Source organism: Asterias rubens, chromosome 3 (genome assembly GCF_902459465.1).
Source record: "Asterias rubens chromosome 3, eAstRub1.3, whole genome shotgun sequence".
Lineage (NCBI taxonomy): Eukaryota > Metazoa > Echinodermata > Asteroidea > Forcipulatida > Asteriidae > Asterias > Asterias rubens.
Window position 1 is genome coordinate 20,507,849 of NC_047064.1, and position 211,955 is coordinate 20,719,803.

Genomic DNA, 211,955 nt, shown 5'->3' on the forward strand with positions numbered 1-211,955 from the left:
AATTTATTCCTAGGCATTCACCCTCACCGACGCTAATTAACTTGTGTAGGAGTATATTAATATCGCTTGTTATGCACAATAAAGCTCATCAAATGCCATATTTTATGAGTCAAAATAAACCACTTGAAAAATATGTTTTCTAGGAATTTACATCTTGTTTTTTTTGTAAAGGGATGGTGATTGTTTTGTATCAACTTCGCTTTGAGATAAAGCGATACAACAATAATAATTTTTAGTTGACCATAAAATACAGAATTTGTCATATCTAGGAACACATGTCCTTTTTTAATTATTATAATTTTACGTGAATCTTACCCTCTTTAAAGCTAAAATAATGTGCAGCAAAACTTCTGTTGGTATGTTTGGAGAACTTGGAACTCAATCATGTTTAATGTTGCATTTATAAGCTGGCAAACTCTGGTACAATCTACCTCTTATGTGAGGTAAGATAAAGGTCTAACATAATATTATGTGTGCAGCTGTTATCTAATCGGGATATAAGTAACACTGTTAATATATCAGAAAAGAAAATTTAATAATCTTTCCTTGAGTTAAACATCTGTTGTCGTTGCTGTTTTGTCTTTAAAATGGAATCTCCTCTCAAAAATGTATTTCCCGAGAATGCGACTTGCATAAAAAATATTAATACGAGAAAGGAAACGTTAATAATTTTTTCTTGAATTAAACATTTTTAGCAAACATCTTCTCTCACAAGCATCTTTCCCGTGTTAACAGATATCATAAACTAATTTGAAACAATGGTGGACACAACAAAATAATGCACTACTTTGGTAATTGTTTTTGTACAACCAAACTAAAACGGTGCATGCCTATACATCCCAATTGTTTCCATCCTATCGCTAAAGGCTAATTATAATTATGAAGCTGTTTTTGAAATTACACTTTGACATTTCTTTTAGGGAAATCATCAGCTAGTTAACCTTCTATTTTTTAATACGACGGGCTGATCTTAATTACAAAGCAAAATCAGAATAAGAATAATAATTCAGTCAATAATAAAACAATAGACAGAGCAAACCTTTGAAGTAGACTTATCTTGAAGACAGGGGATTTATCTTTTGAATTTAAGAAACAATATAAGACACAAAATAATATAGACTTGTGTAACTTATTTTTTGGAAATTCAGCTTAAAGGGGCTATTCAAGAAATACGAATTTGTTTAGTCTTAAAATTTACTACGAATTGGGTATTATTGTCTGATAGTCCGACGCACTCTTATTTAGCATTACAACATTCAATGGGATTTATGACTCAATATATTTTGTAATTTTAATTATTTCACTGAATAAATTATGATCCCCTGTGCAACCCTTGTGAATTTTGATGACCAATTTGCTGAATATCTTTGAAAAGACGAAATCTGTTTAGTCTCGAAACGTATTGACTATGAATTGGGTAGCAATGTCCGAGAGGCCAGAGCCATGTCCTTCATTTATCATTAAAGCAACTTTCGATGGTATTTATGACTCGTTATTTTTTTTGGGCTATTAATTACTTCACTGATTAAATATGAATTCCATTATCCCCCCTGTGCAATCCCTGTGAATTTTGACGGACAACTTGCTGCTGACCGGTCATCCATACCACAACCTGATGCATTAGATTGTTGACACAATGATCCTTATATTTTTTAGTAGCCAACTCTGGTTTGTTTAATTGCAACAAATATTGTCTTTTCGGGGGGATTGTCAGATCAAACAGATTAATAGTTCTCATATTATCGCGTCCCTTTGAACCCAATTAGTTGTGCACACACAAAGCCGTGATGCACATTGTATCTGCACGCAACCATCATTCATCATCACAGATACTTTCATCGGCTATGTTCCATAACATTAAATGTATTTATGATAAACTCCAATTATTTATTTCATTCAACAAAGGTTTGCTGTATAAATTATTAATATTTATCCGTAAAAAAATATGAAATGTATACACATGTATAGTTGCTAAAGTTTAGTTATATTGGTGGTCAATGAAGTTGATTAATATTACAGAACAACTCAGAGTTAAATTAGTTCTTTTTAACATTATTCGGCGCATAGAATTTTTTTCCCCGCAAATCATCCCACCCCTTCCATAAGTAAGAGAACTATTCCTGATTACGTAAATAAATTAAATTATTGTTTAGTATTATTTAATTAGCGTATAATTAGTGCATTGCCCAATTGGTCCGTGGTATGAGTAACATAACTTTTATAGCATCCAAAGGCATCAAACTCTACAACCCAATCCCTTCGTAAGAACCTTTAAAACTCCAGACGAAACATTTTCAAGTCCCTTTACCTTATTTTGCGAACTATTTACATGTAATCCGACTAGTTTTATTCTAAATAACACTTTAGTTTTGGGCAGAAAAGGGTCAACATGTTTATTTAAACCACCACAAAAATAAACCAATCATTTGAAATACAAATGAAATAATCATATTATTAGTATACATTTATTTTGTTTAAGTAATCGGCTGTCTTTTACCCTTATTATGTATACAGACACGACATTTCGTGCAACGTGCACTAAGCTTGGCCATGATCTCAATGAAGACATGGTTCAGACAATAAGACAAAAACAATATTATGCTTTTACAGACAGAATCCATTTCAAGTTAATTAAAATTTGTGTAGAGGCATTGTTAGTGCTGAACTTTCTAAAAATATTATAGCATTCCCTGGAAATCTGTATAATTATTCAAAATATTCATGATTGTCGAATTGATATGTATTTATAAGGCTTCTCTGTTGACGCTGTGCATTTTGTTGTCGAGGAATATCTTATATTATTTCAACGCAAACAAGGCTGTCGGGCCATCTTATTTTTTTTCTGGTATAGCCAAATAATGATGACACGATCATAAACTGGAAACGTGTGTATTGATGAAAAGGAGCTGATTCTTTAAAAATCGTAAACCGGTACTCTCTATTTTTTTTATAGACTTGACCATGTTTTCTGGTCCAAAGGGCTTTGACTCATTTCTAAGTCAGGTTGACCTCAAAAGGGTAAAACAAATGAAACTCAGATTCTGCGTAGGTCTGACCCTTTTAGGTGTCATTTTGATCCGGATTCCGAGTCGCCCTGACCCGGAATCCGGCTCAGCCTTTTCCGAATGTTTATAGAGTATAATCCTAAATTTATGAGGCTTTGTACTTTCCTTAAAAGAACGAGTCAAAATTGACCCGGACTCATGGTAAAACGAATCTGAATCATATCTAAGTCAGGTTGACCTCAAACATGAAGAAAAAAAAAATGAAAAAAAAAAAATAAAACAATGAGATTTTAACTCAGATTGCGTGTAGTTCTGACCCTTTTCTGTTTCATTTTGATCCATATTCCTGTTCACCCTGCCCCTGAATGTGGGTCAGTATAACCCGAATGTTATTATATCGTAAACTAACAATTTGAGACTTTTCAAAGAATGATATACAACACAACTTAAAAAGTTAAAACCTGTGTCCAAGTAAGTACTACTTACAGTCAGAAGGCAAGTTTATGGGTTCGTTTAATTAATTAGAAGACGTTTTCTGTAGCGCTGATTATAGCTTTGAGTTCACCGATCTCCACGTTTCATTGTATTCATAACTTTTAATTGTATTTGAAACTGCAGAAAGACATAGATGGGCATTCATTTGATAGAATCTAGTATTAATAATGTATCATTTCATACATTGTAATTATTTGACTCTGTAGTGACAATAAAGCATACAAGAAAAAGAAGATGAAAATACATAAGGTTTTTTATTTTGTTTATGAGTAAATTGTTGTACATTGTGTTTTTGAAGACCCTGTCACAGGAGCATTTTTCATGCAACGATGAGGTAAAATGCACAAGGAACTTCGGCAACATAAAATACTATCTTCTGGCTGTAACTTACTATATCCGAAAGAAAAAACTTAAATAAACAAATATTTGAGAATGAATGTTGGTTGGAAATTGTCTCGTGTGACATGGCACTTAAATGCTAAAAAAATGTAAATAAGTACACAATTTCAACGTGTTTATAACTTAAACCTAATTTACCGAAACACGCAAAACCAAATACGAAAACATTAAAATGATGACATCAAAACCAAGGAAAACATTTGAGCGTCGACAGTTCATGGAGGTACAACAATAAATAATTGAAGAGAAGGAATTCCCATCAATTAATCAAGTTTTAATTAAAAGCACTGTTGGCGATGTTTTACTCCTCTAAAAATTCAAATGTTAAACTTTTCACATTTGGTTGAATAAATCATTACCATGGATGCCCACGTGATTTAGAAAATTAGCATTAGTTGCACATTCAAATTGGGCGCCTAAACTCTGCCAAGGGTATGGGTCAAACTATGAAGCATGTACAACGGATTTAAAGACAATGGACACTATTGGTAAATGTCAAAGACCAGTCCTCTTACTTGGTGTATATCAACATGTATAAAATAACTAACCTGTGAACATTTGAGCTCGATTGGTTGTCGGAGTTGCGATATAAATATGAAAGAGAAAAAAAAAAACCAGCCTTGTCACACGAAGTTGTGTGCTTCAGATGCTTGATTTCGAGACCTCAGATTCTAAACTTGAGGTCTCGAAATCAAATTCGTAGAAAAATACTTCTCTCTCAAAAACTACGTCACTTCAGAGGGAGCCGTAACTAGACTACCGACTAATTTAACATCTATTATTACAAATGCTACAACCTTTGGAAAAACTATACATGTGTGATAACAACATTGAAAGTTTTCCTTATACTTTGGAATATTTTCACCTGTACGATTGTCATCACCAAAATTGATCAGTCTTTCAGAAATAAATTTGCAGAAGATTCACAAACAAAAAAATGAAAATGGACTGCTTCATGCACTGCAAAAACTAGGGTGGTAAATTGATTGTTCCTAATAATTATCTATGTGACAACATCGACACGGTGTTATTCAACACCGTGTCGGTGTTGTCACATACAGATACCAAGAGAATCAATTAACACCTCATTTTTCTTTTTTTTGCAATGTCGTGACAAATTAATATCTAGGTTACAAAGGAATCCAAAATGTCAAGTTCTTAAATCAGTAAAACTATGGATGGCTATTTACTTAGAGTTGGAGGGGGGGGGGGTCCTTCTACAAGTCACAAATTGAGAGAGTTTTCGGATGGTTTCATCCATTATCGTGTTTTGGTCATGGCCATTTTGCGTCATGCACGACGTGTCCTCGTCATTAAAATCAAATTATTTGAAACACACACACATTTATAGGGAAGATGTAGCGTCCTTCCTCGCAAGTAAACCCCCGTCTCCTCCCCTCTACCTCTTCATAAACTGAAACCAAAACATTCCGGGTTTGAGATGTCTTCCTTCTCCCCGAAAACGAAAACAAAGCATGAAGCCAGACGAGTGGATGGAATAAGGATGATACAAGATGTCTCTTGAAATTCTGAAACAGTTTAACATTTATACGACCTTGCTGTTGAAGTGTGCCAAAGTCTAGTGTGCCAAAGGCCTAGTTTACAAAATAATATTAACAATATAATAAGGGATTGTTTCTGTGAGATCGCATCCATTCCAGTTATCTGTTTTTATGAAAATTCTCATAAAAAGGATCATAGACTATAATATGGCAATTTGTTTTTAATTTATTGTTTATCAGAAGACTTGGACACTTACTGAACCATCAACTACAAATTAATTATAGCCCTTCAGAGGGCTATCCAATACATTTCAAAGCTTTGTTATGACCTGCTCTATATTGTTCATTGTCTTTATGTTCCCCCTCTCCATTAAAAATATGTTTCATTTTTTAAACAAAAATGAATATTTGTTCAAAGTCAGTGGACACTATTGGTAATTACTCAACATATTTATCAGCATAAAACCTCACTTGGTAACGAGTAATGGGGAGAGGTTGATGGTATAAAACATTGTGAGAAACGGCTCCCTCTGAAGTGACGTAGTTTTCGAGAAAGAAGTAATTTTCCACGAATTTGATTTCGAGACCTCACACACAACTTCGTGTGACTAAGGGTGTTTTTTAATTTCATTCATATCTCGCAACTACGACGACCAATAATATTGAGCTCAAATTTTGTTATTTTATGCACATGTTTAGATACACAGAGTGAGAAGACTGGTTTTTGACAATTACCAATAGTGTCCACTGTCTTTAAACATTATTACACAACTCATTCCAAATGAATACAAAGGTGGAAAAGGCTGCCTGCTGAATACGATTTAACTAATTTAAAACATTCCTCAAGATGATCCCACTTTTTAAAATGTACGAACCACAATTTCCTTCAGGTTGAAAATGTTAGACCGCTAAATACGAATTACCAAATTGAAAATCATTCCCAACTTATCCCCCTTTCAAGTTTGCGTATCATCTTTTCCCATGAAATGATTCTGTCAAGCGATTGCTTTCCCATGCTTCCATGAAGATAAACTTTGACCAAATTACTAAATCATGTTTGACGATTTTGGAATTGGGTCACGGCCCAATGGAGCCTGCCCTCTTCTCACAAAAAAAAACCCTCTAATAATGTCAACTTTCTGCCTCATAAAACCCGTCTAGGTTCCCTCATTGCATCCAACCATGCAGGATCATAAATTGACTGCTTAATTTTGTTATTTCATAATAATTGTAGACGAGTGACCACCATTTTCAATTTACACGCTGGCGTGCCTCTGCCCAAATTTGTGCCCGTTGGCAATGTTTTGGGTACGGAAGATCTGGGTCACACCAGATTAGAGTTGCTTTCATTGGATTTTGTTGTGATTGCTGACTTCGAGAAGAAACGCTGCTGCTTGTTGCTGATAAAATATACTTGTTCCCTGTCCTTTTCTGGTAAAAGAGACTGGTTTCATGTGCTTATCCGCAAGGCTGCAATGGTAAGGGCAGGTTTTCGCTTCATGGATACACGTCGTGTATATTTCGCTTTTAATTGCGAATCTCCAGAGTTATAAAAGCATTGTGCACGGTCAAATGTGATTATGGACGTTGACTCAAAGGCAAGATCTCTGGCGTAATTCACGAGCTAGTTATAAATCATAAATATGCTCACACAAACTACACGATAATTGTGCTATAATTTTGTTTACAAGTAATTGTTTGTATTTACAGAAGACAAAACACAAAGCCTACCAGAATTACATCAAAGACACAACTGTCACAGAAGAAGAAGAACGGCAACAAAAACATTCAACTGGAACGTTATGGACCTCCAATGATACAACCCTGTATCTTCCACCCCATTATGTCAGTCATAATTAGCGAAGTCTCCCTTTTATCTGCGGTTATGAAATATTCAACTGAACACGTTTATATCTCTGGGTTATTTGGGTCTAATTTAGATGAGTTATTTATAATTAATAGTCTCGTCCTTCACTGCTGATGACGCCATATGACCTTCTAAACTATGAAGTTTTCATTCCAACCTGAGCCCTAGTGATTTGTGGAGAATGTTCTTAGAACATTATTCAGTAACAACTTCCCAATTTTTCCAAAGTTGTCTCGCATGAACGATTATTTGGTTCAGACCATCTGAGCTAAATGGCGCCGTCTGCTCTATTTTTTTTAAGAGAGCGATTATATTAAAAAAAAATATTTCGCATTTTGAAAAAAATTATTTTTAATTAGAAAAAAAAGTTTTCTACAAAACTTATACAAAACGACAACATCAATTTACACGTTTATTTTATGAAAAGCATTCTTTTGCGACAGACGAGCTTATAGGTATATGTATAACAGGAGCGCTGCGCATCAATAGTTTTTTTCTTTTCTTTTTCTTTTACAAGCAACCTGTGGACTCTGAACCCAGATCCGTTTTAAGGTCAACCGTTGACCTAGATTGAGTCAAGCCGACCGACGATGGGTTTCTTATATTACGAAACCATTTGCGGTTCTATTCCCGCTTTAGATCCGATTCTGGTCAATTCTGAACCGGAATAGTTCCAAGATATCATTAGATACAGAACGGAGTGGCATGCCATCTGAACTCGGATTTCATACAGCTCCGGATCTTCTCAAGAAACATGTGGCCAAGATCCGTTTTAGAGTCAATCGTTGACCGAAAAAAATGGTATCGCTCCCCTACACTCCGGAACAACAAGGGAGCAACAAAACAACGACCACTCAACAACCTCTCGGAGACCCCGAATCTCTCCTGGGTGTTCTATATTCACTTCGGTCCATCATGAAACAGGTTCGTTCATTAATGTTTACTATTTTAACTACAAAAGCAGGTGATTAATATTTAAGAATACTTTGGGAAGTAGCTAATTAAGTCAGTTGATTATTTATGATGTACTTAACTTCATGCATCTCTATGGAGATAAAGGTTATGAAGAGTGTATTAGCAAAAAATGAAGTCAGACATTACAGTAAGAAGGAGGAGTAAATAATGCTGCAGTTACAATGATGCTTTGGTTCATTTGTATACCTTTATCACGGTGTGGTCATCTTGACTTTACTCCATTCTAACTCATTGTAACCAAACTGAGGCTGGACGAAATAATAGTCTGGTGCCATGTTTACGCAACGAATGTTAGTATCCATTACTGTTATGGAAACAGGGAACATGACCAAGATGGTGGCAGCCTGTCAACCATCTTTAGAAACTGTTTTTCGGTTCTGTGGTTCAATGCGACTAGACGTTTCCATTTCCAAAGGCCTAAGCCTTTGTTTTATAAACAGTTTAATGCAAGGGAGCAGTATGGTAAATGTGCGTAACTATAACAGAGGATGTATATTTGGTTTGCGGTAACACCATGTGTGTATCTACTTGCCAGGTAGAGTTGTTCTTAGGGAACTGTCTTGCTTTATTCTACTGCCGTGGAGTAGATAATCGGAGGTTCGGGAGACTTCTCAGTTCTGAAAAGAACTGTCCTGCTTTTTAACTATTACCAGGGCGGATGGTATAGAAATTAGACTGGACTACTACTTTAGCTTATAGGATCGTAATTAACTGTACTGCCGCGGAGTCAGTTCTGAAATTGGTCTCAACGTTTCGACTAGCTTGCCCTAGTCATCGTCAGGAGACTGAAGAGGTAAGAGAAAGAGTGGGCTTATTTATAGGGGGTTCAGTGGATCCCGAACCTCCGATTAAGCAAGACAGTTCCCTAAGAACAACTCTACCTGGCAAGTAGATACACACATGGTGTTACCGCAAACCAAATATACATATAACAGAGAATCTGATATTATCGAGATGATTTTGGTCTCAGGTTCAGTCAACCTCTATGACGGCAAAACCACATGGTTCCACGTCTACGGTGGCATTCAGTTTCAAAACACACACTGAAGTTAACACTGCGACAGTTTGTTTAAATTTTGGTCACAATTTGTTTTTATTTTTATATTCTTATACTCTGATAAACCTGCGGATGTCGGTGTATTATTATACACTCAGGTTTTGTCAGTAAACATCGGATTTATTATTTGTTTTCTTGAAGTACCAAACCACTTGACTTAAATAACATCTTGCTAAATGATTACAAAATGTCTTAGGAAGGAACAAGAGAACAAATAATAAGAGATTAAAAAAAGGTACATCAACAGAGGGCTCAAATGAGAGCATTTCAGGGAGGAAGATTACACATCTTATTATTTCTCAAGGAAAAATCGCTGTTCTCAAAATGGTCTATCAAGGAGAATAGCACTGTCGCGTGAACATGAGTGCGCCACACTGGTAAAAGATGGCGTTAACGTTGGGTAAAATGACATTTTAGAGTCACAGTACCAAGTGAATTTGGGTGAGTTGTGAAATATCTATACTTCGCGAATGTACATATAATAAGAAAATATTTGGTTCTTACAACGAATATTACCACGGATGATGCATGTCACAATGTGTTGTTTTAGAATAATTTGCAACATGTAATATTATACCCATTCTGGTGTTTTCCTAACAATGTCTTGCGATCTCTAAGACAATTATGTGAACATTACAAATAAAATGCATTTTGCTCTTTAAGATTGCCTGGAACTGGTTGCCTGTAAATTGTCTTGTATGACATGGTTTAAGTGAAAACATCAGCTGTGTCTGGCTGTGGCTACAATGTAGGCCACAGTCTCAGCCAAAGACAGCCGTTTCTCTTCTAGTTTAATAAATTAAGATCCGTTACAATTAACGGTCAAGAACAAACGAGCTGTAAGTTTTGGCAGGAAATTATTAAAGATGTGTGCCATGATTAAGGCGCACTTGATAAGAGTCTCAATATTTGGCCAGACTTAGAGCAAGGTTCAACAGTCACTACGGTGTAACCATGGAGTGGAACCATCCATGACGTCATAGTCTACATCCGTCCATATCAGTCTGTTTAGCATCTACAAACAACAACTCAAAACTGACATTAATACGTACTTTTATAACAACAACATTTTTTTGGAACATCTCTTTAGGGGATCCGCAAATCTCACTTCTTCTTGGATTGTCAACAAAATCCCTGCTTTAAGTATGAATTTTTAACCTACAAAACCACCACCATCTAAAAATAGACAATGTAAAGCAGCGCCTTAATAATAAACTCGGCCCGTATCCTTAGTGATTATTCACCTTGAGCAGCGTCACTAATTAGCAGCAAGCGACGAGTTAAATTCAGACCTGACTTGAAGGTGTTAATGGTCGATTTAACACCCACACAATCAACAACAATGCCTTACGACGTGTTGTGATAAAGCCAACGCATGCGATATAGATCCTTAATAAACCTATCCTTGGGGTTGACCGTATAGCTCCATAATATGACAATCTATTTGTTCTCTTTCTTATACTAGACCCACCGACGTGGATGAATTTCTATTTTTTTTTTTGCATTATTAAATCACATGTAAGTCTTTCCAACATTCTGGATCAGCTTAAGGCTGTGACGCTGATCAAAATGTTATGTATGGAGGTTAAATTGTCTTGCCATAATCCAATACATCGGTAGGTTAAGAATTGCAAACTGGTTACATTTGACTGGTATCGCGAGTTATAAAACCGATCTTGTTCTTTTTGTGATGAAGACATACTTAACTGAGCCCTCTCACTTGAATACGTCATAACGTGAAGGGATATCAATTGTGTCGCGTGAGCCGGCTCTAAACCTTGCATGTAAATGTAACCATTATTAGTCAAGGTAGCCAAAATATTGTATCTAAATTTAGCCCAAACCTTGTCTCTAAACGTAGCCCAAACTTGTATCTTGTATCCTTCCGCCATGCACCGTTTCAAATCATATTTAAAACACGTTTTGTTAAAGACTGACCGTCCAACTTTACCGACAAATCCAACAATAAACCCAAGCTCTATTCTTTTACCCAGTTGCCATGGTGTTATTGATTTTTATAATTATTAAATACTTCCCCTTTGTTTTAATTTGACCCGCTCTATTATGTTGTGCACGCGTTTAAAAGTTTATTATAGTACAACGGACATGTGTTAAATTGCTTTTAGATTATATTGTGTAATTTCCACCGAAGCATGACAAGTCAGAGTTTGAAGTTGGACTATATAATAATTTTAAACATGGAGGCATTTATCCACACTATTGGTAATTACTTTAAGTATAATTAGCAAACAAACTTACTTGGTAACAAGCAAAGGAGAGCTGTTGATAGTATAAAACATTGTGAGAAACGGCTCCCTCTGAAGTAACGTAGCTTTTTAGGAAGAGGTAATTTCTCACTCAAATAATTTGATCTGAAAAAACTTCTGCATGGGTTGAAGCCTTTTTCATTCATCTGAAAGAAGACACACAAACTGTGCAACAAGGGTTTGGTTTCTTACATTTCTTTCTTGTAACCACCAATGGGAGACTTTGGGACGCTAGGTGGCAGCAGACTTACCAGGTAAATTTTCATTGTTTATGTAGTTCTAAACGTGCGCACGCATGACCGAGAACAACGGATTTTACCTAGTAAGTCTGCTGCCACCAAGCGTTCCAAAAGTCTCCCAATTCATAGACTGGCAAAATGTTGGCATACACCGAGTGAGATGAATGGGTCCAATTTCATGGCTCTGCTTACCGTAAGCATAGAATCGGCGCTTACGGAAGCAGGGAATTCCGTGCTTACGGCAAGCGTATTTCACGGGTAAGCGGCGAATTTTGGCTTCTGCGCGTGCGTACTCCGCGTTACTAGGGATTCTACGCTTACAACAAGGCAGAAATTCGGCGCTTGCACGTAAGCGGGGAATCGTGATCGTAAGCGCAGAATTCGGCAGTAAACAGAGCCATGAAATTGGGCCCTGATCTTTGACAATTACCATAATGTGTTTAGTGCTTAAACTTAGCCTATTCCAAACCTTTTGCATGGTACATACTTTTTTTCAAAATGAAATGTAAGCAGAACGTGTTATGGCATTAATTTGAGTAGTTTTGTTAACTGATGCAAGCCCACTTTTTAGTGAACAAATAAAATACGTATCGTAAACAACAGGTGGTTAACTAGTTAGTGTTACGATAATAGAACTTGACGATGCTCATTTTGTTGGACTGACCGTGTGGGTAGCCATAATGATGGACGGGGTAAGGCGCTCTATGGCCCCGTGAGCTTGGCCACAAAACACGGTGCTGTCAAGTGCATGTTTTTCAATGAAATTACAACGCAATTATACACGATAGTGGTCTGAATTTGACCTTGACGATAAAAAGGAAACAATTCTTGACCTTTCCGGAACAATCAGGCCAGCTGGGATGACAATCTACGCAAACTTGACATTTTGAAGACCAAATTTCTCCTCTCACTTTCAACTTTGGTTTGTAAAAATAAATTGTACTTGTGGGAAGTTATTGGTTATTGGAAGTCAGGTAAACTTCCTGTTTTCAACTTCGAAATGTTTGAAAACAATTAACGGATCAGTGTTGTTTTCTGAGGAGAATTATAATAGCTACCCAAGATAGTTTTGAGCAGCAGTTGTTTTCTGAGGAGAATTATAATAGCTACCCAAGATAGTTTTGAGCAGCAGTTGTTTTTGTACGCACCCTAAACATTTTGGGTAGGCGTTGCTACATCCGGAAATAATTTGCTTGGGGTTTTGTTAATCTCGTATACCTGCTAGAAATCTCGGGAGGTTTGACTTGTTTATTACTCTAAATGGTCGAATGAATCGACTGACGGCAAGTTTGATTAAATTAATTAATCTATATAACGTAACCTCCATGCAGCACCACCAAACTTCAATACAGAATTGGTGTTGTCGGCACTCACATGACAAAAATCACTCCCGATTTAAACACATTGAATCTAATTAAGCATGAAGCATTAGAGGTAATTACATTATCTTCTGTCTATAACAGTTGTTAGTTAAATGACTTAACATTCTGTTGGGTGAATGGAATGCAAATCATGAATAATGTTCAGGAGTGTCATGTTGCTGCAATTGTTTCAAAACCACGACCGCACGGCTTGTTGGCTCCGACGTATGTAACGTGAGGGGGGCAAGGTGCCGGCTTTACGGGCCCCGGGGTCGTTTTCAAAATAAAATTAGGACTAGTCCTAACTCAGGACTAGTTCTATGGAGATTTTAAAAACGTTAGGACGAGTAACCCCGTCCAAACTCGAGAGAAGACTATTAATGTAAGCTTAACTCCTTGTGAAATCCACCCCTGTGTGGTTCAGGGGGAAGGGCCCATGGGATCCCGGGGGAGCCCCTGTGTGACCATGGGGAAGCCCGGTGTGGATCCAGGGGGCGAAGCCCCGGAACTTGATGAACTTTTGCCATTTGAGAGGGGGTGGAATATTGAAGCTTCCTTGTATGACTTAAAACAGAGCATTGGTCTCACTAAGCTTCATAATCCACTTAAATATTTTAATTTTACTGGAAATATTTATGTACCATCAACGGGCTTTAGATTTGAGTTTACGCCCACAAATCAACTGTGCCGTAACCTAAAAACATCTTTGGTGACAAAAGGGAAATTAAATGCATATCCGGTGTTTTCAAAGTCATAGGCCTACTATTTGACAATCCAATACAACCCAACCACTTTTCACAATGCAAGACAATTATGGACCTTTTAAAAACCTAAGCAGACAGATATTCCATTCCTCAAAGTGCATCAGGGTCATGATATTACAGAATTAATAACATTTTCAGCCAATTAGTTTGAAACTATTTATAAAGAAACCGCAATCCTCTCAATATCCGTCAAGCAACCTCTAGCCGTGCTCATTCAAATCTCTCTTTGCAGACTCATTTCTTTGTAATGTAAGGTTAATGGGCTTAAAAACCGCCAGTATAAGCTCTAATAAAATGTTATTATTGTTATTAACATGATTTATTGCAACAACCACTTAACAATTATGAGTCTCAATTTATACGATTAATGTTCCAAAATTCCAATAGCGAACTATTTACGAATAAATGGACAATGACTAATTCTTATACTTTTGATTATTTTAAACAACTGACTTTGTTTCTTTAGGCAATGAGCTGAAATCTTTCCGGAAGTGCAGGATTACTTCACAGGATTTTGTACATTTACATTGACTCGTTTGGTTTTCAAACCACTGCTATTATACATGTCATGAACTCATCTATTCTATAAAAAAAAAACTTAAAAAAAACATAAAAAAAACTACTCAACATAATTATTAACATAAAATCTTACTTGGTAACGAGTAATGGGGAACTGATGATAGTATAAACCAATGTAAGAAACGGCTCCCTCCGGATTAACATCTTTTCGCGAAAGAAGTAATTTTCGACGAATTTGATTTCGAGACCTCAGAATTAAAATTTTAGGTCTCGAAATCAACCATCTAAAAACACTGACACAACTTCGTGTGAGCAGGGTGTTTTGTCTTTCATTATTATCTCGCAACTTCGACGACCAATTGAGCTCAAATTTCTACAGGTTTGTTATTTTATGCATGTGTTGAGATACACCAAGTGAGAAGACTTGTTTTTAACAGTTACCAATAGTGTCCACTGTCTTTAAATGCATCTTCCTTTCGGTTGTTTTCCCTCTTCCCCTGCACAACAGTTCCCCATGGACTGTGTACCTTCCTTGTGGTACACCCAAGTCTTTAGAATCCCCCTTTTGCTACAAAAAAAATGAGATCATTAAAATTCGACCACGTGGCTCCCGGTGCTGCATACTTCACATGATTTGAGAGGTTTTTAAGGCCCAAATGAAAACAGGTCCGTGTAAGACTTTCTGTTAATATTGGTTAAAATGTTATAACAAAATGTACGGTAGTTTTTTCGAGTTCACTTCCCTTCCCATTTATTTCCAAAAGATACATTATTGACTGCTTCCCCATCGTTAAGGCCAAAGCATGTTTGTTTTAAGGCATTTCGTTTAATTACCATACAAATAAATAATAAATATGCACGATATATTAAAGATTGGCGCAACTATTATTTCATTCTACCATTTGTGGTTTCGTCATCAACAGTAATAAACAAACATAAACAAGAGAGTTTTATGACAGGGTACGAATCAAAAGTTAAAAATCGTTTCTCTCAACATCTTGTCCCTACGTCATGTTTTGATGACAACAAGCTCATGTCGTTAGATCCACTGACTATACAACAATGCAAACCCTTAAACGCATTACCGGCATCTTATCGCTGGTCTAACAAGCTTTCATGATGAGGATTAAAGAAAAAGGGAGGGACGGATGAAAAAGGTTTATCTGCAGTCCAAATAAGCCCTATTCCCCAGAAATCATTAATAAATGTATCAAGTATAGAGTCCCTTAACGCCAATTTTCTTGTTTTTCCCCGCTGCTGGAAAATAACAAACTCAAAAGTCTCATATATATGATTAGAAACAGATCGACTTAAAAGCCGAGTGGTTAGGACTAACTAATCGCCTGATTAAAATGCCATGATATGAGAGCAACCCTAGTCGCTGGAGCGTTATTTTAAAATGGGTTGGGGGGGGAGTGACGGGCGGTTTTTAATCTGGTTTGCAAAAGGGGGGTTTTGGGAAGCAGGGAGTGAGGTGAGTCTCCTTAGATTACAGACTAGTTAGATTTGAGATTCAGTAAATTTCATTTTCAATTACTCAAACTGAATCATGAATTAGGCTGTGCTTGAATGTGACGCGTTTCTAAGTTTCTGCTCCGATCCTCAGTGTTTTGTTTTTGGACTCTGTGCTTTTCAGGAGATTTCTTGGGGTGATGGACTTCCGCATTAAAGGTGTTCATGTATAGACCTTATCGCAAATACTCGGGGACGAGCACAATAGACGTGGAATGAGGTGCATGCTGGTATAGCTAGCTATCAAGTACTAGCTAGACCAGCATGCACCTCATTCGACAGTTTGCGCTTGCGCAATGGTATTTGCGAAACTAGTCATAGATAGTGCTCATGATTTGTGTGATCAACCACGAGATGAAATAACAAAGCTGTGAAAATTCGGACTTTAAAGGAACACGTTGCCTTGGATCGGACGAGTTGGTTTTAAAACGCGTTTGTAAATTACCGTTTGTTATAAAATGCATATGGGTAGAAAGATGTTGTAAAAGTAGAATACAATGATCTACACAAATTACATAGAAATTGCGTGGTTTTCCTTTTACCTCGCCGACTAACACGGTCGGCCATTTATGGGAGTCAAGTTTTTGACTCCCATAATGGCCGAATGCGTTATTTCGCAAAGAATTTATAGACCAACTCGTCCGATCCAAGGCAACGTGTTCCTTTAATCCCTTGTGTGTGTCAGGAAAAAGCTAATGAAAAACCAAACACCCTATTTTCAGCGGTTGAACTGGTCCTTAATTTGGGTTGTATCGACCAAAATCAGCAGTTTTTTTAGGTCTTAATATATTTTGTTCTCGAATATGAGTTAATTTCAGAAGAACTTAAGGCCTTGTCACATGAGGCAACTTTTACAGGCAATTTGGAGGCAACCAACTGCAGTGCACGGGACCACTTAAAGCCAGTGGACACTATTGGTAATTGTCAAAGACCAGTCTTCTTACTTGCTGTACCTCAACATATGCTTAACATAAAAAACCTGTGAAAATTTGAGCTTGATTGGTCGTCGGAGTTGCGAGATAACTATGAAAGAAAAAATCACCCTTATCACACGAAGTTGTGTGCTTTCGGATGCTTGATTTCGAGACCTCAAATTCTAAACTTGAGGTCTCGAAATCAAATTCGTGGAAAATTACTTCTTTCTCGAAAACTACGTTACTTCAGAGGGAGCCGTTTCTAACAATGTTTTGTACCACCAACCTCTCCCCATTACTCGTTACAAAGTAAGGTTTTATGCTAATAATTATTTTGAGTAATTACTAATAGTGTCCACTGCCTTTAAGCAGCACACGAACATTGTCTTGTGATTCCCAAGAAAGAATAGGTGACAATTGAAATGTGGATGTATCTTGTTCTTGGAGATTGCCAGGAACCGGTTGCCGGTAAATTGCCTTGTTTGAGATGGCCCTAACTGCACCGACAAAAATGGTTCAAGTATAGGAATTTTATAATCAGCAAACTTGCAGACTAAAATTAGACGACGTTTGGTATTATTATTGTAAGCGTATCTGTACATCATTAAGCCCAGAAACGGCAAATATCCCTCTTCCCACCCCACCTCTTTTGAAGCCATGGACCCTTTCGGTACAGAAAAAAATAACTTACAAGGTTTACAGAAGGTAGTGGTGAAAGACTTCTCTTGAAATGTTATTCCATGAAATGCTTTACTTTTTGAGAAAACAGTAAAACAATATCAATTCTCGATATCGAGAATTACGGATTTATTTTAAACACATGGCATGACACGGCGAAACGTGCGGAAACAAGGGTGGGTTTTCCTGTTATTTTTTCCCAACTCCGACGTCCGATTGAGCTTAAATTTTCACAGGTTTGTTATTTTATATAGAAGTTGTGTTAACGAAGTGTGGGTATTGGAAAATACTGTTTACCGAAAGGGTCCAATGGCTTTAACAAAAATGTTTAAAGTATAATTTACATCTATCCGTAGAAACATAGATAAAATGAAATGTACAACTTAAAAAAATCACAGTGCACCAAATGAAGTAAAAATTATTTCTTAACCCATTTCCCCTGGGATGGTGGTATATTTTTTGACCAAAAAATTAACAGTAAACAACCCCCCCCCCCCCGAAAAAAAAAAAAAAAAAAAAAAAACCTTAAGATTTTTATCAAAACATTTACCGATTGGATATATATTTCCCCAACGGTATCGCAAACATTTAATACACAGTGGTTAAAAAGAGAGACATAATACCAAATTACAGTTTATACTCTTCGTCGAATTGTTCTTATTCGGAGTTCTAGCTATGTTTGGCTTCATCGCAATTAAAGTCCGTCTTCTCTCTATTGGAATATAATTAAACGTACAAGTATTTCAGAAATAGCCACACGAAAGTTATGTTTTCATTCCGGAGAACAATAACCCAATAAGTTTATTGTCTGGTGAGAAAAGCCCGAAGGGGGGGGCCGATATTTCGAGAATGATATTTGATTCCCACGAGCTGTGTGGGTTCCACACACTCACCACAGAGGGTAAAACAAAATATTGGCAAAACAATCTTTACGAAACCCTCATCCCTCCGTTACGAATGGTCAAAACGAAAGTATGCCTACGCTTTTTTCTGTCGAAAGAAAACCACTTTATTCTGCACAAAATTATCACCTTTATAATTCATTATTTGTTTTTCTCCCTCTTCAATCTTTTCTCTATTGATGAAATCGTCTTTTGTGTTTCCATTTCCTGGTGGTCAAACTAGCCCGTCCCCCCCCCCCCCCCAATGTCTCCTGTGCCCAATATCATGGAGCTGCTAAGCACAAACATTTGCTTAGCGTGAAATCTCTTCCTTGAAAAGAAAAAAAAAACAAAACAGGATTAACAACCAAATTTCCATTTTGTTCCATATTGCTTATCCGTTTGCTTATCCTAAAAATAATCATGTTTTTATCAAGGAAGAAATTTCATGCTACGCACATTTTTTAGCAGCTCTACGAAATTGGGCCTGGTTATCTCTTGCTCTTATCCGTGAGCCTTCTGTGTCACTCTATTAAATATTTCCACTTGACTGCTTCCATTACACTTTGTTCTGGCTGTTCATACTACAAGTAGCTTTTAGATAAAAAAAAAAAATGCAGAGGATACTTTTTTTGTTTTTAATAATTCATCCCTGAATGTTGATGAAAGTCACTAAAAGAAAACCCCCATTGAATTCGACCTTTTTGTCAACGCAAATAATTTTCCATGTAATGTGGTGGGTCAAATTTACTGTGCTTAAGAGGAAACTATAAATGAATAGTAAACTTGCGGGTACAACCATGTTTGTTATACCTCGGTAACAAACCGTGAAGATTGGTTGGTCGACAACCAATCACGTTACATGTAACATAAACGCATGTTACATGGCTCGGACCTGGGTCGGGTAACATGAAAAGTGATGTACACCGGTGTACATCACCTTGATCTTTCCCAGTGTTGGTCGATTTCCAGCGCTGCGTACGCCACCACCCGCGGGTTCGAGGGAACAGTCAGGAATTGTTTCTTGTTCGTCTGCTTATTAAACAATGAATACTCCGTCGTATTAATATTTGAAGATAACAACAGAACTTCGAGAAGAGGAATAACAACTTTACCAAGGTATTAAAAAAAAAAATTGTTGCACGCTGTGATTGGTCCATGGGTTTTGTACACCATGGACCCCGTCACATCACATCGTGCAACAATTGTATAATGAATCTCTTTTGAGTGAGTAGTGGCTCTGAAAAGAGCAGGATTTGTTTTTGACGTTGGCAATTCTACACTACAGACAAAATTTGCCGACAGCAATGTCTGAGGGGTCACACACCTTTTTTATCCCGTTGTTTGCGCATGATCCTTGCGGGCATCACTTTAAAAGACAGGCACAGTCTATTAAGATTATGGCGTTGATCTTAATGAGCCGTTTTACAGTTCCTATATGTATGCACAATTCATTTACTACGGGATGGTGTCACACCCACAAATTCACCGTTAATCAAACTCAAGTACCGATTTTTTTTTTTTATGAAGATCCACCCATGACCCGGGCCCCTGAAACGCATTTTTACCAGGGTGTTTGTGCCCGTTGGGATGCAAAGCCGAGCGGAACCGTTACCAAAGGCTCACGATTAATCAACAATTTATTTCCAGCGAGGCCCTTGGGCTGGATGGATGCCAGTATCAAACATGCATGAGACTCCAACCGTCTCTCGACTCGAAACCCCGGCGACCAGTACCGGAGTCACGTCCCACCCTCCCCAGGCTCGTCACGGTCCGGGAGCAGCGAGCCGACCCGGCCATTTCCCCCACACATCACACATATCTTTTCCCCGTGCCTGTCTCCTCATTTAACGGCAAATTAACAAAACTGAACATCCATAATGAGTTCTTAATGACTGTTTCCTCCGCTAGAATTATGTTAATTTACGAGGTAATTACTGTTAAAGCAACCGATCATCATTATTTTATAGATGTATGGAAACATAAAAGCTATATATAAGTTTACAATGAGACCAATTACCGCTGATGTTTTTATCTATGTATTTCAACTGAAATGCAGTTGTTATTGCACTGATGAAACAAACAAGTCATATGTCGTATTGTGTGCCTCATTTGAGGTGAGTTTACTTTTTGAAAACCCCATGAATGGTACCAAGGTCGTCGAAACTGATTATAACATTTTGTAATATAGGGTTTTCTGGGAATGTCCACCATGGGTAAATGCATTTTTTTACATTTTAACTGATGTTTTACATAAATACTTCAGTTGAAAGGCAGCAGTTATTAATCATGGTCGTTATGTTGAAACGAAACGAACAAACAAACAAACAAACAACAAACAAACAAACAAAATAAACAAACAAGTCATTAATCGTATAGTTTGCCCATTTGGATCAAGTCAGTTTTTTGAAAACCCTACAAATAGCACCAAGGTTGTCGAGAAGGATAACTTATTGTATTTCTTTAGTTTGTGGGAAGGGATGTCAAATACTTTTTTATTTATCAGCAAATCCATTAATTTCATCTTCAAAGATCACAATTGTGGGAAGAATGTAAAAGAAGTAGTTTAGTGGCAGTGGACGCTATTGGTATCTTTTTTTTATTTTTTTTTATTTTTTTTTATATATAATCCCAGGGATTCTCATTTATTTTCCACTGTCTCTTGTCTCAATATTCGTACAAACAGTTCTAACATGACAAATACGATATACAATACCATTAACAATAAAAGCAAGTTAACCTTGGCCTAAGATCAAAAATGAGTCCCATTTCTGATAAAACTTGAAGTTTACTCCATTAGTAAAAACATAATTTTTTCCATTGAATAGTACTTTTTCACCTCTCGTTTTAAAACTAAAAGTGATGGGCGTTTCGATCATTTTCATTGTATACACATTAAATCTACATATCAACAGGATCAAGTTAACCACATTGCTATTTTTGGTATTACCAAAAAGAAAGACTTCGTTATCCATTGCAAGGGAGAAATTAATCTGTTCTTTTATCCATGAAAACACTGAGGACCAAAAAGAAAAAGTATGGGTGCAGGAACAGAAAAGATAGAAAATGGTCTCTTCTTCTTTTTTGCAGAATGTACAGAGATTAGTGTCAGTCTTATTGATTTTAAACAAAAATGAATTAGTGCCCAGGATCCGATGGATTAATCTAAATTGAAACCATCTTAGTTTAGTATCCACAGTACATGAGTAGGGAATGTTAAAAATCATCAAAGACCACTTCGAAGAATCGAGGTTGGTATTAAGTTTGACGTTCCACTTGTCAATAAATTTCCTTTTGACCTGTTTAGATAGGACAAAAACATGATAGATTCTTTGTGACCCCTTTTTGTCCTTTAAAAGGACTTCAAGGTTAAAAGGTAAAACAGGAAAATTAAGATGCGAGTGTTCTATCAAGATGTCCTTAAAGGACGACTTAATAGCTCTTAACACCCCACTATACTCCAGGAAGTTAGTGTGGACACTAAATGTGTTCTTGAAATCTTCAAGAGGGAGAAAATCACCATTCTCGTTAATAAGATCACAAATAAACTTAACTCCTTTGCTTTCCCAATGTTTATAATAAATACACTTCCCACCAACTTTAATTTTATCATTAAACCAAAGCGTGCTCTTTAATACCTCCACTGTAGTTGTGGGTAAGTGGACCCGAGTAAAATTAGACCACGATTTGAACACATCGAGCCAAAAATTATTATAAATTCTTTGCGTACCCACAAATTTTGCTGAGCCACCTTCCAATAATAACCAACGAGTAATGCCAAAAATTTGATTACATAAAGTGGACCAGTCTGACGACTGGTTAGCCTTGTAAAGTCTACGTAACCAGGTGATTTTTAAAGCGTCTATTGGTATTTACTCAAAATAATTATCAGCATAGAACCTCACTTGGTAACGAGTAATTGGGAGAGGTTGATATTTTAAAACATTGTGATAAACGGCTCCCTCTGAAGTGCAAAGTTTTCGAGAATGAAGTAATTTTCCACGAATTTGACTTCGATACCTCAGATTTAGAATTTGAGGTCTCGAAATCAAGCATCTGAAAGCACACAACGTCGTGTGACAAGGTGTTTTTTTCTTTCATTATTATCTCGCAACTTCGACGACCGATTGAGCTCAATTTTTTGTTAGTTTATGCATATGTTGAGATACAGCAGAAGACTGGTCTCTGGCAACTCCCGATAATGTCCCGAGTCTTTAACACGAGTTTACTCATCTGCGAACAAGTATGTATCCAGGGTTTTGCAAATGCAATGCGTTTCTCAAAATCAATTTCATAAAGTGCCATTAACCACATATCTATTATTCTGTAATTATATTCCCATATTACTTCCAAAGGCTGTTCTTCTTTCTGAAAAAATAAAAATCAGTTTATGCCATAATTTTGACCAAGCACTGCCCGTAATTAATTTAACCAAAAATCAGTTTCCGGAAACTATGAAGAAAAATGAGTCTACACCCCCTTGGCCACATTATTTTCTGACAGCCGGGAAATAAATATGCTTCAAGTAATTTCATTAGTGTTTTTGTGGGTATAGAAATTATTCGGATGTTTTAACCATCGAAGCTAAATAGGAATATACTGTGAGTTCAGGCGCTAGTTGCAGCGATCATTTTATTTCACATGAAGGGACTGCGTACGAGTCTCATTACTTCTGCTTAGTCTTGTTAGTGTTTGATATACACCATGTGAACTTTGTTTACAATATAAATGTGACCTTGTCCATTCTTTGGCTAGTCTGGCAGGCAAGATACTGCACTGGTGATATGGGGAAGTTGACATTTTGTGTCCTAATTGCCACATAACTCCAAGAGTTAAGGAACAAGTGTTGAGATGTGCCCCCTTTCAATTGGACAGTGCAATCTACATAAAATGATATAAGATTTGATGTTTTCTTCAATTAAGCTGTACAAATCGTACCTGCAAAAAGTCCAGGCTTGGTGGCTCTTTTGTAAAAACATGTGATGTCACAGGTCACATCGACTATTAGTAGAATGCGAATTGAGAATCGGGGAGAATCGGGGAACGTAGAAAAGATCGAAAGATAGTGCAACTTCGGTTGCGAGTAGACGAATAGTACAACTTAATTAATTGGTTAGTATACAAATATTGACTGCTTCGAGTGCTATGGTTAAAACTATGACTCCCGAGGTGATCCCCGGAGCGTTCTATTTTCCCGAGGCGAAGCCGAGGGAAAATAGAACGCTCCGGGGATCACCGAGGGAGTCATAGTTTTTAACCGTTGCACGAGTAAAAGCAGTCAATATTTGTTTTATAACACCCCAAACATTTCTAAATACTGTACTATTATTATTAAGTTACAGACCTGAATGCTACAATCCACGGACGACGCGAATACAGATTGCAAACACTTTTACTTACTGTGTTCACCGAAGCGTAGTGCAGTCCGAAATGGTTACAGACTATTAATTTATCATCCTCGTACACGCAACGGACGTCTGGGTACTGCACGCCGTGTGGCAGTCTGTCGGACTAGCGCACGGCGCCGTGTGCTAGTCTTCGGACTAGCGCATGGCAAACCGACGCACTATCACACGGCCGTCGTCTAGCAAAACTAAGACATGTCATGTGACGCGCTCTAAACCAATGAGCAGGCAGAATACTTGCAAGGGGTGTTATAAGGTAGAATATGCTTCGGTTGTGAGTTACAACAATAATTTAAAAACATATACTGTTGATTTGTGAGTAAAGGCAACCGTCCGATGATAGGTGTTTAGGCAACAAAGAGAACACTACTACGTTAATTAGAAAGGTACGGTGTCCGTTGTGGTTACATACAACCAACGTCAGTTGTGATTACACGAATAGTACAACGTCAGTTGTGATAACACGAATAGTACAACGTCGGTTGTGATTACACGAGTAGTACAACGTCGGTTGTGATAACACGAATAGTACAACGTCGGTTGTGATTACACGAGTAGTACAACGTCGGTTGTGATTACACGAGTAGTACAACGTCTGTTGCGAGCACAAAGAGTAGTACAACGTCAGTTGCTAGCAGAACAAAATATAGTAAAACTGTTGATTGCGCGTAGAAAGTATAGTACAACGTCGGTTGTGAACATAAAGGAAAAGTATCAGTTGTAAGTACAAATATACAACGTTGCTTGAAATGAACATTCAAATCACATGGGCACAAAGTCACAAAAATACTGTCTGTCAATGAATAACCATCCAATAACCATCTTCAAAAATGACTTTATCGCCTTTAATAATCGTTGATAACACCAGTAATGATTCCACAATGACTCACTCGAAGGCTTTGCAGTTGCCCCCAAGCATTCTCAACGCTACCCCCTCAATAACGGCAAGGCCAAAGATATAATCGTCAAGACATCTTCAAGACATCGTGGGAGACTATCGACTGACCTCTTTCATCGAGCGACGTAAATCCTCTGGATTTATCTGAGTAATTATAAAGTACGACCCTCCATCCCCCATCTGCCGGATTCTTAATTGCATATTCGTTACTGTATATATCTATAGAGGAAGAAACCTTCTCCGAGCATTTCCATTTTGTGAGGCGAGTAGACTTCACCACCCTAGCGGGAAGACTTTGACACTTTTCAGGCAAGGGGTTTGAAGCGGCCCGCTCTTGCCTTCACACCTTCCGTGGATCCCTCTTGCATAACAGCTAGTCACTGAAACAGTTACATTTATTGCTGAGTGGGCAATGGTCTATTTGTTTCAACCGGTAGGGACAGGTGTTATATAAATGGCATCCATGAAAAGTGAAATGGGTGTGTTTGAACTCACTCTGCGGTAAAAAGTTTGACCTGCTTATAAAGACTGTGTTACTCTCTCCAAGAGTTTTTTTTTTTTTTTTTTTTTTTTTTAATAGATGTGTACAGGTACAAATGTTATCAATTGGCCTCTGGTGGCGAATACATACTGCAGTGAATAGTTAAAAAGTTCAGTTTATTCCAAAATAAACTCAGCTGTCTATATACAAAACATTAATTAGTAACATAGGTCGCAACGCTAATTGCACCAACGACCCCAAAACAATGTTCACCTCCCATTACAATCATAACATGTCAACAAAAAGTACACTTCGTTGTTGTTTCCCGAGTCTTAATTTGATTGTCGACTTTCATGTTTGGCGTCAGTCTTCTCCCCGATCGAGGGACCACAGTGTTAGCCCTAAACCAAATCTTTGTGTGAATAATGAACTGACTTCAAATGTTGTTCTTGAGCCGTTTAATACTTTTTTTTTCAATGACGAGGCTCATCATCATCATCATATTCAAGGCTGCTATATCATAAATGAGTAAAAGTATGTTATTACAATATCACATATATATATAAATTTGCAATTTTAAGTACGATTTGCAAAAATTGTTCACAGTGCAGGAAAACTATCCAGAATCTCTATAACGAACTGTGATTCTCTGAAGGAGCCGGTGGGTACACATTTTGAGCATGTGTTTTTTTAAATGGTATCATCAGACACATATACTGCAGGTTTATGCTACCTGTCACAGATGACTGCCAGAGTAGAAGAACTGGCAGTTAGATATTAGGAGATGTTAAATTTGCATCGGGGATAAAGAATATACAATTTGGTTTTGACCCATACACCGATGTTTGTTAGCACTGTATACTCAGTACACAGCACTGTATACGGTTTACAGTAAGACATATTTGCAATCGAAACAAAATGAACACTGCATTTATCTTTTCTGCTCCATTTTCTTCGAAACACTAAACGATGTTGACATTTTTAGTACACGGTCGTGTTAATCACAAGACTATGCTAGACCTACAGCCATTTACCATTCACATCGTAATTAAGGAATTAATCAGAATACAACAAAGGAAAAAGGCGCACGTAATGCCTTTTCGTTTCCGAAGATAAATTGAAGAAATAATGAACAACGATTTGACTTGAAGTTGACACTTAAACACAAAAAGGACACCGTGTCGCTCAGGTACTTCTATGACATGCTTGATTGAGGGTTAATAAACTGATAATTGTAGAAACGAGTTACTGGGTTCCGCGGCGAGGGAAAAACTCCCGGCTAGACGGGGGATACCTGCTCCTTCGTCTCGAAACTTTAAACTCTCTTAGAAAACATCTACCGTGATTGATGATTCAGGAGTGAAGGACATTTATAAAAGACTTCCCCCTTTAAAGATTCTGTTTTCGTTTGGTCGGACATTCTACTTTCATGCGTTATTCAAAAATTAGGGGCGACCTTGTGCATGTAATTTACCTTTGAGAGCCGTTGTAGTGAGTTCAAAAGTGGGCGTGGTTTACTTCAGACTGACGTCATATTTTGAAAGTTTGTTTTATGTTGGAGTAAAAAGCTGCCCCATTTAATTAAAATAAATCGATTTTGTGCAGCACCTTTGCGCGATATTGTTTCATAGCTCCTATTACATTTGATTGACTAAATGTCTAGATGTTACAGGTTTCCAAACGCTAATGAATTATTCATTGTTCGAAATGTTACGTGCAGCAACTGAATGTTCTGATTTGACTACTGATTATAATGACGATTTGTTATTAAATAGTCCGATTTAATATTCATGAAGGGCCATTTCAGTACAGTTTATTAGGCACAACTTTTAGTTCAGAGGGAGCCGTTTCATACAATGTTTTGTACTATCAACAGCTGTATTGCTTGTTACCATGTAAGTTGTTTTGCTAACCTTTAGTAATTACCCATTGTAATCAGTGTCTTCATTAAAGGCAGTGGACACTATTGGTTATTTCTCAAAATAATTATTGCCATAGAACCTTTCTTGGTGACGAGAAATGTGGAGAAGTTGATAGTATAAAACATTGTTAGAAACGGCTCCCTCTGAAGTGCCATAGTTTTCGAGAAAGAAGTAATTTTCCACGAATTTGATTTCGAGACCTCGGATTTAGAACTTGAGGTCTCGAAATCAACCGTCTAAACGCACACAACTTCGTGTGATAAGGGCTATTTTTCTTTCATTATTATCTCGGAACTTAGAAGACCGATTGAGCTCAAATTTTCACAGGTTTGTTATTTTATGCATATGTTGAGATACACCAACTGTGAAGGCTAGTCTTTGACAATAACCAATAGTGTCCACTGTCTTTAAGGTAAGGGGCTTGTAACGCTTCCCCAACATTCCACGTGACATTAAAGTCCCCAGCCCCTTCAACTAGATACCTCATATCTCAATGAAAGCACGGTCGTCTCAATCTTCAAAGTCGAATCGTCCTTGAGATTTTCCGAGTATGCGTCTTTAAATTTCTCGATCGAGAATTTCATTCACAAAATGAACACTAAAGTTAAATGTTTTTCTCTGAAAATGCAAGTTATCGATTTGTCCCATTTTTGCTCCAATTGGACCGTAAAATGTCGACGTAACAAATTTAATAATTATAATTTGTTTGATTATTTAATTGTATTCCTAGCACACGGGGCAAAAGTGTATTTGCCGGTGAAACTGAAGCAAATGTCGTACGCCTTCCTGGATTTCGATTTTTTTTTTTTTTTTTTTTTTTTTTTTGCAATTTTACGCCTGTATAATTTACCTCAATTAAAATTAAGTAGTTTCCAAAACTAATTCAAACATTGAAGGATTGGTACCTTTTTAAAATAGTGTTCACAAATATTTGTTTCGTATCATACTTTCATTTATCGAATTTAAGGTGGCTGTTTGTAGAAATATATTGGCCGTTGCAATGAATTCAACCGCGCGGAGGTTTGAAAAGTCCAGCCAAGTGGAAAGATGGTAGATGGTTTCCAATTTGTAGTACCAATAGTGTCCACTGCCTTTAAACCATGCAGTCCCTGGTGATTTGATGACCTTGTTTTCCTGCACGTCTATTGTTCGGTTAATAATGGGTGTATCGTCACACTGGATTTGTTCCACATTTCAGGTTCAGTTATAAATATTTCAAAGGTATTGTAAATAATTGGTAGTAATGCTAGAATAGATGCTCCACATTTCATATAGTCAGTTTTAAATATTTTAAAGGTTCAGACCTTTGTCGTGCTACCTCCATCTTGGTAAAGTTCCTTGTATCGAATAACAATAATGAATGATTAATAACCATTATGCAAATAGGAACCAGACTATTTTGCTATATCAGACTCATGATAGAGGTATATATACAGGATTGGTAGCCAAAATAGATGCTCCACATTTCATATAGTCAGTTGTAAATGTTTTAAAGGTATTATACATGATTGGTACATCTGACAGAATAGACGCAGATAGTGTTCGCAATGCATGTGATCAGCCGTACTTCATAAAATAACAAACCTGTGACAACTTTGGCTTAATCCGTTGTGCTGAGTCAGACGAAAATAGTGAAAACCAAAAACATTTTTCAGCCTGTAAACAATTTTCCCTTATTTTTGTTGTAACCGAAATCAGCTGTTTCGTATATTTAGGTTACTTTTCAGACACATTTTTCTTGAATATTATAACGTCATTTTAAAGACACTGGACACTATTGGTAAATCGTCAAAGACCAGTCTTCTCACTTGGTGTATCTTAACATAATATGCATAAAATAACAAACCTTTTAGCTCGATTGGTCGTCGAAGTTGCGAGATAACTGTGAAAGAAAAAAACACCCTTATCACACGAAGGTGTGTGCTTTCAGATGCTTGATTTCGAGACATCAAAATCTAATTCTGAGGTCTCGAAATCAAATTCGTGGAAAATTACTTCTTTCTCGAAAACTACGTCACTTCAGAGGGAGCCGTTTCTCACAATGTTTTATACTGTCAACCTCTCCCCATTACTCGTTACCAAATAAGGTTTTATGCTTATTATTATTTTGTGTAATTACCAATAGTGTCCACTGCCTTTTAAGGGGGGTAATTGCAGCTACGGCTACTATTGTTGCTAAGGCTGTTGCTATGGACGTCCTATACTTCAACGCACGTTGCCTTGGATCGGACGAGTTGGTATATAAAAAGCGTGTGTAACCGTTTGTTATAAAATGCATATGATTGGATAGATGTTTTAAAAGTAGAATACAATAATCCACACAAATTTGCCTACAAAATGCACGGTTTTCATTTTACTTTGCGAACTAACACGGTCGGCCATTTATGGGAGTCAAAAATCTGACTCCCATAAATGGCCGACCGTGTTAGTCGACGGGGTAAAAGGAAACCGTGCAATTTCAAGGCATGTTTGTGTGGATCATTGTATTCTACTTTTAAAACCCCTTTTCTACCCATATGCATTTTATAACAAACGGTTACAAACGCTTTTCGCAAGACCAACTCGACTGATCCAAGGCAACGTGTTCCTTTAAGTTCAGCATGGAAAATAGTCATTCCTGTTTCTCAATAACACCCATTCATGTTCGTAATGGTTCACTGATTGGGGTAATAGTCTATGTACACGAGGCTTTAAAGGCAGTGTACTATTGGTAAATACTCAAAATAATTATTAGCATAAATAATTAATTTGATTTCGAGACCTTAGATTTAGAATTTGAGGTCTCGAAATGAGGCATCTGAAAGCACACATTTTCGTGTGACAGGGGTGTTTTTTTCTTTCATAGTTTTCTCGCAACTTTGACGACCGATTGAGCTCAAATTTTCACAGGTTTGTTATTGTATGCATATGTTAAGATACACCAAGTGAGAAGACTGGTCTTCGACAATTACCAATATTGTCCACTGTCCTTAAGTTCAGCATTGAAAAAAAAGTCATTCCTGTCTCGCAATGGCACCCATTCTTGTTCGTAATGGTGTATTGCTTGGAGTAATATTTATGTACACGAGGCTTGAACAACAGCGCAGGTTATGAATCCAGCACATGTCATGCTGGCATATTTCCACTAGTAGACTTCCTACACAACGTTATCAGATATCAGCGTCGATACCCACCAAGGAAACATTAGTTTGCATCCAATGCACGTGGTTGTCTAATAAACATGGCGTCGTCACTGTCGATTATAATCGAATAGCTAAGAATCGATTTCCTTGCTGTCATGGTGTGTTTGACTTGGCACTGCGACTTGTCTCCGAGTATAGCCAATGAAACTATAGTATGAGGACTTGTTGAGCAGCGTCAAACAGAGTCTGTCGTTTCCGCTGGGGGCCTCACTTCTTATTCCCGTCCCATTTTGTCAAATTTACCATCAAAGGGTTGGATTGTATACGAACCGAGGGAACGCTTTGCGGCTTTTTGCGTACTCGCCCCCCGTCCGAGTGATCGGGACATGAGGGTCTTCACTTAGCCGACTGCCCGCGGCTTTGTACGGCACAGATCTCTTTAGAGGTATCCGCTCGACAATTCCCTTGTTCAGTTTTGGGCCTCATTTTTTACCATACAATAAAACAAAACTTGTCGTGTTTCATCTATGCGGGTGTTCAATCGACGTTTGAAATTCAATTTGAGAAGCAAATTTCCCCGGAAAATAAACATTGAGATGGATTTACACTCGCAAGCCAATTTAATTCAAACGTACAATAGGAACATGTGGATACATTAACAACAAATCAACCCAAACAACATATTTATTATTAGTGATTGTCATCACTTCATGCATAAGCCTGTGCAACAAAATAATATGCAAATTTGTAATAAGATTACAAATTCATGAAAGATTTACCAACACTAAAATGAAAGTAAAAACAAGTTTAGAAAAAGTCTGTTTCTAAGTACGGTTACCTATGCATAGCATTATCTTTTTTTTTGACAGTCTTTAGTCCTAAATTAATTAGATAGAATTCAAATTCGCTAGATAGAATTCTAGCTTCTCCCTTGACTTTCCAGTCTTCTCCTTATTAAAAGGCAGTGGACACTATTGGTAGTTGTCAAAGACTAGCCTCCACAGTTGGTGTATCTCAACATATGCATAAAACAACAAACATGTGAAAATTTAGCTCAATCCGTCATCGAACTCGCGAGATAATAATGAAAGAAAAAAACACCCTTCTCACAAAGTTGTGTGCGTTTAGATGGTTGATTTCGAGACCTCAAGTTCTAAATCTGAGGTCTCGAAATCAAATTCGTGGAAAATTACTACTGTCTCGAAAACTATGGCACTTCAGAGGGAGCCGTTTCTCACAATGTTTTATACCATCAATCTCTCCCCATTAGTCGTCACGAAGAAAGGTTTTATGCTAATAATTATTTTGAGTAATTACAAATAGTGTCCACTGCCTTTAAACCTCATCGTTAATATTGCAAACCAAAGTCTCGCAGATAATCAAGATTAATCATAAGCTCAGCTAACTTTGGTTGTAACTTAGAACTTTCCAATTATCTCTTTTGTGTGTAAATTAAATTCCACTGTTTGTAGTAATTTACGTTCAAAATACTTGATGAATCTCTTTCTGAACATTATTTAAACAAGATTTAAAAAAAAAAAAAAAAAATTATACAAAAACAAGTTGTCAACGAAATAATTTCCCACTGTGGAAGTTCGGCCAGCGTTGTCTGATGTTTACTAATCTAATTTTAGAATGTAAAAAACACACGAATGATTCCGGAAAAATATAAATAAATAAATGAATAAAATACAATTAAAACATTTGAAATAAAATTAGCTCAAAGAATTTTCGTCGATCTTCGGGGAATATTTGTTAATATCAAATTTATATTAAATAATTGTCTTGATATATAGCGCTCCTATATCTTCGATTGAATTAAACTAATTTGACATATTATTCTGCTAGAGAGCTATGGTTGGTAGTGTTTTAGTTCGATGGCCTGTATTTCGCCGTAAAGAAAGTTGTTTGAAGAAGTATTTTCTCCGAAGGAATTTTGACAGATAAAAACACTGTTTCAAAAAGAAGCATTTTGGAATAAGTATCCCATACGCTACATTTCTAGTGGGATTTGGCACACAGGTAGATGTCAACATCTAATTCTTGGGTCTCGAAATCAAATTCGTGGAAAACTACTCCTTTCTCGAAAACTACGTTACTTCGAGGGAGCCGTTTCTCACAATGTTTTATATTATCAACCTCTCCATTGCTCGTAACAAAGTAAGTTTTTTATGCTGACAATTATTTTGAGTAGTTTCTAATAGTGTCCAGTGCCTTTAATCGAAATAAGTTAAGGTATGTGGTTGGCGTTTACTCTGTCCGTGTCCTATACTCTAAAACCAGAACTGGGCCCAATTTCATAGAACTGCTTAATTAGCACAAAAATTTGCCTTGATAAAAAAAAAGAGGATTACCAACCAAATCTCCACGTGATTTTCAGGATAAGCAAACAGTAGCTGATTACCATTTACAAGCAACAAATGGAAATTTGGTTGGTAATCCTGTTTTTATTAAGGAAGAAATTTTATGCTAAGCAATTTTTTTGCTAAGCAATTTTTTGTGCTTAGCGGCTCTATGAAATTAGGCCCTGTACTTGAGTCCGAGCCCCGTTGGTACTGACCATTTTAGGATCAGTATGACTCGAAAGCTGTCAAAATTACCATGTATAGGGTTTGAAACTTTGCACGGTGGAAGTATAACAAAAAATGAGGTTTATGGTAACACCATGTGAAAATCTCTTTTTGTGTATTAAGTGGTTCTAAAAACAGCACTCGACGTTTCGATCAGATGCTCTGATCGTCTTCCGGAGAAAATAATTGTTCTCCAATGAGTCGTTAACCACTGTTACTTTTCAGAACCAATACTACTCAAAAAGAGACATTCACATGGTGTTTATACACCGCAAACCCCTTTAAGTAAAGTTATCATAAGTCAACTTGGATGAGACCAGTTTAAGGGTCAATCGGACCCAGGTTAGGTCAGCCCATGGAACCCACAATCTGGGTTATCTGACCTGGACTGGATTTCACAAAGAGTTAGGACTCGTCTTATCTCCAGTTAGGACGAGTAACTCTTGCTAACTTAGGATTAATCTTAAGGTATGCATGCTACAGTGCAGTGTTGGGACTTGTCCTACGTCCTAAGATGAGGCTTAAGTTAGGAAGAGTTTTGTGAAATCGACGGCTGGGCGCTTTAAAGTTAGTACCAATTAAACCACAAGGAGATTGTGAAAGTTAACTCGACAGACACAACACCGAATTGTCTAAATCGTACATTGATCTGGCCGTAGGAGATTGGATTGTGGTCACGGGGTCGAGGGATCAAAGGTGAAGGGTCAAACAAGCTGCAGTGTAGTTCTAACTTTATCTGGTTGTAATTCGCCCTTTCTTTTGTTAACTCTTAAATGATTACCCAACACTATTTTAATGCAGGCTACATAGTGAACCTTAAAGGTTCGTACAATGTATTGTGAGAAGATGTAACTAGATATTTCGAACTGCTTAACAACCAAAAAGATTTGTGGTATATATGCAAAAACTAGTTAATGGTCTGACATTTCGACCCCAGAAGACTCTTCCTTGGTCAACACGTCATGCCATTAGTAATGTAATGTCTAACCTTATTTATGATGTTATATTTTGTTTATGATGATGCATACGCAATTCTTAATTAATTTACGAATATTATTGTGGCTACTGATGCAGTCATGTCACGCTCCTTTCTTAAGTATTAAGGAACAACCTTACATCGTCCCTAGTTGCTCTGCCTCTTGGGAGAATGCCTGCGTATCAAATCATAGAACATTGCCCCGAGGTTTCGTCCTCATGCACCGCCTGCCTTCTTCGATAAACCACGGTACGACAACCACACTCCGCGCTCTCCCTCATTATTTAATTAGAGAGAAATCCTGTGTTTACTTTTCCGTTTTACGATTTGCTTTCAGTGCCGGCTCCGATTGGAGGGATGTACGACATGTTTTTAAAGGGAGGTTGGTGGCTTTGAATGTGAAAGACGTGTACCTTGTAACCAAAAGCATCTTCCTTTTTGCAAAGTTGTCATGTTTTTTTATGTTGCTGTGGTGTAGTTCCCTGTTTGTACAGCAGTCATGTACATGTTTTTGCAGTTATGACACAACTAGGGCCCAGACTACTGTATTGTCACAATTCTAGCGTTGGTTTGGTTACATTGATATGAAAACAAACTCAGCATGCAGGGGTGCACTTTTATTTAAAGGGGAGGTACACATTTGGTAATTGTCAAAGACCAGGTACACGTTTGGTAATTGTCAAAGACCAGTCTTCTCACTGGGTGTATCCCATCATGTGCATAAATTAACAAGCCTGTGAAAATTTGATCTTAGTTGGTCACCGAAGTTGCGAGGAAATGATGAGAGAAAAAAAACACCTTTCTTTGACGAAATTGTGTGCCATCAGATAGGACTTAAAGACTCCTGGCTAGAAGTCTTTTATTATTTTAGTGAGAAATTACCTCTTTTCAAAATGTATGCTACTTCAGAGGGATTCGTTACCAACAATATTCATGCTATCAACAGCTCTCCAATGCTCTTTAGCAAGTACGTTTTTTTATTATTTAATACTTGTTTTGAGTAATTACCAAACGTGTACCTTCCCTTTAAAGCTTGATGCTAACGATCTGGTTGTATTGCAAATAAATCAAATATTCGAAAATTCACTAAATAAGTTCACTTGAAAAAAGGTCCACTATAAAATGGCAAAAAAAAACAAAAAAAAAAAACAGTATGATATGTATATTGTAAAAAAGGGTTTGGAGTCAACAAAGTTGTTCTTAAAAACAATATACATAAGGCGTATTTATTGTAGAATTAGAGAGAAATGAAAACAACATTAAGGAAAGCATACCATCCATTCCAAGTTGTGTGCCTTATATGGCTGCGGTATAATTGACAGTACAACATAACAATGGAATTTCACACGTCGCTTTTAGTATATAGGTTTATAGTGAGAAGTTTTTCTCATAACACACACAGGGGGAAATGTTAATAACATTTTAAGCTTGGGGCCATCACTATTCGGAGGCCAGATGAACTGGGTTGAATCTATGATACACACAGGGAATATTTGTTGCACCTACGTACCAGCCGGGACACTATCCATAATTACAGACTGTCTCGTGATAATTGCGATAATGTGCGATCAAAAGATAAATTTCCCTCTAAACAAACAAATAAATGCTGCGAGCATATCTGAGGGTGGCGAAATGTTAAAGAGAGAGAGAGAGTGTAGTTTGAATATAAAGCGACTAATGGATCACGGGGTCATCTGCAACTGACCAATGGGAGTCCTTAATTGATTTAAATATTCCCAAACCCTCAAGTCATTAAATTGATATGAAATTAAATGTTAAATAGAGAGAGTGTAGTTTGAATATAAAGCGACCTGTGGGGGTCACGGGGTCATCTGCAACTGACCAATGGGAGTCCTTAGATGATTTGAATGATCCCAAACCCTCAAGTCATTAAATTGATATGAAATTAAATGTTACATAGAGAGAGTGTAGTTTGAATATAAAGCGACTAATGGATCACGGGGTCATCTGCAACTGACCAATGGGAGTCCTTAATTGATTTAAATATTCCCAAACCCTCAAGTCATTAAATTGATTTGAAATTAAATGTTAAATAGAGAGAGTGTTGTTTGAATATAAAGCGACCTGGGGTCATGGGGTCATCTGCAACTGACCAATGGGAGTCCTTAGATGATTTGAATGATCCCAAACCCTCAAGTCATTAAATTGATATGAAATTAAATGTTACATAGAGAGAGTGTAGTTTGAATATAAAGCGACCTGTGGGGGTCACGGGGTCATCTGCAACTGACCAATGGGAGTCCTCAATGATTTGAATGTGCCCCAAATCCTCAAGTCGTTAGATGTATACCTCTCTAAAAACTAACTGAAAGAACGTTCAATGTAGAAGGAGACGAGATGTTGCTCAAGCAATATTTATATTTTACCCTCAGGTTAATTCATTCTGTAAAATTAATCAAAACGTTATATCGTGTTTTACGACGCCACCGCAAGGGTATGGACAATGCAGTTGAAATTGCAAACCTTTGTTTGTAAAAAAAAATGCGAACGAAAAATTAAATAAATAACTATACATCTATAAACAAACAATACTATAACTGGTACCAAATGCGAGGGAAAAAAATAAATAAATAGGGATTATTCGTCATTTATTTCTTAGTACTCTTCTCAAAATACAAAAATTATTACATACAGATGTTAGACACAGAAGATGGAGTGGAAAGAGTTGATTTGTGTAAACCAAAGTAAAGAGAGTATGAGGCTGTCAGATTAAGCCAGGGCTTGTAGAAGACATTAACTTTTTTTTTCAAGCTCCAATTGGTTTACTTGCCTTTTTAATTTGTGATGGTTTTTGTAGTTTTCAAATGCTTTTAGTGTGCTGTGCAAGCTGTATCTTTTTTTTTTACGATTGCCTGAAAAAAAAAAAAAACATTATAAATAATTATTGTTGTCTTATCTTTCTTTTGATTGTTCTTGTAACTGGCAGGTTTAAAATTTGGGTTACTGGGTAGTTTTATGTATTCCTCAAACTTGTTCCCCTTCATTTGCATTTATCCTTTAATATGTTTTTCTCAAGTAATAAACCACAAGGAAAACTTACTTCATCTTTTGTTTTGTGAGTTTCAAGTTGTAGTTGTAATTAATCGTGATGTATACTTTGAGAGAAGTGAACAAAATAACGATAATCGTATTACTAATGATATTAGAAAACAATTTAACAACCACATTTAAGTTTCTTAAAAAAAAAAAAGATATCCTCATTCTGTCAAAATGTGTGAATTAGTAAACACCCCAAGGCTTCCCTGATGAAGGAAACAGAAGGCAAAAGAAACATCTGCCCTGCTGATATTTGATCAGAGTTTCCTCTTCCAAGCTGGAAACAAAATCCCCTTTACACCCGAAAACATTGAAGTTATGATCTTTAAACCTGTGTTTTTTAACAAGACAACACCAACACTTGTGAATGTGTTGACCCACGGGCTACTTCCTCCAAATCAAAAACAAACTGCCACCAACACCACCTGCAAATATTTGGGTATTTTTTTGTCTTTCTTTCTTTGTTTTCGATTAAAAGAAGAAAGCAACACCATCAATAAGGGAATAAATAAAAATGTTTATCTTAAAGGCACTGAACACGTTTGGTAAATTGTCAAAGACTGGTACTTTCACTTGCTGACATGTATCCCACCATTATGCATACAATAACAAGCCTTGGACAATTTGGACTCAATTGGTCATTGAAGTTGCAAGAAAGTGATGAAAGAAAAAAAAACACCTTGGTGTACAAAAAAAGTATGCTTCAGGTAAAGCCAGACGTATTTTATTATTTTAGTGAGAAATTACCTCTTTCTCAAAAAAAAAAAAACACCCTACGTAACCTCAGAGGGGGTCGTTTCTCACAATGTTTTATACTACCAACCTCTCCCCATTACCCGTTATCAAGTTAGTTTTTATGCTGATAATTATTTTGAGTAATTACCAATAGTGTCCACTGCCTTTAACTACCAAACGTGTACAATTCCTTTAATTTATCAGTCTCGGAAACTACATCACTCTAAAATATACTTGACGGACAAACTTACTTATTTGCTTCATCTTCTCTACACATACTTCGTGTTTTGCTTGAAAATTATGTTTTATACACTAACTGATGTTGAGCTATCGTCTGGCTAGTTCACAGACCAAACAAATTATGGCATTTTGTTACATGTGAAAATAAAAATTGTGAATAGCGAAGTGCCTTGTCGTTTACTACTGGGGTTAATAAAGACACAATTCCTGTGTGTTTCTCACAAGAGAGTTTAGGTAAAATGAGGGGACTCAATAAAATGAATGACATGGGTTTCTTTCATCGCTATTGAACTCAAACAGAAATAATCACTAGTGATTAGATAATTAAATTATGCAAAGTATTCACAGCACAATGCAAGCGCTAACTTTCGTTTCATCACAATAACTCATAGCTTGAGAGAAAAAAAAGGGGAAAAAACGAAAAAACGAAAAAGGAAACACATTTTATGGCCGTGGTACGTTTGGAATCAAGTCTGCGGATCACAAACAGTCAGCAATCTTGGACAGTTTTCGCAATGCGAGAGTGAATGTGTGTTTGGAAATAAACATCAATAGATCTGACTATATGTATACTTCTGATTGAATAAGTGAAAACTAATTGTGAATGTCTCCATGGGGAAAACAACAGAAACCTAAACTAAGTTACCATTTCAATGATAACTTCATAACTCAAACCAAACCCCTATAAATAACTGTAACCTCAACCCCAAACCTAACCCCTTAACTCCAAACGCCATAAACCACAACCCAAACTCTTAACATTAAGACTAACCCAAACCTAACCCTAACCCTAAACCTATACCCTACACCTACAAAACAATTAACCGTTCCCTAACTCTAACCTCTAATCCTAACCAAAAACAAACCCCCAAACCCTCTCAAAACCATAAACCTTATCCATAACCCTAATCCTGAACACAAGCCAGATTCTCACCATTACCATAAACATAATCCCTAATCCCATTCCTCATTCATTCAAATTTTAGTTAACCCTAACCATAAACCTAACTCCTAATCCTAACCCTAATCCTAACCCTAATCCTAACCCTAATCCTAACCCTAAACCTAGACCAAAAATAATGCACGGATGTGTTTTCCTTTTGAAATAAAATAACTATATTGATTATTCGCAAGAAAAAGAAGTGGACAAAACAATTGAAGTACAATTATTTCCATACTATTAGCAATAATATAACAGTAGTGTTTGCTGTTATTTTGTACAACTACATTGCTATTTGTCTGCTTAAGGCCATTGGACCCTTTCGGTTCAGAAAAAAAATAAAAGTTCGCCGATTTACAAATCACTTACAGGGTTTACAGAAGGCAATGGTGAAAGAATTCTCTTGAAATATTATTCCATGAAATGCTTTACTTTTTGAGAAAACAGCAAAACAATATAAATTCTCGTTAACGAGAATTACGGATTTATTTTAATTATTTTATTTTAATTTTATGTCATGACACGGCGAAACGCGCGGAAACAAGGGTGGGTTTTTCCGTTGTTTTCTCCCGACTCCGATGACCGATTGAGCCTAAATTTTCACAGGCTTGTTATTTGATATAGAAGTTGTGGTACACAAAGTGTGGGCCTTGGACAACACTGTTTACCGAAAGGGTCCAATGGCTTTAATTGACCGTACTGTATTTCTGAATTGGTTATATTTAGATTCCAAACAACCGACAGTTCATTTGTATAGTTCAAGTATTTTATATGAAATTCAAAGCCTTTTTTTTTTTCAAGAATATATGTTTTTTTAAATTGTAATCTAAGCCCAAACTGATGTTTAATTAACCGATGTTTAATATGAAATAGACAGACACATCCTATAATAAGCCGTTCTAATTCTGACCAACTAAAGGTCCTTAGAAACATGATACATGCCTTTTATCAAAACAACAAAATACTGTTTTGATGGACGCTTTGATTGTCACAAAATACACACATGTAAAATATGAACTCCACTCGGTCTGTAAAATGTCACTGTGACAATGTTCTCGTGTCTTAATATTGTATTTAGCTACTGACAATTATTGCAATTGTACCTTGACGGCCATAGTGTAAGTGGAGATCACCGCTTTGTGCTAAAGACTAAACCTGACGTCATGCCAATCTCATTTGCATATAACGCGTGGTTCAAGCGCTGTGGATGGTTGGTTGGTGCGCGCGTTGTTTCATCATACCCGCCCCGCCAGTGCTAAAAAGAGCGTTCCCTGCGGACAACCCGAACTTCTCTAAAGAGTTATCATCAAGCGACAGTACGTATAAAACCCCACACTCTTACTTCAAGTGTAGTCAGACATCGCAACGTATCACTTTAACAGTCAGGTTATACATCAGTCACTTCATCTGCTCCCGGGCTTCGTGCAATATCTACTGAGCTGACTCTCTTTGTTTTTTTGGCGGGAACAAAAAAACCGAGGATACTTTTTTAGGGATCGGGAAGAGGGGATCTCTTTGTTAACACCAACAGAATGGCAAATACGGGACTGCTTGCGACTCTATCAACGATAGTACTTGTACTCGCAGGTAAGATTTCTAAGATATCAACTTTTTTAAATGTTTCCAAGTGGCTGCTTTATCGCGGAAGTAATCAATGTCATTTTGAAAGTGATTCAGTGATAATATTTTTGAGATCAGGGAATTAGCTGTTGAAACTACCGACAACACCCAGAAGGAACTGTGGTATAAATACCAGAAAACGATGATTTGAATTTGAAACGTTAAAGAGCACCAAACACTATTGGTAATTACTAAAGATTGTCAGCATAACAACTAACTTAAAGAACAATGGAGAGTTGTTGCTTGTATAAAACATTGTGAGAAACGTCTCCCTCTGAAGTAGCGTTGTTTTATAGAGGTAATTTCCCTCTCAATTAAATTACTTCAAGCCTGAAGCCTCTTAAGGCATCTGAAGGCATCTGAACTGTCTACAATGGTATTATTTTCTTTCATTATTCTCTTGCAACTTCAAAGACCAACTGTGTCAAAATATTTACAGATTTGTTATTTTATGCACATGTTAGGATACAAACAGTGTAAATTACCAAAGGTGACTATGTGTCATTAATGATTTGTTAAAGGCAGTGGACACTATTGGTAATTACTCAAAATATTTATTAGCATCGAACCTTACATGGTAACAAGTAATGGGGAGAGGTTGATAGTATAAAACCATTGTGAGAAACGGCTCCCTCTGAAGTAACGTAGTTTTCGAGAAAGAAGTAATTTTCCACGAATTTGATTTCGACACCTCAAGTTTAGAATGTGAGGTCTCGAAATCAAGCATCTGAAAGCACACAACTTCGTGTGGCAATGGTGTTTTTTCTTTCATTATTATATCAGACATTCGATGACCAATTGAGCTCAAATTTTCACAGGTTTGTTATTTTATGCATCTGTTGAGATACACCAAGTGAGAAGACTGTTCTTTGACAATAACCAATAGTGTCAACTGCCTTTAAACTGGTTGCTTGTTCTCAGAAGTAATCTATATCATTTTGAAATTACATTAGCTTTTAAAAACTACCAACACCACTCATAAGTGGTATTAATAAAAGAACAAAATAGTTAAGGGCAGTGGACGCTATTGGTTATTACTCAAAATAATTATTGGCATAAAACCTAACTTGGTAACGAGTAATGGGGAGAGGTTGATAGTATAAAACATTGTGATAAACGGCTCCCTCTGAAGTAACGTAGTTTTCTATAAAGAAGTAATTTTCCACGAATTTGATTTCGAGACCTCAAGTTTAGAATGTGAGGTCTCGAAATCAAGCATCTGAAAGCACACAACTTCGTGTGGCAATGGTGTTTTTTCTTTCATTATTATCTCAGACATTCGATGACCAATTGAGCTCAAATTTTTACAGGTATGTTATGTTATGCATATGTTGAGATACACCAAGTGAGAAGACTGGTCTTTGAAAATTACTAATAGAATTCAGAAACTTTAATGGTCTGGCGTTGCGGCCCTAAAGCAGAGTCTTTCATGAAGGCTTAAATGACAACACACCACCATTACTTTGCTATGAGATTATTTTGTTACATGTCGAACTAACTATAGCTGTCCTTAGATGTACCTCATTTATTGCATGAATGATACCCTCAACTCTGGCTTGTATACGAAGGGCACATTAGTCTGTGATGCAGTAGTCATTATGGATATAAACTGGTCTTCATTGAACCAATACATAACATTAATTCTCATGGCACCTTTGGTTATTGAAATTAAATCTGTTTATTAATTAACGCAAAAACACCATGTTGAGATAATGCAAATGTTGAAGATAAACGCGTTAGATTTACAAATGGAAAATACCGCGTATACAGTTCATGCCTAATGAGACAGAGTGTTAAAACTTTAACCCTCTAGTCACTGCACCACCCGAGTTTCTGAAAACCAATTTTTCAAGATTCTTGCAGTAAACAACTGCATGGAATCGTAGTTCAATTTTTAACAGATAGCTTAATATGTATGCACAATTTTTTACCCTTTCGGTAATGTTTGTATAAAAGTACAAGCTCCCATTGGGAACAATAATCGGCTCTCGAATATTGTTTTGTAAGGATAAAATGGACACAATAGCTTTTCAAGGCTTTTATCTGGCTCAATGCTCATACTAATTAAATGCGAAGGCGTTAGTTTTCGACAATATCATCATTAATGATGAATAAATACAGTTTCCGTTGTGTTTACTAATTGGTATGAGCTAAATTATTTCATCGAAGCTAAATGACGATGAACATAAGTTTGAGCATTGAGTCAGATAAACGCCTTGAAAAGCTATTGTGTCCATTTTATCCTTACAAAAGAATATTCGAGAGCCGATTATTGTTCCCTTATTGTTAAGGGGAGCTTGTACTTTTATACAAACATTACCGAAAGGGTAAACAAATTGTACATAAATATTAAGCTATCTTTTAAAACTTGAACTACGATTCCAGTTGTTTACTGCAAGAATCTTGAAAAATTGGTTTTCAGAAACTCGGGCGGTGCAGTGACAAGAGGGTTAAAGCAAGTGACAACAAACTGAAAGGAAGAATTGTTAGTATATAGACGCTGTGACCTGTGACCTGTGACATCACATGTTTACACACAAGCCACAGACCCTGGACTTCCTGCAGGCATGACCTGTACACAGCTCAATGGAATAAAACATAAAATCTTATATTTTATGGAGATTGCACTGTCTAATTCTTACTAACTTTTGATATGATGAAAGGGGGCACATCTCAAAACGTGTCCAGCTTTTACTTTCATAGGATAACTCTTGTTTTTATGTGGACATTATGACACAAAATGTCAACTTTCCCCATAGGATCAGTGTAGTATTTTGCCTGCCTGACAAACTTGTGAAAATTTGTGCTCAATCGGTCGTCGAAGTTGCGAGATAGTAATGAAAGAAAAAAAAAACTTGTCACACGAACTTGTGTGCTTTCAGATGCTTGCTTTCCAGACCTCAAATTCTAAATATGAGGTCTCGAAATCAAATTCGTGGAAAATTACTTCTTTCTCAAAAACTACGTCACTTCAGAGGGAGCTGTTTCTCACAATGTTTTATACTATCAACCTCTCCCAATAACTCGTTACCAAGTAAGGTTTTATGATAATAATTATTTTGAGTTATTACCAATAGTGTCCACTGCCTTTAATGCGAGTCTTGGATAGAAGGGGGGGGGGGCAATAAGGTACATGGCCATCTACCTGAGGCGACCAAGATGGAGTCTTTATACCGGCATAAAAATATACCCGTAAAAAAGAATTGATATTCACATTTTCCTTTAAAAGAGACAACACAATTTTCTTGAGTTTGTCTTTAATTCTAAAACTTTGAGGGTTTTATTGTCAATATATTTTGAAGCTTCCTACGTTTACCGCATTGTTACCCGATACATTAGCAAAAATTACTGTAAAAATATATTAAGCCTCTCAATAGAAAACGTTTAAATCTGATATTAAAATTGCCCCTTTGACCTGTTAGCTCGACAAATTTCAAAATAGTAGCACAGCATCCACGATAATTGACAAATCGATTCAACCTTTGATCCAAAAAAATGATAAAAATACACCGGAGGATAATTCCCTTTGAACCTCGTTCAGTCCAAAAATTAGTTTGTGACAAAATGTCCACTTAAAGACACCACCTGCAGTAGTAACGATGTTTTAAATCGTATTATTTGTTACATATTTTATGTTTAATCGTAAGATGTCTCGGGTAACGATAGCTGAAGTACGTTATTCTAAAGATAAGAACTGTTAAAGGCAGTGGACACTATTGGTAATTACTCAATATAATTATCATCATAAAACCTTTCTTGATTACAAGTATTGGGGAGAGGTTGATGGTATAAAACATTGTGTGAAACGGCTCCCTCTGAAGTGACGTAGTTTTCGAGAAAGAAGTAATATTCCACGAATTTGATTTGGATACCTCAAGTTTAGAACTTGAGGTCTTGAAATCAACCATCTGAAAGCACACAGCTTCGTGTGACAGGGGTGTTTTTTTCTTTCATTATTATCTGATAACTTCGACGACCGATTGAGCTCAAATTTTCACAGGTTTGTTATTTTATGCATATGTCGAGATACACCAACTGTGAAGACTAATCTTTGACAATTACCAATAGTGTCCACTGCCTTTAATGCCTTTAATAATCAATGAAGAAAAATGTACTTACGTAAAATGTCATATTGTTTTGTAAACTTCCGCCCGATTAGTCGTTCAAATCAAAAACTCTTTCTCATCGAAAAATTCCCTCATATCGCTTTCAATTATAAATCAACAGATCGGTGTTGTGTGTGCATGACACTCCGGTTTAGGGTTGACGAATAAAAAAAACCTGGTCTGTTTGTCAAGCCTTTCAGCCTTGTTCTCAAACAAATATAATATGCTCGTGATTTTAATAGTTTCAGATTCATACATAAATGATATGATTACGAGAGAGCAGCTGTTAAAACGATTTGTTCCGAGTTTGGTTTGTTAAGGATCTATTATATAGGGTTCAATATACCCCACGCCCAGTGTGTTATTGGATTAAAGATATTACACTAGGTGAAATGCACCTGTTTGCACTATTATAAAAGTCACACTATTTAAAAACTATTGGGAAACTATCAGAGTACTGTAATGCAACTATAACTGACTATGTCAAAGACCAGGAAGTTGGAACATGGTTGAGAGCCGTTGGGCTCCGTCCCATATTCTTGACCAGAATGAATGAGCACAAACACCTTTCATGATTTGTGAATCAATTACTCGATCGCAAATTGTGATTAATTGTGTAATTTCCGGAATTGTCCGGCTGGGACAAGTCTTAGTTGCCTCAATGTGGAGATGAGGATACATTGTTGATTGTTGTTGTTTACTAATGAGTAGTACATCGTCAATGTTGATTACCCTTTTACTTACAGTGTGATCATTGCACACGAATGAAATTAATGCAAGCAGTTCGAGCTACCTTATAAATGACGATAGTGCGAAGGGACGTAGATGACAACAACAACAACAACAACAACAACAACAACAACAACAACAACAACAACAACAACAACAACAACACCAACAACAACAACAACAACAACAACAACAACAACAACAGAAGCAATCAAAACAACAACAATACTAAACAAACAAACAATAACAAAAACATCAGCAACAACAGCAACAACAGCAACAACAGCGACAACAGCGACAATTAACATCAGTAGCATTAACACACATTTTAATCCTATTTTGTTTAAAATGATGGCGATAGAAAAACGGACGATTATTTTGTTTCCTGCGTATCGTCACAAACCGCGCCCCCAAAGGATTCTTTTTGACATTTATTTTGCCCGAATACAATTAAAGTTCAAGTCGCTTTATACAATAATATCAACCAAATGGAACTTGTCTATTTTACGCTTTAAAGGAATAGCACTTCATATTTTTGTTACGAGGAAACAAAAAAACAAAATTAGCTTTTCCGCTCAAGTCATAAATAAAAATGTAAATGAGTCGTGACTCAGTATAAACATAACATAACTGAAGCCTCTATTCAAAACTAATTGGTATTAACATAATTATAAATACATTGAACGGGGAAGTCTTTCCTAAGAAGTATAAAATTAGCCACTGTGCAGCTCAGGAAGGTAGGAAACGACTCTACAGTATATTCCTTTTCTTCTATTTGGATAAAACGGAAATTCGCGAGTGTCGGTAGAGACCTTGGTTCGAAATCGATCGCCAGGATAACCTGCCTTACACACGGCGGTCTCCCCTCTGACCAATGGAACCTATGGCGCGGTCAGGTATACGTATTAAATACACTGTACACTAGTGGTAACTACTGAAACTAATATTTAGAGTTAAAAACGTACTTGGTAACGAGCAATGGAGAACTGTTGATAGTATAAAGCATTGTGAGAAACGGCTTCCTCTGAATATAACGTTGTTTTTGCGAAAGAGGTATTTCTCATTCAAATAATATAAGGGAGGTTTAGCTGCACGTTACGCCAGCAAAAACGTAAAAACGTGAACTTGAGAACATGTTGGTGCAAAAATCTCACGCGAAGTTACAATTGTTCACGTCAGATACGTACGTCCGTGCAGTCACCATACGTGAGCATGTAATACGTCCAAAACCTAAAACCGACACATTTTTCTGACGTTCATGTTCACGTTTTTGCTCGTGTTACGTGCAGCTATTACCTCCCCCTTAAAAGACTTCGGGCCTGAAGACTTTTATTATGCATTTGAAAGTACACATATAGATGCAACAATGGCGTTTTTTTTCTTTCATCATTTCCTAGCAACTTCGGTAACCAATTGATTATTTTATGCATATGTCGGGATACACCTCGTGATAATACTGGTCTTTGACAATTTTACCAAAGGTGTCCAGTGCCTTTAAAATACCGTAAGGATTTCACAGTTAGTTGTGTTATAGCTCTTCCTTTGTTATTCAATTATGATAAGAACCGTGTGTGTCGAGTTGTCGATTATGAAGTAACCTTTTGTTTAATTTTGCTAATCATCATCACTACGTCAGTCTGACGGCATATCCCCAGTGAGAGTTTGTCTCTTTACGCTACAATTATTGTATGCGCCGTGTGATGACCACGGATGTTGACGTCATTACAGACCAGACCGAAGATGGTGTCAAGTGGGCGTTTGACTCGGAGTGTGGTGAAGGGTCGCGGGTGAAAGCTGATGGTGGGTTGGGGTGGGGTGAGGTGGGGTGGGTTGGGTGGGCTGGGGTGGGATAGGGGTTGAATATGATGCATACTGAGACTAGCTGTAACGAGGAGGCCTTATATAGTATACCCAAAACCCTGTGCTATTTGATCTAATGGTGCTCCCTCGAAAACACCAATTTCATCGGTCCCTAACGTTTTACAAGTGAGGTACAAAAGAGTTTTCGATATTTTGCTAGATAATTGAAGCATGATTGTTGAACTGCTAAACATCACAAGCGCAATCGAAGACGATGCGTCCATTGAGTTTAAGGGGGTTGATAGAACATCTAAATAATATTTCCCAATCATCACGCTCAACACAAAAGCATGACTTTAAACAATGAGATACTGCTTTGTGTTGTTTTCATAATACCGACTTATTATGGTTCAGAACTAACCTTTTGAAGATTCTAAAACTTGTGTTTTTATCGAAACGAGAAGGTCCGATATGTTTACCTCGGGTTTTTAAATAATGAAAAGAAAATATATATTGTGTGTACGTCTACATTTCATAATCTGAAATGGTAAACGGATGTTTGTATGAGAGACTGTCTGTTGCCAACTTGGCGTTGATATCCCCACGTGGGAGCTTTGTTTCGAGTTCCCTTACTGAGGAAAGATTGTTTAAACAAACAAGTAAACAAAAAACAGCCGAATAACAAGCAAACAGAAGGTTTCCTTCGCATTAACATTTGCTTTACACCCGTCAAAATTAGTCAATATATCCAAGGCACATACAACGTGTCAGATGTTCGGAATGAATTTATCATAGAGATAATCTAGTTCGGCCGTAATGTTTTCTGTTCGCCCTTAGTCCTATAAAACAAAGGAGAATAGTTTGAAAGAATAGAGAAAGATCAGAATGTTAAACCAAAGGGCTGTTTTCAATGAAGCCCCCCCCCCCCATCCAGATATAGAAATGTTATATTTATTAAACCACTGAGATAAGATCGTGGTTTTGAAACAACACAGACAGTTTAGCCGGCGTTTTTCACCCCACTAATATTTATTGCAAAAATGTACCCCAGCGTTTATCTCAACCTAGCTGCATGAATTTCACTGAAATAAAAAATAGTGTCTCTTCAGTTGTCAAACACAGTCGTGGCATTTAAACACGGCGTTTCATTGATATGCGCACCCGCTATTGAAGTACAACAGAACGAGTTGTAACTATCAAACAGGAATTGAGAATGAGCCGCTTTGCAGTGCGATAAAATAGTGACCAAATTGTAGCTTGAATAAACACCGACAAGCTAAAAAGTGAATGAACCTCAGCCGTGTAACTACATCTCGTTTTATTAGTTTTTAATTGTTTGCATAAATGTATGAAGAAAAACCAAACCGGTGTATAGTCGCTCGGGCTAAAGTAACTTTAGTGCTTTTTTTTTTTTTTTTTTTTTTTTTTTTTGGATGCGGAGACAGCAACGCTTAAAAACAATTTAATGGAACGCGATTTTGTCAGACTCGAAAATGTACTTAAATTCAGATCTTGGTTATGTCTCAGGAGGAAAATAATGAAGATGACACCTTACCCCAAATCCAAGAGGCTAATCCAATTGGCCGGATTAAGGGGGGATTACGTTAATCCATTTTAAAGGCAGTTGGATTCAGTTCCGATAATTGAGGACGACACGTTGGCAAGATTAACCACCGTACGTCTACTTCAAATCCAATTGTTTTATCATTATTTTGTTTTTTTTCCTGTCGAGTTCAAATCCTATTCACCCTGTTATGTTGTTTTGAAAGAAAGCAATTTGAAGAAGAAGAGATGAGAAAACTAGACAACTAGTGTTTGTATGTTTATTTCCATATTTACAATATTCCTTGGTCTGTCTGTTGTTTTGGTAAGAAAGCAATGAGAAGAAGAAGAACAAGGAAGGAAGAAACTAGACATAGTGTTTGTATCATCCATATTCACATAAACATCCAGTTCAAATCCTAATCACCCTAGGCTACTGAATTGTAAAGAAAACAAGAAGAAAAAGAGAAAGAGAGGAAACTAGACATGTAGTGTTTGTATATTTGCAAACACAAAAAGAGGGGGTGGAATGAATGGAAACTCAAAACAAGCTCTGCCAAGATTTCCCACGCATAGAGGCGGGCTCTAAACGGATCAGTCACCTACGTGTATATTGACTTCTTAAAGTCTCAAAACAAATATTAACTTAAAAACTGACTTGGTAACTTGCATTGGAGAGCTGATGATAGTATAAAACATTGTGGGAAACGACTCCCTCTGAAGTAACGTAGTTTTTGAGAAAGAGGTGATTTCTCACTAAAATAAAAAAAGACTTCTAGCTAGAAGTCTTTTATTCCTATCTGAAAGCACACACATTCGTCCAACAAGGGTGTTCTTTCTTTCATCATTTTCTCCCAACTCCGATGCTCAATTGAGTTCAAATTTTCACATATTTGTTATTGTATGCATATGTTGAGATACATTAAGTGAGAGCACTGGTCTTTGACAATTACCGAACATTGTACCTTTCATTTAAACTCCTTATACACGAGTTAAACTCAAGTACACACAAACACCTCCAGTCCCATTCACAACAAAAACAAGATGATGAAAAGTAGGCCAAATACAAATAAAAAGATGATGAGTGTCCCGCCCGTTTTTTTTTTTAAAGGCGGCCTCTGTTTGTATTTTTTTTTTTTTTTTTTTTTTTTTTAAAGAAGAAGATATATGTTAACAATCTGAAAAAAATAAAACAGCCCAGCCGTTTTTATAAAAAAATGTGTTAAGCGGCCATTTAAAAAAGGGGGCCCATTACAAAAAATATCTCCCAAAAGGGAGTACGCGAAACATGCTCCTTCTTTGTTTTTAGCCTAAAACAAAATTTTACAAATAAGGTTTTTGTACTTTAGTAACTGAGTGTACAAATACATAAATTGGAGACGAGGTAAGAGTTCTACCGCTCGCATCAAATATTGTCTTAGCAGCACACCTTGACAGATGCCGTATTGCCTTCAAAAGTTCTCCCGAGGGCGAGATTGCAATTTCTTAAAAACAGATGTTGATAACTGGGTCAAATTAAATCCGATTTGCTTGGTCTAAAGTAAATAGTTTGTGATATTGAGTGGACTTATGGATTTTGAGAAAACAATTGACGGCTAGATTTGGGCGGGAAAATGTCGGGGTGAAATGTCACTCATGGACTCAGTTGGCTGCGATTTTTTTTTTTACATCCTGTTTAAGAAAGTATTTGTGATTGATTAGGACTATGGATCAGGCAGATTGTTTGGCGACAAAGCAAACACGAGCATTGACAATTCATCACGATCCGATTAAACCAGCAATGGACACTATTGGCCATTACTCAAAATAATTGTTAGCATATACAAACTAACTTGGTAACGCGCAATGGAGGGGTGTTGATAGTATAAAACATTGTGAGGAATGGCTCCCTCTGAGGAGACGTAGTTTTTGAGATTTTTTTTTTTAAATTGATTTCGAGTCCTCACGCGTGAGGACTCCAAATCAAGCATGAAAGCACGCACATTCGTGTGACAAGGACGTTTTTTCTTCCATTATTATATCGCGATTTCGACGACCAGTTGAGTTCAAATTTTTACAGGTTTGTTTCTGTACATAATGTTCTGTACACCAAGTAGAAGACCTGTCTTTGACAAGTATCAATAGTGCCCAGTGTCTTTAAAGATGTAGGTTAGATTTGTTGGCTGATTTGTCCTATTAAGTTTAGATTCAAATTCTTAGTAGTTTTGTTTTATAGATTCGACAAAGTTATAATCTTAAGTTTAAAGGTACTGTACTTGACAATTAATGGTATTAAAATGGTTAAACAATTAACAACTGAAGTGAATTTGTTGTCGGGATATTGACATTCACTCACTACTTTAAGTATAAATCCTTTCAGAACCAAACATGATTTGATATATGATTTCTTTTTTTTTAATCAGGTCATGCAAATTTTTAAATTATAAGTAAAAAGTAAACATCATGAACAGTTCCTGAAAATAAGCCGGGACAACATGACGATAACTTCTGCTCAACCGAACATTTCTCTCAAAGAGTATAAAGTAAAATGACATTTTTACACCATTTTGCGATATCTGTTATTTATTTCCACACTTTCACAAGAAAATTATCTTTAAGAAAACTGGTTTATTACAAAGCCGAATTTGAAACATTTGAGCCCTAATTCAAAGCTGGATTCATTTGCACGAACACATTTGAAACACATTTGCCAGAAGAGTAAATTACTTCCCGTCATCTAATTTCAAATTAACACCCTAGAATCCAACCATCCTGAGGACATGTTATTTCATTTCGGTCATTATTGGTCATACCTTAGTGTAATCAAAAACTTATTATCTTGTATCGCATTGGATTTAATCTCATCAATATTGGGCTCGTGGGACAATATCTCAGCATTGCATCATTTCGGACACAGAATATTGTTGTAAGCAATTAACAACAAGGGGAAACAAAATCCTGGACCGGATTGTGACTTGAACATGTAACCTCCGGATTCATGTTCCGGTTCTGGTGCGCTTTGAGCGATATTTGTCAATGTCTTTATTTTTGGTGGAAGGGACGGCCAGTCAGAAGCCGCTCTTAAATACAGTGGGCACAATTGGTAATTGTCATAGACCAGTCGTCTTACTTGGTGTATCTCAACATATGCATAAAACAACAAACCTGTGAAAATTTGAGCTCAATCGGTCATCAGAGCTGGGAGATAATAATGAAAGAAAAAACACCCTTGTCACACGGAGTTGTGCGCTTTCAGATGCTTGATTTCGAGACCTCAAATTCAAAATCTGAGGTATCGAAATCAAATTCGTGGAAAATTACTTCCTTCTCGAAAACTACGTCACTTCAGAGGGAGCAGTTTCTCACAATATTTTATACTAAATTTATTAACCTCTTCCTATTACTTGTTACCAAGTAAGGTTTTGTGCTAATTTTCTGAGTAAACCAATAGTGTCCACTGCCTTTAATTTACTTTGCGAACAAAGAGAAATGGACCGAATTGGGACTTGAACATGCGACCCTCGGATTCACATTCCGGTGCTCTGAGAGTCATATTTGTCAATGTCTTAATATTTTTGGTGGAAGGGAGGGCCAGTCAGAAGCAACTCTAAATTGGTAATCGAATCAATTCGAGCTATAGTTGAACAGAAAAAAATATTAACTTCGAAAATTAAAAAACCGTGCATTCATAATTCGAGACATAATAATATATATACTGGTGTATATGCCCTGCAGATATATTGTTATATACAAAGACTTTCACAGTGTTGTTATAAAAACACATTCAATCTGTCTAGCTGTCAACTCTGCTGAGAAATGTTTCAAAATCCTCTTCAATTTCGCTAAAATGAATGTCCTGCGGCGGATTAATTATGTTATTCCATACTCTATTTATCTAAATACACTAAAGGTATGCAGGATTGATGGTGGAATTTGGGTTTGATTTTCCCGTGATTCGGTTTCTTCACCCACTGTAGTTAATCTTTCGCAGCATAATGTTGCATCCAAGGCGAACCTTAATTTCTAAAAAAAAAAAAAAAAAATCCTTGGGATTATATTTGGGAATGATGTCGTACCAAATGACAACTGGGGTCCGAGAATTACAAAAATCCGTAGTACTTTAGATAAATGGTCTAAACGTAATCTCACCTATCATGGCAAGTCTGTTATTGTAAATATTTTGATTGGGCCGTGTATTAATTACCATGGCAGCGTGTTAACCTGTCCCGAGGAAACCGTGAAAAAGATGAATAGTATGATCTGGAATTTCTTTTGGGATGGTAAAATCGAAAAAATTAAGAGGGCTACCATCATTTGTCAAAAAGACTCGGGTGGGATGGGTCTTGTTGACATTAACTGCAAATTAATGAGCCTCAAATTAAACTGGCTAGCTCGCTACCCCTCATCTCAAGGGAAATGGAAATATTTCTTTGACTATTGGATTAATAAAGCTAGCGCCAATGATCACTTGGGGTGGTATATATTTGCCAATCAGAAAAAAGCTCTGAAAACCACGTCCTTTTATATTGATGTGATCAATGCCTTTGATAAAGCAGGAGGTATTATGGATTGTAAACATTCTAGTGTTTTAGAACCAAGAGAAATGCCTTTGTGGAATAATGTTAGCGTCACCAAGGACAACGTCACTTTTGGTAGTACCTTGCTTAAATCTTTTGGTATTAACAGGATAAAACATATTGTGAAACAGGGTAAACTGATCTTGTTTAAAGAAATTGCTGAAATGTGTGCATTACGTAATATTAATGCCGGTAGAATGCTAGGTCGCCTCAAGCATCATGTGGATTATAACCTAGTTGAAGAAAAAAGAGAAGGTCCAGCTACTCCTTTATGTAATTGGTTAGTCATCAAAGATTATAACGGAGAGGAGTCTGCTCCGATGTATTTAACTAAAGCCAAGACCAACTACGGCAACCTAATTAGGAAAAAACTGTAGTTCCTAGAGTTCAACCAATTTGGCAAAATATATTCAGTATTAGTCAAGATCTTGATTGGTCTGCGATATGGATCAGCGATTTTAAGAACTACTTAAATAAATAAAGAAATAAAGAAATAAATAAAGAAATAAATGATTTAAGATTGTAGATGAAGCTATTCTACTGTTGTGAGGTAGTTATACCTGTTCCGGTACAAGGTATTATTGTGAAAGTAACAAAATGTACACTTACATTGTTTTGTGCAAATGAAGTCACATGACTCCCCCCCAAAAAAAAAAAAATAAATAAATAAATAAATAAAAATCAATACACAAATAAATTTTAAAATGCAATAAACAGTGATAGCCTGACATGTCAAACCTAGCAGAGTCTTTTTCGAAGGCTAATAATGACGTTACAACACAGCAGAGGCAGTCAAGTGAAAGGAGATGAAAAGTGGCAAAAAAAAAAAAAAAAAAAAAAGGCAAGAAATGAACAATAAAGAGGGACACAATAGAGGTGGAGGGAAGGGGGCTGGTTTACATCAACAAAAAAAGACGAAATCAATGACAGGAAGATATTGACACAATGGGGTTAACATTTAAAAAACTAAAATTCAAAACAATACTGAATGGCTTGACGTCAGGTCACTGACTACCTTTTTCTTTTCTTTTGCAGATATTTATGAAAATAAAATGATTTTTTTTTTTTAACTGTAGAGTTTTAAGTACAGATTTTCAGTGGAAATAATTGGCGTTTGAAATTATGCAAATGATGTGAGATAATAAATCTTCATCATTCGATGTCGGCGTATATTTGAGAGCATAACTACCCAATTTATGTAATTTCTTTTACAAAAGAAAACTACTATTTCAAAGGGTCTGGATACTTTTTGAATGACACAAAACACAAATGTCCACATTTTTACATTAAACTTACATGGTGGTAGAAAGCTTCCATTAAATAATTGTCTTGCTATGGTGCTGTAGTGTTTGAGAATTTAGTGAAATAAATAGCATCTGTCTCACGAGACGAAAATACGCGACTCTCCTGAAAACATTGCTCTGTAATTTACACTTTTTTTTCTTAAAGACTTGACGACTAATGATAGCTGAAACTTCTACAGGCAAATGACATTGCATACAATTCACAGCTAGTAGGGATTCAGAACATGGCCACAAAATTAATCTAAACAACACACTTTAACGGCAGTGGACACTATTGGTAACTGTCAAAGACTAGCCTTCACAGTTGGTGTATCTCAACATATGCATACAATAAATAACCTGTGAAAACTTTAGCTCAATCGGTCATCAAAGTTGCGAGATAATAATGAAAGAAGAAAACACCCTTGTCACACGAAGTTGTGTGCATTTAGATAGTTGACTTCGAGACCTCAAGTTCTAAATCTAAAGTCTCGAAATCAAATTCGTGGAAAATTACTTCTTTCTCGAAAACTATGGCACTTCATAGGGAGCCGTTTCTCACAATATTTTATACCACCAACCTCTCCCCATTACTCGTCACCAGGAAAGGTTTTAAGCTAATCATTATTTTGAGTAATTACCAATAGTGTCCACTGCCTTTAATACTCTTACTGGAACAAGAAGATTGCAATGGGTGTTCGCATCCAAAAGCCAATAACTTGCGAGGTACATATTGTTTTATCATTTCCGCTTTGTGCAACAAATGATATTCCCAGCTTCCCATTTGCCACTATGTTTAGCCTTCACCTTGAGTTCAAGCGACAACAGACCCATGACATGAATGATCTCAATCAAAATATGAAAACAATTCTGCAAACAAATAATGCTGTTGAGCATTGCATATCACAGTTACAGCAGATCGTTCAGCACTTGAAACAAAGTGAGAGATCATTGGATTGAGTGAGGCTTGATTAAAAAAGCTGGCGATGGTTTTTATTGGGCTCGGTACTGAGACGTTTTAGGAACAGAGTTGGTTATTGATCATACTCCTGACATTTCAATTTCCATGTTTATTATTTTATGTCTTGGTTTGTCTAGTTTCTGTCTTTTAGTTCCTGTGTTACACGCAACGGAAACTATTTGTATATATTCATCAAATAATGTTTAGCATAAAAGTTTACTTGGTAGTGGGCATTGGAAGCTGCTGATGGTATAAAACACTGTGAGAAACGGTTTCGTCTGAAGTAACGTATTATTAATATTTTTTTTAGAAAACAGGCAATTTCTTACTCAAATATTTGAATCTGATAAAAGACTTCAGAGGGCTAAAGCCCTTAAATTTGGGCAACAAATTGTGTATTGTCTTTCATTGTTCTATCGCAAACTTCGGGGTTTGCTTAATGGCTTATATTAACCATTAAAGGCAGTGGACACTATTGGTAATTACTCAAAATAGTTATTAGCATAAAACCTTACTTGGTAACAAGTAATAGGAAGAGGTTAATGGGGAGAGGTTGATGGTATAAACTATTGTGAGAAACGGCTCCCTCTGAAGTGGCGTAGTTTTCGAGAAAGAAGTATTTTTTCCACGAATTTGATTTCGAGACCTCAAGTGTAGAATGTGAGGTCTCGAAATCAAGCTTCTGAAAGCACACAATTTCGGGTGACAAGGGTGTATTTTTCTTTCATCATTATCTCACAACTTCGACGACCGAGTGAGCTCAAATTTTCACAGGTTTGTTATTTTATCTAATATGTTAGGATACACGAAGTGAGAAGACTTGTCTTTGACAATTACCAATAGTGTCCACTGCCTTTGAGGTGTTTTAAAGTTTTGTCCCATAATTCAAAGAAACTCAAAACCTGTCTTTTAATGTTTCTGTTTATTCAAGCGACTCAAGTGCCTTGTCGGCAGGTACGTTATGCACTCTCTCTCTCTCTCTCTCTCTAGTCGACCGGGGTCGGAATCATGATAAGTTTTGCCCATCCCTGTCGATCTCTCATTAAGTTGGGAAGATCAGCTGGAATCACCCCGATGTCCCTGGCAACTACATCTGTATAACTGAGCCTTTGTCTTCCCCTGTTTCTCCTTCCATGCAGTATTATAAGACTATATTATCATTGTTCAATACTAATAACTAAATTAACTTTCAAGGTGAAAGTGTGAGATATTAATTTGTCTCTTTTGGTCTTTTGTGTTTTGCTGTCATTTCTGTGTGGCGGCCTTGGTTGCATTATATAGGGGCCTATCCATTTGTACTTTTTTAACGCGTTTTTGTCGTTGTTCCCCCCCCCCCCAGGTTTACATATACAATTTTATTTTCGTAGGGTTATTTTAGCAATTTGTTTGGTTTATCATACATCCTTTGTATTAATTTCCACTGGATGTACTTCATTAAAAATCTTTTTTAAGTTTTGCTTTAAAGTATGCAGAGCACGTGTGAGCATTTTTATTGATTGATTTAGTGTTTATAAAGTGTTATTACTACTATGAGTGTTTTTATTAGCCTATCTAAGAATGTATCAGCTTTGAGACCGAACACATTTTCAGACATAAACACCAAAATAAAGGCGCACAGAAATGTGAACAAGCCTCTTAGCCAGTCATAGGCTTTGTCTGGTTCGCTTTAACAATATTTTCTTATCATTGACTGACATTAAAAGAAGCGAGTCAAGTGACACTTACTTCATGGCAAAAGCCTCAAATCATCAGGGAATTTCATCCCCATTGCAACATGCCCTTCTAAATAAGAAATGCTCGTGCCGTGTCCCTTTATACCCCCTTCCCCCCCCCCCCCCCATGCAAGGTGAACCCCTTTCTGTACGCAAAACCCATATATCGTGATAACCGAAGCGACATGGACACGAAGACTCAAATCCCATGATACCTCGGAGTGCCGTTGTAGGGTGTCAAACCATATCTCATCGCTTCCTTGACTGTGATTGACGGAAACACCTGGAGACATGTCGCACGTGTTCCCGTCAGTCCAAGGCAGTACAGGGGCAAAGATAGCTCGTGCGCTCGTTACAAAGATAACCCCATTCACTTGATGAAGAAAAAAAAACGGTCTCCATATTCGTAGGTTTAGCTACTTGAAGTTTGAAGTATTGTGCGGTTAGAGTGATGTGACATATAATCAAAATAGAAGCAAAGTCAGGGGAGAAATGTTTAAACATCCGCAACAAACGGCTGGAAGATAATCTGATTTTGATCATGGTGGGTAGTTTGTCCTTTGGTTATGTCAGCTTTAAGCTTTTTGTTTAAAGGCCTGGACACTGTTATATTACTCAAAATAATTGTTAGCATGAAAACTTACTTGGTAACGAGCAACGGAGAGCGGTTGGTAGTATACAACATTGTGAACACGGCGCCCTCTGAAGTAGCGTAGTTTTTGAGACCTCAGAGTTAAATTTTGAGGTCTCGAAATCAAGCATCTGAAAGCACACAACTTCATGTGAAAAGGGTGTTTTTTTTCTTTCATTGTTATCTCGCAACTACAATAACCAATTGTGCTCAAATTTTCACAGGCTTGTTATTGTATGCATATGTTGAGATACACCAAGTGAGAACACTGGTCTTTGACAATTACCAATAGTGCCCAGTGTCTTTAAAAGAGAAAACGAAATGCCTTTCAAAATGTAGACCTATGAACGCTGGTGTGAACAAAAAAGCTTACTCTTACCACTGAGAACCTCGATTGACAATCTATCGTTCGCGCCCATTAGAGCGAGATGACATCCAAACCTCCTACGTTATTTATTTGGAAGATAGAAAATTGATAGAAATTAAGACCATTAAGGTGCATAATGCATTCCTTGTTTGCATAAATGCACAAAATATGGTATTGTGTAAGACACAATTGCTTATCTTAAAGGATTTGGGGTACTTTGTGTGCGACAGACAACATAATTTTTCTTCACAGATTTACATCAAACTTTCACAGTTTAAATATAATGATAGCAAAAAGGTTCTCTTAACATATTACTTGCCGAGGTGATATAGTTTTGGAGAAATAAGTTAAAGGCAGTGGACACTATTGGTAATTACTCAAAATTATTATTAGCATAAAACCTTTCTTGGTGACGAGTAATGGGGAGAGGTTGATGGTATAAAACATTGTGAGAAACGGCTCCCTCTGAAGTGCCATAGTTTTCGAGAAAGAAGTAATTTTCCACGAATTTGATTTCGAGACCTCAGATTTAGAACTTGAGGTTTCGAAATCAACCATCTCAACGCACACAACTTCGTGTGACATGGATGGTTTTTTTTCTTTCATTATTATCTCGCAACTTTGATGACCGATTGAGCTCAAATTTTCACAGGTTAGTTATTTTATGCATATGTTGAGATACACCAACTGTGAAGGCTAGTCTTTGACAATTACCAATAGTGTCCACTGCCTTTAAACATTGTCACGAAAATAGTATTCGTTGAAAGGAGTCGAACATTATTTTAGCGTGTACAACGGATTTACGCGACACTCCTGAAAACATTGCTTTGCGATTTTCATCTTTTTCTCAGAAATTTGACGACTATTGAAACTGACATTTTTACCAGATAAATACTATTTATATTTACATATTAACTCGCATTTACAGTGAGTAGGGATTAATGTCATGACCAAAACAAATTGACAACAAAGCTCATCAAAACCCTTTGAGATATAAATACACAGAGAGACAAAAAATACCAACACATGGAGTATAAATTATTAAGACGTAATTTGGTTATTAAGATACAAATTGTTTTTACGAGATATGAACTTATTTGAAACAAGACTTCTCGTCCAAACATGCGAAGACAGTCTTCACGGATGCTAATTGTTTTAATTGTGAAGGAAAAGGGAGTGTTACACAGGCGTCTTGCCGAGGGCTGTGCATGGCTAATTACCCTCTCCTTATCACGTCGCGACCAAAAATAGATTGACGCTTTGAAATTATTTATTTGTTGCGGCACTCGCTACCATGGGAACGGGGTAAAACTGCATAATAGAGGATTTTTTTCTCTCTGTAAATTAAATAAGCAATAATGAACTAGCGTGCCGGGGCGATATTGGCTGTAAGTACGACAACGTCACGTTAAACGAAGGGCGCGTAACCGTTGTCATGGTAACCGAGTGGCTGAAAAGACCACATCAAAAGAACAAAAGGAGTGTACTGGTTTTGCATCTCAATGCAGGTTAAAGTAAGTTGGTCAATGTTGCAATTTGTGCATATTGATGGAATAACATGTTTTGTTGTATTGTTATTATGTTGATCTGTAACTATGTAATTTTACTGATTGTTGTATTCATCACCTTGACGCTACGAGGCCTAATGTTCCGTAACGTAGCCAACCACAATAGCATTATTAAAAAACTAAGTACCAATTGCCTCCGATAACAGTGAAGTGAAATTGAATATGTAAAACCAAAAATATAACACTTACTTTTATAGAATAAAATATAACTAGCAGCGTACTCATTAAAGACACTGGACACTATTGGTGATTGTCAAAGACCAGTCTTCTCATTTGATGTATTCAACAATATGCATAACATAACAAGCCTGTGAAAGTTTGAGTTCGATTGGTCGTCGGAGTTGCGAGATAACTATCAAAGAAAAGAACAAACTTGTCACACGAAGTTGTGTGCTTTCAGATGCTTGATTTCAAAAAATTCTAAACTTGAGGTCTCGAAATCAAATTCTTGGAAAATTACTTATTTCTCGAAAACTACGTCACTTCAGAGGGAGCCGTTTCTCACAATGTTTTATACTATCAACCTCTCACCATTACTCGTTACCAAGTGAGTTTTTATGCTGATAATTATTTTGAGTAGTTACCAATAGTGTCCACTGCCTTTAAGAGAACTACAACAATTTGTTTAAACAGCAAAGTGTATTGGCACTGAATAGACAACTCGAATGATACTAAACCATGAACAGTAGACGTTAGTTACAGAAAACAAATTCACGAACGGGAAAAGGAAAAGAACAACAATCACTTTAAAAAAATTAAAAATAAGCCAAGTTTTTATTTTCGGAAAACGGTTTGAAAATAGTTTTGTAACACGAGAGCCCCTCCTTGCCAAGTCTTTCAATTTCATTAGAGTTAATTGATATTTTCCGATGTTTATCTTCCCTAACTAGACACGAGTTTAAATTTAGGTTGCGGAAGTTTTTTTCTAACACATGTATAAAAAAAAAAAAAGGTTGTGTCCTTTGACAAATTTGCTATTTAATTCAACGACGCGGTATCTTTAGTCTGCCACTGCAGGCTTTACAAGTTGTCGCACCAAATTACCGGATGCTTAACAGTCCGACAGGTGTCTTGCCCCCAGTCCACCGGACATGTACCTGATGCCGACTTCAAGTTCACAAGTTATTAATGGACCAAACGGTCTTTATTTATTACCCAAAACCGCGGATGTCGGTCATTATCAACTTGACACTTGTACGAGAGAGACCGCATGAACGATCGAGGGTTATTATAACATGATTTCCGTTTTGCCTGTTTGGCGTGCAATGATAACGATTGGGCGTGACTGCCAGTGATCATTGTTTCATTTCATCACTGTCACGGTCCATTTGAACAACCATTGATTCACTGCTGATGAGAATGGTTCCTTTTTGAGAATAGTATCAGCATTTCTAAATAACCATCTTGGGTAAACTGTATCTTGAACTCTTTGGCCCTTTTCGAATTCATTGCTTCGGCTTTAGATTCGGCTTCAGACTTCGTCCTCTCGTCGGAAGCCCTAAGCCCATACCCAATGCACATGAAATTGTCAAAACAACCGCGGGGCCAAGCTAGCCTGAGCCGAATCCAAAGTCGATGCCGTGGTTTCGAAAAGGGCCCTAATATACAAACTTCCCGGTCAACAATTTTGCTCGACACATTTCTGCTTAGCAGAACTAAGCAGCTAGTCAGAAATGGTACATGTGACTTTGTATTTTGACTCGTATCCTCTGGTTAGCATATTTTGTTGTGCTTAGCTTATTTGTTGTGTTTTAGCAGCTCTTTGAAATTTGGGCTCAGGCTTTAACAGTGATCTCTCCGGCCGTACCCATAACCGAAGTCAGCAGTTCGGACATAGTCTGTTCCAACTAGTAAAAACGGTTTTAGTTGCTGTAAATGTTGCTTCTGGCTCGTTGGCAATAAATAATGTTCCTAGCTTCTTTCCCCTTTGCCACTATGTTCAGCCTTCACATTGAGTATAACTGACTATACACCCATGTCATAAATGATATCAATAAAATTATGAAACAAAAATATAAAAACCAATAACATGTTATCAAAGTTACGGATCGTTCACTCGAAACGAAATGATAGATCATTGGATTGAGTGAAATTTGATCGAAAAGCTAGTATGGTTTTATGGGGGCTCGGTACTGAGATGTTTCTGCAACGGAGTGGGTTATTGATCACACTCCTGACATTTCATTTTGAATGTTTTTTATTCTATGTTTATTGTATACCTCAGCCATCATATGTCAGAATCCTAAGAAGTCATTACTGTTAATTTACAAAATCAAACATACTTATTACAGGCGAGTAGTATGGATGACAAACTGGACCGCCCACTCATGTAGATAACATGATTTGATATCGAACCTCGCTACCTTAAATTCTTGGTAAAAGTCAATCACGAATTCCGTGCCGAGTTCCTTTCAAACAGATCTAAGATGTTTTCAAGGCCCATGTCACACGAGGCAATTTACAGGCAACCATTTCCAGGCACTCTCCAATGATATAATACATTGACATTTCAATGTTCACATATTATTTTTCTTCGAAGTCGTTAGACATTGTTTGGGAAATTGCTCCAGAAGGAAGAAACTCTGAGTAAATAGTAAACTTGCGGGTACAGCAGTGTGTAAATCTCTTTTGTGTGAGTGTTGGTTGTGAGAAGAGGTGGTTTGATCTCGACGTTTCGAACAGTGTATTATGCTCGTCTTCAGGAGACGCTCATGTGCCTATAGCAACTAAGTGGTCATGTAGCATGCACTGCAGTTGGTTGCCTCTAAGTTGCCGGCAAAAGTTGCCTAGTTTGACAACTATAGTCCATAATACATGATGCGTTTTTTTTGTTTTTTTTTATATGCAAGTTCTCCCAAAACAAGGCTAAAGGCCACTCTAAGTTAAGGGCTACAAGGAAGAAAACATAGAAATGTAGTTACTCAGTGGAGCTGAAGGCAGGAATTGATATTCCTCTTAAAGATGGCAGATCATAGGATGAAGGGAAATATGCACCAGGCAAGGAGTTCCAAAGAGATGCAGTGCGAGGGAAAAAGCTACTGGAGTAGCTCTTTGTTCTACATCTCGGCACAGCCACAGTATATAAGGATGAGAACAAGCAGAAAGCCTGGTCTCAAGCTCAAACACCCCGACAGGAGGGACAAAGTTGGATAGACTGGTGGAAAGTTGCGTGTCTACGATGTGGACTTCTATTCTCAACAATCATGTAATCATAAAACCTAACCATGGATTATTTTATGATTACAAGTCTGCATAATCCAGAAAGTCGGTTTATTCCAACCTTCTATAAATCCGAACAGATCAATAAGTCCCGTAGGGAGTAAGATGTATGAATGCAAGAGTGCAAATAAACGGCAAGTTGCCTTTTTAGCGAGGTTAGTGACCGTTACTTGTATGTAAACTACCCCCTGGCCAACAAATATTTACCAGTAAAACAAAATATTGTGTGCACAGGTGTGGACCAACAAGATTATTTACAAAATCGTCCAGAATCTACGGGGAGTTAGCGCAAAAAAAAGAACATGAGAAATAATTTGAAATTAATTAAACTTTTTAGTGGTGCCGGCTTATTTTGCTAAGTCACTGGACGTTTTTCTTGTTACATAATTGGAATATCCAAATACAGCCCCGTTCACTTATGAATACCGTCTAACTATACTGATCGAAACGTTGAATCTATACACCAGGTAATTACTAGCTAGATCATTCTTGTTAACCCCAGCAAGTTTATCAACATGGTATAGAAGGGTAAAGCAACGGTGCCAAGGTAAAGGGGAAATCAAAACATACGAATCTCCAGCAACGTTTAAAATAGTAAGCCCTATATTTCCCTCTTGAAGGCAGTGGACACCATTGGTAATTGTCAAAGACCAGTCTTTTCACTTGGTGTACGTCAACACCAATAACAAACCTGTGGAAATTTGAGCTCATTTGGTCGTCGAAGTTGCGAGATACTAAAATGGAAGAAAAAAAAAACACTTGTCACACGAAGTTTCTCGAAAACTACGTTGCTACGTTACTATCAACAGCTCTCCATTCCTCGTTACTAAGTTAGATTTTATGCTCATTATTGTTTTGAGTAATTACCAACAGTGTCCACTGCCTTTAAAGCCACCTCGATATAACAGAAAAAGAAAAAAAGAACAAATCCGATAAAAGCAGAAGAAAACAAAATACAAATTAAATTTAAAGAAGACCGAATAAAAAATACTTCAAAAACCCCAGTAATAATAAGACAATGCTAAGATTATGTTTTATTAAATTGTTTATTGCCGGGAATTATGATTTATTTTATAGGGAGTTTCAAGTTATTACCGACAATTGTTTTTGTCGTTAGCCGTGCATATTTTTTTGCTTATCTTTATATGCTCAAATTATGCGGACTATAGCTTTGAAAGTCAAGTAACATCTTGAAATAGTCTGTGTAAATATTTTGACGGCATTTAGGGATGTCTACAAAGGAGCCACCCTTGGGTTTAAAAAAGCAGGAGTTAAAAACAAACATGATATACTAATATCAATCCTTTTTCTTCGTCATAAAATATTCTCGTATTTTTTCTTTGGCATCGAGTAAACACACGTGAAGATTTCATCTTGGAAATCTTAAATATTCTTTGGAAATTATATTGTTTAGTTACCATCACATTGATTAGCTTTGGTTGGATAAATAAGAACATGTCTCGAGGATAAGTTTAATATAAAAACAAACTTGTAAGAACTCATAAACAATTCATAAATATTCATCTTATCTATATTTCATGTCATGTTCCTAAACTGACGTCAATGATGCAGGAAAGTCAAAGTTTCTCAGTACCCTCAAGTTGTGTTTTTGATCCCTCCAGGGAAGTTATGTATACAGTCAAACTTCTAAATGATATTACCATGACTTGCTTATTCTATCTACCTTTGGGAAAAGGGTAAAAGGATTTGGCCCAACGATATATCTACTTTTACAATAATGTCAACCTACGTTCCCTGCGGAACAGGGGGGGGGGGATACAGGTTGCGATTTCTTACCAAAATACAAATAATGGAGTGAAGCTACTGGGGGCACGCATTCAAAAACATTGACCTACGGCTAAACGAAGTTGCCGAATGATTGGGTTTTTGCGTCGAGCCCACATGGGGGTTTATACTATGTGTCTTGTGTAAGCAGAAGACGAGTGCATGCGGGTTTAGTCCTATGCCTAAAGATAGAGGGGGGGGGGTCGGGAAGGTTTATCCCTTATATTGCAGATGGACGCATTCGATAATTGTTTCCAAGAGTTTTAAGATGAAGTCATATTTGCCAAGGAAACAAATCTCGTTTAATGAAAGCTACAAGTTGAAAACAGAATTAACCCAGATAGAATATTTGAACCTGGATGAGATTATTATAGTGCAAAGATAAAACTCTTTTATGGGAAATTTCTTAATAAGCCGGTGATAAATTGCAGACTGGTATGCCCGACGTTGCCTGTTTGTTATAAATCACAGGTGTTTTATTACTTTCAAATAAAGGTGAAGCAATTTTGAAAACACACAAAGAGTAAAATGCCTCATTTAAGAACAAGCAGATGAACAACTTTCAATGAATGCGGACGTTGAAAATTGACGTTAGCGTTGACGTTATTAAAATCTGATGAAACATCCCCCTCAGAAAGTTGGCGATTTCGAAATCGTTCGTCTGCTCACGGACATTTAAATTGGAACACGACATCCATATTTATATTTCAAAACCCCGGCAATAGTGATAATAATCAATGATTGGTTTCTGAGCAATTATTTCATATTACCCGGGGATCGAACGTATCCGTAGACAGCAATAACATTTATTAATAAACACCCAAGACAGTTTCTCCATTTTGATTCGTTGAGAAGACATCGCGTGGTGTGTTTAAACGGATGATATAACCACAGCCAGAAATGTTCAAACACAGTTATAGCATAGTATGTGTGGCCACTGAATCAGCATAAGGAGTATACAACTTGGGTTTCTGGCGTTATAACCTCGTTCATCACTTTGTATTTTAACCAAGCAAGCTGAATTTATCCCGAAAATTTGAGGGTTCTGAAGCTTGGTGAGAAGTTTAGGGTAGAAACTTCGTCTTGGAAATATTATCAAGAACCAGGCCTCGGCGGGTTTAAAACCACTAGTTAAAAACCTCTTCATCACACATTGACTCCCTTAAACATGTAATGCCAGTTTCCAAATAAGAAGTATTTATTATATCCCTTTTCAATTCCGATTGGGCCTAATTTCGTCCCAACCAATCTCCCCATTTATAGATATCACATCAGCGTTATAAATCTTCACGGAGTTCTTCTCTCTATTATTGACTTTGCCTAATACAGCTTCTCTCATTCCATTAGGTTAACACATACTCCCCAAGGGCTAGCGATAAGATTTGTTTCCCATGTTCACCGTGGCGAGTATATTGAATGAATACGAAGGGACTCTGCACATCTTAAAGGTACAGGGTCATAGCAATGTCACACTTTAAGGCCTATAAGAAATATTTGTGTTGCACATAGAAAATGTGACAAGAGCGGGAATTAAACACATACGACAGAATAAATCGTCGCTTTGATAAGATTTGTTTCCCATGTTCATCGTGGCGGAGGCTCTTGTGTCCTCGAATGAGTAAGCCACAGCATATGACTCTGTCCAACTTAAAGGTGTACGAGCTACGGGAACATCACACTCAATACTAGGCATTTTGGAAACATTTGGGTTGAACATAGAAAGTTTGACGGGCGGGACTTGAACCCATGACAGAAGGAAGAAATTGCCTCAATGATAACAATTTGTTTCCGCAGTTCAGCGTCGCCAGGTACAGTATTTACGTCACAGCTCGCTACGGTAACAGGACCCCATCAGAGCTTAAAGGTGTACGAGCAAGGGAATTTCATCAACATAAGACATTTTTGGGTTGAACTTAGACAAAGTGTTGGGAGTTGGACTTCACAGAAGAAAGCGGCTTGAGAGATGATTTGTTTCCCATGTTCACCGTGGCGAGGTCCTGTAACTTCGAATGAATACGTTACAACAAGGGGCTCTGTCTATCTTAAAGGTATAATACGATCAATGGGAACGTCACACCAAGTTGTAAGAAATAGTATTTGGGTTGGGCAAAGACACATTAAAGGGAGTGGGACTTGAACGTGTGACATCCAGCTTTACTTGCAACAAGCTCTACCGACTCAGCTTACAGCTAAAGCCCCTATGTTGGCGGCTTCCCTATAAAACATGTTTGCTTGTGTTCGGGTGCCAGTCAAATTCCACAACCTGTATAGGTAGTGTAGCCAGGGATCACACAGAAGTGTGTGATACAACACGGGAATAAAACTTACCCAAAGATATTCCTTTAATACTCCTTTAATGCATCATTTTGATACCAATTAAAAAAGAAGGGATAACATGATATGAAATTACATGTTTTATTTGTTCTGCAACATTATTCCCCGTTTGAAGAGTACGTTATATACCGGTAACATGAGAGGGGAATTAGTGAGTGAAAGATAACACGGAGTGTCGCTGCGAATCATGCTCTTCATTTACGGTTTCTTGGACATGATAGTAGGCCGAGGGCGTGGAGAGGGGTGGGGAATATTTGATGCTGGTGTGTGTGTGTGTGTGGGGGGGGGGGGTTATTTGATGTTGGGTGGCGAAGGGGGTCATTAAAGGGAAAATCATTTACAAAGTCAACCCTACTGAGTAAATGTCAGGGGTTGTACATTGACAGTAATGCCCCTAAGATACAAACTCCCATAGGCATTTCAAATAAAACTCTGGGGTCGATTTCACAAAGAGCTAAGATTGATCGTAACTAAATAATCAATCGTAGTTGCTTGCAAAGAGTGTGAAGTCATAATACAAATCACTATGGTGATACTGACAATTTGTCTTACGATGGATTGTATTGCATTGTGAAATCTAATAAATGGGGTATGATTTGTTGAAACATTATTAGCGTTGCCTTTCCCATACTACCTCCCGCTAGCCTTATTGTACATGATACCGACTAAGGGTGTTTTCGAAAGCACGGCTTATGATCCAGCTCATGGAGTTTTTTTTAAAACATGCTCTGTAGGAACCGGACTTCAAAAGGCGGATGGAGCCTAGGCCGGAAGCCCATCCACCCATCCATGGTTTCGAAAAGGTCATAGACGTCTGACGATGTCGACATTGTTGTCGGATTCCCTTTCTCATCTTTGACATGTTGTATAGCGATCCTTAATACCATTTTCATTTCTCAGTTCATTTCAAGAACAAACTCTCCCCGGCAATCCAAATATTGATACCTCACCATGCAATGCCTCAAATCATATATACTTTATACTATTGTAGTATGTAACGAACCACGCCAAAACAGTTAAGTCCACATGGTTTTTTTTTCCTTATCTCTAAACGTGTTTATACAAAAGGCCTAATATTCATAGTGAAATTCGATGGTTTTTTTTAAGTTCATTTGCATTTTGTTCAAACTACCTTAAAATAAATATTTTCATATCTCACCAAGCAACAACACGTTACCATCCAGAATTCAAATGCACCGCCATGCATAAACTCGTATTCCATGAAAATATCTTCAAAATAAAATAAATGTTCTCATCAGTTTTCTTCTGCCTCCCTACCGAACGTATCGTATAATAACTTGAACTTCGTTCCGCTCAGATAAAGCTCATGCATCCATAATTGGTGCAAGTTTAAAGGAACACGTTGCCTTGGATCGGTCGAGTTGGTCTTTTATTTGAAATTGCACGGTTTTTCTTATACGTCGTGAACTAACACGGTCGGCCATTTTGTGAAGCCAAAAATTTGACTCCACAAAATGACGTGCCAGTAGTTCACGAGGTATAAGGAAAACCGTGCAATTTCGAGGCATGTTTGTGTGGATCATTATAATCTAGTTTTAAATCTGTCCAACCATATGCATCCCATAACAAAACGGTTTCAAACGTTTTTCAAAGACCAACTCGACCGATCCAAGGCAACATGTCCCTCTTATGACGCATGCCACTGTGATGTGGAGACACCCATTGGAGCGGTACGACCTTGGCGGTATCAACAATTATATAAAAACCCACATCATGCAATTATAGTAGGTTTCCAATGAAGACTGCTATTAAGCCTGATTGGTAGCGGTTTATAAATAGATTTTGTCATCAAAAATAGCTATATCCTACTGGGAGAAGGTAGTGATGGTATTAATGTGAGATCAATGACATTATGGAGTTTGATGTATTAAGTGGAATTATTGGCCTTTGAAACCCTGCGACGCCCCGCCCCCGTCAGATTTCCACGAATGCTCCACTGGTCTGCGGCCAGTCTTCGGAAAACGTGAATAACTCATTAATTTGTAATATTGACTTCGTGTTTGTTTTTGCAAAGCTAACAACATTTCAAAACCGAGACAGGTTTTTGAATTTTTGTATTTGTTTTACAGGTATATGTAATTTGTTTGTTATACTGTTAGTTAGTATGTGTTTACACTGTAAAACTGCAGTATTTGTGTGCACAACCCTATGTAGAAAGTGTTTTCTAAAAAAATTATGGGGATTGCAAGTCCATGGGTCATCGTATGGCTAAAGGGTCACATGCCGTGTCAGCTACCCTGTCTGAGGGTAGAACTTAAAGACACTGGACACAATTGCTATTAGGTAATATCAGTCTTCTCACTTGGTGTATCTCATCATAATAATGCATAAAATAACAAACCTGTGAAAATTTGAGCTCAATTGGTCGTAAAAGTTGCGAGATAAAAATGAAAGAAAAAAACACCCTTGTCACTCGAAGTTGTGTGCTTTCAGATGCTTGATTTCATGACGTCAAATTCGAAATCTGAGGTCTCGAAATCAAGTTCGTGGAAAATTACTTCTTTCTGCCGTTTCTCACAATGCATTCAACAGCTCCCCATTACACGTTACCAATAGTAGTAAGGTTTTATGCTAGTAATTATTTCGGGTGATAACCAATATAAGAACCACCCGCCTTTAAAGGGTTTCACCTAGGGGTTTTTCTTCAAATAAATGGACGAGCTAATAACTAAAAATAAATGTGTTTTCGCTCTACTGACGGCAGACCGGTAGGGCTGCGGAGGATAACGTCTCAAGCTACTTGTACATGAGTTGTTTCTTACGTGTAACTGGTAATGATATTTTAAGCTACAGTTCATACATCAGGGTTCTTGTTGCAAAAGTACACTCCGTATGTAACATTTTCTCCACCGCTGTGCAAAATTACATACATGAAGAAATGTAGTTGCAAACAGTGGCCATGTCTTCATTAAAGGCACTGGACACCTTTGTTAAAGACCAGTTGTTCTCACTAGGTGTATTTCAATGAATATAAAATAATAACAGTGTGAAAATGTTTACTCACTGGTCAAGAGAGTATAATGAAAGATAAAACACCCTATTTGCACAATGTGTGTGCTTTCAGATGCCTGAGAAAGGCAATATCGAAAAAGGGTGGAACCACTTCCTGAATTTCAATTACAAAAACATTTATAAGTGTCCAAAACGTTGTTCTGATTTCTGAACAGTCTGTTTGTAAACAAGCGGCCGTCGATTTCACAAAACTCTTCCTGACTAAAGACTAATCTTAGGACTTAGGACGAGTCCCAACCCTGCACTGTATTATGCAGACCTTAAGATTATTCCTAAGTTAGCAAGAGTTACTCGTCCTAACTCGAGATAAGGCGAGTCCTTACTGATGTATTTTACTATTTGAGTGAGAAATTACCTCTTTCTTAAAATCTACGTTACTTCAGAGGGAGCCGTTTCTCATCACGTTTTATATTATCGACAGCTCTCTAATGCTCGTTACCAAGTAACTTTATTATGCTAACAATTATTTTGAGTAATTACCAATAGTGTCCACTGCCTTTAACTTAAAGAAAAACCTCCCATAGTGAGGCGATGAGTCACTGTCTCCACGTTTTATTTTCTTTCCATATTGTTTTTCTATTTCCACAGCTGCTCATTTAGTTTGAAAGCTCTAGAGGGACTTTGTTATTCTCCAATCCAATTCGCCGTCCATATTTAATAAGTACGCCCTTGATGTCTGGGGGGACATACTAAATTAGTCAGCCAAGGCCGTCAATTTACATAACGTGAACAATGTCTGATTTGACATTAATGTTGGGTCAGGTTCGAATCCATGTTTATGAAAGAAACTGCCATTTACATGATTCAAATAATGCAATCACATTAATTGATATTTGGTTGTAAAAAGATGCTTTTTCTCAAAAACTACGTTACATGTACTTCAAAAAAAGAAGCCTTTTCTCACAATTTGTTTAACTATCCACATATCTCCATTGCTCGTTACCAAAGTAACTGTTTATGCTAACAATTATTTTGAGTGATTACCAATAGTGTTCAGTGCCTTTAAAGCCATTAAACACTTTCGGAACAGAAAAAAATAGAAGTTCACAGATTTACAAATAACTTGCAGGGTTTACATAAGGTAATGGTGAAAGACTTCTCTTGAAATATTATTCCATGAAATGCTTTACTTTTTGAGAAAACATTACAACAATTATCAATTCACGACAACGAGAATTACGGATTGTAGTAAACACATGTCATGACACGGCGAAACGTGCGGAAACAAAGTTGGGTTTTCCCATTATTTTCTCCCGACTCTGATGACCGATTGAGCCTAAATTTTCACAGGTTTGTTATTTTATAAATAAGTTGTGATACACGAAGTGTGGGCCTTTGGACAACACTGTTTACCGAAAGTGTCCAATGGCTTTAAGCGCTGGATTGTGCGGTTAGCAGCGCCATGACGTTGCCTTCTAAGATGTGAAAACCCAGTTAGGAAAACCATGGAGGTAGAACTCACTCAGCGACTTAACGGTTTCAATTACTGAAACCTAGATCGAATTTATGGTAAATTAAACTAATAGCCAAGACACACCACGCTTGGCAACACACTCACCCGCCAGCAGAGATACCCTTCTTGTTTTTAGGTATACGAGTTTATGATGTTCTCGGGGATATTTTTATCGACACGATCAATAAATTTTGTAACAACAAGCACTGAGCTGAAAGGTTTGGGGGAATGTGGGAGCGTCAAAACATCAGTAAATCCCGGTAAAGGTTTAGCCGTACCGCAAATTGTGAAATTACAGATTTAAAATCCGCATCAAATTGGGTCAGACGGTGTATTTTGTGGTTTTGGGGCGGAGCAAAGAGCGTCAATGGATTATTGGCCAGCGGCACTGTTCAGGAGACGTAAGCAGGGAATACCGCTTAACACATTTCTGCCTAGCAGAATTGGGGAGGACCAGTCAGAAATTGTACTTGTGAAATGGTAGTTTGGCTGGTAACCATTTTCTGGAAAGTGATTTTTGTTACGAACGAGTGTTTTTCGCATTTTGAGTATTATTTTTTTTTGTGTGCAGCAAGTAAAACTAAAACATTGTGTCCAAGTAACGCAAACTGCATTGTTATAAGCCGTCTTATTATTGTGGGTGTACCTCATCAGTATGGCACAGTTACATGGTTTGATTATAAATAATTTTCGCAATTTGAATATTTTCAAAGATTTTACAGCAAATAAAACAAAAACATGCATGTCTAGCTTAACGCAAACTGCTTATTTAAGAAATGTACACATTAATGCGGTAGTAGGGGGTTACACCATCATATTGCAAAGCTACATGGTTTGAATAAAACGATTTTCTACATTCGAATATCGTTTTCAGTTTTATAGCAAATACAACTTAAAGCCAGTGGACACTTTCGGTAAACAGTAATGTCCCAGGCCAACACTTCGTGTATCACAACTTCTATATAAAATAACAAACCTGTGAAAATTTAGGCTCACCCGGTCATCGGAACCGGGAGAAAATAACGGGAAAACCCACCCTTGTTTCGCCCGTGTCATGACATTGTGTTTAAAATAAATCCGTCATTCTCGATATCGAGAATTGATATTGTTTTAATGTGTTCTCAAAAAGTAAAGCATTTCATGGAATCAAGAGAAGTCTTTCACCATTACCTTCTGTAAACCATGTAAGTTTTTTGTAAATCTGTGAACTTGTATTTGTTTTTCTACTGAAAGTGTCCAATGGCTTTAAACGTGGTGTCTTATTCAAGCAAACTGCTTATAAGCATATAATACTCTAATTTTTAACACAGTAGGTCTATACCTCATCATATTGCCCAGTGTTCCGTTCATTGGATTACTGTGCATGACGTATCATATCAATTTCATAATGCGCAATCCCCATAGTCATAAATCTCATTATTTATTCATAATTGTGAAAGTGACTGACAATGACAGGCTGGCTGTGTGCTCATTGAGTTCAATCAATATGAACAAAAAAAAAATCTATTCATACATTGACTATTGGAATACTATAGAAACATTTCCAAATTGATTTTAAGAGTTTTCTATTCAAAAACACGTCATAGAAATCAGATGTTATTTTGTGAGCGTAAACATCCATTGAATGTGGTCGAGAAATGTATGGACAGGGACCAAAAGGATTCAAAATCATTAAAAAACAGTGTACATAATACCGGTGTACAGTCCATAAAAATGTGTTTTGACAGATTGAAGACACAAACATTTTGTTGCTCCCCAGACACTCTCTATGGCTACAGTACCACACAACATCCCTATTGGTGCTTCGACAACCAACTCTGTGGTAGTTTTCATGGGACTTTAAGGTCACAAAAGATAGATAAAACACACTGACTCAAAAAAAAATGTCATGGGTACACAACCAGCCTCCCGAATCATATATTTCCCACCATTGTATGAATCCAATTGGAGTCACCGTAACCTGGTGCGGTGTATGTGGTGACATGATAACTTGAGGATTAACTGCATCGACTTAGCAATACCTCCCAGACACATGGCCGTGCATGAGAATGATATACCGCCCTCAGTCGTTCACTCATAGTTACCAACCAGTATCTTTGCGTCTAGACAAAGGACATTTTTGTATTTTGTGTTCAACTTTTAATCTAAAGTCGGCCATCACAAAAAAGCCCGCCAAAGAGTGCTCTCAATATTAGCCCTTGCATGACGTCACAAGCTTGTGTCCTGACCGCGGCGAACAAAATACCAATTATTGGCTGACAGTTGTGTTTGGCACGCACAGACGTGCTCGTTTCTATATTTGGAGCTCAGTTTATGGCGGTACATGCAGGAATCCTATGAACAGAAATGATCAAATCAAAACCATGGTCTATTCCAATCAAAACTTATATTATTTTGAAAATATTATTCTTTGGAGACTGTGGTGCATGTTATGAAACAGGTCACATGTTCTGTCCCTAATAAAGAAAGGCAGATGGAATGAAATAAATATTCCGCGACAAACCGACTCCTGGTATATATAGTTAAGATTTGGTTGTATATTATGTTATAATTGTGGTGTAAGGAGAGTCTTTGGGATAAAGCATCAATCGTCTAGAAATGCCCCCCCCCCCAAAAAAAAGGAGTTGAAATCGAATTATAATTACATGAAATGTGGACATTAAAAGTTTCGGTACTTTTTATAAGACACACAAACACTAAACGTCCAAAGATTTACATTAGTTTCATGGTTTGAAAATAATGATGATAGTAAGCTTCCCTTCAAATATTACTTGATGGGGTGCTGATTTTTTTTTTTCAAAGTGAATAAATCAATTAAACGAAAATAGTTTTCGTCTCCGTCTCCGTCCTAAAAAGGATATTTTTTTGCACAGCGAGTAAAGGTTCATGTCGTGGCCAAACACTTGATCTTTAAAAGGTATCAATACCCGTAAAGGCAGTGGACACTATTGGTAATTACTCAACATAATTATTAGCATAAAACTTTTCTTGGTGACAAGTAATGGGGAGAGGTTGGTGGTATAAAACATTGTGAGAAACAGCTACCTCTGAAGTGCCATAGCTCGGGAGAAAGAAGTAATTTGATTTCGAGACCTCAAGTTTAGAACTTGAGGTCTCGAAATCAACCATCTAAACGCACACAACTTCGTGTGACAAGGGTGTTTTCTTTTTCATTATTATCTCGCAACTTTGATGACCGATTGAGCTCAAATTTTCACAGGTTTGTTATTTTATGCATATGTTGAGATACACCAACTGTGAAGACTAGTCTTTGACAATTACCAATAGTGTCCAATGTCTTTAAATCAACAATCTCATGATTTTGATTAGTCGGAGAGGATCAAATAAATTATTGGAAAAATTATGTACGGCATATTATGGTATAATATTGGATTTAAATTAATGCTACTATGCACAAGGTCTTAGTTATTATTGTTGAAGCATTATTGATATCAATTGCTACTTGACCTTTGTTTGCCCTGCATGGATTGATTTTAAAATTATCAACAATCTGTGATGATTAAGGTTCACTCCCGCCATCTTTGTAGACATGAGAACAATGGTGCCTTCAAGTTTCTTAAAAAAAATACTCACGACTTACAGAAACTACTCCGCTGTATCGAATACAAAGCAAGACAGTTTGCTAAAGAATAAAATCTACCTAGCTAGACACACATTGTGTTACCGCAAACCATAGACTGAACAACTATTTACTATTTTCAAGATTCCAGTGAAATCGTTTCGCCAGGTGTTGTTTCAAAATGCAGGTTTGATTCATAATTAAGAGATGGTCGGCCGACCATTATTTGATCATTATTCTACCTCACATCAGTCGTCACCATGTACTCTCTATTTTATCGGCAGTCACGGAATGTCAAATGTAAACAAGACGGTGATGGTTTTTCATACCCAATACCAGCACACAAAATCCACAATATCCAGCCCTAACCGAGAATGCACAACAGTAAGAGCCTACTCTATTATTTAAAATGTTTGTTAATGTCGGTAAAAAAAAGAGGTAATTTTCAGCCAGCAGAAATACTTGATTTACTGACATCATTTCACATTACAAAAGTTATTATCTTGGCAATTATAAACAAGTGCAAAAGTGTTTGTTCTTGAGACTCACCATCATCTTTGCAAACCGTTGGATTTGGGAAAAGTGTATACTGCCCTCTTGTGTTGTTATTCCTTCTGGGCTACATAACGCCACATGCTTACTGCGTGAACGGTGACTGTCTTGCTTCTTCTATTCATTTGAGAACATCCTATAGACGTAAAGCACACCACACCTATTGATGATTTACTGCCTCCTGTTCAGACAAGACAAATCAAATAAATTGAAATTTAGATTAAACACCATGTACACCCAGGGTATTGTACCTGCGAGGATAGAGGTTGATGTTTGAAAAGCTATAACCACAGCGGCTGCCCAGGCTGTCTTCACAGGGAGCTGAGAAAGATTACAGCCGTCGATTTCACCAAACTTTTCCTAAACTTAGGATTAATTTTAGGACGTAGCACAGGTTCAGTTCCGCATCCAAATACGTAGGACGCATTGAACCCATCCTAAGTTAGGACGGGTTACTCGTCCTAACTCGAGTTAGGATTAATCCTAGCGTTTCGTGAAATCGGCCGCAGGGATGTTATTGAACCAATGACGAGGGCACTAATGAAAAGCGCATTGAGAAGTTTGAAAGGCACCATGGCCTATAAAGTTAGTTCATGAAACGTATACAAAAATCATTACTGACCATTATTGAAAAATAATAATAATACAATAATAATAACGAAGTCTTATATAGCGCACGTATCTACCAAACAATGTACTGAAGGCGCCGAGCATGCACACAGTTTCAGAAAGAAAGGTTATTGCAGTGATGGATTCTGAGACCCAATTATTTAGCACCTTATAAGGGTTTACAAGGTGTTACGGCGCATATAGCAGCCACAACCAGGAACACCTGGGCAACTCCTTCTCTTTTCGATAAGTGCACTGGGTTCTTTTACATGCGTTACACAACACATGGGACCAACGGCTTTACGTTCCATCCGAAGGACGAAGCAATGGTAAAGTGTCTTGCTTAAGGACACAAGTGTCACGGCTGGGGATTCGAACCCACACTCTGCTGATCAGAAACACCAGAGTTTGAATTCGGTACTCTTAACAACTACTTTTGGAAAAGTTTCTCACAGATGAGGTTTTCACACAAAAAATGCAAACAAGCCGAAGTGAGACCTAATTATACAAAAATATATTTTGTGTAGCAATCAACTATTTTTTTTTGCATTTACACCATCGGTCCATTTAGTTGGTAAGTTGTTTGCAACAGCTAATTCTGTTTTCTCAAATATCAATTAATTAATAATGCGAGTTTTATGTTGTCTTTCTAATTTGCAGTGTTTGGAACCCTGACGCCAACAAGAGCACAGCTTACTCAACATCAGAGAATGCTGTTGGAAGGTGGCGGTGCCTGTAAGTATGATTCATTGTTTCTCGTATCACTGTTTAGTATTGGTGTATTGGTGAATAATATACCTGAGCAACATGATGTTGTCAAACTGTCGATAGAGGACGCTCTAACACTGCGCCTATAAAGTAGAATGTGAAGACATGTCTTTTAGTTACAGTTGACAGTGACTACCTTCTTTTAAAGGGGGTTTGGGTTCGTGAAAGATTGTTTTATTTCCATCAAATTAATACGTTGAGTTGACCTATTATTGTTGCGAGAGTTGGTTAATTCACGTCTGCGTTATAACAATTCTGATCTGGTCCTCTCTGCGTACACTGCACGATTAAAAATCATCATTGATTACCAGCGATGCAACCATGACCGGTAGGCTGTTCCAATAGTCGACCAGTCTAGTCCAACCATCGTCGACTTTAAGTTAGTCCACGGTCAACGGTAGTCCCTGCGAACTGGGCCAACGTTGGCACAATTATGCCCTTAAAAAAATTCAACCTGAACTTGTTTCCATCAACCTCGGCTTTCTGCTAGCATTGTTTTCTGTAAAAACACTCAGTTTGTTTGTCTTTAGAACACAAAGCTTTAGTCTGATAGTTTGCGCCCTCTGCGGAAACATGCCCATGCAGTCATGAACAACAGGGGGCGCTATTCTATTCTCCCAGATCATTGCCATAAGATTGCAACCCCATAGCTTTAAATACGCTGCTAGTTGCACTTAACAATGTTAACGACTATTCATTGTAAAACGTTAAACAAAGATCTTATTATACCTCTTGGAGGCGGACACTGACTTCAAGCTTCCTCCAGTCTAAACTCTGCTTTCCACATTGTTTTAATAATCATAAAAATGGCTTCCGTAATATTTAAAAGCTCAACTCCCGTTAGGTGTTCACAGCGGATATTGTTAATAAATAATTTCTTTGCCACCGCTTTCCCCTCTTTGCCCGTAGGGCATTGCTCCTCGCATACGCGCCAGTCTTTACGATGATATCGTCTTCAGCTCAAGAAGACGAAGAAGGTTAACAAAAACTGCATCCCGTGTTTTTTGCATCTATATCACCTCCGTGATGTTGCACCCCGTGCTTCGTGACAGAAACACGGCAGGAGTATAGTTCCCGCTGTAAAAGGATACCCCCTTCTGACGGATGCTGTGTTATGGATGGATTAGCGTGTGAGCGATGGGTCTAACATGGCAGAAAAATAGAACCCCCTAGTGAGATACTGGTGGTGGGGGTGGGGGGTGGTTGGGGGGGGGGGAATCCAGACTTGGAATCTTCCGTCAGAAAGGTTGGATAGTCTAAACCACCAACCTACGTCATTTGAAGTCAATGCATGTTTTCTTATTTCTAATCGTGTAATTAAAACACTCTGGGTTAGTAAGCTAGAGCCTGCGTCATCGAATCAGAGTGAGTTTTCGAAGTTAATTGCATCACCACATTACAAGCTTCTCAGACTTAACAAAAACAAAACATGTCATGTGATGAAATGCATTCAGTAATTACCATAGCAACCACAGGAGTCAATATTGCAACGTTAAGTGGTCACTTTTTTTACGACATCAGAAAACTGCGGCATTGTATTGAAGTCGAATAGTTATTTGAATTACCATCCTTGTTTTGCAAAATTATCCACAAATTATGTCGAAAAAAACATTACAATTCAAGGTTTACAGTAATCTCAACATACGATTTCAGCCGGACAATAGTTTTAGTTACTGACTCTTTAGTTTCCACGTACTTAGTTGTTACGCAAGTGGCTCTTTTCACCAATTATTAGCGAGGTTTAGCTGAACGTTACGCGATTAAAAACGTGAACGAGAACGTCAACAACTTGTTTTGTTTCTGGGTGTGACGTCAGCACGTCACCACTTTTGGCTTTGCATGCTAACGTAGGACGTCTGCGCGCACGTACCTGACGTGAAAATGGTAACTTCACGTATGCTAAAAACGTGAGATTTTAACGACACAATTTTCTGACGTTCACGTTCACGTTCGCGTTCGCGTTCGCGTTCGCGTTCGCGTTCGCGTTCGCGTTCGCGTTCGCGTTCGCGTTCACGTTCACGTTAACGTTCACGTTCACGTTCACGTTCACGTTCACGTTCACGCGGAACGTGCAGCTAAACCTCCTTAATAATGAACGTTACCACATACATGATAATGTAAAGGTGTGACCCATAAAGGCTATAACGCAGTGCTGCAAAGCCAATGAAAGTAACAGGAGCTGTATCCATTGAGACCAATCAACTCACCAGTAAGACACTAGGGGCTGATTTCACAAGGCGCTAACGATCTCAACTGCAATTCAATGTCACAACACAAAAATAAGCACTATGGTAATACTGACAAGTGTTTTGCTTCGTGAAATCGAACCCAAATATTAAAGTAACACATTGTGCACAATGTTGGGTCTGTTGATAAATGGGATGATTATTCAAATCCTCCGTGCCTTTAACATTCAAATAACTCTATCCAAATCGAGGCTGGTATGCAAAAACAGTCTGGCGCTTAAGCTATACAGTGAAAATCTGTATTTAATGGCTGTCTTTGTGAAGACTGGGCACTCGACAGAGATGGTGGAGTGCCGAGACTACTGTTTTGTAAAAGTGCAATAAACCTAACCCATGGCTGACCGAATGGGTCTAAGTATAGCAAACACTTGATGTCGTTGTTATGACTACAATGGTGTACATAGGGTGGTTGAACGGAGCACAGTGAGGAATGGACCACACAGAGTGAGTTTTTGGACTCTTCAGCGACAACGACAACGACAACGACAACGACAACGACAACGACAACGACAACGACAACGACAACGACAACGACAACGACAACGACAACGACAACGACAACGACAACGACAACGACAACGACAACGACACGACAACGACAACGACAACGACAACGACAACGACAACGACAACGACAACGACAACGACAACGACAACGACAACGACAACGACAACGACAACGACAACGACAACGACAACGACAACGACAACGACAACGACAACGACAACGACAACGACAACGACAACAACAACGACAACGACAACGACAACGACAACACAAACAGCAGCAGTAGCATCAACATATACGCTGTACGTCTCAACTCTGCAACCACTGTACATGGCTGTGCATCTTCCAAGCTTGTATCCAACTCAAATATCTTATCCTAAACAAGAAGAAAAAAACAAAGAGCAAAAACAAAAACAACAACGATACCGTCAACAACAACAACAACAACATCCTTTTGTATACTCATCATCTCCTCAGTGACTTTCAGTTTTACCAACTTTGTCAATCAAATACAATATAAATGGTGAACGGAATCACATCAAAAATATCAAACGTTAGTATAGTGATGACTGTGCTTGAGTGCCATGCTACTCATTGTGTAGCCTCACAAACAAAAGCTTTTTCGTCTACAAATCTCAGGATGTTTTACTTCAGTGTCGTGGCCGAGCGGTTAAGAGCACCAAAATTCAGACTTTGGTGTTTCTGATCAGCAGAGTGTGGGCTCGAAATCCCCAGCCGTGACACTTGTATCCTTGAGCAAGACACTTCACCATTGCTCCGTCCTTCGGATGGGACGTTAACCTGTTGGTCCCATTTGTTATGTCACGCATGTAAAAGAACCCAGTGCACTTATCGAAAAGAGAAGGGGTCCGATCGGCAGCAAATTGCGCCACAGCACTTTGTAAAAACATTACATGGTGCTATCAAAATTAGGTCTAAACGTAGTAGTGCAGGTAAGAATATTGCAAGTTACAGCGCTAGGAGCGTCACTGAGTGACGAACATATGCGCTATATAAGAAGCCACAATTATTGTTATTCATATTTAATTTACACAAAAATTGAGGTAAATTGAAGGTTCTATTATCAAATAGTGATTTATCAGATATCTATATTCCAATTTGAAAAGTTGAATTATTCACAAATAATTAATTGTAAAGCTCTCTTTGTTATCTCTCATCCGTATACCGCTTCTGAATATCTCACTTTCGAATATTTTTAGAACTTTGTAAACATTCGTTAAATTCAGCTACAATCAACCATGCAGCATGTGACTGTGAGTTCACTGTAACCCCGCCCCCTCCTGACACAACCCTCGCCCTGCCCCCGCCCCCACTGCATCCTGTATAACATAGTGTACCTTCTTTTAAAAACAATTTCTTGACATTTCCTCCGACCTCTATCATCCATTTTCTCGCCCTGCTCTGATTAATTGAAAGAAGCAACAGCGAACGTGTAGATAAACACGAAGTTATAAACCCTGCCACCAGCCGCACACGGGATCAAGGGAGGAGAGGACAGGCTGTGTCATAATTAACAACTCCCCAAACCCCTACGCAAGATTGCTTGCAAAGGGGAGAGGTTTGCCTGAAGGATCGTCATCTTACAAGTCGATTAAAGGCACTGTACACTTTTGGTAAACGTCAAAGACCAGTATTCTCACTCGGTGTATCCCAACATATGCACAAAATATCAAATCTGTAGTTTTTTGTTGGACCCAATTGGTCATCGAAGTTGCAAAAGAATAATTAAAGAAAAAACACCCTTGTTGCGCAAATTTGTTGTGCTTTCAGATGCACAAAAGGCTTTCAGGCCTGAAGTCGTTTAATATTTTGAGTGAGAATTTACCTATTTCTCAAAACTACGTTACTTCATCAGAGGGAACCAGTTCTAACAATGTTTGATACTATCAACAGCTCTCTATTGCTTGTTGACCAAGTAAGTTTTTATGCTAACAATTATTTTGAGTAATTTATACCAATAGTGTCCAGTGCCTTTAACGTCTTGTCAGGGGCTACTTCATCGTCACAACGGGATGACGGAACACGTGTTTTGGCTGGGCTTTAAACTCTGACGCTATTTTCGTAATTCGACACAATAAGATTCATTCATGGATTTTAACGAGTCCGTCAAGTTGCTTATTTTTTTGTACGGTGTTTAGTGACTGTAAGGCCACCAACCGATGTCTTGGTCATGCACCTTTCTCAGTGACAATGACAAACAACCAACTGTACGAATTTTCCGAATGTATGCGTCGTTTGGATGCTCTCAACTTAAAATGCAGAAAGCTCTTATGTTTATCAATTCAGAATATTGCCAGTTTGGTCATGGAGTAAATTAACGTCCATGGTTGGGTTACCTACGGAAGTGTAGTGCTGCCAAGCAAATTCCCGCTCTTATCGTGCATGTACACGAGAACTACCATGGACGTACACGAGAACTACCATATTTTGTACATTATAACATTGATCATGAAAATTTGACTAAAATGTTGCCAAATCTCCACTTTAAGTGATCTGTACCTTTTTCAAACCCAACGGCAATTGATAGAAATGTAAGTAAAGTGGGTGATTTGTGCAATTCCTCTAATTCAATCTCTCCTGAAGACGATCAGAGCATACTGATCAAAACCTTAAGTCGTCAACTATTAGTTATTTTCTGGTGATGTTGAGAAGTACCTCAAGTGGAGGTTATTTCTGGACAAATATATGATGATTTTTAAGTGCAAGAGGTGCATATATGTGTTTACAGTATATTCAAAGAGAGATGCACTTGATTACCGCAAAACTAGTCTTTAGATAACTTGACATGGTTTTACTCGCATAACATGGTACCGAAGGTCGAGTTGGACGTTGGGCACAACGTGTTTAACCAGGTTATCGGGTTGTCGATATTATTCCAATCAAAAAAGAAACCATAATTTCTCCTCAACAATCTTCGAAATTCGATTAGTCCCAGAGCTCGATTTCAGTGTGCGTCACTCTCCGTGACCTGGTGATGCGAACGAGATAAGGGGAGAAGGTTAGTACACCACGACGTCGATCTCAAGGATTTCATCCGCGGGTTCGACAGGGCATGGCAAACTGACTACGAAGTCAACTGGGTGGAATGGGACGAGATTGTATTGCCTCAATGCACACGGGTTCTTTCTCTTCTAGGCTGACGACGCTCGCGGGGGATGGAACCGACTTTCCAGGGTCGGCTGAACACTCAAACCTCGCTAGTCGTTCGATTATGGGGTGGATTAACACAAGGACTTAAGACCTTATATCGAGTTAGGGGCATGGTTTTATGACGAGTTACTCGAGTTTTTAATAAGGAAAGTTAGGACTAGTCCTAACTTTTAGTCCTGACCCTTTGTGAAATTGACCCCTTATGGTATCCAGAATTGCGATCTTGAGTTGGCTGGGTATTGGGGTGAAATTTGGACGCAAGAATCCTCAATTGTGTTTACATGGCACATGAATAGGGACTGTAAAATATGTGGTTGTATTTTTAAAGAATAGAGGTCTATGATAATCAAAGATGCAAGTCTTCCGTACTGAATGTGGAGCTATAAAGGTACTTTCTCTATTGTATTATTATAACATTCATTTACTTTTTCTATATAATTGACAAATCAAAAGTATCAAAATGTCGTGTTATACAATGTAAAGTGAAACTGTAGAGGAATCAATACGAATGTAAAGCAAGGGCCCTAAATAAAGCATGTGCTTTGACCCTTGTCCTTAATATAAATAAGGAGCAATCTAGGCCTACTAATTAGGCACAACCCCACAAAACTGCTCAATCACAAACAAATTGCTTTCCTCGAAACAATTTTGATTACATGAAATATATACAGGCCAAAATGTTACATTATTGACAAAAATCCTGCTCAATACGCCAAGCATACGCTAACAACGTTTTTCTAAGGTGAATAGTTATTGTTTTTCCAGACCATAAACGTCGTCGTCGCCACCTCCAAATAATACAGTGACTAGCGCCCTCAGCGATTCCCAAAATACATTGGTTGAGTCAACTCTCGCATAAACACAATTCAAAAAGTCGTTTTAATCATCACTGTGTTTAAGTATTTTTTTTTTTTTAGATGAGGGACTAACTTTGCATTTTTTTCTGGGACTGTGAATCCAGAACTGGCGGGTCTAGACTGGCAATTTATGGGTTCTATTGTAACATCTTATTGAATGCACCTCTGGAATAAGTAATTTCATCTTCATTTTATAAGTATTTTCTGTTTTGAGGGACTAGCTTTTAATTTCTGTGATTTTGAATCCACATGGCGGGTCTAGACTGGTCAATTTATAAGTTCTATTGTGACGTCTTAGAATGCGCTTTTGCAATAGGCAAACGGAATGGCTTTTTACATCCGCAGTCAGGTTGATGTTAAATCGATATAGGACTGGGGGCTCGTCGCAAGTCAACTTGGCATTAAGTACTCACGAGTGACACTCACACGTCTCGAGAAAAAAAGACTAGATTAACATAGAGCAAAGCAAATACTTTGGGAGGAAAACTGTTCAAAAAAAACCATTTTTGAATACTGAACACTGCTAATAAGTATACCTATTAAAACATATGTTATTTCCGCTCGATCTCCATGAAGGACATTGGAAAAAACTGCCAAAAGAGAGAAGTTTCAAAATAAAGATGTATTTTTAATGCATGACTCTTTTTCTACAAAATACACCATTTTGCATTTACATTTTGCATTCATTTGCAACACCGTTGATAACAAAAACTATTGCTTCATGAAATATTTAGTTGAAATACAATCGGCACAACGTAGACGAGAATCACAAACTAATTTTATGATTCTTTATCAACTCCAAGGGGTGGTAATAAACCAAAAATATAATTATTATTTCATCCGATCAAAGACTGCAATCGTTTAAAACTATAACTGAACATAGAACGGGAAACGAGTCTTTTAAGAGGAAGTGGTCGTTCATTAAAACATATATAAAAAGTGAATAAATATAAAACCTCTACTGATATAAAACTTTTATCTCAATGTTGGAATAGTAATGATTAGTTATTTATTTAGCGGTGACAAATCGACTGTGACAAGAAATAGCATTAAATGTGGGATTATTAGCATTGTCTGTTCATTGAGATTCTTTGAAAGACGACAAGTTTTTTAGTCACAAACATTTTACATTTCCGGTGTTTTTGAAAAAGAAAAAAAAAGACTAAAGTGGTTAATTAAAATTAATATACTTGTTTACGCGGTACCCATTTTATTATTAATTTGTAAATGACTTATTTTGGTCAGTAATGTTTACGTGATATTCACGCTTTGTTTACCCCTTTCCTGTTAATAAAAAATTATAGTTTAGTTGTTTTTTTTACGAGCAAGTATTTCAATCATAATTTAACAGGCTATAAAAAAATAACCTTTTGTGTTTGAAAACAAAAAATATATTTGTTCGCCTTAAGATTGTGGCCTTCCTTTGTGATTGAAAGTTTGTTTCTACATTTATATGCAAATGAGAAGTCGGACTAACTTAAGGAATTGTATTATGTATTTCAAGTGGTGTCATGAGCCAATTATGTTAACATAGACTTGTCCCACGGTCTCCCTGTCCCTCATACGGAATACGTCAACTTATTGCCACTTTAATACTTTAAAGTCAAAGACCAGTCGTCCCACTTGGTGTATCTCAACAAATGCATAAAATAACAAACCTGTGAAAATTTGAGCTCGATTGGTCGTCAGAGCTGCAAGATAACTATGAAAGAAAAAAACACCCTTGTCACACGAAGCTGTGTGCTTTCAGATGCTTGATTTCGGGACCTCAAACTCTAAACTTGAGGTCTCGAAATCAAATTCATGGAAAATTACTCCACTTCAGAGGGAGCCGTTTCTCACAATGTTTCATACTACCAACCTCTCCCCATTACTCGTTACCAAGTAAGGTGTTATGCTAATAATTATTTTGAGTAATTACCAATAGCGCCACTGCCTTTAAGGATAACATGTTTATGAGTAACGTACCCCAAAAATACACAACATAATATAAACCATAACAAGCCCTATATAAGGAGCGATGACGTCACAAATATGACCCTTATCCGAAGAAAACAACATTTTAAAAAGTACATGTGTACTGATGCGTGTAATGTACATACATCGAACAACCCACGGCTGAATTCAGAAACAAAAAAACTTTAAAAGGGTCATATATTTTTCAAAGGACAAAAATTAAACTGTTCAAAGAGATCTTGGAAATCTAATACGCAACTGAAAAATAGAACACAATGGGAAATTTAGGCCTAACCTCTTTTCGAAGAATCTTCAGATTGAAGTTTAGTTTTTGAACTTGCTCAGCATCTCTACCCTACCCTTCATTCCACGTTGCAGGGCGCCAGATCAAGTGCCCATCCGTGTATTGTGAATAACATCCAGAGCAAAGCTAGCTTAATAAGCCAAATCGCACGCCTCTTGACGCAAGAAAAGGCCGCCCTCCCGCACGCGGTTTGAAGCTTGTATTATGAATTGGCTAAAGATGGTGACACGTAAGGACGCAGTGCCGATTCGTGCAATGCTCTTAAACCACTCTGCTTGCTCGTATATAAAACAAGACTCGTCGGACGGCAAGTGTGCAGAAGAAAACACGGGGCCTAAGAAAACGCATTGGAGAGAGAAAACAGCACAAGCGCACGAAGAACGCCCGCGTACAAACCAACAACTATATACAGCCCGCATTCTGTACCAAAGCAGTGCACGTAACCACATCACCGTGAACGACTTTCTTTCTTACGTCTTGAGTTTGCTCTTCGATTTAGAACTTTGCAAAAAGCCTTCTTTGAGGCTGATTAGTGGGCTAGTTGGTCTTTGTCTCAAGACTTTGTAAATAGTTCCTTTTGGGGGTGTTTGTCTACTCACAACGAAGATGTTAAACTCATCTCAACGGCTGGCTGTGGCTATAACGTGCCTCTCGGTGATGTGCCTTGCAGAACCAAGAAGGAACTACAACAGAGTCTTTGGACCCACATGTAAGTCAAATTTCATTAAAAGGCACTGGACACTATTGGTAATTACTCAAAATAATTGTTAGCATAAACACTTACTTTGTAACGAGCAATGGAGAGCTGTTGATAGTATAAAACATTGCGAGAACAGCTCTCTCTGAAGTAACGTAGTTTTCGAGAAAGAAGTAATTTTCCACTGAAATATTTGAATTTGATTTCGAGACCTCAAAATAAGATTTTGAGCTCCCGAAATCAAGCATATGAAAGCACACAACTTCGTGTGACAGGGTTGTTTTTTCTTCCGTTATTATCTCGCAACTTTGACGACCAATTGAGGTTTTACTAACAAAACCGTTGCTGGCAGTGTAATCACTTTATGTAATTCACCAAACATAAACTGACAAACCTGTAGAAGTTTGAGATCGATGAGCCATCTGGTGCATGAGAAAATAGTGGTGGAAAAACCGATTGCACATTTTTTGCATGACATCGAAGAAAAAAAAAAGGAATAAAACGCTCCGTCAAATATGACATTTCAGACAGAAATATTTCAAGGGAGGTTTTCTACTCTCATTCGACCGTGTAAGTTGTATGTAAATATTATGTGATCAATTTCGAGTGTTTGTCTTACCAATCCTTTAATATTATCCGTCTATTTTTGCCCTTAAACAGTTTACAGTATTTGTTTGCAAATAAAAAGTCCGATTTGACGCATGATGCTCTCCCACCGGCAACGGTGGCTTTGGATGGGGGCTGTTGATATTAAGTCCCGATGACTGACTGTAGCCTGATTGTGAAAACCCCAGGGTGTTTCAGTAACACCAGGGTGTTTATCTTGACACTACTGGGGCAGGTTGGAGTTAACCTAATACCCCCTAAACACCCCCATGGTGTTTAGATAAGGTGGATGTCCAACAGTGAACTCTATAACGTGCTGGTATTTACACGTTGGGTTTCTGCATAAAGTGATATACACCCGGCTATACATTATTAATTAGAAAATAGAATTAGCTGTTGCAAACTGATTACCAACCAAAATGACAGAGGGTATAAATGCAAAAAAATGGTTAATGGTCTAAAGTTGCGAGTCTTTTCCGAAGGTTAATTATTTAACCTTTTGTTATTGTGGTTGCTATCACAGGCTATGGAAAAAATATGTTTCGGTTTGTCATCAAATGAAGAAATTTAACTATGTGTATACAATTAGAACCAGTCATCGTTTCCTATATCACGAGGATGGAAATGGGTCAAGAAACCAGGGTGAGCAATTAATGATTTTTGAATCTGAGTAAAAAATCAAGGGGAACCATTTGTAAAAGCGTCCGTTTTCGGAAGAAAATGATGTCAAGTAAACATGTTTTATATGACCTGTTTTTAGAGTAACATTATTTCAAGCTCGCAGTTTAAAGCAATTATACACATTCGGAACAGAAAAAAAAGTTCACAGATTTACAAATAACTTACAGGGTTTACAGAAGGTAATGGTAAAAGACTTCTCTTGATATATTATTCCATGAAATGCTTTACTTTTTGAGAAAACATTAAAACAATATCAATTCTCGATAGCGAGAATTACGGATCTATAGTAAACACATGTCATTACACGGCGAAACGTGCGGAAACAAGGGTGGGTTTTCCCGTTATTTTCTCCCGACTCCGATGACCGATTGAGCCTAAATTTTCACAGGTTTGTTATTTTATATAAGTTGTGATACACAAAGTGTGGGCCTCGGACAACACTGTTTACCGAAAGTGTCCACTGGTTTTAAGGTACGCAACACGGTATAAGATCGCGGGAACAACACGGAACGTGTTGTATAAAATACAAACAATAAAGCTTTTAGTATCAAAGCTAAATATCTTGCTGCCTTTTCATATCACCTGTAAAGTTGGTCCTGAAGAAAATAACATTTTCATCTGAAATAGTGGCTTTTGCGAAAACAAACAAGAGCACGATTTCTTATCTTGATTCGAGTTGAACAAAAAACGTTTACATTTTCTCTAAAAACTGACCCATTGCGATGATCGTTCGTGGTTTTTTGTTTATGTTTGTTGGGAGTAAAGCATCGTATTACAAATTATAGAGTTTAAATGACATGGCTTTTCAAAAAAATTATATAATAAAATAATAAAAAAATGAAAATGAATCTTTAAGTTTCCGTCATTCGAGTCCTTGATTCTGACATTTATATTGCAAGCGTTTCCTCCGCAACGGAAACATGTCAGACATGACAGTTATATCTAGTTTAATAGGCCCTAACTGACATCAACAACAGCAACAGCAAAGCATTTTAAAAACAGTTTGATATGCGGTTTTCTAGAAATAAGAAATAATGATAATGTGGTACAAATGATACGGCTTGAAGAAAAACACTCTTCCACAAAACGTTTATCTACATAAAGTAAAAGTGAAATTCGAAAATCTGTATTATTTTACGGAATCCAAATTTCATTACAGTATGGCGGAAAAGAATATTTATTTTTTGTACTCCAGCACCTTTTCACATTAAACAAAGCACATGAAGACAAATTTTGAGTGAATGTTTCATGACTGTAGTCGACTGATCAAAATATTGATATCGCATTACATGTTGCAACAAATAGTGTTCGTATTTATTATTTTTTGTTGAGGGGGGGGGGGGGGTTATAATTCCTATATGGAAAACAACATTTCGCATACTATAAGGGGCACGTTTGCAGAGTGATAATTCACTTTTGTTTTCAGGAAAATGGTTTTCATGAGCAATGAAACGACATCTAGGAATATTCAAGATCTGACAGTCGATTTGCAAATCTCAGAACTTGCAATTTATCGTTGCATCGAGGTTTTCAGCAAAACACAGATTCTTTCCGAAGTCACTGCGTGCGTGTAGACCTAAAACATCACCCGAATGCAAATATACCCAGTAAGCGATCTGTATGAAACTGTTATAGTGAAACATTTTGAAAACATTTCACATTAATATAACGTTTATCCATTCATGTGACAAACAATCATGCTCGAATATACATCAAGGGGCTGAGTTTTTCGCAATCGCTGAGACGACTTGGGTTATAAATGGGAGTATTGGACGACTTGGGTTTTCAGAGAGACGACTTGGGTTATCACTAGGACGACTTCGGTTATCACTGAGACGGCTTGAGTTATTACTGAGACGACTTGGGTTATCGGTGAGACGACTTGGTCTGTCAATGAGACGACTTGGGTTTTCACAGAGACGACTTGGGTTATCACTGGGACAAATTTGGTTATCACTGATTTGGGTTATGACTGAGACGACTTGGGTTATCAATGAGACGACTTGGGTTATCGGTGAGACGACTTGGGTTATCAATGAGACGACTTGGGTTATCGATGAGACGACTTGGGTTATCAATGAGACGTCTTGAGACGACTAGACTTATCCCTGTCAGCCTCGAGGGATATCCAATACGTGTGGCTAATAATGTTCGGTTAGTCATAGAATAGAAAACCAGAAAAAGAGAGTATAATGAAAAATTGTCACGTACATTTGAGGTTCAAACTGTTCTTAAATCCACAAAAATCTCAGTTCTGAAAGAACATCAACATGCGAAATCACGTGTCGGGCATTCAGCTGGATTCTATATTTAAAACTAATTTTGACATGAATGGCCACAAATTCAAAATGGAGATATAAAACAAAAATCGGAATGGTATGTGTATTTGAACGCCAGTCACGACGAGCTGATTTATGTGTTAGGAACCCGCCCATGTTTGCCCTGAGCAATTCTCCCTTCTCTTAAACCCTCACGAGAAAAATGTTGAAAAGCAAGAAAAACGAGCTTGAGAACTTTGTTTAATATTTATTCACGACGTGAGAAAGGGACTGGTGAGTGTTAGACAATAAGAATCAGGTTTCACGCTACCTCAGTCCAACACGATCACAATAACATCCGTAACATCCAAGCTGGCCGCAAGAATTCCGTTTTTCTGAACGTTTCCCGTTCTAGCAGAGCGGAAAAGGGCGATATTTCCCAAGCATTGCAAAACAAATACATCAAAAGGGTGCACTGTTAAAGATTTACTCGTTCGTTTCTTACTAAAGTTCATAATGGCTGCATAAGCTGATGTTCGGCAACGGACGACAGAATAATATTATCAAACAGAGGTTGATGCATGCAAGATGCATTGGGCACTCTATGATAAACCCATGGTTTTAACTACTGCCCTAAATCTTTATTTGAACGTACTTGCCAATCTAGACAGATCATCAATTATAACAGATAATAAACGCAATAAAGCATTCCTGAAACCGACTAGACTCATTGGTAATAGGCAACCCCTTGCAGTCAAACTGACACATTTAATCTTAAAAGCAGTGTACACTATTGGTAATAACTCAAAACAATTATTAGCAGAAAACCTTACTTGGTAACGAGTAATGGGGAGAGGTTGATGGTATAAAACATTGTGAGAAACGGCTCTCTCTGAAGTAAACGTAGTTTTCAAGAAAGAAGTAATTTTCCACGAATTTGATTTCGAGACCTAAGATTTAGAATTTGAGGTTTCGAAACCAAGCATCTGAAAGCACACAACTTCGTGTGACAAGGGTGTTTTTCTTTCATTATTATCTCGCAACTTTGACGACCAATTAAGCTCATTTTTTCACAGGTTGGTTGTTTTATGCATATGTTGAGATACAGCAAGTGAGAAGACTGGTCTTTGACAATTTACCAAAAGCGTCCACTGTCTTTAAAGCAGCAAATCAGTCAAACAAGGGTTGCTATTATGCAATATCAAACAATCAACAACATATTATTTTAAAGCACCGGACATATTGGTAACTCAGAATATTGGGGAGCATAAAAACTTACTTGGTAACGAGCAATGGAGAGCTGTTGGTTTTATAAAACATTCTGAGAAACGGCTTCCTTTGAGAAAGAGGTAATTTCGCACTCGACGTATTTTTATGCATCTGAAAGCACACAAAGTAATGCATCAACTTGAAGGGTGTTTTATTTCATTATTCTCTTGCTAAGTCCACATTTTTTTCACAAACTTGTTGTTTTATGCATATTTATGTTGGGATACAACAAGTGAGAATACTGGTCTTTGGCAATAACCAAACGTGTCCAGTGCCTTTGACATCATTTCAACCAACACCATAGTTGAAAACCAGTCGGTCAGACAATACTCGATATGACCTGGTCATTCATAAAATGCAATTGCATCTTTAAAGGTCAATGACAGGTCAAAGGCCATTGCCAAGTGTCACTTATCACAATTAGACTCGATACATAACGGAAGCTCAAACCACTCTCCGGACACTCATCATTAAACTCAAGAAATCAATCAACGAAAATAATTTAAGTCGCACTCTGAAAAAAAAAATCATTTCTTCCCCTCCGCCTGTTGGTCTGAAATCAGGAACATAATAATCTTCACCCTCTCGAGTACCGTCTTCGAGATGCATCCTCATCAAGAATATTATGAAACTTACAAAAGTCATCGATTTTGCGTCAACATTTACGATCCGAAGAGCCCGCTATATAAGCTTAATGCAAAATTAAAATGCTTTCTTATACAGTTGGCCTACAGTTGATGTTTCTTGAGAGATTCCCGTTTTTAGGTTCGACGTGAAACACTTGAAGTGTCCATAGCCAGCCTAAGGGTCTTTATAGGTTATTTGCATATTTCATAACTCTGATCAATTCAACTCAAACTCAATTCAATTCAATTTTGGTTTTATTAAACAAAAATAGATCAAATAAAAAGTCAAACACTAAAGGAGTTTGGTTTACAACTAAATTACGTCGAAATGTATATAATGTTAAATACAATATTAAAAAGATTACTTGGGTGAAGAAAACAATTCTTATAAATTTCAAACATGCCTCTTATTATCTTACGGTATTTTGTATAGTTATGTGCCCCCATACAGGCTGATCCTGGATAAAGCGAAATATAATATAATAAAGTATAATATAATATAATAAATTCAATAAATTATTGAGTTATTATTATTTTTATTTTTTTTTATTATTTCATAACATCTTGCTTTTATTCAAGACTGATGTGCCGATAACAAATGTGCGCAGAATAGGCCAGCTGAACACAATTTGCATTAAAGCTGAACAATATTTTCAAACTATTAGATTATTCTTCATCATTTCTTCCGTCTCTTAAGTCCTTTTTAAGAAATTTATTCCACGGCAATTCAAGTCTCATTTCGTCTGCGTTCAATCGAAATAAACACACATACAAAAATTCAAAAATGTCCTCGACCAAACAGTACAACTGTTTTTTCGTTTTTTTCCTCCGGAAAAAAAGAAATGACATTTCACAAAAACCTAGTTATGTTAAAATGTACAAATTTACAAATTGAAATAACTTTGAAACAATACGGGCATTATACGCTCTTGTGTGTTCAATTCTGTAACGGGGTGAGTTAGTAGTTATCACTCGAAATATTAAGATTTACAAAAAGTTTGCATCGGGGATAAAGAAAACTCATTTTCGTTTTACCCTTTATAATACACCGATGTGCGTGAGCACTGTATACTCTGCACTATCCCTAGTTCTGTGGGGGGGGGGACGCAGGCATATTACTCGGATGGGATTCCAAAATTAATAATACTCTATAAATGAGATTGTTTTATTGCGAAAATTGATCGGGGTTTTTGATAAGCAAATTGTTTTATGATTGATATTGTTTTTACATCGTCACCTGGGGCCACATTTCAAGGCTCAATTTACAGTGGAATTCTTCTTCACCTAACGGTCATTCTCCGCTTTACATGGTTAGCAAAGATTTTATACATAAACTGTAAGCGAATAGTGTGTTTAAGAAAGTAAAATACACACGCATACACCAGCAATCCCTTGATGACATGTGAAATACGTTAAAGGCACTGGGGTGGATTTCACAAAGAGTTAGGACTAGTCTTATCTCGAGTTAGGACCAGTGACTCGTTCTTACTTAGGACTATCCATGCAAATTGTATATCTCCTAGGACTAGTCCTAAGTTAGGACTAGTCCTAACTCTTTGTGAAATCGACCCCTGGACACCTTTGGTAATACTTGTCAAAGACCAGTACTCTCACTTTGTGTATCCCAACATATGCATATAACCTAACAAATCTGAATAAAAAAAAATCTCAATTGGTCTTTGAAGTTGCAAGAGAATAATGACAGAAAAAACACCATTGCTGCACAAAATTTTGTACTTGCAGATGCCCAATTAAAGGCTTCATCCCTGAAGTATTTTCATACTCGAGTGAGAAATTATCTCTTTCGTATCAACTACGTTACTTCAGAGAGAGCCGTTGCTCACAATGTGTCACATAAAACAACAGCTCTCCATTGCTCGTTGTTTTTATGCTAACAATTATTTTGAGTAATTGCCAATAGTGTCCAATGCCTTAAACATTATGCCTCGATCTTGTCTGTTTCTGGGTACCCTAAGCGCCGATTTTGGGCCTAACATTCCCTGCTAAGGCGACCTTTGAGGCGCATCCATTTAATAGCTCATGCTGATGTAGAGTCCATAGGGTACAAGTAAGTGTACTTTGAGCATAAATCCCCACCTGATTTGATATAATTGGCTAAATGATGGCACATTATGACGACATTGGAAACCTCTCCGTACCCCATGGAGTATGTTACATTGTGATTGTTCTTAGATCCATTTAGAAGGTGTTAGATTTGCAACGTGAGTGATCACCAGCTGGGAGATTGGGTCCCAATCTTGTAGAACATCAGATGAAATTATCTCCCGGGGTTATTACGTCGTCAGTTCTTTGTTTTTCTCATTTAAAACGAGACAAATTAGATAATTGTGGTCATGACACTCGGCTAAATAGCTAGACATTTCATTCAAATTGCTTCTACCCCTCCAAGTGTTGGACCTCAGAATGTCAGCACCCCCCCCCCCACCCCCTCCCCCAACCCCCAAGGAGTTCGGCGGGAGTGGTGGCAAAGGATGGGCGTTCGGCTTTCTTATTTATTTGAGATTATTATTGGTGTTTTTTTGTATGTGCAATCTGTGCCAGATTAACACTACCCTGAATCCATAGGAACATTCAACAATCTTTAGATTACAAAAAACATAAATTAAATATGTCAATATTGGTAAACTGAATTTGTTTATTTCTCAATTAGGCTATATTTCATGGTAAACAGCTATACTTATTGTAACAGCAACTTATCGGGCGATTTATTTCTCTCATCGAATCAATTGTTTTAAGTTTCCGATCGAGAGTGACAATAGGATCCATGTAACACTGTAAGGTCATTGAATGTTTAATTGATTTTGTATCGTCCGATGTAATCTCACCTGCCCAGGTAACGAAAACTAAATCATGTTTCTCGTACACCAAAACCCTTAAGAAAAAAACATTATGACATGTTTTGTCCGAGTGGTTTAGTGCGTTTGGACTCGCGTTCTATACTTGTTATTAAAGTCACCAGGGTGTGAGTTTCATATCCCGGTCATGACAATTAACTGTAAAATGCTAGTAAGTGCATCTCATCACCCAGGCGTATGGTACCTGTGAATAAAGAGATGGTTCTTGGCAGCTTGCGGTTCTACAAATTTGGCAGCGCAGTCTGTATAGACCATGTGACCCTTGTTTACAATAAGTGTGACCTTGCACATTCTTTAAGTATTCTGGCAGGCACAATACTACACAGGTCCTATGGGAAAGTTGACATTTTGTGTCATAATTTCCACATAAAACCAAGAGTTATGAAAGTAAAAGCTGGTCAAGTTTTGAGATGTGCCTAGACAGTGCAGTCTCCATAAAATATAAGATTTTATTGTGTCTTCCACTATAGGCTGTGTACAAATCATGCCTGCAGGAAGTCCATGCTCTGTGGCTCTTTTGTAAACATGTAATGTCACAGGTCACATCGTCTATACTCTCAAGGGAGCTGAGATGGTTTAAGGACTGAAATAAATGACCCGGTGACCAGCGGTTGATTTCACCAAACTCTTCCTAACTTAGGATTAGTCTTAGGACATAGAACCAGTTACGTTCTGTAACCATAGACTTTATGACGCATTGAACCCATCCTAAGTTAGGCTTACTCGAGATAGGATTAATCTTAGCGTTTCGTGATATCGGCTGAGGGAATACATGAGTGACAGATTGGAGCGCAATACTAGAAGCTACTGTAATTTCTATTATTATTACAAACAGTTGTTATTTGGATATATTTTCATTGATTCACCATTTTCCGTCTCCACCCACCGAAACACAAGCCAAAATAAGTAATTCCAAAGATGTACATGTGTTGGTTTCCATGTCAATAAAACGTTGGTGTCCCTGATCGATTTCACAAAGATAGTCCAAACATAGGACTAGTCCTAATAGGACTATTTAGGAGTTATAAAAAACACAAGGCTATTCCTAAGTTAGGACGTCAACTCGTCCCAACTCGAGAAAAGACGAGTCTTAACTCTTGAAATCGTCTGGTTAGAATTACTAGTGATAAAAAATCGCTCCGTAAACTTGGTTTTATTTCTTAGTGGCCTAGAGGTAAGACTACGACTCATCCCTTTGGGCTATGCGGTAATGAGATTGAAACAACGCGCTTAAAGTCAACTCTGGTCACCTTGATGCGCGGTAGTGTACCGTCCACTCAAATTAATCGCTTTCGTCCCTCTGTCGTCTCACTTGAGTGACGTGACAATCTTTATTAGAAGCTTGGCTATGGCTGTTTCAAAATTGGCGGATACAGCTACGGCTATGGCTTGAGATCTGCGTCGTCGTGCGTTGATGTATAGACCGTTATCATGCTGTCTCCATCTTAGTCTCGTTCCTCATATTGAATAACAGTAATGAATGCTAATAACCATTTTGAAAATAGGAACCAGACTAGCTTGTTCTTCCAGCCTCGGTTTGGTAACATTGATATCAAAGGGAGAAATTCAAGATGGCTGCACCGTGATAAAGGTCTTTGGACGTTCTCAGCGACACCCACCTCAGGCCGTCTACGAAACGGCGACTTCAGCTAGTAGATCAGTGCGTCTGTCAGTGTTGAAGGGTAGGCGAGACCTGCGCGATCTAGCTGTAGCTTTATTAGCCGAAGTCGCCGTTTCGGACACGGCCGCAGCAACCGTTGTAGTAAGCCATAACCATAGCGCCAATTCGGACGACCTCAGCTTTAAAGAATAATCCATTCAAGATCAACCTTTTAATCATGAGCAGCGCGTTGTATTGATCCCTGTCGTCACTCCTGAATTAGCAATACAAGCTGGAAAAGATGGCGCGGAGAGATCAATCGACGATGAGAACGAGGTTGATTTTTGGCGAAACTAGAGATGGATTGCAATACGCGTCATCGACCGCCATCTTAAAAAAAAAAAAAAAAAAACATTGATTGATTGATTTTATTCCAGACTCACTTGGATAAGTTGTTATGAATAACTATATCTAATTAGAAAACGTTTGTGACGAAGCCTGTCGTTAGTGTAGTTTTTTTTTTTTTTTTTTTTTTTTTTGGGGGGGGGTTCATGTGTACGTTTAGTTTTTCTGAGGGCCTGACCAATAAATACTAGGAGGTTGTAGTAAGGTGGGTTCCATTGAGTAAGACTGCCTGTTGTATAATCACCGTCATTTAAAGTCAGATCATCATAATCACCGTCATACCAGGTCAACACAAGCAAGAGCCATCGGGTATGACTTTTTACAGTCACGTACTGACGTGATACCCTAACATTATGACATGTTCACGGGTTGCCGATACCGAACATAAAGATGTCCAATCAAGGGGGGCAAGCGTGATGTCAATCAGACCGTGGATTGAATGATTATGACGGCGGCATGATGGTTCGTCAACACGGTCGACGATTGATTCCTCCAGCATACCTCGTCTTTATGTAGGTCAATGATCCAGTTTGAATCAAACCAATGTTAGTTTCGGGTGCATCATTGATAAACAAGTAGTCAACCTAGAACTTCACCATATAACAACAAAAATGAAATGTTATCTTAATCGCGAAGAGGCAAGGTGATGTTGGACAAAGTGGCAACATTTTGTTTATTCCTATATTACAACCAAAGCATTAAAACGCTCCACGTTACGACGTCCATCTTAGAAGCAGAGATGTGGACCCGATTTCATGGCTCTGCTTACCGCCAAACTCTGCACTTGCAAGCACCGAATTGTTGCGCTCATGAAATACACTTGACGTAAGTGTATAATTCCTTGCATCCACAATACCAATAGTAATAATATCGAAGTATCATATAGCGCACGTATCTACCAAACAAGGTACTCAATGCGCTGAGTATATACAAACTTTTAGAAAGATGAGACCCAATTATTTAGCACCTTATAAAGGTTTACAAGGTGCTACGGCGCATTAAGCAGCCACAGCCAGGAACACCGGGCGAACCCCTTTTCTTTTCGATAAGTGCACTGGGTTCTGTTACATGCGTTACACATGGGACCAACGGCTTTACGTCCCTCCCGAAGGACGAAGCAATGGTAAAGTGTCTTGGATGGGGATTCAAACCCACACTCTGCTGATCAGAAACACCAGGGTTTGAATTCGGTGCTATTAACCATGCTCTTAACCCACTCGGCCACAGTTCCCAACTTCATAAGGCCCGTACACAAAAAAAACGTGCCATAAGCAAAGAAAAGTATTGCTTTAAAAGAAACATTTTACCAGCCGAATTAACATTAAGTTTACATGGTTGTGACTGGCGCCCCAAGTCAAATTTTGCTTAGCAAAGAAATTGGTCGAGTAGTATGTTCTGCTAAACAGCTCTATGAAAGTGGGCGCTGCATGGAGGAACTCCATGCTAAAAACAGTAAGCAGAACCATTCAATTAGGTTGTCATCACCAACACATGCGTCTTCGGACTCCTACATCTTCTACATACATTGAAATGAATGACAGACACGTATTACAAACTAGGTTGATGAAACACGCCGTGTACACTGTCATAATGTAGCCACCTTGCCTCTGGGTTTAACTCATTTCTGATCGCACTGCCTCTCTCTGTGAAAAGCGCAATATACCGGAAACCACGGCTTTCAAATATATAAGACAGTAAGTTGTTGCTTTGAGAAACTGTCTTTGTGATTGCATGGAGGGGACAAATTGCATGAGAGTAATTCGTCATCGTCAATCATAATATTGCAAAAATGTAGAAACAAGAAAAGAGTCACATTTAATTGAGCGGAACGCCTCGAGAAAAAGGTCGACACTTGCATTCGTGTTTGACCGCCTCTTTATGGTCAAGCCTTTTCATACATTTTGTTGCCTTCCTGTAGACCGAAATGTTGCAATAATTTTGCCTTTTTGTGTATGTCATTCATTTGTTCAGTCTATTACTAACCGATTCAACACTTTCGTGAAACAATAGGTTGGTTTTAGCATCCTTTTTATAACATAGAAATAACTTATCAAACGTGTTCCCTGGCGCGATTCAAAATGTATACGCATATTGCTAAAAGGGAACCAGACTACTTCTCTACATGTACGCTAACGTCCAAATTTGTTTATGTAAAGGAAAAGTATACATGTTTTGTTTACTGTTAACTGCAATTAAAAACTTCATTAATTAGAAGCACAGCAGCATCTTCAGAATCATTTCACTTAAAAAAAAAAAATCGGTTTTTATTCCCCAACTTTTGTATCTGGGAAGCATAGCTGACAGAAACGGGCTACATTTAGGTCCTGGCTACATTTAGGTACATGTTTGGGGCTACATTTAGGGCTCAGGATACATTATGGTGCCGCACAAACGTCTCTCCGATTGTGTATTCCAATTAATGGATTAGTCTTACTGCGTAAACATAACCGCTTCTGATTTTCTGTGACATCTCAACAACGCGAGTTAGTTTGATTGTATATATCTTTATGTACATAAAAATGATTAATACATCGAACTGTTAAAAAAAAGTTTACTTTCCCGTGAACTCAAATTGGTTTCTGCATTTAGATTTGAACCTCGATGACTAAATTATTATTGTTTTTATTACAGATGGTAAAAGAACACAGAATGACCTGAGGCCGGTAAACTATCTTAATTTGATGGACGAAGAAGCTGGGGATTCGGTAGAGGTAAGTGTTCATGACGTCATTATGACGTCACCTGAATTTGCCCACATTAACCGGACTGTATGGGGAGTGGCATGTAAACGTATGCGAGTCCAAACAATGCATTAACTGCTGCAAATCCATTCCTTGCAAAATCAATTATCTACAACAATTTTCGGGTGACTTTTGGTTATTCATACCATAATAATATTTTAGTGAGCATCTCACTCGAATAAAGGAAAACCATCAGTCCTAAGAGATAATCCATACGGGACAGATTAAAAAGCTGATGCGGAGAAAAAATCCCAGCAGAACGGCCCTGGATAAAAATCGATCGACACGTCCGGGTTGAGTCTAAAAGACCGTAATGCGGCGAGACCTTCTGCGCCGTGTCGATGGCTGTTTTCACCCGTCAATCCAGATGCCTTCTGCCCGCGTAGAGAGGATCTATACGGGCGTTTAATCAGATCACGCCGTTATTGGCTACCTGTTGGTAATTCATTTCTCGGATGGGAGATCATGAAGAATGAGAGTTTTACCCCATTAGGGGCGTCAAACCGACAGACCTTTATACGGGCAGGTGTTTTTCCCCGCAGCTCGGTAAACGGTAGACTTAGATATCCGAGGACATGGCCTGAAGGAGTGACGTGTTGAACCAAAATGAAAGATACAAAAAATACACTGCAGTGTTGCGTGTGTGTACACGTAAAGAGTGTAGTGGATGCGAGTAATAAGTGAAACATGTTTTTAGAATGACTGATCTTTCTGTTCAGGTCAGAAAGGGATTACATCAAGATTGCTTTCACTTTAATGACAATAATAATAATGCAAACATTTCCACTCTGATGGGTGTCCAGCAAGGCATATTTTAAAAAAAAAGTGAAAGAGAAACGGACGCAACAGCATTATAAAAGGATTGATCCTTCTGATCAGAAGATACACTCGAGTACAAAATATTGCTTACACTTTCAAATGATTATGCTTGACCAAATTTGACTTCTGGATATCATGAAATAATTGTTAATCTCCATCAGTAAAAGCTAATAATACTTTAAATGATGTGGGAGCAAAAAAAAACCTCTAACACTTGAATATAAATCCAAAACAAATTTTCTGAACATCAATTTGTGTGAGAAATAAACAAAAAGGAAAACTTCGTTCCGTTAATTGATTGATGGATTTTTTAGTCTACTGTTTTTGTGTGTTTCTTGTTCTTCAGGTTGAAAAGGAGCCTATGCCAAGCTCACTAGCGTTGTACATCGCCAACCTCTCACCAGGGAAGAGGCATATGTTATCACAGGTAGGTTTTAGTACATTGGACACTGCTGGTAATTGTCAAGGACCAGTCTTCTCACTTAGTGTATCTCAACATATGCATGAAATAACAAACCTGTGAAAATTTGAGCTCAATTGGTCGTCGAAGTTGCGATATAATAATGAAAGAAAAAAAACACCCTTGCCACACGAAGTTGTGTGCTTTCAGATGCTTGATTTCGAGACTTCAAAACCTAATTGAGGTTGAAAATTACTTCTTTCTCGAAAACTACGTCACTTAAGAGGGAGCCGTTTCTCACAATGTTTTATACCATCAACCTCTCCCCATTACTCGTCACCAAGAAAGGTTTTATGCTGATAAATATTTTGAGTAATGACCAATAGTATCCACTGGCTTTAAGGTACTGAGCACTCGACGTTATTGTCTAGCAGACGGATTTGTAAATTTGCGCGCCAACGGACTTTTTAAAAAGTGCGTGTTTGCGGAGAGCGATTATTACACTACTGTCATGTTTGCTCTCCATTGCTCACGATTTCATAAAGTTTTCATCCTCATACGTTTTCTTCCTCAAACAAAAATTCATAGTGTCTATAGAATGTGAATCTTTTATGAATGACAGTGCAGAGAAAAAAAAACGATTTTAAAGCTCTATTGTGAGGCGTGTTGAAAAACAGTAAGTGTGGTTTTTCTAAAGGAATGCATTCAAATAAAGTTCATTAAAGTCTGGCTTTTACAAACATGGAACAAAAAATGGGCGGCCGAACATTTTAATTTACCTAATTCATGCTCACATTGGAGTCAGGATTCAGTTATTAATCACGTCAGAATATATTTATAAGATATATATTAAAACGTAGGTTGTCACTTTTGACAGATTTATTGCTTTTTATAAGAAAGTCATTTTGTTTATAAGAAAGACTCGGTAGAAATGTGTCACTGGGAGAAAGAAGTGATTATTGTCGGTTCCTGACCAACAAAATGTGCAAAGAATCAAAAGTAATTCAAGTGGCAGGTTACAGCTGCATCGGGATACGATTTAGAAACGCCGCGTTTTGTGACCTTTTAACAAAAGGAAAAACGGACCCGTTAACCTTTTCACAATGCGCGGGAAATTTGAAGTTTATTTGCGGTGAACGTGGTTATTTGCGTCGTGGTGAAGCTGCAGCAATGCCATTAGGACAATTGAAATATTGCTCGAGTCAGAAATCGCAGCGATCTTAAACAAAATTTTGCAGGGGTTTGCACATAAAGGTGGGAATGTGCCATTTCAATAAGGTATTTGGTTGGCTTAAATCAAATAGTCTGATAACAACAAGAATTAATTTAATCTTATTAGCAATTTCTTCATTTGTGTTTCCCATATCTTTTGTTTGGTTTATGTATAGTTTTTTTGTTTGTTTGTTTGTTTGTTTTTGCTTCATTGTCTCTTACAACAGTTTTACTGCGTTTTGTTTGATTATGTTTTGACAAGCTAAGCTTCGGGTGAAAGCCCACCAATGAGTAATAAAACGGGACTATATCAAACTAAGGATGGAGCAAACAAACAAGATTCCATAAATTCAAGTAGGTAGTTGAGATGTGTGTTTTTATGCCTTCAATCGAAAAAGATATTAAAGAAAGCATACGTTTCAGTAACAACAGTGTAATGTAAAAACTAACGTATTCATTACGAGAACTCAAAATAAACATGAATCATAACATGAGTTCAAACAACAATTTGTTTGGTAAACTTTCATAAAAGAAAATAAAGGGTTATCACGGTTTACCTTTATTGCTGATTAGAGACTTCTAATACTTCAAGGATTATGGATCTTACGTGTTTTTTCTGCGGTCAGGTTGTTTTAGATCATGCCGGATTATTGACGACAAGGCCGAAGGTCTTGAATCGCGCCAGGCTTTCATCTCAGAAAATTAAAAACAAGGGAGAGAATTATGTTAGGGTTGTGAGTTATCGATGATGTCTTGTGATCGGTGAACGAACCAACCTTGGCCGAGTGTCAGTCATGCGTTTGGTCGTCCTTACACCGCAATCCAGAGTCGCCATGATTAGGTCTTGGATGTGAATGTGAAATTACAAACCAAAATTCATTCGGGGTGATTCTCAAGATTCGATTAGGACGGAATAAGAACCAAGATTTTCTTCACCCAACACGACCAAGAAACAAAATGAAATTCATTCAATAAGCCCTTTAATTTACATGCCCTGGACACTATTGGTAATTGTCAAAGACCGGTCTTCTCACTTGCTGTATCTCAACATATGCATAAAATAACAAACCTGTGGAAATTTCAGCTCTATCGGTCATCGAAGTTCTAAATCTGAGGTCTCGCAATCAAATTCGTGGAAAACTACTTCTTTCTCGAAAAGTACTCCACTTCAGAGGCAGCCGTTTCTCACAATGTTTTATACTACCAACCTCTCCCCATTACTCGTTACCAAGTAAGGTTTTATGTTTATAATTATTTTGAGTAATTACCAAAAGTGTCCACTGCCTTTAAGGCGGACACTACGAGTGCACTGTTTGGTTTGGGTGTATACAGACAAATTTGCCCAAACCTAATAGTGTCATATGAATATGTTTTCCATGTCTCGAAATGGCTTAGTGGTTTCTTTCATCGGGTTAGCGTCCCTATTGTATGTGTAATGCAATACAACAATTGGTGTAAAGACTTTTGCCGCGGGCACTCAACTTTACCGAATACAATTCACTCTGACATTTCCCGCCAAAAGCAACGCACCAATTAATAAAAAAGTCAACGCGATGTCTTTGATCTGGGCCTACGTTACTGTCTCCAAATCGAGATTGACAAATTTGTTTGCAAGTTTAGCGTGCGGTAATGCGGGGAGACAGTGCACCTGTTTTTATAAAAGGATAACTGATGATTTGTACTTTTTTTTTTTTAATGCTATTTTTCTACTTGACGGAACATGTACCAAGATAACCACAACAGGTGCACCAATGATTCAGTAGAATTTGATAACTTTTCTTTTGTTGAACTTTTAAGGGAAAGTATGTTTGAATGATAAGATGTTTTGAAGAAAGTAAAATCACAAAACAAAGAAAACACACGGTTTAATGCTCCTAAGCATTGTATCGAAACAATTGACAAGCTGAACATGTTGACGCTTTACGTTATACGCTTGCATCGTTTTTATCGCCGGGTAACTTTTCATCATTTTAGAATCATATTGTTGACCGATTTCCTTTGAAAATCTCGAGTTGTTTTTAGTTGCTGGATTTTGTTCCGGATATAATCGAGTCATCAAGAGATATTGGAGCCTAAGAACTGACAAATATAAGAGCCAAGATGATAGTTTACTTGTTCCCAACCCTTCAACAAAACAAATTGCCTAATTTAATTGTCATAATTCTATGCTGCGGTAAAACTGAATGACCACATCTCTTTCAAACTGACAGGTTGCTGTCAAAATTACACAAACTGAAAAATGATCCGTTGTGAAATTGATTCGTGACTGCAAAGAAGAACACATGGGAGACGATACCTATCTTTTTACAATCATTTCTTGAGGAAGACATTTTTAGTATTGGTTGTTTTATGGCACACGTGAGCCTATAGGTGTACATGACACATCTTGGGATTTAAGCTCGATGTCTCTTTCTGCTAGAGGGACGGTTTAACCGTTTTGACCCTAACCCTTGGGGAGAAACATCCGCGCTTACTAAGCTGTCGAATAAACACTTCTTCATGAGATGATGTGGTTTTAGCAAAACTCAATTTAAATATCATTTAAAAAAAAAATGTGCTTGCTGTGCCAACCAACCCAAAAATAAATCATGGGTACAAATAATGGTGGCACGAATCGGGCAGTCATCATAGTTCAATTGAATTCAAGTCATTCGGGGTTCAAGATAAAAAGTTGAGCGAGCTCACAGTTTGAAAGCAATATCGTAAATATCGGTGGAGATGTTTTTTTTTAATGCCATTTTGTCATTGTCGTTTTTAAATCATTAATCAGATATGTTTTAGATATAAAGATTGTCAATAAGTATAATAAATTACTAAATAACTTCACCCTCGGAAAATTTTACGTTTAGGAAAAACAAATTTCGAAAAAAGTTTTAATTACCAATAGTGTCCACTGCCTTTAAAAGAAGAAGTATAAAAATATATTTTCAAGAGTGATTTTAGTCGCAGGTTCGGAAAGATGTACACAACTGTTTGAAATGAAGTTTCGCTTTTAAGACAATTTTTATGCCAAAAAATGGAGAGAGAGAATGAATGAGCACAGCACTAGAAAGAAATGTTTAATTCACCAGTTCTTTTCAGATCCAACACTCCTCAAAAGAGATATTTCCACATGGTGCTTACGCAAACCCTACCTGATTATACTCCAACCATAAAAAGTTTCAAATCTTACCAGTTCTTTTCAGAACCAACTCTACTCAAAAGAGATTTATACACGGTGCTACCGCCAATCTCGCTGAATGGTGATATAAGTCATTCAAATTATACGATCGTTTGTAAACATCTATAAAGCAACTTCAACAACTGTACAGGAAACAGAAACATTCCCCTTGCGTCTTCCGTATTTTATGCATTTTAATATCCAGATTTGTCAGGCCGACAAAATAAACGAGTTATTATGAAACACACCCACGGGAGTGATTGTAGACTACCCATCGGTTGGGGAATACGGAAGCCGTCACCCTATTAAGATGCTAACAGGTAAAATGGTTGAAGAATGGGTCAGTGACACCGGAATCACACCTCTTAAGCTAAAACACAATGTCAGTTAAAAGGTAAAAGGGTGACATGCGATTCATACGCATTGAGCGAGCTTAAAATCAAGAGCAGTTCGGGTAACAAAAAACAACGGACGACCATTGTTTGTACATCCGAGAAAAAAAAACTTGTTTCAACAAATTAAAACTCGCAAAATTGCGTCACATCAAGCGAACTTTATATACATAAAACAAAATAATTATTGTTAACTTTGTTAAACAGCTTTGTTGTGGTGCTCCATGTTCTTATAACGTGCACCATATTTTATCATCTTATTTTTGTTTAAATGTACGAGAAATAAGGGTGGTTTTACTTTAAAGGCCATAATTATTTTATTTATGACAACATGACAAAGGAAAACATTTTTATCAGAGCGTTAGAACTTCTTCACTTCATATGAACTTGTTGATAATAAATTAGTGTCAACATAATGTTGGGTGTCAACAAATGATTTAATTAAAGTATTATTGCCTTGCGCAAAATATCAAAAGTACATTGTCTACTAATCTACAGAAAAACTCAAAGTTTTCTGGAATCAATTTAAATCAGGTTATTAGATGCTGGCTACATCAACGTCAATCTTTTCCCTACTGATACAGGAGGAATTTTCAGGAAAAGGCAAAATCAAATCCAATTGGATTTTTTTTTCTGCCAAACAAATTGCGACTGATACACTTAACTGAATATTATTTCCTCATCATGTTGTTTGTTACCTACGAAATGAAATAAAATGTATCAGTTTATATTACATGAATGATCTCTCCCTTGCCTTAGGAACAATATAAATTGACTACTCTGTTTACTCTGTCAGTAAAAACTATGGGGTTTGAAATTGAATTTACGTTCAAAAACAAAACAAATCACATCATGTTGTTTGATTGACACCTTTGTAGACATAAAACGGTAATAGTTCTCGCGTTCCATATGACCAGGGGTCGATTTCACAAAGAGTTAGGACTCGTCTTATCTCGAGTTAGGACGAGTAACTTGTCCTAACTTAGGATTAATCTTAAGGTTTGTATGCTACAGTGCAGGGTTGGGACTCGTCCTACGTCCTAAGATGAGTCTTAAGTTAGGAAGAATTTTGTGAAATCGACTGCAGGGCCCAATGTCATAGCGCTGCTAAGCATAAAAAATTTGCTAAGAATGAAATTTCTTCCTTGATAAAAACAGGATTACCAGCCAAGTTTCCATTTGTTGCATGTTGCTTGTTATTGATATTCAGCTGTTGTTTGCTGATCCTAAAAATAACGTGGAAATTTGGCTGGTAATCCTCTTTTTATCAAGGAATAAATTTCATGCTAAGAAAATGTTTGTGCTAAGCAGCTCTATGAAAGTGGGCCCTGTTGGCTATACTGTGACAAAATGATGCACAATAGCAATCAACAAAAAGTTGGTGAAACCTAACACAGAAATTATTTTAAAAAGACACTTACTATAGTGCTCCATGTATGTTACTTTGTTTCAACGTCATAAATGCAAAAATTGCAGGTAGAATAATTCTCCATAATTCTCAAATTACTTCTGGCGTGGTTGCAAACATTGTTAAATTAGACACACTGGCAGTAAACAAAACGTTGATAAAACTTACCAAGATTTAAAAAAAAAAAACACTATTATACTCCGTCTATAGGTAAGTTATTTTCAACGTTACAAGAACAAAATTTGCCAGAGTGTTTAATCTGCTTGGTGAAAAGAAAAGAAAAAAAAAACGAAACAAAAAACCGCTAAAAATATCCTGATTGTTATCTATTTGCATCTTAGCTTCATGCGATTATTGATTTGTAATGTCCGTGTACATGTATAAATAATCACCTCTGTGATTTAATGAGTGTTACTTTTGGATCATATTGACCCTTTGCGCATTGCGTTAAGGTCTTCAGCTTCAGGTAATGATCAAATCTCATCGAATATACATCCAAATATCAGAAGAAACCAAACAAGAAAGTAATTAAATGAACTGTATTACTCTTAGAATGACGCGGGCCGATACCCTCAGGCAATTAGCAATTATGCAAATCGTCTCTATAGAAACACAACACCAAATTAGCAAAAACTAATGGAATTATAAAGCGTGGACTCCTATATTTATACTGGCGTAATGACAAGGGTCAGTGTATTTGAAAGGAAACGGCCATGAATGAAATTCTGTGCTGATGTAGTGTGCTTTACGATTTGGCTTAGTTGCATGTAAAAAACACAAAATATCTTGTAAAAAACATAACGGTTGAAACCAACGGTTCTTTTCAGAGCCTCCCGAACTCATTTAAGAGATAGTCAATACATGGTGTTACCGCCATATCGTATTTCCACCATGCAACATTTCAAATCCTACTTAAAATGGCTTCTAGTTCTTCAAGAGATACATAATACGCGGAAACAATTGCGATCTATCGTTGAAACAATCATCTTTTCGATTGTCTCCACATCTTTGCTATATTGGAGTACCGAAGCCCGGTTAATACTTCCTATTAATGCGATACGAATTTTGACGTCAGAAAATCGCAACGAATAATTGGCATCAGTTGAAATGTTGCTGAACTCCTGCAAAACTTTCGCTGCGAAAACAGTCTTGTGACGTTAAAAATCGACTGTATTCTAGAGATCCTGGGTTCGGTAGATTTTTTGTTCACGATATCACAGCGAATCGTTCAAGGAATGACTGGCGCACATTAAAGCTTTAAATGGTGGAACGAGACACGGTTCATCCAGGTCAAAAGGGACGTCAGGTTGAGTGTTTAATGCCCCAAAGCATTCATGCATCTTACATGGCTTCGGTCCAAAGATCAGATTACCCTTAAACTATTGGACTCCCCAAACATTGTGTTAAGTTATTCCCTCAGGTGTCGCCATCTCTGTCAGGTACCACTCGTAGACTATCCTCAACGCGCTGATAACCATACGCCAAAGGCACCAGACTATTTATGTGCCGTTTGGCATTGATGTGTGCGGTTATACGTGCAATTACGATGGCGACGAATTATGTTGAACATCGCCATGGAATTCGTACGTTTCCAACATCATAGACCTTCGAGATATATCAGGGATGCGTTTTGGCGGCGGTAACCAAAAACTGTTTCAGTTGTTGGTTATTGGTTCTGCTGTTCAGACTGAACGATAACCGAGTTGTGAGCTCGGTTGCCATTTTGGTTATGACGTCAAAGCTCAGCCAAATAGAATCTCAGTCAAAGGGTATACACCATGCTGTAAAGGTCGCCAAAACTATAAAAGGCCCGTCACAGTACCGCTACGAAGTTTCGTTCTTGTTATGACTATGTAATGATTCGTTCGTGCTTTGAAGGTGATCATGTATATGTCACTTCTGAAACACCGTACCTGTCAAATATATTGGCGTTTGATTTAGTACATTGAACTCTGATGTTAACTATGGCTAATCTGAAACACCGTAGGCCCTAATTGTCCTTTCGAACAGTCAATCGCACCGGGTTAGTCAAAGGGCCATTGTACACTCATTGATATATGGCGGCCTGAAGTTGAACTTCATGGGTTTTTGAGATCTGAGAAAAATTGCCTTTTTGAAGCCAAAATAAGTCATTGCACTTTAGCAGCAGCCACCATTTCATATTTCATTTTCATTTTTATGTATTTATCTGGCATCTTTTGTCTGCCTTAACACATCTTCTCTTTTGTACAACGCAATAATCCATTAAAATCAATGAAGTGTTGAAAATTGCTCAACAACCTTGGTCAGTTAATAATTGTATTACTTCCGATCTGAGAGCTTTACGATCCAAAGGATGCCTCATTTTGTGTACAACGATCAGTAACGTACAACTCGTTTTTATGAGCTTAACATGACTGGTTCATATTAATAAATTGTTTGATGGTTTTTCTTAATTCCTGTAAAAATTAAAGTGTTTCAATATTCCCTCTTTGATTTTAAAGTGTACGCTTGCAAGCCAAATGAAATTGTTGTCGTTGGTATTCTTTACAAGCGCTGTGTCGCAGTTGTGACATGCATCACTGGCACAATATACGACCAACAGTAGCCAGACCGAATGACAGATACAACTGACAATGACGGTTATTTTTGTTATTACACAGTGAAGATATGAGCACAATCAAAATTACAATTTTAAACATGCATGTTTCAATGTGTCACTCATCGGTACATTTTCCTCACGATGTTCAGCGTTGAGTGGCAGATCATCCTCCATCAACCCCTTCCATTTTAACGGTACCCAAGTCCAAGACTCGTACCGCACCAGACCAAGGTATACAGGGACTGGGTTGGAACGTAGAAAAAATGTCTTCTTTAAAGGGAAGGTACACGTTTGGCCATTACTCAAAACAAATATTAACTGACTTGGTAACTAGCATTGGAGAGCTGATGATAGTACAAACCATTGTGGGAAACGACTCCCTCTGAAGTGATTTCTCACTAAACAAAAATAAAATACTTCTAGCTATAGAAGTCTTTTATTCCTATCTGAAAGCACACAAATTTGTCCAACAAGGGTGTGTTTTTCTTTCATCATTTTCTCCCAACTCCGATGACTAATTGAGTTCAAATTTTCACATGTTTGTTATTGTATGCATATGTTTAGATACTGGTCTGTGAGAATACTGGTCTTTGAACATTACCAACAGTGTACCTTCCCTTTAACAAAGACTGTTACAAATTATCATTCTCAATTTTGCAGAATGGAACAAACTACCACAGGATATTTGCCATGCACCAACTATTAGTATTTTTAAGAGTAAACTTCAAGCTGTGGATATTTCACCATAACCGTAGTCTTTTGTCAATGCATTTGTTACTTGGACAGCCACAAACGGGTTGTAAAAAGTCCTCGTAGCTTTGCCTCTAGACTCATGCGCGTGGTATCCACTTTGAGTCACTTGGAGTCATCAGCTGTCCGAGCTACGAAGACCTTGACAAAAGACTAACCAGAACCTGAACCAAGACACCAACTCTCAGTTCCGAACGCTGCTTTACATGAATCTCAGTGCATGGAGGCCTCATTCATGTTCTGTATTCAAACAATTATTCCACCTGGGTTTAAGCTCTAAATTAGAGTTACTCTTGTGAATGCCTATACTTGTTTCGAGAAAGTCCTTTTTCAAATAGTGGCAATTTATTATGTGGGGCTATTAGCAACCTTAAGCCGGCTCACTCACTCTCTACTTTGCATTTTTTATAAAACGGAAGTGAAAATGATCAGTATCTGTGACATTGTATCTTTCAAGCCAATGACAATTTGCATAATTGAACAGGTATATGCGTTTCTTAAGAGTGGATTTATCTGGGCCCGTTTTATCTGTAAGATTATATCTCTTATTTGGTGCATCAACGCTTAATCCACCCAAATCAATGAAGTGTTAGAAAATGGCTCCACTTTTTAGAAACAAGACAGACGAAAATTTGCACTGACCTGTCGACGAAGTGCAAGTTAAGGTGCTTGTGTGTTTGGTATTGCAAAGCATTAGCACGTCAACTGTCAGATATTCGATTTAACGATCCGATCTCGGTATACTAAACGAAAACTCCACGTATGTCAACCAATGATTGATCTGCGTACAGAAACACCATTGCATAAGCCTTTTGCAATATTCCGCAAATTGTGAACAAAGTGCTTCGACGAACAAGTGCATGGCTTGCATGTTTATCGCTACTTCAGTTTTCACAGTTTGTACTTTGGACACTGCAAATTCAAAAAAAGCGATGGTAATTCTTTTGTATCCCAACCCAAATGGATCAGTGACTTTTCTATTGTACCTTAGGCAAAACACGCACTTCAACTCTGTTCAGTTGAATGTCAATTTTTTCAAATAAAACAATGTGGCAAGAAATCTACGGTAAAGTCGAGGAAATCGTAGCTATGTAGAGGGAATACAAAGAAATGACCTGCTCAAATTTGCACATAACTTTCTTGACACCTCTGCATAATACAACACTGCTATTTATTTCAACAAATCGCATTTTCCATGACTCTTTTTTTAAAGGCACTTGACAATTTTGGTCCTTTATTCAAAACATACTTTGTCATAATAAAAAAAAACTACGTGGTAACGAGCAAAGAAGAGGTGTTGATTTATATAGAACGCTGTAAGAAGTGTCTCCCTCTGGAATTACGTAAATAAAAATAAATAAAAAAAAATTCTCACTTAAATATTTTGATCTAAAAAAGATTTCAGTCCTGAAGCCTTTGATTCAGCATCTGAAATCACACAATTGTGCGTTTATTCTTTCATTACTTTCGTGCAACTCCAATGACCAAAAGAGCCAATTTTTTTCACAGATTTATTATTTTATGTATTTGTATGGATACAGGAAATGGGAATACTGGTCTTTGACAATTACCTAACGTGGACAGTGCCTTTAACCGTTCACAACTGCGACCATTGTATCTACCGTACGCCGTTATTAGACAAAGGTTTTAAATTACGCTCTTCCACTGATTATAATAAAAGCATCTCAAAGCTATTCTGCGCTATATTCGTCACAATAGGTCCGACAAATTAAAAGGGTTTTGATAAAATAGCTTCAAAGAATTTTGACGCGCAATAAAACGTGTCAAGACCATTATCGTGATCGGGAAGTCCAATTATAGAAAAATAAGCCGCTTTAAATTACAATGTTAATTAAGTCTCTGTTTCTTTAGTGTGTTTTTCTCCTCACACTCCAATGGATGCTACTCTTTAAATTCCTTTGTCATGATTTTTATTCGTACTTCCTTTAGATTTCCCTTCTTTCATGTTTTCCATTTGTATTTCCTTTACTTTTTTTTAATGTTTTCCAATTGTATTTCTGTTTTCTATGTCATGATTTCCAATTATATTTCCATTTCATTTGTCATGTTTTCAATATGTATTTCAGCCCAACCCCTGCATCTGAATAGTTCTAAATAATTGTTAACGAGCTTGAAAATGCTTCAAATAATTAGGAGGATTCTTGTTTAATCCGTATAAATACAAAGAAATAGCTCATTTCACATCATTTATTATCGAATGCAGAAACGCAGGACTAGAATCATGTATTCATACCTAGTATTTCCGTATAGTAATTCATTCTGCTTAGAAAGACGTGTTTTGTGCTTAAAGGCAGTGGACACTATAATTTTCAAAGACTAGCCTTCACAGTTGATGTTTCTCAACATTATTCATAAAATAATAAACCTGTGAAAATTTGAGCTCAATCGGTCATCGAAGTTGCGAGATAATAATGAAAGAAAAATAACCCTTGTCACACGAAGATGTGTGCGTTTAGATGCTTGATTTCGAGACCTTAAATCTGAGGTCTCGAAATCAAATTCGTGGAAAATTACTTCTTTCTCAAAAACTATGGCACTTCAGACGGAGCCGTTTCTCACATTGTTTATACCCTCAACCTCTCCCCATTACTCGTCACCAAGAAAGGTTTTATGCCAATAGTGATTTTGAGTAGTTACAAATAGTGTCTACTGCCTTTAATGACCTTTGTGCTTTAATTGCCGTTTCTTCTAATAATCCCAAGTAATTCTGAGTTCTCGATCTATTTTGTTGTTGTTGTAATTTTAACAATACTTGTTTCAGGCAATCTTTATTCCGGCAAAGAGTACCAAACAAATCTTCATATGCGACAAGTATAGCATGTTGCTTTCCAAAGCACAGCGTGTCTTGGGAATTATCGAAATGGCAAACACCTGATGACGTAAACCAAAAAGTGCAATGAAATCATAATTCTTTAAAAGAATTAGTTCATTATAACTGATTTATTTCCCTCCACGCACCATTTCTTTCTATTTAAGAGAGAATTTTGGCTACTGTAAAAAGAATATTAAAATCAAGGAATAAAAATCATTCCCAAATTACACTATTTCTCCTTTACGATATTTAGACGCTCTCGTCACAATTGTTTGTTGTTGATCCGTTAATACATTTGTCACTTTATGATGATTTGATTTTCGTTTTATTTTTCTTCTTCTTTTTATCATGCTCCACAGGTAACTAGAGATATATATAAATATTTTTTCATCCGTTAACACATTTTCCATTTCATGATAATTTCTTTTTTTTTCAACTTCTTTTTTAGGATATTTGGAAATCTCTTCACATTTTTTCTATTGATCCGTTAATACATTTTTTTTCTGTTCATGATAACTTGTTGTTGTCTTCTTCTTTATCTTTTTATAAGGGTGTTTGGACATCTCGTCACATTTTGTTTTTTGATCCGTTAATACGTTTTGGTTATCATAGTAATTTGATTTTGTTTTCTTCTTCTTTTTCTCCATTTCAATCTTCACAGTTACTTGCCATGACAAGAATGAACAGTGAAGCCGAGAATGAGTGAGACGGAGACCGTCTGGCGACCGCCTCGTCTAAGTCTGGCGACTGACTCGTCTAAGTCTTAAGAACAGGGTCTTACCCTAACAACGGGGATCAAACAAAAAACAACAAAAGTGATTTTTTTTCGAATACAAAATTTTAAATGAATTAAACGACCTATGCATAGCGCAACGACTATAAAAGGACTGATAAATATAAATACTGACGCGTTATTCAATGCAATTGACCTTTGACCTTTTGTTTATCTAGCCAACTCTGTTATTCAAAATTTGCATTTTGATAATTAGTTTGGGTGCATCTTTGGATAGATCTCTAAAAACAAAGAAACCGGAAAATAAACTCATAATAATTGAAATGATAAGTTCCGACCAATATCCAAATTTGAAGAAAAAAAACAAATCTTTAGAATTATTGAATAAATTGTGGGTTTGTAAGCTAGGTAGGAAGGTGTACCATTGGTGGTTTTCGGGTAGTTTGTTATTTTAAATAATCCATTAGCAGTTTAAACTATAAGGGTATCCTTTACTTAAGTTTTCTTTTCAAAATTGTTAAAAAGTTTTGTCTAAATTTTCAGTAATTCTCAATCCCAAAACACAACGCGGAAACTATTAAAATTAAATAAAATAAACCGTTAAAACAACACCCCTGGACAAAAACTTCTGTGAAAATTAATTGTTTGAACTAATTAAACCTTTCTCGTGAGTCTGGTACCCCGTCGTCACATGCTTTACGGATCTGCATTTATATGGGACCAGTTTTAAAGAAACCGAATACCACCAATGTTACACTTTCCCTTTGAAAGACAAACTGTCAATTATGAGTATTTATTTAAATTTTAACTAATTATTGTCATTAAAAGTGTCACTGTAGAAGATGAACTAATTGATCTAGTTGACAAACAAATATATTAATGCTAGGTCTTTCTGCCCTTGCTAGTTTTTTTTTTCTTTTTTTTTTTCTCCAAAGTCCTTGTTTGAGAAGACTGCGGTATATAGCGCTATTTTTCTATTAACCGTATTGGTTCGTGTGATTTTGCCTCCAAAATTCGTTTCTCAATTAATTCCGATCGCAACTTTAGTTTTGACGACATGCGTTTCAGAAGTAAGTCATATCGGTGAGGCTAGTCCATGTACTGTACTACGCAAGACTAGTTTATCTGAACAAGTATTACTTGGGTGTAAGACAGTCACTAATTAAAGGAAACAAAATTTGCCTGTAAAAAAACAAGTCTTTGTCTTGGTGTAAATTTCGGATGCGTTTGGGCAAGATTCAGTTTTAAAAATTCACATTTTAGTGGCGTCAGTGAAGACACGTTGATGTACCAGCTAGTCTTCAAATGTTGGTAATAGAAACAATCCATTCCCAAAGTTCGTTTTGTCGACTAAAAAACCACCAATGTCGAGAAAAACCCAAATCATTTCGTTCAAACCTTAGATAGCAATAAATAGTTTAATTTTGACACAAGAGCTGGCCAAAGCCGCCATTTTGCAGTCGATAACCAGAACAACAGCCCATTCCAATCCGAACAAATTAATTATTAAATATATTTGTCTGCTTTCAGCTTGTACATTTCTTTAAAGCGATTAATGATAACTTAATGCAGAGTATTGAACATTGGAGAGTTTTAAAATTGTAGATGCTCCTCTTAGCTTAACTCAAGAAAGGTTACGTAGTAGCACTCTAGTGTCAAAGGTCATGCTGTATCCACACTGACACGCCCCCCCCCCCCCACACACAACCACAAACCATGCCCTTCTCCCATAACTGAACGGGCATACTCGATATCGGGTACAACAATTATGAAAACCATGTTTTGAAGAAGCGCTGAAGTCTTAATGCAGACTTTACTATCAATCTTTATGCATATTGACGGACGGGTGTCTGCTAAGATGACAAACAAAATTCACTCACCACAGCGAAATAAATAATGAACCAAATTTTGATGGGAGGGATTTGCCTTCCGAACAATCTCCAGAATCTGCCAAGAGGGTGCTACTGCCTATACTGGGAAGAGTGACCGATTACCGTAGGCCCTCTACCGTTTTGCTGACGAGACAAATTGTATAAAGATAAAGAAGAACATATTTTGTGTCTTGATTTTTAAGTCATGTTATTAAATCTAGTGAGTAAATTAGCCCACGTACCGTCTGGCACCCTGACTCAACGCTGAACTACCGATAGTGTTATCGTAATGTGCATTTTTGAAAAACTTCTTCAATTACCCCTGTTAAATGTATAGTTTAAAGTTAATAACTTGTGTTCAAACATTAATGAGAGTTAGCCCCAGGGTCCATGCGCAAATTACGCAAACGTAAACGTAAACATGTTACGTTGTTTCGGATGAGACAAATTCACAAGCTCATGTTTACGTTTCGCGTACCTAGCTTAATAGCATAGAGAAAGCCCAGTGGTCCTTTATCTATGCTCTGTAAGCTATAGTCCACTCTCACTCTGTCTCGGGGCTATTAAGTGTTACTTCCTACTGCTATACATCACCCACTGTTTGCCTATGTCTAGGTTGGACATCAAAAACAACATGTAGTCACGGAATAAACATGGAGTTCCAGGTAATACGCAAACATGTTACCTGAGGAATTGATGATGTAGCGATACTGGGCCTTATCATTGACTGATCGTAATGGCGCTGTCTATGGTAATTATAAGTATACATCCGATAATTGGTTGATAATACTCCATTAGGTAGACCCCCCCCCCCCCCCCCCCCCCCCCCTCCGATTAAAAAAAAAAAAAAAAAAAAAAACTTGATTGAAACTAACAAAGGGGGTTCAGTGAACTTGAGCCCTTTTCGAAACCGCTGCTCCAGATTCGGCTCAGGCTAGCCAGGACCCGCGGTTGTTTTGCCAATATTGCGCGTGCTTTGCGTACGTGCTAAGGGCTTCAGACGAGAGGACGGAGCCAGAAGCCGAATCCAAAGCCAAACCCGTGGTTACGAAAAGGGCCTTGGACAATACGTTTATTTAAGACAATACGTTGTATAGATGGCATGTCTTTAGCCAAACGAAACTGGTGGCTGGTAGCTGATGACGGTATTGGCGCTGGTGGCGCTATTTAACAACATAACTGCTATTTATTAACATAACCATTATTTACTTAACTCGAGTCTGAATCTATAATTTAAGCTCGATTGTTACACAAGTGATATAATTTTCTTCTTTAACTTCTTGATAAATTGTATCAATTGTTTTTTTAAATGTTTGAAGATTTGCCCGATGTGTTGCTTAATACTCCCTCAGCGTTAGGTCAGAGTGCCAGAAGGTACGAACAAAAGTAGAGAGACCAATCTTATCGGTGTCATTCAAAGAACAATGACTGTCAAACTTTCATTTCCAGATATTTTATGAAAATAAATATTGAAATATGTTTTAGCTGCATTATATCTACGGTGTGGTTGGTTGAATTCTCGGTGTGAATTATTCTGTAATTTTCGGAGAAATGCTTTATAGGCAGTGGACACTATTGGTAATTACTCAAAATAATTTTAAGCATAAAACCTTACTTGGTAACGAGTACAGGGGAGCTGTTGATAGTACAAAACATTGTGAGAAACGGCTCTCTCTGAAGCGACGTAGTTTTCGAGAAAGAAGTAACTTTCCACGAATTTGATTTTGAGACTTTGATATTTAGAATTTGAGGTCTCGAAATCAAGCATCTGAGAGCGCACAACGTCGTGCGACAAGGTTGTTTTTTCTTTTCATTAATATCTCGCAATTAGGTGACCAATTGAGCTCAAATTTTCACCGTTTTGTTATTTTGTTTGCATATGGTGAGAAGACTGGTCTTTGACAGTTACCAAAGGTGCCCTCCAGTGTCTTTAATTCATGTCCAATTGCGTCTAAGTTGGCCTCATGGGAATTAACTGTAATTTAATCATTGGAGGTTCGCTGTAGCACCGTGTGTGTAAATCGCTTCTTCTTCTTATTTGTCTTCTTTGAGTAGGGCCTCGTGTTGGTTTTAATCTATTGAGTATTGTGTTGGTTATGATAAGAACCGGTGGTTGACAACTCAACGTTTCGGTCAATATGCTTGGTTTACCATCGTCGTTTGCTGATGTTCGGATCTTATAAACACATACTCTATGACGTTCTCCTATTTTTTTTTTTTTTTTTTTTTTTGAAAAATCTGCTTTATAAAACAAAAGGTTCAGCCGTCGATTTAACAGAACTCTTCCTAACTTAGGATGAACTTATGACTTAGGACGGGTTCCAACCCTGCACTGTAGCATACAGACCTTAAGATTAATCCCAAGTTAGGACAGGAGTTACTCGTCCTAACTCAAGATAAGACGAGTCCTAACTCTTTGTGAACTCGACGGCTGGGGTTCGATTCCCATGCCAGTTGCCAGAGATTTCTTTCCTCAAGACTTGGAAAGCTTGCTCATTTAAAGTTTTAGATTTAAATTCGATTGAAACTGGTGAAAACGAACGGTGTTTTGTCCCTACATAGTTTCAACTGATTAGAAAGGGTGAATTTTAGTCTTAAACTTCAAGAAAGTATCAAGAAAACTAACTACAAACTTCCTTTTAAAAATGTGATGTTGTTATAATGTATAAAGATCTCGAAGTCTGTATCCGTCATAACAATTTTAAGTTTCTATTATTTTAAAGAACCATACAAGCTATATTACCATGCGGGAAATGGCAGCATGTTACGAATCTTAAACTCGGTCAAAGATTTATAAGATGTTTTCAGAGGATAAGACATCCATCATTGTAAGTCCCCCAACATTACCAACATTCCTTACAAGAATTTACCATTGTCACCTTGAGTTTCGACCACCACCAAAATGCTCTTCAGACAAGTTTCAAATGTATAGCTTCACATGATACCTCATGTTCACGTGTTCACGAGTTTGCGCGCCAACCGAAACCCTTCTCGCTTGCCGACCGTCACTCAAGGGCGGTGCGCTGTTTATTCTGACGTCAGCAAACCACCAGTCACTGAGGCCATTAAAAGCAATTTGCGGTGTGAAATCACGCGAGAATTCACGATAGAGAGGAGAAAGAAGACGCTAAAGATAATGGTATCTCCGCGATGTCTGATTTCAACATGGCCTGTTCCTGTGTGTCTTTCTGGTTGGATGGGCTGTCGAGTAATGGTTTGTATGTACAGGTAAAGCGGGGAAAGGCTGCAGGTTGACAACTTGAAGTAATTTACGGTTTGAAATGTTTTAAAATCAACCACTGCTGTCAGGTGAGGTATTGTTTTACGTGGAGTATAAAAACACAAGGAAACCCCCTGTTGTCAGCTTGGAAAGTAAACAAATTTGGTTCCCCATCCTGTACTTTATTTGCTCATAAATTTGAAGTAAATTGATGAAACTTGTAGTTTGGTGTATGAAAGTACATTTTAGCGTTTATATTATTCCATTGCAAAAATACTTATTATGGTCAAATTTTATTAAGCTGTTTAAGGCACGCCTTTGGTAATTGTCAAAGACCAGTCTTTTCACTTGGTGTTTTTCAACATGCATCTGTGAAAATGTTTACCCAATTGGTCGTCGCAGTTGCGAGAGAATAATGGATGAAAAAAACCATTGTCTCACAAGTTGTGTGCTTTCAGATGCCTTCAGCTGAGGTCTCCAGTTTTAGTGAGAAATTACTTCTTCCTCAAAAACTACGTTACTTCAGAGGGAGCCATTTATCACAATGTTTTATACTATCAACAGCTCACCACTGCTAGTTACCAAGTTTCATGCTAACAATTATTTTGAGTAATTACCAAAGTGTACGCAGTTGGCTTTCAGCAAGATATACTTCTTAGACAATTTCATCTAGTACAAAATGAGATGGGCACCAGTTGTAACAATGTAAATTTAAAGTTGATTTGGCAAATTCATTATCTCTGCTGCGGAATAAATTAATACTAATAGAAGCAAAATACCAGCTATAGCACACAATTCAAACACCTGAATTTTTGTTTGATGAGTTTTTAAACGAATCATCAAATAATCAACGCATTTTGAATTGCAATATATCCGTGTTGTAAACGGTGTTTACATCCTCTAATTGCAGTTGTTTACAATATTACGCAGTAAGAAAATCACCTGGTTCACTCGGTCAGAGCTAGTGCGAAGACACCTGACTCTGAAGCTATTATTAGCTAGAGGGAAGGGGTGGATACAGGCCGACGGGACAGGAAAAAAGCTTAGGATACTAAAGCGAGCCCGCTAATCAAGGCAGCTCACCGGGCTTTACCCTGACGGAGTGGTTTAGCAATGTGCCACCCCGCCACAACCACATGGTCCGGTAACCCGATGAAAGATGCATGAAATAGGGCATGTGAAACGACAGTTGACATGTCTTTTATGGTTGGAACTCCTGTAGCCACGACCTTTTCCATTGGCTTAGTATTAGGTTCCTCAATCAGTTCTAGCTATTCGTATTCAGATCGTCCGTCAGTCGTCAGAGGGGGACATTTTCTATTAAACTTGTTGACAGCATGTTTTTCCTCCATTGTCAAACCACCGGTTTCTTGATCAATATTCTTTGACACAATCTCATTTTGAATTGTACGAGAAACGTCTGGTATCCTTTTGAAAGAGAAAGCGTCACAGCTCCGGGTAATTTTAACCGCGGGAGCCCTAAACTGGTGTTGTGACACACCCCTTAAAGCGATGAAGGTTGGACTGAATTTCCTTTGATATTATTTAGTTAATCAAAAATTAACATCAACTGAGCTGTTCAATCATCAACTAATCAATGTTTAGTTAACATATTTATTTGCTTTTCATGTATTGAAGATCCACAACAATTATTTATTTAAAAAAAAAATAGATTTTTTAATGTATTTGCGATTTGGGTCAAAGTTTACGTTTAAATTATTGTTTTTCTCTGTCAAAGAACACAACGTTGTTTTAAATTATGTTAGTAAAAATTGTCTCGGAGCAGACTATTGTAAAAAAGCCTGAATTTGCCTTGATTTTTTAATCCAGTTTAACCGATTTATGTTGACTGAGACATCGAAATAAACGTTAAAAAAATCATTTCAGAGTTAACTTCCACTCATCCACATTGATCCTGATCTGATAATCGACAAAATAAAAAATTGCTATAAAAGCGAGATGCACCAACAAAAACTTCCAACAATTGCCAACATCACAAACAACACACAAAACATCTTGCAAATTAATAACAACCAATCGTAACAACACACACAGTGATTATGTTGAATTCAGCATCAGCGACTGAGCGGAAAGAGATTTCAAACCAACATTGGTTACGGAATGAAACAAAAGAGCGTTTACTATAGGACACAACGATGCCGACGATCAACGAAGACCCACCCCACCGAGTTGTAATAAAACACCGGGTGGCTCTGTGCAACTTCATCCCGGCACCCCGAACGACACGCTGAAGTACCGTAGTGAGTGCTTTGCTACTCGTACACACTCTATAATGGCGATTGCACCATGCGGATGTAGCAAAGTGCACTGGGTGACGATACTGTCGTGGCTCAAGATTGACTCTTTTTTCTTTCTTCTTATTTTTTCCACTTTTTTTCTCACACCCGTCAAGAGAAAGTACACTTCACCTTTCGTCTCAAAAAGGAATTTATTTAGAGAAACTTTTTTTCTACTTTTTTTTGCGAAGTAAACAAAGAAAGGTCTGGTAGGATCAAAGGAGAAGACAATCTCTTGACTTGGGCACACTTTCTTAAAAGTCCGGCTTAGCAGAAATGAGCAGGAAACCAGTCACATGGTATACATGAGACTGGTACTTTGGCTGGGACACCTCATTCTGGCGAGCATATTCGTATTGTGCTCAGCTTAACTTTTGTGCTTTAGAAGCTCTTTGAAATTGTGACCTGGGTCTTACAGATGGGGGTCAAAGCTCAAAGGTCACATTCAATGTTGTGCTATTTGCCAATACTTGAAGTCCTTATAATAATGATGAACGCGAAAAATTATCAAAGAATAAACCACGAGGGAAACTGACTGGGTTAATTGTGTACGATTTAGTGTTGAACAAAGGAATCTGAGAATCTGAGAAGGTAATCTTAGAAGCCCCACCTCGCGCAGTAATCTTCTTATATTCAAATTTCAGGCATACAAAGTTATACCTTTTTGCGCACCGCAGTACTTAGAGGTTACATGTTTCTCAAATTACACAATACTATCCATATCTGAAGTTGTATTGCCATTCATATCCGCCCGAACCGTTTGAAGTAACCAAAGGTACACTAACTCCCTCTAAAGCCATTGGGCACTTTCGGTAAACAGTGTTGTCCAAGGCATACACTTCGTGTACCACAACTTATATATAAAATAACAAACCTGTGAAAATTTAGGCTCAATCGGTCATCGGAGTCGGGAGAAGATAGCGGGAAAACCCACCCTTGTTTCCCCACGTTTCGCCGTGTCATGACATGTGTTTATAATAAATCCGTAATTCTCGCTATCAAGAATTGATATTGTTTTAATGTTTTCTCAAAAAGTAAAAAATTTCATGGAGTAATATTTCAAGATAAGTCTTTCACCATTACCTTCAGTAAACCCTTTAAATTATTTGTAAATCTGTGAACTTTTAATTTTTTTTTCTGTACCGAAAGTGTATAATGGCTTTAAATCCTAAAGATGCGATCGAAGCATCAAGACCTTACTCCCGCATCTCACTCCACGGAGGAAGAGCTGTTCACAGTGGATGCTTCTCAATCTAAAAGTCAATATCAAACAGTGTTTTGAGGCTAAGTGTTCCTCAAGGTCATATGATTGGTCTTTAATTAGTAAGTCTGTTACAATCAAGAACAGGAAAGGTTTAAGGTTTTGTTGTTATTCTTATTCGGCTAAATCAAATTAGATATGTTTGTTAAAATGACATAGTTTATTTTAAACATAGTAGAGTGCTGTTGTCTAATGTTTCTCACAATAAGCATGTTTTCCCCCCAACCTTCCGAGCAAAATGGATTGTGAAGAATGAACAATGCGTTATGAAGGATGCTCTTTACTAACCAAGCCTTTTTTATGATTGTATATCCAACTATTTCCGTCCACAAAATTAATTCTTATTTTGATGTAAAAAACATTGGCCGAAATTTGACAAAATCTGCAACTCTGGTACTATGGGTATTAAAGTCAAATTTGCGCAAAAGTTTTGTTTTTGTTTTCTATCGTTATCTTCTTGGAATTTCGATGACCAACGAGTCCAAATGTTCACATATTTGTTATTTTTATGCAAAATGTTTCTCCACATTACGTTGGCTGAAAATTTACAAATTAATTTACAAATTATGATACTTATAAGTTGGTTTCATATAAAAACCGTACGTTTTTAAAGTAAATTTTTGTGCAATGAGGGTGTTTTTTTTTCCTTGCAACTTTGATGACCATGGAGTCAACATTTTCACAGTGTTTTTCTATGTAAACATTTTCTCAACATTACGTTGAATTTGATTTCGAGACCTCAGATTTAGAACTTGAGGTCTCGAAATCGACCAACTAAACGCACACAACTTCGTGTGACAAGGGTTATTTTTCTTTCATTATTATCTCGCAACTTCGATGATCGATTGAACTCAAATTTTCACAGGTTTGTTATTTTATGTATATGTTGAGATACACCAACTGTGAAGGTTAGTCTTTTACAATTACCAATAGTGTCCACTGCCTTTAAGGACCGTACAGTATTAGAGTAAATTTGTCTACAAATTGCTTCTTCCGGCTGTCATGTCAATGAAACCCTTATCTCTTAATATTGATCGCGGTGAACAGTGCCAAACAATTTCACCAATTAATCCACAGTCTAATGCGCTCATGATATAACGTCAAAGCAGAGGGTGTAGTCAGTAGATGGCAACAGCCCGGGTTAAAGTTCATCATGGACAGTGTCACAGTGTCAGTTGCAATGGGGGCACTGATCAATTTGAGAAAATTAAAGAGATTTGAGTAGTCAGTGCTGTATAACTACGTCATCCATTTGGGCTTAGGACGATAAAGCTTACTAAACGCTGTGCCGAAAATTTGTATTTGAAATTACCACGCACACACATATCGAGCAGCACAACTTAAAGGCACTGGATCCTATTGGTAATGACTCAAAATAAGCATAAAAACTAACTTGTTAATGAGCAATTGAGAGTTGTTGATAGTGTAACACATTGTGAGAATGGGCTCCTTCTGAAGTAACGTAGTTTTTGAGAAAGCTGTTACTTCTAACTCAAACGTTAAAAGACTTAAGGTATCAAGCCTTGTTAGGTATCTATACAAGCACTCACATTATTTTGTGCAACAAGGGTGCTTTTCTTTCATTATTCTCTTGCAACTTCGATGACCAATTGAGCCAAAACTTCCACAGTGTTGTTTTATGCATTTACACCAAATGAGAACACTGGTCTTTGACAATTACCAGTGCCTTTAATGGAGGGATACTTTTACTGTAACCCCTATCAGTGATAGTCTACACCAAACACAAAGCCGTCTGTCATGAAGACAAATGTTTTAGAAATAATACTAGTGACAATGGGGGTTAACAAATAAATTATTATTTCATTACCTGCTATTTCCGCGTGATGTAGGCAGTTGCTCCCGGTTGAGCCATTGGTTCAGCCAAGTGGTGTCGGGAGAGTTCTTTACCCTCGAACTCCAACGTAATCCACGCTGAAAATTCTACTCCGTATGTTGACATTATAAGGCAGGACCAGAACACAGTCACAGTCAACATGTCTAATGAAATACCTTGTAAATATAGTTCATTGAGAACCCAGAGTTCATTCAAATTCAATGGTCGATTTATCCATAGATGGGAACCGTAATGTTCGACTTGATAGGGTCATCGGGGCTAGCTCACGTTGGACTCCTCCGTGGCACTGATGTCTAAACAGGACTTGGTCAGGGCGAACAACCCCGAGCTTGCACCTACTGTATTTATGCGGTGCAATCAATAACTTCTACGGTGCCAGTATTCCAACTTAGTTCAACATTCTGGCTGAAGTGCTAAAATGGGTGTTAGAGTTAGACTATTCATAAAGATTACACGGGTTGATTTACCCCATTGCTTTCTCGGTTCGATGTCCAGACGTTGCTGGGATAACTTTTTAAAAACCACTGAACTCTTTTTCTTTTCAGTATATGGCGGACTTCTTCCCAGATTTAGTCTCATTTTGAGTTTCATTGTGGACGTGGTATGCCGATCAAACAATGACCACATCTAGTATGGCATGATTGTAGAAGCCTGGTCAAAATATTATGTAACTTTGTGGCTCTCAGGAATGTTCACCTTGCACCATTCCTTTTGAAGACGGGTGTTTCGTGCTTGACGTCAAACATTCCCAGAGCATGGTTAATGGCACGATTGTAGAAACGTGGCAAATGTTATGTAAGAACTTTAATATGCCTTTTGAATACGGGTGTTGCATGCATGATGTCACAGCATTGTAAAGTGTACTACTCGGTGCCAATATATTGCACTTAATGCGTAAACTGAACAACTGATTATAAGGAAGACTTGATATGGGCTAGAATCTGTACTTGACTTCTTCCTTGAAAAGTGAACACAGCCACAACAACATACAACAAGTTATGCTATGGCACTACTGGTCAGTTTCCTTGACCGATTGGGAATCCGTACATGGGCATCGCGAAATAGTCTTAGACTCTAAAAACGTCCAGGTCCTGAAATTCCTTCATTTAATAAAATTGATTTTCGAGAAATCTTCACAACCACACCGTATCCTCAGTTCCCAAAAGCTAATTCTTAAACAAAAAATACTTGTATGTTTTCCCAATTAATGATGCATTTTTCACATCGTTTAAAATTAAGTCTTTAAACTTTGAATATGTAAAGAAATACACATAAGTGCATACGTCATTATTTACGGGGAGTAAATGTAACAGCCATAGCAATGTCTAAAAGAGCCATCCTGTATGTTTATTCTCACAATTGGTGACACATTTTCTACAAACAATACATAGCGTCTGAATATTTAAAGATAAACTTAAATACGTACGTCTTAATTTACAGGGAGTGGATTCGATAAGAAACGCATAAGATGACAGGGCTCAAACTATGTTTAAGGGCCTTCTCGAGACCAAGGCTTTGGGCTTGGGCTTATAGGTTTCGTCAGTTATTTCATTATGAGCTTCAATCAGGCGGGACAAAGCCTATACAAGGCCAAACCGTGACTTAGAAAGGGCCTAGCCCATGCCTCACTTTGAGTGCACTGCAAAAAAGTCCATAACTCAAAACAATGCACATTGTCTAGAACGAAAAAACACCTCAAGGGTTACATTTTTGTCAAAGACATAATAATCTTTAGATTTCCATGATACCTTTTTACTTTTTTTTTTACAGCTTCAAATAATTGGCAATATAGATAGGATGGTCAAAGTCATGGACTTGTTCTACAGAAGTGTCTATTATTTGTTAAGTGTTAAACGCCTACACCTCCCACGTTAAAACAACAATTCTAATTTATCTTCCCTAAAATAAAATAAAACACCAACAATGCTTCTTATTTTTGTAATCTATTTTACCTTTTTGGCAAAGAACTACCCGAGCACACGAGAACAATGAACAGACCTTCTTGTTTATACGATTAAAGAAGAGTGGTGTGGTTAGACAAAGGCTATGAATTGCGTCAGGAGAAACATTTGTATAAATCCAGCAGTGAAACCATTGTTAAAGGCAAAGGAATACAAAATATGACCCAAAAACAGTTTTGTAATATTTCATCGGATTACTATTACTTCGGCACTTCATAATTGTTATGATAATACGGTTGCTTTATTTTCTGTCGCATTTTGAAGGAAGATGCACTTGGAATTTTCAAGATGAAACTTGATTTACTTTCCAAGTCTCCATTTTTTTATTTAGAATCTCTGATTTTTTTAGGATGGGGTTCTGTTAAAGTTTTGGCGCCTTTAAGACATTTCATTTTCATGAGCATGTTTTCTTTTGCTCCCATCTTTAAGACTGACTGTAAAGAATAACTGTTAACAAATATAATAACTACAAAGAATAAAATAATCCAACAATTTTTTTTCAAAAATAAATGTTTTTACTGACAATGAATCATGGATCGATTATGATATTAATGACACTCAAGCACCGATTTTAACAAGTTTAACCAATGCGTATGAAGACATGTTCTTGTCACAAAAATGACAGTATTTAAAACCTAGGTTTGGTAATGGTAGTTGTTAATGGAGGACCAAACAGGATGTCAGGCCCGCCACGTCTCCCTGACCTAGGTAAACACAGCTAGATCTCCTCTCTATAAACCACAGTCGGAAAAGTAGAATAAATTGCGTATTTACTGCTGTGTTTATCAACACAATAAGAGTAAGAGTATAATAGACGGTTATGTTTTTAAACATCACCATTAAAGGCAAGAACTTATAAGTAAGAGTTTTTAACATCATAGGCCATTTTCGAAACCATGGCTTCGGCTCTGGATTCGGCTCAGGCTAAATTGGCTCGCGGTTGTTTCGACAATTGCGCGTGCTTTGCGTTACGCGCTCAGCAGGGCTGCAGACGAGAGGACGGAGCCTGAAGCCAAATCCAAAGCCGAAGCCGCGGTTTCGAAGAATATATAACAAGTGTTTTTGCCAACATGTTAAGAGTACATTAATGATGATTTGGTGCGTACGGTGGTGGTCTGGCTGTCGTTCCACCTAAAGGCACCGTCTCTCCATAATTACGTTGTACCAATTGCGCTGACGTTGTTGGCGCATTCAAACTTCCCGCCGTGTTTTGCGCAGTTGGATACATGTAGTAGGTTGCGCGTGTCGTTGTATCATACGCATAATACGGCGGTGGCTGGTTGGCCATGGAATGCGCAGACGATAATAAAACCACATTCTGATGACGGTTGAACTCGTGCGCAATTCGATGACCGCGCGTCTGCTCTCTCTCGGCCGTAGTTTCGGTGTAATTTGGGGCGTAGGATTCCTCGTTTCGGAGGATAAACATCTCGGAGTTCTCGGTGCTGTGGTCGTAGTCGCAGCATTCTCGAAGGAGGAAAACGATGGCTAGAACTATGACGACGAAGCAGGTTGCTGCAAGGATGTAGCTTACATAATGCATGGTGCTGTAAGCAGAATCAGAACATAAGGATTCGTTGTTATTTATACTTAGGGTATCAGATGAAAAGCAATTGGAATAACATTTGTATGGTTATTAACAACAACAACAACAACAACAACAACAACAACAACAACAACAACAACAACAACAACAACAACAACAACAACAACAACAACAACAACAACAACAACAACAACAATAACAACAACAACAACAACAACCACAACAACCGAGATGTATTTCTTACCGATCACTTTGTGAATAATCCCATTGACTGTCATAATAATCATTGTTCCATTCCATTGTACTTCAGTATAGAAGAACATTTGTCTCTCAAAGTCTAGAAGAGGAAAAGAAGGACAATTCAGTTTCCAGGCTGATTTTGTGAATTAAGGCAAGGTTTTCAAGTGTAGAGGGTTGATCCGATGGGCTCAAGTTTAGAATCAGTAACTTGTAGGCCTACTTAGATGTTTTGTAAAGAATTGTCATAGGTTTACAAAAACAAAAAACATAATTATTCAGTCTGAAAGCTTAAAGTTCACACTAGAACCGTTTGTTTTTTTCTGTGAAATATTTGCTTCTAAAATCAATTCGTAATATTCGAGAAAACAGTATCTGCAACACAATAACAAAATGCAATGATTTTGCTTGCAACCACATGACACTTGCTGAAAGTTGTGCGTAGTGGTTTTCCATTATTGTTGATTATGGCATATAGAAAAGGGATATTCCCAATGGTGTTGAGGTTTGTTATTTCATGTATATATTAAAGGATCCCACAACACACGGTCTGTGACTATTTGGTCAGCTCCACCACTTCTGTATAACCTTAATTACTAATTATTAGAGATAGTAATCAAATAATTGAACTTTTCTTCCAAATAACACAATAGGATGACAACAATTGCACACCATTTGGGTTTATAATAACGATTCTCACAGAATAAAGTCATATGGCAATGCGTATACGAAGAAATTTTTCCTTAAAATAACACACGCCCAAAATAATTACCACTATAAGGTGTAAGAGGAACTATGCTACAACTTACCTCTGTGTTCAGCATTCTGATTTAAATTTGTTGGTCTCGTGCCGACTAGATAAATAATTCCGTGTCGTAGACAATATTTAAACAATTGTGCTGTTGTTTATTGGTAGAGTTAAACCTAAGGGCTTCATTAATTAATTCGGCTCATTTATTCGTTTTCTGCAAACCAGATGATAATAATATTTGTTCTTTGCGTACGTTGAGTCGTGTTTAACACAATTCATTCTGTAACAGATGTTAGACAATGATTGGAAATAAAATGCAATACAAACAAAAACAAGCGGATTGGCTTGGTTCCATTGTGGGTTTTTTTGTTTCCCGCTAACACAGCTGGTGAATAATCGATTTGATCATTTGCATAATTTATTGATTAGTTATGTTCATAAACTGTAATTCATGTGGTCGAGAAAGGGTTTTACAAAAAATGTTATTAAAATATCCAGTTTGTGTTTTAGTCGCTGTGGGGACTTCGGACAACATGTGTCGAAATCTTGAAGCAATGTGTAAACTCTGATATTATTTAATTCATTTAAATCCATTGAATTGGTGTTTAGGTTTTACTGACGTTTTTTGATGACGTCATGCATTGTTGTTTACCGTGAAGACAGCAACAAGTTTGGGGTCAAACAAATTCCAACGATAGACAAAGGCTGTCTGAATAAAAGAAACACTTATACATTTTTTGCTGATAATTTTTATTTCATCTTATTCAAGGAATATATTATCATTTGCCTTTTTACAGTTCAGTATTATTTACATTTCAGCTATGAAGTTTAAATAAATATTTTAGTACATGATCTTTTTTAGTTACAATTTACATATCGCATCAGTTAGGCTTTTGGCTGATTTAGGCAAAACAGAAATACCAAACAAAGAGGGTTTTTGTTTGACGAACAATCACATTATATTAAGATCGATGACGTAAGTTTCATTAAGTCTGACAGTTGTGTTTAAGACCAAACAAAAATTGAACAATAATTATTGCAAGCAAACTTTTCTGTAACAAATTCGCAATCATGCGTAGAAATAATTTATACCACATCCCGATCAGAAACCAAATCAAAGAAAACAAAATAAATAAATAACAAGTTTGAAGGCGTTTTCGAAAGCACGATTTTGGCTTGGGATCCTTTCGCCTGCAACGAAAGTACACAGTTTTCGAAACTAAAATCGAGAATTCGAAAAGGAATCAATGCAAGGTGTTAAGCCTAAAGCAGCATTGCCGACACTGCAGTTTTAACACTGCTTACGGTTCAAAGGTATTTTTTTTTATGACACTAACTGATACTTCTGAACAGACTTTGAGTCTTTGCAAGAATGCGACAGTCAAGTCCCAAAAATTATTACGTCCATTTATAAATCATCAAAAACAACAAATGCATTTCTTGGGGGCATCTGTGCCATGATGAGGCAAGTTTGCGTGAAGTTGGCGTGGCTAACAGTGACATCACACTTACAAACAGGACAGGCAGACAGTGTAAAACTCTCACTAGTTTTTGTTTGGGGTAGGTAGAATACATTTACGGCACAAACGTTAACATGAGGATGTTAACTTCCAACAGCATCAGCCGAACTTATGTACAAGAGTTTCTCTTCGGCCACAATACCGCCCTCACGTGAGGCTAATTGCCTCTCCATCAATCAGTCACATGACTTGAAGTACTTTATTTTACGCGCCAAACTCATCCACACTTCTTGCTTTGCCTACTACACGTGGTCTTCCGATCTTTTCGTTTACGTAAACATGACCATCCGAAGACTTCCCGTCCCTCCAACTCCACGGCGAGTTCATTCCGACGATATCAGGGTCGACTTTGCACGACGATCCGGAATTGGGAACCGAAGTTCCCCGCTGGATCTTATGCCGCCTCATCGTATCGCCGTTCCTGGTCGCGACGGGTGAATGCTGCCCGATGATTTTCAGTTCGAACTCATCGTGTCGAGTCGCGCCACTCTGTGGGTCTGACCGGCGTGTGAGCGTCGTAGCCCCGGCGGAGTTCACCCTGGTTCCCCCTAGACATTTCCCGGTGAACGGTGGCCGCAATTTTATACTGTCAGGTTTTGGTTTCAGTGCAGGTTTTTGCCTGAACGTGCGTTTATGTTGTGTTTCGACTCCCCCGTTACTATCGAGCTCTTTACTCCGGAACGAAAACCGTAACCGATACGGCATTGGATGTCCGTGTTTGTTCAATCTTTTCTTCTCTTTGAGTTTGATGACTGAATCATTTACGTAGCCGTTGGGGGCGTTGTTCAACTCGTCGTGGTTCGGAACAGGCCGGAAGAGGAATGGTTCCCAGACTTCATCGGGCCCCGGGGCGGAGCGTCTCCATACGGGCTCCCGACCAAAGAACTCGTACGGATTTGAGTACTCCGTTTCGTCACGGTAGCGTGTGACGTTCAGGTAGAAGGGTGACTCCGGGGGAGTTGTGTCGTTTGGTGGGGAGCCGGACGGACGAACCGGAGTAGTGGGGGGTGGTCCTGTGGGGACTGGGGGTGGTCTGTTCTGGGATGTGTCATGTAGTAAGGCTCGTGTGCTTGACTCAAACTTATCCATAACACCAACTGTCATACCAACCACAGCAGGATGAGAAACAATTGCATTCGTTGGATGACCTGATGAAAATAATATGTCAAAATAAGTTGAAATCGGTGAATTGTTGTCATTGAGTCAAATCGGCAGATGTTCAAATCGGCAGATGTTCTTGTCACTTCGTTTCAAGAAGTTACATGCATGAGTAATGACAAGTCATGTATTACTTCAACTGTCGTTTCATGTTAAATCTTTATACGAATTTACAATTTAGGACAATACATAAAATTATGTTAACCGTTCTCCATGGATGATGCCGATTGCTTTGAATCACTCATGACCAACGCCAGCCGTGTGACACGGCTGCAGTCATCGAACGAAACTTGAAAAAATAACATTTTGAGAAAAGCAAGTAGGCTGCAGAGATAAGCTGTTTCGCCATTATAACTGGGCAAAAAACAGGCAGAGATTGGACACGGTATATTCAAAACCCTACATCGTTTCCATACGGTTTGGATGACCTAATAAAAAAGATACGTCAAAATAAATGAGACCGACCTCACCGAGAAATTATCTTATTTAAAAGCAAATCTTTATGAAACCGAGTTGGGCTGTTTTGCCGGGCTGCTTTGCCAGCCTAGGAAGGGCCGATGTTGGTCCCAAACAAACCACAATTGAAACTCCGAGATGTGGAGTACACTACAAAGTGTGATCATTAGTCTTTCAAATGGCCTTTTCCAAACATCTGATTGTGCTCCGGCTCTGGCTTTGGCTCCCTCTTTTAGCCTTCGAGAGAAACTCTGCTATAGGATCGAAGCGTCAGGGCCCAATTTCATAGAGCTGCTAAGCACACAAATGTGCTTAGCATGACATTTCTTCCTTGATAAAAACAGGTTTACCAACCAAATTTCCATGTGATTTTCAGGATAAACAAACAAAAGCTGAATACCAGTAACAAGCACTTATGCAACAAACGGAAATTTGGCTGGTAATCCTGTTTTTATCGAGGAAGAAATTTCATGCTTAGCAAATTGTTGTGCTTAGCAGCTCTATGAAATTAGGCCCAGGCCACTAGGCCTTACTACTTTTTAGATTTTAGAACAGAGTACACTTTGACACGGTGTTTCCAACGTCAGAGAGAGCCTAGACTTGATTCAAGTCCCGTTCTCGTGCAGGAGGTCCCCAAGCATACCCGCCGCCGTGGTCCCGAGATGCAGAACATCACAAAACAATAGTTTTTGCACGGGATTGGGACTTGAGTCAAGTCTACACGGAGCCCGGCGCCAGATACGGAGCCTAAGACGAGGTTTGGAAAAAAAACATGAAGAAAGATAGTTGACCATGATGTTTGGAAGTCCTGAATTGTTCGAGTATCGATTCTATCAGTAATCGATTCTTACCTGGTACTTGTTGAGTCTGTAACTCGTCATCAGTATCCGAATCGGTACCGATCTCTTCGCAATAGTCGGAATCGCTGTTTGTGGAAACAATTAAACGAATAAATATTAAAAATTAATATAGAAGCAAGATAAATTTCTATTTAAAGGCACTGGACACTTTTGGTAATTTACTCAAAATAATTGTTAGCACAAAAACTTACTTGGTAACAAGCAATGGAGAGCTGTTGTTAGTATAAAACATTGTGCGAAACGGCTCCCCCTCTCTGAAGTAACGTAAGTTCGAGAAAGAAGTTATTTCCCACTTAAATATTTATTTCGAGACCTCAGAATTAATTTATTTTGAGATCCCGAAATCAAGAATCTAAAAGCACACAACTTCGTGTGACAAGGGCGTTTTTTTTCTTCCATTATTATCTCGCAACTTCGAACACTAATTGAGTTAAAGTTTTCACAGGTTTGCTATGTTGTGCATATGTTGAGATACAGAGATACACCAAGTAAAAAGACTAGTCTTTGTCAATTACCAAAGGTGTCAACTGTCTTAAAATATTTCAAAGGTAGTTTTCCACGCACCACTACCAACTTTATACCGTGTCAGTGGTGTTCAAACAATAATAATGTATAATAATTTATATGTTTTGTCATACAATTCGGAAAGTTGTTATTGTTTACTAGACCCAATAAAAAAAAAACATAAACTGATTTATTTGTCATTATGGATGGGACCAGATCATTCATAATCATATAAGACACACTGGATGACGTCATCACTGCATTGAAAATAATAAACAAGTAATGTTTCATATTTCAAGTGACAGTTAACTATTTTAACTCAATCTGTTTCTGTTTGGTCCTAAAAACAACAATCGTAAACTGACTTATCAGTTCACTAACGAGACTTAATAATTCCTTATCACATAAGACACATTTGATGACGTCATCACTGCGCTGATAATTAACAAGTTATGATTCTTTCAAGTGACCGCTAACTATTTTAAAGTCTTCAAAATCAGCAAATAATTAAAGTGCATTGACTCACCGTTTGTATTCCACTCTAGTGCTGTTCCGTCGTCTACGAAGAATTCCACATGCCAAGCAAGCAAAACCCAAAACTACCCACGTTACTATGGCAACAGCTAGCACTGCGATGACGTAGGCTGGAGGAGGTAGAGGGAGACAGATATAAAGAGGGCGCTCGTTATTTCAGATGGAGACTTTGCTGAAGACGCAGGGATGTGGGCAAAAAAACTTGAAAATAAGTATGGGGGACTCGACTGCACATATAGGGCCGAATTCATAAAAAGTAGTGATTTCTTTTTCTAGGCTTTTGCAGAAGACTGGTCTTTGACAATTACCAATAGTGTCCACTGCCTTTAACATAACATAGTTTTTAGTAAGAGGTTTGTTATGCCTCCTTAGTGAAAAGTATTTTTGTATTTTAGTGTTTGAATATCTTGCATTTTGTATTTGTACTTAAGTAAATATTTTTATATCTGAATGTTTTTCTGTAATTTTACTAAAAATAGTATATTTATTTTCTGTATTTTCTGTATTTTCTATATTATTATGCTGTGTAATTTTAAACGCAATTCACCTCTGGCTGCCAAGTTTGAATGTTTTTTAATAAGCCAATAATAATAATAAACAATAATGTTTCTGTTATAGATAGTTCTAATAAAAGGCTTTGCGATTGCCTCGTGGAAAATTGAAATTGACTATTGAGCCAGTGTTCAGACAGACTGTTCCGTAGAGAAATCTCCTTACCGAATCTTCACTTTCATTGAACTAAATTTGTTTAGCTCGCCGAGGTTTGACCATAGGGAGACTGACCCCAAGCCCCTCCCCACCCCCTCCAAGTACCCCAAGCTTAAAGGCAGTGGACACTGTTAGTAATTACTCAAAATAATTATTAGCATAAAACCTAACTTGGTAACTAGTAATGGGAGAGGTTGATAATATAAAACATTGTGAGAAACAGCTCCCTCTGAAGTAGCGTAGTTTTCGAGAAAGAAGTAATTTTCCACGAATTTGATTTCGAGACCTCAAGTTTAGAATTTTAGGTATCGAAATCAAGCATCTGAAAGCACACAACTTCGTGCGACAAGGGTGTTTTTTCTTTCATAGTTATCTCACAACTCCGATGACCAATCGAGCTCAAATTTTCACAGGTTTATTATTGTATGCATATGTTGGGATACACCGAGTGAGAAGACTGGTCTTTAAACACCTACCAGGACAGGGGCATGAGCCATTAGTGCTGTCACACACACAGCCAACCTTCACAGCCAGCACACATATACCGGAGCAGGACCCAGCATGTCGATTTCCTCCGTTAGATTCCGTCACTTCAATATTGACCTCTAGACAACTTCCGGTCACGTGATGACAGGTGACCCCTCCTGGACATGAAGGGCAGGTAAGGTCGCACTGGTAACCGTAGGTACCCGGTCTGCATTGCAGTAGACAGTCAATTCCTTGGTACCCACTCGGGCAGATGCACTCGCGCATGACGGGATGGCAAGTGTGCCCGTTGGTGCATGAGTCTCCTACCGTGCATGGTGTGGCGTATCTCCGAGCAGATGAACGGTTGTCGCCTATAAGAATATTAGGCGAAAAGTAAGTAAACTAGATAAGTTCATTCATTCAAAGTTTATTATACAAGTTTACCGATCGCGGCATCAGACGAATTGCAACTTACAATAACAGTGTTAACAAAAACAAAGAAGGCACAAGCACAATGGGAAAACAACGACAAGTGTAAAAAGGGGGGTTTATGATATAATATAAGTGAAATAATATTTAAAACAGCCTGACGTATCGACCCTAACAGAAATTGATTTAGCCTTCGATATTAAATGACAGGCCATGAAATATGTTGTGTGCATTTTATATAACAAGTCGTTTTGGTTGGTGCGTAGTGTAGAGCAGTCTCCACTTCTTTAACAGTATTTTCTACAAATAAAACTACAAACTTCCCCACCCCGTCCAACGAATGCTCAACAATTCCATGCCACTCTGATGAGCCAGTCGATGTTGCGCCCTCTACCGGTGGCTAAAAAAATATTTATAATACAGCGTCGCCAACAAGACTATCTTTGTAGCGCTCAATGCACCGTTTTTTATTCATTCTTGCTTACTATAGCTAAAGTAATTACTAAACGAAATAGCAGAATAGGTTCATATACTGGGCCCAAATCCATACGGCCCGTTAGTCAGACTGGTGCCCCACAAATTGTTTGCTTAGCAATAACAGACTCTTTCTGCTAAACAGCTTTATGAAATTGGGCACTGGGTAAGAATTATTACCTTGGACGCACGTCACTTGTGGCTCGCCGATGTAACATGGCTTCCAACTTACGGACCCACTGTTTCTTCTTTCCACTATGCACCATGTTGAATCTCTAAAACCTCCAGGGTTCCGACAATGGTTGTGACCCCTCAGTTTCAACCAATCAGCGTCTGAGATGAGGTCAACGTTGAGGGCGCGCAGGTCATCTCGGTTCCATTCCACACACTTGTTACCGGTTGCTGCGACATTAACATGACCGTTGTAATCGTTTCCATTCACGTTTGTGTAGCATTCACTATCTGTGTTGATTCAAAACAAAAAAAGTAAGAAACCTGTGAATCACATTTTCAAGAATGAAACCCGTGTAGATTTTGTAGAATTTGTAGAAGATCCACACATGCATTGCTTACCAAGAAGATGAACCAGTGAGTGTTCAAATAATGTATCCACTGAAACAATAAGAAGTGCCTCCTTTGATTAAAAGCAAAACAAAACAGTACAAAATGGAATAAATACCTAATTGAATAAACTTTGTTAAAGGCACTGGTTACTCAAAATAATTGTCGGCAAAAAACTTACTCGGTAACGAGCAATGGAGAGCTGTTGATAGTATAAAACTTTGTGAGAAACGGCTCCCTCTGAAGTAACGTAGTTTTATGAGAAAGAGGTGATTTCACACTCAAACAATACAAGACTTCAGGTTTGAAGCCTTTTATTTTAGGCATCTTAAAGAGCACACAAATGTGTGCAACAATGGTGTTTTTTTTCTTGCATTATTCTTGTGCAACCTCGATGACCAATTGAGTTCAAATTTTCACAGGCTTGTTATTTTATGCATCTGTTGAGATACACCAAGTGTAAATACTGGCCTTTAACAATATTATTACCAAACGTGACTGTTGGCTTAAACGCAAGACAAAAACAACAAATTGTTATCCAGCTGTTAAAGGCAGTGGACACTTTTGGTAATTGTCAAAGACCAGTCTTCTCACTTGCTGTATCTCAACACATGCACAAAATAACAAACTTGTGAAAATTTGAGCTCAATCGGTCATCAAAGTAGGGAGATAATAATGAAAGGAAAAAAAACCTTGTCACACGAAGTTGTGCGCTTTCAGACGCTTGATTTGTGCTAATAAATATTTTGTGTAATTACCAAAAGTGTCCACTGCTTTTAAAAGATAAATCCAACAAAGTACAACAAAGTTTGCACTTACTTTCTTGTATCTCACACACGTATGGTAAATTCTCTCTACAGTCTGAATCATTCCACTTTGCCTGGAAACTAATCCCAGCGCAGTTTTCACGGCCGCTCAGATTATTAGGTTCCCCAAGGTTCCATACTTGGCCCTGCTTCTCCGACAATGGGGTATCATCTACCCACCTCCAAACGCCCGATTGCGAATCGTGATGCAGTCCTGTAAAGATCAGTTATTGTCTAAGAAAATGAAATTGATCATAAACAAAGTGAAAGTGTTCAAAACTATTCCCCCCCCCCCCCCCCAATGTCATAAGTCACAATGCCTTGGGCATTAAACTGATAACTGTAACATTACTTGTTTCGTCTTATAGTCTGATTTCAATTACGTAAGACATGGGTTCATTTGCTTGCCTCATTCGCGTTTAAAAACTTAACGTACGATTTAACCCATTATCAAATTGAAGCTTAGGTAAGATAAACAGACAAACCTTCTTGTGAAAGTAATGTCATATTTCTCAAAAAAGTTAACTCATTGGTTAGCAACCCAGGGTTTGGTTTTCAAAGACTAGTCTTATCTCGAGATTTAGGATGAAGTTACTCGTCCTAAATTAGGAATAAACCTTTTTGAGATATGGCGGACACAATGCGACAACATAGGGTTTGGGTAAATATACACCCATGCCAAACAGTACACTCCTATCACGTCCGCCATACCTAAAAAGGGCTTCTTTAGTTTTTATTAACTCCTTGGACAAGTCCTATAAAGTTAGGACTCTCTTTGTGAAGTCTGCCCCTGGGGGCAAGAGGCAACTGCCTTCCGAATTTCAGATAAAACCACGGGCACATCTCCAGCTCAGGAAGAAGGGGGGGCTGGACACAGAAAGCATGTATAAAAAGACCCATAATATAAATTTGATGTATTTTTAAGTAAGATACGCCAATGAGGAAGAAGAGGCCGGGGGGGGGGCTGGACACAGAAAGCATGAATAAAAAGACCCAAAAATATCAATATGATGTATTTTTTAGTAAGATACGCCAATGAGAACACTCGTACCTATCCACAGATCCTTTATTTCTGGTTGTACCCGACCGAGAAGAAACTGGCTCTCGCTGACCGGGTGTTTCTTGGCAATAGCTAGCTCTCCTCCCGGGGCCTTTTGGCACTCCTTCCTGGCCTGGCGCCACGGTAGCGGCCGGTCAGTGACGAACCGGTAGCAGTGACCCTCGTAGTGTTGGCCGAATCCCCGCGGACACTGAGCTGGAACACAATAATAAGTCATAACTTATTTCAAAAAGCCACAATGAATCTTTTCCGTCCAAGAAATCATCATAATATGAATATTATTCACTTTGATTAAAGGCAGTGGACACTATTGGTAATTACTCAAAATAATTATTGGCATAAAACCTTTCTTGGTGACGAGTAATGGGGAGAGGTTGGTGGTATAAAACATTGTGAGAAACAGCTCCCTCTGAAGTGCCATAGTTTTCTAGAAAGAAGTAATTTTCCACGAATTTGATTTCGAGACCTCAGTCTTAGAACTTGAGGTCTCGAAATCAACCATGTAAACGCACACAACTTCGTGTGACAAGGGCGTTATTTTCTTTCATTATTATCTCGCAACTTCGATGACCGATTGAGATATACCAACTGTGAAGGCTAGTCTTTGACAATTACCAGTAGTGTCCACTGTCTTTAAGGGGATTACGAAGTTTACCTAACTAAACAGTTTCTCATTTTTGTTTCTAGATTCGCTTGACGTTCTAAAATGATACTATGCCCTTCAATGACAAAACTGCCCAACTCAAAAAATTGAAACATTGATCAGCTTAAGTGCAGAGATGAGCTGTTGCCTTTACAGTGGGACGAAAAGTTAAAAGAGTCATCGTTATATTCATATACAAAGTATGACTTTGAAACTTTGAAATAAAGTAAAAAATAAAAACACACAGAAATTGTCTTAATGAGAAACTGTGTACATTTTTAAGTGGGGTGTTTTGCAATGGAAGGCCCGTAAATATCATTGAAGTTCTTAAAAAACAAACCGGAAAAGGAATGGCAACCACTTTATAAATTTAATTCAGAATTCGAACTATCGATTTCATGCGTTATGAGCAGAGTCACATTATCTACACCATTTTGTTTCATTGGGTGCGTTCGTTTAGCTCCCCTGGGTCGACCCCGGTGCGTGGCGTTTTTATTTTTACCAGGACAAACGTGGGTAATTATCTGCACACACTCGTCCTGGGGAAAAAAAACGCCACACACCGGGGTCGACCCAGGGAAGCTAAACAAACGCACCCACTATACCATACACTCACATCGCATTTCGCAAATAGAGGCTGCAAGTGTTTCACAATCCCTTTGCTCCACCGATCCACTGCCTGCGTTGATGCCGATGCACTTTGGCACTGGTAGAACAGATGAGCTCTGATGAGGGGTGTTAATTTGTGGGAGGAGTGAAGCAAGATCACCAGAGGGGGTAACGAGCGAACCGTCGACCCAAACTAGAGACTTGATCAGAGGTGCTTCTCTCAAACCTGGAACAAATACAACAGCGTTTCAAGGTCATTGCGTTTCATTCAATTAAAGGCAGTGGACACTATTGGTAATTACTCAAAATAATTATTAGCATAAAACCTTTCTTGGTGACGAGTAATGGGGAGAGGTTGATGGTATAAAATGTTGTGAGAAACGGCTCCCTCTGAAGCGTATATAGTTTTCGAGAAAGAAGTCATTTTCAACAAATTTGATTTCGAGACCTCAGATTTAGAACTTGAGGTCTCGAAATCAACCATCTAAACGCACACAACTTCGTGTGACAAGGGTGTTTTTTTCTTTTATTATTATCTCGCAACTTTGATAACCGATTGAGCTCAAATTTTCACAGGTTTGTTATTTTATGCATTATGTTGTGATACACCAAGTGAGAAGACTGGTCTTTGACAATTACCAATAGTGTCCACTGCCTTTAAAGCAATCGCACAACAACAGTAAACAGTATTGTCCAAAGGCCCACACTTCGTGTATCACAACTTATTTATAAAATATTAAACAAACCTGTGAAAATTAGGCTCAATCGCTCATCGGAGTCGAGAGAAAATAACGGGTTCCGCACGTTTCGCCATGTTATGACATGTGTTGAAAAAGTCCGTAATTCTTGATATCGAGAAATGATAATTGTTTTAATGTTTTCTCAAAAAGTAAAGCATTTAATGGAATAATATTTCAAGGGAAGTCTTTCAACCATTACCTTCTGTAAACCCTGTAAGTTATTTGTAAATCTGTGAACTTTTATTTTTTGTTCTTTTCCGAAAGTGTATAATGGCTTTAACTAGTGTGTATTGACATTACCAATTAGGAGAAACCGTCAATTGAGAAACACGAAACCTGGTTACAAAATGAACTACGAAACCTTGGAAGAAAACTCTAAGTCTAAGTTAAGACTTTCTCACTTAATATATCATTCTTAATGAAAAGGAATCAAAACAATTTTGGGCATGCGTCTTGCTTTTTACCTATCCAAATGTTTCGCTGAATTCCTCGAGCCAAACTTATCAAACGTTCTAACTCCTCCCTCGTATCGACAATGGCAAGATCTGATTGGCCATCTCGTTGACAGGCCTTTCTTGACTCCTCCCACGATGACGTCAAGGTCATGACCTTATAACATCCTCCAGGGCCATTTTGTGAGTAGCCCCTCGGGCAAGGTTTGGAAACTATGACAGAAAAGGTAATCACATATTCAAATCCATTTTATTTCATTTTCTTTTGTTATCAATCTTGCGTATTCAAGTTCATTTCTGTCAATTTCAACCCCAAATTGAATTAAAATTTATCAGTTTTCCTCGTGGTTAATTACTTAATATATAACCATAATCAAACATTTGACATCAGTTACATACAGAAATTAGTTCATAAAGTGATCGATTGAAGACATCAAAATTATATTGAATTTCGATCGATTTAAATCAACCTATTTACCCCCAAATATTAAGAAGATGTTTCTTACCAGGAATGCATCTTCCTCGGATTTGTTCCCATCCATCACAGCACGTGAAGGGTTGTCTAAAGCTAGGACAGAAAATAACACAGAATAGGGAGTTGTTAAGACATGTCAATTGTTCTTCTAGACCAGAAGAGAAACTTGAAGGGTGTGGCGATCTCATCGATTCGATCACATCACGGAAAAAGACTGGGATGGGTGACGTGACAGATGAAATTGTTGTCGATCAGCAAAAACAAAAATGAATGTCAATCTGACAGAAACGTTACCAGCGTAACGATTCTCAGATTTAAATGTTACCTGTTAGCTGAGCAAGATATATCTGTACTTAGCAAGTTTTTATGTTTACAGGTTTTCTAAGTTTGTGCCCTGGTCGTCAGGAGACTGTGCAGAGATTATAGGATGCAGTGATGAAGGTTTTCACATGCTTTTTTAAAGCAAACGTCTCTCCCCCCCCCCCCCCAAAAAAAAAAAAAAAAAAAAAAAAAAAGTACTCTGACAATATTTGTGGCCGTTTTTTAGGTACAATGTACTCTAAATTATTCCATATGGTCTTAAAAGGTAAACGAAGCTCAGTTTTATTATAAAGGAAGTTGTAGCCTCTGGGATTTAAGAATTGCAGACGGTAAACACGCGTGCTTGCACGTAATGCTTTGCGATGCCCTTATGTATTACGCGTAGACACATGCAGCATCTGTGACTTGTCATGTTGTAGGCCTATAGATTTCTCTTGAACTCATTTGGGAAACAACTAAAGATGACAAAGGTATTTAAGAAAAAGCTGCCTCGATAAACTCTGCCTTTTCAAACTGTTTCATGACCGCAGTGCGAGATCTGTTGTAAACCGCGAAAGGGTAAAGTGTCAAAATGGTTTTGATGTAATGAGATGATTCATGGAAGTGGTTCAGCTAAATAAAGATGAGCGTTGCGACATTTGGCACTATTATTGAGAAAGATAGCGAATGGAACGGTTGCATCGGGGAGTGGTCACCGGTCTCACTCAGTGGTGCAGTGGTTCTAAACTTAACATTAACAGAAAAAACTTACAAGAACTTAATATTATAACAATGGGCCTAATTAACCGAACTCAGACTCAGACACAAGTCAAAGAAGCGCATACAAAAACAGTATTGGATTGTAAAAGTTGACAAATATTTGTAAAAGGCAGAAATGGAGAGCTGGACATTCCTATGACAAGTAACCGTGACAAACGGGTATTATGGAACGAAAGCGGAAGAGGGACCAGGATCGTATTGGGACCAGTGTTATTACACTTGGGTAATGACTAGACAAAGCAGCGTCTTATTCCCTCGTTACATCAAGACAGTTTCCTTGACACTTGAAGACTTTAACCAAGTTACTCTCGCTCACTCCTGACCTAGGAGTTGATGACCATCCTCGGGCGCTGGACAGGTAAGCCCATCACATTAGGTGTGGCTGTCAACTTTCTCAACCAGTCGATTTGACTGGCATTGCTTGGTTTTATGGTTTCCCACACCCTACCTCCCCAAACACATGTCATCCATTTCCCCATCATTATCCCCTCAAAAGGACGGTCAGAGAAGGGAAAAACAACATTGGATTAAGATTCATTTGTCATCACAACGGAGAATTGCTTCGTATTAGTGGGGTCGACATCGTATAGTAGTATCCCTGGCGGGGATGAGTGAACAGTGTACGTTAAGTTCGTAATATCCTCCCGATGGACTGGCTGTGCGACTGACTAAGCGCCTTGATGAGGAGTCTACCTCCCGTCCAATAAAGCCGAGTCAAACACTGGCTAAAACTAACATGGGTATGGCCTGAGCATCCACGCCCCCCCCCCTCCCCACCGACGCCATGGCCAGGAAGTCTCATGGGGGTCGAACGTTTTACTATAGAAAGAATTAATGCTGGAAATATGGTCTTGATAAAGTATACGTTGGTGTGGGATAATTTGATAACAAAAAAAGACGATTGGGAGAAGTAAATCAATTAGGAGAATTCTGTGAATAAGTGTCCGTAATACTTTGACAGATGTCTGTCAAGTTATTGGGGAGAACACTCTTTCCAAATATGCACTGGCTACTACTGGTAATCACTCAAAATAACTGTTAGTGATAGCATAAAAAACTTACGTGGTAACGAGCAATGGAGAGCTAGTAATAGTATAATGCGAGAAACGGATCCCTCTGAAGAAACGTAGTTTTTTTTAGAAAAAGTTAATTAGACTTATGAAAGCACACCAATTTGTGCAATACGGGTGTTTTTTCTTTCATTTTTCTGTGATGATCAATTGAGCCCAAACTTTCACAGAGTTGTTTTTACGCATGTGTTGGGGGGGGGGGGGGGGGGTACACTGGTGAAAATACCGGGCCTTTAACATTTACCAAAGGTGTCCGGCCGCGGTGTATTAAAAAAAAAATGTTCTGAGAAATAATTAAATTGTTAAATTTAAAATCTGCATCAAACATTTTAAGAGTTTCCAATGTTTTGTCTGGTCCCTATGACCATAGAGTTACGAACGCCAAAAACAGCTTCAGTTTCTGATTCTTTGGTTCGTAGAACCTTCCTTCCAAGAAACCGTTTCAGATAGCATCTTTACTCATGTTTGAGGTCATCAACAACCCTTTTAATGACGTAAATCCATTGTTTTCAATTAACCTCAAAATTATAGTAACCGAATTCACCGTCTTACACCGCAACTTAAGATTCTTGCGCAGTGACAACGCCCTCTGACTTTCCTTCAGTAATGATTTAATCTCAAATAGGCTCCAGTGGAAATCTGAGAGTATAAAGACTCTACGTGGTGTAACAACGGGAGGAAATTGTTCTAACTATTCACTGGTGCTCATTTCCTCTTTTACGCTCTAGACAACTGCTGAAAGTACAACTGTGGTGTAAAGGTGCGGTTCGAAGAGAAACGTGCTTCTGAGTATACACATTCAAACCGGGAACCTATAACAAAAGAAGACAACAGGGTTCATGGTTTGGGAAAGGTCCATGTTAAGAAAACGTGTACAAAACCAAGGGAGCTGTTGACAAAAAGTTATTAAAGGCATTGGACACTATTGGTAATTGTCAAAGACTAGCCTTCACAGTTGGTGTATCTCAACATATGCATAAAATAACTAACCTGTGAAAATTGAGCTCAATCGGTCATCAAAGTTGCGAGATAATAATGAGAGAAGAAAACACCCTAGTCACACGAAGTTGTGTGCGTTTAGATGGTTGATTTCGAGACCTCAAGTTCTAAATCTGAGGTCTCGAAATCAAATTTGTTGAAAATGACTTCTTTCTCGAAAACTATGGCACGTCAGAGGGTGCCGTTTCTCACAACATTTTATACCATCAACATCTTCCCATTACTCGTCACTAAGAAAGTTTTTATGCTAATAATTATTTTGAGTAACTACCAATAGTGTCCACTGCCTTTAACAAAAATGGGACAATAGGAGGTGCACGGTTGCAGCCGTATATACAAACTTGGGCGTGTGAATGCCTCTCAGACCTGCTAATCAGCCTGCGAACGCCTCAACAAGTTACTGCTAAGCTTTAAAATAACATTTCCGTTAATTAATATCATTTCATTAGGCGTATACAATATTCTTTGGGATGTCCCTATTGTTTCAAGTACTTTCTTTAAAATTATGTCAAATTAAGGAATGTTCAGGAAAACTATAACAATGGTTGCTTGGATGACCTCATCACTCATCATTTTAGAAAATGGCACATGTCCTTTAATGACCTCTTTGTGGCATGCCAAGAAGAAAGTTTTATAATTATATTCTCCGTAAGGTTAAATTTACTTGAGTCAGCGATCAGTATAAGTCATCAGTTCAAGATGAAAATTAATATAATTATGATTTCACTGAGCACGAGGTCAAGTAAATGACCTACAAGGACTTTATTTCGAAACCACTTCGCAACAGCTGTCGGTAGACATCAATAAATGGAGGTCATTAAGTTCAAGTGTACATTTTGTTATGATTGTCAAAAATGTTGAGAAGTCCCCAAAAATAGCATATTTTTATCTGTCGCTTATTTTGATTGTCATCATCTACAGTGATAATGAGCAATTTTCCTTACAAAACAAAACCTCTGTTGTTGTTTATTTGTTGTTGCTATTGCTGTTGATGTTGTTGTGGTTGCTGTTTTTATTGATGTTGCTGTTTATGGTGTTGTTGTTGTTGTTGCCGTTGTTGTTGTTGTTGTTGTTGTTGTTGATGTTGTTGTTGTTGTTGTTGTTGTTGTTGTTGATGTTGTCGTTGTCGTTGTCGTTGTCGTTGTCGTTGTCGTTGTCGTTGTCGTTGTCGTTGTCGTTGTCGTTGTCGTTGTCGTTGTCGTTGTCGTTGTCGTTGTCGTTGTCGTTGTCGTTGTCGTTGTCGTTGTCGTTGTCGTTGTCGTTGTCGTTGTCGTTGTCGTTGTCGTTGTTGTTGTTGTTGTTGTTGTTGTTGTTGTTGTTGTTGTTGTTGTTGTTGTCGTTGTTGTTATCGTGTTTGTTTTAGTTGTCGTTTTTGTGTTGTCGTTGTCGTTTTTGTTTTTGTCGCTTAACAGATTAAAACAAAACTTTTCTTTTGAAAGTTGGATGGAGTATTTAGATGAATGTGTTCTTGAATAATAAGAGCGTATCGCATATATAAAGAAGTTTAAAGTACGATGATGAAAAATGGTCACAAGAAGTCAAGGTTTGGGTTCGCTGTGCATGGGGCGTCCATTAATCGCCCTCCCCTCAGCTAGGAACAGTAAATCTTCACATCTGTCATCAGAATGCCCCCCTTTGCATCTCTCATGTCTCGCACAGGTCATCTCGTCCCCACATCTCATTGGCAGCTGATCGGTATCGCGTGATCTATAATGTGGGGACGACGTCGGCACCGTACCCACGTCACACACCCCACACCTCTCCCCTTGTACACACCCACAACAACCACCCCGGCTGTCCGTCCACACGGCCTGAAAACGTCTCCGAGCTGACAAACAGTTGTTTTGAAAAGAAGATACGTAGAAGATTCAACAGCATTTAATCTGTCATCATTTCTGTTTCAATCAATCATTTTATAGACGTGTATTCGCCACAAACAGATAAGGACGTGCGGCTAGACCTGCCCCCCCCTTACCCCCAACCCCTTCCACAACCCTCATTTATGAATCATCCCAACATACTGCATCTTCTGGCCAAGTGACTTGACACTTCTTCTTCATATTTTGATGAGAAAAGGGATATAAAAGTGATCTTGGTTTTATAGAGGAACAACCGGATATGATGTTGACCAAGGCCGGCCGTTTATAGGGGACTTTACTAATGGGGGGGGGGGGGGGTAAGAGACAAGGGGTGTGTGTAACGGAGATGCTTTACTGGCTATAGTAGGTGATCTTACCAATCATATGTCGTCATGTTAAGGAAATCTCCAATTTCAATTTCGAGCCCATCGTCCCGGCGGCAATTTTCTTTTTCTGTACATCAGAGTTGCCACTGTCGAAGTGCTTTTCAATGGGGAAATTTTGTTTCTTCTAAATCGATTAAAAAAAGGAAATCCTCAATTAAAATAAAAATTGGGGCATTTTTGAGGATGGCAATTCTTGACTACAGAACAAAATTGCGTCCAGGTGAGTTTCTCCAACAGGTTCAGGTTGTTCGAGGAGTCAAACTCATTGTCATAAGGATCGTCGCAGGGTTAATTGGTCATGTTATGTAATATGTAATTGTCGTTAATGTAGCAGGTTTTAATTAATTAGGATTTATCAAACATGAACTCAAAACCCTGACTATGAGACTATGCGTGTAAAAATAATTGTTTAAAGGTACTTTTGGAAATTACTCAAAATAACTGTTAGCATAAAAACTTACTTGGTAACGAGGGAAGCTATACCTTAAAATCAACGGCATAACAACTAACTTGGTAAGAAATACAGCTGCTTTCGATTGGTATAAAGGGTTTTGAGAATCATTTCACTTTCAAGTAAAGTGGTAGTGTACTAATGTTTAAGTTGTTATTCACATCCTGTGAAATAATTTCTTTTAAAGTTCAACCGTTAATTAGAACTAAAAAAAAAAAAAAAAAAAAAAAGAATATCCAAAAGGTCACTTAAAGGTGACTTGGAAATTCAAATTACTTGGTGCCCGTTTGCTGAATACTGCGGCAAGAGATGCGGTTGGTACCCGCTGTTACCTCATCAACTATATCATACCGTTACCAATTGGATTCGAAGTTCTGGGGGAGCCGTTTCTCACAATGATGCTTACTATCAACAGGGCCCAATTCCATAAGGCCTGTAAGCACAAACATTTGCTGCTTAGCATGAAATTTCTTCCTTGATACAAACAGGATTACCAACCAAACTTCCATGTGTTACACATTGCTTGTTATTGGTATTTAGCTGTCGCTTGCTTATCCTGAAAATCACGTTGAAATTTGGTTCGTAATCCTGTTTTTATCAAGGAAGAAATTTCATGCTAAAGCAAATTTGTGTGCGTACAGGCTTTAATGAAATTGGGCCTCTGCTCTCCATTGCTCGTTACCAAATAAGGTTTCATGCTACAACTATTTTAGTATTTTACAATTTGTGTCCAGTGTCGTTATGAGCAATAGCGTGGCCTGCGTAATAGTCATAAATTTTGCGCCCAGATGGTTATTTGTCACATAACTGAACGTCATATTTTTTCGGCCCCAAAATTTTACGAATTACTTTTCCCAATATATTCATATTGAATATGTTAATGTTCACACTGAGTAAAGAGCTGCATGCTAAATAGGACGGAGTAATCGGTATCGAACTGCCTCTAGCCACCAGGATAGCTCGCGGCTAGCTCTGTGGTCTAGTGGCAGGACATCTGCTCAAGCAATGCAAAGGTAGTAGGTTCGAGTCCCAACCGAATGATTTGCTTGAGTGTAATTTGCTTGATGCAATACTAACATTTTATCATATTGAGGAAGTGTCGTGGCAGAGCGGTTAAGAGCACCGAATTCAAACTATGGTGTTTCTGATCAGCAGAGTGTGGGTTCGAATCCCCAGCCGTGACACTTGTGTCCTTAAGCGAGACACTTCGGATGGGACGTAAAGCCGTTGGTCCCATGTGTTGCGTAACGCATGTAAAAGAACCCAGTGCACTTATCGACACGAGAAGGGTTCGCCCCGGTGTTCCTGGCTGTGGCTGCTGTGTGCGCCGTAGCACATTGTAATGTGCTAAATAATTGGGTCTCAGAATTCATCACTGCAATAACCTATCTTTCTGAAAGTTTTTATATACTCAGTGCCTTGAGTACCTTGTTTGGTAGATTCAATTCAATTGTTTATTGTCACACATATAAATACATATACAGTGGAATTCACTTCGGCTTGCGAGTCTAAAAATATTAACAATTACAAAAGTTACAAAAAATACAGAAAACCCTAAAACCACATAGGCATACAATAACGAACAAATAAACAGTATGCGCACAATATGCAGAGAGACGACAACAGAACAAAATTGCAAACTCCCAAAACAAATTAAAAAGAATTAATCATTAAGTAACCTTATTGCACTGGGATAAAAACTATTGCGAGTACGGTTGGAGTCAGCTCTGATCACTCTATATCGCTTACCTGATCTCATTAATTCAAACAAACTATTCGCAGGGTGAAATTCATCTGAAATAATAGATCTAGATTTCTTCAGAACCCGTGCAGCATAAAGTTTATCCAAAGCAGGAATCTTACGACCAATGATAAAGCTAGCAGTACCGACTACACGATTGAGGCGTTTTCGGTCATCTGCCGTGGTGTTGCCATACCAGACAGTGATCCGACAGTGATACGTGCGCTATATTAGACTTCGATAGTTTATTTTTAGTATTAGTATTATTATTATAATGAGATCGTTGGAAACGAAAAAAAGCTTGGACCACAAATCGTTTTTTCCCGTAATACCACGTTATTGTACCACAGCTCCTCTTGTCCTGCTCCATTTCATGTACTTTTGCAAAGAACAGGAAAAGAAATACCCCCCCCCCAATCATGTTAGAGATAAGACAATAGCCTTCATACTAGAACATTCAGTCACTCCTGACAGCTTTGTGTTCATTGTGCACCTGCTGAGTGGACGGCCATGTTACAATGTGGCTTCCATTTAATCGATTCCATTAAAGTCTTAAATAGAATCGACTGTCAGATAAGAATCGACTGAAACTAAAATTGACGCGCCAAAAACTAAAGAGTGTATTTTAAAGGCATGGTAGCTTTTTGGTAATTGCTCTAAAGATTAAAGACCATCAAAACGTAGAGCACTAGGGAGCTTTTGATGTTATAATACATTATAAGACAACTCATTTTGAAGTAATGTGCTTTCAGAGAAATTTGAATCTGAGATAGAACTCAGGCATGAAGTCTGTCTTTCTTATAAGGCGTCTGAAAGCACAACATGTTATGCAACAAGGATGTTTTCTTTTTTCTTTCAATAATTTCTTGCAACTTCGAAATGTCCACTGGTTTATTATCGTATGCATATGTTGGGATCTTTGACAATTATTATTATTACGAAAGGTACACCGTGCCTTTAAGGATCTCGACGTTTGCAATAATTGATTCTTCAAAGCAACGTATTGCACAAACAACCAAAGTTTGAAGCCATTATGGGAATCATTATTGTTTGATATTATTGACAAAGAAACGGTAGAATATTACGTCATACAGTTGCTATCGCTCGCCCTTAGATACGAGTTAAGTTTTAAAGATACCAACTTTCAAAAAAAAAGCACAGACCGAACGCACTGTGCAAAACAGAACCTACAAGCAACTTCACCCCCAGCAAACAAACAAACAAAATACTGAAGCATTCAGAATCCCTTGTTTGGAAGCTTGTTTGATAATTTTACAGACCCAATCACATAGATAAAAGTCGCTTTAAAGACAGTGGACACTGTTGGTAATTTTCAAAAACCAGTCTCCTCACTTGGTGTATCTCAACAGATGCATAAAATAACAAACCTGTGAAAATATGAGCTCGTTTGGTCGTCGGAGTTGCGAGATAACTATGAAAGAAAAAACACCCGTAGTCGCACGAAATTGTGTGCTTTCAGATGCTTGATTTCGAGACCTCAAGTTCTAAATCTGAGGTCTCGAAATCAAGTTCGTGGAAAATTACTTCTTTCTCGAAAACTACGTCACTTCAGAGGGAGCCGTTTCTCACAATGTTTTATACTATCAACCTCTCCCCATTAGTAGTTACCAAGTGAGGTTTTATGCTAATAATTATTTTGAGTAATTACCAATAGTGTCCACAGCCTTTAAGTATTCTAATTTCTCACTGCGAATTATAAGCATTTTGATCATGCGTTGTAGTCAAATCAGAGATATATTCACAAGTTGTACAACAATTACTGAATAAAAATAAAATACTGAATAAACTTCAATAGTTTTATAACATTTATCTTTAATTTTTTTAAACAATTGAATGAAATTTCTCTCTTAAAACCCACTGTGGCTTTAAACGTTAATTTACTCTACTACTAACACGGCATTTCGTAAAGTCAAAAATAACGTCTCAAATCTCGCTGCCTGATTAAAAAAAAATCTTTAAAATCATTTTGACGGGTTAGCACTCCCAAGCAATCACTTTAACCAACTACCTGCAAACCTGTAACCTCAATCCTAGTCTCTGTAACCAATTCATTTCCGTCGTACCCTCGCAAGATGTGGTGGTTGACCCACTTCGAGAAGGGTAGTTCAACCAGCACGCACCCCCGGTCGACCATGCACGTATGTACTTTTGAGGGGTGAGAAAGGAATTTTGTGTGTGGTAATACATGAGCGCTTACCGGTTGGGATCAGTTGAGCTAGCCGGAACGATGCAGCCTGATGCCTGATACGATCCAGCTGGAACGGTTAAAGCTGTTGCCACATCACGGTGCAACAGCCACCCGAGCAGACACCAACTTGGTAATAATACAATCCACAATCTGGCCATGGTGTGCTCCTTTTATTTGATGATGGGGTGCCGCATCTAGATGATTGTCTTTGCAACTTGCATCCTTGAAGCGGTTTGAAGAGGAACTGTTGGCATGTCAATCCAGGGTTGGCGTTTTAAATACTGCAGCAGGGCGTGGTCAAAGCTATCGCTAACATCGGAGGAACTCGACACAGGTGTGTTTGAGATCAGTGATAACTTCACGATGAATGTAAGAACGGAGGTCCTTAAACCCTTGCGGTTCGCTCAAGACAACAAAAGTTGTGCCGACTGGCCAACCTGAACCATGAGGTTTTGAACACTGTGGGCATTACTCATTCTGAGTCGGTTCGGCCGGTGGGACAGGGTTGGGACAGTTGACAAGCTTAGGAACCAAGAGAACACAAGACCTCAATGGGTATCCTTTCCGGTTGTTAACGACCCACGTCCGCTCGGGGAGGGCTACCGTTGGATGCCTAGAATGGGCGGGCTGACTCACGACCTTCGTTCCGGTGGCATCGCATTGCGGCGATTGCCCAAGTGACACTCTTTCTGAGTGAGAAACAATGGCCAATTACATCGTTATAGGTGTAATCTGAGTCATTGGGTATCATGAAGTTTATAGTTCACAATGTGTCCTCAGTTCATATGGTAATCGTCAATCAGGGAACATTATCACACCGTGTCGAAGAGTTCGTTGCTTCAGGAGTCGCCCGCCGATCATGCGGCCCGATTGCAGGGGGTGGTTCGATGGGACTGTTTTGGGACGAGTGTGGAAGCCGCAAATACCTGGAGTATAGCCCCATCATTAAAGACACATACTGAGTCAGGTAGACGGGGTAAATGACCCGCATGGGGCTGAGCAATACGTCTCATCGAATGACTTGACAGAAATATGCACCCGGCTAGTAACTTCATGCAACCACATTGCTGTACATCATCGTTGCATCAACCAAGTTGCTGAACGCCATGCAGCCACACTGGGTGTTCAAAAAACAAAAAACTTTAGCGCCAGTTAGAGCCACTAAGCCACCATATTGCCACTCTCAAACCAACGTGTTGTGGAGATTGCTCCTGTATACAAAAGTGACGATAACTTGGGAAGTTGTCGAGTGGCGATGGGAAAGATGGGCAAAAGGCTCGAGTTAACGTTTTAAGACAAATCAATCTATTAATTTGAAGACGATAGTTCCAAGAACCGAGAGCTGGAAATGTGTGATATTATTTCCTTGTGGACAGTGTGGTAATCAGGATTGCTTACTTCCGATCACCATAAAGCCCGGTTCATACTTCCTGCGAGTGCAAAATGCTAAGCGAATTGTGACGTCATAGTGTTTTCGCTGCGAAAGTTTTGCAAGACTTAGTTCAACTATTGCGAATCATTCAATGCGAATTTGTGACGTCAAAATTCGTATCGTATTCGCATTCACCTGAACTATGAACGGGCTATAGATGCCTCAAACCTCCACACAAAAACCTCATCGAGATTGATGATGATGAGTCATATACTTCGATTGTACATGACAGCAGTCACGCAACTCAACTTGAACAGAAGACAAGAGCGAAATACCATCACAGATTGGATTAGAACTGTCATCAGATTAAATTTATCCTTCGGGACATTTTTAGTATACGTGACACCTTCCTCAGACCAAAACCAAACAGAGGGAAGACTAAACTAACACTAATTGAAAAACAAACACCCAGTGGTAAAAAAAAAAAAATGAAAGTTTGGAACAATTTGCTTTTTAAGTTTGTTTTGTTTTCTGTAAGTTTGTTTTCTGCAAAGTTGATTTTGTAAAAAGAAATTGAAAACTTCACTATGTGAGTTTTGCTGTCATCGTGCTGCCATTGTTGTTGTAGTTTGTTTGGTTGTTATGGTTTTTTTGTGGTACTTGTTTGGGCACTGTTATGTTTGTTGCGTGTTTTTTTTTTTACTCTGACATGTGCTCCGAAACTTCCTTGTTTTCTGTAAGTTCGTTTTCTGCAAGTTGTTTTTGTTTATAATATAAGAAAACAATCAAAAACTTCGATAATGAGTTTTCCGTGTTAATATTACTTTTGTATTGTTTGTTGTGGATGTTTCGTGCTTAAGTTGTACTCCAAACATGTTGCTAATGTTAAAGACACTGTACACAATTGATAATTGTCAAAGACCAGTCTTCTCACTTTCTGTGTCTCAACATATGAACAAAATTACAAACCTGTAAAAATTTGAGCTCAATCGGTCTTCGAAGTTGCCAGATAATAATGTAAGAAAAACACCATTGTCACACGAAGTTGTGTGCTTCCAGATGCTTGATTTCGAGACCTCAAATTCTAAGTCTCCGGTCTCGAAGTCAAACTCGTGTAAAAATACTTCTTTCTCGAAACGTTACTTCAGAGGGTGTCCACTGCCTTTAAGTTTGCAAAATACCGCGCAGTGATGAGTTCATTTCGTCCTTTACACACAAATTGCATCAAGGAATTAAAGCCTTGATGAGTATAGACATGACGATACCGCTAAAGGCGATTTGGGGGACGTTAGGGGACTGGCCGGGCATGCCCTCATCCCCTTAGGGACACGGTCCTTCTCTGCGTCACTTTGAGTCTACATTATTGCCCTGAGGAGATTTAAAGTCCACTCACATTTTTTCTCTGAAAAGTTATTACAAAATATCATGACATTTCGTTGGTGATAGAATAAAAAACAAAAAAGCATTCAACGCAACGTACCCTCGGAAGATTTGCACTGCATAATATAGTGAAGACTTTGGGAATGAGCCGACCAATTCCAGTAAATTACATTTTAAAGGCAGTGGACACTATTGGTAATTGTCAAAGACTAGCCTTCACAGTTGGTGTATCTCAACATATGCATAACATAACAAACCTGTGAAATTTGAGCTCAATCGGTCATCGAACTTGCGAGATAATAGTGGAAGAAAAAACACCCTTGTCTCACGAAGTTGTGTGCGTTTAGATGGCTGATTTCGAGACCTCAAATTCTAAACTTGAGGTCTCGAAATCAAATTCGTAGAAAATTACTTCTTTCTCAAAAACTATGTCACTTCAGAGGGAGCTGTTTTTAACAATGTTTTATACCATCAACCTCTACCCATTACTCGTAACCATGTAAGGTTTTTTGCTTATAATTATTTTGAGTAATTACCAATAGTGTCCACTGCCTTTAAGACCTAATCATCTTTCTCACTGCGTAATATAGTGAAGACGTTGGCAATGAGCCGACCAATTCCAGTAAATAACATTTTAAGACCTCATCATCTTTCTCAAATTAAACACAAAATCAGATGTACATGAAATAAATAATCCCCATCTATCTTCCTTGTTCGAAACCTCATGATCCTGCGCCAGGAGTCGGCAAGTTGCAGAGCATTTGTAATGTGTTGATCGCGATCACTAGAATAGGCGTGCGTTTTGTCGACGACGACGACCCAAATAGAAACATGTGTGAGCTTTGGTCATTGGTTGAGCGTTTTCGCGTGTTCGGTTGAGAACCGCCGCGGTGACGAGTCTGTTCCGATCACCAAACAGTAACCGACTTGTTGGCTCGGTTTACCATGGGCGGAGTCTCAATGGAATTCTTTTGAAAATGAAATGAAGCTCAACGAATAAATAGTGTTGAAAAAGATTACATAAGTTCAATGAAAACAAAATGAAGGCTGTACATTTTTACATTTTTAAGAATACATTTTTAAGAGATGTACCTACGTCAAGAACTCTTGGAAATTATTTCGGTCAATGGACTTTACGCCAGAAACCTGTTTCCGGTCACGGTCGCCAAAACACACCTTATATAGCCTTCAAAGTTGGAAGTATAGGAGTAACGACTGAAGACTAAAGTAAAGGGGTCAACTTAAAACAAGGAGGCCTTTAGTGCGTACACTTTGTGCAGTCCGAAATACTGTTCTATAGTTTAAATAACCTCAACATGCTTTATGACTAATATGTTTATCACAAACTTCAGACCGAGTTTGTTTATTTAGTTTGCGAGACACCAGCTTGACTTCAGACAGTCTGTAAGTGGAACGTTCCAATGCCGTAATTAATCATTTCAACTCCTTCAACTATCAGCCAAAAAATCACAACTTGTCAAAAGACTACGGTCCGCCCATATTCCAAACCTGTCTCTGTCACCCTGATAAGGAAAGAATCAAACACAAAAGTCAACAATATAGACTGGTGCTGGGGATATTGTGGCTAACCGAACAGTCATTGTTATAACGCCCTTAGGGAACTTGACACTGACAGCTAAGGTGTGAAAAGACACCATTAGGAGACAGATGGACTTCGTATTGAAGGTTCCGGCCTAACGTCACAGAGACTGGGGCACCTGTCCAAGATGAGGCAGATGATCAAGGTGTGAGGATTGCCACACCCAGTGGCCTTGAGGCAAAGCCGTCTCTATACCAGCCGTGGCGCGTCATGGCCTAGCGGTTGAAAACACCGGATTCAAACTCTGGGGTTTGTGATCAGGTGTGTGATTTCGGGAACGTAACAAATAACTGTTTCGGTTGAACTTGCCACTTGGTTGATCACTGGTAGTTTACCGAAACAGTTATTGTTTACGACCGCAAAAACGCACCCCGTGCAGAATGTGGGTTCGAGTCCAAGTCGTGACACCTGTGTTCGTAAGCAAGACAATTAACCACTTCAGATGGGACTTAAAGCCATTGGTCCTGTGTGTTATGTAACGCACGTAAAATAAACCTGTAAAATAAGCCAGTGTTCCCAAGTGATTGACAGCATATTGCGCCACAACAACTTGTAATTCATTACATGGTGCTATGTAACCGTTTAGAAAACCAATCTTGCCAAAAAAAAAACAATGCCTTAAAAAAAAATAAAAGGAAAAAGGAGTTAGGGTTTTTATTTTCAAAAGCCCTTTTCACACAACAGCAATTTAGCAGGGGTCCCTTGCTTATAACTTGAGCATGATTGTGAAATTTTACATTTATTGCACTTTAAAATAATGAAGGACAACAACGTTTGGTCGATTCCTCAGTGATATCTTCTCAAATCTGCAGTTCTTTATGGACAGAATAAACATTATCGTCCTTTCTCACGAGTTGCAGTTTCGCAACCATGCCAAAAATGTATCAAGAGACCCTTGCTAAGTTTCTGTCGTGTGAAAAGAGCATCTATATAGAAATGACGAAATCATCATGTTAATAAACCAATATACCTCCAAAGAATGGTGCAAAGGTTTGTTTTCACGTCCTGTGTATTGAAGCTGTAGGAAACCACAGATGGGGGGGGGGGGGTAAGCTTTCCAACTGGAAGTTCCACAGATGGGGGTAAGATTCCCAACTAGAAGTCCCACAGATGGGGGTAAGATTTCCAAGTGGAAGTTATCAGTGAGGGGGGAAGGAAGGGGGTTATTTGGGGAAGGAAAAGGGTAGGACGGGGTGAGAGAATGTGACACTTTGCTGAAATGCATACCACAAGTTTTGTAACTCACTCTGTTGGGGGATCACAACTTGAGAGGATCAGTAGAGCTTTACAATCTAAATGTTTTTTTCTTGTGGGGGAAAACGTGAACGTCTCCCGTTTCTTGAGGTAGAATTTTTGTTATATCTTTGAGATGAATTTGAGCGTCAGCTTGACAGCGTCGTGAGTCAGAGCAGAGTGAGTCAACTGTGCTGGTGATGACAAAAAAAATGACTTTAACTAAAAACAGCGCTGTGTGCGGAACTTGAGCAAAATTATGACTTAAAAAACTAACAACTTAGCAATGATGTGTCACACTGCATTCAGTTTATCAAATTATAATGACATCAACCTGTGACATTATGAACTTTATCCTTTTCAAAAATGGTTTGTCGGGAATGGACTGTGTCTTGGGAGAAAAAGAAAGCGTTAAAAAAACCTCGGGTTATGTTTGAATTGTGTCCTGTCATCATTTAAAGCTGTAATTCGAGTAGCTTTATGAACATCACCTTGCTTGGCAACAATCTTAAAGGCACTGGATACTTTTGGTAAATTAGCAAAGACCAGAACTTAGGCTCAATTGGTCATCGAAGTTGCAGGAGAATAATGAAAGAAAAACACCCTTGTTGCACAACTTTGCTTATTTTTAGATGCACAATAAAATACTTCAGCTGAAGTCTTTTATTATTTGAGTGAGAAACTACCTCTTTCTTAAAAGCTAAGTTACTTCAGAGGGAGCCGTTTCTCAAATTGTTTTATACTATCAACATCTCTCAACAACAAAATCATGCTTACCAGATTAAGGTTACCAGCCGAACTACCCTGTCACATGTACCATTTGTGATTGGTATCCTGCTCATTTCTGCTTAGCAGAGAGCTGTTAAGTACTTTCTGTTCAAGCAGCTCTATGAAATTGGGCCCTGGTCAAATTCAACCAACCCCTCACCAGTTGTACACTTTGGTAATACAAACTTGTGAACCCTGTAACACCCCTGCCCCCATTCAAAGCGAAATTCAAGGGGGACACAAGAAATGGTTGACTGGCCAGAGTGTCACTGAACTTGGGGTGTTCCTCGGTGGGGAACGCTCACAAGAACCCCCGGTCTGGGGCTGATTGCGAGTCTAAATCAAAATGACAAACGGCACTTGCTGAGGAGGAAGCGAACTTTCCATCTTCATGAGTAGATCTCAGAGGGAGAATGTCCAGGCTTTTTTATCATCTTGAAATAAATCAGCTGGAAGGAGATGGGGTTAAATACACTTCAGCGTATAAAGAATCAGTTGGGGTGTGAGTGGAGTGCCTTTAAAATTACCGCAACATTTTAAACTTTCCAATAATTTTTCAAATTACCAGTGACCACCTCTTTTATAAGAAACCACCTAAAATTGATGAGTGACAATTTTGTGTTACTCATACGGCCAAATTGTAAACGAATCTGAAATGATGTTCCCTTCTGAATTTTTTGTTTTCTTTTGTCTTTTGCAAATCCTTTTCGTCAGAGTTTTGCAGTTTCTTATGAACTCTCTTTTGAAGAAGGAAAGTTTCTCTTCAATATTTTGGACCAACTGGAACCTGGTTCCAACTAAGGACAACAATATCCCTAGTAAAGATAACTCACAAAGAGTCCTATATAGGACATAAGTTAATAAGACTATCTTTTGTTGTGACCCCTGATCTACTTCTTTGTCATTGTGCCATGATCGTTGGCTCACCATCATCCATGGTATGACAAGCCCTTGGCCATGAATGTTCTCCTAATCCAACAGTTGTGATTAGCACATGACCGTGATGACTGTAGATATTATGAACTTGAGTTAATCTGACAGCTTTAACATGATGATGCGGTTCTTGCCACAACCAACCCAAGGTGTGGGGGAATATCTCATCATCGTCTTCTTAATCTGGATTAAGGAGCCTGAAGGCTCGGGTCTACACGGGCTTGTAAATAAAACCTAATCAAGGATTAACCAATTCACCTTCTCGTCTGGCAATCCTCTAGAGACTGGTGCTGAGTGAAAGGTGTGTAATGATGCCAGCAGTGACCACGGGGATCCAGGCATGGGATATTGACATCATCGGCTGCGTCTTTGACTATGGCTGCGGCTCATGGCTAGGCCTACATCAGCATTCATTCTTCTGGTTAAACCGGGGAGATTTTATAAGACCATAAGCACACAGTTTCACTCAACACAAATTTGCTAAAGCAAAATTCAGATTACCAACCGAAATCAATGTGGTGAACTATGGATCAAGGCATTGCTGATAAAGACTCCCTTGTGATTATAGCATGGTTAAAGAAAGCTTTCGAGCAATGTCTCAGGTTTTATCTGTATCTTTGTATCCATACTTTTGTCATAAATTTGAAATTTCTTTCTTTTGTTTTTGATTTGAATGTTTCGAAAATCGCATAGGAAGAAGGGAAATAAGAGTGCTCGCAAATCAACCACTGTTAATTGGTAATTTTCAAAGACCAGTCTTCTCACTTGGTGTATCTCAACATATACATAAAATAACAAACCTGTGAAAATTTGAGCTCAATTGGTCGTTGAAAATGCGAGATAATAATGAAAGAAAAAACAACCGTGTTACACGAAGTTGTGTGCTTTCAGATGCAAGTTGATTTCGAGACCTCATCTAATTCTGAGGTCTCGAAATCAAATGCGTGGAAAATTACTTCTTTCTCGAAAACTGCGTTACTTCAGCAGGAGCCATTTCTCACAATGTTTTATACTATCAACCTCTCCCCATTACTCGTTACCAAGTAAGGTTTTATGCTAATAAATATTTTGAGTAATTACCAATAGTGTTCACTGCCTTTAAAAACCACTCAGGATCCATTAAAAACATAAGACAAGTATTACTCGAAAAAAACTTTCCCTTTATCAAGGTTCCTCCAATGAATCAGCGAAAAAAAATCGAACATTTGGGGGTTTAATAACACATGGCATGAACATTTCAGTCAAAAACTGAACACATCTTGCCTATCATGTGTTGTTTCTTGAGGGCACGATTGTCGTTGTTTTGTGTGGTACAATTAAAGTGACTAACTCAAACCCAAATCCACCAGGGCGGACTGCACTGATTCATCGGCGCAAGTTCTTCATATATCTGTCGTCGGATCATTGTCGGTTGAAGATGTGAGGGGACTGGCTGTATACCTTGCCCCGTTGGGTTCAAATTCGGTTGAGGGTTTTTTAACGGCAGTGGACACTTTTGGTAATTACTTAAGGCAGTGGAAACTTTTGGTAATTACTCAAAATATTTATTGTCATAAAACCTTTCTTGATTACGAATAATGGGGAGAGGTTGATAGTATAAAACATTGTGAGAAACAGCGCTCTCTGAAGTAACGTAGTTTTCGAGAAAGAAGTAATTTTCCACGGATTTGATTTCGAGACCTCAGATTTAGAATTTTGAGGTCTCGAAATCAAGCATCTGAAAGCACACAACTTCGTGTGACTGGGTGTTTTTTTTCTTTCCTTAATATCTCGCAACTTCGACAACCGATTGAGCTGAATTTTTACACTGGTTTGTTATTGTATGCATGTGTTGAGATACACCTACTGTGAAGACTAGTCTTTGACAATTACCAATAGTGCCCAGTGTCTTCTACGCATAAAAACTTACTTGGTAACGAGTAATGGAGAGCTGGGGGGTCGTAATAAATATCATTTGAAAGAATCTACGGTTGACTACTGTATTGCATATTTATTGAACTGGTATAGGCCTACTGCACATACGTCTTGTAATGAACATTTAAATAATGGTATTGCCTAAAATCCAAAGCCGCAAATTGTACAGCTCAAATTTTTGTTCAAGTTATTATTATTATTATTATTTTATTCGCCATAACAGTACAAAACAAAACACATTGACAACATTATACCCCAAGATGGGCAAGGGACAACAAAAGCAAATAGTAAATACATACTATGATCCGTAGATCTTGCCCCACATCTGGGGTACACAATAACATTAATATAGATTTAACATGCATGCCTCTAATTTGCCTAATAAATTGCAACACACAGAGCATCTACAATGCAAAATCTGTCGGGGCCCTTAAGCGGGCCCACCCCACGCCGTAACACCCCCCCCCCCCCCTGCCCCGCCCCAAGGACTTTCTGAGCTGTCAAAAGAGTGGCGAGTTTGAGCTTGGCAAATAATATAATTTTAATAGTATACGACTTGACCAAAATAGGTACGAGTCAGTTAATACACTTATTTGTACTAGGCCCGAGTTGACCTTAAGTTGTATACATCCCCATGCAGTATAATGCTCGTTAAGTCGTCCGAAGCTGAACGATGTCGTTGCCACTGCCATGGCCAGTGTCCGCAGTGAATGAACAATTTGTTCGGGATTTCGTAAAGTTTACATCGTACACCGAAGGGCGGGATAAACTTTACAGGTTTGTTCATAGTCATACCTAGTGAAGCATTTGTGGGGTTTTCTTTATAGCTTTGCCACGCCCAAATCAACGTTTAGGCTGAGAATGTCAATGATGCTTTTCACTGCACCCAATTCGTGAAAAACGCAATTGATTAATAAACACAACAGATCCACACTTTCTTTACCAATTTTTCTGGTCAGAGAGAGGGTTACGACAATCGGAAGCGGTATATCCGATAGGGCCATAAAAGCAAGGAACTTTCTGTTTTTCTTAAAAGTTAAAGGCAGTGGACACTAATTAATTGGTAATTATTTTAGTAAAAATTTAGCATAAAACCTATATACTTGGTAAGGAGTATTTAATAATGGGGAGAGGTTGGTAGTATAAAACATTGTGAGAAACGGCTCCCTCTGAAGTGGAGTAGTTTTCGAGAAAGAAGTAATTTTTCACGAGTTTGATTCGTGTGATTCGTGTGACAAGGGTGTTTTGTTCTTTCATAGTTATCTCGGGGTTATCTCGCAACTCCGACAACCAATCAAGCTTAAAGTTCCACAGGTTTCTTATTATGCATAATTTATGTTGAGATACAGCAAGTGAGAAGCATGGTCTTTGACAATTACCAATAGTTTCCACTGGCTTTAAAGGAACACATTGCCTTGGATCGGTCAAGTTGGTCTTTGAAAAGCGTTTGTAACTGTTTGCTATAATATTAAAATGCATATGGTTAGAAAGATGATTTAAAAGTAGAATACAAATGATCCACACAAATTTGCCTCGAAACTGCGTGGTTTTCCTTTTACCTTGCGAACTAACACGGTCGGCCGTTTATGGGAGTCAAAAATTTGACGCCCATAAATGGCTGACCGTGTTAGTGGACGAGGTAAAAGTAAAACCACGCAATTTCGAGTGATACTTGTTGTGGATCATCATATTCTACTTTTAAAATATCTTTCTAATCATGCATTTTATAACAAACAGTTACAAACACTTTTCAAAGACCAACTCGACCGATCAAAGGCAAAGTGTTCCTTTAAATTGTTATGATTTATTTATTATTATTAATCTATAATAACAGTTAGCCTAATTTTTAGTAATTGACAGTTGAGTTGGTCATGTTATTGTTGGTAAATGACGGATGCCAGTGCAGTGGCAGAATGCTGGAGCTTAGGCACTTTTTCTTTTTTTGGGGGGGGGGGCGGGTTCCTAGGTAGGGAGTTCGGTGGTTTCTGCATTTCTTTAATCAATGGAAAGCTTGTTTCAAGAGAAGTTCACTGGTGCTTAAATCAGCTTCATATAGCTTGAATGCTATTTTAAAGATGAAAGGATGACCCATTTGATGTGTCTGTAAACTACTGCTTGACTTGTGAATATACTACTAGTTGGACCTACTAGGAGTAGGACTGAGAATTCTTGGTCGCCATTTCTCACTAGCCTTCTTAAAATGGCAATGAAAATGTCAAATGTCCCCCATATTGTTTATTATACATACTTAACATTTTCCGACGGAAGTGCCCTTTGCAAAGTAATATTAAATTCCATTCCTGTACTTATATATCAAGGGCCCATTTAAATAAATTGTTCAATATTAACTTGTTTGTTGTCTATTTTGACAGGGTTACCCAATATGCGTCAAGGTTTCTGCTTTGGTACTTAACAAGATATGGAGGACCAGACACCACGGTACAAAAAGTTCAACAACTCGAAGCAGCTGTCACCACATCAAGAAAATGTACGTTGGGCTAAAAACTGCAGGTGATATGTTCCTGTTCTGTAAGGACAAGACAGTTTTTCCAGACACAATGGATTTAAAATTTCTACTGAAACATTTCAAGAGGCACCGAGGCAGTGGCATAACAATGGGTTACTTTATAGCCACCCCTCCTGAGTCCTCCAGATCCCAAATGAATCTAAATGCACAACTGAATGGTTCAATACACTTAACTCTTTGTGAAATCAGCCCCAGGGGTCGTGGAGGCAATCGCCTTGCTGCCTTCAACATCCTCCTGAAAGCTCGTTAAAAAAAAAAAAAAAAAGACATAGTTTTGTACAAATATTTACAGTCCAGTAATATATTTGAACTCGAGCCATACCACAGTCCTTCTATGCGGGCCTGGAATTTCATCTAAGGGCAAGGCCACTTTTATTTTGCAAAGGGCGCTTCCATTGGAAATCTTTCAAGTGTATGGGGAAAAGGGGCACCGATGCCAAGACGAGGGCATGACCTGGTTCTGTATGATTCAAGTCCAGCCTCAAAAAGTTGTTGTTTTTTGTGAGTAAAAAAAATCTTACAAACTTCTTTTCTCTATTCTTGATCTCGTTTTAGTATTTCGAATGTTTCGTTCCATGGAGTTTGCTCAGAAGGCAATGGATGCCCTCCGACAGACTGACGATATTCAACGATTCTTGACCTTAATTGGCTTCACTGGTAAAGCACTGTGGCTGCTGATAGATCATCTGGTCTGGCTCGGCAGAACCAAGATTTGTGATGTAAGAATGAAACCTTGACTCAAATTATTTCATTACTTTTTTGTTTCATCTGTACAATCTGTTGTTTTGTTTGTGTTTTACACGTAGCTCATATTTTTGTTTTCATTTTGATGTGAAGTATTGAACCACAAGGGGAAGAGACTTGGTACATACTAATCAATTTTTGGTGACCAATTGCAAAGGAAAGATACCACAGTGGGATTTGAATACAGCATTTAAATGTAAGGATGCTTTTGGCGTGTCGTGACCCAGGGGTGCAGTGCACTGAACCCCTGCTCTGGTGTTGTCAGCTGCAGAGTGTAGGTTCGACACCCGGTAATGACACTTGTGCCTTTGAGCAAGGCTTCTTAAAAAGTTGGGAAGGTAAGGTAGTGCATTCTGCTCTACCAGTCATGCTCCTAAGGGATGATACCCATGCCTACATCCTTACGGGCTGTAGCGACAGTAAACCTGTTTCATCCCCAGGAGGTTCAGCCTCTGGTGGCAGTTGGCTAGGGTCAAAAGCCCAAATCAGTTTCTTGTAGCCGTTATCTTGAAGTGGCTTGTCGTGGGCTTTTACATGTCAGGCAATCTAAATAAATAAAAGTTGGTATTTTGAGCAAGCTAAAGGTCTTAACATCAGTTAAAAAAAGTTGAAAAATAACAAGTAGACTAAAGTCCTCAAAATTATGAGATATTTCTATGAATTTTGTTATTGCATATTAATTTTGGTTTTACACACATCGATGTGTGTTAGCACTGTATACTCACTCGGTACTTTCCTGAGCTCTGTGAAAACAAAACAATCACAGGCATATTACTCGGATGGGATTCAAGCCAGGACCTTTGCAATTCTAGAGCAGTGTCTTGCCAACTAGACCACCGAGGTTGCCCGGTAGCTAGAGGCAGTTTGAATCCTACGTTTTAGCAGCTGGTACCGCAACGATTTAATAGATTGACATTTTGTGCAATAACAAATTCAATTGTTCCTTATTGAACAGGTGGATATCAAGAAATGGGGTCAACGCTCAGCGTGGTACTGGCTCATAGCGTTACTCTCATTGACCTTAAATGACCTTCGTAAGATCCAACTGCTGACGCGTCGAGCAGAGGCCCTGAAACTAGAAGGACTGATGAAGTCTAATCAAGGAGTAGAGCTCAAGCGAGACATGCATAAGGCTCGGCTCGGTCTCTTGGTCAATCTGAGTGATGTATGGATCCCCGTGTCTGTACTAGGATACGTAAGCAAAGGTTTGGGGTCGATGGGAGGGGTCATCGCTTCCATTACAGCAATTCATTTAGTGTGGAATAAAAATGTTCATGGGAAGTGAACAGTTTTTGAATTCAAAAAATTCAGCGAGAGCGAAATGAAGTCCGAACTTGTGATTGACACATGAACAACTGATCAACTATGAAGTTCAGCAAAGTTAACTTGAGAGTTAAGCACTGCTGTGCAAAATTGCATCGAGTGCAATACAGCTTTCAGAACTTTGTTTTGTTTGAATACAAATTTTCTATGAATTCAACAAGAGCAAAATGAAATGTGTCACCAAAACTTTTGATTCATGATGAACTACTGATCAACTATGAAGTTGATTACAGTTAAAGCCATTGGACCCTTTCGAGTCAGAAAAAATAATAAAAGTTCACAGATTTACAAATAACTTACAGGGTTTACAGAAGGCAATGGTGAAAGACTTCTCTTGAAATATTATTCCATGAAATGCTTTACTTTTTGAGAAAACGGCAAAACAATCACGGCGAAACGCGCGGAAACAAGGGTGGGTTTTTCCGTTGTTTTCTCCCGACACCGATGACCGATTGAGCCTAAACTTTCACAGGTTTGTTATTTGATATAGAAATTGTGGTACACAAAGTGTGGGCCTTGGACAATACTGTTTACCGAAAGGGTCCAATGGCTTTAAAGGAACACGTTGCCTTGGATCGGACGAGTTGGTCTATTAAAAGCGTTTGAAACCGTTTGTTATGAAATGCATATGGTTAGAAAATGTTTTAAAAGTAGAATATAATGATCCACACAAGTATCACTCGAATTTGCATGGTTTCCCTTTTACGTCGCGAACTATCACGGTCGGCCATTTATGGCCAACAGTGTTAGTCGACAGGGTAAAAAGAAAACCACGCAAATTCGAGGCATATTTGTGTAGATCATTGTATTCTACTTTTACAATATCTTTCTAACCATATACATTTTACAACAAACGGTTACAGAACGATTTTCAAAGACCAACTCGACCGATCCAAGGCAACGTGTTCCTTTAACCTGAAAGTTGGGCCATTGAGTGATAATACGCAAATGCATCAAGTACGATACAGCTGTCAGTAGAAGTGTTTCATCTTGAGAGACCAGGGTGTTTTTCATCTGCTCCTTGTACACTTATGTAGAACTTATTACAAGGGCATCGTACACACAATAATAATAATCGTTTTTATATAGCGCTATTCACTCCCGAAGGGCATCTCAAAGTGCTTCCAACATTATTACCCCTGCAGCCGGTTTTTACAAAATGCTAAGTTCAATCCTATCTCGAGGTAGGATGAGTAACCCGTCCTATCTTAGGATGGGTTAAATGTGTCCAACGCCTTTGAATACGGAACTTAACTCGTCCAAAGTCCTAAGATTAATCCTAAAGTAGGAAGAGTTTGGTGAAATCGACGGCTGGTCACTGGGACCTTTAATTAATACCTTAAAACCATCTCAGCTCCCTGGGGAGTATACAAGTTTCATGTTGGGCATGGTAGCTTGATAATACATTTCTTCTCACAATAATTGTGTTCAACAATATAAAAAATTATGTTTTCATTGGTATCTTTCCATTGCCAAAGAAAGAACGTGAAACTGAAAAAAGGAAATTAAAAAAATTAAAAAATTATCATGTAAAAGGGATTTTATTGACAAGGCGAAGTTGCACAAAACGCCATTCAGTTGAATTTAACAAACATGAATAAACATTTAGTTTTGGTTCAAACTACAAGTTTTTATTTACTGCCAATTATCAACGACAATTTTTTTATCGTTTTAGTCAAAATGCACAGTAACAACAAAGTAAACCCTGAATTTTAAAACAATTGCAGTCTGTTATTTAAAAAAATATCATTCGTAAACAAATGGTGCTCAACAGTTCTGAATTTTAAATGTTGCAGTCTGAAATCAAATTATTAAAACATGATGTAATATTTTTTTGTATAGAAAGCTGTTTCCTAAAAATGACTGTGATTAAAAATGTATCTAACCATTAATGCCACCCAAATATACAATATGTTATTGGCTTGACATCACAAAGAGCTAAGATTGATTAACCTTTGTATCAATCGTAGTTGCTAAGCAAAGTGTCACAATACAAATCATTATGGTAATACTGCCAACTGATTTTAAGATAAATCTTAGTGCTTTGTAAAATCGGAATCTGGTTTGTTCAAATGAAAAGAACCAGCAGTTAATTTTCACAAAACACTTGGATTAATCCTATTTTGAGTTAGGACTCTAACTTAGGGTAGGTTAAATGTGACGCCATCTGCATATACAGAATTTAACTCGTCCTATGTCTTTAGATTGATCCTAGGTTAGGAAGAGTTTGGTGAAATTGACGGCAGGGCTGGATATCACTAAGCATTCAAATGTATCTGACGGTGAGCTGTCAATATCAACCCAAAAACTTGTATTGTGACATCACATTTTGCTAAGAAGTTTAGATTGCTGAGCACTTAAATTTAAAGTAACAAACAAAATACGGTTTGCAGCTTCCTCGTCATCTTAAAGGAACACGTTGTCTTGGATCGGACGAGTTGGTCTTTGAAAAGCGTTTGTAACCGTTTTGTTATGAAATGCATATGATTAGAAAGATATTTTAAAAGTAGAATATAGTAATATCCACACAAGTATCACTCGAAATTGGGTCGTTTTCCATTTACCTCGTCGACAAACACGGTCGGCCATTTAGATGGCCAACCGTGTTTATAGTTCGCAAAGTAAAAGGAAAACCACGCAAATTTGAGGCAAGTGTGGATTATTGTATTCTACTTTTAAAACATCTTTCTAACCATACGCATTTTATAACAAACAGTTACAAATGCTTTTCAAAGACCAACTCGACCGATCCAAGGCAACGTGTTCCTTTAATCTCAGCTGTTTTTGAAATCAGCCCATGGGTATTTCTTTCTTTTGTTTCTACCTCTTTTTCTTACCACTTTTTGAAGTGACTTTGATTTGTCTTTGTGAAGAGCATAATATGGCAATATTCCATTTCATAATTTGCAAAATGTTTTCTTCAGCTCTTCAAATATTAAATCAAAGTCGGGGTACTTTTGGTTAAAACTTTTAAATGAAAATATTAATTATTTATATACAGGTTTACTTTGCCAGTGGATGTACAAATTTTACATTTATATTGAAATTTTTAATAAATTTTTTAATTGGAAAAATATAGAGTCGTCATAGTTTTGATTTATCTATTTCTTCAATTGTTTTTGCTTTATCTTTGATGTCACTCTTCCATTCATAGGCTTTTGATCTATCATGATCTGGAACAAAGAAAACCAAAACAAATTTGTAAAAACAAATTGAAAGATCTGTTTACCAAATAAAACTGATGAAATATTTTTTCTTCTTTTAAAGAATGCTTTAATCCCAAACCCCCCTAACGGACCTGAAACTACACTCCAGGCCTTGGCCTAGTTGCCCCGTTGTAACTTTGGTGCACCGTCCAAAATTTTCCATAGACTTCACGACTTTCCAATGGAAGTGCCTTTTGCAAAATTAAAATCGCCTCACCTCTCACAGATAAAAATCCAGGCCTTCCCTGATGAGATTTATGCTACTTAATGATGAAAAACTTTAAAGAAAATGTACTGACTTGACCACAGAACAGTAAAAAAAAAAAAACGCTACAAACACAAAAACAGCCTCCTATTTGATTCTGTTTGTATGGTTGGGGTGTTAGTTTTGTGTTACTTGTTATGGAAGGGGGGTTGCTGTGTACTCGTACCTAGTATTGATTCAGTAACTTTCATTGTTTGTATTGTACAAAGAAGAATCTTTACCACAACTGTGGCGCCCTCTACCATTAAATTGTGTTAAGGATTCTATTATTGTAGAATCTGATATCAAAACTTCATGTTTATGAATCAAGGCAAAAACTCACCTGGCACATGCCATCCTGTCTGCCCATAAAGACTTGATCCTCCATCCACTTTAATGGTTTCTCCAGTTATGTAGGAAGCTGCTGGTGACAACAGGAAGCACACAGCGGCTGAGATCTGGAAAATGCATATGTTCAAACTCATTTGTAATTATTACTATTGTTTTGGGGTTTTTTTTTTGGGGGGGGGGGGGGTGGGGATCTACAGTTGAAAAATATATTTACAAATAAAACATACAAAACATAACCAGAAAATAAAATAGGGGGCAATACAAAAAAATCAAACGTTTATGGCACAATTTGTTTTCTTTGGTCATCAGATACCTGACCATGGCTGTATCCAAATAGGAGACTTTTGAGACGCTTGGTGGCAGCAGACTTACCAGGTAAAATCCATCGTTCTCGGTAATGTGCGGGTGCCCAGAACTACGTAAACAATTAAAATTTACCCGGTAAGTCTGCTGCCACCTAGCAATCGGAAGTTTCCCATTGGCAGCTTTGATAACGGCCATGACTGTTGCTAAGGGTGTATCTAACAACGTCCTATTGACCCCTTGCACGCGCGTCACACGCGACGACTGATGCCACGCTCACCATGTTGGTGGGCAGTTAGGTTTATGTGTATTAACGCCGCGTCGCCTAACATGCGCACTACAGTGGACACTGCAGGGCATAGAGTTATATATAAAAACGCACAGTGAAATTGCCCACCAGTATGGCGCATTCAAGATGTTTCTGATGATGACGTCAGGTGAATTGGGTCAATATTTCAACTGATGATGATCTGAGAATACAACTGTAGCGTGAGCTGAAAGTTCAGACACAGTCTTAGCCATGGTTTCAGACGCCATGTTGCAGGTTTCAAACTGGATTTTTTTTTCTTAGTATTGATCCATTTTAATGGGAGACTTTAAGACGGTCCTTTTTCACAGTTCAAACCTAAGCGCTATACTGAGCAAGTGGGCGCACGCTCAGAGTCGCAAAAAAGGACCGTTACGTCTGCTGCCACCAGTGTCTCAAAAGTGTCCAATTATTGTCCTACCTCTTCTACTTTGCCGAGCCGTTTTGCTGGAATGGCAGGAACTGCAGACTCAAAGATCTCTGGAGTTGCGTAGTTAGCAGCCGCTGATTCTGAGTACACTGTCCCCTGTTTAAATCAAAAACAATATTTCAGGGTTATTTATTACTCAATAAGTAACCACAGAAAGTGAATCACACAAACTATAAATTATAGAGAACAAAGATATTGACGAAATAGGGAGACCACCAACATTAAGGTTAGTTAGCTAAGTTGGTGGAGCGATGGCTTGTTGATCTAGAGGTCATAGGTTCAATTCCTGCTCTAGTATTTGTATTTGTTCATCCCAAATTTTCTATAGAAACATTGCATTGCCATTTTAAGTGTTAGGTCTGACCACGTGGTATAGAGCGTGCAAGTCTCGCGAGCGGTCAAATAAGTTGAGGACCAATTTGGTCCTACATTTATTGCTTTAACGCATGAAGGAATCAAACTCGCACACTGTTTCCCACTGTTCAAAGTCTGGTTGGAGTAGATGTTGTAGGAATACTTACAGGAGCTACACAGTTGATGCGCACTCCACTTGGTGCCCACTCTAAGGATGCCGTCTTTGTAAGGTTCTCTACTCCTGCTCTTGCTGCCCCGGTGTGTCTGTTAAATATAATAATAAATAATAACGAAGTCTTATATTATAGCGCACTTATCTACCGAACAAGGTACTCAAGACGCTGAGTATATACAAACTTTTAGAAAGCTAGGTTATTGCAGTGATGAATTATGAGACCCAATTATTTAGCACCTTATAAGGGTTTACAAGGTGCTACGGTGCATACAGCAGCCACAGCCAGGAACATCGGGGCCAACCCCTTCTCTTTTCGATAAGTGCACTGGGTTCTTTTACATGCGTTACACAACACATGGGACCAACGGCTTTACGTCCCATCCGAAGGACGAAGCAATGGTTAAGTGTCTTGCTTAAGGGCACAAGTGTCACGGCTGGGGATTCGAACCCACATTCTGCTGATCAGAAACACCAGAGTTTGAATTCGGGCTCTTATCCGCTCGGCCACGACACTTCCACAACTCTGTTAAGGTGACGGGAAATTGTTGCTTGTCATAACAAATCTTTTAAGTAGGATCTGAAACTTTGCATGGTTGATATAAAATCAAGTGAGGTTTGCGGAGACACCATGTAATAAATCTCTAATGACCTGTGGTGGTTCTGAGAAGAACTGGTGGATTAAAAACACTGAGAAAAGCTGTTGAATTAAAAAGACGAGCAGAGTATACAGTTGGAAACGTCGAGACCAAACCGGCTCTTCTAAAACACAACACTCCTTCAAAAGAGATTTACACAAAGTTGTTCCCACAAGTTCACTATTTATTTTTTAGTTTTTTTCCTAAACACAAAGGAGTTGGTAAAACAACTGGTTCTTCTCCGAACCAACTAACTCAAAAGATACACTCATTATATTGTGTCTCTAAAACCCTTGCTTGCTTTGTATGTGAATGTTCAAAGAAACCCCTTGACTCCAAGATTCTTTCCCCTCTGAAACCCCAGCTCTAAATCTGGCACTGTACTCACCCCATCATAGGGAAGCCATTCCACATATCTGCAATGATGTTGACAATCACACCTCCATGATCGACCATCCACTTGTTGTAAGCTGTCAGAAGTAACGTGAAACTCAGATTTGATGACAGAATAACTACAAAATACAATTACACAGTGTAGGGTCTGAAACTTCACACAGGTAACAGAGGCAATGGACCGTTCCGGCTTTCCACTAAGCTCCACCCACCGCGCACGTGAGCAAGACACGTGCACGAGCACTCCCAATGATATTCTGCACGATTCTTCCACACGTGCCAAATATACGCGCACGCATGACCGAGTTTGTCCAACCACAATCATTGCTGTGATTGGTCAAATGGGTGAACGCTCAGTTTGATTGACAGGTCGGATCGGTTCATTACCCCAATAAAGACTCTTGTAATTGACTTGGTGCCCCTTGAATAGTTCAAGCAGAAATAATAAGTTTCACCTTCAAAGTCTCCTTTCTCCCTAAAGTAATGAAACAAGGGTGTTTTTTCTTTTATTTTTCTCTTGCAAATTCAATGACCAATTGAGCTCAAATTTTCACAGGTTTGTTATTTGGGATACACCAAGTGAGAATACTAGTCTTTGACAATTACTAGTTGTGTCCAGTGCCTTTAAGCGGCTCTATGAGATTTGAGTCAGATGCATACCTTCTCTACTACACAAGAATGTGCCGTTCAGGTTGGTGTCGACAACGGCATTCCATCCTTTCAGTTTGATATTAGAGAGCGGACTCATAAACTGCCCACCGCCGTTGTTCACAAGATAATCAATCTTCCCATAGTAGCTCAACGTTGAGTCCATAAGTGCTTTCACCTGCAACAATAGAAGTGGAAATGTTTAAACAACAATAATAATGTTAAAGGAACGTTACAGAATTAGTAAGAAACAAAAATCGTGAAGATCACAGATTTACATAGAACTTACACGGTCTAATGATGATGATAGTTGAAAACATCCCTTGAAATATTTCTGTCCGAAATGTCATATTTGATGAGAAATAAACTTCGCGTTTGGAGTTTATCGCTCAGTGAGCGTTTTATTCATTTTTATTTTTGCATTGATGCAATGCATCGATGCAATTCTTGCAGTGCACAATGTATTTATTGGAGGCTAAATGACAACACAAAACAACAAACAAGTATACTGTGAAATAAAAGATAGTGGCAGAAAGCACACAAAAAAAAAACAAGGGATGAAAAATGAACAAGGAGACGACTGGGAGGGGGGTGGTAGAGAAAGGGTTTGGGTACAAATAATCATTGTATTGCCTATTCTGCACCACCTATTCTGCCTATTCTGCACCACCTATTCTGCCTATTCTGCACCACCTATTCTGCCTATTCTGCACCACCTATTCTGCCTATTCTGCACCACCTATTCTGCCTATTCTGCACCACCTATTCTGCCTATTCTGCACCACCTATTCTGCCTATTCTGCACCACCTATTCTGCCTATTCTGCACCACCTATTCTGCCTATTCTGCACCACTTATTCTGCCTATTCTGCACCACCTATTCTGCCTATTCTGCACCGCCTATTCTGCCTATTCTGCACCACCTATTCTGCCTATTTTGCACCACCTATTCTGCCTATTTTGCACTGCCTATTCTGCACCGCCTATTCTGCCTATTCTGCGCCGCTTATTCTGCCTATTCTGCACCACCTATTCTGCCTATTTTGCACCGCCTATTTTGCACCGCCTATTCTGCCTATTCTGCGCCGCCTATTCTGCACCGCCTATTCTGCCTATTTTGCACCGCCTATTTTGCACCGCCTATTCTGCCTATTCTGCGCCGCCTATTCTGCACCACCTATTCTGCCTATTTTGCACCGCCTATTTTGCACCGCCTATTCTGCCTATTCTGCGCCGCCTATTCTGCACCGCCTATTCTGCCTATTCTGCAGGTGTTTACACTTGTTTTAATGCAAAGACTTAAGATTTACAAGTACCTCTTCCTCATTTCTGATGTTACATTTGACTTCTTTAATGTCAGCTGTGGATTTGATCGGTATTTGAGTCTTCATTTCTCTGACTGCATTCTGAAGCTTCTCCTGATTCCTGGATGCAATTACAACTTTACATCCTTCAATGTGGAAAGAAAAAGTTTTTTTAAATACAAATTTTAAATTTTCACACAGAAATACTCCATACCAGAGGGAAACTGCTGTGTCCCCTTCTCAGCTTTTGTCTAGGCCTTCGTCGCTTGGACAGCTTCGTAGAGCAAACTGGACTGGAACTTGGAAGAGGAGACCACTCTCGCGAGTTGAGGGGCAAACCACGAGGGCCCTTTTCAACCTGTTTGCGTTTTTTCTTTTTGGGGCAAGAAACGTGCATTATTTATTCAAAACTTGTCTGCAAAGGGCTGACCGATTAACCAATTAAAACGCAGACTTTCCCAAGCATTTATTTTGAAACGAATCCATTTTCCAAGACGCTTGGATGATTGTTGTTTTTTCCAGGCAGTGTGCATTGTTTGTTAAAAAATGTGACTGGTTCAAGATTTTATAAGATTAAGATTAAGATAAGAAACCAAAAACGAACTAGGTGATTAAAAAAAAAAATTAGTTCTATACGAAGCTGTCCGAACCACGAACATGATTGACAAACAATGCATTTATAAATGACGCACCAACCAAGTCTTCCAATCCATTCCAAATCAATTCAAAGGGAACGAAATTTAAGGCATCGCCTGCTGTGTGTACGAATACTTCTCCTAGAAACATGAAGTTTGTTCCGCAGCTAGTAGAGACGATAACGGATCACACACACAAAATCACAAGTTTTCACTTTCACTCTTCAGGAATCACAATAATTATAATAATGTAATGCTGTACTGTGTAAACTGTGTAAGTGTAGCTGTGAACGTGTGACTGAGCATGCTGAGTGTGTGGTGTGCAACACAACGACTTTTTCAGAAAGGCTTTTTAACGCTATTTGCTTGTACAGAAATAAGTAATTTGATACCAAAGATTCACCATACCTAAGTAAAGCAGTTCCTGGCTTATGGCTCTCCCGATCCCAGAGGCACCTCCAGTAACAATAGCAACTTTGTTAGCGAACAGACCAGCACGAAATACACTTGAAACCGCCGCCATGTTTACCTTTGTGTATGATGTCATATCCCTAGAAGTACCGTCGTAAGTAAACCACTTAAAGTGTTGCCTCTTCATTGCCGCCACCAGACTAAACACAAAAAGGGGACGGGCGACGGAAAATGAACGGACTTTAAACTAAAGGGGGCGCACAACACTTCCGACAAAATTAATCATAAAGGTGGATCTCTTCTCTTCGGTGACGAAGTTTGGGGGTTTGAATCAAATCTTACTTGTGACAACTTCACCACTCTATATTTGTCGACTTATTGTAGTTGTAGTTCTAAAAAATAAAAAAAAGATGAACAAACAAAACATTAATAAATTTGGCCTATACAGACGAAATTTTCGGGGGAAAAAAGGTTTTGGGTGAATGAGTAAAATAAAAGTTTCACTCATCTGCTACCAGCTGTTATACCCCCCCCCCCCCCACTCATAATATCCCTCTGTAAAAAAATGTCGATAGCATCGAGTAGAGCTAGGTGAGCTGTAGGCCTACTGTATAAAACAAAACAAAACAAAACAAAAACAAGGAGATGGAGCGCACGGCTATAGCAGATTACATTTTGATGTGTTATAAATCAATCAGGCTTCGTCAGATTTTTTGCCCCAAACATTAAAAAATATATTTATTTTTTAGTGAATGGTATTTCAAAGAGTATCACCCGCTGTAACGAAAACAAGTTTAACTTTCACTTTTAATGGTCAGGACCCATGACAATAATTTAAAACGTTTCTTTTAAAACACATAAGAATTGGTCACGTGATATATTGTCGGGATCCCGACAAAAACTAATTTTGAGCACTTTATTTCACTGCTACTAACAATTGGCGGACTTTTTCGAGCAATGGCTCAAATGAAAGCTTGTAACTTTTTATACCCCCATCAAAATACTTACTGAATTTTAAATTAAAAGTGTTGGGTCAAATCGGCCAAAAATCTGACATAGCACCTTTAAAGTAAAAAGTGTGACCCGGTGATTGTTCCAGCTCGGCCAATAATTAATATTTATCCCCGATGCAAAACATCTATTAAATCGTATGCAGATACACTACTTAAACAACGAAGTGCTATTAGCCGCCGGGCAGTCTCGGTGGTGTAGTTGGTAAGACACTGCTCCCGAAGTGCAAGAGTGGCGGGTTCGAATCCCGCCCGTGGCGCCCGTGATTGCTTTCACATAACCCGGCCGCACTGAGCGATGAGCACTCCCACACATCGATAGGAACGCCCAGGATAAAACTGGACAAAAAATACTAATATGGTGAGAAAAAATTATCCGCCCGATATAATAATTTTAACATCTGTCTCCATTATCACATACTTTTTTGTTTATACACGACAAGTGGCAATACTGAAATTAATGTAATATCAATAACTAAATAATTAATTTTCGCCATAAAGGCAAGAGGAGCATAGAAAGCCACACACGATGTTTCTTTTATTATTTATTTTATTATCAACACATTAAAATGTAAACAGGTGGCGATGTGTCCCAACGGCAAAAATCGCTTCAATGTGCAAAGTTAAAAGATAAAGAATTGCGTTATACTTACTACAAAAAAAATGTTACAACAAATTCAACAAACACAAGATAAGTCGGGTTACACAATACATAGCAAATTGAAAAAGATAAATAATTTATTCAACTTTGAGACTATAGATAAAACACACTCTAGGAGCGAGCAAAGATTTGTACATGTATATGCATGGGCAAGTTTTCAGATTAATTGGGATTTTCGGTAATTTTATGGCCAAATGAAACAGAACATACTCCTGCAGACATAATCAGTGCAGATTAAGTTTTTATGGATTTCTGAGGCCCAAATTTTAAATAAGGCTGCCCGGGGCGATTTTTGTTTTCCCAAACGACATTGCAATGATTTGGTGAAAAAAGCATGATGACAAAGTCTGACGGAAAGAGCCAATCACAGCGGCAGGGAAAACAATTGCAATGTCGTTTGGGGGGAAAAAAATCGCTGCCGGGCCGGATAAAAGAGAAACATGATATGAACTCGTATTTCTTATACTATCGGCCTACCAATTAATGATGTATTGTTCACTCACCCTGGAAATAATTGTTGTAAATAAAAAAAAATGCTAATCCTCACACAGGATAGGCATTGGAATTCCATGAGTTGGAATTGTTTATACAATTATTTTGTTTTTATTAAAAATTCTACAAGAAAGCCAGACTGTATGAAAAAATGCGATAATGTCCGAATTAAACCATCACTTAAGACAATGGACGCTATTGGTAATAATAATATTGTCAAAGACCAGTCTTCTCACTTGGTGTATCTCAACATATGCATAAAATAACAAACCTGTGAAAATTTGAGCTCAATATTGGTTGTCGGAGTTGCAAGATAACTATGAACGAAAAAACACCCTTGTCACACGAAGTTGTGTGCTTTCAGAAGCTTGATTTCGAGACCTCAAATTCTAAACTTGAGGTCTCGAAATCAAATTCGTGGGAAAATTGCTTCTTTCTCGAAAACTACGTCACTTCAGAGGGAGCCGTTTCTCGCAATGTTTTATACTATGAACCTCTCCCCATTACTCGTTACCAAGTGAGATTTTGTGGTGATAATTATTTTAAGTAATTACCAATAGTGTCCACTGCCTTTAATTCATTGAACCTCGTTTAAAGGAACGTTACCGAATTGGTAAGAAAAAAAAATCGTAAAGATCACAGATTTACATAAAGCTTACACTGTCTAAAGATGGTGATAGTAGAAAACATCCCTTGAAACTTCTGTCTGAAATGTCATAAATTATTTGATGAGAAATAAATAGTTTAATTATTTCGCTTTGGGAGTTTATCGCTCAGTGAGCGTTTTATTCATTTTTGTTCGCATGAGTCGATGTCATGCAAAAAATGTGTAATCGTTTTTTCACTCTTTTCTTGTGACATGGATGGCAGATCGATCCCAAACTTCTACAGGTTTGTCAGTTTATGTGTGGATTACAGAAAGTGCTCATACTACCAGCAAATGTTTTGTTAGCAATACCATTTCTGTAATGCTCCTTTAAGAAAGTTTTGTTTGTCAAATTGGTTTTTGCTGGTTTCTTGCTTGTGTGTTTGTTTGTGATTGGCGGGTGTTTTGTGGTGTGTTCTGTTGCCAATAATTATAACGCCACCACTTGCACTCCCCTGGCGGGCGCACACGTACATGTACGGACTTTACAGCCTCGCTCAGGCACCCATTATAGGTTTCTGCTGTGAATAATTGTTTGGTCTAAGTGCCTAGATAGCCCCCCCCCCCCCCCATAATTTCAACTACTTTTCTTTACCATTTGATCAGGGCCCAATTTCATAGAGCTGTTAAGCACACAAATTAATTTGTCTTGATAAAAACAGGATTGAAGAAAATTTTCACGTGATTTCCAGGATATGCAAAGAAAAGCTGAATACCAGTAACAAGCAATGCGTAACAAATGGAAATGTGGTTGGTAATACTGTTTTTATCAAGAAAGAAATTTCATGCTAAGCAAATTTATGTGCTAAGCCGCTCTATGAAATTGGGCCCTGAACGTCCGGGCAAGAAAAGGAACGTTTATGCAAGAAGCTTATGTTACCAAAATAAGCGAATGGCGCATCAAATAAGCATAATACTTGCTTACACTAAAAGTACACCAAAAAATAATGTGACGGATTTGGGTTCAATAATAATAATACCCAAAAGAAAAAAAAAGAAAAAAGTCCCCGGCGGCCTCGCAAAATCCGGAGTCTTGCGTTCAACCTCGAGCCTCACTACAATCGACACATAAATAATGCTAAAGAGTGCAGGGGTCGATGAATGCATTACTTTTAGAAAATCATTGTTTTATTACTCCGCTAAGTGACGTGCCCTTTTGACGCCAGTGGCATTTAACAAGAAATTACACCATAACCAACATTTGATATTCTAATTATACTCCTTATTAACTCATAAACTTCATGTCATCTAAATAATTTCGAAATGTCACTGATTTTTATTAATTATCACAGAAAATGTTAGAGAGAAAGTAGTTCCTACCCGTTTCTCCATAATAAATGCACAGGTGCTAGACATAATGAGTAATTCGGTTGATAGTCGTCTGTCAAAGCGCTGTACCCGCTGTGTTTGCTGAATACTACAGTCTCGTCAGTCAAGGCTAGTTTGGGTCATTGATAATGCGTATGAAGACTACGCATTGAAAGCAATACGAGATGATCGCAGCGAAGGAACGTTGATGAAAATGTTGCTGGCTTTTTGTAGAAGAGTTAGGTAGTTTTCAGCCTTTGTGTTTATGTGGTTTGTATATGGGGGTATTTCACTGGAATAGAGTGTGTACAGATGATGGAGAAGACGGCAGTTGATTGGAAAACATGCATGTGATGAGATCAACTTTGGTTTTGGTAAGTCTTCGATTCGTGTACGTGTAAACTCACATTGCCATTTTTGTACACAACTAGTCACTGACACTGGGGTGGCTAAAGAATAAGATAAACTCTGGCGTACTATACCGTGTGTGGATAACTTTCCGTATGGCGCCACCACTTTTTCACCCGTTTTCACCGTTTTTTACAAAAAGGGATATCTCATTGAGGTAAATTAGATACTATATTATTTCATATCAAATGAAAAAGTTGTGGCGCCATACGGAAACTCTTCCGCAAGGCACTGTACAAAACAAGAATGAAGATGTTGGATGGAGATCAATAAGTTAAGTCTGGATTAGTTGCGATAACCGTAACGTAACCCTCCTCCGGGGAGGGGGTACGTTATAGCATGGAGGAATAAATTAATTTATTCCTCCATGGTTATAGCAACCATGGAGCAATAAACTAGTCGCAACTATTATTATTAAGTCTGGATGTATGTAATAAAATAGTGAGACAATTTGCATTCTGTTTCTCTTTGAATCTGAGAGAGATTCATGATTCTTATTTGATAATAAATCTAACAATTTTTAGTTAAATTTTTACTACGTCAATTATTTACTTTACTTTTTAAGTTTAATTTGATCATTGATGGTACGTATTAGTACTCATAAAACTATTGAGGTTCGTTCCGCTATCGTCTTCGCTATTTGTGGAGACGATAGCCGAACGAAACCTCATAGTTCTAGGAATAGTATACGTACGAATTACACCCAGTAAATGAGGCGCTGTACTCCTTTTTCGAAATTTTGACATTCTCTGTCGAACTAGAATGTCAAAATTTCGCAACAGGAGTACAGCGCGCCAGTTACTAGGTCTACGTACGAATATGAATTATGTACTACACATGTAATCCTAGTCTAATGTACGTCTATCTCAACTTAACTGCAGAGAGATGTGGACTATAATAAAGTAAAATACTCGCCAAACACAAGACCAAAATAGTTAGTTATTAGCAACGAATTCCCAAAACATTGTGTTTCTGTTTTTATTCCAACTGATCCAGTGCTCAGGTATTTTCTTTTTTGTCTAAATGACACATCTATGGATAGTGTATGTAAAAGGTAGATCAAAGATCATGGCTGTACACACATAATGTGATTCTTTAACAATCAAATAATACAAAAGCCCCCCCCCCCCCCCCCCCCGACTGTGTAGCAACTTACTACATACGTACCGTACATACATGTAACATACACTTAATACACGATGTGTTTGTCTATGACGCACTTGAGGATGGTAGAAATGCATCGTGTTCTGCTCTGTGCTACAAACAGTGTGTAGGCCTACACAGCAAAAACTAAAATGCAGACAAAATCTTAACTACATTTTTATGGGATTTCAACCCCTAACATTATGATTCTGACTGACTAACAATTAGGCTTACAATAGCATTAAAAGGCAGAGCTTTCTTTTAAAAGCAGAGATTATTACTATTTTAAACAAATATATTCTTTGATTCATTGATGTTTAACAATTGAATCTCAGTTGTGTATATTTTCTCTGCTTTCTTTGTTTCAGTAGCTCAAGAAATCAAGGATTTAAAAGATGACAATGTTTAGTGCATCGCTGTTTTACATTCTATTATTAGGTAAGTATTTGTAAGAGCTAAAGGTACATGTACTATACACTTCGTCATTGTACTTACATCAAATATCTACTTGGGGAGAAAATCATGAAAATATCTTTGGCTTTAAAATTTTGTTGATGCTCTCAGTCATGGCAGTTACATCCTGGTTGCATCCTTAAAAGGGAGTCAAATGTTTTCTAGCGCACTCTGATTAAAATTCATGAATATCATTCGGTGCACTGGGGACGACTCCCAATACTTTAATTGGATAACACGTTGGTCAGTACACCCACTCATGGCTCATATTTATGAGGTGAGAACGAGTCTGGACCTGAACAGCACACTGTTACAGTTTGTACATGATACACTGATTCGAGAGATTACCTATAAATTGTCTTTCCTTTTTTCTGTAAGTGGGCAGAATAAGACATGTGAACCAAAAGACAGGCCTGACACTTCACATTGCCTTGCCATTGCCTTGGTGCCCTTGAAAAGCTCCAGTAGAAATTTACAATTTCCTCATAGGGTGCCCTTTGCCAAAGAGAAAATGCCTTGGTGCCCTTGCCCTTTCAAAAACGAAGCAAACAGGCCTGAAAAGATGTGTAAGCCCAGTTAGTGTACATTTAGTTCCCAATTTCACATACTGCTGAGTGCTGTTTTAAAGGGAAGGTACACGTTTGGTAATTACTCAAAACAAATATTAACTTTAAAACTGACTTGGTAACGAGCATTGGTGAGCTGTTGGTAGTATAAAACATTGTGGGAAACAACTCCATCTGAAGTACCATATTTTTGGAAAAAGAGTTAATTTCTCACTAAAATAATTAAAGAATTTTAGCCAGAAGTCTTTTATTCCTATCTGAAAGCACACAAATTCAACAGCCAGTAGGATAAATAATGGTTACAATGAAAGACTTTTGGTCGGTCCATTTTTTACAATTCTGGCCAGTTGTGCCCATGCTCATACCTTCTCGCACAAATACTGAGAATTTGGGTGCATGCTCAGAGCCACAAAAAAAGGAACATTTCGATTGCTGCCGCCAGCGTCTTTAAAGTCTCCCATTGGTGGTATTGAATGACACTTAAATGCTAATTAAAGACAGTATTTTCAAAGATTTATAAGTAATCATGTACTATCTTCCTACTGTCAAACAGGGGCGTCGGTGACCTATGGGTTGAGCGGTACGCTCTGTGCGTACAAGAATGAGAGGGTCAACGATGTAGTCAAGACGGATGAAGATGAGGTCATAGGAGTCTTGCAATCAGACAATAAGAGCGTTAGGTGTGATGGACGGCAAGGCTGGTGCTTCTCCTTTTGGTACAGTCTTCCAGGTCGCGATGAGATTATCGTCCCAAAACAAGGTAACGATTCATTTAATAACAAAATAACCTTACAGTCAATCCTGAGCCGAATCCACAAAAGAGTCCACTTGTGCAACGTTTATGGCGCAAGTTGCTCCATAAACCTTGCGCAAGTGGACTTTACGCAGTTGCGTAAAGTTTTGTGAAATCTGCTGCTGTATCAATTAAAATTTATAAGGCGCTATTCCATCAAGACCATAGTGCACACAGGCCTGTATGCTTCGTTTTTCAATGGGCTCAAGCACCAAGGCTTGACACCATGGTAAAGTTCACCCTATGAGGAAATTGTAAATTTCTACTGGAGCATTTCGAGGGCACCAAAGTAACGATCAGTGGGGATTGGAGGCAGACACCGTTGTTGCCTCCTTGAAGTATCAGACCTTCGCAAATGAATACATGGAACAAGTTTAGTCTTTAGAACTTCATGAAATGTAGTTGAAGTAACAGATTACCTCAAATATTTAAATTGCTTTCACCTGAAGTTGAGTGTAACACCTATTGTTTTTTGATATATATTAAATGGTTTCTATTACTGATTTAAATGGCGCCGGTCTCAAAGCAGAATTTTGATATTTTACAAAGAAAAAGAAAACGTTTGATTAATGACTTCATAGAAACTATTTTTGGACTTTGGACTATGTGATCTGCAGTAATAATGTTTTCATACATGTATGTTGAAATCATTTGCGTCTGTTGTTTACACATCAATAACTAATTTTCATACAATGCCAAGTTTTATCAATGTTGTCAGAGGGCAAGTTGAAAGTCCAAAGTTACAGAACAATTGAGCTGTCCGAATAGGATACATAACATAAAGCGTCAAGTTGCTGTCAAAAGTGTTTTTATTTCATTAGAAAACTGATTAACTGTTCAATTTAAAATAGGAATAAATAATTTAACTAATTCTATAGCCTACTGACTGATAGTTTTCTTAATGTAGGTTTCTAAGTAGTATCTTAAAGAGTATGGTCATACATATTTTCTTGATTTGTCATGTTTGTTATTGAATTGAAAAATATCTAAACAATTCTGACCAATCAATCATAGCTAAAACAGGTGCACATGTTAATAATAATAATGTATGATTTTTGTTGTTTATCAGCATGGAAGTGTTTTTCTTCCAAAGGCATTTTCATTTCATTACTTTTGCAAAAGAGCATTAATTTTGACAGAGACTTAAGATTTGGGGGTCACATTTTATTACAGCTGTACATGTAACAGTACACATAATTGTACATCGTAATAGAAATTGCATGAGGTGAATATTCAAACCATGCTGACAATGTGCTTAATGGCTTTATCACAATGGACTTTATTAATTATGTTTAAGCGATAAGTTTAATGAGGGTGCCGCTAGTCAATGTCAAAGGCAGTTACAAATGCACTACAATTTAGTTTGTGCCGTAGGCCCACAATATGTACATGTACATGTACATGTACACTGCATGAATGATGTACATTTGCCACTCATAACAATCCATTCGATTTGCCAACAATACATTATTTCTTGTACACAACCAGTCATCTGTCATCAACATTTTTCAATGAGCAAGGAATGACCAAAAAGAATGCAGGTGTCGAATTGACACTTGGGCGCTTTTCCACTCGCCTCAGACTAATCAAAATTTGGAGGGGGCTAAGAGACATGTAATTATTCATCAGAGCTCGGCAGGCTGCTGTGGGGTTTAAGTTCAACAATTACATGGACAAAGATGCTTTGTCAGTTCAGTTTATTTTGATCTTTTTTTGGGGGGGTCTCCTTTCAGGTTCAGGTTAGGTTTATTTCCATACCATTAGGCAGCACAATATACATGTAAGTATGGGGGAGGTCAGACAAGAAGCCAAAGCACATTGGTATAAGGTCTGGGGCCAATTTCATAGAGCTGCTTAAGCAAACAATCTGCTTAAAAGCACGAAAATAGCTCGCTTATTTTACACATTGTTACTGGCCAAAATTTAATGCCATATACATTGCTTATGACTATAGTATTTAGCTGTCGTTTACTTAGCATAACAATTGAGTGGAGTCTTAGCCGGTAATCTGATTTTTACTAAGCAATGAATTTTTTGCTTAAGCAAAATTGTGTGCTTAAGCAGCTCTATGAAATTGGACCCTGGTCTCTTGAAAAAGAATTCAAAATATGAAGATACATCAATCATGAGTTTTAAAAATAAACGAGGAATGCTCTTGTTATTAAAGCCATTGGACACTTTTGGTAAACAGTTATGTCCGAGGTCCACACTTCGTGTATCACAACTTTTATATAAAATAACAAACCTGTGAAAATTTATGCTCAATCGGTCATCGGAGTCGGGAGAAAATAACGGGAAAACTCACCCTTGTTTCCGCACATTTCGCGGTGTCATGACATGTGTTTAAAATGAATCCGTAATTCTCGCTATGGAGAATTGATTTTGTTTTAATGTTTTCTCGAAAAGTAAAGCATTTCGTGGAATAATATTTCAAGAGAAGTCTTTCACCATTACCTTCTGTAAACCCTGTAAGTTATTTGTAAATCTGTGAACTTTTATTTTTTGTTCTACATTGTACATATACTGATTTTCTTTTGGAACGTCTACTGAAAAAATGATGGCAATTTCATCAAGCCTGATCCTAATTTCTGCAAGGACAAAACAGTCTTTTTATCCGTAACACTAACACAGCAGGCACCTCTATCTACAGTACTTGAATATTCCAAGGGGCACCACAAGGCAATTGCTAGGGGCAAGCGGGCAATTTTTGCATCCATGAAGTATCAGGCCTAAGCTTGGGCGATATCAAGATATTATCGAATATCGCGATATTAATTTGGAAACGATTTTGATATCGGATGGATTTGGTTTTAATCGAACTATCGATATTAATCGCGATATATCGCAATATTGATTAAATATCGCGATGTATTTCCTAGCTGAGACATCTTGCACCCCATAGGTTTGGAGTCAAACCAGAAGAATAGGTCTTTAGAACACCTCTCCTATGCTATGACTGTCTCTTCTACAACTTTCACTTGGAGTTTGAAGACTGATGATGTCAAATTTAATTAATCGCGATTATATCGAATATCGCGATATATTGTCGGCGATAAAACAAATCTACATGTATATCGCCCAATCTTAATCAGGCCTGTATCATACATAAAACGGTAGCAGTGCCACATACATGTAATTTAGTGACTGATGAGTGTTTGGATCTGATGACTCAGGAGTGGTTCATATCTTTAGTTCATCTTTAGTAAACACCTTATACATGTAAGTGTAGCACAATCTGGACAGTTACTCCCTCTGTTATAATTAATCAAGAATACGGGGTGTTCAAAGGTTTTAGCCAATCTTTGGTAAAAGGGAAATTTTAAAACTGGGTGTCCATATTGTTCGATTAGAACATACATGTAGGGCAATGACATAACAATTTAAATCAGGGTGTCCAAATGACACGCAGACACGCCTGTGGCTAACACTTAATGTACAAAACAGCTACCTGAGCAGAATGTTTTTAACGGAAATGGTATTTTAACTTGTTTGTAATGCAATTGTTCACCATTTTAATGTAATTTTGATATACAATGTATATGTGTACACTTTTGTAAATATCGATTAAAAAATCAGGCCCCAACCTAAAGGTTTTGAAAAACTAAAAACACCTTTGTCGTTGATGGCGCCCGTAAAAGGACGATGCTTTGACGTCGTTTGTGGGAGTTTGCTTTGTTATACCTCCACGCTGCAACAAAGCAGCTTTACAAATTTTAGCTCCCAACTCTTGACATTTGAGAGTGATTACATAACGGAGCTTTTGGCAAATCTCTCAGAAAAGCGATTGTTTTTTTACACAATTGAAATCTATTTATAATCATATGACTCGATTTCCTTTAATTCATTGGAAACATTTTAAATGAAATTCAGCAAAGTTCACAAGCAGGTCTTTAAGTGGTATACTGTAATTACAAATTTAGGGAACACTGAAATGTTCAAATCTTGTATGATGTTTTTATTGCATTAGTGATGCAATGCAAGCTTCTCACTCGGCCTGTATTATCTGATTGTTCACATCAACCTCTTAACATACAATTGTACCTGGACTGTTGTGTTTGGCCTTTTTCCAAATTTCCTATCAACATTTCTGGGTCATACCACCTGTGAAACTGAATGTTTGTTTTCAACAAAATGTAAACTGTGCCAACTTTTATTCACAGAAATTTGAAACCGATATCAAAACAATTTCCATGTCGACAAAATTTCAATTTAGGGTGTTCCGGGTCATCAAAGAAGACATTTTTTTAGATTAGAAATAACGTACATTACTCAGTACAGTTCCCTTGATGGGGAAAATCACCTAAACAAACTAGTAAACAAACAAACTACCGGTAGTAAACAAACCAACAAAACAAACAAAATATAAACGAACAATCATGACCGTGCTGAAAATGTATACATTTGAAATCAGTTGTAGTGTACAAGATTACATGATGGTAAAAGCACAGTAGAATATGCAGTTTTTCCAACACTAATTTACTGTATTTATAGTAACAGCCCCTGGCGTTATTTCCAGCCAGTGTTTTGACAGTAATAACAGTTGGTTCATCTTGTTATCTTACTTAGTAAGCTGAGGGGCCAACATAATCTTGTTAAGATTCTGCCCTGCACTACTGATTAAGGCCGTGTCCGAAACGACGACTTCGGCTACAGCTGCGGCTAGATCGCGCGCGTCTGCCTATTCTTCAACACTGGTAGACGCGCTGATCTAGCCGTAGCTGTAGCCGAAGTCGTCATTTCGGACACGGCCTAACATGCTGTGTACAAAAATGTACATGTTTATACCACCAGGCCTGATACTTCATGGAGGCATTGGAAGCGATTTCTTCCAGACCCCCCTAGTCAATGCCTTCGTGCCCTTAAAATGCCCTCGAAGTACAAATTTACAATTTCCTCACCGGGAAGAAAATGCCTTGGTGCCCTTGCCCTTAAAAAACTTGAAGCATACCGGATACATGTACATTGTAGGAGGGTTGACTGTGTACTGCGCATGCCCAAGCATTCACTACATCACAGTGATATAATTGCACCATACATACATGTACATGTACATGCTGCGTTCATCATTAGCTACGTATTAGAGTGTTTGAAGAATCCAATTGGTTGAAACATGATCACATGATACCTAAATTTGGCAATTTGCCAAAGACCAGTATTCTCACTTGGTGTACAAAATGTATATCTCAACATTTATACACAAAATAACAAACCGGTTTCTATTGGAAGAAAAAAACACCCTTGTCGCACAAGTTGTGTACTTTCAGATGCTTGATTTCGAGACCTCAGCTGAGGTCTAGAATTGAATTCAAATATTATTGTGAGAAATTACTTCTTTCTCAAAGACTACGTTGCTTCAGAGGGAACCGTTTCTCACAATGTTTTATACTATCAACAGCTCCCCATTACTCGCTACAAAGTAAGTTTTTATGCACAAATTATTTTGAGTAGTTATCAATAGTGTCCAGTGCCTTAAGAGGAAACCGCTTCTCACAATGTTTTGTACTTTTAACAGCTCTCCATCGCTCGTTACCAAGTAAGTTTTTATGCTAACAATTAGTTTGAGTAATTACCAATAGTGTCCAGTGCCTTTAATTAACGAATGACTTAATTTCAATCAATCCCACAGGTTGTTGGACATCAGATATGTCTGAAGCGAGACAATTGGCCAACAGCTGTAATCAGAACGTCTGCAATTCATCTGAGCCTCCTATCGTAATCGTGAAGGAAGCGCACAACATCACCAGCCAGTTCTGTTGCTGCAAAGGCGACTACTGTAATGTCAACGTCAGTAATAGTTATGTGCCTCAACCATCGACGGAACCTGTAACGTCCAAGCCGTTGGGTTAGTACTGAGATTATTATCAAGCCTGTATAATAATTATAAAGACTTGTAATATGCACATACCAACCCTGCTGGGTGTTCAAGGCGCACAAATTCACTCCCAAGTAGTCCGGCTGGCAACTTCAGTGTTGAAAAGTGTCTCTGTTTGGTACATAGTACATTAGTCCTGCACGGTAGTCTCTGAAGAGAATTGAACACCTTGCATTTAAACTTTTTTCTAAAGTAGCCCATCGGGCCAGTAAACTAAATGTTACTGTACCCCAGTCACAACCAGTTTGATGGTCAAATGAAGTAACATTTACACACTCAAAAATAAAGTATCAAACTTGGAAAATTTATTATTCAAATGCTAGTTTAAACACCTGAAGACCAGTCAAGCGCACTCCAAGTGGTCCGGCTGGCAACTTCAGTGTTGAAAGTGTCTCTGGGTACATGACGTAATATGGAATGTGGACTAGTGATGTGACAAGCTAACTACATGTGTGTATTTTGTAGTCCTGCTTGGTAGTCACTGGAGAGAAATGAACATACCTTCTACTGTATTTGCCTCATTATTAGGTATCAACAGTATTTAACCAGTTTAGGTACAGAGTTCACCTGTTTATTTCCTTTTTCTTCTCTCGTTCTTCAGAAGTCTTTACCTTACCACCAAAGAATGATGAAAGTTGGACCACCATCATCGTGATCATGGTGTGTATTCTCTGCCTGTGTGTCTCCATCCCAATCATTTTCGTGGTTATCCGGTTCTACCGCACACGCAGCCTCAAGGCCAACAAAGACCATCTAAACATGATAGAAGCTGCGCCACCAGAGCCTAGCGTGGACTTAGACCAGCTTAAAGTCTTGAACTTAGTCGGGCAGGGGCGTTACTGTAACTGTTATCGAGGGCTGCTGGAGAATAGGGAAGTCGCTGTAAAGATCTTCGCCGGAGCGTCTCGTCAGTGCTACATGAACGAAGTCGAGATGTACAGTCTAGCGTACGTGGAGCACCCCAACGTCCTCAAGTGCATCGGCAGCTGTGAGCGTATGGGAGAGGACAATTGGCCCGAGTATTTACTGGTGGTGGAGTTCATGCAGTACGGGGCGTTGTCCAGCTACCTGAAGGAGAATACTTATGATTGGCATGGGATGTGTCGTCTAGCTCAGACGGCTGCTGCTGGATTAGCGCACCTTCATCAGGCTGTCGACAAAGGAGGTAGGTTACTGTTATTATCGACAAAGGAGGTAGGTTACTGTTATTGTATAACACTTGTAGTGGGCTAACGAATCCAAGAAAAGTTTCAGAGTAGTGAAACTTAGGTGTTGTCAAAAACGACAACACCTCCCCCCCATGACTTCTTGGTAATCCTTGGTTTGATTTATGCCTTTGATGGCCCCATATCTAAACATGGTTAATTTTTGTTGAACCACTAACGCTTGGTGGAATAAATTGGTTTTAGAACCAACCACTTACATTGGTCTAGCTACAACACTGGACTACAGAAAAGATAAGCTAGACTGGTCTATTGTAGCTCCAGCTCGACCAGTGAAAAAGCTACAGGGCAAACCCTCCTAATAAGTATGCAAATATGAATAAGAAAAGCGGCAAAAGTTTCAGGAGGGGGGAAACAAATCAATTTTATCGTCAACCTGCTTAGTTTTTATATAATAAAAGAAAATGTTGAGAAGGTATGATTTGAGGAACTTCATTGCAATCCAGTACATCCAGCCAGCAATGACTTAGATTGTGATTGGAATATTGTTTGAGGCCTAAAGACAAATGGATAGAGTTTATAATTACCAAGACGCTAAGCAAATGGATACAGTTTATAATTACCAAGAGGCTAAGCTCACCAGTCCTCTTGGATCAGTAATCTAGGTCTAGGGGCAAATATCAATTATTCCAAAAGAGAAGGCTAAGTACACAGTTGATTACATTGGGACTTGGAGCGGAGGGAAGCCTTGGGTTTATGTCCAGGGTACATCAATAATATGAGTGGCCTTTTCTGCAGACTTTACTAAATTACATGTTTACCCATGGGGTGTAATAAAATTCCAGAGACAGTGAGCTTAGGTTCGTAGATAATAAATAAATAGAACAACTTTAATGTCATGTGCAGTGTGGTTTTTTCACTCGGCTTGAATCATAAAGACATAATTATTGGCAGTTAAATGTACTTTGAAAAAAAAAATACATCGGTTTTTATACTTTGGAAATAATCTTCCTATTTTAATTTGGGTGGTTTTGTTTTGCTTCAGAAAATCTTCAGTAAGATTATTTCGAAATGGCCTTAAATATAAAAAAAAGCTAAAGTGTATTGGGTAGATAGGCATGCGACCAATACACCCACACACACACGCAAAATAGCTTTTAAAGCATTGAAACTATAACTTAAGTATAAATTAATTTATAATAAACATTTTTTTTTTTTTTTTGACTGAAGTTAAAATTTAAAAAGTCAGAAAGGAAAACAATTACTGGATTTTCTAGATTGCACGGAGAGCTTTTACACCATGAGAATACATGTAGCACCAAGTAAAAAACAATTTGAGGACTTTGTTTCAATTCAGTATACATGTACATACTGTAAAGGCCAAACTTCACAAATTTGGGTCCAGAATGCCTTGGTTTAAAAAACAAACCTTAGTAAACGAATACAATTTTTATTTGTTTTACTTTTGTAATTTATTGTTGTTTATTTTGGGAGTAAAAGGGAAAATGACAAAAGTGCAAGTGGGAGTGTCGTGAACCTGTAAAAAGAAAACAACAGGTAATGGAAGCATCTCTCCCCCCCCCCCCCCCCCCCCCCCCCCCCCCCCCTTCGTACACATTGCCATTGCAAGATCAAGGTCAAACAACATGGATTATGAATTTACAGACTTTGTAAACACGAATACACATTGTAACTTGTTTAGAGTATACGATATGCACCTGCTTTGTGTCAGGCCTTTATGTGATATATGTATTACGCAGAACAGTAGTCCTGAAGACGCTCAAATAAACACTGGAGCAGCTTCTTCTGATTGCCATTGGGTAATTGTAAAACCAACGTCCCCCACTGTTGGAATGATTTATAATCGCAGCTCAGTCCTGATTTAGCAGAAACCATCCATAGAGAGGCCAAACTGGCTCTTTTCAGAGCCAACATTCCCTTGCAAGTTCACAATTACATGTATTTATAGTTGACTACATTATATCTTTGTGTGAATTCATAGTGCTGAACCAGTTCTTTAGTTGTGGACACATTTATATTCATTGCAAGCATCCATGTACGCTTGAATTCTTTTGTTTTCAGCATGTTTAGAGCCAACATTCCCTCAACAGAGATTTACACGTATTGACAATACATGGTTGTACCCGCAAGTTTACTATTTATAAATACTTTATTCTTATAAATCCACGTACATAAAGTCCATAATGCCAGTTCTCCAGTTGTCGACACATTTATATTCATGGCAAGCATGTTATGCACAGACCTCATATTCAAACCGATCCAGTAGGCCTATTCAATAATATAAACGTTCCACTACTTGAATTCCGAAGGAACATAATTGGCATCTGCATCTGTTCCAAAAAAAGTGACATTTGGAAAGGCTGTGTATACATGTTAATGTAGTGTCAAATCTAGGGGTTACAAGGGACAGGTTGACAAGCTCCCTGGATGTCAAGACCTAAACGTCTTGTACAGGAACCTGCTTAAAGGCAGTGGGCACTACATGTACATGTATTGGTAAATACTGAAAAGAATTATTCGCATAAAACCTTACTTGGTAACGAGTAATTGTGAGAGGTTGATAGTGTAAAACACTTTGAGAAACGGCTCCCTCTGAAGTGACGTAGTTTTCGAAAAAGAAGAAATTTTCCACAAATTTGATTTCGAGACCTCATAATTTAGAATTTGAGGTCTCGAAATCAAGCATCTGAAAGCACACAATATCATGTGACAAGGATGTTTTTTCTTTCATAGTTATCTCGCAACTTCGACAACCGAATTGAGCTCAAATGTTCACAGGTTTGTTATTTTACGCAAATAAATGTTGAGATGCACCAAGTGAGAAGACTGGTCTTTGACAATTACCAATAGTGTCCAGTGTCTTCAAAAATGGCACAGTTGACATATTTAAGGGTACAAAAATGATTGCATAATGAACATACATCAGGCATGCAACTTCTGATTAGCTGATTTCCTCCTAAAATTTCTTTTCAAAACAGTGCCAGAGAAAACTGAAAAACACCTTACAAAAGTTAAGTGTGATCGGCTGATTCCTCCTTTTTTTTTGCAATTAGAAAGTTGCATGTCTGTACTCTCTACTGCGTCCACTGAAAAGAGGGTCAACCTTTTAGGGGTTGCACAAAAGGGCACCACCAATTTTTAAAGAGAATACTTTGGGTCAATTAAAACTTTAGTTTCTGTTTGCCTTTCCCCCTAAACAAGCCTCTATTCAGCACTGTTGATTTAATGCCATTTACTCTCCTTTTATTGTTATTATTATTATTATTATTATTATTATTATTTTTTTTTTTTTTAAAGTAATCTGATACGAGTTTTAACAAAAAGTTTGCATGAATAGAAAAATTGTTTTGAAACATTTAAATTATCAAAGCTCATTATCAAATGGGGGGGGGGGAGCGGACTTTATTTAAAAAAAATCTGGGTCTTTTTTTTTTTGGGGGGGGGGGTAATAATGGCCACAACAAACCGTCGGCAACGCGCAGACAAAATATGCTCAGGTCACCATAACTGAGAAATCGTGTGCGCCTGCTATTGGTTCTCAACCGTCGGGAACAGACATGTCGTACAAGTTGAAATTGTTCTACTCTTGCAACTGCTAATGTTTTCAGCGGTGACTGTTTCAGATTGTCTTAAAATCATCGCAATTACGGGCTCAGGTCATAAATAATCGCCGACTCAAAAGTTCTCGATGGTCTTACAGTAGCTCAGGCACAGTGTGATCCTGAAAAGTCAGTCGCCGACTGTTTTTTGTTGACGCAAGGTCGATCTGAGGCTGGCTTTATAAATTTCCTGTTTGAGTAGTGTGGTAAGGGCAAGATCGTTTATTCAAAAGGCACTTTTTTTTTTTACACAAAAATTGCAAGATAAAAATGTTGGCAACTCTTTAACCTGTTTTTGTTTTGTTTCACAGTACAAAAAGTTTTATTTATTTATTTAATTTTATTTCATTCAACATCTAACAGCCATGCACTGATAAAGGGATGGATAAAGATTTATTAAAAAAAAAAAAAAAAAAAAAAAAAATTAAATTAAAAAAAAGGAAACACAAATAGTAGAAAGCAAAAAAGAGACAAGCCAAAAAATAACTTGCGCCACAAACAAACTCAAAACTACAATGTACGCTGGACCTGGACTAGATCAGACTAGACTAGAGTATGATGACTAGATACATGTACATGTACATGTAGGTGAGGGGGTGGAATAAAATACAAGACTAATTTGAACTTTGAAGGCCGAAATTGACTGATGAAATATTTTTGTAGTAGGGCCATGTAGGGTGATGGAATTAAAGGGACACATTGCCTTGGATCAGGCGAGTTGGTCTATGAAATGTGTTTGAAACCGTTTATTATAAAATGCATGGTTGGTAAAAAAAAATTAGAATATTAATGATCCACACAAATCTGCCTCGAAATAACACACAGCACGCCATTTTGTGGAGTCAAAAGTTTGACTCCATAAAATTGCTGACCGCGTTAATAATAATAATAATAGACCGTTTTTATATAGCGCTTTTCACGCCCGAGGGGTGTCTCAAAGCGCTTCCCAAATTATTACCACTGGGCCTTAAATCATTCCTTAAACCATCTCAGGTCCCTGGGGAGTATACAGCCTGTGCGCAATATATGCGCTACTCGTCTAAACCAATCACAAGAACCATCTGTGCCCTCACAGGTACCCATTTACCCCTGGGTGGAGAGAAGCAATTATAGTTAATGTGTCTTGCTCAGGGACACAAGTGTCACGACCGGGATTCAAACCCACACTCTGTTGAACAGAAGCATCAGAGCTTGAGTTCGGTGCTCTTATCCACTCGGCCACGACACACCGTGTTAGTTCGCAAAGTAAAACACTAAACACGTGCAATTTTGAGGCATACTTGTGTGGATCATCATTCTATTTTGAAAACATCTGTCTCTAAAACCATTCCCATTTCATAAGAAACTGTTTCAATCACTTTTCATAGACCAACTCGACTGATCCAAGGGAACATGTCCTTTTAAAGGGTCTATGTACTTTTTCCTAACAAAAAACACAATGTCCACAGATTAAACTTACACAGTTTGAAGATTACGATAGTAGAAAGCTTCCCTTGAAATTTTACTAAATGAAGTGCTGTAGTTTTTGAGAAATGAGTAAAAGTAATAATTTTCGTCTCAGTTTTAGCATGTAAAAACGTATTAAACAGTTGTGCTATGGTTTTGGTATAATATCATAACTGGTTAAGGGGATTTTACATGCTAAAATAGTTTTGGTCTCATGAGACCAAAATTATTTTGTGACTTGTTTTACTCATTTCTCAAAAACTACACAACCTTAGTTAGTAATATTTGAAGGGAAACTTTCCACTATCATTATCTTCAAACCCTGTAAGTTTAATATAAATCTGTGGACATTTTGAAAAAGTACCCAAATCCTTTAAACCGTGAAGTGCTCGAGACGGTGTATGAAGCGTTTTGTTGTATTATGGAAATACTTGTTACCCGAAAAAAGGCAAGATACTTTTGGTTATTGACAAAGACCACACCAGTATCCTCACTTGGTATCCTCTAGAAGAATAAGATGCACTGTATGCTTTTAAAAATAACTAACCTTTGAAAATTTGGGCTGAATTGGTCATCAAAGTTGCAAGAAAATAATGAAGAAAGTAAAAAATAACCTTAGTTGCATAGAATTGTGTGCTTTCAGATGCCCGAGAAAAGGAAGCATTGAACAGATTTAAAGTCGATTGTGTGAGTACAGTACATACGTACAGTACATGTACGGTATGGCGTACATACATGTAGCTACTGTACTGCATAATGTTTGCCCACACTCAACATTTTACCCAGACTGTCCTCTCTCTCTTTTGATCATATTGACCTATATACAGGTACATAAATGCGTACGATGATGTGCGTACAAGTGTGCTTCATGGAAGCCAGCGTACAAAAATGAGTCTGATGCAACCAAATCATTCCTGTAACCAGGGTAACACTCTGGCGCTAGTCGTGACTCAACAATGGATATCAGTGAAAATGTCACCTTTTCATTTGATCAAGTTATCGGACCTGATTATTAGATTAGTAATGTTAGGCCTACTATAAGGTGAACCTATAGTTACTTATCATGTACATGTTGGGGCCTCATGATACTGTCATTCGGGCTTACACTCGCTTAGATACTCTACACTCTGCATGACCTGGGGCCAATTTCATAGAGCTGCTTATAAGCAAAAAACTTGCTTTAAAGCACGAAAATAGCTCGCTTGTTTTACACATGTTACTGGCCAAAATGTCATGCGCATGCCATATACATTGCTTGTGACTGGTATTTAGCTGTTGTTTACTTAGCATAAAAATTGAGTGGAGTCTTGGCCGGTAATCTGATTTTACTAAGCACGGATTTTTTTGCTTAAGGAAAATTTTGTGCTTAAGCAGCTCTATGAAATTGGGTCCTGACATCGAGTACATGTCGTACATGACACATGTACTATGTATACAGTCGGCCCTTTTTTTTTTATAAAGAATAATGGTAAAGAGAGGATACATGTTCATGTATCCAGGCCTGTTACTTCACAAAGGCAACAAAGGTGATTGCCTCTGTGCCCCTTGGTCATTGCCTTTGTGCCCTTGAAATGCTCGAAGTAGAAATTTACATTTCCTCATAGGGCATGTTGTGTGCCCATTATCAAGGAGAAAATGCCTTGGTGCCCTTGCCCTTCCAAAAACGAAGCATACAGTCCTGAGTGAGATACATTCTAAAGGTTAGAATCTCTTTTCTGCTTTGTGTTTCATTGATTTGCTGTACTCTCATCTCATTCTCGACATTTAAAAAAAAAACCTTCCTGTTGTGGTGTAAGGAGGTAATTCATCCATTCCCAGCAATCTGGTTAATATAAAGAGAGTTGAGAATTGTAATAAAGAGAAGTCTCCCGAAACATCCGAAAAAGTCTAATCTGCGGTAGTAGAAAATATATTAGCAAGACAGTTCTCTAAAGAACAACTTCTACCTGGCAAATATAGTGTTACCGCAAACCAAACAATTGATACCTCATCATGCAATGCCTCAAATCACATGAGAGTTGACTATTTTACAAGCACACATATTTGTAAGTCCCCAAATCATGGACACTAAACTGAGCATTGGACAATAGTGAAAGAAAAAAATGCCTGTTGTCCTCCGATACATTTTAAAGGCATTGTGTGTACTACATGTACAGTAGGCAGTAATGAACTAGGTGATTCTACATGTATGATGATGTACAATATGTGGCCCATTGACCGAGGCAATAAGGTAATAAAGATTTCTATCATCAACATTAGGGCCTGGTAAGAGTGTCACGGCCGAGTGGTTAAGAGCATCAAATTCAATGTCTGGTTCAGTCACCGGAGTGTGGGTTCGGATCCCGATCGTGACACTTGGGTCCTTGAGCAAGATACTTTACTATAATTGCTTCTCTTCACCCAGGGGAATAAATGGGTACCTGCGAGGGTAGAGGTTGATAATGTGAATGAAAAAGCCTTCGGAGCGCCACGGCAGCTCGGGGCTGTGTAGTCCATATTGGGAGCTGAGAAAGATTAAAGGGATGTTATTGGCCCAATGACCAGGGGTCGATTTCACAAAGAGTTAGGACTCGTCTTATCTCGAGTTAGGACGAGTAACTTGTCCTAACTTAGGATTAATCTTAAGGTCTGCATGCTACAGTGCAGGGTTGGGACTCGTCCTAAGTCCTAAGATTAGTCTGAAGTTAGGAAGAGTTTTGTGAAATCGACGGCAGGGGACTTATCTAAAGCGCATTGATACGGTTTATTGTGTAATGCGCTATATAAGAATTTGTTATTATTATAACGGAGTCATTTTGTCTAATACCATCACCATACATTATATTTTGTTCTTCTTGTGTGTGTGTAGGTTCGCATCGGCCAGCAATTGTTCATCGCGATATCAACAGCCGTAACATCCTAGTGAAGTCAGACCTGACGTGCGTGATCGGAGACTTTGGATTCGCGATGAAAGTCTTTGGTTCGTCTGTCGTCAGGGAAGGAGATGAGGATAATAGCACCATTACTGATGTAAGTTTACTTGTCTTGTTGTCCATTATCAGTTAAAGGGATTGGGTATTTTTTTTAAAGGGAAGGTACACTATTGGTAATTGTCAAAGACCAGTCTACTCACTTGGTGTATCTCAACATATGCATAAAATAACAAACCTGTGAAAATTTGAGCTCAATTGGTCATCGGAGTTGGGACAAAAATGATTAAAGAAAAAACACCCTTGTTGGACGAATTTGTGTGCTTTCAGATTGGAATAAAAGACTTAATAGCTAGAAGTCTTTTATTATTTTAGTGAGAAATTACCTCTTTCTCAAAATCTATGCTACTTCAGAGGGAGTCGTTTCTCACAATGTTTTATACTATCAACAGCTCTCCAATGCTCGTTACCAAGTCAGGTTTTAAGTTAATATTTGTTTTGAATAATTACCAAACGTCTACCTTCCCTTTAAGACACATAACACAAACATCCACAAAATTTACATTAAATTTACACGGATAACGATGGAAGAAAGCTTAGTATATTACTCGCTCGGGGTGCTGTAGTTAGTTTTTGAGAAATTAGTAAAACCATTTCCCCAAAAAATAATTTTCGTCTTTGTCTCCGGGAGACAAAAATTATTTTAGCATTTACATTGGATTTACGCGACTCTCATGGAAACATTGCTCCGTGATTTTCATTTTTTGTTGTCTAAAAAAATTGACAACTAACTGATGAAACTGAAAACTAAAATATCCAATGTTCAAATATCCATTGTTCTCAAAAATAAGCGCTTTTACAAATGTACAGTATCCTAAACAATTGGATCGTGCTCCATACATGTATTTACGGCCATTCAGCATCCCAAAGTTTATCTATCTAATTATTTTTGACATGAATCTTTTTGAAGCTTACACAACATTACGATGATAGTTTACAAAAATCTGTAACGTGAGAAATGAAATATGATCTGACCATCCAAAAAGGGTCTAATAGAAACTAGTTTTCTTATCTCTAGTTGTTTTCATGTACAGGAGGTAAAAATATTTTTGTTTTATCAGTTGTTGATTTCTGGCATGTGGGTCTATGTCTGGAGAGTTATTTCAGAGCTTTCAACTCTCCCTGATTTGGAAGAAATATCCCTGAACATAAAAAAAAATCTGGCCAAGACGAATCATTCAGCATTCTTTAGTTTAAAGAATAACAATCTCCCATGAGTATATTTCTCCCGGATGAGGTTGCACAGCAATGTCGGTCACGCACGTACACTTTGTATATTTGTGGCCAATCTTTAGTGTACTGATAAAAACTCCAGACGTTCATTAGCGAGGTACTGTCGGCCCGAGATAAACAAGTGCGGTACAATGTTCAGTATGAACTGTCTGAGTTTTTTGGGTTTTTTTTCGGGGGGGGGGGGGGGGGGGGGTTCTGTTTGTCTTGTTTGTTTCTAAGAACGATGATGAAACCTGCCTTGGTCAGAAATCCCATCAAGACATTCATAAGAAGCTGCATATTTTCAGTAGTGGCTAATCTTTCTCAAAATATAATGATAAAATTGAGGTAGCGCATCAAATTGATTGCCCTTACTTGCCTGTCCTTGTAATTGTAATGTAAAATGGAAATAAAAACTTCATAACAATTCAAACTGGGTAGTCCAAAAGACAATAATATGTGTACACCAGGCCAGATCCTTCACAGAGACAATGGAGGGAATTGCCTCCATTGCTCCCTGGTCATTGCCTTGAAGGTCCCAGTGAAATGATCGGTGTTACATACATAGAGGTGGCCTTTACAGTACTTACCAAAAGAGAACATGCCTTGGTGCCCTTGCCCTTTGTTAAATAATGAAGCATCAGGCCTGTGTATGGAATGTCATGGCCAAGTGATTTTGTACAATGTACATGTACACCCTTGACAAGGTGGACTCTAGGTCTAGTGTTGTTAAAGGCAGTGGACACTATTGGTAGTTTCTCAAAATAATTATAAGCATAAAATTCTCACTTGGTAACAAGTAATGGGGAGAGGTTGATAGTATAAAACGGCTCCCTCTGAAGTGACATAGTTTTTGAGAATGAAGTAATTTTCCACGAATTTGATTTCGAGACCTCAAGTTTAGAATTGGAGGTCTCGAAATCAAGCATCTGAAAGCACACAACTTATTGTGACAAGGGTGTTTTTTTCTTTCATTATTGTCTCGCAACTTTGACGACCGATTGAGCTCAAATTTTCACAGGTTTGTTACTTTATGCATACATTGATATACACCAAGTGAGAAGACTGGTCTTTGACAATTACCAATAGTGTCCATCGTCTTTAACAGTGTGTTGGTAATCGACCAAATAAAAATAAAAACATGTGTAGCGTCCCCACCCACTTCCTTTTTTAGAAGCCGCCTCTTCTTTTTTTATGGCAATTTTTGTTTTTCTCTGAAAACAGGATATATATATTTTACAATCTCCTCAAAAAGAATCATTTTGAAAAAAAGAATAAAAAAATGTGTCGAAGGGCCATTCAAAAAAACAAACCTTCTACTTCCTTTTTAGGCCGTGTCCAAATTAAGTGACTTTGGCTGTGACAATGGCTAATGGCATCAAAGACTGCAGAAGCCATTAGTTCAGACTTGGCCTTGAATTCATGGCCGAGTGGCATCAAATTCAAGTTCTGGTGGTCACCGGAGTGTGGGTTCAGGTCTTGGTCGTGACACTTGTGTCATTTAGCAAGATGCTTTACTATAATTGCTTCTCTTCACCCAGCATGCCCAGGGGTAAAAATGGATACCTGCGAGGGTAGGGGTAGATGTTGTGTATGAAAAAGCCTCGGGAGCGCCACGGCAGCTCGAGGATATTCCCAGGGAGCTGAGAAAGATTAAAGGGATTTTATTGGCCCGATGACCAGGGCGCAAATATAAAGCGCATTGAGACGGTTATTGTGATGATGCGCTCTATTGTTATTATGGCTTAATTGATTATTTCTGTTTAATTACAGGTTGGTACAGTACGCTACATGTCTCCTGAGGTCTTAGATGGAGCTGTGAACCTTAGAGATTGTGAGTCTGCTCTGAAGCAAGTTGATATCTACGCCTTAGGACTGGTACTGTGGGAGATGGGAACCAGATGCAGTGACCTCTATCCAGGTAATTAATATGCGTATATTTTAATAACTGTTACAAATTATGTACAAAATAGTTAATGACCTGATGTTTCGGCCCTAACATGAACAGATGGACAGGTAACTAACACTAAGTTACCTGTTCTTGTTTGTTGTGTTGTCATTTTGCCTTTGAGAAAGACTCTGTTAGTTTTTTTTTGCCATTTATACCATTTGGTTTGTAACAGTTTGCATCAGCTACATGTAATTCTATTTTCTCCTTTACAAATTATCTTAACAAGACTTGGAGCTTTAACCTGATTTACTAAGGTGTTGTTTGTTTGTTCATTTGTTTGTTTGTTTGTTTTCCGTGGGCAGTGCATATCAATTCAAGATATGTCTGCTAGCCTTTTAGATGAAGGATCATGTTTATTCAAATTGTTCAGTGGTACAAGGCAGGCTTGGAATTTCATCTTTAAAAGGGGCATGGGCATTTTCATTTTGCAAAGGGCACTTCCATTGCAAAATCTAAAAATTAATGGGAAACCCCCTTGAAGGGGCACCAAGGCCAAGACAATAATGTTGATTTCACCAAACTTTTCCAAACTTAGGATTAATCTTCTTGGGACTTAGGACGGATTAAGTTTTGTTGTCCTTAGCAATAAGACGCATTGAACACATCCTACGTTAGGACCCGCATGGGACTAGTTATGCGAGATATGATTAATCCCAGTGTTTTGTGAAATCGCCGGCAGGGGCAACGGAGGATATGGCCTCCGTGCCCTGCGTGTAATTCCAGCCCAACAAAGGTTCAATAACGTGATGTTCTTTGGTAGACGACATTGCTCTGTAGAAGGTGATAAAATCACACTACGACCCCCATGTCAACAACAGCCGTCCCACTCTCCCTCTCGCGTGACATTTCACGGTATCGTTCATGTATACACATCTATCATTTGACTTGACTGCCAAGCAATTCATCCAATCCAACCGCTCACCCGTCACCAACCTATCGTTCACTGTAAACCTGATTTCCGTCTCGGTTTCAAAAACTTGGGTCGATACGCTCTCCCCAAAACCCAGAAACCCGCAAAGCAAAAACTGTTTTGGAAACTCACAGGTCGACAGGAAATCCCCGATATTGGAGTCAACAAGCTCATTTCCCACCCTCGGGATGTTTACGTTAGGATGCTGCAAAAGTTAATATCGGAAATGTCGACGGGTTTCAAAGAACCCCCTTTGCTAATGAACCTTCATTTTACTGACAAAACATCAATTAGTTTGTGTAGAGACTAAACATGTTGGAACCTTCAAGTGTAGATACATGCACTTGAAAAGTTGAAAGGCGCAGATTATTTCCTGTTGAACTTCACCATGACTCTTATATTGCCTGGTATTTCCAATTGCTGTGTCTACTTATTCAAGTGAATAATATAGGACTAAGGTGGGTTTATGCATCCCGTAATCCAGAAACACGTTATCCATTAACAACCCTCGCACTTACATGTATCTAATAACAAGTCTCGCCCTTATTGAAAACAGAAAATCATGAAAATCATAAAAATCAAGGATCATGAAAGAAAACCAAATGCAGTGCCATGCCCCAGTCCTGGAACACTCTACCGAATAACAAGTCTTGCGCTTATCGACAGCCAGAAAAAAACTTGAATGAAGACAACATTTTTCCTATGAAATCAACTACTTAAAACACATAATTCTTGCAAATAAAAATAGTGATAGACATTTGTTATATAAACAGGATTTCACAGTACAATTGTCATCAACATGTGTACACATTTGTCAACTTTTAAAGGATTCAGGTACTTTTTCGAAATGTCCACAGATTTACACTAAACTTGATAGTAGAAATCTTCTCTTCAATTATTACTTACTGAGGTGCTGTAGTTTTTGAGAAATGAGAAAACAGGTCACAAAATAATTTTTGTCTCAGTGAGACGAACATTATTTTAGCATGTAAAAACGTATTAACCAGTTACGGTATTATACCATAACATACCATTACTGGTTATATACGTTTTTACATGCTAAACCTGAGACGAAAACTATTTTTGTGACATTGTTTTATACTCATTTCTGAAAAACTCTGGCACCTCAGTAAGTAATATTTTAAGGGAAGCTTTCTACTACCATTATCTTCAAACTGTGTATAAAGTTTAATGTGAATCTGTGGACATTGTGGGTTTTTTTCCCCTACATGTATAAAGATTACCCATTTGGTAATTACTCAAACACATATTAACTTAAAAACTTACTTGGTAATGAGCATTGGAGAGCTGTTGGTAGTATAACACAATGTGGGAAAGGACTCCCTCTGAAGTAACATAGTTTTGAGAAAGAGGTAGTTTCTCGCTAAAATAATAAAAGACTTCTAGCCAGAAGTCTTTTATTCTTATCTGAAAGCATATAAATTCGCCCAACAAGGGTGTTTTTTCTTTCTTAATTTTCTCGCAACTTCATTGACCAATTTAGCTCAAATTTTCACTGGCTTGTTATTTTATGCTTACGATGGGATACACCAAGTGAGAACACTGGTCTTTGACAATTATCAAAGGTGTACGTACCTTCCCTTTAAAGAGTTATTTTGTGTACATGTAAGGTGAATACTTGGTGTTCAGAATTTGCCCCACAGTCTCCTTTGCTCTAAATTTGTCATGTATTAGTATTTGTATGAGTGAGGATCGAATACTGCCATAGCTTGTCAGTGGAAAAAATGACTGTCTTTGACTGGATACTCTGGGTGTTCGGGACTGTTCCCATCAAACTGTCACGAGGTATCCATATTTTTGCTTGCAGTTTTCTAACAGCTGTTTACTATAAAACAGTAAGAAGAAAAACTTGTAGAAAGTGCTGGGTGCTTAGAGGTTGAATACAACTTCAGACACAGAGACATTCATTACATACATGTACATGTAGGTAAAGGGTCCTGAGTTGTATAACAGTAGTTCATGTACATCAGTTATAAATACTGGTCTTCACCAGTCGGCACCACCAGTCGGTATTGCTGCCCAGTAAAACAAACTTGAGCAAGCACACTCATCCTGAAAACTGTCGTAAAAATAATTGTCATTTTTACAAAAAATGAAAACATGTGAGGGCAAAAGAATTGAAGGATTCCAATGTGAGTACAGCTATGTCCCTTTTATATTCCTTTGTTCTACTGTCCCCACTCGTCTGATAATACCAGTGAACGATTTCCCTTGTATACAACACACATGCAGCAAAGCAAAATGCTGACACATGTTTCAATTGCTACTCGGTAAAACAGGATTTGCAACTCAATATCAGCATTTAGTCGAAACTTCTTGCTAAGAAAATATTGCTGGACGAAATCATTCCCTCATTCCCTGAATTCCATGCCCAATGCATAGATAAGAACATGTCTGAAAATGTCTGATTAGCTAGGCCTACAATCAGCATCATGTTGGGAAGGAGAGCCCATAGTGCGTACGTGCACAAACTAATCATGTTAGTCATGTTAGTGGAAAGATTGTTGAATGGGTTTTAAATTTTAATTAATTAACTTTTTTGTTCAATCTCTATTTTAATATTCACTGTGCTGTGAAGCCAAATAGTGTTGTATCCATCTTTGGTAATTTTGCGATGTTTGTTGTCAGGTGTACATTTGCAATGATCTGTACTACATGTACTTACATGTAGTACACACATACTGTACACACTGTACATGTACATGTACGTAAATTAATACTAAGAAACCCAGATGGTTTCACAGCAGGGTACCGACTAGGAAAAATCTAAAAGACTTGCACTTGGACGTTTCATCTCCGACCATTCATTCATTCATTCATTTCCTTCACACACACAACGCAAAAAACCACAGCATTTGATTCAAGAATACCTGGCTGACTACAACAAACCTCTCTGACTCAGCTGTGACTAATGTCCGGAGATGACACCAACTACATATCAGTCAGTTGAGCACACACGAGCACGGGCGTGAGAATTTAGCGGTGGTGCAATATTACTAGCCCTCGAGCCAGCAGCTTATCAACGAGACACCTGTATTTGTACAGTCACCTGTTGAGGTCATTCTATTTCTGATTAACTGACTCAGATTATGAAATTACCGCTGGCTTTCCAGTGAAGGGAAACAATATCTGGGCAGTCATTGAAGACAATTTATTAACAAGATTATTAATTGAATATTGTAATACTAAATGAGCAATTTTATTTTGGGAATTGAGAAATAAAATAGGATTTCTGTAGACTTTATATAGTCAATAAAAATAAGTGTTTTTTTAAGTTTGTCTATCAGTGCCAAATAACATGTCAGTATTGAAGTTGGATGACTTGCAGATATTTTGCCAAACAGTTTGATTGATTCATCTGTCAAAAAAAATATTAGTTTTGGTTGTTTTGACTTTGGGATCAAAGGATACGTTAATTCGGTTCAAATGGTTTTAAACCAAAATGTTAAGGGCAGAATACTGAACAGATAGTGTATACACATTATGTACGCACAAGTTTGCATGTGGGGACGCTTTCACAAAGAGCCAAGATTGTCCGAATCAATCTTAATTGCTAAGCAAAGTGTGATGTCACACATCACTGATGATATTTACAACTCATCATGTGCAATACATCTACATCAGTGTCTAAAGTTGTACAGTAAGATGAATTTTAGTGCTTTGTGAAATCGAGCATACACTGTACATGTACATGTACATAACATGCATGACTTAATACATTTGTACATGCATGACTTAATACATTTGTAGTCTGGCATCACACATACATTTACGTATGTAACTGTCATATACATCTACTTTACATCTTTTTATTTACTGCTTTAAAAGAAAATCAAACTGTGTGATTATTTGTTTTTGTTCTAAGTTAAATTCCTTTCCGTTTGACTTATTCATTCACTGTATTTTGTTTTTATAATATTGTTACCCTCCCCAGGGTTATGGGTTGTGTTCCAGTTTGGAATAAAACATAATACAATACAATACAAGTATACACATTGTGCAGTGTACAGTGTAGACAGTGTTCAATGTACGTAGAAAAGTATCCTGAATGATTAAAATACGCAGACTGTATAACTCAAAATTCTTGTCATATTTATTGATCGATGATGAGGTTAAGTGTACAATATCATCTATCATTATATAGGATTTGAGGCATTGCATGGTGAGGTATCAATGTATGTTTGGTTTGCGGTAACACCATGTGTGTATCTACTTGCCAGGTAGAGTTGTTCTTAGGGAACTGTCTTGCTTTATTCTACTGCCGTGGAGTAGATAATCGGAGGTTAGGGAGACTTCTCCTGACGATGACTAGAGCAAGCTAGTCGAAACGTTGAGACCAATTTCAGAACTGACTCCGCGGCAGTACAGTTAATTACGATCCTATAAGCTAAAGTAGTAGTCCAGTCTAATTTCTATACCATCCGCCCTGGTAATAGTTAAAAAGCAGGACAGTTCTTTTCAGAACTGTGAAGTCTCCCGAACCTCCGATTATCTACTCCACGGCAGTAGAATAAAGCAAGACAGTTCCCTAAGAACAACTCTACCTTGCAAGTAGATACACACATGGTGTTACCGCAAACCAAATATACATCATCTATCATTATCAAGTACATGTAAGTGTTTTATGACTGTATTCCATGTACATAATGCATGCACTGAAGGGGCAACTTCTACTACTTGCAGCACTCATGTTACTAAATTTAATACGCAGTCTTATATGAAATACAATACAATGTAAATATGCATCCACCAATAAGGTACTCACAATGCACTTGAACAAAGAGAAATATTAGAGGCAGGGTTCATGAATTTGTGGAATTATGAGACCCACTTATTTTTAGAGCCTACTATGTAATGAGTTACATGGCTCTGCAGTGCATTCAGCCTGTGGCGTGTAAATTATGAAAATTCTGCCAGCAACCTAAACAATCCACAATTAATGTCTGCAAGCTTTAGTAAGTAACCGAGGTAAATATGAACTGTTTAACTTAAATACATGGAGACTCCCACAAACATCACATACTAAACATAATGTTAAAGACAATGGACACTATTGGTAATGGTCAAAGACAAGTCTTCTCACTTGGTGTATCTCAACAGATGCATAAAATAACAAACCTGTGACAATTTGAGCTCAATTGGTCATCAAAGTTGTGAGATAACAATGAAAGAAAAACGCCCTTGTCACACGAAGTTGTGTGCTTTCAGATGCTTGATTTTGAGACCTCGAATTCTAAACTTGAGATCTCGAAATCAAATTCGTGGAAAATTACTTCTTTCTCGAAAACTACATCACTTCAGAGGGAGCCGTTTCTCACAATGTTTTATACGATCAACCTCTCCCCATCACTCAATACCAAGTAAGGTTTTATGCTAATAATTATTTTAAGTAATTACCAATAGTGTGCACTGTCCACTGCCTGTAAATGGTCAATAAGACAAGACAAGACAAGGTTTTCCCCATGAGTATACAGTGCTAACACACATCGGTGTATATGGGTGTGAAGACCAAAAATGAATTCTTTATCCCGTACACAAATTTAACATCTGTTAGATAACAACTTTCCATGATATATTAATTCAGCATATATTTTTGTTTTGTCAGGGTTTTCCCCATGAGTACAATGTATACAGTGCTAACACGCATCGTTGTATATGGGTAAAAACCAAAAATGAATTCTTTATCCCGATACAAATTTAACATCTGTTACATAACAACTTTCCATGACAGCATATGTTTTTATTTTGTCTTTCAGGCGGTGAAATGCCACCATACAAGCTGCCGTTCTCTGACGAGCTGTGCCAACATCCAACCTTTGAAGACATGCAGGTCCATGTATCCCGAGGGAGGAAGAGACCTGCTTTCCCTGACGCCTGGAAAGAAAACAACCAGGTAAAACGAACAAAAAGTTTGGAAATGTTAGTTTTGATCAGAGATTGTGTAAAGCCTGGATCATACTCCCTGCGAATGCTATACGTCACAAGGCTGTTTTTGCAGCAAAAGCCAACTAATGTGAGTTATTCGTTGCCATTTTGTATCACATTCACATTCGCAGCAAGTATGATTCAGGCTTTACTGAGGATTTTTTTGGGATGGGACATCTGCAGGCCTCGAATTCACCCACGGTACCCGCAGCAATGGACCGATCCGGCCTATCAATCAAACTGTGCACGTTCACCCATTTGACCAATCACAGCAATGATTGTGGTCGGACAAACTCGGTCATGCGTGCGCGTATATTTGTCACGCCCGGCGGAATCGTGCAGAATGTCATTGGGAGAGTTCGTACACGTTTCTTGCTCACGTGTGCGGTGGGCGGAGCTTAGTGGAAAGCCGGAACGGTCCATTGCCATAAGCCTTTTTGAAGTATGGCGGACGTGATACATGTGATAGGAGTGTACTGTTTGGTTTGGGTGTATACACACCAATTTACCCAAAACTTATAGTGCTGTAGCATTGTGTCCGCCACATCTCAAAAAGGCTTATGGTGCCCTGTGCTTTTGCTGTGGTGCTCTTTGCAAAGTTCCAATGCATACATTATTCAGGAAAATTGCTGTGCCCCTTCAAGATTGAAGTTCAAGGTCTGTATCTGCTTTAGAAATAGTACAGGTCATGGGTTCAGACCCTTTAAGTTGCTCTTGGAGTTCTGTCAAGTTTTCAAACTTTGCTTTTTTTACCTTCCGGCCCCATGTCCCTGGTAAGAAACTGTCAAAGATTGTTGAGACGTTCTCTCCAGAGAGAGGATTCAGGCCCTCTAAACTGCTCCTACATCCAAGTGCTTTCTTTACCCCAAGTCACTACCCTCCTTGAAAGTAAATGTCAATGATTGTTAAGGTGCACAGCCACTATCAGGGGTACACTTTTTTTACAAAGACACCAAATGAATGGTAGATAAATATTGAGTTACTCTTTGGAAATCTTGTCAATAAACTCCAGCACTTTTTATTCATCCTTGACACAGCGATCTGCTACATCAGTGGTTTTCATGATTGTGGCTGTGCACTAAGACATTCGCTCTATACATGTAGCAAGTGGGTTCAGGGGTCAATTTCACAAAGAGTTGGGACTAGTCTTAACTTAGGACTTGTCCTAGGAGATTTTAAAAGCTTACGGCTAGTCCTAAGTAACTTGAGATACATGTTAAACTAATCTTAACTCTTTGTGAATTCCACCCCAGCCCCTTAAGCTGGTCCATCATCCCTGTGCTTGCTTTACCCCCAAGCACAAACCTCTTTATAAAAGTAACTGTGTATTATTGTTGAGACTAGAGTATGGGTTTGGATAGTGTTTTGATTGTCTTTAACTGTCTTGCATCTTCAGGCGCTTCGTTCTTTGAAAGAAACTATTGAGGATTGTTGGGATCACGACTCCGAAGCACGCCTCACCGCTCTGTGTGTGGAAGAGCGCATCATTGAGCTGATGATTCTGTGGGACAAACATCGTACGGTCAGCCCGACCATCAACCCCACCTCAGAGGGGATGACAGTCGCTACGTGTACTCAGTCTCGTAGTCTGCCGGAGCGCCCTCTAGGAGTCACCACAGTAGATTCATCGCATCATGCACCTCACCAGGGTGAAGTCTCTTCATCGGATGACTTTGGGACGCGGTACATGCCGTCGAGTGCAATGTTAGAGAAGAATGAGCGTCAGAGACTCTTGTCCCCGGATACCATCAGTACGAGTCTCTCAGCCCAGTCTGATCTGAATCTGATCGATCTTTCAGCCATTGCTCCAATCGTCGACCCCAAGAACCTCCACTACTCAGATGAAAACATCGAGAGGTTCACCTCAGATCTCAAGTATGGTCGACCTTACAGCACACCTACAGAAAGCTCAAGTGAGGGTTATGGTTACAGTGAACCTACTACGTCTCCGAGTCAGCCGCTCGTCATGCATGAGATGAGACCAAGCCTAGGTGGTGATCAGATGACTGATAATCTAGGTGTGTGGAGTAAGAGGCATAACCTTCACAGACCTACCAGCCTACCGGTCTGGGGTCAGCTCACAGTGAATGAAGCAAGAGCACGCTCGCATCCCAATCATTCCCTTGCCGACGTCGCAGCCGAGCAACGATCCAGCAAACCGGCCAAGCCCGACGTCAACAAACAGAGACAGCAGGCCAGAGATGCAGAGCAGGTGAACATCACAAGCCCCAATCAGAACTACCCTGCAAAGGGAATGGAATCGTCCATATCTGAGCACTCTTTCTCCAGTAAGGGATCCTGCAGCAGCCTGCAGTCCACTTTGTCAGAGGGGTCAACTAATAGTTCCGACTCCAACCACAGTCGACGACCGAACACACTCCCTTTACCGAGTAACGGGCACGGATCGAAAAAGAAACTTGTAGCCGTGTACATCCCTGATTCTGGCCCCACTACCAAGGTACAAACAGGGATTGCCAAAATGGACAGTGTAAACCCCCAGTGCCACCCGGTTAAAGTCGCCACAAATGGGACACACTACAAGGCCAAAGCTGAAGAACCTTTAGTTTTACTAAGGGAAAAGGCACAACCGTCTGAGAAAGCAGTTCCTAACACTCGACCGTTATCATGGTCAGTGGGAGATAGATCCAGTGAGGAATCCGACACAAGCAGTCCGCTTAACGGAAACTCCAAATCAAGAGACTGTGGAATCAATATAGACCTAAAGAAGACCAAGAGAAAGGTCACACCATACAGAATCGGTGGCAGTAAGAAACTCTCAGTTTACCAAAATAAGAGTGACGGGAGCTCCGTATCGGATGAAAGCTCCCCCGAATCCAGTATCGACGGCGCAACCTCATCGGACAACTCATCGGAGCACAGTGCAAACAACAATTCAGGCGACCAGTGTAACAACAGACCTCACCTGACTCAGAACGGTCATGCTATACACCCTAACGGTCACATCACAAATGGAGCCACTCCTCTCCCTCCAACAGGTAAGATTGTGAATGGGCATAGGAGAGGGGTGACTGATAACACCTTCCAGTTGGATGATGAGAGCGTGGTTTGGGGCGGGGCTGATGCTGCATCATGTACCAATTACCAGGTGTCTTGTGTCTGATCAAGAGTGACCGAGAGAGAAGTATTACATTAAGACGGGGTTCAATGTTGTCTTGATGAGGTAGAGCCAGCACTGAGTACATTATCCTGACAGTACACACCTTGGTTAAACACTAAAGCCCGGGTCATACTTCCTGCGAATGCCAATGCAAAGCGAATGTTGACGTCACAAATTCGCAAGGAGGGTCGTGACGTCAAATTCATGTCAAATTCGCTTTGCATTTCGCAGGAAGTATGAACCGGGCTTAACTCCCTTAAATGATTCACTAGGATCCTTTCTCACTCTAACAAAATCCAACACAGGATTTTAAAATTTGCATAGTGGAAGTATATAACTGAGAGAGGTTTGTGGTAACACCATGTGAATACTCTTTTGAGTAGTTTCTCCTGAAGACGATCAGAGAATACTGATCGAAACGTTGAGTCGTTAACCACCGGTTCTTTTCAGAACCACCACTACTCAAAAGAGATATCCACATGGTGTTAGTGCAAACCTATCTTAAAATCCTACACCATATTATGGTTGGGGTCGCTCAACACGTAACCTGTTGGGCTCGGATTGTAGTAATAAGCATAACCCAGTGTAATCAGTTTACCAGTGCAATCCTCAATCCAACGTTACATCATAGCTGGCATACTTTATTAATCATTCATAAATACCCCAGACAGTTTCTCTACTCCTATTGGCTGGCATACTTTATACATCATTCAAAACCACAGGAATGAAACTAAGTGGTCAGACAATGAGAAAGTTGACTATTACAAAGTAGATGCACTCATCACAAGAAATAGTGTTTTTAGTTTGTAGTTTCAAAGCTCAAATCAGAGAATCCACATGTATCAAAAGTGACAGAGAGTTTTGAAAATGTCACAGATCAAGTTCCTAAAAAATACCAACTGTTATCTCCACGACGATAAAATGTTACAAACGATCATGTTAAACTAATGGGATTCCTATTTGTATTTCATGGTCATAATGATTAGTGCCGAATAAATTAAAAACTATTGCGTCACTTTTAATTGGGTTTTATCATTCAATTTTGATAAGAACCGAGCCATCTGAAAGTGAAATATACTTTGAGATGGAAAATATTGTATAAAGTGGATGCGTTATTATTGGTTTTGTTATGGTAACCAATTTTTGTTTACATTAGTGTAATTAATTTTTAAGATAACTGTTGAAGAGTGATGTCAGTTTGGAATTGCTTTTTGGTTTTTGATCAACCGATTTGCTCAAAAGCTGTAAAGTGTTTAAACTGTAAAATGCAAATGTAAACAATAATAACATTCAACTGTATAAAGAGTTAAATGTAAAAATATGTACACAAAAATACGATGAAGTTTTATCTACCAATAGACTTTATATGCACATGACGTCATTCAGAGAACGACCTCAGCTGGAGGTAAAAAAGAATGTCACTAATCACTGATCAGGCCGCACGTAAATAGCTGCTTGTTTTTTCAAAGTTTGTCATTGTTCAAAAAGGGACATGTGGCCTTGGATCGGGCGAGTTGGTCCATGAAAAGCGTATGAAAAACCTTTGTTTAAAAATGCATGGTTGGAAAGATTTTTTATAAGTACATGTAGAATATAATGATCCACACAAAAATGCCTCGAAACTGCACGGTTTTACTTATACGCCGTGAACTACTAACACGATCGTGTTAGTTCGCAAAATAAAAGGAAAACCATGCAATTTCGTGGCATATTAGTGTGGATCATTTTATTCTTCTTTTAAAACATCTT

At 38.1% G+C, this 211,955-nt stretch overlaps 6 protein-coding genes across 7 annotated transcripts; 3 read left to right on the forward strand and 3 right to left on the reverse strand.

The window, feature by feature from the left end:
- The first annotated feature begins 86,325 nt into the window (after window positions 1-86,325).
- LOC117288130 lies at window positions 86,326-116,774 on the forward strand. Its single transcript, XM_033768834.1, has 4 exons — window positions 86,326-86,740; window positions 99,681-99,760; window positions 100,956-101,036; window positions 114,007-116,774. The coding sequence occupies exons 1-4, from the start codon at window positions 86,638-86,640 to the stop codon at window positions 114,049-114,051; spliced, it is 309 nt and encodes a 102-aa protein (XP_033624725.1). The 5' UTR covers window positions 86,326-86,637; the 3' UTR covers window positions 114,052-116,774.
- A 10,281-nt stretch (window positions 116,775-127,055) lies between these two features.
- Window positions 127,056-129,320, reverse strand: LOC117288604. Its single transcript, XM_033769523.1, has 3 exons — window positions 129,136-129,320; window positions 128,334-128,426; window positions 127,056-128,090 (listed from the first exon to the last, which is right to left on the reverse strand). Exons 2-3 carry the CDS (start codon window positions 128,387-128,389, stop codon window positions 127,628-127,630), a joined length of 519 nt encoding a protein of 172 aa, XP_033625414.1. The 5' UTR covers window positions 128,390-128,426; window positions 129,136-129,320; the 3' UTR covers window positions 127,056-127,627.
- A 548-nt stretch (window positions 129,321-129,868) lies between these two features.
- Window positions 129,869-151,644, reverse strand: LOC117288409. Its single transcript, XM_033769258.1, has 11 exons — window positions 151,339-151,644; window positions 141,566-141,627; window positions 141,072-141,272; window positions 139,875-140,093; window positions 138,607-138,810; window positions 137,569-137,769; window positions 136,369-136,650; window positions 135,294-135,656; window positions 134,102-134,219; window positions 133,063-133,136; window positions 129,869-131,745 (listed from the first exon to the last, which is right to left on the reverse strand). The coding sequence occupies exons 1-11, from the start codon at window positions 151,485-151,487 to the stop codon at window positions 130,802-130,804; spliced, it is 2,817 nt and encodes a 938-aa protein (XP_033625149.1). The 5' UTR covers window positions 151,488-151,644; the 3' UTR covers window positions 129,869-130,801.
- A 9,556-nt stretch (window positions 151,645-161,200) lies between these two features.
- LOC117288418 (peroxisomal membrane protein 11A-like) lies at window positions 161,201-165,407 on the forward strand. The gene is made up of 4 exons (XM_033769275.1): window positions 161,201-161,306; window positions 162,902-163,017; window positions 163,612-163,775; window positions 164,756-165,407. The coding sequence occupies exons 1-4, from the start codon at window positions 161,203-161,205 to the stop codon at window positions 165,083-165,085; spliced, it is 714 nt and encodes a 237-aa protein (XP_033625166.1). The 5' UTR covers window positions 161,201-161,202; the 3' UTR covers window positions 165,086-165,407.
- Window positions 165,408-167,825: 2,418 nt separating this feature from the next.
- Window positions 167,826-174,681, reverse strand: LOC117288345 (peroxisomal trans-2-enoyl-CoA reductase-like). The gene is made up of 8 exons (XM_033769165.1): window positions 174,517-174,681; window positions 173,486-173,619; window positions 172,182-172,347; window positions 171,517-171,598; window positions 170,486-170,582; window positions 169,956-170,060; window positions 168,917-169,031; window positions 167,826-168,296 (listed from the first exon to the last, which is right to left on the reverse strand). Exons 1-8 carry the CDS (start codon window positions 174,653-174,655, stop codon window positions 168,208-168,210), a joined length of 927 nt encoding a protein of 308 aa, XP_033625056.1. The 5' UTR covers window positions 174,656-174,681; the 3' UTR covers window positions 167,826-168,207.
- A 4,084-nt stretch (window positions 174,682-178,765) lies between these two features.
- Window positions 178,766-211,753, forward strand: LOC117288204 (bone morphogenetic protein receptor type-2-like). 2 transcript variants are annotated; one of them, XM_033768953.1, is made up of 9 exons: window positions 178,766-179,010; window positions 180,556-180,625; window positions 181,760-181,966; window positions 187,626-187,841; window positions 188,473-189,036; window positions 196,949-197,109; window positions 200,055-200,202; window positions 206,920-207,056; window positions 208,485-211,753. In XM_033768953.1, exons 2-9 carry the CDS (start codon window positions 180,583-180,585, stop codon window positions 210,207-210,209), a joined length of 3,201 nt encoding a protein of 1,066 aa, XP_033624844.1. In that variant the 5' UTR covers window positions 178,766-179,010; window positions 180,556-180,582; the 3' UTR covers window positions 210,210-211,753. The 2 variants fall into 2 exon arrangements, with proteins under 2 accessions (XP_033624844.1, XP_033624845.1); XM_033768954.1 differs by having other exon boundaries at window positions 180,559-180,625.
- The last annotated feature ends 202 nt before the right edge of the window (window positions 211,754-211,955 follow it).

Coding starts and splice junctions, on each gene's coding strand:
- LOC117288418 (XM_033769275.1), top strand. CDS start 161,203: ATGTCGTTGCCACTGCCATGGCCAGTGTCCGCAGTGAATGAACAATTT. Junction 161,307..162,901: donor GGGCGGGATAAACTTTACAG/GTTTGTTCATAG, acceptor CTATTTTGACAG/GGTTACCCAATATGCGTCAA. Junction 163,018..163,611: donor TGTCACCACATCAAGAAAAT/GTACGTTGGGCT, acceptor ATCTCGTTTTAG/TATTTCGAATGTTTCGTTCC.
- LOC117288130 (XM_033768834.1), top strand. CDS start 86,638: ATGTTAAACTCATCTCAACGGCTGGCTGTGGCTATAACGTGCCTCTCG. Junction 99,761..100,955: donor AAGCTGGGGATTCGGTAGAG/GTAAGTGTTCAT, acceptor CTTGTTCTTCAG/GTTGAAAAGGAGCCTATGCC. Junction 101,037..114,006: donor AGAGGCATATGTTATCACAG/GTAGGTTTTAGT, acceptor CAATCTTCACAG/TTACTTGCCATGACAAGAAT.
- LOC117288345 (XM_033769165.1), bottom strand. CDS start 174,655: ATGACATCATACACAAAGGTAAACATGGCGGCGGTTTCAAGTGTATTT. Junction 172,348..173,485: donor ACATCAGAAATGAGGAAGAG/GTACTTGTAAAT, acceptor CTATTGTTGCAG/GTGAAAGCACTTATGGACTC. Junction 169,032..169,955: donor GGCTCGGCAAAGTAGAAGAG/GTAGGACAATAA, acceptor TGCATTTTCCAG/ATCTCAGCCGCTGTGTGCTT.
- LOC117288604 (XM_033769523.1), bottom strand. CDS start 128,389: ATGGAATGGAACAATGATTATTATGACAGTCAATGGGATTATTCACAA. Junction 128,091..128,333: donor GATTATTCACAAAGTGATCG/GTAAGAAATACA, acceptor TTCTGCTTACAG/CACCATGCATTATGTAAGCT.
- LOC117288204 (XM_033768953.1), top strand. CDS start 180,583: ATGACAATGTTTAGTGCATCGCTGTTTTACATTCTATTATTAG. Junction 189,037..196,948: donor TCAGGCTGTCGACAAAGGAG/GTAGGTTACTGT, acceptor GTGTGTGTGTAG/GTTCGCATCGGCCAGCAATT. Junction 197,110..200,054: donor ATAATAGCACCATTACTGAT/GTAAGTTTACTT, acceptor GTTTAATTACAG/GTTGGTACAGTACGCTACAT.
- LOC117288409 (XM_033769258.1), bottom strand. CDS start 151,487: ATGGCCAGATTGTGGATTGTATTATTACCAAGTTGGTGTCTGCTCGGG. Junction 140,094..141,071: donor TCAGCGAAACATTTGGATAG/GTAAAAAGCAAG, acceptor TATTTGTTCCAG/GTTTGAGAGAAGCACCTCTG. Junction 133,137..134,101: donor ACTAGAGTGGAATACAAACG/GTGAGTCAATGC, acceptor TTCCACAAACAG/CGATTCCGACTATTGCGAAG.